Source organism: Zootoca vivipara, chromosome Z (assembly GCF_963506605.1).
Source record: "Zootoca vivipara chromosome Z, rZooViv1.1, whole genome shotgun sequence".
NCBI lineage: Eukaryota > Metazoa > Chordata > Lepidosauria > Squamata > Lacertidae > Zootoca > Zootoca vivipara.
This window is the reverse complement of record NC_083294.1, coordinates 31,602,604-31,890,961: the sequence shown is the minus strand read 5'-3', so window position 1 is coordinate 31,890,961 and position 288,358 is coordinate 31,602,604. Positions and strand designations below refer to the sequence as shown.

General features: G+C 44.8%; 2 protein-coding genes and 1 non-coding gene across 6 annotated transcripts; all 3 read right to left on the bottom strand.

Moving 5' to 3' along the window:
- Window positions 1-85,962: 85,962 nt before the first annotated feature.
- Window positions 85,963-230,389, bottom strand: PCDH19 (protocadherin 19). 3 transcript variants are annotated; one of them, XM_035113429.2, is made up of 6 exons: window positions 230,270-230,389; window positions 227,090-229,303; window positions 216,782-217,109; window positions 154,891-154,949; window positions 146,781-146,953; window positions 85,963-92,456 (listed from the first exon to the last, which is right to left on the bottom strand). In XM_035113429.2, exons 2-6 carry the CDS (start codon window positions 229,234-229,236, stop codon window positions 91,864-91,866), a joined length of 3,300 nt encoding a protein of 1,099 aa, XP_034969320.1. In that variant the 5' UTR covers window positions 229,237-229,303; window positions 230,270-230,389; the 3' UTR covers window positions 85,963-91,863. The 3 variants fall into 3 exon arrangements, with proteins under 3 accessions (XP_034969320.1, XP_034969319.1, XP_034969321.1); XM_035113428.2 differs by lacking the exon at window positions 230,270-230,389 and having other exon boundaries at window positions 227,090-230,249; XM_035113430.2 differs by lacking the exon at window positions 230,270-230,389 and having other exon boundaries at window positions 146,781-146,950; window positions 227,090-230,249.
- A 43,587-nt stretch (window positions 230,390-273,976) lies between these two features.
- Window positions 273,977-277,255, bottom strand: RAB9B (RAB9B, member RAS oncogene family). 2 transcript variants are annotated; one of them, XM_035113048.2, is made up of 3 exons: window positions 277,136-277,232; window positions 276,128-276,191; window positions 273,977-274,607 (listed from the first exon to the last, which is right to left on the bottom strand). In XM_035113048.2, exon 3 carries the CDS (start codon window positions 274,588-274,590, stop codon window positions 273,985-273,987), a length of 606 nt encoding a protein of 201 aa, XP_034968939.2. In that variant the 5' UTR covers window positions 274,591-274,607; window positions 276,128-276,191; window positions 277,136-277,232; the 3' UTR covers window positions 273,977-273,984. The 2 variants fall into 2 exon arrangements, with proteins under 2 accessions (XP_034968939.2, XP_034968940.2); XM_035113049.2 differs by lacking the exon at window positions 276,128-276,191 and having other exon boundaries at window positions 277,167-277,255.
- An 8,225-nt stretch (window positions 277,256-285,480) lies between these two features.
- On the bottom strand, window positions 285,481-285,556 carry TRNAA-UGC (transfer RNA alanine (anticodon UGC)). Its single transcript has one exon. It is a non-coding gene; the product is annotated as a tRNA-Ala (tRNA).
- Window positions 285,557-288,358: the final 2,802 nt, after the last annotated feature.

Below are 288,358 nucleotides of genomic sequence, written 5' to 3'. Positions count from 1 at the left end.
TAGGGCTAGGCGAGAGGTAGAGAAGCAGCGGGTGGGCATTTTTGGAAACGCCGAGTTGAGAAGTGGTGTGGATTCTGAGCAAGCGGTAATCCTACAGGAACAGAGCCAATTCAGTAATGTGATGCTGTTGTCAATGGCATGATAATTGTTTCTCTCCACGCAGTAGGAGTTGGGTCCCCATTTGATTCCTTGTGTTTGGATTGAGCATCTTATCTTAATGAAGATAGACAAGCTGGAGAGAGTTCAAAGAACATGCAAAGCAAGGCAGGCAGACTCACAAGAGGAAACAAAAATGTAAAAACCTTTGCAGTTAAGGTGAAAAGAGGAACTAAACGGTGGATTTTTCTTCTCTCTTGCTGCAGCTTAAGATAGTCTGGAGGCATCACAACTGGCAGAGGCTCACACAGAGAGACTAGGAGCCATCTGGAGGCTTCACCCAGGGCAAAAAAACCCCAGCTATTTCATTATCCACCTCGTTCCCCCTCTTTCTTCCCAATGTCTCAACAAATGAAATTGCTTTGCAAAAATGATACATGTAAAAGCATGAGAAAGAGACACTGCATATACCTTTGTAAATCAAGAAATCTTTAATAAATAAATAAACCAGCTAGTCCCCAGCTATGGCTCTGCAGGGAGTAGAAATGAATTGGAAGGGACTCCAAGGGTCAACTAGTCCAACTCCCTGCAATGTAGGAATCCTTCCCACAGCCATCCTTGGGTGGGCTTGAAGAACCAACCTTCTGACCCCTTGTGCCACATGAGGGTCTTTCCTAGCTTTTCATTAAGATTCCAGAAATTCAACCTGAGGCCTTTTGCATGCAGAACAGATACTGGAATTATTTTTAGGTGTTTTAATTGTTCTATTGTGAGTCCCCACCCCACCCCAATGTGTGTAATTGAAAGAAAAATACTGAATGTTGGATATAAATTTAAGAAAATAAGCCTGAAACACCACTAGGTTCTACTGCAGTAATATGACAAGCATCCCCTCCCTTGCAAATTGCTTAACAATTAGCAAACCTTTTTTTTTTTTAGCAAACCTGAATGTTCCATGATGATATATGCAGGATAGGCCCAGATGACCTACCCCAGGTCCCTTCAGATCTGAACAATTCTGCCAAGGCTCACTAAGTGAAACAAGAGTAGGAAAGCCTAAGGAAAACGCTGGCTGGCTGACAGCCAGGATGTAGCTCCGTGCGCTAGAGCTAAAGATGAGGGTCAGAGGCTCTGCAGAGTTTCACAGCCTCCTGCCCAAAGCCCAAGCGGAACCATCTGCCAAATTAATATTCCCAGCTATTTTTAATATCTTGTTTCGAGAAAGGATCAGAGGTGGAGGGGCGAGGGGAGGGAGAAAGCTGGCAAGGGGAGAGGAATCAGAAGGCCTGCAAATTTGAAGTCCTTTCAAGAAAGAGCCTCATTGGCTGGTTCTTTATTTCAGATTAGTGATCAGTTCTCAATTTCCCCACACTTTTTCAATGAGACCCAAAACACAGCTAGCCTTTCCAATTCACATGTCTCTGAATTTTGCGATGCACTTCTCTGACCAATGCTTACAAATATGCATATATTACGGGGGCGGGGTATGAAAAAGGCTATATTAATGAAAATCACATATAAACATATGAAAATACAGTATATTATAGGTAAGGTAAAGGTAAATGGACCCCTGACCATTAGATCCAGTCGTGACCGACTCTGGGGTTGCGCGCTCATCTCGCATTATTGGCCGAGGGAGCCGGCGTATAGCTTCCAGGTCATGTGGCCAGCATGACAAAGCCGCTTCTGGCAAACCAGAGCAGCACATGGAAACGCCGTTTACCTTCCCGCTGTAGTGGTTCCTATTTATCTACTTGCATTTTGACATGCTTTCGAACTGCTAGGTTGGCAGGAGCTGGGACCAAGCAACGGGAGCTCACCCCGTCAGAGGGATTCGAACCGCCGACCTTCTGATCAGCAAGCCCTAGGCTCAGTGATTTAACCACAGCGCCACCTGGGTCCCTATTATTATAGGTAATTGCTTGCAAAAAATGTTACTCAAAAGCTGCGTACAAAAATGTGTTTATTAGGACATTGCACCTAAATACTGGTGCATTTTCATTATGGTTTTTATTGTTTGGTGCAGAAATATGGAGAACTTAAATTTAAGACTGGAAACTACAGCTGTAAGGATTCTTCTGTGGGAAGCCATGGCTGCTAAAGTAGTATAGCAGTGATTTAAATGTATGGTGTGGATGTGACCCCAGTCCACTAGGCTAAGAGCATCAAAGAACAGCACTGAGCCCATTGCAATACCATGGACCTATCATTTTGCAAAACAAGTCCGAAGATTCCTTGAATATACTCATTCCCTATTACTATTTTGGATGAATGAGAAGATGTATGTGCATTTGAAAGAAAGGTGACCACTGCAGGGAATGTTATCATCGCTGACAGTGATCTTAAATAAACAGGACTTAAAATATCAGAGTAAGTAAGAAAACATTCCTTGGAAGAAATGTCACATTCTAGGACAGTTGTGCCCATTTGCTTAGAGGCACTCTGATAAGACCCAAGGGTGATGACAGGCCGTACAACCCAGGGAGTGTGTGTGACTGACATGTCAGGTTTACTCACCACATCGTCCTTGCAGTCCAAAAGGAACATCGCCAATCAATCTAAAAGACTGTGCAGGGAGTATAAGAACTTTAAAGACACATAGCCAATTGGGGCAAACACTTCTGCAAGATCTCAAGGAGCAATGTGAAGCTCCACCATCACCTTGTTCCTCCCTTTGTGCTACTAAACTGGCCAGCTAGTTAGACAGAATAACTTCCTCCCTCCAGAGCTCATGTGAATGGGTCTCACAACTGAGAGCTCTTGAGCAGAGGAAATTCATAATTCATTTCTAAAAACTTAGTAAGAAACTTCAAAAGCATAGTAATAAGAATCTACGATTGGAGATGGGGAAGAAAGGTAGAAATGGACTGGACATGGCATTGAAGAACTGGTTTAGAATGGGGAGGTGGCAACATTGGGAACTGCCTTTTACAGAGTCAGACCATTGGCGCATCCAGCTCATTACTTTGTAGATTGACTGGCAGCAGTTCTTTGCAGCTGTAGGCAAGGGTCTCACCCAGTGGAGATGGCAGGGGGGTTAGAACTGTGACCTTCAGATTGTAAAACAGATGTTGTTCCAGTGCACCGCAGTTCTTCTCAGCACTAATTCCCTGGACCTTCTCCTCCCAACATTTCACAATGAATGGCTGGTGCTCCCTCCCATGGGGAAAAATAGAGGCTATCGTATATTATGGTAGAGGGATCTTATTTCATCGGTCTGTCTACTCCAGCGTTACTTACTCTGATGAGAGAGAAAGTGGAGAAGCTGTCAACACAGGAAGCCCTCCGTCCAAAAGGTAAAGAATTGTGAGGGGGGAGTTAAAAATAATATGCCCAAACCCATCTGGTGAAGGGTACACAGAGAACATGCACCACATAAATTAAAGCTCCATATAATATTCATAGAGGTTCTGTCCAATATTGGTTCTATTCAGGGCTCATCCACACTCCTACTTGCTCCGCTGCTTCACTTGAGGAAACCAACTGTTTACCGCTGAATCTGAACAAAATCAAACATTTTCCCCCTCAGATTGACGTTTGCTCCAATTCAGCAATATAATCTGGATTTCTCTGGGGAAAGCAGTTGGACAAACAAAAAACCATTTGGGGCCATGTCTAGACAGCATGGGACAAGCAGAAAACCTCTTGGATCCATGCTCTTAGGGAAGTGTGGATGAGCCCTTAGAGTAGGCCCATTGAAATAAATGGACACCACAAACAAAGGTCCATTAATTTCAATGGATCTCCTCTGCATGGAATTAACATTGGGATTAACATTAACAAGCTGTCAGTTAGCCAAGTTTCTTACAGCATTATCACATCATAACCCTTCATATACTCGTGGAAGGACCCATCCCTGATTTTGTGGGCCCAGCCTGCAATATTCCATGAGATTATTTTTAAATAACTCCTCCCTCCATTAGCAGTTGGACTTCATGTCAAGGTTCTCCTTGAGGATAAGATTGACACTATTACAATGGCCTGTAGCAAAATTCCTCTTGGAGGCAGTAAAAATCAGAAATTGTATGTACAGGCTAAAGTTCCTGTGTTGGGTAGCAAAGATGATCTCACACCTTAATAACTGTTGATATATACTATTGTTGTACTGTGTATTTTGGGTCTATGGACCTCAATAAAGTTGTGTGTGTGCGAATTAACATTGGACACAACATTGTTACCTCTGAGGATGTGGACAGGCTGCTTGGACGAGTGAAACCGACCACCTGTCTCCTTGACCCTTGCCCATCCTGGCTAATAAAAGTGAGCCGGGATGGGCTGGGCGATGAGCTCCATGGGGTGGTAAATGCTTCCCTCTATGAGGGAGTATTCCCAGACCCGCTGAAAGAGGCAGTCATTAAACTGCTTCTTAAAAAAAACATCTTTAGACCCGACAAATGTGGCCAATTATCGCCCAGTCTCAAATCTACCATTCTTGGGCAAGGTGATTGAGCGAGTGGTTGCTGAACAATTCCAAGCACGCCTGGAGGATACAGACCATTTGGATCCCTTCCAATTGGGATTCAGGCCTCATCATGGGACTGAAACTGCCTTGGTCGCGCTGGTTAATGATCTCCGGCGGGCTAGGGACAAAGGTGAGAGCTGTTTCCTAGTTCTGCTGGATCTCTCAGTGGCCTTTGATACAATCGACCATAATATCCTTCTGGACCGTCTAGAGGGGTTGGGAGCTGGGGGCACTGTCATACAGTGGTTCCGCTCCTTCCTCCTGGGCCGTGTTCAGAAAGTGGTGGTGGGGGGATGAGTGCTCAGACCCCTGGGATCTCACTTGTGGGGTGCCTCAGGGTTCCATCCTCTCCCCCATGCTTTTTAACATCTATATGAAGCCACTGAGAGAGATCATCAGGGGGTTTGGGCTGGGTGTTCATCAGTATGCGGATGACACCCAACTCTATCTCTCTTTTAAATCAGAACCAGTGAAGGCAGTGAGTGTCCTGTGTGAGTGTCTGGAGGCGGTTGGAGGATGGATGGCGGCTAACAAATTGAGGTTGAATCCTGACAAGACAGAAGCACTGTTTTGGGGGGACAGGGGGCGGGTGGGTGTGGGGGACTCCCTGGTCCTGAATGGGATCACTGTGCCCCGAAGGACTAGGTGCACAGCCTGGGAGTCATTTTGGACTCACAGCTGTCCATGGAGCCACGGGTTAATTCTGTGTCTCTATCAGCTCCATCTGGTATGCAGGCTGAGACCCTACCTGCCCGCAGACTGTCTCACCAGAGTGGTGCATGCTCTAGTTATCTCCCGCTTGGACTACTGCAATGCGCTCTACATGGGGCTACCTTTGAAGGTGACCCGGGAAGTGCAATTAATCCAGAATGTGGCAGCTAAGAGACCTACATTGGCTCCCAGTATGTTTCCGAGCACAATTCAAAGTGTTAGTGCTGACCTTTAAAGCCCTAAACGGCCTCGGTCCTGTATACCTGAAGGAGCGTCTCCACCCCCATCGTTCAGCCCGGACACTGAGGTCCAGCGCTGAGGGCCTTCTGGCGGTTCCCTCACTGCGAGAAGCAAAGCTAAAGGGAACCCGGCAGAGGGCCTTTTCGATAGTGGCGTCCGCCCTGTGGAATGCCCTTCCATCAGAGGTCAAGGAGATAAACAACTACCTGACATTTAGAAAACACCTAAAGGCAGCTCTGTTTGGGGAAGTTTTTAATCTGTGATATTTTAATGTATTTTGGTGTTTGTTGGAGGCCGCCCAGAGTGGCGGGGGGAACCCAGCCAGATGGGCGGGGTATAAATAATAAATAATAATAATGTGAATACGCACACAAACAAAAGTCCAAATATCTGGAGGGCACCAGGTTAAAGAAGGCTGCTCACAGAAAACCTGAACTTCAACTAGTCACAACGCAAGCCAACTTCAATCACATCCAATATACTTGTTTTTCATTACAGAGCTAAAATTTCTCATTACAAAACCACCAATGTTATAATTAGAAATCCCTTCATACACACAAATCCCTAAAAGAAATTATAGTTGATAGCAAATAAAAATCTATTGACCCCCTTGGCACAGGAAAAGAAATGAACAAGAATTAGAAAGATGAGAGAATTAAAGATTGTTTTACTACAAACCTCTTTTAATGAACATAAATCAACGACTCACAGGAACACACACACAAAAGTCTTCTATGCTTACCAAGAATTCTTTTTTTCATAATAAAAACAACATCACTCAACGGTGCCTATTCTTATCTAAGGCTTTACATCAGGGGTTGTCAACACACAGCACCCAACTTCCCTCCACAAAAATTAGGCTTCAAAGAAGCATTTTATTGTAGCTGATTTTAATAAGTCACAGTCTGCACTTCATAGTAAGGGGGTACCCATAAGAGGTTTGCAGTTTTGCAAATATGCCCACCACCTCAAAAAGTTACACTACCCCTGCTTCATATATGTATTCAAATACAACTCATCTCTATACCAAAGGCTCATTGGGCTAAAAGGAATACCTAAATTAAAGTGAAAGCAAACCTATTATATTAACCCTTGAAATACTGAACTTCAACCATGACATTATCAGAATCCAAGGACACAAGCCTGCTAGGCAAAAACACCCAAGGAAAGTGTGAGGGATGTGATCTGGAGACAGTTTCACAGGCCAGACAGGGGAGACAACTGCATTTGGCACTTAGGCCTGGGGTGCCCCACAGCTTGTATACACTTGCAGGCAGCAGCTCTCCAGAACTTCAAGCAGGAGCCTTTCCAGCCCTACCTAGAGACTCCAGGGATTATTCCTTGCGCCTTGCACTTTCTGCGGGCAAAGCATGTGCTGAGACAGGGTTCTTCCCCTTTCCAAAAAGTTCTTCCAGTATTCAACACCTCCATTCTGCTCCTCACATATGGCAGAGAACGAAGTAGCAGAATGGGTTATACAACTTCAGCATGGCCAGGGATGATGGGAGTTGTAGTGACCAGCAACATCTGGAGGTTGCCATGCTGGCTGCTCCTGCTGTAAGCCCAATAGATATTGTGGACCTTAGCTCCTTTTGGCCCATCCAGGTGGCGAAGGGTCAGGTATGGTGAGAGTTGTATTTCACAGTATCTGGAAGGCACCATGTTGGCTACTCCTGCGTTACCCCAGCAGCTCCTTCTGGGCAGCAATTGAGAATAAAGGATGTCTGCTGATCTAATTCACACATAATGATTTCACTGCTAACAAGATACAAATTGCACATTCTGTCTTGAAGCACTTCCTTGCTTAAAGTTGCATTAACACAAAACAGCCTTCTTCTTTTTGGTCTTTATTTTTTTTTGCTGGCTGGCTGGCTGATCCCTGGCTCAGTTCCCTCCAGAGGGCAGTTTGTCACCTCTGTAGCTCTCTTACCATCACATATTCAACCCCAGAAGGGAAATAAATTTCTCTGCCTTCAGCATGCTTCACAGCAAAAGGCCCAGAATCATGACACAGCCAACAACATATCAAGGGACAGCCACCTGAGAAGATGTCAAACAAGCTGAGTTAGGGCTAGTGCAAGCAAACATCAGCCCATCCCAGTGAATTGTGACATAGGAGTGCCAATATGCAAACAGTCAGGACCAGCTATAGACATTTTGATGTCTGCAGTGAAAAATCTAAATAGAGCTCATTCCTACAGCAAGCATCTCTATCCATGCAATATATTAAATGTGTCCCTGCTGCAACCATGGTGTATAGCATCAGCCATCACAGCATTTGGAGGCACTTGGTATGAATGGCTCATTAAGTGCTTTTTTGAAGGGGTACTCAAGGGTATGCTGTTCCGGCACCCCCAAATGTTAAAAGTGTGGCACTTACTGTACCAACTTCATAGTAAGTACCGGCACCCACCCAAAAAACAACAACACTTAGCTCGTGTATCAGTACATGAACTTATGAGAAACAGCCATCAGCTTATGGGAAACCTACAGGAATTTTTCCATACCAATTGAAGGAAGGCAAACAAGACGGGCAATGTACACACTGACAACCACAGTAAACATAAGTCAGCATACAAAAGCCATTTCTAAAAGTCATAGAACCAAGTGCTGCCTCTGCCATTGGCAGCATACCCATGCAGTGTCAATGCCAGGCTGTTCTGCACCCTAGGCAAGGGAAACTACCTACACACACACACACACACACACACCACAGAAATAGTTAACTTCAATTTTCAAAACATATGTATTGTAGAAAAAAATGAAAATCAGAAAACTTGAAACTGCTAAATTTATTTTAAATTGCAAGAATAAGTGATAAAGCAATCTTTGATATTTTAGCACACAAATCTTTTCGAATAATCTGTTAGAATTTAACTTTCAACTTCAGGCATATCAAAATCTCACTTTGCATGCCTTTTTCTTTGCAAATCTTGTCATCATTTCCTTCAGGTCAAGTGCCAATACTCGGGCATGCTCAACTGATATAGTTGCCAAGCCAACTAGTCTCTTTTGCAACTTTGTTGAGCATATGTGTGTTTTCATAAGTTTGAGCTATGAGAAACTGTGCTCACCACTTGCCACTGACACTGAAAGTGTGAGAAGGATCCTTAGAGCAACAGACACATTAGGCACATTATCCAGGAGTTTTTTGTTGTAGTATGAAGAGAAGTACTCCTTGAAGCAGCATAGACTTTGGAAGTCTTCGAGCTATTGCTGTAAGTTCACAGCACAGATCTTCAGTATCAATTATGTTTGTTACCATTGTGCATCAACTGTTTTTCCAAATTCTTGCAAGCCTTAAGTACATCTTCAGTAGATTTTTTTTTGTTGATATTGTATATATCATACAGGAAGCCAAATAGGGAATTATATTGCTGTAGCTGTTAGAATTTCTCTTCAACAGATTATTTGGACGTGTCTAAAACAACATAGTAGAAACCTATTTGAAATTTCTGCTTTGGCTCTTGGAGCACCCCTTCTTGGTCCTCAAACTGTCATTCCTTTCTCCTTTTTCTAACTTGTTGTGTCTCAAAGTTTGGTAGCATTTCTGCTCCTTTGCAATCTCAGTTGTATCCATCAAAACTTGTTGACAAACTTGATCTCACCTGCAACTCGCAAAGTAATTCTTGGTCACTTACAATTGGCTTGTAGCTGAATGTAAATCACCTCCCTTATTTTGTAGTAGCTTGCTTGCAAGACTGACTTCAAAAAGGTTCTTGTACCATCTAAGGAGGGATACCACAAATTTGAACTTACAAATTGCATAAGCAAGGACCTTAGCTTCAATTTGGGAAGTATTTCCAAATAAACCTTGTGTTATCAAATATCTTTTATTAAGGCATAATAAACTACCAAGATGATATCTCAGTGGTTTTGCTCAATGTCTTAACAGTGATGCCCAAGTCTGCTTCATGGCTAGTTAGAATTTGCCAACACTGTCAATGCAGATGAATTATTATAGATATGTTGAACCAAAATGAAGAAACTATGTACAGTAGTTGCTTACAGACAACATTTAGCAACTCACTTGACTACCAAGTTTCAAGTGTGTGCATTGCAGGGTACAAAAAAGGCACACATAGGTTTATGTCTGGGACTCTCTTTTCTACACCATTTTCTTTGCTGTTGATGTTACTCTCATTATCATAACCTTGACCATGAAGATTCCCAGTTGGTAATGAGCGCTCACACCTTACACTGTGGGTGCCCTTTTCAGGACTGCGCATGGCGCCTCAGGCTCCTAGGGACCTACCAGCTGATTGGGCCTGCCTGCCTCTCAGTGCTATTCTTTGGAGATTCCCGCCAAACCTCAGTTAGTTATTTAGCACTGCTGGAGGTGGGGCCAGTCGCATAAATAGGAGGCGGAGCCAGCAGCCAGGCAGTTGGTTCAGGAGCTTCACCCACCCAACCCTCCCTTAGTTTAATGTTATTTTTTCATGTTAACCTGGTCACGCAATTCCATTTGCTCAAGCTGTCCATTAAGAGAGTCTGTCAAAAAAGCACCGGTAGTTTCCTTTACCATTCAAGTTCACTCCAGGCCTGGTAGTTTTCTAAATGGTCCTCTTATGTGAAGACAGAATGGTTTGTGTCTTTTGAACAAATTCCTTGTAGGGTTGTTGCACCATTCTTTTTGCTGTACAACTTACAGCAAAAAATAAAAAAGTTGAATCTTTCAGTGATTGATGACCCACTCCTGTATACTATGTACTTCTATATACTACGAGATTAGCATTTGCTAGTATATAGGAGAAAATATTCTGCGTTTGAGGAAATCATGTGATGTAACCTGCTGTGGTCAATGTTGTATTATAAGCTGCTGCAAATTATCACTGCAATAGTTAGCCACTTAGCTGGGTCACTGTAATTCAAGTCAGGATGAATGCAGTCTTCTTTTGCAGACATTGCAGTACTCTCACTTTTTTTTCCTTTGTGTGTTTTCCAGAAATATCTTCAATTTGTGAAACTTCTGTCTGGAGTTTATATCATCTGTGGTAGGAACACCACATTCAGCTCCCTCAGTGCTAGTTTCAACAAGAGTATAGTCATATTCTTGTTCTTCAGTTGTTTTCTGTGTACAAAGTATTTCAGGAACAGCACCACTTGCTTTGCTTGCTCCTTAGATTTTTATGCCTTTCGTTTGCAATACTGAACTCCACATGGTCATATTTTAATCAGCCATAGCTCCCTGGAAAAAAATGAATACATTTCCTAAATAAGATTAAGGTGTGACTGTAAGATTTAAAGTCAATTGCATTTTCACTTTATTTCATATAATTTATACACTGTTTGATTGTAAAAGGGGGGGGGGAATCCTCAAAGCAGTTTACAAATACATACACACACACACAAAATCTTATCAACTCTACAGTCTACTTCTTTCTCTCATATATATATATATATATATATATATATATATATATATATATATATACTGGTACACACACACACACAGTATATTCTAATCTGTGATTTACTTTAAAAATGATATAAAAATTCAAAATATAACATAAAAGCAAAATATCAGAAATTTGTAAGATAATAAAAGCTTATCTGTATAAAATTCCACCCTTTTGAAATCTAGGTGGCTGCCTAGTTTTCCTAGTGATGGCACCCGCCCTGGACTCATAGCCCCTCAAAGAAGCATGCACCTTCAAGTACACCAGCCTCATAGTGTACCAATCCCATCAGCCTTTAAAAGCTGAAGGAAGAGGCATAACCATTTGTTGAGACATCTTCATAGCTTCATCCAGTCTTCGACACCTCGAGCTGTTCTCAAATGCTTTATTTTTATCTTTTATTCCATAAAGTTTATACACTGCTTGATTGTACAACAGCAACAACTTTAAAGTTGTTTACAAAAGGATAAAAACAAGAAAATCAAGAAAAACTCTTTACCTATGCCTTTGACAGTCTACCCCCACAGCCAGACCTGTGCAGTAATAAGCCATGAATAAAGCTGACTTTCTTTCTTCCAAGAATCTGTCATAGTGCTTGGGACACAAACCTGGACAGAACCTCTAGATTCTCCAGCCCTTCCCATTTTACATGTAAGGCTATTGGCCAAGCCACACTCACCTGTCCTATACCTGATATCATATAAAACATCAGGTGTGGGGTAAGTAAAGATGTGGCTGGGCTTATAAAGAGTTAGCAGGCAGCAACAACCAGATGATTGGCAGCAGCTGTGATGGGCGCTGGACTTTGCAAGTGTTGACAATCAACTGATCATTGGGGTAAGCAAAGCCCTGCTATTTTGCCTACATAGTTTGATTTCAAACCATGTGGGCAAAATGGGTCACATGATATCATTGTGACAACAGGTAGCTGACTGGAGAACAGCCCTGCCCACCTGTCAAACTTGGCCTGCATGGCATGGGGGACGTAAAATATGGCCCACCTACCAGATTCAGTTTCCCACCCTGGACCTCACTCTTTTCCATGCATCAATTGTACATAGATTCCAACAACTGGAAAGATCACGTGCAGAAGGTCTTATGTCATAGCTGCCAAGTTTTCCCTTTTCTCACGAGGAAGCCTATTCAGCATAAGGGAAAATCCCTTTTAAAAAAAGGGATAACTTGGCAGCTATATCTTATGTGTATACAACTTGCACATGCATAGGTTCTCTGCTGATCTTCAGATCAACATGCTGCAATCTTAAGCACTGCCTTGGCTCCCACTCATGGACAGAGTTCTCATTCTTGGCACAATTATTTCCAAAAACTTCATTCCAGAATTCACTTCAATGCCCAAACATAGATCAAGTTGCAAGATACACAGCTCATGAAACAGAGTTCGTTGCATAAGTTAACATGTCATCCCAACACTTGACATTCCCTCACTCTTGCTCTTCCCTTGTGAAGACCAAGGTGAGAACAGACACCCTGAGTCAATGGGCAAGTGAGTGAGCCCTTCTATAAATGGGCTGGGTTTACTCAAGCTGCTGCAACTGAAATTACCTCCTTGGAGATGGAGGTAGGGTTAACAATGTATGTTCCCTATTCAGCCTAGGCTCCAGTACGTCCTAAGGACCAGGGACCAGGAAGTGCTTTCTTGGCAAGAAGCATCACCAGGGCCAAGTTGAGCAGCTCTCCCTTGATGCTTTCTCCCAGACAACCCCCTCAGCCCCTCTATAGTCCTGATCAACACTTTCCAACCAACTGGGCCACTCCCCAGGTTCAGCTTGCACTCTGTTATCCCATTCCTTCTCCCTCTCCTCCCAGCTCTGCCAAGGTGTCTCCACAGGGTTTGCCATTCAGTGTGGCTTACCGGTACTTCTAGCCAGCTAAATGGGATTAGGATTGCAGGCTAAATTACTTGTGCCTAGTCCCATTAAGGTCAGTGTGGGAAATTAGTCATGATGTTAGCTGAGTCCCATTGATTTCACTGGGAACAAAGTCTTGATTCCAACCACTGAGTTTTGTCGTGGGTCCAGAAGGCAGAATCCTGCTTCATGTAGTGATTCTATGTGAGATGGTTGTGTGAAATAAAAGCAAAATAAATATTTTGTGATGCCTTCACTGGAGTGCATTTTCTAAATCTTATATTGGTATTATAAATATGAGAGCTTGTGAGTGTCACCAATTGCTTCATCAGGCAGAAAACATTTTGGGGCTTCATTTGGAACCCCCAAACTTTCCATACTTTGTTGCCTTATCTAGAAGGGTCAAATGGAAAGATATATAGGGTTGTTTTTTTGCTACTCTTGATGTGCACACTTGATAAAGGTAACAGGCAGTGAAGACAGAGAAATCAAGAGGCTTAGACTTAAGAGAATCCAAACCAGCATTAAATGAATCCTGACGAGATCCAGGCACTCATCTCCCCTGGATTAGCTCCACTTGCTGAAGCCATTTACAGCAGTGTGTAAGAAGCAATTGGGTCTGCAGAATTCTTACCGCTGGTTGTAATAACCTGCAAGGATTGCTATTTTGCCACCGCAAGAGCTTTCAACTCTCACAGCTGGAAATAAAACACTTAGGAGTGGTAGGTAGTCTCCAGTGAAACCTTTCTTTTGGATAGGCTGCAGAGAACCCTAGAGCTGCTCTTGCAAAGGGCTCCCACTGCTTTTCATTGTCCATTTTAATGGTCTTCTTGTTCTGGGGATGATCCTTGGCAAACTGATTCTTGGGATACCCATTGTCTTAAAAACAGTTCTCCTATCCAAGTGGATTTTATAGTGGCTTTCAGCTGAGGTCCATCTAGATTATTTTTCCTAGAAGACGCTCAGGGCTCATGGGAGCTGTAGCTCAGCAGCATCTGGTCAGTCTGAACACATAACTTGGATTTTGTTTCCTAGGAATGAAGGTCAGCGGAGGCTTGTGGTGTCTGTGATAAATGGCTTTCTTTACACATATATACCAAAACCTTAGGCAAAACCTAAGATGGAAGGGCTCACAGTATTAACACTCCAAAAGTGTTACATTTCTAGGAGGGCAACAAATCCAAAGGGAGCAAGTTTGGAATTACATTCATATCCACCCATTCCTCCAGAGAACTCAAAGTGACAATCACTTTCCCCCCATTTTATCCCCTGGACAATGACCTTCATTGACGAGTGGGCATTTGAACCCTGGCCTCCCAGACCCTAGTCCAACATTAGAATCACTACACCACACTGGCTCCCTGTCTTAAGCCTCAAGAAAGGAATGGCTGACTATTCAATTTCCACTCTACCACTCAGCCAGGAGAAGCAAAGGAGGTCAATCTCTGATTCCCAAATGGTTCTCTTTTCAGAAACATCTCCTTAACAAAGATAGGATCACTGACAACCCTATCAGAGCCATCACAATAATCTCCTGAAATCTTGTTTCCTTTCATTAACACTCTCCTGATCAAGCCTCAATTTTATAACTAATTACCCCAAGCTCTGAAGGATCCCTTAGATGTCATTTTCAATATCCCAACACACACACACACAAACACACACACACACACAATTTACACTGCCTTGTTATACAGGCTGTGACATTAACATTTCCATTTCCTAAACTACATATTGATCCCCATGATATACCACATTGTCTGACTGCAATGACAAAGCAGAATGTTTAAGAAGCCACAGCATCAATGCAGAGGAACCAAAATGAAAGTAAAGTTTTTAAAAAGGTCGGCGGTTCGAATCCCTGTGACGGGGTGAGCTCCCGTTGCTTGGTCCCAGCTCCTGCCAACCTAGCAGTTCGAAAGCATGTCAAAATGCAAGTAGATAAATAGGAACCACTACAGCGGGAAGGTAAACGGCGTTTCCATGTGCTGCTCTGGTTTGCCAGAAGCGGCTTTGTCATGCTGGCCACATGACCTGGAAGCTATACACCGGCTTCCTCGGCCAATAATGCGAGATGAGCGCGCAACCCCAGAGTTGGTCACAACTGGACCTAATGGTCAGGGGTCCCTTTACATACATACACACACACACACACACACACACACACACACATATATATATATATATATATATATATATATATATATATATATATATACATCAAAGTAGTCATCATGTGAAAAATCAGAACTTTGTTAGACTTCCATAAGTTCCACTACACACTCTTCCCTCCCTTTGTCTGTTCTCTTTTTATTACTTATCCACACATTAGCCAGGAGGCATCCTACTAACATAGATCAAAATAATGTGACAAAATCAGATTCTGTCATGTGTTGCAATAAATCTTTGTTTTGTTTCGTTTACAAGGTTTTATTTTACGGTTTAGTATTGCTTTATTTTGAATTGCATTTGGGAGACACCATATTTTTTTCCCGTGCTTAGGGCCTCTAAAACTCTTAATCCAACCCAGCACTTGCCTTCCCCCCTCCCTAAACATCCCCTTCAGCATCTTTGTTGACCCCACAGTCCTTTTCCATTCTCTTTCCCCCTCCTGTCTGCCATCCCCTCTATTGCTCCTGAGTCCTGACTCTCCTTCACTTGGAAGAGATAGCCCCTCTTGTTTCCTGTGATGTGGTAATGGCAGGGGTGGATTTTAGGGCTATGTGAGTGGTGCACAAGCACTGGGCACTGAGCCAAAGGGGCACCATCTCAAAGCCTAGTAAACGAGGTCCTGGGCTTTGGGAAGGAGGCATGAGGCTCTGATAGGGTCCCACAGTCCTCTTGCCAAGCTCCCAAAGCCTAGTTAACGTAGCACTTTCTCAGCATTGGGAAGTAGGTGGGAGGGCTCGAGGACCTGCCAGAGCCTCGTGTCTCCTTCCCAAAGTCTGGCACCTCGCTTAGCCTGCTACCCAAAGCTGAGTGCATCTTTACCCTTGCTTGGGAATGCAGTGCAGGGATTGGATGGGCACCAATTTTTGGCCTTGCACAGGGCACCACAGTACCCAAGTCCACCATCGACAATGGCCTCTTGCTTTCTCACAACCATTTTTAGAGAGTGCCATTTCTGTCCTCTTGATGTTATGCTCTAAAGCAGAGGTGTAGAAGCTACAGTGCTGGAGTCCACCAAAATCTGGAAAGCCATAGGTTCCCTACCTCTGCTGTAAAATACCATGCACGCTGATAGTGCTGCATAAATATGTAATAACCATTTCTTAGGAGGGGACGGGGCTTTTTCTTGTCTTGAACATTTGCGCAGGAGTCGGAAGTTCAACAATAGAAGCCTTTTCCTTCATTGAACATTTCGGCTGGTTGAATGCCTAAACACACCGGTTGAATGTCTGGACACAATGAAGCAGCTCAGACAAAAGAAGTCCCGCCCTAGATTCCAGAGTTCTGAGTTGCCCTTTGACACCATCATTGAGCAAATAAAGGGGGATGAGTTTAATCCTGCTGGAAAAGGGAGGCCCCAAAAAGAAATGACAGTGGGCACCCATTTCATCCTGCAGGCAATACAATGAAAGACAGAAAGCAAAGAAAGGATTACGTCTCACACGTTTCCAAGCTGCCAGAAATCCAGAAAGATCCGAGAGGGGAAAGATATATGTTTGAAAGAACTCATGACTCGCTCCTCCCTTAAGCAGGCTTTGATTACTAAGGACATTTGCCTGAATGGTGTGCGACTCCCCCCTCCCCCCTCCTTTACACAGTGACCTTTAAAACTACCGGCTAAGCTATTTGCACTGCTTAGCCTAGAAGCTTCACTAGCCGGCAGAGAAAGATGGAGCATTAAAGTTAATGGCTAAATCACCGCATGTCACTCTGGAGAGCAACCTCCCCCCACATAGATGGAAAGCAGCAGTAGTCAAAAAATAAAATAAAAAGTCTCCCAGTGAGAGCCTACATCTGAGACAGAGTTCAGCACCGAAAACCCAGTTTTCTCTGTCGTTTCTTCGACATCTGCTGGAATAAGGAGGTAGTGATTGCTTAACCACATAAGAATAAGCACTTCCCCCCCCCAAGGCTTCTTTGCCTATTATTGCCATCATAATGATCACCATCACCATTTTGTTTAATGGATGTAACTTAACAGCAAAATGACTTTTGTCATCTATTGTTAGTGTGACACCTGCATCACCATTTTGGTAACCAACTGTTCAATATCAGATGGGTACTGTGTCAGGGCCAGCTTCAGGGAATCCTTAAGGTGCTCATCTGTCATGTTTGAACGTTGCACTCTCTCTCTCTCTCTCTCTCTCTCTCTCTCTCTCTCTCTCTCTCCCCACCCCCTCAGCTAGAGAACCCCATCCACCTCTCTCTCTCTCTCTCTCTCTCTCTCTCTCTCTCTCTCTCTCTCTCTCTCTCTCTCTCTCTCTCTCTCTCTCTCTCCCACCCCCTCAGCTAGGGCCACCCATCCACCTCTCTCTCTCTCTCTCTCTCTCTCTCTCTCTCTCTCTCTCTCTCTCTCTCTCTCTCTCTCTCTCTCTCTCTCTCTCTCTCTCTCTCCCACCCCCTCAGCTAGGGCCACCCATCCACCTCTCTCTCTCCCCCACCCCTTCAGCTAGGGGCACCCACCCACCTCTCTCTCCCTCTCGCTAGCTGGCTCCCAGTGGCTCAAAGAGACAGGGACAGGGGGGAAATCCCTCTGTGAGTCGCGGCTCCCGCTTTCCTCCTATGCACGCAAACTCTCACACACCCTCCCCTCTCTGCCGGCATGAGGGAGGAAGAGCCGGTGAGCTCTAGGCAGGCAAGAGGGACAGGGAGCAATCCAGCCATTCTGTGCAACGCACTAACACAGTCACACACATACTGGTAAGCTCAGTATAGGGAAGAGGGAAGGAGCTCTCCCTGCAATTGCTCATGGTTATTGAGCTTTTTTGTGGGGGAGAGACAAGAGTTATTGAGGGTGTTTTTTAGGGGGAGAGTTCTTTCTTTTCTTTTAGGCTGGCGATCACTTCCCACAATCTACCCGCGATCTACCAGAAACGTCCTGGCTTCTTTGCCTATTATTGCCATCATAATGATCACCACCACCATTTTGTTTAATGGATGTAATTTAACAGCAAAATGACTTTTGTCATCTATGGGCTCATCTACACTTGCCTTTTGCCCCATGCTTTTTAGGCAAAGGTCCCACAACTACAGCCCACAGCAGCCATTCCACTAGGGCATAGGAGGAGGACAGAGTTGGGACTAAACTAAGAATCTCTCCATCTGCTCTGTGGGAAGAGTAGCTACCTTTTGGCTCATCCTCTCCTTGAAAAATTTCTATACCAGCTGGTCTTTATGAAAACTAACTAAGAAATAGCTCCTGGGTCTTTGTCTTCTCCTCCCTCCCTCCCAGTCCATTCTCTCTTTGTGTCAGGTCTGAGGACAGGGACTAGGTTTGGAAGGATCTGTCACTTTTAGTTACCCTCCTTTCTCATTTGACCAAACTTAATTCAGTTCTCCAGATTTATGTGATTTAAAACACACACACCCCAAAATTCATCAGCATTATAGTGCAAATTTCTCCAAATAAACACATCATCATCAGTGCTTTTTATTTTTGTATGCTACTTCCACTAATAACACTGATTTTTATGCACACCTCACCCCAATATATGCACTGTTGTAATCATTATTTGATTGGAGAACTGCGTCACAGAATCCAGATGAGTGCAAATTTCAGTATGTTTGCAGTATGTTTGCGTCCTCACATTGTTTTGGAAATGCAAATTTGATAGAGTTGTCTTTAAATGTGAACTGGATCAAATTTCTCACCCCACCCCTAGCTAGGAATGACTATTTTTTTAAAGTGATATGCAAACTGCTGGCAGTAGGTGGGGATGGGTCTTTTATTTCTCTTTTTGACATAGCTGCCAAGTTTTCCCTTTTCTCGCGAGGAAGCCTATTCAGCATAAGGGAATTTCCCTTAAAAAAAGGGAGAACTTGGCAGCTATGCTTTTTGAGCAGGCTCAAAATGCTTTCCATAAATACATGAATATTCTACCTGCTGAACTGCAACCAGACTTGCCAAGAACACGGCCACCTTTGTATGTTCCATCCATGCTACCTGCTGCGATGTAGCCACATGTGTGGACAACTGATAATACAAAGAAGCATGGAATTTCTTTGAATATTTTCCCCCATTCATGCTAAAATGCCTTTTCATTTAAGCACCATTGCATGAATATTTAATTTGCCTTTTAAATGCTTTTCAGCACAGGATTAAAAGCAGATTCTTTAAAACAAATAATAATAGTAATAATAATAAATTGCTAAAGTAGTATTGACCACTGCCTAGCACAAGAAAAGTGCTGAAGCAAAGAGACCTGGTAGTAAAGCAGCTTAACAGACTTAGGGGGAAATAGGTACCTTATTTTTTGTAACACTTTAGGAACATTACAAAACAAGTTAACGGTCATGTCCAACTTTATGCTGCTTCAACCTGCTGTAAAATTCCACGTATTTTTGTATGCTGTTTATCTTTGATTTATTTTGTGTATTAATCAATAAATTTGAGGGGGGTGCACTTGAATTTATATCTCACCTTTCCTCCAAAGAGCTCAAGGTAATGTACATAGTTCTGCTCCTTATTTTATTCTCACAACAACCATGTGAGAAAAGTTAAGCTGAGAGTGAGTGACTGGGCCAAGGTTACCAAATGAGTTTAATGGCTAGGCAGGGATTTGAACTCAGGCCTCCCAGGTCCTAGCCTGATACGCTAGCCACTACACCACCCTGGCACTGGACATTTCAAGACAACAAAAGCAGACTATTTGCCTTGTCTATTTATAATTAGTGATGAAGTATATAATGTATAACCTACATTATGGCATTTTCATGGAACGCATCTTAGTATAGCATTCTTCAACATGGTAGCTTCCATATGTTTTTTTACTCTAGCTCCCATCATCCCTACCCATTGGTCTTGCCAGATGTGTCCGATGGGAATTACAGACCAACGATGTCCAGAAAGCACTAAGTTCATTATCCTGGCCTACATCGCAATTGGCTTCTCTACTCTCCAGTTTGCTTCAAAACATAAACTCTAAGGAGTTTGGTAGTGAACCACTACCTAGACTATGTTCTGAGCCTCATCAAAAGCCTTGCTAGAATTCAAAGTTTCAGGTCTATTTGCCCTTCTTTTCACTTTTCAGTATACACAGAAACGCACGCGCACACACTCCCCCCAGCAAACAGTTTCTTTACTGCAGAAATCAGTGCAGCCTCCAACTATCTATTATTCATGTCAGAAAACAAATTCTCTTCCCTCCCAGATCCCCAAATACAAAGTCTTAGTCTCCATTGTGCAGCTTAAGACAAATGGAGGACTCCTTCACTCTCCCCTAATAAGACTCTAATAAAACAGCTCTATAAAAAAGGGCACACATTTTAGTATCTCCAGAGAATGACCCTTATTCCAGGAGTCGGCAATAATTCTCCCACAACCTGAAACATCAGCGGCCTCCTTACAGAATGCTGTGAACTGAAAGAAAGAAGGGTCTTGAGGTAATTTGTTGGGCCTCTTTGGCCTACAGTTGAAAACCCATTGGATGCCTCCCCGCCAAAACAAAAAACAGGGAAAGGAATGAATGCAAAGGGCAGGGAGGAGAAATGAGGTCATGTTGATTATTTTCCTTACTTCTACAGAATGTTCCGGCACTTTTACAAATTCTCTTTGAGGCTGGATAGGATGACAGACAGCAGTTTGCCTGAGGCCACAAAGCAGCACCTCAGCCTTCGACAGACAACATTCTCACTAGTTCCTGTAGCTATTTATTTATTTAAAATATTATTGCATTGCCTTTCAACCCCAGGGTCCAGAGGGTGGCTTAAAACTCATCGTTTAAAAGAACAATACTGTACAACATCCACAAACAATCCCAAAAGAAAAGGAAATAAAAGCACATACACACCCTCGAAGAAAAACCAGGCTGTGTACGCACCACACATTAAAAGCACATGCATTCCCCCAAAGAATCCAGGGAACTGTAGTTTGCTAAGAGTTCTAGGAATTGTAGCTCTGTAAACTACACTTTGCACAATTCTTTGGGGGCGGGAAGTAATATGCTTTCAACATATGGTGTGTATGCAGCTGCAGCACAGCCAAAATCAGTTGTTGTTGTTCTTTTTTAAAAAACACACACAGAGAGAATCCAGGGGCATGCAGCAGGTTCAGTTGATCAAGGGTCACTAAGGGAATGTTTAGACAAACCCATACATAATGTGAGTGCAGATGACTCCACAAGTGCTGAGCAATGAATGAGAGCAGTCACAAGGCCACACAGTTACTCACACATCTGGTCAATACAGTGGTACCTCGGGTTACAAACGCTTCAGGTTACAGACTCTGCTAACCCAGAAGTAGTACCTCGGGTTAATAACTTTACTTCAGGATAAGAACAGAAATCGTGAGGCGGCAACAAGAGGCCCCATTAGCTAAAGTGGTACCTCAGGTTAAGAACATTTTCATGTTAAGAACGGGCCTCTGGAATGAATTAAGTTCTTAACCAGAGGTACCACTGTAACTGAAAGTGTGTATATGCTCTTTCACATGCCACCCAAACACTCCAAAAAGGTTAAAAACTAGCCAGGCAAGGAAGGTGCAATGCATGTCCAGTGTGGAATGTGGTTTTCAGAGAAGGGTGTGGCTGGGGAGAGTCCTCAGGGCCAAACAGAAAGGGCTGTCGAGTGCCATTAGGCCCTGGGGTCTGAGATTCTCTGTAATGACAAAAAATGCAGGAATTGCTATTGAACGACTTTCCATTTAATTCCATGCACAAATCGTGGCCACTGAAGTGAAGCTGGAGGGTCAGTCTTTTGCCTGTACTGTACCGATTTTGACCTGACTCCTTTGCTCTCACCACCGTTCAGTCTAATTCTTGTGCCAGAATGGGAATTACCCTTCTTGCAGGAAGCAGTAATAAGTTCCCCAAATGCACCTCTAACACACACACAACTCTCTGTCTCTCTCTTTTCCCTGTTGGGTCTCCCTGTTCTGATCACAAGTAATAAGCCATCAGGGTTGTCTTAGACTTGGGGATGCCCACCTGCTGCCTTCAGAAAGGCCAGACGTGTGTTCTCTGTCTGCAGCACACTTGAAGGGGAAGAGAAGGCTCTTTGCAAAATAAGACATGGACCTCAATTAAGTACAAAAAGAATCAAATGCAGGAGGAGGGAGATAGGAAGGGGAAGGGGTGAAAGCATTGCCAGTACTGTATATGATACAGAAACAAAGGATATTTCCTGTCTCAGGGAAGCTTATTTATTTTTATTTATTAAATTTCTATACATCTGAAGATCACAAGGTAGTTTACAATATAAAAACACAAAAATGTAAGCAAACCCTCCCCCCCAGTTTACAAGGCCACCAATTGCTTTGGTGGGAGAAGAGGAATGTCTTTACCTGGCCCCTAAGATATGCAACAAAGGCGTGTCAGACAAGCCTCCTTGGGGAGCAGTTCCCCGCCTCTGCAAAGTGGAGAAATTCCTGAGAGCCTTAATCTCAACAGGAAGTGAACTGACCATGACAAGGGCTGATATCGATATCAATATCAATACCAGCCTGGACCCTGTGATCATCATCTGAGGCCCTTTCCCACGTGTCTCCTCCCAGAGAGGTCTGGAAGATGGCAACACAAGAACAGGCCTTTTTGGTGGTGGCTCCCCATGTGTGGAATGCTCTGCCCAGAGAGGATCGCCTGGCACCATCTTTACATGTCTTTAAGCACCTGGCAAAAAGCATTCCTTTTTACCTAGGCCTTTGGCCATTAAATTATCTATGGCCTGTTACAGCTGGTGTGGGAGCAGCTGTTATTTTGACTATTTTATTATTATGCTGTCTATTGTCATGCTTCATATTACCCGAAGTCATACTGGAATTCAGCAACAGCAGCCCCAGCCCCAAGGTCTGGCTGATAGGACAACCACAATTCCCCAGGTGGGAGGAACGGCTGGCATGCAGCACAGTTACTTACCACCTGTGCCATGTGCCCCTTACCCACCCCACCCCACCCCTCCTCCAATCCGATACCTCCCCCTGAACCACTGTGATTGCCCCCCAGATTGCTCTCCTCAATTCCTCTCCTCCCAGACACATCTCCCCACACAAATCAAAAACAGTTAAGACAAAATAATTTAAAACAGATAAAATACAAAGAGCTAAAAACATATTTTAAAACATCATGAAAAGACCATTAAACTTCAACAGAATTGAAACAATATAGAAAACAAATCTATTAAAACACTGATAACAAGAATAGGAATAGCATTGTTAAAACATTTTCCTTTATAATCAGCCAGTTCTCAAAATAAAAGACTCTTCACCTGCAAGCAGAAGGACAAAAAGGAGGGAACCAGTCTAGTATAACTTGGAAGGGAGTTCCAAAGTCTGGGAGCAGCCACTGAGAAGGCTCTCTCCTATGTCCCCGCCAAGTGTGCCTGTGAGGACAGCAGGACTATGAGAAGGGCATCCCAAGACCTTTGAAGCTACAATGTAATTTTGCAATTCAGTTTTTGGATTTTGAAGATCTCATAATTCAGGAAATGAATTTCAGAATCCGAATTCCAACTTGGAACTCTTTTGACTGACTAAATTAATGAGGCTAGTATAGAATTTACTCAATTCTGCTGCTGTGTCAGCTGTCATGTTCTGATTGCTGACGTATGCCAGCTGCCAGTTGCTGTCAAACAATGATGGCAGCTGTCAGATACTGTCACATTTTCACCACTGTGTGTCAGAGACTCTCAAATACTGACTGGTACTGCATGTCAGTGATCAAACATTGTCAGATCCTCATAACTACTCATACTGACTGCCAGACACTCTCCAAATGCAAGACTCACAGGACAAAAAAGGGCAGGTGTCAAATGTCATTGTTAAATAATAATAATAATAATAATAATAATAATAATAATAATAATAATTTATTATTTATTATTTATACCCTGCCCATCTGGCTGGGTTTCCCCAGCCACTCTGGGCGGCTTACAACAGAAAAATAAAATAAAATAAAATATTAAACATTAAAAGCCTCCCTAAACAGGGCTGCCTTCAGATGTCTTCTAAAAATCTGGTAGCTGTTTTCCTCTTTGACATCTGATGGGAGGGCGTTCCACAGGGCGGGCGCCACTACCGAGAAGGCCCTTTAAAGATAAAATACTCACTAAATGTGTGCAAATATAGACACATTCGACAACTATTTGCCATTAAAAATAATAATTCACAAAGGACACTTGAGAGCTAGTTGCTTTGATTCAGCTCAAGAGGTAGGTGACAAAGATGATAATTTGCATGGATACCAGTTGCCATGAAGAAACAATGCAGCAGTTGGGTACATTTAGCCTGGAGAAGATGAAGAGGTGATCTGATGACTCCTATGTTCAAATATTTTGAGGGCCACCCCATCAAAAAGGGGTGGGTACCTTTTTTTTCTCAGCTCATTAGTCACATTGCCTCATGGGCAGACTTTCAGGAAATGCATCCCAGAGATGCGCAAAGATTTTTTTAAATTTTGGGCAGTTCAATGGATGTAGCTCTTCACTTTGTACAATAGGTTACATTCCAACCATGCAGAAGTAAGAAGCTCCTGCAAACAATTTTCTCCATCCAAACAAGCAAAATGTGGTGTGTCCCAATCCACAGGTGATGGTGTTTAGAATCAATGCCCGCCCTTCACAAGAAGGTCCCAGGGCAGGTTACAGCAATATAAAATGCAGCCACAAGAAGGTCCCAGGGCAGGTTACAGCAATATAAAATGCAGCATTAAAACAGTTTAAATTACAGTCAGAACTAGAGTGGGTCCTGAAATATATGTATCAAGTTTACAGGCACTTCCAGCAAGGCAAAAGGACTCAAGGAGGTCATGGAGCAGGACTAGCCAAGAGTGGAGTTTGTGAAGAAGGGCCATGACCTGGGGATGGGGCATTAGCCTGGAGCATAGCTGTCAAGTTTTCCCTTTTCTCGCGAGGAAGCCTATTCAGCATAAGGAAATTTCCCTTTAAAAAGGGGAGAACCTGACAGCTATGGCCTGGAGGGGTTCCCAAGTGCCAGAGAGAAAAGCCCAGAGGGATTCATTTGGCCCCCAGACTTGAGTTCCCCCACTGCTGAGATAGATAGTAGAGGAACTTGGTTGCTCCAAAGGGCAGGATCCAAACCAACAGGCACAAATTACAAAGGAAGGGAATCTGCAAAGCAAAAGGAAAGGCTTCCTGGTTCAACACCAGTCATTCAACAGTAAATCAGGTTGTTCTGGAAGCAGCTAAAGTCTCTAAGTAGAGGGTGGATTGCCAACCTTTTAGGGATCTTGGATTTCCAGCATCATAAGAGGTTTGAACTTGGTGACAAAATTTAAAAGCCCCAAATCCAGGACATTTGCTTTAAATTGTAAAGTCCTTCTCCTGAATGGGCATGTAAGACCCACCCCCCAAAAGAGGACATGTCCAGAAATTCCCAGGTGTATGGCAACCCTACTATGTATCTATGGTTCTAGATTGCTCAATGCTCCCTAAACAGCCTTACACAGAAGCAAGTTGTTGTTTTTTAAGCCACTTCTGTTTGTTGATGTTTCTGTAAAAACTTTACCCTGTTATTGTTGTTGCTATTGTTGTTGTTGTTCCCCTTCTTCATCTTTTCCTTGATGTAAAGCATCGTCTGAGCAAGTTCGCCATGAGGTGGATGCATTTCTGCCTAGAAAGGAAATACAAATGGGACTTGTTTTCCCAGAGTCAGAGGAAAGATGCAAAGAATGCTTAGGCAGCTGGCATTATTAATAGGCAGAAATGCAACAGAAATATCCCTCTCATTGTCCCAAGTCTCCTAACATGCTCTCTTTGTCCCACTTAATAAATCCTTGCAGTGTTCACTTGCCGGGTGGGTCAAGATCATTTTCCTATCGGAGCAATCAGAGAGAAGGCTGGACAATGGAGACCAGTTTCCATTGTATATTGGCAGTCCAAATGCATTAATCTCATACTGACAGATGAGCCTAAGGGACCATTCTCTCCTCCACCCGCCCTCGCCTACATGTAGTTTAAATGCACGTCCCTCCAGCTCCTGTGTCAAGGCATTTTTTTCCTTGAGATCCAAACTCTGAGGCAATACCGTTAGTCTGCATTTACATTATACATCGGTCTGAAATTCCATTCCAGACTTCTTCTTTTTTTAAGGATCTTTGTAAGAAAGGTTTGCATGGGAAAGGAAACTCAAGTTTCTCCTCTTCTTCAAAGTCAGAGGTCAACTTGGTTGGAAATTCAGAATGCCAAGTTAGTAACTTGCTAAGAGCCTCCAGGCTGCCCTTCATTTGCATCTAAAGTTACATACATTTTTAATCCAAAACTCTCCGATCTGCTGGCATGGCACCTTCTTTAATAAATAGAAGCTACTCATTCGAATTTGCTAGATATGTATGTACACACAGAGACGTTTATCAGGTCTGCCCCAGCCAGGCAATTACTGGCAACAGGTGGCCAGTGGCAGCATTTTATTTCTCTGGGGGAGGCAGCCTGGGTCCCTCTGTTTAATAAAGTACATTAAGATTGAGAAGCCTGGAGGATTCCGGGGGAAAAAACAGTGTGCCAGAGGCAAAACACGCAGGCACTCTCACTCAAAGCAGCGTCGACAAGGGGAAGGGAAGGACCATTTTGAGCCTCTCTCTTGAAATCCATTAGGACCTTTTAATTAACTGCTATTACTTTAATGAGATAAAAACAACGGAGGCAGGAGAAAAACACAGAATTGACTGCATAGAATCCAATTCACCGGCAGACTGGCTGCCTGTGTAGTGATGACCATTTCATCCCTAGACTTTCTCTCCGGGTTTAATGTGCACCAAAGACCTTCTGCCATTTGGCATGTTATTGTCATTAGTCTTTTTATATTATTATTATTATTATTATTATTATTATTATTATTATTATTATTGAAGCACAAGGTGGAAGGGTATCCCAAAAGGACATCTAATTCAACCCATCCTAGAGAATCGTCATTTGCAGTGGTATAATGGTAAATTCTGGAAGTGGGGAGCTCATCATAGCTGCTTCCATTATCACGCTTCCAAGGAGAGTCCCAAAAATGCATGCAGCTGTGTTGGTCAATGAGAAATAGGCAGACCTGGTGGTAAATGGAGGTATTAGTAGTGGCTTTGCCTGTGGTGATCTTCTTTCACAACAGCCATGAAGGTCACTGGCTGACTTGGCCCAACCACTGTCTAAAGCAGGGCTGGGGTACCTTTAGGCCCAGGAGCCAAATGCAGCCCTCCGAGCCTCTCTACCTGGACAGTGGAACTCTTCTTAGGCCCTACTCCCTCAGCCATGCTTCTTCTCCCCAGGCCATAACACTCACTGACCTTGCTTTCTACCCCCAGTGTGTGGTTTTGCCTGGCTAGAATTCAAACCCTCAAACTCTGATACTGCTTCTTGCTTGTCTGGATGGAGACCAGAGAGTTGTTTGTATAAACGAGCCAACTGTACAAAGATAAAATCCATAGTTGTTGTTCTAACCACTTTTGCCTCTGGCTTTGCCCACCTCTCTGAAGGTGACCCAGAAGGGAATACTGTACAACCCCAAGCTGAAAAGCATTCCTACACCCTAGCCTACTTAAGCAAAGGGACCATGTGCGAAGCCACTCCAGCAAAGCTTACAACACCACTCCAACACATGTCATCTCTCCTGCTGTGAGAAAGGGGAGGGGAGCAATTCTTCCTTCCCTCCCTCAATTATGCCACTAACCATTTTTCACATCACCCCCCACACTTTGAAACACCCATGGCACGAACCAGCAACAGTTCCCATGCCCCCTAACATGCTTTGGCATCTGTTGTGAAAGTGCCCTTGGCCTGGAACTTCAACACGGTGCAAGAATTGTTTTTAAGAGGTGACATATAGCTGCAGCTTCCTTCTTTCTTTCTTTTCCCTAAGTGGGAGGGTTGTAATCTGAAATAAGCATTTGCAAGCAGGATTTCCCAGTGTGGCACATGAGTATGCGATAATGGGATTCGGAGCAGTAAGATAGCTCTCTCACTCTAAAGGTAATGATTCTTGGGGGACACCTGCACAGGTGCTAGAGAAATTCTGTACTTTCATGTTCTGAGAAATTTCACATTTTTATTTTTATTTTAAGTCAGGAGCTGGAGCTGAATGCCACATTAAGCGGAGGAAGACATTATTGCCTTTGTAATGCAGTCTCAAGCTGCTGTTCATCAGTCCTGGATGCTTGGCTGGAAGTCTTTTTTATATATTAAAAAATGCTTAAGCCAACACATGATACAATAGGGAAGTGGGAGCAGGGAGAAGGAGATATTTCTCCTATGCCCCACACTGTTGCTGATATTACTTGTGCTCTCATGCAGAAGTGAAACTAATCCTTTTAATGTGATCCCCGCAAGAGGAACTGCCAAGCCTGTTCTTATCCCGCCTCGTGTCTAATCCTTTATTGGATCTTGCTAAGCCATTTGCTTCAATAATATCTTGTGGCAGCAGGTTCCACAGCTTAATTACAGGGTGCAAAGGAACACCTTGCCTCCCTTTCGGGTTAAAAATAGTACTTGCTTGAATAAGGCTGATCTCTTGTTCCAGTGATGGTGAGAAGGGAGGGGTGGTCTCAGACAGGCAACCATCATTATAAACCTAGCTGTTTTACAGTTCCAGTTGGTTCATATGCATGGATGAGGATGCAGGCAACCTGAATTCTAACCTTCTAAAATCATAGGGTTGGAAGGCACCTTGGAGTGTGTGGGGGAGGGGTATCTAGTCAAATCCCCAATGCTGGTTCTGCAGTACAAGATGCAACAACAGGATCCCTTCAAGATGATACCAAATCATCTCCTAAGACAGTATACTGTCATTGCTTAACTGCTTCCCTGCAGTTTCTGACTTTTGGTTCTAGACCTGAAATGACAGAGAAGTCTGCACCATCTCCATGATGTTTGACAGGTGTTTTTTTCCTATTGTAGAAGCTGCAAAGGTTTGCAGCAGTACATTGCATACTCTGCATGCATAAAATTCCATTGCAGGATCTCATGTACCAGGTCAGGAAAATACCTTGACTTGAGACCCTTTGGCATCCTCACTTGCAAGGATCTCTGGTGTAGAAAGCCTGAGACCTTAGGAAGTTGGTGGCATTTAAAATACTAGAAATAAGTAGACTGGTGTCCTGGCTAGTCCAAGGTAGCTCCTTATTCAGTTATTCTTCTCCTTTGCTTGCTGATCTATGAAAACATTGCAGTGGCACAAGAAGTGGCAACCCTAGGAACACGGAACTGGTCAGGGCTATAGGAAGCTGTCTTAGGTGTCCATCCAGCCCAGTATTTTCTCCCATGACTGGCAGAACTCTCAGATGGGTGTTTTTCTCATCACCTGCTACCTGATCTTTTAAACTGGAGGTGTCAAGGATTGAGCCTGCAATCTTCTTCTTGCAAAGGTATGTACTGTACATCTGGAGCTATGGCCAAGGCATAAAAATGCATGTTCTTCTATGGTTCAAGCAATCTCAGCACAGATTTAAACACATGCATGGTGCAAATGGATTTCCCAGCTGCAACCTTAGGAATTCAACAGCCATCTGACTCTGCAATAATATCCAGTTTGCCTGTGCAGCACAACTACCTGAAGTTCCACATTAAACAATGGGGACTTCTAGTTACTGACATGCAACAGAGATGGCACTCTAAAAGGTAAAGGTAAAGGACCCATGGTCCAATCAAAGGTGACTAAGGGGTTGTGGTGCTCATCTTGCTTTCAGGCCTAGGGAGCCAGCGTTTGTGCACAGACAGCTTTCCAAATCATGTGGCCAGCATGACTAAACCACTTCTGATGCATAGGAACACATCAGCCTCAGATAGAATGGCCAGTAGAGGAATGATGGGAGCTGTTGTCCAACAGCATTTGCCAGGGCACCTGTTCCCCATTTCTCCTTTACAATAAAACTGTACATTCAGACAGGTCTTAAGCTAGGTATGATTGAATCTCTCACCTGCCAAATGTTGTTAAGACTACAAACTCTCATTATTCCTAACCAGCAACCATTCTGGCTGGGGCTGATGGAGTTGAAGTCTAAGAACCTCTCATAGGCCACAGGTTTCCCTTCCCTGATGTTACAGGATCAAGCTTTGGTGGGTTTCTAAGAGTTGATGGGAGGGTAGTCAGACTAGGACAAGGACCCTGCACCTTATGCTCTGCTCTGTTGGAGATTGCAGCAGGTATAATTTGCCATACAAGTTGTGCCTGCTGTAATTCCCTCTTCAACACACCAGGTGCAGTCATCCTATCCTCTTTTGCCTCTGGCCCTATAGTTTGGGCAAGGACAATTCCCAAGATGTTGCTGAACCGTAACTCCCATAATCCCTGGCACACAGCCCATGCTTGTTGGGGCTGATGGGAATTGTAGTTCAGTAGCATTTGGGGGGGTGGGGGTGGCAAGGGTTCCCCATGCCTGCTGTAGTTGAAGGAATGTTGGACTTAACAAAAAAGCAGTCTGAAGAACATTTCAACCAGAGTGTGTGCACAGGAATGACTAAGCTGACAACAGACTTAAATGTGGACCCTGAAAAACAGCTTTTGTGAGTTTTATAGCAAAGAAAATATATGCCTTCATAAAAAGCCCTAACAGCAGGAAGGCGCAAGGCCAGGGGAAACAGGCAGACCAGTAATGGTCTTTTGAAAGCATTTCTTTTCAAGCATAAAACCAAGTCTTGATGAAGAAGGTGATGCAACAGAGAGGCCTGGTAGGATATTAGCATAAATGCTTGGTGTAGCAGCAGCGGCTTTAGGAACCAGCTTGCATTTGGGAGAATAACAGTTGGGCAGTGAATGGCATGCAAAGTGCTGGTCACTCAAGGAAGGGTAGTTGCTGTTGTTGTTTTTTTTAAAAAAGTTTGGGAGTCATTGGAAGCTGAGAGCAGCTCCACATGTAGAAACAAACAAAAAAAAACCTTTTGATAAGGCACCTTCATGTTTCATCTGCCTCCCAGGGAGCCAGTGAAGCAAAAATTGGTGGAAGGAAACACCAAGGCAAATCCATCAAGACAGCATCTGCTGTACCTCTTAAAAAACAAGGAAGAATTCTTTTCTTTTACAGTTGTAAATGTAAGCTTCCAAGCAAGGGGGTAGTACTTCAGGATCTGATCTTGTTTAAGTCAACTAGCATCTTGACTGACAGATATGCATGTAAAAGGGTAGCCATAACAGGTTCACAGGAGCAGCTGGCTCTTGACCACCAATAACAGCCACGGGGGACTTCCAGCCCACCAGATTCCTCCATTTGGCATGCAAAGTCATTTGGTCAAGCTGCACCCGCCTGCCCTACACCAGATGTCATATATGATGTCAGGTGTGGAGCAGGTAAAGACACAGTTGGGCCAAAAAGGAGGTTGCAGAGACTGCCAATCAGCTATGCCACACAAAGCCCTATGCAAGCACTGCCAATCAGCTGAAGTCCCCTACTTCTGATCTATAGGCAACAGTACTAGAGCAGAAGACACAGCTGTGAAATGCAACCCTCTCGTAAGTCCCTGCTCTGCCATGAATCCCACTGGGTGATCTTGGACCAGTCATTATCTTTCAGCTTAATCTGTCCCTCAGAGTAACTTTGAAGATAAAATAGGGAGAAACGGTGTATAGCACCCTAAGGTCTTTGGAAGAAGGGTGGACTATGAATGCAGTTGATAATTATAGTGCAGCTGGTAAACTCCCATTCATTCCTGCGACATGTGCTCTCAAATGACTATTTCCCACATTTATTGATCAGAAGTGGGGCTTTAAAGGTGATATCCAGCACTTTGAAATGGGCTTGGAAACAAAAGAGGGAGCCAATGCTGATCAAATAATACTCAGTTCTGCAGAAGCAGAGCCTGTGGGAGCGTCAAGAGAAGGCAGGTCTATCAAGTGATCTGGGACAGTGAGACAGGAGCAGCAGAAAATATACAGGCAGGCACCCCCCCCCCAAAAAAAGCAGTTGAAGGCAAGCCTTCCAGGACCCTGGACAGAGAACAGGAACTTAGCAGGTGCCTTCTTCAGGAAGAAGCCCATTCTCAAATACCCTTTTATACTCCTTAGGTTGCCTACTCTTCTCAGTTTTCTATTCTCTTGCTTGGCTCAGAATCTTAGGGAGGGCACTGCTGGCTTGGAATCTAGCCTTCTATCATCTCTCCATGATTTTCCACTGGATTCACTGCCTGCACTGGTGCATCGGATCAGTTGCCTATGCAGCTGTTGAGAAAGAGGATGCTGCCCTCCAATTGAGCTTAGAGCTGCTATCTCTAAGGTTTTCAGACATTGCTTGTTGGGCTTGTGAACTCTACTTCTCAATCTGCACCACTGACCTCTTGCCCTCAGTCTGCATGTCACTACTGGATTTATGATATAACAAGTCCCACTCAACAGTCTGGCAGTGGCAATCTCCACTAGTGGAACGAGTGGCAGCCCCTTGTGGATGCAACTAACATGGATGCAATTAAAGCATCTATTTTAGTTAGTGCTGAGACATAGATTTGGGCTCACTTAAATAGAATGCGGGTGACACTGTGGTCTAAACCACTGAGCCTCTTACTGATCAGAAGGATGGCAGTTCGAATCCACACAGCAGGGTGAGCTCCTGTTGCTCTGCCCCAGCTCCTGTGAGTTCATGACAGAGGAAATTGTTGATGTTGGGGTATAGGGTTGCTATCCTGACAATTCAGCTCAACCACCATGCTACAATAGCACCAAAATGTCTTAGACCAGCCCACATGAGACTGTTCCGCTTTTCATTTACAATTTATAACTATCCAAAGCACGCACGCACACACGCACACGCACACATACACACACATCTACTCTTAATTAGTCCTCTCTCCTTCAGCAAAATGTTAAAGTAATTCTTACTCCCCCTTCTTCCGCAGCCCCGATATACAGTCCCCAGGGAAACATTTATTGTATCATTAACATACACAGCAATACTTTTATTGTCCCCAATAGGTGACACCACCATGAGCTGGCATAGGAGACACTTGCTCATACAAATGGCTCACGAGTCCAAATCTCCAAGCAACACACCCAGTGTGGGAAGGCACTTTGGCGGGGGGGGGAGAGACTCAACATTAATGGGGCCATTAGTTAGAAATACCAACTTCTGACAGATGAATTTGTAAAAAATTAAATGCCCTCCTAGAAAACTAATATTCCAGTTCACTGCCGTCCCCAACGAGAAAGATGCTATTTGCTTGCACATAGTCTATTATGCTCTGCTACATGAAAGGTCAGGTTTAAATGTGATTTCTTTTTAAACGAAAAACCCCCATTTTTGCTTTAGTGTAAAAGTCACCCACGTGAATGACAAACTCTTAAGACTGAGTGGTATTTGTTTTAAAGAACTCAAGATTACCTAGGAAGCATTTTCTTGTTGTTTTGGGAAGGGATGGTGCAAAAGAAATATTCACTTCTGGTGCTTGACTTTTGCATAAGGGCAACTCGGCACTACAAGCATTTTTCGGTTTTTATAGATGTTTTCTTGTCATTTCCTGTCATTGTTTTCTCTCTCTCTCTCTCTCTCTCTCTCTCTCTCTCTCTCTCTCTCTCTCTCTCTCTCTCTCTCTCCCTCCCTCCCTCCCTCCCTCCCTCTCTCTCTCTCTCTCTCACACACACACACACACACACACACACACACAGAGAGAGTCTCGGGAATTGTTGAGTGGTGGGAAATCTTTCACCTACATCACAAGTTCACAGAAGGAAGAAAAATGACTTGAGATATTTATGTTGGTTTAAATTTGGTGAAAGGGGGGGGAAAGGTACACAAAAAGGAGGATTCCCTGGATGCCTAGATCCAGGTTTGGGGCAAGTACTCTTTGGTGAGAGAGCCCCAGCAGAGATTTAAAACCACAAAATCACAAAGTGAAGTGTGAAAGAGACAACATCCTTGGTAAGTTATAAATGGTTTACTTACAAATTCTTCAAAGGCTAGATTCATGTGCTTTTCCGTATAGCAGTAAGAACACACAGGCAGTAAAACTCATGTTCCAAAGTGGTGAATGTTTATAAATAATTTGTATAGAAACATAAAGATGGCTTGCTTGTGGTCTGAGCTGGAACGACCAGCTCAGACCTCCTTACTTGCAGGAGTTCACATGGTGGAATGGGAAGGCCAAAGGCTTGATAACCCTTCTTGCTGAGGTGAAGGGAAGTGACCCAGTTAAGCCTGGCTGGACAGCTTAAGCCTGCCATGCATTATTGGACTTAAGCATGTTGGTTATAGGAGGCTGGTTATCCCACAGTTTTTGATTCCCTTTATGTCTCACAATTACCCCACTCCAAATGGAGACTACAAGAAGAACAGAGAAGGTGGGGCAGAATTTAGGCAAGGTGACAGGACCATGGATGGCTCAATGTAGAGAAGAAACAGGTTTAATCTGTAGAATCATACAGTTAGAAGGGTACCCTGAGGATCATCTAGTCCAACCCCCTGCAATGCAGGAATATGCAGCTGTCCTTTAGAGGAACCTGCAACCTTGGCATTATGAGCACCATGTTCTAGCCAACTAAGTTTCTAGCTGAGTGTACATGGGCAAAAAGGTAAATCAGAGAATGATGCTGTGCCAGCAAAGATATGTAGTCAACTGAATGCTTAAATAGACTATTGTTAGTTCAGGATATCTAGGTCCCACCCCAGGAAATTAAAAAGGTAAAAGGTAAAAGACCCCTGGATGGTTAAGTATAGTCAAAGGTGACTATGGGGTTGTGACGCTCATCTCGCTTTCAGACTGAGGGAGCTGGCGTTTGTCCTCAGACAGCTTTCTGGGTCATGTAGCCAGCATGACTAAACTACTTCTGGTGCAAAGGAACATCGTGATGCAGTGGCAGAGGAAGCCGCTCAGGCACCCGGAGTGGTAAACATGACATGCACCCGGGGCGGGGTGTCACTATGTAGTGCACATGTGTGGCATCGCTACATACGATGCATGCGCCATAGGTAGCGACATCGCACAAACGTCCTACATAGCGGTTTGCTGGTGGCGTGGTGCCAGGATCTTCTGCTTGCGGCTGCAGCTGCGAACAGAAGATCCTTCACATGCGGCAGCGTCGACATGATGGCTGCTCATGCTACCCTGGAGACATGGCACCGAGAGCACACTGCCCCCCCCCCCCCGTTGCAACACCACTGTCGTGACGGAAGCCAGAGCACACAGAAATGCCGTTTACCTTCCTGCCACAGAGGTACCTATTTATCTACTTGCCAGGGCCGTCTTAACTGTTGGCGCTAGGGCTGCACGGCACCCAGGCACCGGGCTATCAGGGGCACCAGGCTGAGAGTCCGGGACCGAGCGCTGGAGTCTGGGGAAGAGACGCCAACAGCTGAGCAGAACAGAGCCCATCAAGATCACCACAGGCTCTTCTGCTGCGGGCGGCTCTTCCCCATAATCCAATGCTCACGCCCGAACTCGCGCCGAGCCACCCGCAGCAGAAGAGCCCACGGCGCTCTGGCGGGCTCTGCTCCGCTTGGCTGTTGGCTCTTGCCCCAGCTGCATGGTGGCTGTTTCGGCGCCATGCCCAGAGCGCTGTGTAACGTTGTGGGTGCTGTGTGACACATCCTGTTGCATGTGCCGAGCTGCGGGTTCCTTTGCTGGCTTTTCCGCTGTCGGTGCATGCTCCCAGCACTGCCCAACATGGGGTACCAGCACAGAACGACAGGGAATGCAAGCGGCAGCAGAGGAAACATCTCCGGACGGGATCCACTGTGCACCGACAGCGCCGACAGCAGCAACAAAACCCGATGAATAGGAGCACGTGGATCCCATCCAGAGATCTTTCCATCGTTCTGTGCTAGCACCCCACATTGGGTGGCACTGGGAGCATGTGCCAACAGTGGAAAAACCAGTAAAGGAACCTGCTGCTTGGCGCCCACAACAGGATGCGTTGCTCAGCGCCCACAACGTTACAAGGTGCTCCGGGCACTGCGTGCACAGCCAAAACAGTTAGCCACCATGCAGTGGGTGGACAGCACAGCGACTGTGCCGCCCGACATTTTGTCCGCCCCCCAGCATGGAACCCGCATCCACCTTCATACGCCCCTGTGCATGGGGCGCTGGCACCCCCGTTGGTTGGCACTGTGAGTCCTTGCGTCCCGCAACCATTCTAAAGTAAACAACTATTTCCCAAAAAAAAGGTCAACAACTTTGGGGTCCCCCACCTAAAAAAATGGTCAAATGTGGGCAACCTAGGGGAGCTGGGTGGATCTTTGCACCCTGGCACCGCATATGCTTAAGATGGCCCTGCTACTTGCACTGGCATGCTTCCAAACTTCTAGGTTGGCAGGAGCTGGGACAGAACAATGGGAGCTCACCCCGCCGTGGGGATTCGAACCGCCGACCTTCCAATCAGCAAGCCCAAGAGGCTCAGTGGTTTAGACCACAGTGCCTAGGCCTAAAGCAGCCATGTTTGATTCCTCATGATTCTTTGGCATTGGCTCCACTGGTGCTAGCTGTGTCTGTGGTGAGAGGAGGATCTGATCACCTGAGAGCTCATTCTTAAGAGTCAAAGCCAAAGCAACTTTCTCAGACTATGGAAGTGGTAGCAGTGCTTAAGTCATAAGAACATAAGAATATTCCTGATGTATGAGAGTTCCTGGTGTATGAAAGGCCCATCTAGTCCAGCATCCTGGTCTCACAGTGGCCAATAAGATGCCTATGGGAGACATGCAAGTAGGATCTGAGTGCAATAGCACTTTGTGATTCCCAGAAACTGATACTGGAGGTAGAACATATCCTTCATGATTTTGTCTAATTCCCCTCTAAAGCCACCCAAGTGGGTGGTGGTCACTGTATATTAAAAAAAAAGCAGATTCCACAGTTTAACTCTGCACTGTACTGTACCTTCAATGTGCCCTGCATCTCCTGTTCCCTGGTCTTATGGAAGTGTTTGCTGCCAGGTGCCTTCCAGGATGCATTTTTGGCCATTCTTGCACTCAGTCTTCCGGTGATCCTTCTTTTGTGCTGGGCCACTGGGTCATTACAGCTAAAGTTTTACAAGGTGGCTAATAATAGGGGGGGAATTATGCTCAAATCAGCATACAGTTTTCTTTAGGCTGTGATGACAGATGAAGACTCTGATGTAAAAGCAGTTGCCTTTTTGTTTCCTTTTATGTAACCACTTCCACTCCAATTGCCACTCCTGAAAGTTTCCACAGTGCGTCAGAGGGAAACAGCCCCCTCACCAACCAGGGATGAGAGCACCTAAGCAGAAAGAGGCATTTGACGTTGCAAGAAGATCAAAAGAAATTAGAAGATGTTTCTGCAGAGGGATAGCCTTGTGTTTCTTGAAAATATGCAAAACATTTTGCAGCAGCGAACATGCAATTTCTGGGATGCAATTGCATTTTGAAGTTAGAGGCTCGGCATAGCTGCGTGGCAAGGCATGCAGTTCAGGTGCACATTTACTTCTTTTGCATTTTCTGCTGAGATCACTGAGTTCTTTTTGCCTCTTGCAGAGTCAGGGCAGATAAAAGTTCTTGGATGACTTACATTTTCTTTTTGTTCTTGGCAGACTTTGTAAAAAGAAAGGTCTATTAGGAAAATGGAACATGAGCTTTAAGAGGAGTTATTAAGAATTAAATATATGCCTCTTTTTCCATGGGAAAAAGTCTGCTATGGTAGTCTTCCCTACTTTGAGGTTCACAGAAGCATCTGGTTGTTTGCTGTTGGAAAGAAGACAGTAGATTAGTTGGTCTGGTCCAACAGAGTTCTTCATGTGTTCTTACTGTGTGCAATTATTTAAAAAATAAAAGGAAAGGGGGGTACAGTATTTATAAAGGCACTCTGCATTCAAATGGCACCACTGTGGAATAAATTTCATTTTTAACATATGGAGCTATTGGGGGGGGGAATCAAAAATCAACCTAGCATTGGCTTAACCCCCCCACCCCACCCCACCCCAAGGTTGTATGCATTATAGATGGATACATCTTTGCCTGAATAAATCTGCAGTGCTTTGTAGGCACCAGTCAGGTTAGGATCCATTACTCCTTCCAGGCAATGGTAAGATCTTTTGCACAATGCATAATTAACATATGGCATTCACTGCCATCAGATGTGTCAGTGACCCCCTAGCTTGGATAGCTTTTATACGCAGCTAGACAAATTCACAGTGGTTAGATCTGTCACTGGGTATTTCACTATGGTAGCTAAAGGGAACCTCTGTATTCATAGAAAGTATACCCCAGAGTGCCAGATGTTCAGGACATACATTGGAGAGGGCTGTGCTTTCATACCTTGCTTTTAGGGTTCTCATAAATAAGTTCTGGCGGCTATATGCAACCCACAGATTCAGAGACAGTAGAAGTTGCTAGGATGTAACGCTGGGAAGGGGCTAATATTCTCCTACCATGCCTGTGGGTACCTGATTTGCCACAGTGGGAAATGTTGAAGCAGGCAGACCTTTGTTCTGATCAAGCAAGGCTCTTCTTGTTTTCCTATGAAAATGGTAAGGCGAAGATGTCTTTGACATGCACATTTCTTTAACCAGAGATTACAAACAGGGCAAAAGAAGGATTGTAGGCTTTTGAAACATGACAGAAATCCTTCTTTTACCCAAGACAATAGTGGGGTGAGTGCAGACACCAAGGGTAATAATGTTTCTTCAATACTACCCTTAAAACTTGAAGGCAGGCAAGATGGAACCTACCATCTTTCTCCAGCAAGGGAATTGCCATTATCCCTGGGGGGAGGGATCATATGACCTTGAGGGGAGGACATTAGAGTGCCACAAAATAAAGGCATACCTTTCTAAAGCTGCATAGCTGCTGCTGCTGCTGCTTCTTTTTAAAGCACAGACACGTTTAAACAATGAACAGGGCTAAAGGGTTAAAGAGCCTCATTCATCTTCCCTTTTACAACTCTGCTGACTCGGAACCTCGTTAAGCCAGTTTAATTCTTCTTTCTTTCTGTGAGAACACACACACACACACACACACACACACACACACACACACACATATAGAATGGAAAGAAGCTGATCTGAATAGGGAGAAGAGAACACATCTACTTAAAGCAACTTGAAAAGGCAATTATATAAATTATCCCTCCTGACTCCCATATAACAGTAATTCCTAAATTAACAGCAATGCTGTATGAATTGTGCATGCATGCACATACTGAGAGGGGGCAGAAAGGGAGGGAGAAAGAGTTTGGCAGCCATGGCTGCTGTTCCTACAGTTGCCAATTCGTTGTCCTTTTATGGCTTCGGCTTCTACTTTTGCAAATAGCACCAGGCAAGTTGCATGTAGAGGCATCGGGTCTCCTGCATCCCCAAGATGCAAGACTCGTGAGACAGATCATAACAGTGTCATGAGTTGGGGGCTAGAGATGCTTGAGGAATATGAACTGGTCCAATCTCCAGCTTCCAGACTTTGCATCCAGAACAGAATGCCACCCTCCAGATTTGTTGCCCCAAAATGTGCTTGCTTTAAGTGAAAATAAGACAGTATCCTGTTCTCAAAGTGGCCAACCACTCTCTTCTCCTGCAGGTTCCAGCAACTGGTATTCAGAAGCGCTACTGCCTTCAATTCTGAAGACAGATCGTAGTAATCATGGCTAATAGCCATGATTCCTCCATGAAGTTGCCTAATCCTCGTTTGAAGCCATCCAGGTTGGTGGGTATTGCTGCCTCCTGTAGGAATAGGTGCCTTAGTCAGACCACACTCAGAATACTGTGTCCAATTCTGGGCACCACAATTTAATGTAGACAAGCTGGAATGTGTGCAGAGGAGGGCAACCAAGATGGTCAAGGGTCTGGAAACTAAGCCTTATGAGGAGTGCTTGAAGAAGCTGGGTATGTTTAGCCTGGAAAAGAAGAGACTGAGAAGAGATATGAAAACCATCTTCAAATATCTTAAGGAATGTCACATGGAGGAGGGAGTGTACTTGTTTTCTCCTGCTCTGGAGGGTAGGACTCGAACCAATGGCTTCAAGTTGCAAGAAAGGAGATCCTGAGTAAACATTCGGAAAAACTTTCTGACAGTAAGAGCTGTCCGAGCAAATTCCCATGAGAGGTGGTAGACTCTCCTTCCTTGGATGTTTTTAAGTGGAGGTTGGGTGGCCATCTGTCATGGATGCTTGAGGATGCTTGAGGTCCCTTCCAACTCTAAGATTCTATCATTCTATGATGTTTATGAGTTCTAGGGTTATCAGAAGTTGAGAAAAAGTTTTCTCTATCCACTTCCTCCATGCTGTGCAGATTTTTATAAACTTCCGTTATGTTGCCACTCACTCACCTCTTCTCTAAACTTAAAATACCTGATAAGTGACCAGAACTATACACAGCATTCCTAATGCAGTCATTATGATACTGCCAGTTTTATTTTTGATTCCTTTCCTAATGCTGCCAGGCATGGAATCTGCCTTTTTCATTGCTGCAACACACTATGTTTGGAAGTCGTGTCCTCCCTTAAAGAGGGCACGTGTTGTGGTGAGGCCTGGCAACCAAACCCTGTGTTGTGGGTGGGTAAGATTGAAGAGCCACAACACCCAATTGGTAGGTCCCTTGATACAGGGTTTAATTGGGCCAATGGGACGCAGGCGAAACGTATCAAGGGACCTATATATACCCATGTACGTGACCCAGAGCTTCCTCTTTTGGTGCATACATCGGAACACCCACCCACCTCTCCCTACTTTCAGGGCTTGTGCACTTGAACTTGCTATGCCGTCATGTGTCGTCTGTTGTTGGGACAGGGGCACGGCAGGAATTTTCCCCACTTGGCTGATTGGCTGGTGCCATTTGGGTTTCGCCTGCCGCGTAGCAAATCATCACAACTTGTAAGGTTGCGGATAGGCTAAGGTGGCAGGTGATAGGGATGGGAGAACGCTCTCGCCATCCCTATGTGAAGGGTATTCCATTAAAGGAATCCAGGGACTCAATGGTTTGGTCAACCCTGTGAGGGGGTGTGCCCATGCCTGAGTCCAGTGGGAAATCTGGGTGGTGGACATAGCATGTCCCCGGCTTTCCGCCTATCCAGGTGTTCACCCTTGGCTGACCTATGCTGGTGCCCTGGATCAGCGCTACCTGCAACGGTGCAGGGAGCTAGTTGAACCAGAGCCTATGCAACCCCTCACTTGCTGTAATCAATAAAGTTGTGGCCTAAATTCTGCCAAAAACCAAACCAAAATTTGAGTCGTGTCTGAATTTATTTAAGGAGGAGATTTAAATGTCTTAACACGCAAATTCATATTCTGTGAGAAAAGACATATTTAAATACTACATACAGTATATGAATTTCTATACTGTTTTTTGTTTTTGTTTTTTAAGCAGATTGGTGTGGAAATGGGAGAGAGCAGGCTTGTGATGAATGATCATATGTGAAACTGACACTGACTGGAAAAAGATTGATCAATGCATCCCCAAATCGAATCACATAGATTTATAGAATGGGGTATGAGGATGTCATTGAGTGTGGACCTGTGGTGCCAGTCTCTTTTAAGATCCACCCATTTTTTTCCCTGGAGCTTTTAATGGATGGTGTAAATTGGGTTTTGTTTGTAGTTCGCTTGGTTAGCCTGCCTGTTGTTCTCATGTTGCATTTTTGAAGAGTATTATGAGCTGAGAACTACTGTACAGGATTGGCTCGTGGTGTATTTGTTCATAATCGGTATTTTTATGCTGTGAACCTTAACAGGCACCCAGTGATACCAGCCTCTGAAACCTGCCTGGAGATGAATACTGTACCATCATGGGTTAATTGCTACTGATCAAACTGCCAATAGAGCAGAGAGGGGAAACACATGGCCCCCAATGCTCACTTTATTCATCCTTTAATGTCACTTGAAGTTGCCCCATTCTTCCATCACAGAGTTCCTTCCTCCCTGCTAGTTTCTTCCTTATTTTTCATGGCTTTTCGAATTTCTCCCACCTCCTTTCTACGTTGTTTCAAAACAATTGGAAAGGGCAGTATTTTAGCTGAAAACCCTCAATCTATTTTAAACATTTTTCCTGGTTAGAGGGGGGGGACAAATTGGTGTGTTTCTACTCTCACTTTCTCTTACCATGCTAAAGTCGGCCCAGTATACCTGAAGGAGCGCCTCCTCTCCCATCGTTCTGCCTGGACACAGAGGTCCAGCTCCGAGGGCCTTCTGGCGGTTCCGTCTCTGCAAGAAGTGAGGTTACAAGGAACCAGGCAGAGGGCCTTCTATAAGTAATAAATAGATCAGTCACTTATATTGGGCCTATTGTGAAAGCAATTCCATGGAGCCTGGAGAGATGGGGTGGCAGAGAAAGAGTGAGGGAGATCTATACAATCCCAACAGTTCCTCTGTTTTGGCCCCAGCTTCTCATACCATCAACTTCAGCCCAAGTGACCTCTCTGGTGGGTCAACAGCCTTTCACTGGGAAAAAAGTTTCCCCCTCCCTTTCGTAAAGATTACAGAGATCATTTATGTACAAAGGACTTTGAAAACACATGAACATTCTGCAAATGCACTAAGTATCACTGTACTTCCTTCCATCTCTGGTTTTAAAAAGCAAAGACACAAAACCATAGGGAAGCCGGCCTCAAATCGCACGCCGAAGGTTTTACAGCTGTGCGTAACAACACCTTTTCCCTCTCCATCCTGGAGAACATCAATGAACATGCGTGACTGTAACCTTCTAATCTGCTAACAGGCCTATTAGCCGGTGAAAAAGTCCTTTAAGCGAAAGCAGTTGAAGCTTCATCAGTCACTGTGAAGGTACTAAAAGCGAAAAAAATAATAAATCCCACACTGTATGAAATAATCCTCCGTACTGGCAGGCAGATGAGCAAATAGCCCTTTTTTCCACCTCTAATTTCAGAAATCCCCAGTAATGCTGAGATGGATATGTCCTGATTTATAAGGCTGTAGCTAGCAATTATTTCCAGAATCCCTTCATCTCGGTTGTAAAAAATTCACTCCGGGCTGATAATTAAAGAGCAATTCCTTCACCTTGGCATCGGTTTTGTAAAAACAGAAGAAGAAGCAATTCTCCCAGTATTAAACTGCGCAAATATGAAATGAGAGTTTGATTCCCTAAGTGAAGATAATTATTCAGGTCTGGGTTTAAAAAAAGAAGAAGAAAAAATGCACTACAAATTTTCAGTGTAACTTTCTAGACCAAAATAGAAACAAAGATATCTGATGCTGTTTTGGCCACATCCACCTCGCTTTCACAACTAAATGTTAAAATATCTATGCTACTGTTCTAGCTCCATGATGCTCTATTGTTCCATTATGTTTAGATTCACACCTGAAATCCATAAATGGCCACACAAACATGTTGCCGCTCTGGCAACAGCGATCAAAACAAATCCTAGCAACTTGGGTGTTGAAATGAATTTTATATTCAAAAAGCAGGTTCCAAAACCGATAGCAGTAATGGAAAACTCAATATATATATATACTGTATATGTAATCCAAACTTTATTTGGGCATTCAGAACAAACAATTAACATCAAGTGAGCCAAGAAAACTGAACTGAGCTCACTTGTTTTGCACCCCACAACCTGACTCTCCTTGATACCACCCATGCATTTGAGAAAGCTTCCTGAAGCTGAGCAACCTTCCAAGCATGAAGGCTGTCATCATGAGATGCAACCCTCAAGGTTCCAGCTCAAAGACATGTTTTACTCCAGGGGTCCCCCCACTTACCCTGCTTTGGGCCTGTTCCTCCGGCACTGGTTGTGCAGCGGGCCGGAGGGCGGGGAAACGCGCTCCCATGCGCGCACACACTCACTTTTTCTGGTGTGGGGTGGCGCCATAAATGGCTTCTGCGCATGCACAGACATCATTTCCGGTGCACTTCCGGGTCGGCACGGCACCGGAAATAGCTTCTGTGCATGCGCACAAACTATTTCTGGCGCCGTGCTGACTAAGAGATGGGCAACCGCACCACAGCACGCCTGTAAGAGCGAGCGGTGGGGATCGGCGGGGGCCGCACAATTGACTCGTGCAGGCCACATCCGGCCCCCGGGCCTTAGTTTGGGGACCCCTGGTTTACTCTCATCCAGCAGGCTGCTCCACTGCAGACCTCTTCCCAAACATAGGGACAGTGTTGGGGAGCAGAGCTGTACTCCATGTGGCTCTGCTAACCACTGGCATGTGGCCCTCAGAAGGTAGCTCAGAAGTCAATGTGGCCCTTGGTCTAAAGTAAACAAAGGTTATGTATTAAATAAGCATTGATGTGTGAACTGGCTGTTGTGTTCATAGTCTGTATATAATTTCCTTTCTGTAGGTCACTGGCCCAGGGGTGGCATGTGAGCATCAAATTACCAGCACATAATTTACAAAATGGTTTTTTGCACATATGCCTTTGTAACTGTCGATATGCTGTGCCAGTCCAGACAGTCAGGATGGTGAGGTGTGGACTTCCAATCACAAGGTTCTGATGCATTTTATCACCACAGGAAGGCATAAACAGGGACCTGACACTCCCTTTGCTCAACAGGAGCATTCCAGGAAATGGAGACAGAGTTGAGGGTGGAAAATACTTGCAGATGGCTAATCAAAAGCAACAGATATGGAAAAAACCCAGGAATGTCCCAGGTGCCGATACCAGGCAATGTTTGAAAATCCAATGAAGAAAGATAGGCAGCTTTGACTTCACTGTGGCTTGATTCTAAGCACATATTCTTAATACTACAGCAATTAAGGTTGCCACTTAAGCTTTGTAGCTAAGAGGCAGAGCTGTGAATCAGAAAGTCCCTGGTTCAAATCTTTCCTTTGCCATGAATATACTAAGTAAAGGTAAAGGACCCCTGGCCGGTTAAATCCAGTCAAAGGCGGTTATGGGGTTGCGGTGCTCATCTCGCTTTCAGGCCGAGGGAGCTGGCATTTGTCCACAGACAGCTTTCCAGGTCATGTGGCCAGCATATCTAAACTGCTTCTGGTGCAAGGAACACTGTGATGGAAGCCAGAGTGCACGGAAACGCCATTTACCTTCTGGCCACAGTGGTACCTATTTATCTACTTGCACTGGTGTGCTTTCAAATTGCTAGGTTGGCAGGAGCTCTCTTAATCTTCAGCATGAAGAGCAAAAATACTACGTCATGACTTGTCCTATAGTGTTGTTGCAAGGATTACAACTAGATACCACATGCAAAGCACCTTGACCACTTAGAAATGCTACACAAATGTTAAACATCATTGAGCCCGACTCTCTTAAAACCCCACCCTTGTGTCCCAAGTTCCTCACCCTAATGGAAATGGAACTAAGAAAACCAGGAGCGCTATTTACTATTTGTAGTCATTCCAATGGCATCCCTTAGTGTGTTGCAAGCAAAGCCATTGATGATCTCTGATGCAGGGGATCTGTCAGCTGCCAATCAGAGTAGATCAGGGTGGGGTACCTCAGCCCCAGGGGGCAATTGTAGCCATCTCAAAGTTCCTCAACCTGGCTCTTGAAATTCCCAGACTGGTACTTTCTGCAAGTGTATTCTGCAGCAAATCAAAATAGTGGTGGGTTTATACTGGACTCATCATTCTGCATTATTAGTTGTTCTGTGAAGCAAGTTTTCTGGAGGGGCACCCATGCACTATAGTGCAACGGAAAATAAACAAGGACATTTGTGGCATGAACAGTTACAGGATTTTATCTTACAATGTCTTCTTTCTTGTTTCCTCTTTCTTTTTCTTTTCTTCTCTTTTTCTTTTTTTGTTCTTTTCTTCTTCTTTTCTTTTGTCTTTAGCGTTATTTCAAAGATAACTGTAATGTGCTGATATGAATGGAAAACAAAACTTGTATTCTATTAAAAAATTCCTTCAGTAGCACCTTAAAGACCAACTAAGTTTTTATTTGGGTATGAGCTTTCGTGTGCATTTGTACTTTCATCACAAACAGGAACAAGACAAAGTAGAACAAACAACATCCCCACAACACAACACCTCTCAACTTACTGGGGAACAACCATCACCCTCCAAACGCATTAATGAACTTGCTCATACCAAAATAAAAACTTAGTTGGTCTTTAAGGTGCTACTGAAGGAATTTTTTTTTTATTTTGCTTCGACTCAGACCAACACGGCTACCTACCTGTAACTTGTATTCTATGTTATATGCCTAGTTTTAAATTTGCTATATTTAATAAAGTATTTAAACTTTAAAAAGAAAAGAAGAAGAAAAGGTTACAGGATTTCAGCAGGATGTTATGGGACATGCACTGGCTAGAAACACAGCAGTGTGTCCAGTCCACCCCTAAACTTTTGCAGGCACTAACAGTATTGGAAACAGGAAATACATGTAAATGCCCAAATACCATTAGGAACACAAATAATCATAAATGCACAATAAAAAGAGGGCAGAAGGGCGGGGACCATAGTAGTTAGCTAAATGAATGTTATCTGAATGACAGCAGGAGATCTGGGCTGTATTTTATTATTATTATTTTATTTTTCCTTCAACCCAGCCAGAGACCAAAACCATAGCCTAGGAAACCGCAGTGAAGGTGAAAATGCCAAAGGACAACATGAGTCAAAGTCAGGCAGTCGCTTTTGAAAACAGGAGGGAGGGCAAGGTTATCCTGATTTCGCTGATTGTTTCCAGGATAAAAATGACAAAGCTTTTTAACTTGGTGCAGGCGGCTTCTTCATATGCGTATAAACACACTTTGCACACAAAGCATCCATGTACAATGCATGAGACATTATCACAGCTAAAGGACACATTACTTCTATGCAAAAGCACTTGAGGAAGTGGCTTGTGGGGGGGGGGGGCTTGGTCTGGGAAGAGTTCCAAGGGACAGATAGACAGACCTGGATTGGGGCACATTCAGTCTCTGGGCCTGACGTGGCCCACTGTCTGCACAGAGGCTGCAATGTGCTGCACAGAACCCAAAGGCTCCCAGTTCGAGTCCTGGGAGCTCCTCAGGTTATCCTGTGTTTGATCCAGATTGCAGAGCAGCATAGATAAAGATCACATAATATATAATAACAGTTCTTAACATCGTCATATCTGGCCATGTCTCCAATGGGGAGCAATGGACAAGTTTTTAAAGATGGTAGAAGAAAAGCCAGGCCACTTGCTCAGAATAAGCTGTTATAATTTAAGAGTCCAAGGCTGGGGTGACCTGAGCAAGGGAAAACATCCAGGGTGCAGTAAGAAGGCATAGGGGGATGGAATCCAAAGCATCTGCACACCTCCTGGGTGACCAGGAAATGTTTTTATACATCAAGCCACCAAGAGGGTGTACCATGTTACGTGCTGATTAGTTACAAAACATTGGTGTATATGTTGCCTTAGGATCAATGTATTTGCACTACTCAACTTTTTCTACTTGTTCTTCATTTCTGTGGTGTATTACTTCCTTACCCTTGTTATAGGAGGGGGTGTTCTCCTTGCTGTTCCTCAACAGGGAGGGGTAGCGATTGCAAAAAGCAGAGCAAACAATACATAACACACTCGCCTCAGGGTGGTGGCTGCTGTTGGCCTAAAATGGCGTTTGTCTGGTTCTGATCCTCTACAACAGTGTTTCCCAACCTTGGGTCTCCAGCTGTTTTTAGACTACAACTCCCATCATCCCTAGCTATCAAGAGCAGTGGTCAGGGATGATGGGAATTGTAGTCCAAAAACAGCTGGAGACCCAAGGTTGGGAAACACTGCTCTACAAAGCCATGCCACTGTGGCGCAAATATAGCTTTGGACTGGTCCTGCACCTGCAGCCAAACACAACAGAGCATATTAAGCCACTGAGGACTATAGCAGGGGTGCACAAATATCAGAGACAATCAACATTGGGCAGCAGCAATCCATTTACTCTGCACAATGGCATCTACTTATTAAGAGCAGATAGTCATGACAACAAGGAATTACATCAGTTTAATAGTCTCTACACCAGTGGTGGGGAACCCTTTTCAGTCTGAGAGCTGCATTCCCTTCAGGGAGACTCTCCAAGGGCCCCATGACAGTGTAGGGTAGGGCCTGTGGCAAATTTTACCTTTGTACAGTAGGCTGGTTTCTATGCAGACTCTATGCACCACTCCCCTCTATCTCCTTCATCCAGGCAAGCAAGAGGCCTTATCAGAGTCTGAGGACACCTTCCAGCCAAGCAAAACACATTCAGGTTGGGAAACAGGGCCATTAATCCATGTGGCCCAGGGACAGTTCTGAGGGCCAGAGGGGCAGGGCCACATTCGGCCCCTGGTCTGAGATTCCTCACCACTGGTCCTCACCTATTCTGAACTCACCCAGATGCTGGTTCCAGGATGGGGTAATGGAATTCAAACTAGGTTGTCCCAAGCACAGAAACGACCTGTCATTCTGGAAACCATCGTTTTGGACTTCTATCAGTGGTCGCTGTGTGCACCCCTTGCCTGGGGGGGAGGGGGAACCTTCAAAGATGCAGGTATTCTATTATGAAAGAAGAGAGATGGTAGTAGCAAAGGTAGATTTGGGGAGGGGAGGGCGGGCCAGGAAAGCCTTTTGATATCTTGTTTCAGAGAACAAAGAAGCAGAAAGGTGGAACTTCTGCAAGATGAATTCTTTGGAGGAGAAAAAGAACTTGCCACTCACACTCATAAATTCTTGCTTAACAATTTGAGAAAGAAAGAGAGAGATTCTTTCATAAATGAAATGCATCTTACAACTTGCTTGGGGAGCAGCAATACCCAGAGCAAAAAGCAACATGAGAAGCAACACTTAGGAGCCAGCAGTACTTCAAGTGCTAAATAGAGAGAGAGTGTGTGTAAATGGAGAGAGAGAGAGAGAGAGAGAGAGAGAGAGAGAGAGAGAGAGAATCATAGAATTATGGAGCTGGAAGGGACCTTAATCTAGATCAACTGACTTCTGGTGCCACAGCTTCAAGAGAAAGGAAGCAGAAGACTTGTTTTGTATAGGCCCCAATCTGCACTATACATTTAAAACATCATCATACCACTTTAAACAACCATGGCTTCCCCCAAAGAATCCTGGGAAGTGTATGTTAAGACTGCTGGAAGCTGTTAGGAGACCTCTACTCCTCTTGCAGAGCCACAATTCCCAGAGCAGATACTGTGGGAACTGGAACTCTGTAAGGCAGGGATCAGCAAACTTTTTCAGCAGGGGGCCGGTCCACTGTCCCTCAGACCTTGTGGGGGGCCGGACTATATTTTGAAAAAAAAATATGAACGAATTCCTATGCCCCACAAATAACCCAGAGGTGCATTTTAAATAAAAGGACACATTCTACTCATGTAAGAACATGCTGATTCCCGGACCATCCACGGGCCGGATTGAAAAGATGATTGGGCCGCATCCGGTCCCCGGGCCTTAGTTTGGGGACCCTGCTTAAGGGGATTAGGAGTCTTCTATCAATTCTCAGTACCCTTAACAATCTACAGCTCCCAGGATGCATTGGGGGCGATCATGATTTTTAAAGTGGCATGACAAAGAGCGCTAGTTTCAGGACCAGAGAGATCCCTGCTGCCAATCAGTGTAGATAGTTCCAAGCTGGATGGACCAGTGGTCTGATATGGTAGAAGGCAGGTTTCTGTTCAGAGGAATATTATAGAATTACCTCAGTGGGACAATGAAGGATAGAGGAGAAATCCAACTCAGTTCACATTTAAAGGTGAACCTACCTAGTTTGCACTTTTGGAAACACTATGGGAACCAAAGCACAGCTCTCCTTCAAAATTCGCACCTCTCTGAATTTTGCAGTGCAATTCTCCATCCAAGTGCTGCTTATAAGAAGGCATGCACTTGGGTAAAATGTACACTAAAATGCAGGGCCAGGCCATTGATGAGGCAAGGTGAGGCAGTGGCCTCAGGGCAGCAGGCTTATGACAGGTGTGAGGAGCAGCAGATCCTGCCTCCAAGGAGTGCACTGCTTGCATCTGTTGGCTGCTGCCACCTCTGCTACACACCCACCTGCCACAGCATGCGTGCCCACTGCCTCCTCTGCTGTGCACCCATGTACTGCTGCCAGCAGGCATGTGGGTGGGTGCACAACAAAGGAGAAGGCAGCAAAGTGGGACCCCACATTTGCTGTTTTGCCTCTGGTGGCAAAATGTCCTGGGCCAGCCCTGTTAAAATGCACATATGAATGAAAATGGCATTTAAAAATGCATTATATAAGGAAAAAATGCTTTGCCAAAATGTGCTCATTAGGCAAAATCGCATACAAAAATGTGTATATTAATTTGCACTGGAATCCTGGTACATTTTCGCAAGGCCTTTTTTTAAGAAGAAAGAATGCATCTCAAGCTGAAGTTGAAATGTGGAAAGCTGAACAGAAGCTCAGGAAAATGAGCAACGGAGAGAAACAAAACCTGACAGATCCATCCATCCCTAGCTACAATACATGTTTTCATGCAGGAGGTCTCAGGTCCATTTTCTGGGATTTCCACACAGGACTAGGAAATACGTCCTGTCTTAAGCCCTGGACAGTCAATTAAACTAGATGCACCAACATCCTGACTGAGTAAGGCAGCTTCTTTTGTATGGCTACGTGCTCTCCCTAATCAGATGCTGAAAACAAGGGACCTAGATATGAGAGCATGGTTGGTGATGCAGGTATATAATCCTTGCTACGGCCACATGGGCATCAGAAAGCCCTGCAGCATACAAGGGGAAAGTAATGCAGTTGTCATAGAGCTAGAAGCAGCGGGAAGGTGGTGAGACAGCATGTCTCCTTGTCAAGGCTCAGAGCAAAATTTGTAGTCACTGTGAGCGACAAGGTGCAGCTACAGAAATCTCTGACCTAGATTCCATGGGGTTTCTTGTTCACGGTGACTTGGTTAGCAACACGCGCATGGCAGTGGGTGACTCCAGTCGCCCACTGCTCGCTCCTCATGGAGTCCTTGCTACATTACTATGTAAATGCTGGGCTGTTGAGTGCCAGGCACAATTTTGCCATTGCACAGAAAACTCACAAGGCTGTGCTTATTGGGAGGCACAATTCTATTTCCTGAAGGTCTCAGCTTCTTCTTTTTTAAAGCAACTTCATTCCTAGCCCTTATGCCAGTGGTTCCCAACAGGTGGTCCGGGGACCCCCAGGGGTCCGCGAGCTATGCCAGAGGGGTCCTCAAGATGCTATTAGATGCCAAGCCTCTGGCCCGCCGGAACCGGAGGAACTGCCCGGTGGATCAACCAGGGAGCTGCTGAAGGCCCCCCGGTGACCCCACCGGACCGAGGCTGAGTGCGCCCGGCCGGAGACTCGGCGGAACCCCTGGGCCTAGAGGCCCGAAACCGTCTTCCAGGCCGCGGACCCCTCGTGGGCGTCGGAAACGTCCGGCGGAGCAAGCGAGGAGCCGCTGAGGCCCCCCGCAGGCCCGCCGGGCCGAAGCCGAGGGCACCCGGCCGACGGCCGAGCGGAGCTCCGTGGCCCGAGACCTCCCACCACGCAACGATCCTGGGGGGCCTGCCTAGCGACTGCAGTCGCCATCACCCCTAGCTGCCCAAGAGGGGGAAGGAGCCCCCCCCCAAGCGAAGGCCCCCGATCCCGCAGCTCCTGCGCGCCACATGGGGAGCCTCGTGGGGACCCGAAGAACAAAGGCCGCACCGAACCTGCTGACGCTGGTGCTGCTACCGCCGCAAATACAGTCACCCCCAGAGGAGGAGAAAAGAAGAGGGGACGACAGGGAAGAGAGGGCCCCACCACCACCCTCAACCCAGGTGAAAGGGTAGAAACCTCCCCCCCTCCAGAGGGAAACCCCCCGACCCCCAGACGGCCACCACACCGCCGCCACCACAGCCACCACCACACCAACGCCCCCCCCCAAGAAGGATAAAGAAAAGAAGAAATAACTGAAAAATAAATAAAACCACTTTTTAATTTTAGGATTAGGAATTAACGGGGGTCCTTGTCATAATAGCGGCTCGATGAGGGGTCCTCGAGAAAATTTTGTTGGGAACCCCTGCCTTATGCACACCAGAAGCTGTCATATTCTGAGCAAGATCATGGGTGCTTTAGTTGAGATTCCTGCGTTGCAGGGGGTTGGACTAATTAACCATGGGGGTCCCTTTCAACTCTACAATTCTGTGATTCTATGATGCTTTTATCTGTAGGTTTGCCACCATACGTCGGGAAAATTCCTGACATGTCCTGGTTTCCGGGTGTAAAAATAGTGTCAGAGAGCTCCACAATTTTGGTGGCTTCCTTAAAAAACATCTCAATTCCTGCCCCTTTGCAGGGAGTCCATCTAAGGGTAAACCACCAATAGGGGGCCCTATGACTTACATCAAATAGGGTAAGGTTACCAGATTTTTTTCAATGAATCCGGGGACACTTTTCAACTTTAGTCGGAATGGATGGATTTTGTCAGGGGGCTGATTTGTAAATCTGGGGACTGTCCCCAGGAAACGGGGACGTCTGGTAACCTTATGTTAAACCATTCTGCAGTGCATTTTATTAAAGCCTAAATCTTTACAGCATGAAATTTTATATTAAGCTTTGTGCAGTGTATATGCGTATTAGGTTTTACTATGCTAGTTATCCCAAGCTGCAATGTTTTTCAAGTGATTGACAAGGCACACATTTTTGTTCTGGTTTAAAATTGGAGACATGACTCACAGAAATACATGTATTTTGTTCATAAGCAGTACTTGAGGGAGCACTTCTCCCTACATTTGCTTGCCTGGGTCTTGAGATCTTTGGAAAAGGCCCTCTGCATGGTTCCACCAGCCTTTGCGGCAACACAGGATAGCGTGTTCTTCTCCCTACATTTGCTTGCCTGGGTCTTGAGATCTTTGGAAAAGGCCCTCTGCATGGTTCCACCAGCCTTTGCGGCAACACAGGATAGTGTGTTCTCTGAGGTGGCAACCTGCCTGGGGAACTCCTTCCCTACAGAGATACGGCTGTCTCCCACATGAATGATTTTCTAATGCCAGCTTAAGACATCCCTTCTGCCCAATCACTTGGAATGGCCAATCTTTTGTGGGCAAAGAACTTGATGCACCCTTCCCTTGGAATAATGTCATTATTCATATATTAGCACGTGGGGGTGGAAAACACGCCAATGTTTCATGGGGCAGCCCTGCTCTTGGAATCATCAAGTGTCCAATGTTTTAGCTTAGCTTCTAAGCACAATCCAGGCTTCCTAGTGGCACATGGGTTGGATACAACTGCCCCTACTGCCTCATACATTTGTAACCTGCCTCTTGCACAAACTGAGTTGTTCACAAGTCATAGAAGTCAACTCCTAGAGGCAGAGGTCCCTTCAGCCCCTCCAATAAAATATTGGAGGGGGGTTGCCCCCCAGATTGATGGGCATTACCATTCAGATGGTGTGTGCGCACCACCTTGTGATTGATTATTTGCCCCCACCACCACCACCACTTTTTATTCAAGTTGGCACTCCTGCCACAAGCGCAGTCTGGCATGCAAAGAGTAGGTGACAAAAACTTGATCGGACTTGCGTGGTGCCTGTTCCAAAACCTTCAGCTCCAGAGCAGCAAAGAGAGCTCTCTAGCATGAGCACCCCTCGTTCCAGGTACTGCTGAGCTCACGGCTTTGGAGATCAGCTTGAGCCCCAAGGAATCCACATCAAGGAGCCCTGAAAGCAGCCAAGAGAGCCCTTTTTGACAGCTCAGCATCAAGCAACTTTCTCCTGGTGGAATTAATTGGGAACAACGCTGGGCGGGGACTTGCTGCCTCTTGGAGCCAGCCAGCCCACAAAATGAGAATGGGAAGGAGGAGCCCAGACGCTGCCCACAGCCACAACTTTCCACCATGCTTCACCGTCATCCCAAGCTCCGCTCTCCGCCCAATGCCACAATCACCCGCCTTGTGCACAGGCGGCAGCCCTGCCCTTCCACTGGTGAAGGGTGAGAGGGGAGGCCCTGGCCACACTGTGGTTTAAATTTCCCCTACATGCTCCTGATTAGACAGTGGGGCCACCCCTGGGTGAGGCCCTGACCAGCGCTGGTGACGCAGCCAGGACGGCACAATGGGGGCATCAATTTCTGCTGGATCTATGCAGAGGCCCGGATGCCTGGCCACAACGCCACCCACGGGAAAAGGTGAGCGGACTTCTCAGCCAGTCACTACAGTGTGAACTATTTGCCATCGCCATACAGTAATCACAGCAGTTGAGAAAAGCCCAAGAGCGTTTGACAGGAAACTCCCTCTCCCTCTGTGAACAACTGTAGAGCAGAGCTAAGCAATGGCAGCCGTGTGAATCTGCTTCCCAAGTAGTTAAGGCATGTAGAGAGCAGAGCAAAATTGGAGATCACTGAAGTGAAGCCATGGGCTTTTTCAGTCCAGTGAGTTGGAACGTAGTTAGCATGAATATATTTTCTATTTTTAAAAAGTAGCATGAAAGCAATCTTCATTTGCTAGTAGTACTCTAATTGCAATCAATTCTGGGAGGGAAAAATTGCACCAAAGAATGGGGGTGGAAAACATGTACACAGATATTCTGCATCAAGGCTTCCAAAAGCTTCCAAAGTACAAGGAGCAATAGCGGATGATGTGCACCACTCACCTGACATTGGTCAGCTGTGCTGCTGCTTACCTAGAGTAGAGGGCCAGGGGGAAATGAGGTCAGTGTGGTGCCAGTGCAGTGCTCCTGCCAGTTTGTTTACACCAGGCATCCCCAGACTTCGGCCCTCCAGATGTTTTGGACTACAATTCCCATCTTCCCCGACCATTGGTCCTGTTAGCTAGGGATCATGGGAGTTGTAGGCCAAAACATCTGGAGGGCCGCAGTTTGGGGATGCCTGGTTTACACTGTGCTGGCCTCACCGCATCCCTCCCTATCTCCCAATATATGGCAGAGACACAACCAACCAGTGCTGCCCCACCATGCCATCTGCTTTTAAACAAACTACAGTTTCTCATGGTGTCAGAACTCAGAACTGTGGTGTGTTTGAACTCTGGTCAGTGAAAGGCATCAAGGCAGGATCAAACCATGTTTTCAGATCCTCACTTGTTCTGAAACTGGAGTTAAAACAAAGCATATTTACTCCAATCTTCCAGATTTATCTCAGATTTTGTTTATCTCAATATTCAGTAGCACCAAAACAGCCCTGGGAACATGTGCTAATTTTATCTACATATGCAACAGAGCAGGGAAGGAAAGTGCTTGGTCCCATTTCAGATAGCAGGTGGGAGATGCCTTTTCAGAAAACTCCCATCATGTAAAACCAAAATGATCAAGAAGATGGAGTGACCCCCGCATGGGTAAAGTTAACAGCATTTGAAGCATTTTAGTTTGAATAAAGGGTCAGTAAGAGGGGACAAGATGGAGTTGTATAAAACACTGCATGGTGTGGGGGGAAATGTGTAAAGTTTCTCTCTCTCCCTCACTCCACCCCCATAATACTAGAACTCAGGGACATTCAATGAAGCTGAATGGTGGCTCTCTCAGTCATTAGAGCACGATTCTCTTTAATCTCAGCGTCGTGGGTTTGAGCCCCTCATTAGGCAAAAGATTCCAGCATTGCAGGCGGTTGAACTATATGACTCTTGTGGTCCCTTCCAACTCTATGATTCTAAGATTCAAGACAGACAAAGCGAAGTTCCATTTCACACAGTGCACAGTACAATGGAATTTGCTCCCCAAGATGTAGTGATGGCCACCAACTTGGATGGCTTTAAAGGGGGATTAGATAAATTCATGGAGAATGTGGCTATTGTTGGCTGCAAGCCATAATGGCTATGTTCTACTTTCACTGTTGGAGGCAGTATGCCTCTTGAGTACCAGTTGCTGGGAACTGCAAGAGGGGAGAGTACTGTTGCTTCCCATGGGCATGTGTTTGGTCACTGTGAGAAGAGAAGGCTGGGGTACAGGAGTCTTGCTTGCTTGGTTGAGGATGGGAGTGGGTCTGTGTGTATCTCATGCTTTTGCACAGCAATAATGTCTCTTACTTTGGCCTAGCCCACCATTGGCTCACCACTCTCAGAAGGTTCTCCACAAGGGAGTGTGCCTCTCAGGTGGGGGGGGGGGTTCACTGTCCCTGATTTTACTGGGAAGACCTGGCTCAAGACCCCACGCAGCCATGAAGCTCAACTTGATGGCCTTGAGCAAATCACAAACATTGTACCTGAAGCCACCTCACAGAATTGTTGTGAAAGCTCTCATTCATATATATGCTCCCCATATATGCTCCCCTGAGCTCCTTAGAGGAAGGGTGGGGTGGAAATAGGGTGGGGTTTTTTTAACCTTCAGATCCTTTCGCCCCTTTTGGATAGCATCCTCAGGCTTAATCACCACAACACCATCCTGCCTCACGAGGCCTGCTGACAGAGCCATGGTACACCAAACAAATGTTAGCCCTACAGTTCAAAGCCATTCCTGCTGAGGTGTCAGATCGATGCTCGAACGATGCTGTGGAGCACAGAAGCCGGAGGCAGGGAGGAAGAGGTCAAGGAGAACATGCTAACATTCAGCTCACAGAGCAGGAACCACTAAATCAAAGACTAATATTCCTGTATGATAGAGAAGCAAGGAATTTGTCCCTGGTCTGCCACAATATCCATTCCCTATTCATTTCTGACAGGCATAAGGGCCAAACTGTGCAGCAGAAAAATGAAGCCTGCAGTGACCCATTATATTTTGCTAGCAGAAACTCTATCAGAAACTCCTCACTTTCACTCGCATTCTTATCTAAGTGGCAAGAGCACTTAGGCTTGGACTAAAGAGGAACTAGTTGCCTTCAGCGAAGGATTTTGGGGCAGATGTTTGGAGGCCCACTCAGTGGAATGAGCAGGAGGGCTGCCAAGCACAAGAAGACTAGCTGACCCTGTGTTCAAGAAACACTCGTTGCCATTTAAAGATCATGTACAATCAAATAAAGCTGGAAATGCCATTAAGTCCAGAGTCTAGAATTACTTGCTGTATTATTGAATAGGGATGCTTTGGAAATTCCTCCCTAGTTTGGATTAATAAACTCTAGGTTCCAAAGCAGAATCAATGAATTAAGAATCTTCAGTGTTTTTCCTCTTTCATTTAATTTCCAAATTTTGTATAGAGGTTGCCAGAGTTTTCTGTTCTTTCCAATCTCTTGCATTATTCTGCTCGTCTGTATTATCAATACACACATGAGCTTTGGTAAAACTGCAAAAAGAAAAGAAAAGAAAAGATGTGATGTGATTGCATGTATAGTTGTATCACAATCCTTTTTGGTGTGCTGTTTTATTAGTGCTCAGGGGCATACGTTTGTGCATCACTCAAACAACATACAAAAATATTCTTGATACAATGGTATGTAGAATCATGTCAAAAACTCTTTTTTCGTGGTGTTTTACAGTGCACTCTTGCACATCAGTATTGCTGAAGGGGAAAAGATACAAATAAACTGAAGCAATCTATGCACACTCCAATTCCAGAAGCAGTTTTTGAAATTATTCTAGTCATACCAGAATCCAGGAATGCAAAACAGAGGGAATTTATGGAATCTCAGAGTTGGAAGGTTTCTTGGGGGGTCATTTAATCCAACCCCAGGGCAATAAGGAATCCTGAAATTACATCATCTCTTACAAAGGGCCATGCAGCCTCTGCTTAAATATCTCCAGTAAAGGAGAGCCCACCAGTTTCCTAGGAAGCCAGCTCCACTGTGTAATAGCTCTTACAGTTAGAAAGTTTCTCCTAATTATTAGTTGCAACACGCTTCTCTGCAATTTCCACACATTAACTCTAGTACTGCCCAAGTCTGTTCTGTCTTCTGCATGGTAGCACTTAAGATATTTGAAGACTGCTATTACCTGTCCCCTTAATCTTCTTTTTTCTGGATAAACAGCTTTTTCAATCATTCGTGATAGGACCTATGCCCCATCTGCACTATGCAGAGGAGTCTAAAAATCCATCCCTCTAACCAGGGAACTCTGGGAATTGTAGCTCTGTGGGGGGCGGGGGAATAGGGGTATCCTAACAACTCTCAGCACTCTTAACTGTAGCTCCCAGGATTCTTTGGGCGAAGCCACAACTGTTTAAAGTAGTGTGATATTGCTTTAAATATATAGTGCAGATGCAGCATTAGTGTCTGGATCACTCTTTATCCTGGTCACCTTCTTCTGGAATGATAAAGGAACCAAAAGGGGGAAATCCATTCACCTCTAGAGTTAAGTCACTTGCAAAATTCCCAAGAAAATTTCTATCTCACAGTTGCTTTCTTGGCTCAGAACAACAGGTGACAGTTTGTGCACTAATAGCCAAGAGCACATGCTATGACAGACCCTAACCAAAGGATTAATATAAATCTAACTGTGCTATGAATTCACTCAATGCCTTTCTGCAAGCCACTACCTCCCAGCCTCATTCCCTCTTCTGTGAAATGGTGATAACAATATTGAGCAACTTTATATGGGGTCATTGAGCTAATACATGAAAAGTCCTTTGTATGCCTTGGACACTCAAAAGATTGGAAGAACAAGAAACTGAGAGCAGTGGCGTAGCATCATTTGCCAACACCTGGGGTAGGCATGTGTGTGCCAGGCAGGGGGGGCATGTGCCATGCATGTGCACCAGCCCAATCCTCACCACCATAAACACCAGAGCAAACCCACCCACCCCCAAAACAGGGCCACACTGAACTGCCTGCCCACCCGCCATACAGGGGGGAGCCCAGCTGATCAACGCAGCCCTTGGAGAAGAGGAGAGGAACACCAGGCCATCCTGCGCTGGGGTCTCCTGTGGGGGGGGCACCTGGTTCGCACCTCCTCAAAAATTGTGTGCCCGGGGCCATGGCACCCCTGGCACCCCCATGCTACGCCTCTGACTGAGAGAAACCAACACTGGCAGATTTGCCTGTCTCTATCTGCCACCTGAGGTGGTTGCCTCACTCTACCCAATGAAAGGGGAAGCCTTAAAAAAGGCATGTATAGATATTACTTATGTGTGTGTTTAAAGAGTCAGAGGGCTCATCCACACTTACCTTTTGCCCTGTGCTTTCTGGGCACAGGCTTGCACTTAAAAGCTTCATGTCTGAGCACTTCCCCTCTTCCCCACTACCTTTTTCCCCAGGAAAACCCACCCAATCATTAACACTGAATCAGAACAAACCATTTGGGTTTTCAGCAAGTTGCCATCTGCTCCGATTCAGTGGCAAAGAGCAGGTTTTCACAGACCTGTGCCTAGAAACATAGCACACACACACACAAAGTCTGGATAAGCCTGGAATCTTATCTCCCATGAGAACATACCTTCCCTGGCCCCTACTGAATGCAGTTGACCAGAAAGAGCATCTATGATTTGCAAACTAATCACTCTTCCCCTTGGGTAAGGAACAGCACAACTATATGCCAGCCCAGCATGGTGCAGGCAACAGGCTTGATCACCTGTAAAATACATTTCAAAGATATTAAACAAGCCTAACATCAAAACACACACACACACACACACACACACACACACACACACACACACACAGGGCATCTGTCTCCCTCTCCCTCTCTCTGACAAAAAGAAAGGTTCATAGATGTTGGAGATAACAAAATAATAATAATTGTCCTTCCTGGAGAAAACTCAACTTTAAAGAGGAGGGAGGGAGAGGGGGAGGGGAGGGAGGGAGGGAGAGGTGCTCTCCTTTTGGGATTACTGACTCCCCTGAAAATTCACTTCCTCCTTGGACAATACCAGCATTATCCAGCAGGTCATGTTGTTCAGATGTCTGATTATCATCTTCCAAAGGAACTACTCTATTCCAAACTTAAAAATTGAAAGCATAATGCTAGTGGTCAACAAAAGAGGTTTAAAGACTGTCTCAAGGCATATATATATATATATATATATATATATATATATATATATATATGTAGTATAAACACCAACAACTGGGAAACACTGGTCTGCAATTGGAGAACAGCCTTTGAAGACAAACTCAGGACGAAAGGGAGAAATGTGCTAAGACAAAGGCACGCTTGGCAAACCCTCACCTTGATCTCCAGCCTGGAAACCTATGTCCCCACTGTGGAAGGATGTGTGGATCCAGAATTGGCCTCCACAGTCACTTGCAGACTCACTGTTAAAACTGTGTTTATGGAATACAATCTTACTCAGTTACGAGTGATCACCAAAGAAGAAGATGAAGATCCAGCAGGAAATAGAGAGACTGAGAATAGGATAAAAGTTCTCCATTTTCTATTTACAGACCACAAAAAGGACCCAAAGGGAGAGATCAAAATTGAGCATTTGCTTTTGATCTCTCCCTCCCCCCTCCACCATACACTCTCTCAAATTAATTTAATATGTTAATTAATAAAGTTCCTTTGCACTTCTGAAGTGCCTTTAATCCAAAAGTCTCGAAGCACTGCTGAAAACATTTCCTTCTTATAACACATACAAACAGGCAGAGTGTTCCCCCCACCTCCCCAAAAGCATGTCAAATGAGGTCACCACCAGCCATAGCTAGAATATTCATGCAAGACCACAAAAGGAGTGAGGTTGAGGCAACGTGTGTCCCTAACCAAAGGATTAGTTTAAGGTTGAACTCCCCACTTTCCTCCCAGGAATAGCACCATTGTAAGGAAAAGGTTATCCCTATCTAGCTATTGAGCAGAAAATTTATAGGTAGAGATGGCATGGATTGAACCTGGGACCTCTGTCCAAAACAGATGCTTTACCACCAAGCTGAAGTCCTTCCCCCATAATGACAAGTGAGAAGATTGCTGTTGCACACAGATTCTGCTTGTGAGTTTTCACTAGGCATCTGGTTGTGTCATGAATGAGCCAGTCCCCAAGGGAAGTTTGCAGCCAGCTCCCAGTGAATGAAGGAGCCAGGAAGAGAGAGGGTGAACTGCAAGACCCACCCTTAGGAATGCCTACTGATAGCAGAGTTGCAGAGAGTCAGCCAGCAGCTTGCCAGCATGCTAGTGAAGGGCAAAATGCAGAGGCTAGAAACGGAAGCAGCTCAGAGAGCAGGAAAGACCATGGAAGTACAATCTCAGAGAATGAGGAAGGGGTGGGAGCTAACCCCCTTAGCCCAGCCCCAAGGTCTAAGAGCATATGGGGAGTCTTCAAGACAGAATACGTCACAAGAGGAAGTTCAGCTGTTTCTGGTCTCGCTAGAAACACCCACCTGAGAAGGGACACCTATGATTTATGGACGGGCGGCTGTGATCGCCACTCCAGTGAACTCTGTTTTTTTGCAATAAATCTTCCTTTTAATTAACTACGCTCATTTGTTATCAAGACTCCCTGACTGGTTGGCTACTGTGAGAACAAGAAGTTGGATTAGATGGGCACCCTTTGGCCAGATCCAGCAGAGCTCTTCTTATGTTCTTACGCCAGGAGCAACCACAGAGGAGGGTGACTGCCCGCATACCCTGCTTGTGGGCTTTCCTAAGGTCAGGCTAAGCCCCACTGTGCCATCCACTACTGAACAAAGGAACAAGGAACAGAAGCTGAAGCCCCCTGTCAGACCAGTGAACAAGCAGCTTTTATAGTGATGTCAGACAGTACCACATGACTCATGCAAGCCAGTTAGGATAGGGTCAGCCCTAGACATTTTGCTGCCCAAGACAAATGGCATAATAGAACTTCCTTTCCCCCATTCCACATACAGGAGGCAACCAGACTAGCAGTTGAATCTTATTTCAACATTGGTGATGGGACAACATCTACCACACCTGAGGGCTGCAGGCTAGCTTAGAAGGCACAGGGCAGCGGACCAGACCTTCCAAGTGTCCCTATTTTCCACGGACAACCCAAATTTACAGTAGTCATCCCAGTTTTGGATTTGATCCCAGAAGGTCCTGCTTTTCCTTAGGACATCCATATTTTCATCAGATAAATGTTGGAGGGTATGGAGTTATGGGAACCCAGAGCCAAGGAGATAAGTAACTATACAATCTTTAGAAGACATCTGAAGACAGCCCTATATAGCTTTACTGTATTGTGTTTTTTATATTTGGTGGAAGCCACCCAGAATATTATTTTTATTATCATTATAGAGTCGGATGTCCCTATTTTCATTGGAGAAAATGCCACACATAGCTCTGTCCTACAACACCTCTTTATAGCATCCAGCATCTGTTGCCTGAGGCCACCGCATCACTCTGCTTAATGGTAGGGCCATCCCCAATGATAAAAAATAATAATCTTCCTTGCTGCTCTACCTGAATTTCCCTATTTGGTTTATACCTTAATTTTATGTGTTTGTTTGAAACATTTGTAAAACGCTTATAGATGCATGGGTTGCTACCTCCATCTTCAAGGTCTGCTTATAGGCTTGAGATCCAAGACTGGTTTAAACTCAGGTAGCAGATGAAGTTGACCAGGATGCAGAATGATAAAAGAGGGAGAGAATGATTTTATGTTGTGATCTTCTGCTGTAGCACTAAAGCACCTTGTGGACACAGGGCAAACAAACACCAACACAGAGATATGTCACATCCAGCAAGGCCTTCCCAAAAGTTCTGCCAGCATTGCTGGCTTACTATTTAACGTGTTCACATGAATATTTATTAGTAGATGTTTTGCAATTGTGGAGATCTTCGTGTATAAAGTGTTTTGCGTCTCACGCTCTGTCAGCAGGGAAAGTGTAACAAAGCTTGAGACAAGCTTCTGGACTCTAATGCAATGTGATGAGTTCCCTGCTTTGGAAGGAAAGTCTATTTCTTCCACCTCGAGCATCTGCTCTAAGCAAAGAAATAAGGAAGTCGGTAAAGCCTGCTAGCAGATGGAAGGAAGAATGCATTTTACTTGCTTCAGCATCACTCCAGAGCCATGAACACTTCACTGCCCATGGAATAGCCCCGAAGTGTAGCTCAAACCAGAGGGATGTGTGGGTTCTAGCCAAACACAGTTTTAACTGGTCTTCAGTGGTCAGAATTTAAAAAAGAATTCAATTTAAAAAGAAGCACATCAGCTTGATTTCAGGGGTCTATAAAATGGCCAGGGGCCCCTTTACCTTTACCGTACTCACATTTTGACTCGAAAAAAATCACCATTTTATAGTTCAAATTGGGGGGGGGGAAATAACTACAGTAAATGGACAAAAGTACAAGGAACATGCAGTAACTCATATTACACAGCTGACAGCTCACAGTAACTCACTTCCGTCTGAGACTCAGGAAACACCAGGAAAGGAAATAAAGCTGCCATCAGAGGTGGTAACAACGAAGCTGACCAATCACCATGCTAGATTCCAACTCCTACTTCACACATTAAACGCTCGCTTCCATCTGAGACTCAGGAAACACCGTGACAGTAAATGAGGCCGCCATCGGGGGGGGGGGGGTGTAGAAATGGAACTGACGATTCACCGTGCTAGAGAAGAAACTAATAATTTTTTTTAAGTCTTTTTCTTCTCCCATTAGATTCACAAAATGTTTAGGGGTATGCGTTGTTGGGAATTCAGTTCCACCTCAAGGTACAGACGTGTAGCTGTTGTATGTCTGTGCACTTGTGTTGTATGTTGATATTGTTCTTTCACTCTGCTGTGCTGATGAAGAAGGAGAGGACATGTTTATCTCTCTTCTGAGATATGCTGAATAAATGCCTGTAAATATGCCAACACGTCTCTCTCTCTCTCTCTCTCTCTCTCTCTCTCTCTCTCTCTCTCTCTCTCTCTCTCTCTCTCTGGACGCTCAAGCTGTGTGAACTCTGCAACAGCGTACCTAGGCCCTCAAAGTCTAGGTCAATATCTCCTGGCTGCACCAGAGGGTTGAGACATCCGGCAGGCTGGCCGGGGGGGGGGGGAGGCACGTGGTGCCCTGGCGTCTCCCATGGTGTTTTGCCAACATGCGTACCCCTGCTTCTCTCCAGAAAAAAAAAGCACTGCTTACTTCTGAGTAGACATGGATTGTGCTAGTATGGAAGTTCACTGAAGGAATGTTTCTAGTCTCCTCTTCTCCCTTGAAGCCACCTGTACCCTCTCTGGGGATGGGATGGGAAGGGCTATTGTGGTGGGAGGAAGAGAAGTTGGGAAACTTTAACCCTAAACTGATCGGAAGATCCAATCCCAATTTCAAGTGATTCTCCTTCCTCCAGCATTCCCACATTACCCTATGTGCTATCCCACATTATTTAGAGTAGCCCCTACACCCCATCTCACACCAAACTTTGAACTTCTCTGCCGTCTTGACCATTGGACCCACTATTGGACTCATCTGCTCAATCCGCCGGAGCCTGCCTTCATATGCAGAAAAGGTCCCAAACTCACTGAGGGTTTGAGACCCATTGGATACTTTCACCTGGTTTAGCCAGCCAGTCAAAGCCATTGCCAGGTTGTGGTTGCCACCACACGCTGACAGCTTCTAGGAACCACAGGTGAGAGCTGAGTGTAGGGTGGGGACAAAAGGTGAACAAACTACCCCAGAGGGAGCGCAACGTGTTCCCCACCAGAGGTACTATCACTTAAAACAAATGCACAACTTTCCACTCACTATGTAAACACGAAAAGTTGCACCAATTTGTTTTCAAAGGTTGAGCTTTCGTAATAGATGGTGGCAGAGGAAGGAGAGAATAGGCTCTTTTTGTACAAGGTGTATAGACAAATGGGAGCAACATATTTTGGGGTATTTAGAAGTGGGCTGGAGAAAAAGGACTGAAAAATAACGCAATCTTAGATAACAGGACCTAGGTAATTTCTCCCCCTCTGCCTTTTATGAGTGTCTGAATAAAGTTACCAAGAGGACTTTGTCTCTGCCCTGTTTAAAATGAAAAGAAATGCCTGTGCTATTATCCTTCAGATTGCAATGTGCTGCTTTTTTATGAATAATAAAAGCCTTTCTGAGCTAAATTGTTACCTTTTTTAAAAGAAAGGGGGAGAGATCTAAAAGTCGAATCTCATTCTCATATGACATAGAACTGCTGGTACAGAAGCAGGATTGCATTAGTGATTCGTGGCTGCATTGTATTAACATTGTATTTTACGGAGAAAGGCTGCTTCCGAGTTATCTGGGGATTCTTCCGAATGCTCTCAGTATGTGGATTTCTAGCAGTGGAGTAGCCCACTTTGGTAGGAAACATCTTTGTATGAATCTGAATGCTTTGAAACAGTAGGCCTAGGAAAGTACAAGCATACTGGCAGGGGGGGAGAGAATCGGCTTTGCTCACTTTTATCCTAGTGCTTTAGAATCACAGAAACGATGCTATGCGTCATCTAATCTAGCTGCTACCTAGGGAGGAAATCCTGTAACTAAACATGCAGATGAAATTAGAAAGACACCCTAATCTACAGTAGCAATGGGAGAATCTTTCCATTTCCAGTCTATGTCACTTCTACATGTATTTACCAAAATTCCATTTCCGTATTAATCTGCATTTAAGAAGAATAATAAAAGAACATGCACAAAATACATATCTAAATGTGCCTTTTAATACATCTGGATAATTTGTGAAATCTTGTGGGTAGCTAACTTCTGATTCAAGCATTAGCCTGATTCAAACACATTATCAGGTCATTTAGGCTAGGAATTTGCAAAGATCAAACTCCTCAAGCACCCTGAATGTAAGGAAGACTAGTACAGTGGTACCTCGCAAGACAAAAATAATTCATTCCGCAGGTCGTGCCGTCTTACGAAAATTTTCGTCTTGTGGAAACAAATGGCAGATGGCAAAAAAAGTGGCCAAAAAAAAATCTGTCTTGCGAGACACGGCCATAGAAAGCTTCGTCTTGCGAGGCAACAAAGAAACGCTAGGCGCCACCTCCTACCTCTCCAACTGTCCCAGTTAAATCGGAACATCCATTGTTTGGCATGCTCTCGCTGTGGGATATAATCCACTGGGAGCAGTCAAATACAACATTCCTTGTTTTGGTAGAGTGGACATGCAAGGGAATGCTTGGTCCAGCCAGTTGAAACTTCCTGTTCCTCCTGGCCATGTAACTAGTGGGTGGGCGTGACCTTTCCAGACCTGGTAAAAGGCCAAGGCATGCTGCCACTCTCTCTCTCTTTCCCATCCTCCTTTTGCCCTGCAAACTTCCTGGAATTAACTGCTGGCATTACATAATAGTAAGAGGTTCTAACGAGCCTGCAGCAAGTTTTCTGCTGTATAAAGGGGAATGCACTCTGCTAAGTAAAGGAACTTGCTAGCCCAAGTTAGGAAGGATATTAATAAACAATATATCCTCACCTGCCACCCTAAATATTGCCACACACGCATGAGAGCACATGGCCCCCAAATGCTATGTTCTTGCATGGATCACATGACTCACATGGGAGTGCAGCCCCAGAAGGTGTGCCTCCTGGTTTTCCACAGGGACGTGTTGGAGGGTAGTGGGCAGAGAACCATGTATGTACACTGTCCTCAGCTCCTTGGTGGAATAATAGAGTTGCAAACATAATACAATAATTATGATATTTGTTGGTTTGGTTTCAGGGGCACAATTTCAACTGGAGAAAAAGTTGCAGGAGTGAGGATAAAAACACACACACTCTCCAAATGTAAGAGAGTAATTTGCACTCTCCCCACAGCTGCTACAAGCTCTTCTTTTTAAAAGGCAGGAGATCTTATTCAAATACAGCTCTGAGACCTCAGCACGTGTAAGATTTGAACCAGGCACTCATCACTCAACTACTTAGCCCCTATATTCTACCATCAGTGCTGGCGTACAGGCCTTTAATAACAATAATAATAATAAACACCGTATGGTAAAGATTCTCTTCATTCCCCTCTGGTCAAGACGCTGACACTTTAGGTGTGAAAAGCAATATGTATCTCTCACTCCTGGAGGTTTCCACCAAAATTAAATCAAGGAACTAATAACAAGGCTGTTTTTCCCCTAGTTGGCATAATGGTAACAAATCTAGAGGCATGTTAAAGCCAGCCTGAATCCCCACTCTCTAAGATGTGAATTTTTTTGCAATAAAACCTGCTTAGAGGCCTTTGATGAAATCAACACTCAAGGTGCTCTCGGAAGAACCTGGCCAGGGGAGGAGGACAGGCAATGAAAAGCAAAACACAGGATTTAAAAAACACTGCCCAGCCTGCCAAGTGATTTTTTTTCAAATGCAATACCTCAAGGACGTGAAGTTACAGCTTCAGTCTTCACCAAAGCATGAAATCACTTGTTCAAATCACAAGCATGAGAGAAATGTAGCCAGGAGTAACTTAGCTATCCAGGCATCAGTGTTTGAACTTTGAACCCAAAGAGATTCTAATTCAGCCCCCACCATAATAGCCTTAAAAATGAATGGCAATATGTATTAAAGCATGCATTCAATGTTAGACGTCACTCAGAGCAGCCCCACCAACATCAATGTGCAGGGCTAACTTAGATGCATCAATTTCAGTGGGTATATTCTTCTGAGCAGAATTTAGTTATATCCTGCCCCTCCTTATCTCAACTTCAACACACTAGGAGGGCCACTTACACATTGCCCCCCCCCCCCATACATAGATTTCCATACATGTTCCTGTACAAATGTATAGATGAAAATTTAGGGATTCAATTGCATTCTGGAACTTCAGGTTTGTGAAATTAGTAGATGAATGCACTCTGCAGCCCTAACACAAAAAATCCAATCTCTCTCTCCCTCTCCCTCCCCCCCCCTCTCTATATATATTGAACAGCAGTTCTTATCAAGTGCGTATACCACAATAGTGATTCCTTCAAACAATTGGGACTGCTTCCTCTTCTTTTCCAGCCTTGAACTTGTCACATTTACACAGGGAACTGCTTTGTTGCAGGAAGACTCCCCCCAACTCCCCAAAATCTCTCATTCTTTACCTGGGAGGAAATTAAACCAGCCAGCAAATTATACTAGCTGGATGCAGCCTTTATTAAAGAAACAGGAGAAGGGCAGCAAACATAGTAGGATTGGAAAAGTGAAGATTTCAGACAGTGAATGCATCTGCAAGACTGGAGAGGAAGACTGGGCAATTTGAAGTGACTGTGCTCCTCCTGTCTCATAGCACTCCTCCTAGGGTAGCCCACGCTCTGCGTTTCAGAGGAAAGGAGCCCTCTATTTAAAGGGCTGTCCAGTTTAAAGATACAGAACACAATATGATGGGAGAGCAGCATGGGCTTTGAAGTTGCGTGTGGAGACCTTTTAACCACCCCCCGAAATAAATTCAGACAAGACTCAAATTTTGGTTTGGTTTTTGGCAGAATTTAGGCCACAACTTTATTGATTACAATCAAGTGAGTGGTTGCATAGGCTCTGGTTCGACTAGCTCCCTGCACCATTGCAGGTAGCGCTGACTCTGGGCACCAAACATAGGTCAGCCTTGGGTGAACACCTGGGACAGGCAGCAAACAGGAGCCCCGCTAGTCCTCCACCCAGATGACCCCTGGACTCAGGCTCAGGGCACAACCCCTCACAGGGAAGACCAACCATGAGTCCGTGGATTCCTTTAGCAGAATACCCATAGCATAGGGATGGCGAGACCCTTCTGCCACCCCTATCACCTGCCACCAGAGTCTATCCGCAACCTTACAAATTGTGATGATTTGCTACGCGGCAGGCGAAACCCAAGAGGCACCAGCCAATCAGCCAAGTGGAGAAAATTCCTGCCATGCCCCTGTCCCAATGACAGGTGACACATGACGGCATAGCAAGGTCAAGCGCAAGCCCTAGATATAAGGAGAGGTGGGTGGGTGTTCTGATGGCCTGAACCCAAAAGAGGAAGCTCAGGGACACGTGCATGGGCTTAAATAGAGGTCCCTCGATCGATTTAGCTGGCATCCCATTGGTCAAATTGCACCCAGGATCAAGAGACCTCCAATAGGGTGTTGTGGCCATCCAAACGCTCCCACCCACAACACAGGGTCTGGTTGCCAGGTCCCACCACAACACGTGCCCTCTTGTTAGGGAGGACCCGATTTGCCCATAACATGGGTCACTTGGCACAGCCTCCCACATTATGGGGAGATACATTGTATATCTATTTAAATTGTGGCAATTCTAAATTTGCATACAAACTAACCTGTCCAAATTTTAAGCAAAGACATGCCCCTTTTGATGGCATGTTTCTTCTTTTCTAACGTAGTGCAAGTGGCCACTTCTCTTCATCTCTTTTATTTACTATTATGGTCATGTTTAATTAAATTTCTTACCCACCCTTGAACATAACTTGTTTTAAGCTATTTTTAATATTGCATTTTTAAGTTGCTGTGATCTGTCCTGGCACCTGGCACAGCACGGTGAAGGGGCAATAATAAATAATAATATTCCAGAGCAGGCTACAGCAGTGTAAAAAAAGGGTATTAAAATTAGTTGAAACATTTTCTAGTGGCTCAGTTGTCAATATTTGGGATTTTAAGATAATCAAGAACTGTAAGAACTTTCTGAAGAATTAAAAAAAAACTAGAACAGCCAATGGAATTGGGAAGCAGACAGAGACTGTAATTTCTTTGCACCATGCCAATCAGGTCTGTGGCATTACCATTTTCTTCTTGCTTTTTGTCTCCCGCGCCAGGGCTTCAGATCTCTGAGAAGGGAAAGGAGGAGAAGCTCTGTGGCCACGCATTGCCTAGGCATTGCATTCTGCAAAGCAGATTTTCCGTTAGCTGCTTTAGTAAGCCTCTGGTATTCTTCCTAAACTGGACGCACAACACGTCTCTGTTATAAAATCTCAATCCGTTGCTTTCATTGAGTTGCATAGCAGGATGCCCATTATATTTTAAAGGAGGTGGGAGCTAGTGCTGACTCCATGTAAAAACTTGTAAATGCAGATAGGCCCAGAATCTTTTTTTTTAATGCCTTTGGTGGCTCCTTCTGTCAGGCTGATCTATGGTTCAAATGCCATTCTTCAAACAGCACGATGGCTTCATCCCTGGAAACATCTCTAGTTCCTGTTCCTCATCCACACCCTAGATCAGGCATAGGCAAACTCCAGCCCTCCAGATGTTTGGGACTACAATTCCCATCATGTTAGCTAGGGATGGTGGGAATTGTAGTCCCCAAACATCTAGAGGGCCAGAGTCTGCCTATGCCTGCCCTAGATAGTGATATTACAGACGCAGGCCAGCACCTGCCAGGATAGGGCTTAAGAATAAACACTATGCAGCCATTAGAGAATGCCCGCAACTTATGCACATTTAGCTTTGCGTGCTTGGAAAATAATAATAATAATAATAATAATAATAATAATAATAATAATAATAATAGCAAGTTAAATATTAAATGGGAGTGGGAAAGGGGTGGGCATCTGGGGGGTGGAATACTTTGGCAACCCCAACCACTATTGTTCATTGTGTACACAATGCTGTGAAGAGCCAGGAGGCAGAGGCGAACACTCTGAATATTGAGGGGGCTCAGCCCCTTCAAAAAAACACTGCCTTGGCCCCTGGGGGGTTGGCACACCTGCCTCCAGCTGCTGTGAAGTGAGGCATCATCATTGCCCATCACCATAGTAATGGGTGGGTGTCATTTTCCCATAGCACAAAGATAAGATTTGTGCCTTTGGTTCTCTGTACAAGATGCCTTCCTGTGGTTAATGCCAGCAAACAGCAGTCATGATGACTTATTTAAGAGGAGATTGAAATATACTTTGGCACTTTTTGATATTTCAAAAGGGCAAAAAGTCATCTAGGCACCCCTCAATAATGCTACAGTTTATGGCGGATCCCTCCCTCCAAAAGCACTCAATCCCACACACCTGCCAGTGCCTCCAGGTACAAGTTCTCGGGGTTTTCATGTGTTATTACATCTTCCACCACTTTACGGGAGGTCATTCTCTACATGCTATACACTGAGGGCTCCTTCTCACATTCAGGGCAAAGGCAGGTTCCTGCATTTCCAGGTCACATGCAGAGCCTATTTTCTGCAACATTTGTTTTCTTACATTTAGGGATAGGCAGGTCTTTCCATTTCAGATCTCTCAATTTATCACTCTTCTAATCTTAAATCTAAATCTTTACATTTCCTCAGCAATCTGTGATTATTCTTTTTAAATCCCCATGAAACTTTATCAGCCAGTCAGTGCCAATTTCTTCCAACGCACACATTTTTGTGTGCAGTTTTTACTAATGTGCATGTTTTTGCAAGCTATTTCTCCTAGAATTGTAGAGTTAGAAGGGACCCTAAGGGTCATCTAATCCAACCTCCTGCAATGCAGGAAATCACAGCTAAAGAATCCCTGACAGATGGCCACACAACCTCTATTTAAAAAACCTCCATGAAGGAGAGTCCACCACCTTCTGATGTCATCCATTCCCGTGTCAAGCAACTCTTCTCCTGTAATATAGAGCATTTTTGCATTATATTTTCAGTAATATATTCAATTCTAGTCACATTCTCTTCTTATATATGCATTTTGCAATCACTGTTTAGTTGGGGAACTGCATCTTATAATTTAGAAAAATGCAAAAAGTGTATCTTTAGATCCTTAAGAAGAGCTGGCTAGTGTGCTGGCTCACACCGATGAAATCCAAAAAGGGAGTAGAAATTGCTGCAGTTTGCATATTCATCTGTGGTCATGAACAGAACTTAGCCATGCAAATGTTATTCATATTTATCCAGATTATTGTTTTTAATTCCACAAATAGTGAATATTAATGATGTGGGATTTAAAAAAATATTGCTCTCTCCTTTCCTTTGCACTGTGAGTTCCGTTATGTAAGCCACATAATTCTACATTAAATAGTGGACAATGAGACAAATAACATAGTATTTGGCAGAAACAGAAATGCAGGACAAAGGAAACAGTGCTGTTTGTGACAAATACAGGTGTGGACAGAAGTCAGAAACCTCCTATTCTAGAGTGCAGAATGCAACATTATGCCCTCCAGATGATGTTAGACTCCAAACTCCCATCACTCCCAGCCAGCATGGCCAATAATCAAGGATGATGGGAATGGTAGTTTACAACATGTGAAGGGTACAACATTCCCTACCCCTGCCCTAGAGCAAGGCAATAGTTTCATTCCACTCTGAAGCTAGACCCAGGTGATCAATTGTAACACGCAGAAAATCTGACCAAATTAAATTTGGGTTGCCATATTTCAATAAGTGAAAATCCAGACACAAAAGTTGTTGAATAAAGTTTTTGAGCTACTTTTAAGGAAATTCACCCAAATCCACCCTTCCGACATGGGTTGCCATACATCTGGATTTTCCAGAATGTTTCAGCGATTTCCACCCAGACACTCTTTTCGAAGGCCGAATCCTGGTTGTGTTTGCCAAATTCAGGACATATGGCAATCCTAATTAAATACTGACATATGGCATTGTTTCTAAGAAAGGTATGGTACCAGATAACTATGAAGTGCATGGTGCAGTGTGGCTGAGGTCTGTATGTGTATGCTAGTCCTTCAAGAGAGCATTAATGAGCTACTGTTGGGATGTGTTCGCGCATTCAGTCATTTAAAAGTTGCATTTTCATTGACAGTCACAGAAAGCCCCTCTTCTGGTGCATTCTATGAATGCTGATATGAAACCAAATAGAGACACATGGCAAACAATATTAACCCCATCACCAATCAAGCTTAAAAGGTTTCCCTCAAGAAAAACACAAGGAGATTGCTGTTAAATAATTGCCGCGTGGGTTCGGAGCTCCTGAGGGCAACGGTGAGATAGTTTCGGCAACAGCAAAATGCAGTCTGCCAAAAGGGAGGGGAAAAGCTTGGCTCCTACATTCTGCTCAGTGCCTGGTGCTACCAACAAACCTTCTCCAGTCTCCAGGGGAGATCTGAGCCATATGGCAAGGGAAGGTCAAAGCTGTGCGCTCGACCTATTCCTTGCAAGGCCTTATGAGTCAATAGAATAATTTTCAACTCAAAATTGTATGGGAAAATCTGAGCCATTTCCGAAAGGAAAGAAGTCCGATTTTAAAATAAAGGAATGGAAACAGCAGCTCTGGCAGGGCCTGTTGACCTAGCCAAAGGTTTCCAGGGCCCCAATTTTATTCTATTTTTAAAGAGCTGTGATAATGAAACTTAGAAGAAACCAAAGCTGCAGGGTTTCGGGTTTTTTGTGGGGGGAGGTAAAAGGGTTGCCTGGCAACATGACAGGTAAGCTGTGAGAAAAAGCAGCAATCACAAACATAAGGCCTACTTGACAGTGGAAACACTTTTAGCAGTATGGGCCTAACATGCAATTTCTATTTTAAAAAGGGAGTGGGGAGAATGTCAATGCTCCAGAAGCCTGTTTGGAAATGACATCCTTTACTCCAGTGTAAGGCAGCTTCCTGAGTTCCAAAAATGCTGTGTACTGCCTCCTGTTCCTGTAGGACGGGCATGGCCAAACTTGGCCCTCCAGCTGTTTTGAGACTACAATTCCCATCATCCCTAGCTAACAGGCCCAGTGGTCAGGGATGGTGGTAATTGTAGTCCCAAAACAGCTGGAGGGCCAGGTTTGGCCATGCCTGCTGTAGGAGAAAATACAAGGCAGCCTTATACTGAGTGAGACCATTGGTCCATCTAGCTCAGCATTTTCTGCAGCTCTCCACAATTTCAGACTCAGGAGTCTCTTGCAACCTTACCTGGACATACCCTAAATTGTTTGAACCTGGGACTGTCTACATGCAAATCAGATGCTCTCCCCCTGAGCTACAGTCCTGAGAAGCACAAGTGTGAGAAATCCTGAACATAGCAGCTTCCCAACTTCTGTATGCAGCTGATGCCGCACTCAGATTGGTATATCCATTTCTACATGTATCTTATCAGGTCCATCTACTGTAAGAAGAGTGCGGAGTGATGACACAATCACAGAATTGGAGGAGCCCTTGTTGGCCATCAAATCGATGTCCTTTGCTTGGTGTAGGAGAGCCTGACTTAGAGTATCCTCAAGAGACAGCCAGGGAGAGTCCATAACCCCTCTAGGCAGTTGGTTTCATTCTCAAACTACAATGACTGGGGTGGCAGTTTTTGGAGAGATAAGCCTTCACCAAAGTACTCACCAATGACAACAAGGTTGCATATGCAGCACAATCCAAACAAGCCAAGGTCAACCATGGAGAATCAGTCTAGGGCCAAACATGTCCCCAAAACAAAGTCAAGGCAACAGGCTAAGGTCAACATCACTTGAAGTTTCAGCAAGGTGAGAGGAAGAAGGAGCCACAGGTCTGTGTTGTTCCCAGCAATGGGAAGGCTCAAAGGGGAATCCTTATATACTCTTGCCTTCTTAACCACAACTTCTGGCAGTATCATGGATTGCTTACTTAATACCTTTTTGTGTCAGTGCCCTTGAGCATGGGAGGGCTGCTCCACCTCCAGCATCTCCAGGGGTTATTCATCAGGTATCAACTGGAGGATACTGCTAGTGGATCCTCAGCATTGGATTCAGGGGTTCTGCCTGCTCCTCAAGGTCCCTGTAGGGTGTCTGGTTTGTCTTCTGAGGACCCCGTGACTGGTACCAGGTCAAGGCTAGGCATGACATGCTCCTCCTGTTAAGAGGTTTCTCATAATATTCACCCCAAATCTACCCTCCATAAATTTAAGCCCCATAGATCTGTTCCTATCCTCTGAGGCAACAAAGAACTAGACTTTGCCCTCTTTTGTGTGACAATGTTTCAGGTATTTGAAGAAAACTATCAGGCTGAAGTCTTAAATCACTAAGTTGCTTGTTATTTCTGCTCCTTGGGTCAATTGGCAAGTCAATCTTTCTTCCATGACAGCTCTTGACTCTCTCTCCTCTCACAACTCTAGGTTTCCAGCTAGTATCAAATATTGGCTTTGCATCTTCACCATCAAAAGCTCTGCGGATCTTCTCTCCACTCACCTTGACAATATGACCTGCATATGCTTGTTCTATCTGATGTGCAGGGTTGGTGGTCTCCTCCTCTTGAAACAGGGTCTAGCACAGAGGATCTGTGGGCTTGAGGTGGAGTTCCACTGCTGGCTGGTGTAAATTCTCATAACAATGTAGCTCCGCAGGCAGCTCCACTTTGCTCTCTTTGTCAACTTCAAGGCACAAAGGAAGGCCAAAACCCAGGCAAACTTCCATCTCAAACAACTCCAGCTCAAGAGGAAAACGAACCCAGTTCCAGCCCAGGGCTGGCCCAGTGCAATAGGCAGCACAGCCCTTTTTCTGGAACAATGGAATTCCAGAAACATCCAACTGATTGGAAACTTTTTTCAACTATGGCGTTCATCTTGCAAGATCAGCATACTTTAGAGTGGGGGGGGGTGCAACAGTTTGAGCATTCAAAACAAAGCTGCATCTTCTATTTCTCAAGTGTTCATACAGTGCAAACAATTGAATTTGCTCCTACAAGAGGCAGTGATGGCCACCAACTTGGGTGGCTTTAAAGAGGATTAGACAAATTCATGAAGGATAAGGCTGTCAATGGCTACTAGATATAATGGCTGTTTTCTACCTCCACAGTCAGAGACAGTATTGTCTCTGAATACCAGTTGCTGGCATAATGCTGTTGCACTCATATTCTGCTTGTGGGCTTCTCAACACACAGCAGTGCAATTATATTAGGGAAATTGTTTGAAAATGCGCACATTATAAATATGCACTAAAATGCTAAATAAAAAAATTCCTTCAGTAGCACCTTAAAGACCAACTAAGTTTTTATTTTGGTATGAGCTTTCGTGTGCATGCACACTTCTTCAGATACAGTGAAATGGAAGTTTCCAGGCACTTATGTAGAGAAGGGGTGGGGAGGGGTGGGGATGGGGAGGGGGATCACTCAGAAGGGTGGTGGAAATGGGTGATTGACTGACTGATAGCTGTTGATGACCGCAAACGACTGCAAATGGTTTTGCATGAAAAAGCAAGGGTTGAGATGGCTGAAGATCGCTTATCATGTATAATGAGATAAGAACCCGATATCTCTGTTCAAACCAGGTCCCTCCATGGTTTTGAGCTTGGTGATAAGTTGCAATTCAGCAACTTCTCTTTCCAGTCTATTTCTGAAATTCTTTTGTAGTAAGACAGCTACTTTGAGATCTTGTATAGAATGTCCTGGGAGATTGAAGTGTTCTCCTACTGGTTTTTCTGTCTTCTGGTTCCTGATGTCAGATTTATGTCCATTTATCCTTTGGCGTAGGGTTTGGCCTGTTTGTCCAATATAGAGAGCTGAAGGGCACTGTTGGCATTTGATGGCATACACAATGTTAGAGGATGAGCAATTAAATAGTCCTGAGATGGTATGTTGGATGTTGTTGGGGCCAGTAATGGTGTTGTCTGGGTGTATGTGGCAGCAAAGTTGGCATCTGGGTTTATTGCAGGCTCTGGTACCAGTGTCCATGTTAAGTCTGGTGGTTGTATTATTGTGGGTGAGGAGTTGTTTAAGATTGGGTGGCTGTCTGTAGGCAATGAAAGGTCTTCCTCCCAGAGCTTGAGAAAGGGAGCGGTCATTGTCCAGGAGAGGCTGTAGATCTCTGATGATGCGTTGTACTGTTTTAGCTTGGGAGCTGTATGTGATGACTAGTGGTGTTCTGTTATTTTCTTTTTTGGGTCTGTCTTGCAGCAGGTTCTCTCTAGGTATCTGTCTGGCTCTGTTGATCTGTTGTTTAACTTCATCAGGTGGATATTTTAGTTCTAAAAAGGTTTGCTGTAGATCTCTTAGGTGAGATTCTCTGTCTGTAGAGTTGGAACAGATGCGGTTGTAACGTAAGGCCTGGCTGTATACGATGGATTGTTTGGTATGTTTGGGATGGTAGCTAGAAGCATGTAGATATGTTTGTCGGTCAGTTGGTTTTCTGTATAAGGTGGTATCTATACGTCCATCCTGTATTTTTATAGTAGTGTCCAAAAAATGTATTTCTTGCATAGATTGGTTCATTGTTAGGTTGATGGTGGGGTGAAAGTCATTGAATGTCTGGTGGAAGGTTTCCAGGGTCTGTTGTCCATGTGTCCAGATAATAAAAATATCGTCAATGTATCGCAGGTACAGGAGAGGTTTGAGTGGGTAGGAGTTAAAATGCTGGTGAATATTCATGAAGACCATATCAAAATCACAAACTGATTTGGAAGTCAGGTGGAGAAATAAGAATATGTGGTAGTGAATAACCTGATCCAACGTTACATCAAACCAAGAACAGACCCTAGTAGGAACAGTGTCCCTATTTTCCAGGGACACCCCTAATTTAGAGAAACCATTCTGGTTTCTGATTTGACCCCAGAATGTCTGCTTTTCATTAGGATGCCCCTATTTTCATTGGAGAAATGTTGGAGGGTGTGGAGTTATTCTGATCCCCAAACTGTTGGAAGGTAATCCTGTACTGTATAGGGAAGTTTAGGTTTTTTTATTTAAAAAATGTTTAATGTTTTAATATGATTTTATATGTGTTGGAAGCCTCACAGAGTGGGTAGGGCAACTCAATAAGATGGTGTGGTGTATAAATAGTAAAATTATCATTATGGAATGGGACATCCCTATTTTCATTGGAGAAATGTTGGAGGGTACGCAAGAAATCCATGGCAACTGCATCCTTTGTTGATGGCCTTCCAGCTTCTGCTTCGAAACCTTTAACAAAGCAGAACCAGCCATCTTCCTAAGCATTCTGCTCCACTATAAACAAAGTGTGTCATCAGGAAGCTTTTTTGCAATATTCAGTCCAAAAAGATATTAAAACACCTATGAACTTCCTATATGTCTGGATAAGCTCACCTAAACAAAAACATTGTTAAGCAGGCACTTAAAGGAGTACAGCAAAGGTGCCTACCTGGTGCAGGGAGTTCCAGAGTTAGGGAGATTGGTTTTTTTATGCATGCAGAATGAATATCATATGACATCTGCAGCCATGCAAGTTCCGCAAATCAAAGCACTTGAATGGGCGTGCATGGGGTAAGGTGATCCTGGAAGATGATGATGATGATGATGATGATGATGATGATGATGATGATGATGATAAAATCAACAGCCTTCTCCGCTGCCTCTGGCAAGGCTATACAATGCCTGAGGCTGAACAGGCAATGATCACTGCCTTCCAGGGATAATAGAAGCTTGACTTACTGGGAACATACTTTTTTGACTGATGCATTCAGGACTGCTGAGGGGCACATTTCAATGCATTGAAATGTATGGGCCTTTGTTGCTCCATGTCACAAGGTTGCCATTGTTTCCACATTTTTAAGCTACAAAATGCCCCTGACTTAGGGGGCTGCATAAATATGCTTTTGATTGAAACCTGGCCATTATCCCAAACTTTCCACTTTGGAGAGGGCAGGGGGTGCCTGTTCCTCAGCCTGGTTTATTTTCCAATTAAGCCTCATGACCCTTTCCCCTCCCTAGGCTCCAGTCCAGCTGCTTAGGAATGTGGGGCATCAGAGCAGGTTGTCACTCGGTCCCACAGGCCAACGGCTGAGTGGAATCTGATTATAACAAGCCATTTGCCCTCTGCACTGTGAGTCTCACCTGGAAAAGAAGAAAGGGGAAGAGGGAATAAATAAAGGCCGTTTGGGTCCAAAGCATTTTGCTGACACCTTTGGTTTGCTGGAAAGAAGAAAAGCAAGCAGGCAGGCAAACACACTCACACCAAAAGTGCAAGGTGTCAAGAGTTTTTTCTAACTCATGATTGGTAACTCATAAGGATGCTGTGCATTTAAATGAATCCAGTGTGAGCACATTTGCAATTCCCCGTGATCATCAGATAGAGTTGGGGTTGTTGTTTTTTGTATGTGTGTGGTTTTTTGTGCTGCCCTGGAGAAGGGTTTCGATTTAAAAAATAAGCACAAACTTTTTTCAGGTGTTTCTGGAAAAGCAGGAAAACTCTGCTTTTCCTTCAATTACAGGTTTTCCACCTACCGTGTCATCCTCAGAGTGAGGCATAGAATTTCAGGAAAACCTGAATTAGGCTACAAGACCAGTTGTAGATTTTTCAGATGAAGGTTTTTCCAGTATAGAGACAAAATTCCAACATTTCATATTAGAATATAAGAAGAGCCCTAATCATGTCACCCAAAGACCACCTAATCATGTCAAAGTGGCCAACCAGATGCCTCTAGGAACCCTGTAAGCAAGTCAGGAGTGCAATAGAATTTCCCCAACCTTTACTCTCCAGCAGCTGATATTTGGTAACAAACCACCTCTGGTAGTGGAGGTAGCCAGGGACCTCTTTACCCGGAGGTGCAAGAGACGCCGAATAATTCTGGGGTTATCGCTGCAGCTTTATTTTTTTCAAGTTAGCAGTTTTTGCTGATCCCTTCCTTCAAAGCTCAACTGCTCAACAAATTTGACCCTAAAAACAGCTCAACAACTTTGACCTGCCCCCCCCCCCCAAAATTGGGGGCGCTGGGCAGATTTTGCACCACAGCGCCGCATATGCTAAAGACAGCCTTGAAGGTAACACACAGCCATAAGGCCTATTAGCCTTTGATAACCTTCTGTTAATTCGTCTAGCCCCCCCTTTCTAAACTCAACTAAGTTGGGGGCCATTACTAAATCTTATGGTAGTGAATTTCATATAACTATTCTTCTTGCCCCAAATCTCCCAACATTCAACTTCATTGCATTCCCCTGGGCTCTAGTCTTGTAAGAGGGAGGAAAAACTTCTGTACACTGTTAGAATTCACTGCTATACATGTTATCCCAGGCCTCTCCACTTCCATCATATCCCACCTTACTAGCATATTTTATAAATGAAAAAGCCCGAAACGTAACATTTTCTCATTGAGAATTTGCTCCAGTCCCTTGATCATTTTTGTTGCTCTCTTCTGAAACTTTTTCTGCTCTACAATATCCATTTCGTGGTAACTTGACCAAAACTCTACCTAGTATTCCTTGCGTGTTCACACCATAGATTTGGATAATGGCATTTTGATAATTGGCAGTTTTATTTTTCCATTCCTTTCCTAATGGTCCCTTAACATGGAATTCCCTCTTTCACAGCTGCTGCACACTGACTCAACGTTTTCATCAAACAATCCACCATGATCCCAATATTTTTTCATTGCAGGTTTTAATGTTTTTAGTGATGTGCTCCTTGATTTGGGAGGTGTCTGCTTACATTTCTTCTGCCAAAGTTTTGCTTCTCATTTGAACAAAACTTTGATTTTCTGAATGAAGCGTTATTGCCTCTTATAGGCTTCTCGACTCGGCTTGTTGACCCTGGAACCTTCCCTGATTTTCACTACACATTCTACTGGAGCTCCTGTTATCGTGAGTTTGAATAACCCTCAAGAATTCTGGAGAGGTTTGACCCTCTTGACATCTGCTTTCAGCTTCCTTTTGAGAAGTTTCTTCTTGCAAAGTCAAATGTGACTACATTGGATTTCCTTGTCAATTGTCCACTTAAAAATACACTGCATTTGATAGTGTTGTGTTGTGCACTTTTTCAATTAATTCAACAACACATACCTCACCAGGTCCTGGAAGATAAAGTCTAGGGTCACCTTTCCTCTGGTCAGTTCCATGACTAGGGCACAATCATTTAGGATATCTAGAAATGTTACCTCTTTGTCATGGCTGGAGCATACATTTACTCAGTCTATGGGAGGGCAATTCAAATATACTACATTTACTGTTGGCTACCTCCTTGGTTTCATTCTCCATCTCATCATTGCCCTGGACATTTTGGTCAGGAAGGCAGTAATATGTCCCTGGTACTAAATTACTCTTGGAACCCAGTATTGCCACCCATAGTAATTTTGTGGAAGGCTGCCCTCCTTGGGATTTCTCAATGTGCTCTTTGACATAGACAGTGACACCACCCCCAATACATCCTTCTCTGTTCTTCCTAAACAGTTTGTATCCAGATGCAGCTGTGTCTCGCTGGTTATCTTCATTCCACCAGTTCTCCTTTATGCACGCTGTGTTTGTGCTTGCTTTTAAAACCAAGCACTCCAGCTTGCCAATCTTGGCTCAGAGACACTCACATATAGCTACTTACTCAGTGTCTCTCTCCAAGAGTCTCTGGGATATGCAGGTTCTCCTACAGTGCTTTGGGCTCTGGATTTGCTATCATTTACCCTTGCACTTTCATTGCCTAATTTTACCCTTCTTCCATCTGGATGTTTTCACAAACGTTTTCACTTTCACCCTGGTCAGTATTTTCAGGAGGGATTCAAGTGCAGCACCAACCTTCCTAGCTCCCACATTACTGGAACACTCCTTTGCCAAGCCCAGGTATTACCTGAGGGCAACCCATATGGATAGCCCTTCTCCCAGAAATATTGGGGGAGCCTCATTGCTTCAACATGTGGCTGTGATGAGTGAGGTAACTTAGATGGCTTTAAAATAGAACTGAACAAATTCATGGAGGATAAGGTAATAACTGGCTACTAATCCTGATGGCTGTGTTCTGCCTCCACTTGTTGGACACAGTAATGCTTTTGACTGCAAGTTGCTGGAAACCACAGGGATGGAAGAGTGCTGTTGGGCTCAAGTCTTACTTACCAGCTTCCCATAGACATCTAGTTGGACACTGTGAGAACAAGATGGTGGACTAGATAGGCCATAACATTGCTCTGTTGTTCATTGCTTTGGTGGCTTTTATCTCTGAAAATGGTTATGTGCAGAAGATTGTCGATATCAAGGAGACAGTTTCCAGCATTGATTGAGATTATTGTTTATACAGTGGTACCTCGGGTTACAGACGCTTCAGGTTACAGGCGCTTCAAGTTACAGACTCCGCTAACCCAGAAATAGTACCTTGGGTTAAGAACTTTGCTTCAGGATAACAGAAATCGTGCGGCGGTGGTGTGGCGGCAGCGGGAGGCCCCATTAGCTAAAGTGGTAGGCCTACCTCAGGTTAAGAACAGTGTTGGGTTAAGAACGGACCTCCAGAATGAATAAAGTTCTTAACCCGAGGTACCACTGTAATCTTCCACCCAGTGGTCACCAATGATTGTAGAATTTGATGGCTTCAAGAGGGGATTAGATAAATTCCTGGAGGATAAGGCTGCTAGCCATTTCTGCCTCTACTGTTGGAGGAATTATTGTCTCCGAATACCAGCTGCTGGGAATAACCAATGGGGAGATTACTGTTGTGCTCAGGCTCAACAACAAACTATGTATCTATCGACACTGCACATTTAAGGAACTATTTTACCTTCCTAAAAAGTCATAGCTTCCCTCAAGGCATCCCAGGAACTTAGTTTGTTACGGGTGCTGAGAGTTGTCAAACGTCCTCTATTCCTCTCACAGAGCTGCAGTTCCCAGGGTGATTGAATGAGAAAGCCCTCTTCCCAGGAAACTCTGGGAATTGTAGCTCTGTGACTGTGATATAATAGTGCTTTCAGTCTTTAATGCAGATGGGGCCTTGGTGTGTGCTTATCCCTTTAAAATACAAGTGATTGGGAGGAGGCTGCTTCATATACATTTTATTTAATGGGCAAGTTTATTTATTTATTACCGGTACCTTTTACTTCTGAAGATTTGTGTACCTGGCTGTTGTCATAGCACATGAGTACAAAAAAAAAAAAAACAGCAGCCCTTTCAACCAGTGGTACCTCCTTATTAAAAATCCATCCCTGGAAATCAAATCTAAAACACTACATTCATAGCTTCTTTCTGCAGTACACTGTTTGGCTTTTGCGTAAGCGCTGGCACCTTGTAGAATCTTGATGTATTTGAGGATGTAATTGAAAATATGAAATCTAAAGATTTTCCAGTAAACATCGACTGTGTTTCTACACGCTAGTGAGCTGTGGATGTGCTTTGTACACAAGGTATAGATCATGAGCCCATTAGAAGCCATGGGTTACAATCCTTGCCTGGCACAAATCAGCATGGTGCTCTCGGCTATAGTGGAGTCTAGCTGCCTTAACTCCAGCATCAGGCTCACACCCTTCTTGTTTATGTGACTGCTGTCCTTGAAAGGAATAACATTTAGCACATTACTCCTGGCTGGAGCGTGACTCTGGAATCCTTTTGTTTTGTGGAGATCTATAAATCACCTGCCTCACCTAAACTGTGCCCCACAGGCCTGTTATTTATGCAAACTTCAATACCAACATGATTATCATCTAAGCACGCTGCAGTTTTAAGACACATTGAGCTCCCAAAATGCACCCGGAAGAGGCACAGGCTGTTGACAGCTGGCCAGGAAGCTGGGAGGGGAAAAGATATCATAGCTCTGGCATTTCAGACAGTTCAGCCCTGACGGCAAGCAGGAGCTTTGTAGAATGCATAGTGTAATGATTCTGGGCAAACAAGTGTTTGAAGATCACCGGCCTGATCCATCTCTATTACGTCACTCTCATTCAGCATCTGTGAAATACAAAGGGAACAGGATGCTATTGTGCTTGTAGGCTTCTTTCATCCCTCTCCTTTCCCCGAAAACAATCCACAATCCCCCACTGGGCAATACCTATATCAGGACCAACTGAAAGGTCACAAAATAACGAGCAAGATTTTGAGCTCTCCAGAATTTTTATCCACGCAAGTTGTTACATGGAACAGGAGGATGAGGAAAAGTTTCAGAAGCAGACAAATTAGGTTGGATGTTGAAGTCAACATGGAGATTGGAGCAGATGGAACAAATCTCTGCTAGGCACTGAATGAAACAGGTTACACACCTAGGGTTCAGGGGCAATGAACTAGTGGCCAGTCCCCATTTTGAAATCTCAAAGGTCAACTGTTAGAGACCCAAGATGGCTGAAAAAAATGAAATAGAATTGGTCAGGGTTACCTGCCATCCCACACTGACCTAAAAAGTGCAGGGAGCAGCAATGCAGGGGCAAGCTCCTTGCCAAGAATCAATATGTACACACGGTCATAGTAAGCCATATCCTGGTTTACTGTGATGTGCAAACCAGGCTAACTGCATGTGCAGAAAAACATCAGTGCATGCTGAATTGCAGTGATGTGATTAGGGATAGAGGATAAATCTGATTCATTTCCCATTCAAAGTCAAACCAACCTAATTTACACTTTCTGAAGCAATATGTGTTAGTGAAACACAGGCACTCTTTTTGCTTGTAGGCACTCTTTCAAATATGCACTTCTCTGAATTTTGCAATGCAGTTCTCCAGAACATTTTTGTACAAAAATGCTTATAGACAGTTAAATTGTGCACAAAAATGCATTTACCGGTAGAAAGATGCATTATACTACAGGAAAATTGCTTTACAAAAATTTGTATAATGGGCAAAATTACATAACAAAAATTGAGTATATTAGGATAAATTGACACTAAATTGCTGTTGAATTTTCATGAGAACATTTTTTTAAAAGCAAGTTGATGTGGAAATGTGGAGAACTGAATTTAAGATTGGAAATTCAATAAATGGAAACTAAAACTGAGTGATTCATCCACCTCTGGATATGACAAGGTTGACATGAGAAACCTCCTGGTGCACAGAAGAGTCCATCCAAAGTTGGCTTTTGTCTTGGCATTGAAGATCATTGAAAACTGTATTTGACTAATTGAAAGCTGCCCCAGGCTGGAATTTGAACACACTAGCATGATTCAGCTGGAACAACTGGAATGGACCACTTTTCTCTGTGGATACGAAGGGTTGTTATATGAAGATGCCTTTATTGGCTGATTTCCCCCTTATAGTGTGATATTTCTTCCCTATGACTTTTGATAGCAGATATTGTGAATATTCAACATCACTCTATTTTACATTCAGGATTTTGACATCCAAAGATTTTGTGCTGCAGCAGTCAATGTATGACAGCAACTGCCATCCAGCATTTTACTAAATTCTACTGCAAGTCATCTATCAGATACTGTCAATTACCTACTGCAGTATTTGACAGTGTCTGATAGATGGCTTGCAGTAGGATTTAGTAAAGGGTAAGACAACCCCACCACGAGCAGCCAGTTTCTAAGCTCTATGGCAAGTTCTTATTTTCCCATTTAAGGTTGCATTTTGAATTTTCTAACTTTTGCAAAATTTCAACATTTTAATTGTCTTGTTGTAGTTTTATCCTTCCATAACACCCTTTCCAACCCAACTGCTCATTGCTTTCTTTGGCGTTGCTGCTACATATCTTCCATTCGCACCCTATCACAGTGGTGGGGAACCTTTTTGGCTCAGTGGGCCAGATCTTTAGCTTCTTCCATTCCTGTGGAGCCATCTGGGATCGTGATGATTTCAGGTGACTGACAGCTGGTGGGGTCCCACCTAGTGTGTTTTCCATGGGGAATGTGCTGGCGAAACATCAACCAGCAGGATTGAACCCTGCCCCCATCTAGCCACTTAAGTGAGCTAATGACATCCAGTGAGCATGATTGGGGGGAAATGGCCACTCAGTTCAACTTGGACCCCCTGGTGGGCCAAGTTCAGCCTGCAGAACAGTTTCGTCATCCCTGCCTTCAGGTGTTCTACGTCTGCAATCCTAACCATGTTAGGTCAGATGTTAAGTCCTATTTAATTCAGTGGAACTTATTTCCAAGAAGTGGGGTTGGGATTGTAGCCCAAACCCTTGAGGGAATGATTCCATCACTCGAGTACCGCACTGAATATCTCCCTGTTTAGAAGGTAATGTGTGTTGCTTCACTTGGTTGAAAATCCAGAAAGCCAACCCAGCTTCATTTTAGGGGGATCTGTCCACTATTCTGTATGGGGCCTGAAGTTCTGCCCTAATGGCATGAAATTGCAATATGCTGGGCCAAGTCATTGCTCCAGTTACTCCAGTACTGTCACCTTTTGTTGGCAGCAACTATCCAGAATCTCAATGTCCTAGCCTAGCTCTGCTACCAAATATCCTTTTAACTGGAGATGTTGGGGATTTAACCAAAGACCTTGCACACACAATTATGGATGTGCTCTCATCCATCTGAGCAGTTGGTAGATGGTAACCAGGAATGAAGAGAAACAGAAGCAGCAAGAGGTATTGCTTCTGTAATGGGCAGTCAACAAAAGCCTCTTGGAAAGCCTCTTTCTCTCTCCTGCAAGAGTGGCCACATTTCTTTTGGTGAAGTAGATTTGCAAGAATATTCACAGCAGGGAAGGTCTCTCGTGCAGTGGTAGAATGCAGACAGGAAATCCCAGGAATCTCCAAGTAGGGCTGGGCAGAACTCCTGAGTGAAACTCTGGGGAGCCACTACCAATAAGTGTAGACAATACTGAACTAGATGGACCAATGGCCTGACTTGGTATAAGGTCTTAAGTTCCAAAGCAGGCTATGCATGCAGGGGCTCCGTTAGGATTGCCATACGTCCAGAATTTCCTGGACATAGCCAAGATTTGGTCTTCAGAAACAGTGCCCAGGTAAAAATGGCTGAAATGTCCAGGAAAACCCAGATGTATAGCAACCCTTGTCGGAACTCTAGATTTTGACAAATTTCCTTAAAAATACCTCTCTTTTTTGAGATTTTGTAAATCAAGTTCAACAACTTTTGTGTCTGGATTTTCACTTTTTGAAAGATGGCTCAGCACAAAGTATGTGGGACAGGGAAGGAATATGCCAATGTGCCTAGATAAAGGAATAGAGAAGGATGTGCAGCAAGGGTGAGACTGCTTCTCTGGGCACTTCTTGCTGGACTGATTAAAAAAACCCCCAAAAAACCTATACAAACACAAATCTACTTCAGTTGACAAGCAAACCCACACAGGCAGATTTAACCAAACACTTATTTTCCATTTTTATTCAATAATTGCCTTTAATACTAAAATGCATTAGATTCTTGAAGCAGAGAAATAAAAATCACATCAAAGTGGGGAAAACAGTTTGCATCAGGTTTTTTTTTTTAAGAAAGAAAAAAAACAATGTGTCAGGTACACCATTCTTTTCAAACAGAGTTGTAATAATTTAATAAAGCTGCTTTATCATCTTCATAAAATAGACAGCATGGTGATTATTTCCCCCACCCAACCCCATTTCCCCCTGTTTACAATGATTCAATCACTGTGAAAATGTACATAACATACATATCAGCATATACAACAAGTTTTGTTCTTCATATTATCAGCAGCAGAGACACCGTGAGAAAGCAGGAGAAAACTCAAGTCCCACCAAAATCTTTTCACTGCTAAGCGGGCAACACAAGTGTCTTTAGCATCGTGACGCGTCTCTTTTTCTCCTTTGCTGCTGCTGCAGGACTTCAAACACATTTCTGCAACTTTAGACCTTGGCATTTGATTAGCGCCAGGTGGCATCCGTTGCTGAAAAACACAAGCTTGTGCCAGGTCAGCTCTTTGTCATAAAGATTACAAGATCCCAGCTTCAATCAGCTGAACGTCAGCTGATGCCAGTAACAAATCCATTTTCACCGATGCCACGGTGAAAATCTTGCCGGGTTCCTCCACTAAAGTGAATACAACTCCTATGCCGGGTCAACGATTATCTAAAGCTGCAAAGGCAGCTGTACCAACACGATAATCAATTTCCCCCATTGATCGACAAATGAAGTTTCCATTTGTGATTAGTTTCTTTTTCTCTCTCTCCCCCCACCCTCCAAGAGTAATTTCAGCATATTAATTGGATAACGTGTTCTTTACAACTTGTTTCCTTTTTGGAAAGAAAAAAGGAAAACATAGTTCACTTCTGCACAATATGTGTGATCCACAAGCCATCTCCAGCTTCACAATAAAACAAGGGAAATGGCAACAGCCTCATCTTGACAATACAGTTAAATGCTCATGTTCATTCCAGCCATGAATCATATTTTACCAGCCCTTCCCACGCTACTGCCTTTGTAAATTTCATTCAAACAACAACAAAATGGATGTTCCTGAGAGGGAAAAGTATAATTTGACTTGTGAAAGGAACTGCCTGACGGCTAGTCTAGCAAGTAGGCAGAGGGTGTCCCCCCCCCAAAATGAAATGCCCATAAATCCACTCATGTTATGGTACCTTTAGAGCTAGAAACTCGGAGAATAAGCACTGATTAAATTACAGCTGTGAATAAAAAGCATTGCTGCAAATCAAAATCCATATTATACCTGATCAGGGGGCGGGGGGAATGCTACGCTGATTCAACAGGTAAGCAAAGCAAGTTTGACAGTGGGGAACATTTTGCAGGGTGCTAATATGACTTTCCATGAATTGAAAATAACAGTGAAATGGTGGCAGCAAAAAATATTTGCAATCCTATCTTTGATAAAGGCAATGAGGGATGGTTCAAGCGCAACAGTGATCCCCCTATCTGGAGCTTTGCATGCTCTACAATGAGCACGGGCACCTCTTGCATCTGTCTAGTGGCCCATTCATTTCAAAGGATGAATGGCCCACAAATCTTTCATTGAAATGAATGGCCCTTCATTGAAATGAATAAAGAAGTCCTTGCTGCTAGGGAGCTTTCATAGGAAGGGCTGCAGCTTAGTTGTAGAGCACATACTTCATATGCAAAGGGTTCCTGATTCAATCACAGTAATCTCCTGTCTGAAATCCCGGAAAGCTACAGGTCGTCAGTGTAGGCAGTACTGACAAAGTTGGACCCATGGCTTCCTTTCTATGAGATGACACAACAGCGCACATGCACCCGCTGAGCCATTTGCTTTTGCATGTGCCAACACTTGCACACTACAGAATTTTCTTCCAGAGCAATATGGACAGAGGGCATTGATTTCTTGATGTGCTCTTTCTCCCTACACACAGAACAGCTGCTCTACTTGGACAAGGATCCAACACTAGTGAAGCATGAAAGTGGCTAATGTCAGTAAGTGCAATCTTTTTACCTATGGGTCTACAAATTACAAAATGCCACAAATCTCATACAGTGAGTCCTGTGAAATCAGGGCTGGTTGGAGGTGGGAACTGTGAAAGGGGGGGGGTCATGCTGGGATATTAACCAGAATCCTGTGAGTCAGGTGACCCAGGAGCCAAACTCTCACCACTGTTGGCATTATAGTTCCAAATACTTCTTGCATTCCCACGGTCTTGACAGTTTGCTAAAGCAGGGCACTGGCCCATCCCTTCTATTCTTTCCCAGCTGCTGGGTGGAATCCTTCTCCTGCTCTTCCAAATACATAATGCATGCAGACTGGATCTTGCTAGCACTCAGATCTTGGTGCCTATCACAAATGTGAGGGTCTTTTAACACTAGCAGTACCTATGGATCAGGTCCTATCAAGGGATCGTGTTTCCAAGAGTTAGGAGTAAGTGAACAGCAATTAAGGTGGGTGTGATTTCATTACAAATTTCTTTTTTAAAAAAAAGAAGAAGCAACTTTCGACTTATTGGGCAAAAAAAGCATACTGACAGTCTATAAATTAGATAACTGCATGAAATAGCAGAACACCAAGCCCTATCCATTTTCTCTACCTTTTTCTAAAGAAAAGAAATTACTCCAGCTTATTTGATCTGTAGTCCGATAAAGATTGGAGGCTGTTTTTCTGTAGCTATTTTTTAATTTAAATAAATCAAAAGTGACTAATTTTTTTTTATCAAGATAGGTTGGAGCCAGGAAGATTGTTTCTCTAGAAACCATTATTTTCTGTTGATTGGCAGAGCAAGTGTTGAAACAGCAATATATTTCCTTCCCAGTGATCTCCAAGCTCTGAGGAGCATGTTGTAGAGCAGCAAATTCTATCAAAATGTAGGGCTAATAACAAGAACAATAGCCCTAACCTATGTTCCCAACCATCACTGAAAAATTATCCAGTGGGAAATAAATAATAATAATAACATTCCATTCAATTCATCAAAATTCGTCCCTCCTTTTTTTTTAACCAAATGTTTCTTATGGGGATGGGACGGGCATCACTTCATAATTTCACACTTGCAAACTTTGTAGCCACACAAAATAGTTTGCCATGGGTGGGAATGATTATTCACCAGTGTTCTTGCTTCAAATAAAAGGGATATAGCCATAGCGATCAGCAGCACTCTTCTCATATTTAGGCTGTGATTCCAAAACACACTCACTTAGCTGAATACAATAACTTCTGAGTAGCCATGTGTAATGACAGCTCTGCCAGTCTGTCTGTTCTTTGATGCACGCTTTCTATTGCTTAGTTTTACTACTTTCATGGTGCACAAAGAAAACCGAATTAACCCCAGCATTCAAAAGAGCACTCAAATGTACCCACATTTTTGCACTCAGATTGATAAACTTTGGTAAACTTTGGGTATCTGAAGAAGTGTGCATGCACACGAAAGCTCATACCAATTACAAACCTAGTTGGTCTCTAAGATGCTACTGGAAGGATTTTTATTTTGAGTAAGTCACACAGCTTATCTGCTTCTGGGTGGCTGCCTCCCCCGCCCCCCCAAAAAACCTGTGCACCTGGCTCATGATGGATGAAACAATTCTGAAAAGTTTGGAAAATCCAAGCCAATCTGCTAAACACACTGTAATATGCTGTGAAGAATACCCATCCAGACATGGAGGAAGTTCCCTCCTGTGCCTCTACCAGATCAACTACACTAACTTCCTCCAACCTCCTTCTGATCAGTTTCTGCTAAGGGCAGATATTATACCATGTCTTTGCCACAGGCATGATTAGATCAATCAGTTACTGCCAAAGCAGGCACAAAACTTCATTTTCTGAAGTTTCTCCGTGTGTCCCTGGGGGGCTCTTTACTTAGTGCTTCCCTGCTTCCAATCAGGAGGCACACCCAGAGGATGAGTTTTTTACTAATGCTAATTAACATGGGTGGCATCCTCCACCCCCTCCCGTTTTATACACACTAAAAAGTTTCTTGGGGGCCTAAGAGTAAAAGTGCAAGCCCTATTTAGTTCCCAAGGAAGGAGGGAAGAAGAGTACTCTACACTGTACGGTATTTCAGAATATTAGGGGGTGGGGAAATGGAATAGCCATGAAGAAGGACCACTGTTTCTGGAGCCATCACAAATGTCCCAAGTGAAATTACAGTTTAGGATTGCAATAAAACAATTTGGACTTCATCCATCTGAAGTATGGAGCACGCCAAGAAAGTGGGTGGTCTGCCGAGCTGTGCCCATGTGACTGTGATTTTGAAACAGTGGACAATGTAGTTAAGCAAAATACTAACTTAAATATATATAAGTGGGACCGCAAGGCCATTATTCATGTAAGCATTCCACACTGCTACATATAAATGGGTGTAAACATTTGCTGGCCTGCTCTTATGAGGTGTTAGAATGTCAACAGCACAGTTGCCTAGACCAGCCATATGGAAAATGGGGTGATGAATGTGGTAAGTACATTTAAGTAAGTCATGAAATGTTTACACGAGTAATGATTTAACCTATAGCCCACAACATACATAAATTAGGCCTTTAAAACATCCTATTCTCCTGGTTCCTAGATAGGTAAAATAAAAATGGGAGATTTGCAGCAGGAAACCAGCATGTAGTTTTGGAGAAATAATGTCATATTCTTCCTTGAAAAGGAAAAGGGTGGGAGGGGGGAGAAATTGATCTCATAAAAATTTCAAGACAGTGCATCTAACAAGTGCAAATGAGATGCTAGGTAACCCCTAAAAGACCTGGGGAAGAAACATCGCACAGTGGTGGAGATAGTATGTGGTACAATCATCTGGCAAAATGACAAAGAGCTATGACAAGATTGGCTCTAAATTTTGCAGTTTCTCCAGGTCTTAAGATTGTTTGTTTGTTTGTTTGTTTGAAGAAAAGAAACGAAAAAAAGAAAACAAACTTGAAAGCATTTCCCATCACTAGACATACAGGAATTTGCAATATCAAATACGATAATAGTACAGAGAAGCATGTGGCAGCAAAAGGTTTCCAAAGGCAGGGGTGTTCACAGCAAAAGAGCAACATCTTAAAAAGTACAAATTAGGCTCTGGGTGTGGGATGAGACAGAAAATTCACCAGCCACAGTCCATAACTCCATGGGGTGCGAATGTACATTTGGAGATGTTTGAGCATAGAGCCCCTTCCAGCATGGAACACATTGAAGTGGCCCCGTCTTGCACGTCAGAGCTCCCACAAGTGCACCAAAACTGCCGACCAGGGCAACCCAATCTCCAGTTTGCCATGGCAAACGAGCACCCCATTCCTGAAGTTTGGAGGCATGACAAGGGTAGTACTAAGGGGAAGAGCCATCTCAGTGGTTCAGCATCTCCAGGTAGGGTTAGGAAAGACTCCTGGTCTGAAACCCTGGAGAGCCACTGCCAATCAGAGTAGACGACAATACTAAGCTAGATGGACCAATGGTCTGACTCAGTAGGAGGCAGCTGATTATGTTCCTAGAGATTACTTGAAACTGAGGTGTGTAGTGTGGTTTTTCCTTTAGTGATTTTTGTTGGGGGTTTTTTAGATTCAGTTCTTCATATAGAATGCCATTTCATAATAAGAGTTTTTGAGCTACAAAAATATATAAATTCAAAATACTTCATAGATAATACTTCCAACCACTGAAATGCCACTTCTATCATAGTGGGGAGAAGCTGAAGAATGGTGCTACTTTTACTTAGACCAACACCCCTGCTGCCTGTTGAACCAAGTGGGATTGTCACATTAATGATAGCTTCACTTTTTTATAAACAATACATTTAGGGAAAGCTTTTAAATACAGCGAATTTGTGAACCATCAGTAAGCCATTAGAAACAATACACACATCCAGTACTGTTGTTTCCTTTCCTTTACAGTGCAACTTAGAGTACTATGTCCTTTAGCCTCTTCACACCAGGTGAGTCCTTCTCTCTACATTCTTGCAGAAGAGGGTTAATCTCATGCATGATATTTTCACTGTCTGCACCCCTCGGCTCCGCCTCAATGGGCCGAGAAGGGCCATTGTTTACAAACGCCTCCAGGTCGCGACTTCCTGGGCAGTGCATTACGTTGTAGGACACTGATGGTTTGCCAGACAAGGGGCTCTTCAGGTGGATAGGCGACATGATGGGGCTGACAGCTTCACAACCATTCCCTGCCTCCCGGACTGCACCGTTTACCTTTGGGCTACAGGTGGGCGGATCCACTGTTCTTTTACCTTTCGAGTTGACTGGGCCCCGCTCCTCGGAGACAGGTTCACTCCCCTCTTTGCCAAATGTTGCAAAAGTTCTCTTTGTGCTACAGTCTTCGTAAAGCTCTGTATCCACAGTGGTAGCTTCTATGGAGAGGGACACGACATTCCTTCCATGCTCGGGGGATTTTGCTCGGCTGGGCACAGGGTTCCGGGGCATCCAGCATCGGTCAGAATGGCCAAGGATCCGGCACTCTTCCCGGCAATGAAATCCTTCACTCTGATCTGTAGAGGGAAAGACAAAGAAGGGCAGGTGATATATCATGAGCTGCTACACCCAATCCGAAATGTTCACTTGCTGAGGCTTAGCTCCAAGACCTATTGATAAATGACACTACAAGGAAGAATGCAGAGAAGAAACTTGTTCTCAAAATTGCCAGCTTGGAAGATTTATTGCATTTTATCACATTTCAGAAGGCAGGTTCCTTCTTCTGGGGAACAATCTACAAATAATTAAAAATATAAAAGCCAACTATTGGTGCACAGGCACAATCATACACAATGCTATTAAAATATTTGAACCATTTGGAATATATGTAGTATGTAAGAGATAGAAAAAGTATTATTATTATTATTATTATTATTATTATTATTATTATTACTTCTTCCCAACACCCTTACTAGGTTGAGTTCACTACAAAATTATATATAATTATAAAACAAACAAAACAACTATAAAACAAGAGAAGTGTAAGTACAATTACAAACTGTTCCATATATAAAAACACTTAAAACAGGACCAGTACAGATGTAGACTGGGTTATAAAAAAAATCTAGCCATCATTTAAGACCATTATATCATCAGTAGTATGAGTGGTTGGGACAATGTACAGTACATCACATATCATATCATCATATCATATCATATCATCATATCATATGAAAAACACACTTCCATCTAGTCACCAGACCCAGAAACTGCTTAGTTCCAGTAAGGTTGTCTTATGTGCCTTCAGACAATGCCCTGGGAGTAGGCGTATCTACACCACAAATCTCGAATTGCTCGAGAGTCATGCTCTCTGCACAGAGAATCTTGGGAACTTGATTTCTTATTAGTAGTAATTGGTTGAATATGACCACTTGGTGCAGACAACTAAGTATACCTGAATACTTTTGGTCAGATACATATGCCTCTGATGTGGTTTTAAAAAGAAAACCAATTAGTGGGTATAACTACACCACGGATAAAGTAGTTCAGCAATCATTTCTTCTCCCAGGGAAATTATTGGAATTGCGATTATGTAAACCACAGACAGGCAACTTCAGCCCTATGGGCTGAATGTGGCCCCCAAGTGCTCCCTATGAGGCCATTGGGACTCTCTCCAGCACTGCTCCACACACTTTTCAAGGGCTTCTGCCTGGAGGAATGTCTTGTGACAGTGCCTCTTGCTTGCCTGAATGGAAGTGGTGGGTATATAAGAATCTCTGACTTTTGCATGGCTAGAATACAGTCTTCTTGCCATACAAAGGGAAAAGTTGTGTCCATTGCTCTTTTGCCTTTGGTCCCAACTGCCACTGACATGTGGCCCCCGGAAAGTTGCACTTGCAGGAATGCAGCCCTTGAAAAAGGCTCCCACACACACCTACTGTAAGGGGTGGAGAAAATGAATTACCTGGGAATCCATTAACAGCTAAATTGGCATAAAACCTACTACCTACATTTGTAGGGTAGATTTCCAGGAGAACTGAGATTCTGCCTATTTTTAATCCCATATACACACCTCTTGTTTCTATAACAAGTAGTAGACATTGGCAAAGTGACATTTTAAAGGGCTGTTTTTATCGCAGTGGGTTTCTCTCCCCTGCCCCCACTTCTATTGTTATTTTAACAGGTTGAAGTTCAGCCTCCAACAGGCTAGGTGTCGTTCAGAATTTCTGCTGCTGCCTCTATTGCTATCAGAACAAAAAGCTGAAGGGAAACACATTACGATGGGAAATAAATTAAACCACGTTCAGCCTGCGTGGCTGGCTGCGTAGGAGTCAGCATTTTCTTCTTCCTATTGCCAGCGCTAAAAGGCATTGTGCTTTAAACCTTGCTCGACATGAGATATCCAAGTATAAACTCCACACCAGGCGATGAATTTTGCTGGCTCCTCTTTTTATACTTTAGTTGATTTGTACTTGATTTCCAACAGAACTGCAATGGTGTTTGTAGGCACCTAGCAATCTGAGAGGGGCTATAAACAAGTATTCTGCTCAGATTCACCATGTAGCCAGGTATTTACTCATAGCAGGTGATGTGCCACAGTTACTTAGGGGCGACTAAATGATGCTTGTTTTACTACTTGGCCACAGTATGAGGATTAACAGAACAGAAGTTAACTTTGTGAGCTCTCATGATTGCTAAAGTATTTAACAACAACAACAACAACAACAATTTATTATTTATACCACGCCCATCTGGCTGGGTTTCCCCAGCCACTCTGGGCGGTTTCCAACAAAATATTAAAATGCAATGGTCTGTTAAACATTAAAAGCTTCCCTAAACAGAGCTGCCTACAGATGTCTTCTAAAAGTCTGGTAGATGTTTTTCTCTTTGAGATCTGGTTGGAGGGTGTTCCACAGGGCGGGTGCCACTACCGAGAAGGCCCTCTGCCTGGTTCCCTGTAACTTGGCTTCTCGCAGCAAGGGAACCACCAGAAGGCCCTTGGCACTGGACCTCAGCGTCCGGACAGAACGATGGGGGTGGAGACGTTTCTTCAGGAAGGATAAATATCCTAGAAGGATAAATATCCACTGTCCATGCATTGGTCTGAGCACCTCATGACCCTGACGACATTTGGACATATTGAATATAGATATCAATCTCACACGGAAACCTATTTGGCCATCTGGAGACTTTATATTCACTTATCTATTTAATTTGAGTTGCATGTACTGACAGTTATTGTTTCCATAATGTGAACTAATACTGTATATTACTGTATATTACTGATTTTACTTTCTTGGGCTCCTTGATCACTGCAGATGGTGACAGCAGTCACGAAATTAAAAGACGCCTGCTTCTTGGGAGAAAAGCAATGACAAACCTAGACAGCACCTTAAAAAGCAGAGACATCACCTTGCCTACAAAGGTCCATATAGTTAAAGCTATGGTTTTCCCAGTAGTGATGTATGGAAGTGAGAGCTGGACCATAAAGAAGGCTGATCGCCGAAGAATTGATGCTTTTGAATTATGGTGCTGGAGGAGACTCTTGAGAGTCCCATGGACTGCAAGAAGATCAAACCTATCCATTCTGAAGGAAATCAGCCCTGAGCGCTCCCTGGAAGGACAGATCGTGAAGCTGAGGCTCCAATACTTTGGCCACCTCATGAGAAGAGAAGAATCCTTGGAAAAGACCCTGATGTTGGGAAAGATTGAGGGCACTAGGAGAAGGGGACGACAGAGGACGAGATAGTTGGACAGTGTTCTCGAAGCTACGAACATGAGTTTGACCAAACTGCGGGAGGCAGTGCAAGACAGGAGTGCCTGGTGTGCTATGGTCCATGGGGTCACGAAGAGTCGGACACGACTAAACGACTAAACAACAACAACAACATTACTGTATTAGTATTAGTGGTAAAGGTAAAGGACCCCTGACAGTTAAGACCAGTCGCGGAGGACTCTGGGTGTTGCGGCGCTCATCTCACTTTACTGGCCGAGGGAGCTGAGGTTTGTCCACAGTTTTTCCGGATCCTGTGGCCAGCATGACTAAGCCGCTTCTGGCGAAACCAGAGCAGCGCTTATCTACTTGCACTTTGTCATGCTTTCGAACTGCTAGGTGGGCAGGAGCTGGGACCGAACAACGAGAGCTCACCCCGTCGTGGGGATTCGAACCGCTGACCTTCCGATCAGCAAGCTCTAGGCTCAGTGGTTTAGACCACAGTGGCAGCCATAGATGTATCTATATTTTATTTATATTAATTATTTTTCCCCTCCCCCTTTCTTTTACTTTTTAAATTTGCAAATAAAAAAATTATTCGTTTTTTGGTTTTGGTTTTTGCACAAAGGAACAGGGCAAAAGAGGGTATGAATGGCTAATTATCCATCAGCCCAAATGCCCTCTGAAAGCTAGTTGTTATATTTAACGTGCTCTATAGGAAGGACAGCAAAGGGTACATTGGAAGTGATATCACTCCACATGACAATGCAAATATAGCCCCCCCCCCAAAGCCATAGGAAGTAATTTAGTATTGTGGGTGTATTGTCACACACCCCTTCTTCCAGACCAAAATGCCCTGTTCTGAACAACAAAGCAGCAACCATAACCCAAACATGGAGCTTGACTTCACATAGTCTCACAATGTTTTAGTGAACATACAAGAGAACATTAAATAGTTCATGCATGGCACTTATCAAAGAGAGCCAATAAAAACAATTTCAAAAGGACTTACATGTCCCTAGAGGGTGAATGCCTGATAAAACTTCATGAACATAGGTTAAAGGTGGGCATCACAGCTCTGTAAGCCTATTGAGTTTCCTGACCCTCTGAATAATGTATTATGCATTTCATTTTCTGCTAATGAAGTGCTCCTAATATCTCTATCAAACTCTTGGAGATTTCCATCCTAGATGCAACCAAAAGGAGCATCGACAATTGTCTATATGCATTATCCTGTGGTTACTTGACATTAACAATAAAGGGCACATAAATAAAGGAGGCATCCAAGGGAGGAAATGTTGTAGTAAAGGGTGACTTCAATTACCCTCACATTGACTGGGTAAATGTATGCGTCAGTTACAAAAAGGGCCGGAATTATCAAGTGACCCTAATGGTTGTGCCCTAGAACAGCCAGTCATAGAACTGATATAAGGAGGGGGAACCTGAACTTCATTACACATATCAGGGTTAGCCTCTTGCCACCACAAGATGCAGTAACAGGAACTGAGTTGGAGAGCTTGAAAAGGGGGTTTGAAATAAATTCATAGTGGGCAAGGCTAATGACAGCTACTGCCAGGATGGCCTTTTACAACCTCCAGTGCCAGAGGCGGGCATGGCTGTGAATACCAACTGCTGGAGAACATGAGTGGAAGGTCACTGTTGTATTCTTGTCCTGCTTGTGGGCTTCCCATAGACATCTGGGTGGTCCTTTTGAATGCCATGATGCAGCAAGGCTCTCCGTACATTCTTACAACCTGGACCTACCTCAGTAATAAAGCACGTGCCCAATCCCTAGTATCTCCAGTGAAAATGATCTTGGGTAGCACAGAACAGGTGAAACCCTTGTCTGAGCATCTGGAAAGCTACTGTCAGTGGGGGGACAATACTGTATTGACAGTCTGACTTGGTATATAGGCAACTTCCAACTGAAGCGGGGGTTACGTACCAAGGCACCACACATTTAAGTGAAATTGCATATATTTGAAACACCATTGGCAAAACCTGCAAACACCCTCTTTTGTGACATTTTCAGGTCACTTCCAGGTTCAGCACGATGTGCTTGTGCACAGACATGCACCTATTAGATGTGCCTAAAACAGTCACAGCCTGTACGCTCTTTCCTAAGTGCCTAGCATGGCTGAGACAGAACCCATTTCATTTGACCATACCAATTCTTGACTAAAATATTCTTCTTTGGAATTCAGTAGTATCTTTTAGCAAACACTCTCACCTTTAATTAGCTACCTTCTAGCTCCATCTCACTTTCCTTATTTTCCATAACATTAGCCAAAGCCACAATTGAATTACACCTTCAGAGTTTGATGTATTGAACCTCACTCGCACCTTGCAAACACACAGACCTTGGTATCCACTCAGCCATAGTGGTGGATCCCAACTGTCTGAGGAGATAGTTCATTTGGATGCTTTGTTCATCTGTGTATGTAACTCATGCTTTTCAGCTCAATTTGTATTTCCACCACATTCTAGCACAAAAAGGGGGCTAATAAAAATTCTTGGCACATAGCACAATGCAGCAAAAAAGGGAAAAGGGAAAAAAGAGAGAGAGAGCAGCTTTAGCACTTATAGGGAATCAGCTTGTAGAAAAGAAAACCTTAAGGAAGTTGCAGAAGGCAGGGAGACAAAAGAGGAAGAAACCAAGTGGATGGAATCTTGCATCTCTAATGCTCCTCTCTCCTTCACAGCAGCCACCACATCATTCAAGTGGCAGCAGCAAATGACTGTGGTCTGGGCACTGCTGACCCTTCTCATTCTCAGCAAATGAAGCTGCCAGACATGCAAACACACTGCTTAGAAGTGTTTAAATACTGGTGCCCAGTAAAATGATGGCTTTGCTGTTTTCAGTTCTTGAGCAAAAACAAAGGATTGAATGTGTCTATCTTCCTGTTCATCCGCAAATGAACACCTGAAGTCAAGACCATGATAGTCTAGGATTTTGCACAAGCGTGGGATTGGGTATTGCATGCCTCAATCAGCATCCTGGTGATCGTTATGTATCAATGCATGCACCTAGTACTTATGACTGTGAAGACCTGTGTGTATTCTAGCATTCAGCATAAGCATGGGACTTGGCACTGTATGCAGAAATCTGCATACTGATAAACTTTGTTTGCTTTTAATGAAAGCTTCCAGTCCAACTGCAAATGTGGGGGTTAATAATCAAAGCTAAGGGGGAGGTGGTTTCTACTGGTTAGGAATTTGTTCTACAGTACTATGTGATACCCCTCACAATAATTAGGAAATTGATGGTTAGTGCTCCATTCAGGCTTCTTTGTATACTCTATGCAGGAGGCAGAATTCTTCTCCCCTTCCCTGATGTTTTGTTTATTTTTTGTTGGAAGCTGCCAAGAGTGGCTGGGATAACTCAGTCAGATGGGTGGAGTATAATAAAATAATAATAATAATAATAATAATAATAATAATAATAATAATAATAATAAATACTATCATCATCATCATCCCTCAATAATATTCTTCCTCAGTGCAGACTAGGCAGGGCAGCAGATCTAAAGAGTGGCAACAACAGAGCTATTAGTTCTGGGGATAGAGCCTAAAGCCAAAATCACATTTAGTCAAAATGCATTGGGTTCAACGGTGGCTGGGATTGCCAAAAGTCTTTTCTCCCAGACAGCTTCCCCCTTTCCTCCCCATTTCATTATATTATTCGGCAAGTGCATAAAGCTGAATATACACAAGTTAAATGTCTGTAAGTTTCAAGTTATCTGTACTCCATTGATGTTGCCAAGCTGCCATTAGGCATCCTTTAACCACTTTCTGTTTTTGCAGCTCAGATTGGGAATTGCCTCAAAGTGACAGATCCTAGGATTAAACAATGTGTGAGAGCAGCAGACTCACTAGTTTAAGCCCAGAGCTCTGTGCTGAGGACGGCAGAAGGCAGGTGACTGCCTACTGGTGGGCCACTGGTTAGTTTATGCTGGACCACGTAGTTCTGGAATTTGCACCAAAAATTTTTTTAATGCTGTACTAGGTGGTACTTGGTCTGATCATGCAGAGTTCAGAATACACCACAGCAAGTGCACTGTTTGAGATTGGAGGGTATGCACTGCATAACACCTTAGTTTTGATTTGTCAATGAATATGCATGCGCATCAGAGATGAGACAAGTCCACTCTCCACTCCAAGGTTTAGAGACCCTGGAGAAGTGGCTGAACTGCAAAGAATGGCAATGCTCGCAACTCACACTGACATTTTGACAAGACAGCCTGAAAAGTAAAAAATGGACAGGGACAGGGATTAAGAAATGGGGGTTGTCCTTGGAAAGTGATGGCAGTTGCAGCATCTGTAACACTAGTCCTAACCTTTTGCAAAATCAGCATGCCAACACACACCACAATAGTGGGAAGCAGCTTGATTTCTGCTTGTATAACAGACGTACCACTGCTGAATGCAACCATATAGGCATGCTCTCCTAGCAACTGTGAGGCTGTCAATCTCTCCCTAAGCTCCAGTTAGACATATGCAAGCTCTGGTACTCATCCTCTTCTCCCTTGATGGCTCGCCCAGAGCCCTTGCAGAATTGTCAAATGTAACGTTGTAGCAGGGGCCCAAAGGGCCCCAATTAAGTTAATAATGTAATTCCCTATAAATCCTGGAATATGCTTATATTAGTGCATTATGGTAACCTGTTGCTTTAAAGAAACTGATGATTCAGCAAGAAGCCGTCCCTACCGGGATAGAAGGTCAGCTAATACGTAAATCACAAAGAAGCAATTCATAAACTAGAACATAAATTGTTACATCCACACGTAACACAGGTTCCCATACATGCAAACTAACAATATGTAACAGATCACAGTAAGAATCAAAGTTTAGTTAGCAACGCTTATTGCGCATGTGTATTAGATTAGGTAATGACGTACGTATTAAATATGAAATGAGGTGATGAATATTAAATATTAAATGATGTAATGATTTATGTGATTGGTTAAATTGAAATCCTTTGTCTAAAATGTTATAAATACCCCTGCCTGGCCTTTGGGCGGGGTTGCAGTATTCCGAAATGATTCGACTGTAACCTTATTGCTTAGCAATAAACAAAATGGACTCCTAACTCCTCTTGTCTCTGAGTTTTATTGGCTAACTCAGAAGATAAGCCATTTTTGGCTTACAACAACGTGATCACCCCTATGAAGTAAGCCAAGATCTTAAGAAACAGCAAATTTTACTCCATATATTATTGTACATAATCAAAACACAACTTTTAAATGCAAAACCTTTCAACATATTAATAAAATTAAACCAATTTGGATTCCTTATCCACATTACAGGAGGCAAGCTACGTCCTTCTCTGTCTTCTAACAAAAACATCACCTTATTGTGTTGAAAGATTTTGTATTATATATCCTGCATGTTTAAGCAGTCCATGTATAATAATATATTGAGAAATATTTGCTGTTGCACGGGGTGCTGTTGTTCTTATGGTCATGACTTATAGATTGTATGTCTGCATAAATTCACCCACCCACCCCATACGGCCTTCAGATTCCCTCATCACAAAATTTGTGGCTACAGGTCTGGCAGTTGTACATGACAACCCTGGGAATGCATATTTTAAAACATGGTCTGAAATAGTGGCATAGGGGTGTGGTTGCTTATATAGTTTTCAGTGAGAGAATAATATGAAAGAGGAAGCAAAACAAAACAAATTATGATACAATAGAGCATATTGGTACGGTATTTAAGTAATGCAAGTACAGTAATTGTAAAATTGTTAACAAGACATTATATTTTTCATAAATAGCATGGGTGTCATGGGTGTCTGTGTGTATTAGTAGGAAAGGGGGCACCCATCTGCACTATACTCTTAAAGCAGTATTATGCCACTTTAAACAGCCTTGGCTTCCCCAAAAGAATAATGGGAAATGTGGTTTGTTAAGGGTGCTGAGAGGAGACCCCTATTCCCCATACTGAGCTACAGTTCCCAGAACGGTTTAACAACCAATCCTTCTTCCCATGGTCAAAGTTTAAAGCAATTCCCATCCTGCATGAAAAGACCACAGTTCAGCCATCTGTGGCAGAAATACCATTCTCTCTCTGAGAAGTACAGCTAACAACCCCAAGTGAGCCTGGTTTTTCCAACCACCTCTGTTCCAACCTCAAGGGACTGTCACACCAAGTAGCTAATAATGATCCCCAACCACAGACATGTTGTGTCTGTATTGATTCGAGAAGGTGTGAGCCGTGAGGCTTTCTGAGATGTATGCTGGCTGCAGAGCTGCCAAATTGCTTCACAGAAGTCTTAGGTAAAAAGGAGTAGCGAGGAACTCTGGCGCTTTCCCCACCACTCACCTAAAGACAGAATGAAGCCCATATCGTTAAAATAAAGAAGCCGGAAGGGGCGGGAAGGCACAGAGGGAGGCAGAAGGCCCAGCTCAGAGGTGCCCCAGAGATGAAATGGTTATTTTCTGGGAAGATTTTGGAGCAGTGCTGATAGGAAGTAGCAAGCAGGAGCAAAAAAAAAAATCATGTCGGAATTGCCCGCCGTTAGGCCCACAGTGTGTGCTAAGCTCGGCTGCCTGACGACTGCAGCTCCCCCTCGGTTTCACTGCATTTACAGAAGTCTATTACAGAAACACATTACTAGCTCCCTGGGTAAGCTGTGGAATGGGGTGGGGGGTGGAGGGAGTGAACAAGCCTCCTCTGACAACTGAACACTACACCAGGCCAGGCTTCAGGGTTTTGTTTTTTTAAGCCTCTTATTCACCCAAACAGATATGGGTTTAAACTGGAGCCAAGACTGAAAACCCAGAACTAGTTTTCAAGACCAGGCGGCACTTTTCCTGGATCATGTTAACAGAGAAATGTGAGGTGGGTTAAATAAGGAGAAGATGCAAGTGCAGGGTGCTCGTTTCAAAACAAAACAAAACAAAACAAAACAAACTCTAGCTGCCTATTGCATTTTCATCACCAAAGAGCACGTGGCCTGATCCTACCGGTATGTACATTTGCTTAGAAGTAAGCAAGTGGGACATGCTCCCAAATGGGACTTGAATGGGACTTGCTTTCAAGAAAATGTGCACAGGGTTGCTTTCTTAAAGAGTAGCGCAGGTGGCTATCCCATCCCCTTTTATCTGCTCCACAAATTTGTGAGGGAGGCTGCTACTGAGCAGATGAAGCTAGTTTAATCAGATCAGGAAAACATGACTGTGGCTCTAATATCTAAGAGGGTTTTCACTTTCAGAGGGCTACAAGAAATATGCTTCTCAAAAACTGGTTTCAAAAGAGCAACTTGAAATAGGGAGGACCTGAAATTACAGTTTGGGGGCAGGGAAATGGTATGCAAATTATTTCATATCAGCGCAGCAAAATGTAAGCAAACTGCAACCGCTAGAAACAGTGGGCTGTGAGCAGATGTAGACACCTACACTGGAAGTACATGATTCCCAACAAAGAATCCTGGGAACTGTAGTTAAGGGCCTTTGGGGACTGTATCGCTGTGTGGAATAAACAATGATTCCCATGATTATCTGGAGGGAAGTCGTGTTCCTTATTTCACCACTTCCATTTCCAAAATGTCAGCTTTCCCTGCCAGTATCTTCATATGGAAAAGGAGAGTTAAGGCGGCCAAAACATTCTCATTTGATGCAAATGAGCCCATATTAGATTTGATCTGACCTGTTGGATTCAGGTTGAATCAAAACCAATTGCCTCACAAAAAGTTATTTGTTTTGCAAAAGTAAATTGGTGTTATTTCCAGCCCTGTTCTAAAGTTCGCCTTATCACGATCACTACTGTTACCAGGAGCACAATGAGGCCTCCCACCCATGTAAGCTACACTACTACAATCCAGAAGACTCTCCCCAGTTTCTCCAAAACTTACAAGGGGAGGCAGTTTCAGTGGCTCATGGGGGGGATTAGACCCTCTGTAGTTCCCACTGATACTTGCAATCAAGACCATCTCACTGCAGTGTTGTTGGAGAGGCACTGGGACTCTACTGCAGCTGCTGATTTTGGATGGAATAGGGAAGAACAGTAGAGAGGGAAGGACAGCTCTGATAGAACGAATTCTGCCCAAAGTTTAGGAAGCCTTGCCTGATTCACAAGTGGGCTTGGGGTAGAGGGAAAATGCATAAAATTAACATCCCAAGCCTTTCCCCACACCATTCTAAAAGTTGGCACCATCACTTGTTTTTAGAGCATTGAGACCAATATGGCCTTCCTCTCTGAATTCAGCCTAAATGTACCTTACCTTTCTACGGCCACACTTAGAAGAAAACAGTTCTGACTAGGCAGGGTTAGAACTGCACTGTGGCGATGTAAGTAAGTAAGTAAATATGCCTGCCATACAAAATTGAAAATGCAGTAGGAATCACTAGCTCGGCTTATGCATTCTGCTTGAAGGACACACCGCTGTGAATTCTCATTTTATATTACATCCGACTCTGCTCTGGAATAGAAAGGAAGAACAAAAGTACCCAGTGCATGCAATTAAAATATGCATCAGCTGGCATTTGGGTGCTATATGACCACATATACTTCCATATATTTCGAATCCAAATTCACTGTAGCCGAGCACACAACAAGATTGAAAGACTGACCTGCTCAGCTCTCATAAGCAATTGAATTATTGGTGATGGAATCTCCAGCACGAGACACAGAGGCAAAGTTGAAACGCACTGAGGTACAAGTGCTTAGGGATTTAATATCACTGATAAATGCTCTGATGGCATGTATGGTTATGCAGCCTGGGCAATCACAATAGACCCCAGAGCTTCTATTTTGCGGAGAGAAGCACAATTCATTCCAATCTATGTCAGAGGGATTTTGAAGAGGCATATAAGTAGAAGCCATTTGGACTATTTCATACTGAGGGGGAACTGAAGCAGCTGGGTCTCTTGAAAATGGAAGAGAGAGTGAGCATGCAGAGAAGGCACAGGTGTCTGCCTGATTTTGAGCATCATTGAAGAAAACCAATGCAGACAAAACTGTTCCTTACTCAAAGTTTTGCTTAAGACAAAACAAGCTTCAAGGAGAATTCTGGATGTCACGTGCTTACATGCAAGATAGTTGGCACACTAACAATACAAGCATTTATGCAGGAGTTGCCAAGTGTTTGGAGCAAGTGGGCACATTTGAAACGATGAAAAAATGCTGCAGGTGCCACAAAATGGCTGCCATGGGGCGACAGGAGTGTCGTAACACAAAATGGCACCCACATCTGAAAGAGCAGGCTAAGAGTCAGGACCACAAAATGGTGCAAGCATGCCTGCCCCCACCCCTCGTAAAACAGCTGTGACTGCACTCCCAAATTTTCACCAAAATTATTCTGCTTTTCACCACTGCCCCCCCCCCCCGGAAATGGTCAAAGAAAGCAACAATACTGCTGTAACTATTCAGTGACCATAAGCACCAACCCTTCTCAAAGTTCTGAAATTTCATCAGCCATGGTTCACCTGATTCCAAACTCGCTTCAGCAGCCATAAGCAATCTGCCTTATTATGAGGTCAGACTGCTTGTTCATCTGGCCTGCTACTATTTACCCTGGCACAGTTCAATGTACAGTAATGCTAAAATAAACAATGGCTTAATGTAGGTGCACAAGTGTGCAGGCTGCCGGAGAAGAGATTGCCACTGCTTTGCTCTTCCTCTGCTCCTGCTGCTCCTGTTTGAAGATTCAAGATAGATAAAAGAAAGTAGTTCTTCATGCAGCACACAATTAAACGGTGCAAGTGGTTCCCATAGGAGGCAGTGATGGCTGCCTACTTGGATGGCTTAAAAAAAACACTGGGCAAATTCATGGAGGGCTTTTGATGGCTACTGGATGGGTTGGCTGTGCTCTGCCTCCCCAGCTGGAGGCAGGGATGATTCTGAATGCCAATTGCTGGAAACCACAGGAGCTGAGACTTCCCACAGGCATCTGGTTGGCCACTATGAGAACAGGATGCTGGACTAGATAGGCCATTTGGCACAATACAGCAAACTTTTCTTACGTTCTTACATTTACTGCTTTGCAGTGAGCAATGGTTTGCCTTAGCATCTCATCCAAAACCAGGCTCATGGTTTGTTTCCTTCAGACAGACCCACAAGCCTGTGTTTAGACGGCATGCTAAGCCAAATCATGGCTTAACACACAGCAGCAGCAGAGGACCAAAGCAGAAATTATCTCCTTCCCAGGAGCCTGCACATTCGCAGAATGTGGTTTGGCATAGTGTTATGAGTGGCATAGTGTTGTGTGTGAAATTAGTCTCTGAGTGACTGCAGCTTTCCATGTCCAAGAAAGATGTTTATTGTCTGATTCATGTTCCTTGTAACTGAAGATATCAGGGGTTGAATCTTGGGCTCTCTACATAAAAGGCATGTAGAATCTACCATCAAGAATTCTACTTAAAAAGAAAACGATTCTCAAGGCACTGGAATGCTGGGTAAAATTATAGAGCAAGATTCTTGCTGACTCCAGTTATAAAGGCTGCTCCTGATGTTTCAGGTGCCTATTGTCTGGGGACGGGGGGTACGGGACAGGGCTCAGACTTAAGCGGTGTTAATATATAGTTTTGGGTTGACATATGGGTCTATATATATGGATCAATATATAGATTTGAATAAGATGTACTGGTTCTGCTGCTATTTAGATTATTATCGCTGTCTTCATTTGTATTGCCAGGCCTCATTACAGGGATGGGGAATTTATGGCCCCTCCAGAGATTGCTGGAGACTATAGCTCTCACCATCCTTAACCATTTTACATGTTGCTAAAGCTGAAACAAGTTAATCTGCATGGGCATATGTTTCCTGTCCCTTTCTTAATATGAATTATTAGCAGCTTGTTTCATCTTAGAGTATTTTTAGCAACATCAAATGTCTAGCCTATTAATATTTGCACGACTATTTAAATTGGCTGATATTTCATAATTGCTTGCAAATTGTCTTGAAATATTGCATCATCATCATCATCATTTGCATTTCTATAGCACACCCTCCATCCAAAGATCACAGGGCAGTTTACAATATTAAAATGCAAAAAATAATAATGCACACAATAATAACAAAAACGATAATCCCACACGCTGTTTAGAAGGCTGTGCATTGTGTTTACTGAGAGTTAGCAGGCGAACAGCAATCTGGTGGTCTGTGTGCAAGTGCAAAATCACAAAAAGTCAGGGAAATGAAGAAACGCCCCCCCCCTTTCAAAAAAACTGGCGAGGAAGTCCGTAGACCTTTCCAGACGCCGGTAAGCAAAGCGGCACCTTCCTTACCGGCCTCTGGGATGCTACCAGAACCCTCCCACCTCCTTCCCAGAGGATGGGAAGGAAGACATCACCATACAACGGCTCTGGGAAGCTGTTGGAGCCCTCCTGCTTCCTTCCCAAAGCCCTCTGAGCACTGGGTGCAAGTGGGGAAAATAAATAAATAAATGAAGAGAGGAGAATGGTGGGTTTCCCCAGTTCTCCATTTATTTATTTCCCTACCACCATCCGCATAAGGTTGAGATAAAGTGAGCCCAACTTGCGGGCTTACTGTATTTGGTTATGTGCATTTTGGTTATGTGTATTTTTCTGAGTTTGTGATCCACTTTCGGCATGCAAAGAAAACAATGACAATGAAGAAGAGGACCGGAAAATGGCTAGCTAGGTTTTGTCGCCCCTAATTAGGAATGCCTACCTACAAGAGCACAATGCCACAGTGAAAATTTGGTGCATTTTTTTTTTTTGCACCCCCGTGGTGCTACTGCAATCAGTACAACACCATGCCTGGGTACGAGCAAACAGCACGACTGTTAAAAAATTCATTTCAAAATCTTCCTGGAAGCTAATAAATTTTACAGCAGTTTCAAATCCTTTCTCATTGCAACAAAGGAAAGCTTAGTTCCAGACAAATTAAAAGTAAATTGATTGCCTTAGGGGAATGTATTCAAATATCACTTTTCCATGTTAGAAATCTCTTTCCCTAAAATGCCGAGGAAGGGAAAAGGGAGAGAACGAACCACAGCAATGGTTTGGAAACAGTAAATCATTAAATCCCTGTTTGCAAAAATGGATAGCAAGGGCCAGGGCGGGGGGGGGGGGCTATCAAACTTAAAATAAAATGCAAATATGTCACTGGGGTGCAGGCCTAACATTTGTGCCTGAATTTATGAATAATAAATATGAATAAATAGTAAACATGAAGGGATCAAACATTGCATTCAGTGTTCACCCACATTTATCCATCTCTCCCAGACAGCATCTGGAAAGCAACTTTAAATTTTATTGTGTTGGGGGCCTTGGGGATAGGAAAGCAAAGAAACCATTCTGCAACAACTCTGTACAGTGGTACCTCGGGTTACAAACACCTTGGGTTCCAAACACTTCGGGTTACAGGCTCCGCTAACCCGGAAATAGTACCTCGGGTTAAGAACTTTACCTCAGGATGAGAACAGAAATTGAGTGGTGGAGGCGTAGCTAAAGTGGCACCTCAGGTTAAGAATGGTTTCAGGTTAAGAACGGACCTCCGGAACGAATTAAGTTCATAATCAGAGGTAGCACTGTATTTAAACTTAGAGGCAGTTAACACAACCTTTTTCTTTTTCTTTTCTAAGAAGCCTCTGACCCCATCCATCCATAGTCTACCCATCCATCCATAGTCTATCCATCCATAGTCTACGTTGGGAAAATGTAAATGATCACAGATATAGGGAATTGTTCAGACACCAGCACTATTGCATCCCAGCAGTTGTAATAACTTTAGGAATTGGTGCCCATGCTCCCCGCCTTCCCTTCACATCCCTCTTTTTGTGTGTTTCACAACTTTTAGATGATAAGCCTAAATCAGGGCCTGAATCCCTTCTCTGGCAGCCTTTTTAGCAAGGTAATAAGTCCCACTGAATTCCATGAGATTTACTCCCAGGTAAGTGAGCACAGGACCACAAATCAAGCTACTACACTGAAATGAAATGGAAGCATCAGAAGGGGCGTCTTGTTTGCTTTCTTTTCTCCCTCCCTGTACTTTTAAACATTGAATCATACAATACATAAAGCTGGCAAACAATGACAAAAGGAGAGAGAGAGATACATACATCATCCTTGATCGATAAGCAATGTTCATAATTCACAATCTGTAGCTCTGTTCGCATCGCTGCATTCATGTGACAATTTGGTCCGCTCTAACAAATCATACCAAATTTGAACTATATTTTGTAAAAATTGCAGCTTACTTTAATTGTTTGAGAAGTTCCAGGTCCTAGAAAGCCATAAATCAATGCCAGGAGCTTCTAGCTGAAGCTAATACTTGACAACCAACAGCTTAGCAGATTCTAGAATGCTTGGGAAATTCGATCATCATTAATTCCGGGTACAAAACGACTCAATCCACACTGCTCCAACTAAATGTGCAGAGAGCAGTTTAGCTATCCATTAGGTTTTGCATTCATGAATATTCTGACACAGAGCTCAAAAAGGTATCATTATGTCTTTCCAAAATCTGCATTTTTGACAAAGAAAAACCATTTAGCAATGAAATGAGCATCCTCATATTCATATTAAGAAAACACCTTCACTATGTTGTTCTTGGTGCTTAAAAAAGGCAAGCCTACCCACACATATAATTTTATTATGTATATTTGGGGGGGTACTTCTGGATTTATTCATATTTTGACAAATTTTATATTTTTAACGTTTGATTTTATTTGTATTTATGTGTGAATGTTTTTCATTGGTTTATGTACGGTATATATTTTGTTGATTGTGCAGTATATAAAGCTTGTTAAAGCATTAGAAGAATGCATATCTTGAAATAAAATGCATGTGTGTGTGTGTGTGTGTTTATTTAAAAATGCAGATTGATGTGGAAACATGGCAGAACGGACTAGTGAATTAAAAAACACACGTGGCGCAGAAGAGAAATAAAATGATTCTACATCCCTCGTTTGATCTAATAAACAGGATACTGCTTATGTTTCTTGAGAGAAATAGATTGAGACAGAGAGACATATGTAATGCAAATGAGCATTTCGGACCAATCTACATTTTACATCTGCATAACAAATTGATTGAAGCAGGAATGCCTTTAAGCAGTCAGAAGTTTTTGTTTCGTTTTACTTTCTGTGGAAGGTTCTTGGTTATTTATTTATTTATCAATCACAGGATGGAACGAAGTCGGTGTACAGTGGTACCTCTGGTTACGAACTTAATTCGTTCCAGAGGTCCGTTCTTAACCTGAAGCCGTTCTTAACCTAATGGGGCCTCTCGCTGCCGCCGCCGCCGCATGATTTCTGTTATCATCTTGAGGTGAAGTCCTTAACCCGAGGTACTATTTCCAGGTTAACGGAGTCTGTAACCTGAAGTGTTTGTAACCTGAGGTATTTGTAACCCGAGGTACCACTGTACTTGGTTAGTGAACAACCCACTTGCTTAGCCATCCATACTGAAATGCAAGTCACCCTCTGTGGATGGATCATTGCTTGCTCATAAATTAAGAGGCTGCCTCTCTTCCTTATCTCTCCACACGGTTTAATGTCAGGAGACAAGATGGGAAAGAATTACTGCATAATATTTCTCACCTCTTAGACTTCTCCATTTGCTAATCAGAGAACCTCAGGAATATAATCCAGGCATGGCTTCCCTTTGGATAATGCTTAGAAGATGCTAATAGCAGGGGAAAGTGGCAAATACATCTCACAGCAACTCAAGACATCTCTCTCTCTCTCTCTCTCTCTCTCTCTCTCTCTCACACACACACACACACACACACACACACACACACACACATATATATATATATATATATATATATATATATATATATATATATATATAATTAAACACAATTTGAACTGTTCCACCGTTTCAAGAAATGGACAGAGTTTGGGCCAAAGAAGCAGTGGTTCAAAAAGAAATTCTTTTAATAGGGAAGGAGGGAGAGAATTTGAATTGCACTAATTTATCAAACAACCATCAAACAGGCCCAAGGTCTGAAAATCCAGCTTGGCGGGAGCGGAGGCATGGGGGGTGGGTTTCCACTGTGATGATCCCGCTAAACTTAAAGAGGTTAGATCCGCAGCCTGCAGAAATCACTGTAGCCCCGTAAAAAGCAGTGGAGCCGTGCACATTTACACCAGGTATAACTCTCACTGGCCTTTTTTTTTCTCCCAGCCTATATAGCCATTAATATTTTAATTCCTTCTTGTTTATTATACTCATGTAGCACATGAAGAGTGACACCTATGGTTATTTACATCCGAGATAATTTTCTCATGACATAGTGGGCAGATAAATAGAAAACAAGAGGAAACAGCAGCTGCTCGGGCTGCAAAAATAACAAGAAAGGTGGTTTATTTCAACAGACAGGATGGCTAAATTTGAACACGAGTCCTCAGCTACGGACTTCAGCATCTCACTGGGTGGCTATGCACAAGTCATTCTTGTTCAACCTCAGGTACCTGTCTCTAACATGGGAAGCACAAGTGGGTTCCTCAATGAGTAAATACAATCTTATACTGTAAGGGGTTTGCTGCTGGTGACACCTTTGGCTGTCCTGCTGTGATGCCAGAGATATGAGTTTGCCCCTCTGCTCCCAGCAACTGAGGAAGTAAAAAGAAACCTGAGCTCAGTTGTAGAGCACACGGTTTGTACGTTAAGTGTCCTAAATACAATCCATGGCATCTCCAGTTTTAAAAATGATCGATTAGCCCATCATGGGAAAGACCTCTGTCAGGGATTTCAGAGAGCTGCTGACAGTCAACACTAAAAAGCTGAATGGAGAAATAGTCTGACCTGGTTTATGGCAGGAGGAGGAAAGAGGAGGAACTGGTGAGAAATGAGGAAGGGCAAGAGAGGGGTGAGAGCAATAGGAAAGCAGCACCCATCTAAAACAAGGATGGGAAACCTAGGGCCCTCTGGTTGTTGTTTGGCTACAACTCCCATCAGCTCCAGCTGCCACGGCAATGGCTAGGGTTGGTAGAAACTGTAGACCCACAACACTTGGACGGTGTGAAATTCTGGAAAGCCACTGGCAGTCAGCATGTCCAGCGGTCGGCAACCTTTTTCAGTCCACCATCCCTCAGACCATGTGGCGGGCGGGACTATTTGGGGGGGGGGGTTTGAACGAATTCCTATGCCCCACAAATAACCCAGAGATGCATTTTAAATAAAAGGACACATTCTACTCATGTAAAAACACACTGATTCCCAGACCGTCTTTGGGCCGGATTGAGAAAGTGATTGGGCCGCATCCGGCCCACGGGCCTTAGGTTGCCTACCCGATGTAGACAATACAGTGGTGCCTCGCTTAACAAACGCCCCGTAAGACAAAACTTTCGCTTAAAGAAAGGATTTTTCTAGCGGAGGTTGCCTTGCTAGACAAATTCGTTTTACGAAGAATTTGTCTAGCGAATCGCGGTTTCCCATAGGAATGCATTGAAATTCAATTAATGCGTTCCTATGGGCAAATTTTTTTTAAAAAAAAAAATTCAATGCATTCCTATGGGATTCGCTAGACAAATTTTTCGTTATAAGAATAGACCCGTGGAACGAATTAAATTCGTCTAGTGAGGCACCACTGTACATAGTTAGATGAATCAATGGCAAAAGGCAGCTTCCTATGTTCTCCTAAAACTGCCCCTGCATTGTCATGGGAATCCCATGCTCCTTCATATTTGAAACAAAGAGAAAAACTCAGTTCATATAGAAAACGGAGAAAAGTTCATAAAGAGAACAGCAGAAAGGTTCAAGTCTAGCTTTTCCCCTGAAACAATACTCTTGTGTGTATGGATGTTTCTCTTCTTGGGACAACATTTAATCAAACAATGTTTAATGGTGGTATATTATAGAAACAGTCTTGCTACTGGGTTATGGCCTGATGATAGATAGATAGATAGATAGATAGATAGATAGATGATAGATAGATAGATAGATAGATAGATAGATAGATAGATAGATAGATAGATAGATATTATGTACTTATTCCGGCGTATAAGACGACTGGGCGTATAAGACGACCCCCAACTTTTCCAGTTAAAATACAGAGTTTGGGATATACTCACCGTATAAGAAATATGACCCAGCATATAAGACGACCCCCGACTTTTGAGGTTTTCCTGGGTTAAAAAGTAGTCATACGCAGGAATATGTATTTGTATAGAGCTAAGGCTGCTGTGACAGATCAGTGGGGTCACAACAGCATTCAAATATATTGATTTTTTTAAAAAATAGGAAATGGGTCCCCAAGTGCATGTTTGAATTAAAGGGTTTGAAAAAGTTGAAGACTACTATTCTAGTCTAGTCTATTGCACACCCACAAATCTGGTGGATCCCACTGGCACATTCCTAAGCTTGTTGTGAACAGTAGGCCCAACACCAGCTTGCTTCTCATCCTTGCATCATACCCACAGCGAGACTGCTAAATCATCAACGTAGCTAATAGGGTATTCTGTACCAAAGCCATTGTCACCAAGACCGCTTGCATTAATAAGGTGAGCCTTAAGAAGGGGGATGAACTCAATAATCTGATAGGGCTTTTTCATCTCTATCCATTATGATTCTATAGTTTGCATACCCAATTCCCATTAATGCTAATGGGAGTTACTGTACTGCGTGCGTGAGAGAAGAATACAGGCCTTTTGACTTCATTACGGAAATTTAAAATTCATTACCACAGGATACTGAGGGATTGCCCTAAATACTCTCTCTTTGTTATATATTTCCTAGTTAATGCGACCATTTGAGTGTACTGTACCCTGCTGAGTAGGAAACATTTTCTAGGCTGTTTAAAACACATTCTCCACAATTGGAAGCAAGTCTTTTGTCTCCATTTATGCCTTTGACACTGGCTGCCTTCAGCTTAATGGGACCAGAGTAGATAAAAGCAAATTAATCCAAAAGGTGACTTTTTCTATCCTATTGTCAAATCTCATAGATACAAATTCAAGTATTCCTCGTCTTCCTGCGATTCAACACAAGCCATGCATTCAAATCTGAGCTGCAACAATGAATCCAATTATTAGAACATCCTATTCAAAATTATGCGTCGATCAGAAAATGACCGCTTGACTATTCGCATATAAAAAAATACAAAACACTGAAATTGCCAGTGGGGGGGTAGGAAGGGGAAGAGGGGGAATAAGAGGTGAGATTCCAAGGTGCAGCAATGGGGCACACCTTAAACTGGAAAGAACTGGAATTAACCTGCAGAAAATTTGCTCAGAACACTTTTTCTCCAAAGACCTTGGTGCTCTCCAACTAGAAGCTGAAACCTGACTAGCTTTTTAATTGACTTGAAAGGTAGTGTAAGATACATAGTAAAGGTAAAGGGGTCCCTGACCATCAGGTCCAGTCATGTCCGACTCTGGGGTTGCGGTGCTCATCTCGCTCTATAGGCCGAGGGAGCCGGCATTTGTCTGCAGACAGCTTCCGGGTCATGTGGCCAGCATGACAAAGCTGCTTCTGGCGAACCAGAGCAGCACACGGAAACACCGTTTACCTTCCCGCCAGAGCGGTCCCTATTTATCTACTTGCACTTTGATGTGGTTTTGAACTGCTAGGTGGGCAGGAGCTGGGACCGAGCAACAGGAGCTCACCCCGTCGCAGGGATTCAAACCGCCGACCTTCTGATCAACAAGCCCTAGACTCTGTGGTTTAACCCACAGCGCCACCTGGGTCCCATACATACATAGATACATAGTAAGGTATTGTAAATGCTGATGGTGTAAATAAGAATAGTGAGGTAGCAGTAAGGTAAGGAGCTAGTAAGACTTGGGTTCAAATCCCTGCTCAGTCATAAAGCTCCCTGGGTCAGTCAATTATTCTCACAGCCCAACCTAGGGGCGGCCAAGTGTCCTCCTTAACAGAGGGCAGTCCTTCATTTGACAAGCTGGCTTGTCAAGTTTCAGTCAAGTTGTCCATCAACAGTTAGCACCCAGGCAGGATACAGAACAGGGGCGCTGGTCACAGTATCCCCTGCTTTGTGGGGGCTGCACAGTACTTCTACTGAAATTATAGCAAGTATTTATTTATTTATTTATTTATTTTTAATGCTTCTTAATTAGCGCACATAATTTTTTTTTCTTTTTTGCAGGTCAATGTACTTTTTGGCGATCCGTTTGTGGAGATGAGCAAGTGGGCATTATAGCCTAACCAACCTCACTGAGTACCGTAATTGTGAGGGAAATAGCTTCTCGGAATAGGGCAGATTGCAGAATAGATAGGCAAACAGTGAGAACTGCAGGCAGGGGTATTCTGACAGCGTCTCACTCCTGTTAGCAGCTGTGCTGCAGTTTCCTGTACTAACTGCAATTTCTTGACCAAGTGCAATACCTGAGCTGCTGTGGTCACGCTACCCGAGTCCAGAAACAGCCATGGTTTCCATGCCAGCTGAAAACTGATAAAAGGTGCTCCTAACCCACTGCGATAGCCTAATGCGAATTCCTCACCTTAGCAAGAGTCAGTCCAGGGATTTTCTCACTGTTCATGCTCCTAGGACACAGGAAGTGACCTCATTCCAAGTCAAACTACTGGTCTATTTAGCCCAGAATAGTATATTCTGACTAGGAATGGCTCTCTTACCAGCAGCTTTTTTAAATTGGAGCTGCCAGGGTCCGAACCTGGGACCCTCAGCATGCAACACATGTACTTTTCCCCTGAGCTATGGCTGCCGCCTCCTAATTCTTAGTAATCACACTCCACCAGCCCTTTATTTACTCACCCGGCCCAGTAGTAAATATAATGGTGATGTTTTATGCTTGAGGAAGCAAACCTACCATTTCCCACATCTCTCAAAGGCAAGAATATCAACTTCGGGATGGACCGCGCAGTCAAAAGTGTATTCATGGCACCCTTCAATAGCCTGCCTATTGGGACCTGGCAGCCTCCACCTAACAATGGCCCTCTGTTGTCCTTCATTTAAATATTGTTGGGACGACAGCCAAGGCAGAGGGAAGGGAGTGCCTCTTCAAGCAAGATGGGAATCTCTAGTGTCAGATACAGCCAGCCTGACTAATGAGACCTCCTGCTTGCCAAATCCTACAGCCTTGCTCTGTCTATTCCAGCCATTGAATATGCTCAGAAGTTCCATGGCACCAGCCCAACAGTCTACAGATCCCAATCAAGAATCAATGGCTGAAGTGTAAGTGATGGCAAAGGGGGAAAGTGCCAAGTGTTCCTTTTCTTTTCTTTTAGTTTCAGGAACTTCAGTTGCCGTTATGGCACTAGTGGGAACGTAAGCAAGGACTTAATTAATCCTATCACAGAATGGATCCACCACAGGGCAAAAAGGGGGGGGGAATCAAAAGGAGCTATTTTGGATTCTTTACAAAGAGAGAGTGCCAGGGTGAGAGAGTTGGCACAGTTTTCAGCTGTGTGAGGGTAGCTCCCATTAATGAGGGGAAGTCCAGGATCCTCTTTCAAGCAGTGTTCATGGGAAGAAAGGTGAACAGTGTTAGTTTCTTCTGAAGTGGCACACATCACTTAGGGCAGGGGACACAGCCCAGTGCAAAGCCTCTTCTATGTTGCACAGGTTTCAGATTCAATTCTCAGCATCTCTGGTTAAAAAGGACCTTAGGCCTGCAGGGCAAGAACCTGCTGCCACTCAAAGGAGGCAGCACTGATCCGGATGGACAAAAAGTTCTGACACTGTGTAAAGAAACTTCATACACAGTGGTGCCATCAGGGCAGGAATTTTGGAGCAGGAGTCTAGGGCCCAGCCCAGCAGATTGAGCAGAATGGCCTACCCAAACACAGTAGGGGTAACATACCACATTCTGAAGTGATTTAGATCAGGCACGTCCAACAGGTAGATAGTGATCTACTGGTAGATCACTGGATGTCTGTGGTAGATCACTGGTAGATCACTGGCTCCCCCAAGAAGCTCAACAAGTTTGGCTTCCCCTCAAAAAGTTCAACATTTAAATTGCCCTGCACCCCCCAAAAAATGGGGCTTTCGTCCTCCCTAAAAAAGCTCAACAACCGTGACCTCAACCCCCCAAAACAAGGCTTTCCTTCCTAAAAAAAGCTCAACAACTTTGACCTCAACTCAACAACTTTGACCTGATCACTGCCAGTCTTTAACTCTGTGAGTAGATCACAGTCTCTTGGGAGTTGGCCACCCCTGATTTAGATGAAATGTGCTTCTAAAGAGGGAGGCCCCCCAAGACCATTAAATGCAGAGTCTAAAATTACCTAATTGTACCATACTCAGACAGGAACATTTTAATGGGGCTCTGAATACCAGGCAGCTAAGAAGAAGGCTGTAAGGGGCAGGATGACACATAAGACCCCAGGAAACTGCCATATATCAGGGAGGTTTTTTTAGGTTATCTGCCCATCTACTCTCTATGGCAGTAGGTTTTTGAAAGGAGACTAAGCCTGAAGAAGAGATGATTAAGATGTGAAATGATGATAGCCATCTTCAAATATTCAAGGAGCTGTTGTCAGGGCCGGATTTAGGTTTGATGAGGCCCTAAGCTACTGAAGGTAAGGGGGCTCTTTGTATGTCCAGCTGTCCTTTGTCAACAACAAATTTCGCTTTTGTGTGTGTTGAATATATGCCATGCAACCAGTCCATGCAGAATGTAAGCACCCTATACAGTGGTACCTCGACTTACAAAGCCGATCCATTCTGCGGCGCTCTTCGGAAGTTGAATCCTTCGTAAGTCGAAGCGTCCATTTTGCGCATGCGCAAAGCGCGATTTTGCACATGCACAGAACACGCGTGCGGCAAAAATACTTCCGGGTTTGCCGACTTCGGAAGTCGAAGCATTCATAAGTCAAAGCATTTGTAAGTCGAGGTACCACTGTATATAGAAATGAGCAGTGATATTTTAGGCTAGCAGGCGGGGCCCATTACTTACATCATAGGAGCCTACACAACACAAAACACTTGCTGTATGTAGGTTTTATTTTATTTATTTTTTTATCTTATATTTTTGAAATGTACATCCAGGTTCATTTTCCTTTAAATTTTTTGGGGCCCCCAAGAGAGTGGGGCCCTAAGCTATAGCTTGTTTAGCTTATACGTAAATCCAGCACTGGCTGTTGGGTGAATGATGAATTCTATCGCAACCCTCAACCCTTGGCCTAATTGCAAAAGGCCTCTGCACGCAATCAGTTCAAAACTCCGGCAAAAGCAGTTTGTCCCTCCTATGCAGTGGCAAAGTGGGGGGGGGGAGTGGGTTGCAGAAAAAGAAAATGTGGCTGTCACCATTTTTTGCTTTGGCCCCACCCACATTTGGATTTGGCCTTGTCCACCTCTGGTATGTGATGCTACCATGGAATTCAGCCAGTACTCTGCATATATTCTGGAGCTTTTCCTTCAGCTTTGCTCAACTGGTGACCATGCAATGGGTCCAGAAGCATTCCAAGCCTAGAGAGGAACCAACCCTTGGCACAGCCCTAACTGAAAAGAGATTATTTGCATTCAGGGGATTCAGTGGTGCAAGACAGTATTGCCTAATAAGACGCCACATCATTTGTCAGCTGCCAACATATGCACAAGCCTCTATTGGGTCTTCATTAGCCCTGCCAAGAACAAAATGCTTCATTCCAACTGGTCCTGGCTGACCCACCCACTACTTAATTGTCATTTGCATTTCCTAAAAATAATCCCTAGTTTCCACAGGGGACACTTCTGCCACTCAAGTGCAAATATGGTATGGACTTGAAACAATATCCCCAATTCATTTTTTGCACATTCAGCCCACAGAAGACTTGTACTGTTGTGCTTACAGTGACTCAATAAAATTTGCACATTGTTTCAGAGCATCTCCTTCCACCTATACCTGACTGTAGCCAACCTTTTTTTAGGGTATCCCTCTGCCTAGGAAGCTAGACATTTAATTAGTCATCCTTGCAAACCAGTGTTCAGCCTGCCAGGCTCTCCCAACCCATGCTGTCCCACAGTGGAAGTCTTCACAACCTCATGATCCTTCAACAAGAGTGGATTACTCCAGCCCCAACTGGACCCCATCTTGATTCTTCAATTCCATTCTCTTGCCTTCTTCCATGCTTGCTGTTTTCCTTGGATTAGTTAAGGACCTCAAACAGATACCAGCCTCAGGTTCCCCATGCTCATCTATTCCTAAAGCATGTTGGAAGTGTTCTGAGAACCCAGGCTACTATTAGAAATATAATTTTACAGCACAATATATTTGCTAAACTGCTGAAACCCATAATGAAGCACAATAGTGAACCACAGTCTTCAGGCACAGAGAAGTGGGCAGTGACATATGCCGAAAAGATTTGTGCTTAAATTAAATTCCTGGTTGTTTCCTTGCATGTGGGGGGGGGATCACTGTCAGTGCCAATCAGTATACTGGTGCCATCTGCAAAACCCAACAGTGTCATATGAACTAAGTAGTTCAACTTGCTGTCAGTGCCAGTCAACCAACTTTGTCTATTCACATGCATGGTTTGGATTCCAACTGCACCTGCAAACCAACGGGCTTGGTATAGCTGCCAATCAGTTGGACTGTGATGCAGATGGCCTCAGAAGGTGGTGGACTCTCCTTCATTGGAAATTTTCAAGCAGATGGAGTGACCTTTGAGGTGCCTTCCAATTTTATGGTTTTAAAGAAATGTAGTTGTACGAACAGAGGAGGGCATCAATTCGACACACACAAAATGGTTTCTGCCTTTATGTAATAGTTTATAAATGTGTTTCTATGCATATCAGTGCATGAATTCTTTTTTTTTTTTTTTTGGTGGCACATTTCCACTTTTTGGTGATGTGTGAATGAGCTCCCTATGCCTTAAAAATGCTGCAGCATCTTTGGAACTTTTCACTGAACTTTTCAATGGGAGAGACCTGGGCTGCGGCTGTACAGAGGGAATCCTGCCATTATAACATTACCAGTGGCAGCCAGAGGTTGTGCCTTTAGGGTGATAAGCAGGCAAAGAGTGTGATGTCATCCTTGAAAATAAAGCTGGGGGCAAGTTGGAATGCTCTCTGTTGCCTGAAGGGAGACTATATTGACCAGGAGACAAAGGAGGCTGAAGTATTAGGACATGGGGTGGGACAATAAGGCCAGAAGGAAGACCTTTGCAAGGCTTTAGCAGGATTAGTACATTATTTAAAATGTTTTGTCCTGAATTTAGCTTTCGCTTGTCTAAAATGTTGATATATGTTATGATTTGTTGCACTAACTTGCATTCTGATAATTTGTGCTAATTGGGTTGCTGTTTTGTTTTGATGTTAGCTCCTTTGGGCTTCCTTTAGGCAGGAAACACAGTATATAAGCATGATATGAAATGGAAATGGAATTCAAGAGTCACACTACTCTGCCTGTGGAGGTTCCATTTAACCATCAGGAGCAACAGTGATGGGTGATGGGTATGGAGTGAGTGTGGTGCTTAGGGGCCCTGAAATAGATCCCCAACCTTAGCTATGACTAGCAAAAAGTATGAAAAAGACAGACATCCAAAATAAATACCAGCTGCAATGTATGCACACACACAGAGACAGAGAGACCCAGAGTCAGAGAGACAATCCAGCTTCCCTTAGTGCAAAAATCAGATTGCTTTTAAAGAACAACTTATTACAGAGCATATGAAGTTCAGGTTAATGGTCTGTAACTGGTCAGATAATTCATTGAATTGGAAAGGACCACAAGGGTCATCTTGTCCAACCTCCTGCATTGCAGGAATTTTTCACCCAACATGGGGGGTTGAACCCACAACCCGCAGATTAAGAGTCTCATGCTCTACTATAGTGGAGCTGTCCATCAGGGATCTTTCTTATGTGATCTTGACTCCACACCACAAAGTGCTTAAGCTACTCACTCAGCCTCAATCTGGACTCTACGTAGAAAAGAGGGCTTCCATAAAAGAGGCAACTTTGGAACTTTTAAAATACACTCATTTAAATGAAATGCAGGGTGGGGCAGAGGGCTGTTCAATTTGAGTTTGCAATAAGCCTCCCTGATCTCCCCACAAGGAATCAACAGGATTTTTAATACTAGGGAGCGATGAAACTCTCACATTCTGGAAACAGCAGGAATTCACTCCCAGAAAGGAGCCTGGCTGGAGCTGGTGAATATTTAAAGTTTGATTCTAGTTCCTCCATATAAGACACCAACCAGAGTCTCCATTTGAACTTTGAGAGTAACGTTCCTCTTCTGAAGGGGCAAATGCAGCCCTATAGAAATCCTGCCGAACCATCTCCATGGGGAGTCTTCCTGTCGCCTCCTCCATGTCTGGCACACAGATGCAACCCCTGCCTCTTGTCACTATGCAGTCTAGTCATTTAGAAAACACTTAGCCATGCAGCAGGCAATAGAATTAAAAAAACATTAAACTTCAGAAGGGGGCTGGGGAGGGGGGTGCTCAAACTTTGACAAGCTGCATCTAATGCTAAGTATAATTAATTAAATTGGATGAGGCACAGGGGGAAGAAGGCAGAAGAGGATGGCAAGCTGGAATGAGGATGGTAATGCACTTATATTTTGCGCGTCATCTGGTAAAGGAAATAAGCAGGGCTGTAGTGGTGCAAGAGAGTTGGGGAAGACGTAGCTTTCAAAGGGATGCATACCGGGAAAAGGGAGCAAAATGCAGGAGAAAGAAGTAATAACAATGCAAGAGAAGATAATTAAAAGAAAGCCAGGTAACTAAGAATATTATCTTACAAAAACTGCAATGAAGGCTGCAGCGGTTAACAGCTCAGTGGAAGAGCATCTGCTTTGCATGCACAAGATCTCAGGTTCAATGCCAGGCATCTTCAGGTGGGGGCTGGGAATGTCCCCTGACTGAAACCCTGGAGACAGCTGCTGGTCAGTGTGGACAATAATAAACTAAATGGCCTAATGGTCCGACTCAATATAAGATAGTTTCTTATGAATAAAATAAGGAGATCAACAACATTTCAATGTTGTGAGGTCTGAGAATGCAGATGCACACCCAAAATGAACAAACACAAAGCCACATATAGATGGAAGACTGAGCTACATGCCACCCTCTCATTCTATTGCTGTTAAAGCTGTTATAGCAGCACCAGTTTCCCAGGAACTGAACTGTATATCCCCCACAATATTCCAAGGGGCAAATTTTTAACAAGCTTGACGACTCCATCAGCACAGATAATTAAGCAATTAGAACAGTCAGGAGTTGACAAAGCACCAGCTGAATGATGCCCATGAAGCTACAAAAGAGAAGAGGGGTTCTCCCAGTGCGGAAAAAGCTTTTGTCAATGGTTCTCCTGATTGCTTGCCAAGGGCAGGGGGAGCTACAAGGCACACAGGCAAAGCTGGTTTCCATGCTGCCATGAGAGGAAGGGCAAAACGGAAAGGCTGGAAAAATGAGAGGGGTCGATCATTTTATTTTATGTGGTGTTTACAAGCCCTCATCCATTGCAAAGAGGTGATGTAGGAAAAAGCTAATTCCTAGTGAAATTACTAAATGTTTTTGGAATGTGTGCTTCACAAAGAGCCTTCCTTTATGAGCTCAGAGAGGAAAAGCACATCTGAGTCACAATATTTAATCTAGGGACGTTTATGAACAGTTTCAGGCAAGAATACTGAGACATGCTGCCAATCCCAGCACTCATCATTCACAGAGAAACACAGTTTCACACCCTAGTGTATCAATGCTATGCAAAAGCCTTCATATTAGTCATCTCAGATGGCTCTCACATGCATTTATAACTTACTCCTGAGGAAAAGGAATATTGCTGAGGACGTTGTATTAGGAGTTCTTGCAGTTTGGCTGAATTAGATTGAAGCAATCACTTACAGTTTCTGGAGTTCAAAGGCTTTATTAATGCAGAAACTATTTCTAGAATGAGTGGAAAGGAAAGACAGAAAATGACAGACATCTTGGCTCAACATTAAGAAAGAAAAATAAACCAAAATGGCCCAGCTTTTTAGGGGTGAAATTAATTTAGAGAGAGAGACTACAAGCAGGGAGTAGCTGGGTCCCTAGTGCCCTCTTGGAATTTAAAGTAACACGTGCATTAAGTATAAATTCAAGAGAAGAAAATGTATTTGCTTTTCTCCAACACTGTGCATCCAAGAAACTGTCATGGACCCACAAAATACCCAAAAGATATTTTAAAAGATATCTCATAAACTAGAAGTATGTAATGGGCAGAGCTTAAATCTGTGGTGTGTTTTTTAAGTGTTTTTGTTATGTGGCATCGTTTTATTTCTTATATGCAAATACTGAAGCACATGGCTACTCAGTGTAACCAGTATATGCAAACATCTGGCTCATCTAAGACTTTATAGAACTTTTATTCTCAATGGTGATGGAACTCACAGGTGGAAAATAATTTTTTATTTTTACAAATCTTTACTATTTTTAAATTGGATCTTTGTATGAGTTAATACTTTACTATCCCTTTGGAGCCCTTTTGAATTCTTTCATCCTTCCAGGCAGTGACACTTTATGGCTTACATTTTTTATTCTTTTTGTTATGTTCGCACTTTGTTTTAACAAAATCTATAAAATATTAAATGGGGGGCGGGGGAAAGAAATGTGTGTGTTTTGCAACTGCAAGACACACCGCACTGGTCTAAGATCAGGGGGTCCCCAACATTTTTGGACCCAGGGACACATCTAAGAAACTCTAAGAAAATTTAAGAAACTGTCATAAGCACCACAAAATACCCATTTCACAGAAAAGCAACAGGAAATGCTCAGAACCTGTCCAAGATTCTCAGGAGCCACTCCTTCTCCCAAAACAAGAGGCAAACCAACTACACAAACCCCAGAACAAACAAAACACATACATATAAAGCAGGCAACTCCTTATAAACCTGATACCCCGCTCCCCAGCAACTACTACAACAAAACCACCTCATTAAAAAAATATCAGGAGGGGCAGGGGACCTTGATGGGCACCAAATATGGTTTCTGAAGTGCCACACTGAGGCTCCCATATCTAGATAAATTTTTGGTCTGATCCAACATTACTCTTTTGCATTCTTAATCTGAATCAACAGGTGTGCATATCTTGAAAAGAAGATGCACTGCACTCATCCACAGGCCCCAGATATCCCTCACCTGCTGCCACAACAGATATGGAAAGCCAAGACTGTAAATGAGTCTCCAGGTTCACACAAAGAAAAGGAGATCTGCTGAACTGAAAATAGAACTGAAACTTCCATGCAGTTATTTCATACGTTCCAGAAAGCTGTGTAATCTTCAAGGTAACTGGAAAGCAGGACCATGTAAAATCTAAACAGTGCTCACCTAAACACCAAAGGCTTCTGCAGCAATCTCCTTCCCTGGGCTGGAGACAGTAGCAGTGAGCATTTTCAACAGGGCACAGGTAGGTGGATGGAGGTACAACATTTCTCCTGGATCCCAGGGAAGGACTAAGTACAGCTTTCAGCTGCAACACTGTCCAGTCCCATCAGTCCAGCTGATGGGGAACCAGTTTGGACTCTGAAGATGCAATTTCCATGGGGCTGATGAAGAATAATTCATTTACTTCAGGGGAGGGAGGCAAGGGGAATCAACCACCTTTAGCATCAGAAGCATGAGCTCCAAGATTGCTTTCATTTCCCTTGTACATAAAATGGGTTTGATGCGAGCTCCATTTCCAACATGGCTACACATGCTAATGGCAAGATTAGAAAGGTGGCAAGACTGAGCTGCACAGCAAACAAAATTCAATTGACGCAAGTAGCAGAAGCTTCTGGGTTAAGCATGTGGCTTGGCGTGTGTTTGGGGGAAATGTCTGTGCTCATTTCCCAAGAGAAGCAATGGTAAATGAAGAAGCGAGGAGCCCAAGAAACAGTGGAGAAAAGCCTGCTGGGGCAAATGAGGCACTGTCTCACCAACCTAGGCCTGCCCTCTAACTTACAACCAGCCCAAGGGTGACTTTGGCTGTCAAAGTCTTCCTCCTTAGTCTCCATTTTGCCTTTGTAGAACAGGGAGGCGGATGGGGGACAAAATTAGAAATAGTTGACTCTGCCCATGGTCAACAGTTTCCCTGTCACACAGCATCTGTGAAAAAGGAACAATTTCTAGTATCGGAGGGACACCACTGGATAGAACTTGGAGGCTTTAAAAAAAAAATCTCCTAGACCTTTTAATTCAAAACCACTTTGAATGCTGCTTTTTCCCTAGGGATTCTAGTGGAAATGCTAGTGAACCCAGCGCCTTGGTCATGCACCTGATGCATGCACAGAATATTTGCCCACTGAACAATGGCTGAGTGGCTTGTATTGGCTGCACTCGGGTTCTTAGGCCAATGGAGACAAACCTATAGGTTTACCTGGCATAATCAAATGTTTTCTATAGGCTCTAGTACTTATCAAGCACTAAGATGAAGCCCAACCCACGAACCATACATTGTGGCCTGCCAGTTACTTCCTAGTTGTTCCAGTCCCTGGAAGTTACATGCAACCTCTTGTAGTTCAACATATAAGAGAGGTGAGCTTTGTTGGCTTGATGTGAGATACGTTGTGCAGGCTGACCTGCTTTAATAAGTAGCCTAGAAATTTCAGAGGAGGAGGAGGTGAGACAGCAAGACCATTAGCCCGTTCTTTCCACTGCGCTACATCTGAGGGAGATGTGAAACAGCAACAGCTCCTCCATGGGCCTGGCTGGGAATAACTATGCTTGATCTCCTCTCTTCCCCTCCCAGAATAATCTCCTGGTAAGTGAATTTGACACGTTTTCTTCACTCGCTGTCCATTTCTCCTTTTATATCATGTCTATTAGATTGGTAGCTTTATTTTTTAAAAAAAGTTGAGCCAGCTTGAATGCAGCCCTTTGACCCGGCTTGAATGCAGCTCTTTGACCTGGCCTTTGATGCCTGAAATGTATGTTTTCAGGACCCACCGTATTCCTGTGGTGTAAATTGCTTTATTTGTTGTTGTTTTTAATACTGAATTTTTAATTGTTGTAACCTGCCCTGGTACATGCTGAAGAGTGGGTGATAAATGCGATCATCATCAGAAAAGTGGTATACAAATTTAGTAAATCTCTCTCCCGCCCCTCACAAACACTTTCCTTCTAAACCAGAAATGTCCCCTATGTGGCTTCATTTAGTGTTGTGACTTGCTGACCCAATGGCAGCTAATGTGAACTGTGAAAGCCATCACTTTCCCGTTAGGAACTTCGGGAGCCGTGGCTGCTAGTTCTGCATTTAAATGACTAATTGGTGGGAGCAGAGAGGTGAACGAGCAACCCTTCCATTCTATTAGTGCTGGACTGCATCATTCATTTCCTTTATTTTCACAAAGGTCAGAAGCAAGCAAAGCAGAAACAGATAATTAAACAGTTCTCCAGCCATCACCAATGCACATATTTCAATGAACTTAGAGGCAGCTAGCCAGGGGCAACAGGATTCAAACTTGGTCCTTTCCATCAAGGCAGAATTACATCATCCTGATGTATATGGGTTTGCTGAAAGCGTGGACAGAAGGGGTCATTTCAAGGGGAGAAGAGGTGGACAGAAAGGTCTGCTTAAGCCTTTTCAACCTGTTGATGCACATATTTCAATGAGGTTACAGGCAGGATGTCTTCATGGTTGTCATACCACACTACTCACAACCACGCCCTACTAAGCTTGTACAATAAAAATGAGCTTTCTGTCTCTGTTTGGTGTTTGATTGAGCAACGGATGCAGGGTGAGGTTTGTGGGTTTTTTTGAGGTCCTGTAAGAAGACAAATGATAGAGACAGCAGAAGGTTTCGTTGCTGTTGCTGTGAATAAATTATAGCTCATGGAAAGCAAATCACACACTCAGAGCAAAATGGTGGTTTCGTTTTTGTTTTGTGAAGTAAAGCAGCTTTCAAAAGTTTCAATAATTCAGCCCACAAGTGTGTGTGTGTGGGGGGGGTGTTAAGTTGCAGGGTAGAGGCAGAAATGAAATGAAGTTTCAAGATATCATGGCCCTTACCACAATAATAGCTATTTGCATAGCTGCCAAGTTTTCCCTTTTCTCGCGAGGAAGCCTATTCAGCATAATGGAATATCCCTTTAAAAAAGGGATAACTTGGCAGCTATGTATTTGCCTTCAAATGAAGCTTGTTTCAAGCATTTCTCCAGAGAATAGGGGGAGAAGGGAAGGAATAGTCCACAGCATCCTTGACAATGACCTTAGCAACAGACATTCGGGTGCCAAATTGCCAAACTGCCTGAGGAGAAAATATTTGGTGCTGCAGATAATAGCCTTTTAGGCTCAATCTTTAGCCACTTAGAGGGCAATTAACACCAGTAGTATGTGAGGACAAGACACAAGCCAGTGCAAATCGCCACTTTGGGGGGATCTGAGTTTGAAGGACAATTACATAGGGACCCTGCTGGAACCCTGCTCCTCAAAAAGTAAAGGGTATAGGACCCCAACATCACAACTCTCCATGACTTCACCCCTGATCCCCCCCTACATTGGCATTATGAGGCAAACACAGGTTTCGGAGGCTCAATCTCTGGCCCAAAACATATGTGTCTATCCTGAAAGGAGAAATATTTGAGCTCAACAATAGCTTTGAAACCAAGCTGCACATATTCAACTATACATTCATCTATACAGCCTTCACTTACCTGGTGTCTTCCAGATGTTCTGGATTACAATTCCCATCAGTACTAGCAAGCAGGGGCTGATGGGCTTTATGGTCCAAAGCATCTGGGAGGCAACAGGTTGGTGGAGGCTGCATTTCAAGTTGTGCATCTGTTGGACTAAGAGCCCAAAAAGGTACTCTATTATTTACTAAAAACATTTTTCATTCCAGTGCTCCCACTATCTGAGGAGGCTTTCATAAATTTAAATTTAAATCAACGATAAAAACATATTGATCTTTTTTTAAAATAAAAAAAATTAGTACTGTAGCTCTACAATGGTACAAGCCAAACAGCAAAGACTGCAGTGGCAGAAAACCATAGGCAAAAGCTATGTTGACCTTTGCTTTTTCTATAACCAGGTGTTCACAGAACAAGATGCATAAAGCTAAAAATATAGGGGGATTCGACAAGTTACGGAGGATAGGTGTATTAATGGCTGTTAGCCATCACAGGTAGGGCCTGCAACAAGATGTTGCATTGTGTGTTCCTTCCTAACAAAAAAGTTCCTGTTCAGGATTTCAGTCAGCCTAGGCAGGGCATTCAATTCTTTTTCCTCCTCCCCGGTCTGGTTTTCTTTCCCAACCTTCAACATTGCTTGACTATCATGCATGTTCCGTTCTCATTGGGCTTGCAGAAGGAAATGCCCCTTCAGTTTTTAAGAGAGAGAGAGATTTTATCAAACCTCAGGCTTTCACCCAAAATGATATATTCCTGTTGTTTCTCAGTGGGTTTGTTTTGGCTGCATAGCTATTGGCATTCACTAGCTGAGTTAGCTTTAAGAAGGAACAATGGTTCCAAGTTCAGAGGCAATGTGAAACAGCATATCAGTTGATAGAGGGCTTCCTAGCAACATCTGCCTGGACACTGTTGGAAAGAGGATGCTGGGATGCTGGGTGGAGGTGCTCCCTCTGAGAGAGGCATTGCTGAGTAAGAAAATCATATGCTTATAGAATTGTAGAGTTGAAAGTGGGAACTTGTAAAGGAAGCAATGATAGCAAGAGCTAGTGTACTGTGATAACTAGAGCGTTATACTTCAACTGCAGAAACCAAGATTCAGTCTTGCTTGGCTACTGAGTGGCTATGGGCCAATCATTGCAACCATTGCTTCAAAGAAAAAATGGAGTGAAACATGTCTACAGCTGGCCACTGGAGTCCATGCATTGATAACCCTGAGGCTGGATTACTGCAATGCGCTCTATGCACAACTGCCCTTGGGCCTGGTCCAGAAGTGCCAGCTGGTGCAGAATGAGGCAGCCAGACTGCTGATAGAGGGACTGTGCCACCAACATTCAATATCACTGTTAGAACATCCCTACAGCCTGCCCATCTACTACTGAGCCCTGTTCAAGGTCCTTGCATTAATTTGCAAAGCCCTGAACAATTTAGACCCACAATGCCTGATAGGCTACCTGAACTCTTATAGCTTAATCACCTGAACTCCCATCTCAATCACTGAGATCATCTGCAGGAGTGTCCCTGGTTGTCCCGAGTTGGTGAGGCTCATCAGGGAACAGCATAAAACTGAGCCTTTAGTTTAATCGGCACGATGCTGCGGAATGATCTGCCAATAGAGGTTCAGCAGGCACCTTCTGTTTCAACCTTTAAACATCTGCTGAAAACTTTTCTATGTTGCTAAGCTAATGCTAAGCTTATGCAGACAATTATGAAAACATCTTTCTGTAATAGCTGGTTGATGATCTCCAAATTCAAATTTTCATGTGTTGTGTTTTGTTTTGTTTTTAATTGTACTGTATATATGTATGGTGGTTGAAAATGGCTTTGATGTTTTTATGGAGTAGTGGTATGCATGCTCCCAGGGTTGTCTGTCTGCTAGCTGTTGAGCTGGTGGGCTGGTGAGTTTCACTGTTGCACAACAGTCGCACTAGCAGAAACAAATTGGCATCAGATTGTGCAAGCAAGTTACCAGCAACTTGCTTATGCACTTGCACAATAACACTTCACTAGTACAAAATGCAAATAAGGGACTCTTTTGATTTTACTGAGCAGACAGGATGATATAGAAGGAAGCAATTGCCAGGGTATACTGGTCCTAAGCCATTTAGGGCTTTACAAAATATATTTGCCAATCAACCCCCACTCGATCTTATATAGATTCTCATTACTTTATGCAGAGATATAGAAGAACACCCCCCATTGTCTTCAGGATTCTTTTAAGCAACTCTCTGATCAGTATCAACGTCCCCCCCACTGCCTCTTCCTTCACACACATACAGGTATGTCTGGAGATGGCCCAGTGTTTATAATGTTTCTTTAATAAAAGTGTCCTGGATTTCAAGGAAGCAGCAAAACTGATGCAGGTTGCTATGGCAAATACACATTTTCCTATTTAGTAGCATAATCAACAGCCTTGTACAATTTTCTGATTTCAGATTCTCATTCCAAATTATGCAGTTTGGGTTATCCAAGTCACCCTATTATTAAGTTATTCAAACCATTTTAATTGGAATTATTATTATTATTATTATTATTATTATTATTATTATTATTATTATCTCTGAAATACAACACTTTTAAGCCACGCTCTATGCTTTCTCAAAAGCAGAAATGCCAATAAATTACGTTCAGGTTAGGTATCTTTTTTTCTGCCGTTTTAAACACAGTTCCATTGCAGCATTAATCACCTGCAACTCTGTTGAAGAGGAACATGGACGTTCAAGATCAAAACTAAAAGGTAAATGTGCCATGCAGCAAAGGTGGTCTAGGGAGTTGGGTCCATTTTGTAAAAATAAAAATAAAAAATCATTTCTATTTCAAGCTTAGAGATCCATATACTGTAGTTTTATTTTGGCTCTAATTAGTGTCATGAAGGAAACACCGAAAGGTTAACAAGAGACTGTTAGTTTATAATGCACGCTTCCTAGTGCCAACTCTGGCGGTTCAGTCTGTTTTCAGACTCATTAGCTATGTAGACTGATTACAGTTTCAGATCAGGAACTGCTCGCTTGCTGTGTTAGCAGAAGGTTCCTTTTTATTCATACACCTACCCTACTGCTAAATATGAAATGGATGGCTTTAACTATTTGTGGGACTCAAAACTGCAGATGAAAGAGGGAAAGAAGTTAAGTTCCTTCCTCAAGAAGTAACAACTTACTGGGCCCAATCTTGGGAAAAAGAATCAACACAAGAGGCCTCCCCTCTGTAGTGCTATTAGGTGATATTATATTTTGGACTTAAAGGTCTTAAGGGGGGGGTATCTTCTTTAGAGTTTTATTATATATTAATTCAATGACTTCAACATGTGTTTAAGCCTTCCCTGCTCGATTCACCATCTCCATCACTTCATTCTGCTGAGCAGAGCTTCAGACATCTGTCCCAAGATCCTTTTCCTGACAAGCTGCATTACCTGGCTGAGTACACAACATGCATTTAAAGCTCCGGCCCGCCCCCCCCCAAAAGAATACTAGGGACTGTAGTTTTTAAGGTTGCTAGGAATTTTAGCTCCCAGGATTCTCTGGGGGACAAAATGTGCTTTAAGTTTGTTTTTAATGTATGGCTAGTGGAAGCCAAGAGATTTCTTAAAGCTTGGATGCATCAAGACATCTTTCTTTTGGGTAACAGGTTGCATTCACAGAATGGTTTCATAGCATCTCATCTTTCAACTGGACAGCCAGAGATAGAATTTAAAGAGGGCAGGATGAGTTGCTTTTGCTGGCAAAGTTCAGGAGTGTAAATAGAGTGATAAGCTCAGTTTCTGCAGAGTGAAGTCTTTAAAAAAAAAAGTAAAGGTAAAGGGACCCCTGACCGTTAAGTCCAGTTGCGGACGACTCTGGGGTTGCGGTGCTCATCTTGCTTTACTGGCTGAGGGAGCTGGCGTTTGTCTGCAGACAGCTTCCGGGTCGTGTGGCCAGCATGACTAAGCTGCTTCTGGCGAACCAGAGCAGCGCAAGGAAACGCCATTTACCTTCCTGCCGGAGCGGTACCTATTTATCTACTTGCACTTTGATGTGCTTTCGACCTGCTACCCTGTTTCTCATATTTTAAGACATACCCATAAAATAAGCCATAGTAGGATTTTTAAGCATTCAAGGAATATAAGCCATACCCCGAAAATAAGACATAGTGATAGGCGCAGCAGCAATGCCGGCCGCGGCAGGAGGAGGAGAAAAAAAATAAGACATCCCTTGAAAATAATCCATAGTGTGTTTTTTTGAGGAAAAAAATAAATATAAGACGTGTCTTATGAGAAACACGGTAGGTGGGCAGGAGCTGGAACCGAGCAACGGGAGCTCACCCCATCATGGGGATTTGAACCACCAACCTTTTGAGCGACAAGCCCTAGGCTCTGTGCTAGCAGTTTTTATTGCTGAACCATACACCCGTAATAACAACTCTTCTGGTTCCTTTGCAAAATTGAAAAAAAAAATGCTTTGAAAAATAAATAAATATTTGAGAACTGGCTCTCAGTCTCACAGGCACTTAAATGTTCAAATTCTGGAGTATTTCAGTCTCATCTAAAAATGGGAGATGCTGCCTGTGTGGCAGGAAATTGCATTTTTCAAGGATTAAATGTTCTTTGGCAAAGAACCTCACCAAACTCCAGGGCTTAGTCATTTTTCTTGTCCTCTGCTAAGATGTAAACCCCCTTTCTCTTAACAGCAAACAGAATAACTTTTTTTCTTTCTTTCCAGGCCCCAAATCAATTCTACACATGGGACATAAACAGATCTTAAAGAACCTGGAGATATGATGCCAAATTACATGTTATGCATGCCTACATCAATGTGTAGCTTTAATTTTGAGGGAAGAGGATGCTTAACACTTTATGGTATCTGCTTTATCCACTCCCTTTCAAAATCACGAAATACACCCTGTACTTCCTCCCTGCTCCAAAGGGTTTCCTATTTGTGTTTATCCTCGTTTAAAAAGGAAGATGCAGCTTTGATACACAAATCTATGTGAAATGTGTAGTTTGCCCCCCCCCCCTCAATAATTGCTGTTTAGATGATGGTGGTGCTGTGTAGTTGTTGGCGAAAACAAGAACATAAAAGAAAACATGAGATTTTAAACAAAACCCGCTTTGTCTTTCTGTTAATTAGCTGCTTTTCACTCAATACCTGCACTTTCAAAGACTGATTCGTATTTTTCCAGTTGCCAAGAGAGAGCTACCAGAAAAAAAAGCACAAAGGATGAGCATCAAGGCATTTTTTCTTTCTTTTTAATAAAAAAAAAATCAAAAAGCAGGAGGGGGGGGAACATATATTAAAACTGAAAACACCTTCCAGGTCTCAGCTAGAAAGGCCACATGCTCAACCTTCATTTTCCTTTCCAGGTGGCCTTTAAGCAGAGGGGAAATCAGCAGCACACTCCCATCTGGGATGCCATTTCCTGCAGTTGCTCAGAGACACAATTATAGCTGCAATCTCTATCTAACTCCTATGACCTTGGATTCATTAACTCCAGTGAAAGACACATTCCAACATTATATTATTTCATGTGACAAGGTGTGGGGTTGGGGGGGGAGGTAAGCAAATTAGAGAAAGTCTTCCAAATGCCTGTGATATTTAATAAACCTTGATGTGCAAACAAAGGAGATTACAAACCTGTTTACTGGTGCACCCTTAAACCAAATGGATTACAATGTTTCTACAGTCATAATTTTAATCTCTCTCTTTCTTTCCTCACCACCATCACCCTCCAATGTTTTTGCTTAAAAAACAACAACAACAACAACAACACAGGATCTCCACAATGGCACCTGAACTATATGAAGCATTGTTATACCTCTTTGAACAGTTGTGGCTTTCCGCACAGGCTACTGGGAACTGTGGTTTGTAAAGGATGCTGAGTGTAGTTTGGAGACCCCTATTCACCTCAGTGAGCTACCGTTCCCAGACTTCACTGGAAATAAGGATTGACTGTTAAACCACTGTTAAATCCCCAGGCCACTGGACCATATCCCTGGGCTTTGCCTAAGTATCAGATTTTATTTTATTTTCTAACAGTTTGTAGCCCTGTGGTTTCGTAAGTCCCCATGCCACAAACCTCAGGCTTAGTAACTTAGTCGGCAACTCTATCTACTTCTAGGAGAAAATTCAGACACAGCGAAACATGTAGCAGGCTCATTCAAATTCACACACACACCACATTAAAACACGCATTTCCCAGCCAAATTGAGTTTCTAGTCTCCAAGGCAGAACATGAAAAAGGCAGCAGAAGAAATAAAATAATCCCTCTCCCTCTCTGCACTGGGCTGAAATGAAGTAGCTAAACTTTGGGAACCGACAGGTTTGCAAGAGGGCAGAAGCATGTGTTGTCTTCTGCCTTTTTTAAAAAGCACTCAGTGTGAGCAAAACCAAAGGAGAAATAACTCCATGAATTGCAAAAGAGGGTATCCAGCCTCAAAGATGCTAATTCGGGCCCTGAGGGATCTAATCAACCTCTTTGTTAAAGTAAAGATAAAACTTTCTGACAGCAAATGCTATTCTGATAAAATGGAATTTTCAATTATGCTATGAGCATCTGGTCCATGCCATCGTTTATGGAGCAAGGCGCCGTGCAGCTTTGCAATGTCAGAAGCTATTCCACCCAGACAGCTTCTCCCACTGCTGAGAGAGGTTGGGAACGAGACCTATACTGACCAGTATGTTTTGTGCAAAGTAAATTCTGTGCCTTTTCATTTGTGAGGCCTTATATCAGTTTGTGCTTAAACCAGTTTGGAATGTATACAATAAACACTGTCACTGTAGCGGAAAAGAAAACAACTGACCCAGGAGTGAGGAACCTGCAGTCCTGCAGATGTTCCTGAACTATAACTCCCATCATGCTTGATTATTGGTCTGTGCTGGCTGAGGGAGATGGGAGCTGTAGTTGACCTAGGGCCAGACCACACACACATGGGAGGGGAGGGGAGGAGACATAACTATCCATGTGATGCTGGCATTCCAAGTATGGCAAGCTACAGTAAAATTTGATAAATAATTCACTTCAATTTTAAAAACAAAGGAACATATTTCTAGCACTTATGTACAACAGTAAGCTTGAATGATGGGACCCAGGTGGCGCTGTGGTTAAACCACTGAGCCTAGGGCTTGCTGATCAGAAGGTCGGCGGTTCGAATCCCTGTGACGGGGTGAGCTCCCGTTGCTTGGTCCCAGCTCCTGCCAACCTAGCAGTTCAAAAGCACATCAAAGTGCAAGTAGATAAATAGGAACCACTACAGCGGGAAGGTAAACGGCGTTTCCATGTGCTGCTCTGGTTCGCCAGAAGCGGCTTTGTCATGCTGGCCACATGACCTGGAAGCTATACGCCGGCTCCCTCGGCCAATAATGCGAGATGAGCGTGCAACCCCAGAGTCGGTCACGACTGGACCTAATGGTCAGGAGTCACTTTACCTAAGCTTGAATGAATGTCATGGGTGTCCTCTGGAGGGTGGAGACAAGGGGAACACTCCCCCTCCTCAGAATCCTAAATGTACAGTGGTATCTCGGGTTAAGTACTTAATTGGTTCTGGAAGTCCATACTTAACCTGAAACGTACTTAACCTGAAGCGAACTTTCCCACTGAAAGTAATGGAAAGTGGATTAATCCGTTCTAGGCAATGAAAAACACCCCCTAAAACAGCAATTTAACATGAATTTTACTGTCTAAAATGAGACCATTGATCCATAAAATAAAGACAATTATCAATGTACTGTAATATAAAATAAATAAGACAGCATTTTAGATGAAAAAAATAACATTTACAGTGGTACCTCGGGTTAAGTACTTAATTGGTTCCGGGGTGCCATTTGCACCCCAAAAAGTACCTAATCTGAGCGTTGATAGCGTGCGTGCGTGAAGCGCCAATAGAGTGCTTCTGCACATGCGCCAAGCACGCAGATCACTTTTGCGCATTTGCGCACAGCGGAACTCGGAAGTAAACACTTCCGGGTCCACGGAGTACTTAAAGTACTCAAACTGAAGCATACTTAACCCAAGGTGTGACTGTATTTGTTTATTCTGAAGTACACGGACACATGCACATCTAGCTAGCCAACAAGATGCTTAGCATGATCTCTTAGACCAGAGGTTTTCAACCTTTTTGAGTCCACAGCTCCCTTGAACAACTACATTCTTTCTGCAGCATTCCGGTGGGGCACAGGAGCCCAGTGGGGTGCAGGAGCCCATACCTGCAGAGCTGGCAACCTCTCACCCTTTCTTGCGTGTTCCCTCATTCTCTTCTTCTCTCCCCTCTCCTTAGGAGTCCTCCAAACAGCCACTGCTGCAACCCCTGTTCTCTGAGCTGCCCCAAAGAGAGATACCTTCTCACACTGCCCCACAGGGGCCTGGGACTGTCCATTCCCAACAGCAAGAGCTGGTGGACAGGCTGGCTAGGCTCCCTCACCCAGTTGCTTACTCTGACGCCACCTCAGTTCCTGGCAACCAGCACCCCGTGGCCAGCCCCAGAGGCACCATTTGCCTCTGAAGCTTGTAGCCAGGGCTGCTGCAACAAACAGCTGTGCAAGCCTTTGGGAGGCAGGCAAAAGGGCATCAGAGGAGGGAGCGAAGGAAAGAGGGGCAGAGGCCAGTGTTGCCCATGGCACCCCTGACCACCATTCAAGCCACCACAGGGTGGCATGGCACACTGGTTGAAAACCACTTTCTTAGACAATTCCTATTAAAGCTGCTGAAATTACATCTACCTCAGATTTTCAAGCCCATGCAGATTCCATTCAGGATGTTTACAAATTTAAAAGCTTTAGGGGTGAATATGTTATTTGGTGTGAGTTGTGGGCAAAAGGACATGCCCAAAAAAATACACCCATCATTAAACCTCACTGAACTATTGGACCACACCAAATTGTTTCCTGCTATTAAAATGGTATTTTTTACTGCAGTTTCCCTCCCAGTTACAACATGTACAACTGAACAATCCTTTTAACACTTTGCACAGGGTGAAGACATGACTACGTCCAACAATGTGTGATTGTTTGGTTTGTGTTTGCTGAGTGTCAATAAAGCTGAAGAGCTATCTCAAGGAGAAATTTGTAAAAAGTTATTGACCGTTTTGGCCAAGACCCCTGAGGATGCCTGCTTTTGTTTAAGGAATGACCCACTTTGTATTCAATTTTCCTTTGTGTTATGGGCAAAGAAGCTTTAACAAAGAAGTCTGTCTGGTTTCAGGCCTTATGCCTGGCATAATTCTTTGTAAAAAGTGTGAAATTCAGCCTTAGGGGTTTTTAATATGGTTTAGAGACTTCCATTACAGTTGTTCAACGGGCAAATTGATTCTATATGTCTTTCTAATAGTGCCTTACTCTTTAGTTGTTAAATTGGTTGCTTCTTTTTAGCAATGGTGCATGGGGTACAGTCATATAAAGGCTACAAATAGCCAACATCCTGTAGTTGCAAGTCATGGGCCTCCCCTGCCTACCAACCTAAAAACAAGTATTTGAGTGGGCAAGAAAGCCTGCCAAGATCCCAAAGACCATAGAGAGTGGAGCTGAACTTTCAGTATTCAAATGGAAGCTCTACTGCCCACCAAATAGATGTTTACCTATCCCTTATCCTTAATGTGTGTGGGGGATGGCATGCCCCCCCACACACACCAGTGATCCTCCCTTGGTCCCACCCTAGCTAGTTTTATCCATGCTTCTGGAAGGCAGAAAGACACTGGCATCTAGTCTTTTCCTTATCCCTAAACTTGCTTTGTTAGCATCAAATATGTGAACCCCATCTACAAGTTGCACCCATTTCCTGTACCCTTTTCCATCTCCCTAGTTATGCTCCTGTCCAGGGGGCAGGGGATGGGAATCAGTCCCTATGAGGGAGGAGTGTTGAAGGAGGTAGGAAGGAGTATTTTGGCACACCATCAGTGCCATTCTCCTTTGTTCTTCTGGGTTAGCTGCTGGAAAGCACCCAACTGTCTATCACCACCCGAGTTGGACTGGCAAATGCTATTCCTTCAATAGGAACGAAACTTCTACCTCCTGCAAACACACACACACACACACCCCTGATTCCCATTCCCTCTGACCTCAGTACTGTAGGGGTACTCTCCAAGTCTTTTCCCATATGACTAGCAGAGCAGACTAAATTATGCAAAACAAAATATATACAAAGTCAGACTATTGGTCCATCTAGCTCAGTACTGTCTACTCTGACCGACAATAGCTCTCCTGGGTTTCAGACAGGGGTCATTCCCAATTGCTACCCTACCAGGAAATGCCAGGGATTTAACCTTTGCATTAAAAGCAGGTGCTTATGTTAGTGAGCTATGGCCATTTCCCCATATGAATTTTCTTAGCACAGAATCCAGGTAACCTTAGCATAGAAATTTGGGTTGTTTGCTTTTTACAAAAAGCACAGAGTATGCATAGCTGGAAAGAGCTTTAAATCCTACATTACACATTTTAAAGAGCAAATTCCTAGCAGACTGTTGGATTTTAGAAAGGCACTGGGTTTCTCTGCAGCCTTGTTTTCCCCCAAACAAACCAGCTACGTGAAAGTTCAGCTGACAAAAAGAACCAGTAAATAAATATGTTGAGTGCATTCCAAGCGATAGCTCTGCACCCTCAGAAATAAACAGATTATTAACTTGTAGGCAGGTACACCAAAGGAACAGCACATTAGTGCAGGTTCCGGTGGGTTCCATTTGGTATCAATTAGCAGGGGAAGGAAAACAATTCAGTGCGGTAATGAACTCCAAATTGGGTGCATATTAGAGCAATTAAAAGCAATCTTTCCAACTGATGAAATCATTCTAATCAATCATTAAGACCATCAAAAAGTTTAAAAGGACTGGGCACAATTCCGACTGCTAAAATAAGATGAGCAGCAGAAGCCAGGAGGATGTTTCTAAGCCCCTCCCTTCCCCACTCCAACTCTCCCCCCACCCCTTTGTAATGCCACACTGACAGACTGCCTCGGAAAAGACTCCACTGCGGAGGGGAAGCCTCAATAATTCAACAGGAGAAAAGGGAAGAGCCATAGACTTCCTGTAAAGGCAGACACAAGTGCTTGGGGTCAGGGCTGAGAGTTGCTCCATTAAGGCACAGACAATGGCACATTAATTCCGGTCACAAAATTTACCGCAATGGGAAAATGCTTGACTGGACCTGTCATTTTGAGTGGGAGATTCTAAACCCTACCTTGAAAGCTGATCATCGGACTCCCCCTCCCCTTCTCATCCTTTTGATACTATTGGTTAATCCGAAATAAGGGCACTGCCAATGAAGCTGTCCAACAGCATATCTGAGACAGCTGAGGGATCCCCTGCAGATTGTGGTCGCAATGTAAACTGATATCATGCTAAAGGCCATAGATTTGGAATTGGGGGGGAGGGGGAGGTAATTGCACTCAAAACCAGCCAGGGATGTCCTTGCTGACTCAGAATAATCTCCTGAACTCTAGCCCAGAATCCACCATTATAGCAAGGTCTTTCCTACATCACAGCCAATGACTATTCAAGGAAGGAAGGCTCCTTTAACTGAAGAGGCTGCTGTCCAAGTGGATAAGCCCTGTGTATGGAGATTTCCAGGGTGTTGCCTGCTTTGCCTTGACTTTGCCTTATTGGTCAGGTTGACTTGCCTTATCAAAACCAGAACCTTGCCTTAATTGCTATTGCCTTATTGGAGCTTTGGATTTGCTTGACAGTGTGCTGTTTCTCTTTAAAAAAAAATACCTAAGATCATGCTACTTTTGCTACAACCCCAACTAGTTGAGTCCATTCTCTGGAGAAGAACATGTACACGACTACTTTTTCTCTTTTTCATGGACATGACTACTTTCATTCACACTGAACCATGGATGTTGAGGTCTTACATTTGTGATATGACTCTTAAGACCAGCTACTCTAAATGCAGAAAAACTGTAAGTAAAACTGCAGTGGGAGAACAGATTCTATCAAGAGTGCCTCCATGGCAGAAATGACCAACTTCAATATAATCTTGTGGAACACTGACTGTCCAGACAGTATGTCCAGGAGCTTCAAATGATCAGCTCTGTAATAAAATTGGCACCATTTAATAGTATGGATTTAACCTTTATGGAGCATGTGCACTCAGGCATATAATTGTGTTGCATCCAGATACAGACATTAATTATATTACATATAAAGAGAGCTCTAGCATTGACGTGCTGGAAGTGCTCTCTCTCTCTCTCTCTCTCTCTCTCTCTGTCTTACAGCTTGAAAACATGTTTACTATAGCAGTAAGAAGCCTGATAACATTGTTCAGAAGGCGCATATAAACCAAAGGCTGACAATTGGGCACACCTGGGCTAGGGGGGCGGGTGTGGGTTGCTAATTCCCTGCCACCAGCACCAGATGCCAATCCAGTTTCTCTTTAACCCTTTTTTTTGAGGTGCCATCATTTTATGCCACTACACACCCCTCCATCCCTGAGATTAATAACTTTCCAGCTCCAAACAGCCAAGCAGTCATGTTATTCCCCACACTGGCCCACCTGACTCCACAGTCAACTTGCATCATAATCGCATTTAGCTCATGCAAATTCATCTATACGTGCTCAGCTGCAGCACCTGTTTTGTAGACAGAAATCGTTCTCGGTGCTTAAAATTAACAAGACAGCCTCTTTTTTGAATTCACTCTTCCCCCAGTTCCCAGATGACAGGATTTAAACCCAACACTGCATTATGACATTGCCCCATAAACGCTCAACCCCAATAAACCAGCCACCAACATCCTTCACAATGCAACCTTTTACCAGCACAAACAATGAGGAATGTATTGCAGCTTAGCAAAACGAAGCAGGAATAGTGAGGAATAAGGAATGCTGAAGCTTTAAAAGAAGAAGTTAAGAACCCACCATCAACTTTTAGGATCCACTCCAGTCTTTTTCTTCTTTCTGCCTCCCTCTTCCTCACTTCTGCTGGTCACTCACATGTGGAAGAGTGAGGGGAGGCAGCAGAGACACAGAGAAGGCCCTCCCCACAGGGCATCCCACTGCCTTGTCTGCCAGCACTGGGAGGTGGTGCTGCAAATGATGTGATTTTGAAAATCTGGGGTAAGATACTTTTGGCTATATGTAATTTCTGCTGGCTTTGGAACTTAACCTCCACTGAAGATGTGACTCTACTGTATTGTGAACACACCTGTGCTTGGCAATAAAAAAAAGTACTTTATGCAAATCTTCTAGATTCAGAGGCATGAGAGTAGCAGTTAGATGAAAGGAGGTGAGGGCAATGGGGATTGCCACCCAGGTTCCTGTTAGAAAGCTGTAAGAGTCTGTAGAAGCACAGAGTATTTGCATATCTCATTCACACCTAAATGTAATTTACATAATATTTGCACGGAATACATTAAAGTGTTTTGCACCTCCTCTGTGCAATATTAGCTGAGAGGCAGCAGCAGTAGCAGTTCTTATGAGAAAGCTTTTGAGACCCGTCAGCAGCTTCAATATACAGGTGCTTTCGCTTCATGATGAAATATTTGTTCACAAGCACAAAAAGGCACAGCACAGAGGGAATTACTTCTGGAAGCAACTCGTGGCATGTTGGGGGAAAGTCCAAAGCCCTTCTGGATTGGTGGAATTAATCTGCACAGTTCTCTTTGGGTTCTTTGTCCTGCAATGTTCCAGATGGCCATACAATCAAACCTGCTTCCCCAAGCCTGGTGTCCTCCAGATGCAATGGATTACAACTCCCATGAGCCCTAGGCATCACGGACAATGGTCAGGGAAGATGGGAAATGTAATTCAAAACGCCTGGAGGTTGGGAGAGATTGCCACAAATGATGCTTCCATTGATGTAAATGCACTGCATTTCCAATATCCAGGGAGGTAGCAACAGACTCAAGAGAACTGAAAGGCTTTCAGAATTACAAAATAGCTTTAGAGTGGAGGGGAAAATACGAGCAATGGAACCTCAAAAACAGCCCAATGAGACCTGAGCATGCTCAATGGCCATGGAATGCTGATTGGGAGGGAGTGAAAATCAGGTAATGGAGTACTGTGGCAAAGGGAATGGCTGGTGGTGAACTGCAACCTTTTATTGCAGGTCGTCTCACTTGTAAAAGTAGTATGCACAAAAAGGACAACTTGCTCCATGCTCATGAAGAAACTCTTAAAAATACGAAACAGGTTTCCCCAGATATGCAACTCCAGTTTTTAACCCACTAGCTCTACAAGAATCTCACCAGTGCTTCATTAAAAAAAAAAATACTACCAAAGTATCAGTGGCAGAAACCAATCCTGAAACATCAGGTGTGGGGTTGGGAGACAGAGGTGAGGAGGAGGAGGAGATACAAAAAAAAGTGTTTCTGAGCATGGGGAAAAATACTTTCCCACCAGTCAATAGCTACAGTCAGCTCACATATCTTGGTCAGAAGCGGGTCATCAGCAGTCATATTTGTGACCCTTTTTGAAAAGTCATTAAAGGCCCATTCAAATCCCTCATAGTTTTAATGTTAATTTCTATATTGCCTTCTACAAACTCCCCAGGTAGTTTACAAATTCCTTGCTGTTTGACACAATTTGCAACAGCAAAGGAAGTTTGCAAAACAGAAGCAAGAAGCAGCTGTCTCTGCTCCCCTTGAGGTGAGCTTAAACCTACGGCAGAGGAAAAGCCCAAGAGGCAGGAATGACAATACCAAGGAGGTGAGCCCACTCAGGGAGAAGTTTCCCCTCTGAGCGCGCCTTGCTCAAAATCATGAACTAGTGTGGGTCTCGAGGTCTAATGGCACTGACCCAATCTCCCTGCTCCCTCTCCCTCCCACCAACTTATCTTTTTTTAAAAAAAGACTTTTCCTTCCTTTCTTAGAGGAGAATAATAAATGCTAAGTTATTTCAGAAACAGTCTAGGTCTGGAAAGAATTTAAGCTTCCATAGCACAAATCTATAAATGTTTAATTTTCTCATCTCTGCCCATAAGAAGGCTGTCCAGAAAATACATTATTACAGGAGATCTTGCCGCTCGCCCATTAAGCATGGCTGCTAGTGGTAAATTGGAAAGTAACGGCCATGGACCCCCATTTAGAAAGTTTTACAGGGTCAACTGAAGTCATGTCACCAAAATACCCCAGGAATTGAGGTTTCACAGGCACCTTTCCTCTCCTTCAGGCAAGGAGCATTCTGCTGTTTGGACGGTGTGGGAAAGAAGCCCTTTGATTCCCTAGGTCACAGCCAGTTTTTCTTCCTTGGTGGGGCTGTCATATTTCCCAGGGCGGGAGTTGAAGAAATTATCAGGAAAGAAGGGTTTTCCTAAGAGACAATGGAAACTTAAGAAAACGTGGTGGATCTAACCTAATCCAGCTGCCGTTTAGCTACCATGCTACGCCCACAGCCATAAAGGTTGTTCAGAGAAATATCCTCCTGTGTTCAATTATCAGTATTTATCTATTATTATTATTATTATTATTATTACACACACAGTTTTGCCGGAGCCCCCGGCCATTCCCCTCTGTTGGATGATAGAGCCTGCTGCATTCAGGTGTGATTATTATATTGTTCTGCCCGGACACTGAGGTCCAGTGCCGAGGGCCTTCTGGCAGTTCCCTCGTTGCGAGAAGCCAAGTTGCAGGGAACCAGGCAGAGGGCCTTCTCAGTAGTGGCGCCTGCCCTGTGGAACGCCCTCTCATCAGATGTCAAAGAGAAAAACAGCTACTAGATTTTTAGAAGACATCTGAAGGCAGCCCTGTTTAGGGAGGCTTTTAATCTTTAATCAATTATTTTATTCTTCTGCTGGAAGCTGCCCAGAGTGGCTGGGGAAACCCAGCCAGATGGGTGAAGTATAAATAATAAATTATTATTATTTAATTAACTTTATATACCAACTGAAGACGTCAGGGCTAAGCTAAGCATACAAGATAAATGCACATAAAAAAAATAATGATTATCAGCCAAAGGTCTGGTTGAAGAGGAACATTTTTGCTTTGCGCCTAAAGAAGTATAAGGAAGGCACCAGTGGAAACTCCCTGGGGTGAGACCTTCCTGACCTCTTGTGGAGGAGGCACACGAAGAAGGGCCTCAGAGGATGACTGCAGAGTGGATCGGTTTATATGGGGAGAGGCAGTCCTCGAGGTCGGCTCACACTCACAAGCCACACACCAATGTATTCCCTGGCCACATCTTCCCAGAGGTCATGCATTCCACAGCCAAGTGAAAGGGAACCTAAGGCTACAAACCTATTTGCACTTTCCTGGGAGTAAGCATGAGTGAACACCCACTGGAACATTCTTCCAAGTAGACCAGTGTAAGACTCTGTAAGAACAAATGAGGGAACAACCTCACTCTGTGCTCAGACAGCTCCCACTCGCCTGCCTTCTTACTTACAACCAGTCTAATGACAGCACTCCTTAAGCTTAGTGTGGCGTGGTGGAGGATGGGAATAAAGCTATAATCAGTACTATTTTTCTAGAAAAAGAGGCACCAGAACTCACCATGAACACCTCCCTTGTTCTCTTATAATGGCAATGGCACCCAGCTGAGAGGTGCTGGGATTGAGTTCCGGTCAGTTGAAAAAAAAAAGCCCTAGCTATAATTAATTGGCTTGGACTGTGATTGGCTTTGTCTCTACCTACTGCTAGAATCCCTGCCTGCTGCCCCTAGCAGCCCCAATTGGCACCAGCCACAATTGAAGTAGACATGCCTTGTATCGTGCTGAAAGGAAGGGGCAGGGTCCTGGTAATTACAAATATTGGCTTACAAATAATTGTTTGCAGGCCCTGGATAATTCCTCCTCCATTCCGCCCCCCCCCCCCCGCCCCCGCCTCCATCTTCTTGCCTCAGACTGAATTACTCCTCGAGGGCACATATAACTCTGGTTATTATATGGTATAAACAATAACTACAACAAATCTCTTAAAATGCATCACTTCCTTTGTAATTTAATCTTGAGTTGATCTAAGAGTAGGCCTTTGAGCCTTGCAGTTAATCTTATCCCCCAACCCCATGAGAAACTCAAAATGGTTCGGGGAGCTTAATCTTGTTGACTGAAAGCTCTTCATTATAGTTTCAAGTAAAGACAGGAAATCACAAAAGAAGTGGCACTCCCACAGACAGGAAAGGCAAACTCATTGGTGATGGGGAGGAGTTGTCTTTTTAAAGAAATCTTTCTTGGAGGGAATGTAGCTGATCAAAGGTAGATCTTTAACTCGTACATGCACTCACATATCTGCTTCCCTCCATTTGATACAAGAGGTGTTGTTTTTTAATGCTTAGGTTTTGTTTTGTTTATAATTTCTGGGGAAAACTTCATCTTTTTGTAGATTCCTATTGTAGATGCTTTTTTTAATAAAATGGTGAAAGCCTATTTTATAACAATCCCTGTTTTTGTAAAAACCAGTGGTTTCCTCCAGTCTTCTAAATGTTCAATTCCGTGGAGTTAATTCTCACACGGAAATACTGAAGTGAATAAACATTTTGAAACAGAAGGGAATTGAGTGTCCCTCACCCCTACTGTCAAAATGTATGTGCCCCACCGCACAAATTATGTGGGGTTGGAATGTGTATGTCTAGTGCCTGGGTTACAAATTGACTGCAGATCAGAACTGCTAAGGCATGTCTGGATGAAGTGGAAGGCAGGATCTTGGTACATATGAAGTTCAAGCTATGCAGATTGCTAGAAAAAGAAAAAATATGGAGATGGCATATTTTTTTCACTTCTCATTCAAACCTGAGACGTAGAATCCATTTCATAACTGGGATCTGCAACAAAAATTTGCAGTGTGTAATGTTCCAAATTTAGCAAGCCACACGTTCTTTCAGCACACTATTCAATTCTATCCTCTACCCCCACTTCACCAGATAGATATCCAACATTCTGTGCTCACTCCTCAATGGGGTAGTTTTCTGTGGGGCACTCCTTAGATTCCTCACACACACACATTTTTTGTACTTCTGCAAACCTGCTCCCATGCCAATGCTTCCTTCTTGTTTCTCACTACACCTGTTCTGGCTACAAAGCCATCATAATTCAGCAGCTAAGTTTGCTGTTTCTGTATTTTGGGGTGGGAAACTCAGGCTTAGGAGCCAAACACGATTGTCCAGGTCACTCCATCCAGGACCCTCCCAACCCACACTAGCACTTCCAAGGCCACACCCCCTCTCTAGAGGCCACACCCCTTCACTGGCCCTTCTCCACACTTGAGTGCTCTTGGGCTGTGTGTTAATCTCTTTTGCTTGCTTGGATGGATGGAAGATGGAGAGGGGCATGTGCAAAGCACAATGCAGTTTGCATATTCTCCTAAAACACTTGTTTATAAATCACTTCCTCATCTTCTCTGAAGCTCATCCAGCAAGATCTAAAGTTGCAACAGCCAAGGGAGGAAACCAGATTCAGAAAAGGTCCTGAGCTGAGCTGTATAACGCCTCTGCAGCAGACAAAATTGATCACTTGGGACTTCCAGTTACGAGAAGAACATTTTGCAACAGGTCAAACCAACATCATTTGTCAAGCGGCATGAAGAACAGTTTCAAAACATCATGTCAGGATGAGAAACAGATGCTTTGCACTTCTAAAGCATCTCTTTTTATGAATGGATGTGCATTTTCAGTCTCTGACAGCGTTCTTGCTCATATAGACACAGTCTGGAAGAACTGGATCCCAGCCATCAATGCCTGAGGGACATCAAAGGAAAGGACAGAAAGGCCCCAAAGGACAAACAGAATACAGGCAAGCAGAGATTCATGCCGGAAACAGTCTCAGTGTCAGGATTAACACTCGGGGTGCATAAAAATAAAGAGGAAAGTGCCTCTGAGCATGCACTGAGTACATCTCTCTCAGTACTAGGTAAGAGGTGGAACGGTTTCCAGAGCAGATAGAACCTTTTTGAGAAACAAAGGACTGCTGGCAGCTAGGGTGACAATGTATCCTAGTTTGTGGATGACAATTGTCTGTTTAAGGAGTGGTTCAGTCTGAGTTCAGTTTAAAGTTAAGAAGGGAGAGTGGGAGGCGGGGCTTGACTTTTCCCATTAACAGCCTGCAGGTCTGTTACTGTATTCCCCACTGCAATGAAATGTGTTGTATTCCTATTTAAATTACAGCAGCTATGTCTAAATTTGCATCCAGGGATATGAATCAGCATATGCGCAAAACATTTGTTCCTCCCTCTCCCCACACACACACCTTTTTGTGATGTGTTGTTGTTGTTGTTGTTTTGGTCATGCTTCTCCAGCATGACTCCTCATGGATGCCACCACTGCCATGGTTGTAAAAATGTGGTGAGCTTTTTAAAAGACATCACACATACTGCCCGTAAATGTTTGTTAAGTAAACACAAATATCTCCTGCAACAGCAAGTTCATGCGGCATAGATGACTGACTGACAATTTTAATTCATCACATTATTCTTCAGCTACAGGGTCAAATCACAAACAGGCCAGAATCTGAAGGCAGATGTGGGAATGGTTAGCTTAATGGTTAGCTTAATGATCTGTTGTGATATTCAGAAGACATCTTTTTCTAACAGCCCTTTCTCCTTTTGGTTTTGGCTTACGCCTTTCCATGTCTTCTGCTTCACACCTCCTGGATGTCACTCTCTTCCCCTCTAACCTACCTGCCAACCCTTGCTGCCTGCAAGCCTGTCATGAGCCTTTTTCACAGGCCTTTCCCTTCCTTCCTTAGAACAGCACTGTTTTCATTAATGGTCACTTGCAGGCACCTTCTCCTTGAGCAGTCAGAATGTTCGCAAACATTCCATAGCAGCACCATCAATGGGCTCAGGGCAAAGGGGAGGCAAAACAGCTCACAAGCAACAGCAGGCTATCTGTTTGTGTCCTGTGTGCTCTATAAAAATAAATAAATCACAAGTAGCATTTGTAAAATAACTTGACACAACAAACCTTGTTCAGGCACCTGAGACCCCATGGAGGTGACGCTGGTATTCAAAACATCGTTGACAGCTGTGTCACAGTACAGCCCGCGCTGGACATCATGCTCACTGTCTGTCTGGTCACTCTCCTCATGCCCGCTGTCCTTCAGGCTGTTCCCCTCCAGATCTTTGAATGTCGAACTGCTGGGTGGAAGAAAGAAGAGTGATTTACTCTGCAGAGTCGTGTCTGAAAACACAAAGCACCCCCATGGCTTAGAGGGTGTCAAAAGCCTCAGGCAGGATCTGCAGCATTCCCAGCACCCCGTAGGGAGCAAGGTAAGCTTTCTCCACCGGGGTGTCACAAGGGGGCTATTTCCACTACTAGAGAGCAGCCAGTCCAACTCATTGATCTTGGCGCTTGGCATTCAACAAGGCAGTCAGAACTGGAGGCAGCCCCCAAGGTGTGCAGAAAATTAGAGGAGATTCTTGCTCTTATCCTCCTGCGAGCCTAAGCTGTGCCGTAGCTTGCAGAACAAAGTGAGGACAAGGAGGGAAGCTTGAGCAGATCACAGCCAAAGCTCCACTAGAGGCAATATTGGGGTGGGAGGGAAGGCACAGGAGCACCTTCTCTGTGAGAGCAGAGTAATCGGAAGAGACAAAGTACAACAACAATCCAACCTATTCAGCTCAGCACAAGATGTACATCTCTTAACTCCTGCAATGGCACAGAAATAGAGGTCTCCTGTGATTGCTAGTGAAGTGCAGCTGAACATTACGAGGTATGCTTAAGTAGAACTCCCGGGCTAGGTTACTAAATGCACAGGAAACACCTAACAGGACACGGCAGCTGAGCAAGGAACCCACGGAACAGATGCAATATTTAAATGTTCACATCCTTGTAAGACTATCTTTCGCAACAGGCAATTTGCAAGGAACATGGTGTTGCGTGCACCTGCCATGGGCTTTGTGCTTGTGGCCTGAGAAATACGAGTCAGGAATTCAACCAAAGGGCTGAGAAAGAAGAAACCAGCCAAAAATTCCTGTGTCAGGCATGCAGAACTGCTGCATGATGACTGGTTTCAGACCTGCTTTGCCTTATTCTCCTCCCCGCCCGCCCGCTTGCCTTTCCTTTGCCACACTCTCCATTGTGGGAGGGATTCCATGTCTGATGGAATAAGAGGCCCAGTCAACTAATCAGCTGAGATTTTCCTGCTCTTCCCTCCCTCTCCCATCACCATGGCATTCAGCACTGTCACCTTTGAAGGCTGCCAGAGCTTCAGTCCCTGGTGCCATAAGAATATAAGGAAAGCCCCAAGACAGTGATAGAGCATCTGGTTTGCATGCTAGAAGGTCCCAGTCCAAATCCTGGCATCTCCCAAGTATGGATGAGAAAGGCCCCTGCCTTAAACCCCTTGGATTGCTGCTGCCAGTCAACGTAAGCAATGCTGAGCTCAATTGACCAATGCAATAATAATAAAACATCTGAAGGGCACCTGGTTGGGAAAGGCTGTTCTATAAGGACACTGCTTCAGGGGAACCACGGTCTTGCTGAATCAACTCAAGTTCCATAAGTCTGGAGAGAGAGAGTCAGGAAATAATCTACTACAATTCACTGCTTTGAAGCTGGCAAAGCCAAAGTTTAACCCTCATAAGGTTAAAGCACACAGAGAATAAGGAACATCATTCCAAGGGGCTTACACAGCTCCCAGTGACTCAAGCTAGGCAAAAGCCCAAGGATCTCCAGCTGAACCACCATCATGGACAGGAAATGGCTTCTCAACCACAAATACAGCAGACAGGGCACACGTAGGCAGTTAGTAAGGAAGGATATGGAATCCTAGCCTTTCCAAGCCCTGCAGTACATATTGCATAGTGCGTCAATCTCTGCTAGTCCCTCCCAGCTCCCATCATCCCCAGCCACCATGGTCAATTGTCAGGGCCAGCAACATCTGGAAGAGGAGCAGGTTACCCATCCTTAATTTAATGTATAAAATTTAAATTATAAGACTTTGCAAATCTCACCATACTCTCCTTTTAAAGTACTGAGATTGGAAGTTTAAAGAAGAGTGGGGAGACTTGTAAAGCTGTCAAATTTGGCCTGCAAGGCTGATCTGATAAAGATCTGGCCTGTGGATACAAAAAGATTCCTCACCTCTTAGCTTAAAAAAACTGTCTCACCACCTTCTGAGGCAGCCTGCTCCATGCCTGAACAACTCACACTGTAAATAATTTCTTCTTAAGGTTAAATCAAAATCCTCTTTCCTGTTTGCTTTACATGTGGAAGCTACCTGAGAAGGACTTCCCCACTCGAAGTCTTATTACAGCCAACAGCCAATTTAAACTCAGGAACTTTCCTTTTTCAGTTCTCTAATAGAGATATGGAGGAGGGGGACTGTGGCCCTTCGATGTTGTTGGACTCCAACTCCCATCACCTTCAGCCAACATGGCCAATGGCCAGAGGTGATTGGAGCTGCAGTACAACTGGAGGACTGCAGGAAGCTGTTGTGGAAGTAGCCAAAATACAGTTTTGCTTTCTGGATGTTTGGAATAAACCATGAAAACTAGAAGGCGCTGTGTTGAACGCAGCTAGACACTGGAAGCTGGAAGACACTGTTCTTAGTAGGAACAACAAGACCCTTCCTGCAGGATGACTTAGGAGGAAAAGAAGTTTTGAGTCTTGCCATTAAGAGAGATCAGGTATTGGTGAACACAACAGGCTCCTTAGTCAGCAACCATGCAAGTATAATGTTCCTGACTGGTCAGCAGATTGCTAAATGTCTAGCTGTCCTCCCCACATGGTCCCAGCTAACCAGTCACCAATCCTATGCTTGCATGATGGTGGCAGAAATCCCCCCTGCCTCCACTGTCGCCTCCTGTCATATTGAAATAAGTTTGGAAATTCCCTTCCTAACCTGATCAAACAGGTTAGCAAAAAAACCAGCCAGCAATTTTTCCTGGCAAATGTCTTTGCTGGCCACCACGACAACTGGGCCATGGAAATGGCTCACACTTCAAAGCCTTGGGGATATATGCATGCATCTGCTTGCAAAGACCTTTTCAGGTCTCCATGGAAACCAAGTGGACCACCGACCACGGGATGTTGTGCGGAACCAAGAACAGCATGCAGGAAAGAGGAGAGAGAAAAGCCTGGGATGACACACACTAAAACTGGAACACCTTCAAATGCAGCCTTTTAAAATAAAGACATCCCTGCAGAAGCCCTTTAAACCTAGGATTTAGCCAGCATGCACAGGAGGCAGGAGGCGAGGGAGAAATCAATTCAGAAAGACCAAACAGATTAATTAAAAAGTAAGGATTTTGAGATTCACACCACAAAGTTAAGGCAGCAATCACACTTCTCCAAACAGCGACGTTTTGCTGGATTAAAAACACACCGGAGGATTAATAGTTGACATTTCAGCTCTCTGATGAATACATCATGCTCATGACATTCATTAGGGCAAGACTTTCAGTAGCACCCCTTGGATGCAGTTTTTTTCTTTTCCCCCTCAGCTTTATCCCTTGACATATCAAGAATTCTCTTTGCAGATCAAGCATATGGAGCCATCTCTATCTATTACTGCATTTTATATCCCACCTTTCCTCCAAGTTGCTCAAGGTGGTCTATACAGCTCTTCCCCTCTCTATATTATCCTCACACTACCCTATGGGTAGTTGGAGTCCATCTGTAACATCATACCACTTTAAATATTCATGGTTTCCCCCCAAAGCATCCTGAGACCCATGGATTGTTAAGGGTACTGAGAGTTGTTAGGGTTCCCCTCATAGACCTCACATTCCCCTCATAGACCTGCTATTTCCAGAGTTGCCTGTGAAGAATTGACTGCTAAACTGTTAAACCACTCTGGGAATTGCAGGTCTGTGAAGGGAACGGGGGGGTCTGTTTTAGCATACCTTGCTCCAGCAAAGGAACAATCACACCAGCAGCTTCAAGTGTTCCTTTGAAGGCACATTGGTAACTTGCCCGACATCACACATGGCATCAGATATGGGGCAGGTGGGTATAATTTGTCAGGAATAGCCTGGCGGACCAAACTGGGATAGCTTCTGGGACAGACTTGGTCCACAGGCAGCAACATCAGAGAAACCCCTAAGGATCCCTGCTTTCTGGCTTTAGCCATAGAGCTCCCCTGTCCATGGTCCTGATGCCTTTCTCACAGCTCTTGATTTCTGGCTCCCGAATTTCTGTTTAGTCTTACTTCCAGGGGGTATGAAGCAGGGATGGAGAGAGGCAGGGAGAAAGAGCTGCAAACACCAAGTTCCATATAATCAAACATCTGGGCAATCTGTACTTTATATATACATTTGCCTTTTTAGCAGAAGCAAAGTCCATGATGCAAGAGGTCAACCTACAACATCAAACTCTCTCTTTAGTCCCTTTCCTAAAGCATGGAAAGCTTTTTCTGCAGTTAAATAGTTCTTCTACCAAATCAGAGTAAACTACCACCAAACTGTCAGTTTAGCTTAATGGTAGGTGCAAAGCAAAAGACATGAATAGATTTCTTCTACGGAAAGGACAAACTCCATATTGGACTGCAATGAACAATACAATGCAGGCCGCAATTTTCTCTACCACAGCAATTAGAAGATTGTGGTTGAATATCATGAGCAATGCAGACAAAAAAATATTCATTTCCTTTTCTGAATGGAAGCTGTCTACATGACATGCTCATAATTGCCATACTCCTTATATCTCTTTTACAAAATGGGAGCTTTGGGGCAAGGGGATAATCAGATCCCCTGAAAGGATGTAACAAACTGCACAGAACCCATTGTGCAATCCATCAAGTCCTCATGGGTGCACTGATTCAAGCAAGTTAATAGAATCATAGAGTTGGGAAAGGGACCAAAAGGTTCGTGAGTGGGTTTCCCCTCAGCAATTCAATGCTTAAAATGGGAGTTGTAATTAAGGCTGCAGTGTTTAACCAATTGATCAATGAAAACAATCAATTTAAAAACAATTTTGATAGACTAAAAGTGGCTTCCAGTTAATTAGGCAGAATTCTTTTTTTTACTATATTTAATGCAAGCATATCTATTGATCTATCAATCTATTGGTCAATATACCTACGTATATAATGCAAGTGTGCGTGCACAAACACACACATGCATGCTTTCTGCATGGCTGGCATCAACATCAGGCAATTGCCAGGGCCCCAGCAGCACAGCACAGTTTACCGATGCCTGCCATAGTTTACTTCATTAAAATGAGTGTCCAGCCTAGTTTTCCAAGCAGCACCAGCCAGCTTGTTGTAGCTACCCTTTTAACTTCTCATGGAATGGATCCATGAAGTCCTTTGGAGAGGGACCATAGCACAATGTTAGAGCAACTGCTTTGTATGCAAAAGGTCCCCGGTTCGATCTCCAGGTAGGATGGGGGGGGAGAGACTCTGAAATCCTAGCGAGCTGCTGCTGGCAGCCAGTGTACTGAAGTAGATGGACCTATAGTTTGGACTCAAAGCAAGGCAGCTTCCTTTGTTCCAGAGAGCACTTTGCTCAGGAGCTGGCCCTGGTAAACACAGCAGGTAGCAAGCACTATCTTCAAAAATAAGAGCTCCTTTCCATGCGGGAAGCTACAAGAAATGCCCCTTCTAAGATTATGAGCAGGATCTAACTAACAAGCACTGCTAGTGGAAGCTGGCATAAGGGCACCCACTAGTGCAATGGGGCTTTTTTCTTTCACAAGCAAAGTCTGCGCTGTAGGGGCTTATCCACACTTACCTTTGTTCCACATTTTCTAGGTACAGGTCTGGGTTTTCCAAGCCCAAATCCAAGCAGTAAGTATTTATGCCTGTCAGGGGGTTGTTGCGGCTACCCCCGAGTAAAGACGCTCCAGTCCGTTATGTCTTTAAAGGTTTTATTGTGCATACTATTTACAGTGCAGAGATAGCAGAAAATATGACCTCCTAGTTACTCACAGAATCCGGCAATGGTGCCTGTCAGCTTTGGGGCCAGCATAATAGCTTAGGCACCCCGAAACGCCGCCCTCTCACCCTACGTTTGGGCGCTTGCCTCAATTTGGGCGCCGGAAGCGGCTGTGCTCCCTCCTGCAGCTGTGGGCTAGTGCAGTGCAGGTGCTCTGATACATCGCTGAGCCTTCCCTCCATTCTGCTTCCCTCCTCACTCCCCCCGCATGACCTGCTGCTACCGCTCTTGCTGGGCGAAGTGCTGGTCAGGATGACGGGGGGGGGAGGCTCCCTGTAGGGAGTCCCCCTGACAATGCCCCAACACTTTTCCTGGGAAAACCTGTGTTTTACCACTGAATCGGAGCAAACATAAATTGGGTTTTCTGCAGATTGCTGTTTTCTCTGAATCAGCAGTGAAATGGGGTTTTCGCATCTTGCAACTGGCATTCAGAAGCATAACAACTGCAGAGAAATGGGTTCCCAAATCTTATGGTAATGCTAACCAAAGCAACAGCAGGGTTCAGCTGCATATGAATGACCCCAATGCACAGAATTATATTTTAAAACTAAAAGTGACGTTAACATAGTGAAATTAGAGCTTGCATGGTATACCAAGGAAGAGAAGGAAGAAAACACATGAAACACTGTTATCCTCCTAAACTGCCTTGATGTTCTCTGATCACATAGGTTACTAACATACCTTTGTTCACAGCCACAAGGAATAGATTGGAAGCCTTCCTTCCTGGTTTAGATTAACCACAGTTTAGCATGTCATCTGCATCCTAAACTGTGATCAATATTAAATGTGGTTTGTTTAAAAAACCACAAAGCATGTTTTGAAGGTGGCTTGTTTCAAATAACCATAGATCAGGGGTGGGCAATGTGCTGCCCTCCATATATTGCTGCATTACAACTCCCATCATCCCTGACCCCTAATGGGAGCTGGAGTCCACAAATTCTGGATGACACCCTGCTAGCTACCCCAAATTTACATTAACAATAGTTCTGATAACACTGTAGGCATGTTGTGATTAATCTCAACTGGAAGCAAAACCTTCTAAACTCCTTCTTTTGGTCATGCTGGAGAAAGAGTGGGGATCGCACAAACCTGTGGGAGGAATTCAACATAGTGCTATGACAGAAGTGCTTTTCAGCTTGAAGATTCCATATGCTGTTCTGGATTTTTTTCCCCAGGGGCTGCAGTGGGCTCACAGGGGAGAAGAGGTGAGGGAACCCACTACTGTAGAGAAAGTCCTTGCATGGCCTTCCACTAACAGGACTAACTAGTTGCACCCACCACCTCGGCAAAGGGCTTGCTGATGCTTCTTATCAGCACACTAAGCAATCATGTAGCAAAACATCCATGCCAGGCCAATAAGCTCTTGCTGGCAGAAACAGAATCAAAACCAAAACCAACTATTTACCAGTTTGATTCCAGTGCACATGACTTACGCCACAGGCATTGTAGCGAGGGTAAAGGTGGGGAGAATTAGAATGCATTTTTGTCCGCTGTGAAGTGCTTCTGAAATGTTAGTAATTATTGTCAACACGTTCACTGGGGACCAAATTCATTCCTGAGTTTATGCTTGGATGAAGCCAGGGCAAGGATAGATTTATTTTAATAAAGAGGGCGCGGGGAGAGAAGTATGGGGGATGGGAATTAACTGCAATACAAATGTGTGTGTTTTTATTTGCAATTCAAACTTCAAGAGAGGAAAGGGGGGGAAGGATCCCAAGCTCAGCTGCTTTACCCCCCCCCCAACAAGTTCCTTTTCTCTCCTGATATGCCAGGGAGCTCTCTTCATCCACATCTATCATTTTATTCTTGTGCACTGAAAGAGAACAAACTCTATGAATTATAAGTTGTCAGGGTAACAGGGTTCTGCCTAACTGTATGCTCACTTTTCCTGTATGAATGAGGCACAGCTCATTGGAGAAGGGTGTGTGGGTGTGGGTGTGTGTGGGTGTGGGTGTGGGTGTGTGTGGGTGTGTGTGGGTGTGTAACTAAAGGCCAAAGCAGTGAAAATTTAATGGGATGCAAATGCTGGTGTGTGTGTGTGTGTGTGTGTGTGTGAGAGAGAGAGAGAGAGAGAGAGAGAGAGAGAGAGAGAGAGAGAGAGAGTTTCAAATGAACAAATTTTGTATACACTAAGTGAGCAGAAAGCCCCGCCCCCCACTGCCACCCCATAGAAAGCAAACAAACACCCTACATACCTTTTTATTAAATGAGCTCTGCTGTTCACATAGTTGGAATCAAAAGAGTAGTTTTCAGTCTGAAAGGAGAGGGGGGAGGGGAAATAGAGATGGTTACATGCACAATCCATTGAAAGAGCCAGGCAAGCTTGGACAAAAGCCACAAGTTAGGGGTGGGAATAGATTAATCTGCCCCACCTCAGTTCCTCACTTTTCCATCCTCTTGATTCAGTTCTCCACATTCCTGCAGCAATTCATGAATCCTCATTAAAATTCATCAGTGTTTTAGTGCAAACTTCTCCTAGCAAACACATTTTTGTATGCAGTATTGTCAGGTGTACACAATTTTGCAACGCCATTTCCCCAACAGAATCATATAATTTTAGAGTTGGAAGGAATTGTGAGACTCAGAAACCACCACCACCCCGGAGTGCAGGAAACTTTTGCCCAATGTTGGGCTTGAACCCATGCCCCTGAGATTAAGAGTCTCATACTCTACTGAGTGAGCTATTTCAGCATTTTAAGTGTTATTTTCACTATTATAGGCACACTCTCCCCTAAGAAACACATTTTCCTACACATTACTTGGCTTGAGAACTGCACTGTAAAAGTCAGAAAACTGCAAATTTTGAAGCATGGCTGGGTTCCAGTTAACATACTGTTTGGAAAACTTCTTTAAATGTGAACTAAATCAAATTTCTCCCCCATCCCTAAGTTAGTGGATAATGTAGATCTGAGCCACACCATCTCCTCTTGCCAGCATGCAGGTGTGCCAGCACCTTCACATGAAACAGCTTACTGCACATAATTGCAAAGCTTTAAGAAACACCCCACTTGCAGTGGCATGCAAGAAAGCCAACCCGCACAGCAGTCTTGTGAAAGCGAATGCCATATATTTCATCAGAGCACATAATTTAAACGGCTGCCGCACAATGGGATGCTGGCCACGAGCTTTGAATGTTTAGCCTGGAGATTATTAAAAGGCAATATGATAGCCATCTTCAAATATTTGAAGGGCTGTCACAGAGTTGATGGATGAAATTTAAATGTATTTATTTTTTGCTCTTCCAGAGCAGCAATTGCCAACTTTTCCGGGGGCTTGAGGGCACATTTTGAATTTGGTAGGAGTGCTATGGGCCTCTCCCCTTTGGTTGCTTATCTCACACTCAGCCGCTGCAGACAGACAAGAGAAGAGAAAGCCTGTGCACACATGCACACACAAACACTTTGCTTTTCCAGGGGTCTGGGTGAAAGCTAGATCCAGGAGAATTAAAACAGATCCTTTTGAATTTGCATGATTTTACACAAGGTGCAAAAAAGACTCACTATTGAATTAAGGCTTAACAGTGCAAGACTTCATGACAAAAAAAAATCACAGATCCAGTGCCTGCCAACTTCACAATAATATTAGTTTGTATCCAACTGCATCATACTCAGAGTAGAGACACACTGAAATCAATGGACATGTTATACACTTTCAAAATGGTCATAAAGGCTGGAACCTTGATTTTAGTTTTAATTCAACTTTAGAGATTCTCAGGATGTTTATATGCCATATTGTGCAGAGTGCATGCAGACCTGCCAATTGATGACAAAAAAACCTCTGGATGGTAAAAGAAAGATACAAGGACCTGCAAAGGTTGGATTACCGAGGGGGCTTGAATTACCTTCCTTTTACTGCCCCCTTAGCTGCTGTTTCTAGAAGGCTTCTGGGACCATGATCTGGCAAATCTGATACCATGCACAGAGTAGTGAGTGCAATTATGGTACTACATTCTTGAATTTACATTCCGTTCCCCCACCAATGAGCCCCAGGTAATGCTCTTTACTCTGATCCCCAACAACCCTACAAGGTACTCCAAAATAAAAAATTTAAAAATTGCTTTTTTTTCTCCAACATCTAAGCAATGGGCATGCATATTTTAGATCAGAAACTTATGCACTTGAGTGTCTTTTGGAACACTGCCTTTACAGAGCAGTCTGCAATGGCACAGACTAATTCAGAGGGGACCTAGAGTGCATAGAATTGCCATTGGCTTGAAATAGCCTCACAGAACATATTTTTAAGTGTTCAGTTTTATTCTGCCAATTGCTGTTGCTTGTTATTAAAACATTTTTCTAAAATACTTACATTTCTTTTTTGGAAAACTAGTTTTGTTATATATAAAATGTCTGTAAAGCACTTTGGGCACCTTCTAATAGAAAAGTGGGACACAAATAATCGTGAGCCATACTGGTATCTCGTGTGTGTGTGTGTGTGTGTGTGTGTGTGTGTGTGTTTTGACACCTCTTAACCAAAATTTGCAAGATGGTTCCTGAGACCACGAAGCAGGTATTTGCCTGTGTCTGGATATGGATATGATTGGATGTTATTTTAAATCAAGATGGCAGACTGAACCTTTCAAACTGTACTGGTTTTAATCACTGATTTCAAAACTGTACTGATTGCTTGATTTTAGGATTTCCAAGCAACGCTGCTACTACACATATAAGCATTAAAAAAAAAACCACTGACAATCACAACAGGAGGATTCAGGTTTAAGTGCCGGCATGCTAGTATTCTTGAACCCTTTCCTCTCTGGATGTTTTTCTACTCATAAAACTTCCCACCGGGGGGGGGGGAGAGTTATGCGGCAGAGGAGCTGAGAGTGGGAAGTGACATGTATAGGGGTGAATAGTTGCTCCCTTCCCATTATTCCTCAATCAAACTTCCAGCCCCCAAGGCAACTTTTGTAGGGTTTTACACCAATTCTATGCCAGAGAAGTTGTGGCTATGAGCAGCATTTGGGCCATCACAGGCCACTACCGGTAGTTCTCCTTCCGTTTTGCTTGTGAGACTACTATGCCACTACATTTAGCAGGCCCAGAGGCGAAGGGCAGGTGGCCCATCCTCAGGGCCTTTGGTCAGCAACTTTAAATCACAGGGCCATCAGCTTCCCTCAAATTGTGACCACTTAAACTGGGAGTTTCTACAATACCCAGAATTCTCTGGGAGGAGGGATTGATGGTTAAACAGCTCAGATAAGCGTAGCTTCTGAGGGGAACAGGACTCTCCTAACAACTCACAGCAAGATAACAGTTCCCAGGATAATTTGGGAGAAGCCATGCTTGTTGGAGGTGGCATGATACAGCTTTAATCATACAGTACAGATGGGCCCTGAGAATGTGGAGGTTCCACACAATGACCTGTACAATGGTACCTCGGGTTAAGAACTTAATTCGTTCCGGAGGTCTGTTCTTAACCTGAAACTGTTCTTAACCTGAGGTACCACTTTAGCTAATGGGGCCTCCCGCTGCCGCCATGCCGCTGCCGCACAATTTCTGTTCCCATCCTGAAGCAAAGTTCTTAACCCGAGGTACTATTTCTGTGTTAGCGGAGTCTGTAACCTGAAGGGTATGTAACCCGAGGTACCACTGTACATGCAGCTTTCCTCTTGCAGTGTCATTTAACATTGTGTATTTTCCTGCCCCATTCAAAAAATCCCATTGTTTCCGCTTCTCATGCAACAGGTATGAAGAGGGGAACAAAAGGAAAGAGAAAAGCTTTAGTGTCACAGTCTATTAGGTAATGGAAATTGCTCCCAAGGGAAAGCAACAGCCATTCTGCATCGCTTGGCAAAATAGAGCTGGACAAAGTGCTAAGGAATATTCAGCACCGAACGACATGTGTTGGCTAAGGAGATTTGACAGCTGCTCCGACTCAAAATCTGTAGTTTTATTAGTAATAAGATCTCTTCCATATTTCACAATCCCACCACTCCAGTCTGGTGTAAAGAAAGCCATGTCTCTTTTATCTTATATGGCTGCTGCCTGTCTATGGGCTGCTAGGATGTCAAGGAATGTTCACAAACATTTAAATCGCTCAGGGTGAAGGGACCCATAACATGATGTGACCAAACAGTTCAGCATACGGGAAAAGGAAGCAGAGAAAACACAGGGCCCATAGGTGGCAGGAACAGAGAAGCAGAGCGAGTCTGAGAGAAAAGGAGAAAGGCAGGGTAGAAAAAACCTGAGGAAAAACTCACAAAGTCTAGAGAGAGGAAAAGCTGTGTACCCAAGACAGAGAAAATAGGAAATACCTTGGAGGTGGGGGGAACCAGGTTTGGGAGCTGAGCCTAGCGAGAGAGGACTGTTTAGTCATGGGAGAAGCTATATGTAGTATTGATGCCCCAGTTCCTGGTCATTTGTCACTCTGCTCAGATTCCACATACAGAGTAACAAGCACTGATTTCCTGAGATTTCCCCAGGCAAACTTACAGGCCTAGTTTCTACTTCTCATTTCAAAACATGAAAGGTGAGGCTTCCACCGAATTGTGTCTCACGCACCAAGCATCGTGGATTCCAAGCAGTGAAGAGAATCCCCAACCAAGACTCTCATATGAATGTGCACTGCGTGTCTTCTCTTATATGGCCTCATTCCCCTTTATTACAGGGTTATTACAGCACTAGGCTTCACAGAAGTCATCCCTATCACCAGCCACTCAGCCACAGGTGGCATGGTAGGGTGGTACTGGTGACCCCCCCATGGCCCCCCGTCGGTCCCACTGTTGCTGCTTACCAGGAAGTAGGGAGGCCTGGCAGTGTTGAAGTTGGCATGCTGCAAGCGCACTGGCAGAGTCAACCAGAGCTCCTGCTGGTACGTTTGCACCACACTGACCTTGCTGCCCCCTCACCTCCCTGCTCTACCTCCTGGTAAGCAGTGGCAGCACAACCAACCAGAGGTCACCACTGTTTCACCACACTGCCCGCTACTGCAGCCAGGGATGGAAAACCTCCAACTGGCCAATTAGGTCCAGAAGTGGTTGTAATTAGGCCTGGGAGGCCTTTCCCCCAAAATCACACCAATCTGGCCAACATCTGATGCCATATGTGACATGAGGTATTGGGACCGGCTGGGTTGGGTGCAGTAGGAAGTTCCCCATCAGAAATTCCCTAGTACAGCCAGTAGTGCTGCTTTCAGTGCCTATCAACTGGTGTGCATGGAGGGCACACCTTTGAAGGAGCTCCTCTTCAAGTGGTGGTTAGCTGATAGTCGCTGAGATGGACCCCACCTGTCTGCAAATGGGACTCAAAGCAACTCCCATTAGCTGATAGGTGCTGGGAAGGAGCTCCTTTGATGACCTGACGTCATAACGTTACAAAGCTGGCCTGCAACTGAGATGGTGGGGAGGGGGAGGTAGAAGGTAGGAATGCATCCTGCTGGCTGGATGCAGTCCTGCACCCCTGCTTTACACCCTCAGGTGCTCCCCTTTCTCCAAGAGCTCCCCTTTAATCTTTCCCTGTGGCAATTACAAAGAAAGCCTAAAAAAGAAAAAGAAAAAGAGAGAGGGAGAGATAAACATATGCAACTTTAATGGTGCAATAAATAAGGGACGAGGGCTGCGTCTCCTGCTAGAACAATCACAGCGGCAGGACGTGCAAGATTGGAACCGCAGAGGGTGTGCCAGTAGAGACTACGCTTCGGTTCCAAGATAATAAAGCTTAAAGGCATGCTGGCTAACTGTGACCTTTTTCAAAAATACAAACACAGTATCTAATTTAAGAAAAACAGGCGCCTCCCAGGGAGAAACATGTTATCTGGAGAAAGCTGGGGGGGAGTCGGCCTTACAGACAGCACGGCTCAGTTATTGCGTCCGCTTTGTAATTACTGCTGTACAGTCAAGCTGCAGATTTAGTGCACAAAACACTCAGTCCCTGAGATTCTTTCCTCCTTGTTCCTGCAAAGATGACTTTGAATATCAAAGCGCCCGGGGTCTCAGCAGGAAAAACACATGCACACTTTTTTTGTAAAATTACACAGCCTCCAATTTCTGACACGGGGTTGTCGGGAGCGTAGCCAAGCGGGCTGGGATGACGCTTTCGCCACGGCTGTGCCGACATGAGGAAGAGAGCACAGAATGACATGCTTGGCAGCAAACTCAGCATTCTGAATTGCATGCCTGCTGCCAATCTGCAAAACTGAAGGAGGGGGGATTTACCGAGGAAAGCAGCAAGTGAGAGGGGTGCTTAACCCTCCTCCCACCCGCTGCTTTTTTTCCTTTACAACAATCTCTTCTCCACTGTCTTCACCCCAAGTAGGGAAGTTGTGAAACACTGCCTAGGAAGGGAAAGGAGGCAAAGGAAGATGTTCCAGAGGAAAGGTAGGAGGGGAGAGTGTTAACACATAATTAAATCCATGTTCAGAGTCTACATGAGTACCACTTGCTTGGGAACAACAATGTCCTACTCTGCAGTATGACAAGGCTCAACCAGGGTGTAGGTGCAGTTCAGATAGGATACAGGGCTGGGCTTTGGGGAACACAGCATTCTGGAGATTCATCAGGTGGCATCCAATTGTTAGCACCACCTGTGCTACAAGCTGCTCTTCACCTTAAGGGGTCCATCCTGCTCTACTGCAACTGAGTGGGGATAGCCTCAGGTTTTCCAGGGTCTTCATCCTTTAAGTCCAAGGATGGCAGTGCCCTATCCTCTGGTTCTTGTGGTGGCAGCACCCCTGTGGATGGCCCTGTGTGACCTTTCCCTTCAGTTTCAGAGTCCTTGCCCACCCCCTTAACCTAATGAACAAGACTCTCGCTCCTGGTCCCTAGCAAACAACAGGAAAGATATGTTGCCTTCATGTTCTGCTTTTGGGCTACAAAGAGGAATTCAGTTGACCCCTGTGGGAAACAGCATGCCCACTACTTTGGCCCAGCCATTGCAGCTCTCCCCTGTCCACCCCCCCTACTTCCCCTGTTGCACAATGTACTTCATATGTCACCTCTTTCCCACTCTGGGGCAAGAAGTTAAAACTAAAGCACCAAAACCCTAACTCTGACCGTTTTCCAGTAAGGCTGTGGCTCAAACTATGCAACCAGGAGGAGATGAGAGCTGACCATATGAGGTTTGTACACAATGGCTGGATAATGGATCACACATGTGCCTAGGTCTTGGTTTTTCATGTGCACAACCACATTTTGACCTGCTGGCCCAACCACCTGGAGCAGTGGTACAACAAACAACCTGAAAAAAGGAAATGGGATGTTGATTAGCTCCACATATTCATCCGGGAGAAAAAGAATAAAAATGACATGTTCTCAGTCCACATTTCACTGCTTCAAAATGGCAATGTGCAACCAATTCACACCACCCTATGCATATTGCTGGGTGCGGGGGTTTGTTTGCCTACCAAAAAAATAAAAAAATCACTAGCTTATTGGAAAATAAATATCACCAGCTACATCTTGACCTGCTCTCTAAGGCATTGTTCTTACTGAGGTAATAAAGCAGTGTGTGGGCTAGACCGCATAAGACTGTATGTGAATGAATGCTCCTCTATATAATAATAATAATAATAATAATAATAATAATAATAATAATATGCACAGAGAAAACCAGCATGTCAAGATGAGCCTTTTCCCTGACTTGCTATTCATCTATTTGCAAGATGGATCTACTGGGGGTGGGCGGGCGGTTCCCTGCGCAGAAAAGCAATCAATCATTTGAAAGCAATCTGGAATCAAAAGGAATGGCAAGCTTCATGCTCCAAGTTCATGTGAATTCACGCCCATGTTCAGCTCAACTGTTAGGAAGAGTGAGGCAGCTGCCTCAGGTAGCACATACTGTTTGACAAGGAGAAGCAGTGAGGTGTTGGATGACACAGCTGACCCCCTTCTGCTAGCTGCTCTGTTGCCAGTTTTGAAGCAAGATTCAACTGTCAGTCCAGCTGGCCTCTTGTGTACATGGAGAGAGAGGGCATCATCTTCTCCTTTGCCTCAGGCAGTAAAAGGTCTTAGGTTGGCCCCGATCAACCTCAGTTTCCTCCTGCATTTTTCCACGAACGTTTATGAACATGGAAGGCAGTAGAAAAAGGAACCGTTTAAGTGCAAGCTCAACATCTCTGCTTATAAATCCCTGTGTGGGTCTTTCCCTCCAACCCAGCTGGCTATCCATGCTTCCTCAGGACACTGAAGAATCCACTCTGGCGTTTTCATCCACCCAACAGCCCTGTTAAGAGGGTTCCTGAAAAGATGGCTTTGTTTTAAAATAAATAAACGAATAAAGGGCAGAAAAGGGCAGACATATAGTCCGCAAACAGGCTGTGAAAAAGGAGGTGCGCTGTGGAGGCGAGGATGAACTGCAGTGAAGGCTTTTATGCCCCTGCTCCTCTTGTGGGATTCTATTGAATGATCTCGTGCTGTCAGATGGAGAGTTGGCTCCGAAGAAAGCTGGCCTCATCTCCACCTCCCCATGCCAGCTGCTAATGCCCAGACCATTCTGCTCCCACCTGCGCAAAACCGCTCTGACTGCCAGCTCTGCACGCCATGTTGAGCATGTGTGCCTATATCTGTCCCATGGGGTGGGGTGTGTGGAAGGGACAGGGAAGAGGTCTAGAGCTGTTCTCTCTTGCGCTCTCTCTCTCTCTCTGTGTGTGTGTGTGTGTGCGTGCCTGGAGTTAAAGCATGAGCAGATGGGAAGCTTCCTGCTAGACAGGGGGGAAATGTGACATGCCCAGCAAGGGCTATAAATAAAGGCCACAATCTTGGGAGGGAGGCAGGGAGATGCAGAAACATTAAAAGCAACAGCATTCACATGATCGAAGGCTAATGGCCTTATGTACTTTTAAAAATGTACTTTTAATGCACTTCCTTTTTACATACTTCTTTTTTGTTTTTATATGTGCAATTGTAGCTCAGCTGTCGAGCGTCTGCTCTGAATGCAGAAGGTCCCAGGTTCAATCGGACACATCTCCAGGTAGGTCTGGGAATCTCCCCTGCCTGAAGAGCTGCTGACAGTCACTACTGTAGACTTGTGTAGACAAGTCAGTGTAGACAGTACTGAGAGTGATGGACCAAGAGTCTGATTCAGTATATGGCTATGACCCTGTGTATATATGCAGTTGTTCTATATATAGGAAGCAATTTTAACTGAAATTAATAATAACAATATTGATGGATTTCGGAAGGGACTAACTAGGAGGATGAGACTTATTTCTGCACTCCCCATGCCCCCTTTTAAAAAAAATGGGGGGGATACAGATCCCCCCCAAATAATCACAAAATTGCCCTCCAACCCCAGTGAACAGGAATGCACATTTATATCCACATGGTGTGTGTGTGTGTGTGTGTGTGTGTGTGTGTGTGTGTGTGTGTAAGAGAGAGAAACTAAGCTTGGCCCCACCACTCCTCTAGACATATAATTATTACCTATCAACTCTGCAAATTCTTATCAAAAAGAAACCAAAATCTAATATTAATATGAATGCAGTCTTTTATGAAAGTGCAGCATTGTGTGTAATGATTGTGTAGATCCCACTTATTTAATAATAAAATACCATCATTCCTTCAAGAAAATTGTCCTTTTATTTCCTTCCTACTGTATTTAACCCAGACCTGTTGATTGAGTTTATCCCGTCATTATGAGTCTCCCATAATGTTTGGATCCAATCATCTATTATATAGCATGTCATTTAGGCACAGGGCTCTATGTCCACCATTACTTCCCTGCAAGAAAGACTGCATTCAACGAAGTCATGGAAGGATATCAGTTCTGCTTCTTACCAGAATAAAAGATCACATAAATAGCCATTCTTTTGTTGCCGGTATGCAAGAAAGACTAAGGAAGTGTAGCACACTAACAAGCAATAGCACCTAAACTGTCCAGATTGACTTCTCCACTACACATGCATACTTATCCTCAAGACTGCAGCACCAGATTTAGCTTTAATTTTGCTAAAGGATTCTAGTCCCACCTTCTTTCTCTTTCTAGACCTCTTTCACTTTTCTCCAACAACTTGTGCTTGTAAAACACAATAGCCAACCAGATGCCTCTGGTAACCACATCCTACTCAATGGCTATTCCCAGCAACTGTCATTTAGAGGCATACTGCCTCCAATAGGTGGCTAGAACATAGCTTTTGTGGGGGGCTCTGGGCGGGGAGGGAGGGGTGGAAGGAAACCCAACTACAAAAATAGACCTCCCTTGGATGGCCGCACCTCATAGGTTCCTCTTGTGGCAGGAGGGGGCCTGTGGGGAGGCGTCACGAAGAAGGAGGGAAATAATGTTGATTTTTAAGAATAAGAATTGGAATTAAGAATAAGAAACCCGCTATAATTATATTAAGAAATTATGAAAATCAGGAAGAAGGGGAAGTCACAAATACAATGTGTAACAAAGTAAGAAATTGATATTTTTAATTGTTTGTTTGTTTTTGTATTATGCTGGAGGATTATATATAAATAGTTGGGGGGTTCCCTATCCCAATCTCCTTTTGCCTTGGGGCCTCCTGGTGGCAGGGGGGGTCCAGGGGCTAAGGAGCGGGGGGGTGAGGACAAACCCAGCTTTAAAATGGACTACCTTCGACTCTCAACACCCGCAGGATCCACTTGTGGCAGAAGGGGACTTGTGGGGGGAGGGAGGGAAGGTGGATAGAAACGTTTTTTATCTCTTGTCTTTTTTGTGTTATTATAAAAAACCAATAAAAATTTTTTTTTAAAAAAAAAAAGAACATAGCTGTTGTGGCTACCCTTCAATGCTGCATTTTGTAGTGAGCCTGCCGCCCCCTGACCTGTGGCTTCTAGTACTTCCCCACCATAGGGCACAATGAGCTGTGCATATATATACACACCAACAGGGAACCGTGGTTCCTGATGGGGCACAATGGTGGCCCACTGTAAGCTTGCTGGCAGACTTGCTAGGGCCCAAGCACACCTTGCAGGGCCACTAAGACTAATAATACCTTGCCTGACACTCACAGGCACACCAATACCCGTGTCCACTACCACCTAGGCACCCTGTCGGCAGCACTGCTCTACTTCTTCTTGTGCACTTGTTCACTCACAAGCCTATTTAGAGGTGCCCGTGCTGCAAGCAGGTCAAGAGATAAACATCACAGTGCTACCGCTTCTGCCCCATAAGCCTGCAAGTGTGGGAGAGACTGAGTGGCTGCCCCTTAAACCTTTGCAAGTACTGTACAGCAGAGCACGGAGTTGGAGGAGAACTGCTGTAGAGGACCCCAAGAAGCAACAGGCATAGGGGAAAATTCCTAGTGGCAAACTGGCAAGGGCCCCCCAAATTTTGGAGTTGGGTCAGACCAAGCTTGGATATTGCAGGGGCAACAGTCACACAGCGGTCAGTGGAAGTCCAACCAATGCAGCCCTCCTCACCTGTGTGCATTGCTTGAATGTATAGAAGCAGCATGGAGAAAGAGCTTCTCTCTCTTGCACACACACAGTTCTTTTTCATTCTCTTATCTTTCTCAAGTAATATCTAAATGGCAGGCCTTCAAGTTTAACAGTTATGCATTCCCCCTGGGAATTGTAGCTTTTGGAAAGAAAGAAATCTCTAACACAGAATTTTTTTTATCACTCACACTAAACTACAAATCTCAGGCTTTGGGGCCCAATCATGATAGTTAATACTGTTGGTTTCAAGGAGATACACACAAAGGAGACTTCTTAGATGTAAAGATCCATGTTTGGGGCAAATACTCTTTGGTGAGAGAGCCCATCTGAGATTTTAAACTCACAAAACATGCAGGAAAGTAAATATACAGTGTCAGACCTTTAAAATATGCCCGTGTTGAGTTCCAAAACAAACCTCTTCCCTTAGCATAGAGAAAGACCACACATTTGGTAAATTTAAAATGGTTTACTTACAAATTCGCCAAAGGTCATTTGCTTTTCCATACAGCATTCAGAAAAAGTTGCACAGGTAGTAAAACGTGGCTTAGTTACAGTGGTTCCTAAATTATTTGTATAGGAACACAAGTACAGTATGGCTTGTGAAAGCCATGCCGCCAAGCTGGAGCAACTAGCTTAGTCTCTTCACATGCTGAGCTTCTCAGGCAGATTGGAGAAGAAAAAAGGCTTGATTACCTAGTTCCTCCCAAGGTTCACACATGACTTAGGGTAAATGTGTGGTGGGAAGATGAAATCATGGCCATTTCACTCTTCCTCTGGTCCTGCTTCTGCTGTGAACTAAGCTCTAGGTTGGCTTAGCATGTTGTTGTTTATCTTGCTCTAAACTCACTGTGATCTGAAACTAAGGTTTGTTCTCAAGTTTACAACTCATGGTTTGTCTGGAGTGAGACAAACCATGAACATGGATACAGATGACCTGCTATTCGTATTTCCTTTTCTTCAATCTGTTTCCCGTGTAGCAGTAGTGGGCTTTAAGTTTTCCAGCCATGCCTTTACCGTTGCACATGCGTGTTTGTGCAAGGTTCCTTCCGAGCTGCCCTAGCCATCCGCCTGAATCTAAGAGAACAAGGAAGCTGCACCAGAACCAGGGGCACTGGTATCTGTTCAGGGCTGCCCCCGAGTTACCCAGTGACCTACTGTAACAACTTCATTGTGAGTTCTGGCACCATTTTTCTTGGGTGGGAAAAGCACTGCCTGTGCCTTTGGTTTTTGTAAACAAGAGTAAAATTACTCCAGAAAGGAGGGCGGGGGATGAGAGTGTGATATTTTGAACGCCTCTCTCTGCTTAAAAAAAACTGAACCGCAAAGAAGGTACATTCTCCTTGCAAGGGAATGTTAGAAATTGCATGAACACACACACGCGCACACACACACGCACACACACGCACACACACTCACACACACACACACATACACAGGGGGTAGGAAATAAACTTTGGGATTTGATTTCTACAGACAGGCATTTTAACAGCCGTTCCATCAACGAAAATGCCTCGAGCCCCCATGCAGCTTACTAATATATAATTTCTCGAAGTGCTCTTAGCTGTTGTCTTAGCAACACAAAACACAAATATATCAACAGAAACCCACTGAAACAGGCATCCAGCAGGGACGTTTTAGACATATTAATCTCTTTTGTTTATTTATTTTTAACCCGTTACTACTTTCCGGGGAGAACAATGATGTTCATTAGCAACAAAAGCCTCATTAGGCAGTCCAAGAAAGGCTCTTCTGGAATCAGATGCTGTTAGATGCCCTCACCATAACCAAGTGACCCGAAAGCTGCAAGATACCAACTAGAAAATGCTTACAGCTTCTCTTTCATGTTGAATAGTGTGGCGGGGGGAGTTATGCAGGGGGAGATGCAATGATATAAGGGAGGAAATATGTATTAATAAAATCAAGCACTGTGAAAAGGGCGAAGCCAACTGCTAATATTTTCTGCACTAGTACAGTGAATTCTCTTAGTTCATGCCAGGGAAGTTTTTAAGGGATAGCCAAAGGAGCAACAAGTCTTTGTGCTGGGTCTCAGATCTGTTGCTATACCTCCCTTTATTTTATTTATTTATTTAAAAAAAAACAGCAGGGAGGGGAAACATTTTTCAGCCCAATGGTCACATTCCCTTCTGGGAAACCGTACAGGAGCTAAATGTCAGTGGTGGGTGGGGCCAGCAGCAAAAGTGGGTGGAGCCATGGCTGCAACTTTTAGCTTTGTATAATAAGCTAGTTTCTACACCAATTCACATACCCTTCTCCATCCTCCATTGAGGGAAAGATGAAAGAGGGCACATTCTTGCCATGCAAAAACACTCAAGATTGGTGCAGAGTGTCATGGCTAGCAGTGAGTGTCGCAGCTGGGGAGCAAGTGTGGCCAGGGGAGAGTGCTAGGGGCCATATACAGAGGCTTGGAGGGCCACATTTGCCCCACTCCAGGCTCGCAGGGCTGCTGGGCAAAAGGCAAAACACAGTGTCAGTGAGACCCCAGCCACGCACCTTATTAAACTGCTTGGAAACCTAATTCTGCGCCTATACTGTACAACCAAATGATCATGGCTGGAGCTCGGTGGTAGAGTACCTGCTTTGCATGCAGAAGTTCCCATGTTCAACCCCCAGCATCACCAGGTGGGGCTGGGGGTGTCCCTGCCTGAAACCCTGGGGAGCTGCTGCCAGTCAGTGCTTCAAGTACTGAGCAAGGTGGACCAATGATCTGGCTCAGCATAAGGCAGCTTCCTATGCCCTTGTTAGTAAAGGCACATCTGTGCCACAAATCTGTGTGAGTCTTTTAAGCAGTGTACCACTGCAAAATCACAACCTGATGTATTGGGTACAATTGGGTCTGGCTCCAGGTCTGAATAAGGCCTCAGCAAAGTGCTCACCACAGCACCCCTGCTACAATGGTCCAGGCAGTGCCAAGTAGCTGCAAGCCACTATTTTAAATTTTCCACAGTGCCTTGGAGCAGCTGATGCAGTTTTTGCTTCAGAGCACTATGGCTTGGAGTTGCCAAGTGCCAGGGGTACCTTTCACTGAGTTAGACACTTGGTCTACCTGGCTCAGCATGGTCTACCCAGACAGGCAACAGCTCTCCAGAGCAGGGTTCTCTTCCCCACCCTACCTGGAGATGCTGGGGACCTTCTGCATGCAAAGCAGGTGTTCTACTTCTCAGCCGCCACTCCCCCCCCCAATCCCTCTTTAATACAAGGATGAGGAACCAACCTTTACCTTGCAGGGCAAATCCAGCCCTTTGCCCTTCTGAACTTTAGTTCCCAAAATGCCACAGAATGATGCAACTTCAAATGCCCTGGGGCAGGACTCTCCAACGCAGTGCCCATGTGTACCTTCTATGGTGCTCACAAAAGGTTGCAACAAATATCTCCTCAAAGATAAGCAATGACCAGGAGATAGTTTGCTCTTCCTTCTCTGTTTCTATTTGCACTGGTACAATCCCTTCTACACTGAACATGCCTCCTTAAACATGCCCGTGTTTCAATGGATGCCAGAAATCAATTACACACACCCATCCATTTTGAAAAGAAGAGAGGGGAGTAGTAGGTGCCTTTTTCCCATTCCGTGGGACTTTTAAAATGTGACAGCCATTTTGTGTTAAGCCACACACCCCACAGCAGCCATTTTGTGACTGAAGCCAAAGAAACTTTCTCAAAATTCCACACGTGCCTTGGCTCCCAAAATTTGGTAACCCATGCACTGAGACCAGGGACGGCCCAGCCGTAAGGCAAGGTGGGGTGACTGTCTCAGATGGCAAGATCCACAGGGGCAGCAGATCCCAATGTAGATCTTTATCCACCCCACCCCACTTCACTCACCACTTCTTCCCTGGTGGGGAGGAAGGCCCCATTTTATGCTTTGCCTCGGATCCCTTGGGCCAGCTGTGTCTGAGACATTGCTGAAAAAATTATGTGGCAACATGTGGTGGGGAGAGAGTTGGGCCAGGCATCAATGCCAGTGGCTCCAACTGTAGCCCAGGCAGGTACCTGTCGATGCCAGATGTTGCGGCTGACTCTGTATATTTTCTACAAATTACACATTTTCTTCAAGAAACCACAGTGCACATGCAGTGTTCACATTTGCTGTGGAACACGCTGAGCTGCCCTCCTATATAAAGTTGTAAAAAACCAGACTGCATAAAAATTAGATATATTACATTACCCTCCCTCACCACAACCTTTTGTCTGCATGCTTGACAAATAAAGCCTGCGTGTCGCTCTTTATTACCAAACAACAGAGACCTTTACCCAGCGCCAAATCCCAGATCCATCTCGTACATATTAGTGCAAATCCCGCAGAATACCAAGCAACAGGCCCCTGTTTTCATCTTGGCATTCCCTGTATCGAGTTGCATGTATTCATCATGAGAACAGGTGCTCTGAGCTTACGTCAGGCCTGCGGACATACTCGGAGACTGCAATGGGAGGGAGGGGGTTGTCAAATTGTTCAGCGAAAGCACACGCAAGCCTTCCCAGTGGGAAAAGCCAATCTTGTAACATCACTTCAGTCCTTTTCTCCCTTTCTCTCCCTCTGTCTCTTTCTTTCCTCAGTCCATCCGCCGAATTCTCTGAGGGGCAATCATTCATGAAACTGCAAAGCCTCACAGACATTTGCTCCAAACTATTGGGATAATCATGCCAACACTTAATTGCTATGATTACATGTAATGCAGAGTACATGCATTAAATCAAAACAGCTGGCCATATTTGGAAAACATGGTAATTTCTGAATGCAGTTCAGGCCAGCTGTGGTCCTAGTCCCTGACTGTCAACTGTCTTCATGTAAGCTAGAACTGGCAAATGGACCTGCCACTAGAGGACAGGGCTACAAGCTGAACTTCCAACATTGTGTCTTCAAAGTCTGGCTCAGAAACATAAGATGCTGGAAATGGTCCATGGTCCAGGGAGTCCAACTTCCTGTCACCAGGAGTGTCCAGTCGCTTTAGGAAGACCTCCCTTGCTGTTTGACACATTCACACACACCAGTAACAACAAGGTGAGCCCAGCGTATACGTTTAAAGCAGTACCATACCACTTTAAACAGTCACAAAGTATTTTACTGAGAGCTCTTAAGAAAGCCCCATTCCCCCTCACACAGCTACAGTTCCCAGAGTTCCGTGGAAAGAAGGATTGCTCGCTAAACCACCCTGAGAGTTGCAGATCAGCTGCAATGTTCAGTCTAGTTGTTTTGGAAATAATAAATAAGCCAATGAAAAGTATCAAGAGGCCCAAAGGAAACGGCACAAAAGCCAAATCTCTGCACAATCGGGCAGGAGCCAGCACAAATTCATTGATTTAAAGGCGTTCCTTGTTTTAATCCTTGGGAGAATAAAAATGCCTGGACTGTTAATTCTTATCACAAGACACACCCACTGGTTCAGTCTCTCCAGCATGAGTCATCATTTACCAGTGCAAACAGAAAGTTTGGAAGTAGGGCACCTCATACTATTGGAAATATGTATGTATATGTACAGTATAGTGTATGTATAGTGTTTTTGTTACATTTTTATCCCCTCTTCCTCCAAGTAGGAGTTTTAGATTCACAGCAAGTTAGGCTGAGTGACTTGCCCTGAGGCTACCTGGGGAGCTTGTAAGCCAAATGGGAACTTGAACCCAGGTTTCCTTGTATCCAAAACCAACTTCCTTATCTCTCGGTTACACTGGGTTTTACACTCCTCAAGTCAGCTGATGGAGAAAACTATTCCATGGCCACATGTTTTACATCTTTAAAATGAGTTCACATTCTAGGCCAACCTCTGTCAAGCTTGGGGCCCCCGAGATGTTCTTGGACTACAACTCCCATCATCCCTAGCTAGCAGGACCAGTGGTCAGCGATGATGGGACTTGTAGTCCAGCAACACCTGGTGATCCAAGGTTGACAAAGGCAGTTTTAGGCCAAGCTGAATTTTGGTAGGCTTCGATTTTTGCAGTGAAACTACTGGTAACTTTTGGGGGAGCACAACATTTCCCCGCTGCAAAGCACCAATAGCATGCCACCACCCTCCTCCTTTAAAGTGGATGCTACATCCATTTCAAAATTGATGGTCTGCAGTAGGGATGGGAGAGAAAACTGGCTTGCATTTATAGCCAGATCTAACAAATTCACACTTTCTGAAACACTATGAAAGCTGAAGCACAGCTAGCCTTCAAAATTCACACATCTCCAAATTTTGCAATGTAATTCTCTATGTCAACAAAATGTATATATTGTAATAGGGGAATGTGCATAAAAATGAATATATTAGTAAAAATAACATATAGTTCTACATTACAGGAAGGGAAATTGTGTGCGAAAATGTGTCTATTAGGAGAAATTCACCTTAAGATGCTGAAGAATTTTCATGAGGATTGTGCAGATTGCTGCGGAAATGTGGAGAACCCATTTTAAGATTGGAAAAAATAGAAACTGAGAGAACCAGATCCATGCACAGCAACCTGCACGTTCTGATCTTCTGCTATTCACTTGCCAAGAGAAGAGGAGGATACCACTGGAGGTTTTTCAACCATGGGTGAGGGTGTCTTTTAAATCAGTAGAAGCTGGCACTTTCAAAGGATGTAAAGATGTTCACTTCACATCCAGCTTCTTCAAAGGGACACCAAAATGTGAAGTTCCACTATTTCAGCTGCCCTATACATTACAGAGCTGCTGTGGGATCACATAAATAAAAAGCCATTGTCACAGTTCATTTTAGCCCAGAAAAATGGACTCAAGGGAGGGTGGCAAGAGCAGGACTGCTAAGAGGCCTCAGAGTGTGTGACCTAGGGAGAGTCTTGTGAGCCAGATAGATTTGAAGAGCCACATTCAGTCAACTGGTTCTCCATGCCTGCTCTAACGACAACACATTACAGCACTGTTTTCACCATCAGAATACCATTCTGGATTAAATAAATAGTGTGTGAAGCAGAGAAAGAGAGATAAAAGTGAGGCAGCAACAGGCAAATTCCTCTTGCTCCTTATGGACCATATCAACTCCCTCTTTTTGGAGTTATTTTAGCCCAGCAGAACCAAGTCTTTCTAAAACAAGCAATTTTGGCCACTGAAATCAGAACTGGATCAACGTCCTTCAGATTCCTTCCCTGTACATTTTCAGTGCCAAGTTGTTAGTCCTGAACAAAGAGAGGTCTCTAATTATCCTGCAGAGCAGACAGGGAAACTGCAAGCTCTCCCAACGAACCTCAACCTTGACCAGAGTGATAGGATGTTTCCCCCCTGCTGTGACCGCTTTGGACCCTGGGCCTCTTTGTCAAGACTGCCAACAAGGGAGCCAATTAGTGCCAGTCACAGTTTCGACTCACCATCACCAGGTATTCATTGGGGACCTCTACCCCATTACGCAACAGGTGCTGCAGCAGAAGTACCAGCAAGTTACTTTCTGCCAGCATCAAAGGTAGTGGAATCTGCAACCTATGATCTTATCACAAAATCTCCCCACACATAATTTCGAAATCTGAGTAGGGAAAGCAAAGCGTGGCACTGAGGCTTCTGCTCCGGACTCACTTGCAAAGGCACAGGCAGGAGTTGTGCTGCCATGGCCTCACAGACTCTAGAATTCCAGAAGTTGCCTGGTTGTTATCTTCAGTGGCAAGTGTGGGGGGGGGCAGAATCTGCATTACCCAGATGGTCCAATCCCTGCACTGCCTGCCTGTAAACCTATTGGGCCAATTCATATTACAGTGGTACCTCAGTTTACAAACACAATTGGTTCCGGAAGTCTGTACTTAACCTGAAGCGTACTTAACCTGAAGTGAACTTTCCCACTGAAAGTAATGGAAAGTGGATTAATCCATTCCAGACGGTCCATGGAGTACTTAAACTGAGATATCTACACTGGCTCCCAGTATGTTTCCGAGCACAATTCAAAGTGTTGGTACTGACCTTTAAAGCCCTAAACAGCCTCGGTCCTGTATACCTGAAGGAGCGTCCCCACCCCCACCATTCAGCCCGGACACCGAGATCCAGCACCGAGGGCCTTCTGGCGGTTCCCTCATTGCGAGAAGTGAGGTTACAGGGAACCAGACAGAGGGCCTTCTTGGTAGTGGCACCTGCCCTGTGGAACGCCCTCCCAGCAGATGTCAAGGCAATAAGTAATTATTTTACTTTCAGAAGACAACTGAAAGTGGCCCTGTTTAGGGACGTTTTTGATGTTTGATGCTGTACCGTTTTTAATATTCAGTTGGAAGCTGCCCAGAGTGGCTGGGGAAACCCAGCCAGATGGGCGAGGTATAAATAAATTATTATTATTATTATTATTATTATTATTATTATTATTATTATTAAACTGAAGTGTACTTAACCTGAAGCGAACTTTCCCATTGAAATTAATGGAAAGTGGATTAATCTGTTCCAGACGGGTCCGCGGAGTACTCAACCTGAAGCGTACTTAACCCAAAGTATGAGTGTAATTGGTTCCGGAAGTCTGTACTTAACCTGAAGCGTACTTAACCTGAAGCGAACTTCCCCATTGAAAGTAATGGAAAGTGGATTAATCCGTTCCAGACAGGTCCGCGGAGTACTTAAACTGAAAATACTCAAACCGAGGCGTACTTAAACTGAGGTATGACTGTATTTGTATTAATTTATAAAGTCCTACACAACTAGGGACCCAACTACCTGCTCTAGTACAGCCCTAACTGACTATTCGAAGCCCTGCTTGCCACCCCAGATTTAGTGTCTGCAGTGTGGGTGGAAACATGTGACAGGGCATTCTAAATCATGGCCCCCAATTATGGAACTCCCTTCCGAAAAACATTCAGCTCCACCCCTCATCTGTCAGCAGCTGCTGGCAGACTAGAACCAGGGAGGAGACCTCAGCTCAGCAGTACCACATGTAGCTTTGCATGTAGAAGGTCCCAGGTTCAATTCCTAGCAATTCCAGTTTAATGATCATGTAGTACGCAGAGTGAAAGGCCTCTGCAAGAGACCTTGGAAAGAAGCTAAGAATCATAGAATTGTGGAATTGGAAGGGATTTCGAGGGTCACCCAGTCCAACCCCCTGCAATGCAGGAATCTCAACTAGAGCATACATCAAGAATGTGCAACATCATTGACCCAATGCTCTGACTCAGTGTAAAGCAGCTTCATGTGTCCAAGCACAGTCTCAGAAGGCAAAAAAACATAAATTTGTGTCATGGACTGGCTGGATGCGCAGGAGTGGTGGGAGGCACCAGGTGGGGAAACCTCAAGGGAACCCCTAGGGAAAGAAGGCTCAGAGCCAGGGGGTTGGTGGTGGGATGATGCCAAGTAGTTAGAGCGAGAAGAGGAAGCAGACCTTTTCCTGATTTCTGTTCGCATACCCATACATATCCATTCTTTTTCTATCTTTTTTGCCTCCTATTTAGACATAGCTACACCGTCTATTTGACCCAATGAAGCTTCTACAACAGAAGCAAAAATCCTATCTCAGCCACTCTGGAAACACCTCACGTAGAATGCAATGGAAGGCCCAGTCTTGTCCTGCCCATCCTTCACAGGCGGCATTGCATATCTACAGTAGCTCAACATCCCAAAACGAGACAACAAAGCAGACTGGAGGCGGGTCGGCCGACTATCTATTATTAAATAGCATTTAAGTGCCAGTCACCCGAACAAGTTCAATAATGGTTAAAAGGGTTCTGATCTCTCCCATCTCCCTTGGAAACCATTTTCCTACCTCCCCGCTTACTGCTATCCCCAATAATACCCAAGATTGGAAACCGAACAGTAGCAATCAAGAGTCTCTTGCTCTCTCTGAAACAGTAAGTGCATCCAGCTTTTTGATATCGATGTTTTATAATTACAGGGAATACAGGAGATCATCTCCCTGCCTCTGATCAATGCAATGGTCCCCATTTTTGTTTCCAGCAGACACTGCGATGGCTGCTCAACTGAAGCGGAGCGGCAGTACAAAGAGGCGTGTGCAAAATGCGGTGTCCATTTAGATTTACTGTCCAGAAATATAAACAGAATGCTTATTCCTGACCTTTTAAGTCCTAATTCCAAATTTAATGAGCCACAATGAATGTTTCTCAGAGTCAGCCTCCGTGCCTGCTTAACTCCCGCAACCCTCTAATTATTGCTGGAGCTTACATAAAGGGCAGCAGATTCTGATGGAGATTATTAAAGAGAGTGAGAGAACTCAAGTTGAGCTTCCATTTCCACCCAATAAAATAAAAAGCGTGGCAGGAAGCAGGGGAGGAGAAGCACTATCCAAGGCAAAGGAGAGCTGATCCCTCCACATCGCTCAGTGTACCGTAATGAGAAAAAAGTATCACAACAGATTATATATTACAGCACAAGCATATTCGTTAATCCATTCTGAATCCCCCTTCCCAAATACACACACACATCTTTGCTCATTTTTTTAAATCTGAAAACGGACCAAAAAAAAGGCAAAGGAAAAAGCAGCTGTGACTGGATTTTAAAAAAAGAAGCTTGGATTGGAAACCTAGATTCTCAGAGCTCCTGCTCACAATGAAGATGTAATTATGCTACCCAAAAGCGACTAATAATATCAGCTATTTGTCGGGCTGGCATATTGGAAATCTGTAACAGCATTAGGGGAGAGTACAAGTGCAGTCATTGCTATAGCCCTGCGCTGACATTCTGGTTGGAGAATAATGCTCCTGCCAGCTGGCCTCACTCCCTCAGCACACCCAAACTGCAGATGTTGGCTATCACATCTGCATAGGGGCCTATGCAAATAGCCTCCAACTGTGTATTCTGGAGGCAGCAAAAGCCAGAGTTATATGGTGGATAATGTGGGGGCAGGGAACCTACGGCTCTCTAGATGTTGGTGGAGTACAACAACCATACCATCCCTGACTATCAGTCATGCTGGCAGGGGCTGATGTCAGTTGGAGTCCAGTAACACCTGGAGGACCGCTGGTTCCCCAAACCTTGGACAGAGTGCTTAGACTGAGGCAAGAGAGCTCCCAAAATCAAACCATTGGGACAAAAAGCTTACCAGGCTCCAATGGGCTGCCCAACCTAACCTACCTTCATAAGGTCACTGTGAAAATGCAGGGGTGGGTGGGGGTGTTGACTATGCATGCCATCCTAGTGTCATTGGAGGGAGGGTAGGATAAAAATGCAATTAATACATAATTTAAAATTACAGCGCAGATTGTACTATTCTACCATGCATGTATTGGGGTCTATTGTTGTTTCAATACAGTAATAATGCATCTTATACTTACAGTGGTACCTCTACCTATGAATTTAATGCGTTCCGAACACACATTTGTAAGTCGAAAAATTTGTAAGTCGAATCCCATAGGAATGCATTGGGAGAAAAAATTCGTAAGTCGAAGCAACCCTATCTAAAAATTCGTAAGTAGAAAAAATCCTATCTAAACCGCATCCAAGATGGCGGGCGGAGCTCCATTTGTAAGTAGAAAAATTCGTAAGTAGAGTTATTTGTAAGTAGAGGTACCACTGTACTTTATTTATGTGATTGCAGCTTTGCACAGGAAATAAATAAACAGAGAGCAGAGGAAACCCACTCTCTGTTTATTTATTTCCCCCACATAAATGCAGTTGTGGGCTTACCCAAATTTGGGAAGGCATTAGAGGGACTCTAGGACCCTGTCACAGCTCTCGCACCACCTTTCGAAAGTCAGGCAAGCAGCTCTCCACCTTGCAGGGAGTCTGGTTCCGAGGGTTCCTCATTTTACACATTTTTGCCCTTATGCATGGATCCCCGGAACCAAACCCTCACGTGAGATGCAGGCATACCGTATTGTAATTATTCACATACCACCGTTCATCTCCAGAAGAAATACCAAGGCAGTTCACAAACCAATAAAAGCAAAATAAGGAAAATAAAACCAATTATAAAAATCTACTTGTAATTAAAAATACATAGCAAAACAACTACATCAAAACCACCGTAATTAAAATATATAATAAGCAAGTCTACTAAAACAGTGTAGCAGTTAAAACAACAGTCGAAGCAGGAGATTAAATCAGGAAGTCAGGGAAACGTTTGTGTGCACCACCAATGAAGAGCCCACCTCCAAAGTAACACAAGACAATTTTTATCAGGCTGTGGCAAAAACTAACTGAGTACCATTTGCATCCAGATACATGAATACGGTAGGGGCTCCAGCTAGAACCAACATGCTCCCCCCGATCCACTCTAAGCATACAGAAAAATGCTAGCCTCCAGTTCCTTGAATTAGAATAAAATGTTCTAATGCTTTGTTTTGGCTCGTGGCCCCTAGATATGCACAATACCACACCCTCCAAAACTTTAAAGCCAAAATGCAGGGCATCATCTTCCTGGACACAATCTTCCTTTTTTTTTATCACAAGAGCATAGTGGCTATTTTGATTGCTGTGATCTTACACAATTTTGCACAACAGTTCTCCCCCCCCCAAAAAAAAACCCACCACCACCACTTTTTCAGGCACAGCACCCAAAAACACACATTTTTCCAGGACACTTGTGGAGTATGCAAAACTCTTTATCAACCCAGCATTGAGGAAACAGGTGAGAGCAAAGGGGGACCCACATGTGCCTTTTCTAAACCCTGCCTGCTTATACACCATCCCTGACTTCTCCCAGGAATTGCCGTTTTTGAAGGATTCTGTGAATTGTAACTCCAGGAAGGGTAAACTATATTTCCCAGGCTTCTTGAGGGGAAGCCATGTGCTTTAAATGTGTGGCATGGATGCAGCCTAAGTCTGAATTTTCACCTGTGAAAAATAATCATCACCATGTTTCCCTTTGACCTACAGAATCCTGTTTTCTCAATGGCTGCATTCACACATAATATGCCACCATGGTTTCTGGCTTATGGATGTTGTCCCTCAGCTCTGTCAATGTCCTTCCTACAGAAAGCAATGCTGTCACTACCCAGACAGCCCAGATTTAAAATCAACAAGCTTAAGAGAGTAATGGGGATGAGCCAAGGATCTGTTCAAATTCATCTCAGCTTAGGGCTGTTCTCTTCCCTGCCTCTTCATGTTATGAATGAATGCTTGCTTGCTTCATCTATCATCTAATCCAGTGTTTCTCAACCAGTGTGCCTCCAGATGTTTTGGGACTACAACTCCCATCATTCCTGACCACTGGTCTTGCTAGCTAGGGATGGTGGGAGTTGTAGTCCCGAAACATCTGGAGGCACACTGGTTGAGAAACACTGATCTAATCTACCTATCTACCTATCTATCTATTGTCCATAAATTCTCTGCTCTTCTACCTTCTGTTCTACCCTTCACTCCAATTTTCAACATGGAGCACTGTATCCAGTTCTGGGCACTACAATTTAATGAGGATATTGGCCTTACAAATAGCGGAGGAGAGGAGGCAAGCAAAATGCAAGGGAGATAGGGAAAGATACAGGAAACTGAATGCAGATTTCCAAAAAACAGCAAGGAGAGATAAGAGGGTCTTCTTAAATGAGCAATGCAAAGAAATAGAGGAAAACAATAGAATGGGGAAAACCAGAGATCTGTTCAAGAAAATTGGAGATATGAAAGGAACATTTCGTACAAAGATTACCATAATCAAGGACAAAAGTGGTAAGGACCTAACAGAAGCAGAAGACATCAAGAAGAGGTGGCAAGAATACACAGAGGAATTATACCAGAAAGATATGGAGGTCTCGTACACCCCAGGTAGTGTGGTTGCTGACCTTGAGCCAGACATCTTGGAGAGTGAAGTCAAATGGGCCTTAGAAAGCACTGCTAATAACAAAGCCAGTGGAAGTGATGATATTCCAGCTGAACTATTTAAAATTTTAAAAGATGATGCTGTTAAGGTGCTACACCCAATATGCCAGCAAGTTTGGAAAACTCAGCAATGGCCAGAGGATTGGAGAAGATCAGTCTACATCCCAATTCCAAAGAAGGGCAGTGCCAAAGAATGCTCCAACTACCGCACAATTGCGCTCATTTCACACGCTAGCAAGGTTATGCTTAAAATTCTACAAGGCAGGCTTAGGCAGTATGTGGACCGAGAACTCCCAGAAGTGCAAGCTGGATTTCGAAAGGGCAGAGGAACCAGAGACCAAATAGCAAACATGCGCTGGATTATGGAGAAAGCTAGAGAGTTCCAGAAAAACGTCTACTTCTGCTTCATTGACTATGCAAAAGCCTTTGACTGTGTTGACCACAGAAAACTATGGCAAGTTCTTAAAGAAATGGGAGTGCCTGATCACCTCATCTGTCTCCTGAGAAATCTCTATGTGGGACAAGAAGCTACAGTTAGAACTGGATATGGAACAACTGATTGGTTCAAAATTGGGAAAGGAGTACGACAAGGTTGTATATTGTCTCCCTGCTTATTTAACTTATATGCAGAATTCATCATGCGAAAGGCTGGACTAGATGAATCCCAAGCAGGAATTAAGATTGCCGGAAGAAATATCAACAACCTCAGATATGCAGATGACACAACCTTGATGGCAGAAAGTGAGGAGGAATTAAAGAACCTTTTAATGAGGGTGAAAGAGGAGAGCGCAAAATATGGTCTGAAGCTCAACATCAAAAAAACCAAGATCATGGCCACTGGTCCCATCACCTCCTGGCAAATAGAAGGGGAAGAAATGGAGGCAGTGAGAGATTTTACTTTCTTGGGCTCCTTGATCACTGCAGATGGTGACAGCAGTCACGAAATTAAAAGACGCCTGCTTCTTGGGAGAAAAGCAATGACAAACCTAGACAGCATCTTAAAAAGCAGAGACATCACCTTGCCGACAAAGGTCCGTATAGTTAAAGCTATGGTTTTCCCAGTAGTGATGTATGGAAGTGAGAGCTGGACCATAAAGAAGGCTGATCGCCGAAGAATTGATGCTTTTGAATTATGGTGCTGGAGGAGACTCTTGAGAGTCCCATGGACTGCTAGAAGATCAAACCTATCCATTCTTAAGGAAATCAGCCCTGAGTGCTCCCTGGAAGGACAGATCGTGAAGCTGAGGCTCCAATACTTTGGCCACCTCATGAGAAGAGAAGAATCCTTGGAAAAGACCTTGATGCTGGGAAAGATGGAGGGCACAAGGAGAAGGGGACGACAGAGGACGAGATGGTTGGACAGTGTTCTTGAAGCTACGAACATGAGTTTGACCAAACTGCGGGAGGCAGTGCAAGACAGGAGTGCCTGGCGTGCTATGGTCCATGGGGTCACGAAGAGTCGGACACGACTAAACGACTAAACAACAACATTGGCAAACTGGAATGTGTGCAGAGGGCAACCAAGAGGATATTCGAAACTCACGCTAAGGCTGCAGTCTTATGTACACTTACATGAGAGCAAGTTCCACCGTGGGGCTTAACCTCCGAGTAGATATGCAAAGAATTGCACCATATGTACAAGGCTGGCTTCAGGTGTCTTCAAAAAGTCATACAATTGTGTATCTGTCTGACATCTGATGGCAGGGCGTTCGACAGTGCCTCACATCTTTAGATAGAACTGGGTAAGTCTCATGTCCCAAACCCTTCAGAGCCACTGCCAGTCAGGGTAGACCAGGTAAATAACTGTACATGCTAAAACATGTAAAACTGGTGGCTCTCCAAAAAGTTCTTGGACTCCACCTCCCATCACCCCATCAGAATACAGGGTGTTAAGGGATGATGAGCATTGTAATCCAGCAGCATCTGGAGGGATACAAAATCCCCACCTTGCATGTGGAGACAGTTTTGTGTCAGAGGGACTGTTCTGTGTCAGTACAAGGCAGCTTGCAAGGCGATGACTACACCTTGTACATGAGAAGAATTGGAGAACAAGGTTCAAAGCCTATTCTCTATCACTGGGTTCTCTTCCATCTTTGCCTCTCCCTTATATCATCTTTGAAAATCACATTCCCTGCATCCCATTTCTAAAAACAAGAGAGGAACCCTGCAGGGTCAGAACAAAGGCTCACCTAGTCCAGTCTCCTGTTCTCACAGCGGCCAACCAGATGCCCATGAGAAGCCCACAAGCAGAACTTCCCACCTGTGATTCTAGCAACTGTCAGAGGCAAACTGCCTCCAACCATAGAGGGTAGAACAGGCATCCCCAAACTTCGGCCCTCCAGATGTTTTGGACTACAATTCCCATCTTCCCCAACCACTGGTCCTGTTAGCTAGGGATCATGGGAGTTGTAAGCCAAAACATCTGGAGGGCTGCAGTTTGGGGATGCCTGGGGTAGAACCTAGCCATTGTGAGTAGTAGCCATTTGGTAAACAGCCTAGTTTTTTAGCAGTCTTCTTTCTTTTTACCATCTCTGTTTCTCCTAGAGTACTTTCAGTTAACTGGCCAAGGATGTATTGCCAATGATAAGGAATTTATTTATTTGTTTGTTTATTTATTTATTTATTTATTTATTTATTTATTTATTTATTTATTTATTTAAAAATGGCTTGCCTGTTTGGGTTTTTTAAGGAACCAGGATACACTTTCCAATATATCAGCTCTCAGGTTACTGAACAATAATGATTCCCCCCCCCCTTAATAATAATTTTAAAAGCTCTATAGAGTCCTCTGTCTGTCTGTCTGTCTGTCTGTCTGTGTGTGTCTCTCTCCTTTTCTCCCTCCCTTCATTTTTTGAGCATCATCTTTAAAAAGGTGTGTTTTCAAACAAGCTGTAGCCTAAAAGAGGTCTTTGAAAGCCTTAGAGATGATTAAAACTAGACATGGCTTGAAGGTTATGTGGGGATTAACTCAGCTATTGTCTTGAATAATATTTTTGGGTTGTTTGCTCTCCAACACTTACATCATTGCAATTCAGTAACAGCTTTTGTCTTGGCCAAGTTTTTTATAGGCTGTTAAGTCCCCAATCAGATCCTGTGTGTGTGTGTGTGTGTGTGTGTGTGTGTGTGTGTCCTTTTTTGCTTTTCAGAGAAGGGTCAACATCTAACGAGTACAAAATGCCAAGTGAACACTACAAAGGTGATAATTCTGACAAAAATGGAAACGAAGCAGAAATTGCTGCAGTTCAGGCATTCATCTGTGGTCATGAATGGAAATCTCTCTAGGGCATATGACTGGTATCCATTCAGGTTGCTTGTTGTTCTTAACTCAGCAAAATATATGCTGAATCAGAATCACAGAACTGTAGTGTTGGAAGGGACCACACAATTAATAGGTTGTGGGGTGTTTTTACATTGTTTTAATGTTTCCTTACATTGAAATGAATGTAACATTGTGGCAAATAGAGGCCAGCGTGGAAATGACTGCCTTCTGACATCAATCCCCAGTATCTCCAGGGAGCAAATGATGTGAAAGACCTCTACCTGGTGAGGACCTGGATAACTGCTGCTTGTCAGAGCAGGCAATACTTAGCTAGATGGACCTGGTGGTATCCGGTTGCTTCCTATGTTCCTATTAATGTGTTTGTTCCCCAGCAGTGGGGGGAACATCCCAACAGAGTTTAGGCGGATGTGCACCCTAGACTAGCACAGCTCTCAGGAGGAACTTCTGAAAGTGTCCTATAAGCATTTAACAATGACAATTCTTTTTCTTTTGTTGTTGAATGCTGTTCAAATATGTGCTCTTTAAACAATCTGAAAAATGTTTCACAGCCTTCAACACTATTATTTAACCCCGAACAAAGGCAGGAGCAGGTGTCCATTGGAATCAGAAACAGGAAAAGCACTTAGGCAGACATAAATATCTGTACAGGAGTGGACTAGGGTGAAGAGAATAGAGAAGCCTGGATGCTTTGAGACACTAAAAGCAAAAGTGAACCTTGTTTTTCATTGTTTCCTGGTGACCTGTTTGCGCCTTTGGTGTCTGCATGTTCACACTCCTCCTTGCTCTTAAGACTCAGAGGGCTGGATTCTGACTAATAGCTTAACATTGCAACCCTATACATGTAAGTGCAGAGGAAAGCCTCGCCGAGTTCAATAGCACTTACCCTCGGAATTTCAGCCTTATGTGTATTCAGCACGTATTGAAATCAACATGAATAGTTTGTTATGATTAGCTTAAACTGCAGGGATTCCAATGGGACCTAAAGGCAACTGACTTAATCTGGATCAAACCCATTATCTACCCAGGCGGCTTTGAGGGAAAAGGGAGTAAACACCATAAAAGACCCACCGTCCGCCACCGCCCCCCTTACTTCTTTCTTCTCTTAAGATCAAAAGAAGAACGCTACTGGATCAGATTAATCATCCCTTGTCCAATGGCCCATCAGGTGCCTATGGGTAGTCCATAAGCAGGGTGGGAAGGATTTAGCCCACTCCTGCTGTTGCTCAACCAGATGTTGGTGCTCAGCTTCGCCTGCACATAGCCATCGTGGGTGATTTCTCCTCCATGCGTTTGTCTAATCCGCTTTCAAAGCCATTAAAGCTAGTGCCCACCAAGAGTGAATTCCATCAATGAAGTACACATGGTGGGAGGAAATGTTTCCTTTTGCCTATCCTGAATCAATCATCCTGCATCAGTAATATTGGCTGGCCCTCACTTTCCTCCAGAGAAAACTGGTTGTTAGCACTCAATTGGAGCAAACAGCAATTTGGGTTTTCTCCGGATTGAAGTTTGCTCCAATTTAGCACTAAAGAGCAAGTTTGCCCTGGAAAAAGAGGAGGTCAAGCGGAAAACTGCTCAGACCCTGTGCTTTCTAGGCATTCTTGCTCCATCTTCACTTTCTACAATGCCACACATAATTTTATAACCTTCTGTCCTATCCCTTGTAGCTGCCTTTTTCTAAATTAAAAAGGCCTCAAAAGATATGGCTTCTTCCTTCCTTCCTTCCTTCCCTTCTTTCTGTTGTCTGCCTCCTGCTGAGCCTTGTCTTTTCGTTCTTGTTGTTGTTCATACCACTCTCTAAAGCAGGGGGTGGGCACTGTGACCACTAGACATGCTGGAAGCTGGACAACATCTGGAGGTCCATAGGTTTCACACACCCCACTGTAAAGCATCGTGCATAAAGGGTGGAGACGACTTCTGTTGGCAGTGCAGAAAACTGAATTTGACAGATCCAATTTTTCCTTCTTTATCACGCCCTGGAAATATCTTATTTATTTTTTTAAAGAACAACAACAATGAGGGCAAAACAGCAGTTATTAATTACCCTTAATTAACCCGATTCATAGTATTCGTTTATGCAGCTGTCATGACAACTGTGTGGTCTAACCTGCCAAGAATAGCTTTGCTGTCCATTCAAATCAATCCCTGATAATTACCAGCCTAGTTTACGGGGCTCGTGAGATAATAATGAGTGCCACTAAATGAAAGGTCGGTGCTAAATAGTTTCTGAACAGCACGTTTTCATGCGGTCAGTGGGCAAGCCTCAAAATAGCCCATGCTCAACAGAGACAAAGTTTTTTTGCCTTTATAAGAAGTCACAGGCCCATGCTCAGGGACCATCTCACTCTGAGATGCCTCTTTGATCTGAATCTGAGCGGCAGGGCCAGGGCAGAGAGGAAAATTACCCATGTTAAACATTAGAGGGAAATCGCAAGCCAATTAAAACTTGGGTGCATTACTGTTGACCGCTGCTCTCTGTGTCTTTGCAATTACTGCACACAGCATCAAAGGGTTCCTTGCATAGGTGAGCATGAAATGAATGAAAGAAAGAGAAATGATGGGGAGGGGTGCTAAGTAGAAACATATGGAAGGGAGGGGAGAAGGCAGCTGTGGGAAGAGGCATTGATTAAATCCCGTTGGGTCCTGTTGGTCAGCTGCACCCAGTGGTTAAAGGAAGCAGGTATGATCTGAAGTCAACACGTGATACCTAGCCTTGGTAGCTAGCCAAAATTTGTTATTACCAGAGGGAAGAGACAGAAGTCTTTTGACAGGACTAGAACCCCACGCTCTGCCTTAACCTGAAAATTAGGCATTTTCAGATGTGTTGCATTCCAGAATAGAACAAAATTAATCTAACCGCAGTGTTACATGCTTTGCTGTCCCAACCACCTCACATCATGCCCCAGCTATTCTCACAGTGGAAATAATATTTCCCCTGCATTTATTCTAAATCTGCCCCGTTTCTATGACTTAAGCTTGTGGTTTATCCTATGCTTCGTAGGCATTAACAGTAATGTAATAAGGCTTTCCCACCATAAAATCAAGAATCCTCACTGACACAACTAGACTAATGCCCAAAAGAAATTTTAAAAATCCAGTTCAGATCCACTATGCTTATACATTTCTGATGCCTTCCAAATGGGAAGATAATAGATTAAATTCTTTTGCCTAGCCCCTGAAAATCATAGCATTGCATTTCTCCTGGAGGGGGATTCCTCGTTTCCCCGCTCTGCTACTAATCACTAAATAGCCATTTTAATTTTCCAAGTGCTTTGCTAATCTCGGTTAGCATGCAGCAAGCTCCATGCTGTGTGGAAATAATCCTCATCTTAAGGATGGGAAAGATGGCCAAGGCTTCACGGTGAATCTGTGGCTAGGGAGGTACATAAATGCAGGTCTCTCAAATCCAGTTTCTACTCCATGCCCACAGCAAAACAATTTCCATCTCTGTGACGTGAGTGCTCTGGGTACATTTAGCAGGCTCCTATCAGATATACCTTGTAGGGCCACAGTCCCACCACATATTTCAAGCACCACGATGCCATTTTGATGCAGTTGTGGCCTCCCACTCAGTAGTTCATTAAGGGTACTGAGAGTTTTTAGGAAACTCCCTCCCATTCCCACCCCTTCCCGAGCTACAATTCCCATTGTTCTAAGAGGGACTGACTGTTAAGCCACCCTGAGAATTACAGGTGCATAGAGGCTTCCTAACAACCTCAGCACCCTTAATGAACGACAGCTCCCATAATCCCTAGGGGGAAGCCATGACTGCTTAAAGTGATATCATAGAGCTTTAGGATGTGGCCATACACAAGTTCCATGGGGAGGCAGGGAAGAAAGAGAAAGCTTTTCGAGGCGGGAGTTGGAAGCTTTTTTGGGACCCAAGGACCACATTGCTTTCTGGCCAACCTTCCAGGGGGCCACCTACCAGTGGTGGGCAGGGGCCAGAGGCAAAGGTGGGCAGAGGAATGAATGCAATATTTGCCTTTGTACAGTTTCTAGTTTCTATAAACACACACACCATCTCTAGGCAAGCAGGTGGCATTGCCAGGGCTCAAGCGCACATAACAGACAGGTGAAAATTCTCAATGGTGGAATGAAGCTGGGATGGTGAGTAGTGTGGCTGGGGAGAGATTGAGGGGCCAGATAAGGAGGACAGCATTTCCCATGCACAGATGATGGAGTGCGATGGGGGTGGGGACAGAGCTTGCAAGCTTCTCCCCACTCACTCTCATCGCATGAGGGCTTGGAAGGGCTAAAGTTGGTCCTCTGGGGCAGCTGTCAGCTGACAAGCTCTTCAAGTCTAGGAGGCACGGATCCTTGCCTCTATATTAGCTTTGTTACAGTGGCACTGAGGAGTGCAGGGGTCACCTGTAACAGCAAATCGGACTTTTAAAAAAGTGGGCTATGGATATATTATTATTTTCTTCCTCTTCATTTTTATGTGCCAGCAAATCCCCTTTGAGCATGGAATTAGATTAGGCTAGGCCAGGAGGCACTATGGGCTGCTCAGGCAAAGTGTTAACAGTGCTTATAGCAGGAGAATGGATGGAGGACGCAGAGTGAATTTCACAAGTACCAGGCATGTCAATTACTTCCAATTCAGAGCAGTTTCAGCTCAAACTGTTTGTGAGTCCTTTCACTTTGATAGGGAGGGGGGAGGGGGGAAAGATACATATTTCCTTACTGGTTCTTCCTCCTCCTTCTTTAAGCAACAACCCCAAAATCTTCAATTTTATGACATTTTAAAAGAAACAACTTTAATAGCAAAGTCATTTTCAGAAATATACCTCTTGCGAAACAGCATTTTTTTTTTAGTGCATTGTTTAGAGTAGGGTTTAAATGCAGGAACTGGAGCTAGCGTCAAATGAAATGCAAATTCCATTAATGCCAAAGTGCTGCTGTGCCTGAAAAGATTAAACATTATAGGTTGCACCCAATGCTGGCCCTCCTCGGAGTAGACCCCTTGGAATTAGGCTCATTAATTCAAGGAGCTTATCTACTTGCACTTGACATGCTTTTGAACGGCTAGGTGGGCTACTGCTAATCTAGGCAGAGCATGGCACATAACAGGAGCAAGGGACCTGTAGCCTTCCAGATGCTGCTGGATTCCACCTGCCTTCATCCTTGGCCAAAGTCCATGCTTTACCTGCACTTGGGAGTCCAACCACTCCTGGAGAGAGACAGGTTCCCCCCTCCACACACCCTTGGCGTGTTTCTCAAACTTTGGCCTACAGTTATTGTTGGACTACAACTCCCATCATCCCTAGCTAACAGAACCAGTGGTCAGGGATGATGGGAGTTGTAGTCCTGCAACAGCTGGACAACCAAGTTTGAGCAGCAACCTTGGAGGCCTACCCATCTCAGTCTCGTGATGCCACAGCCCAGGAGAAAATGCTGCTAGATGTCCTTTGTGTTGTAGTAGCTATGCTTCAATAAATGCAAGCAGTTCAAACAGTGGGATATTAAAACATGCTATTGTATATATTTATGCTGGGTTGTGTGGTGTTTTTTTTAAAAAGAAACTATTACGGTCCATTTTGTAACACGCCCGCTTCAGAAACCAGCATAGGACAAAGGCTGTTTTGGAGAAAAAATTATTGCAGCAAAGTGGGACTTAACCTCTGAGGAAACATGCACGAAAGATGTCAAAAGCATAAAAATGGAGTGTCTCCAATTTCATCTGTCAAAATGGTGAAAGGTGAGTTATCTGTCGACAGCAGGCGTGGGGTCAAATTTGGCCATTGTCTGGACCATGGAATTCTCCCCAAGCTACATCCCCTCTTTATCCACACCCACTTTCCGCAGACCATATCCCTCACCCACCCTATTTTACACCCTATTTTGTTGTTTCCTGGCTAGAATGTTTCTCTGAACTCAGATAACGATTCTTACGTGGCTAGATGTAAGCTAGAGAGTGTGTATATCTGTAACTATCCCACTGCACAAAGGTAAAACATAAATCCCATTGCTTCACCCACTTTTGCCTCTGCTTCTGTCCACCATTGAAATGCAGCCTCCGAAAAATTGCCAAGAAGGGAATGTGGCCCTGAAGCTGAAAAAAATGTTCTATCTACACCCTGGTGTATAGGATGGGTATGTGCCCTACTTTGCAGAGAACAATCCTCTGCTTGAAGGCATCCTCTATCTGAAGGGATGTCTGCTTCAAGTCTAGATGCAAGGAGGAAGAATAAGATGGCTCTTGCAGTTGCCCATCAACCATTGAAAGTGGGCAGCAGTCTCAGTAGACTCACATGGTCACAGTCTTCCTACTATGATAAGCTGTACTGCATTTCAATTTCTAAATTTATTTCTAAATTTGCATCTATACATATAAATCAGCACATCAAACTGCAGGCAAACACAGTCTTCTTTTACCCTCTTCTCAGTTACAAATTTCCTCTCTCTCTCTCTCTCTCTCTCTCTCTCTCTCTCTCTCTCTCTCTCTCTCTCTCTCTCTCTTGGTAATCTCCGAAGGAGCACCTTATGTGTTACCAAATCTAAGCAAATTCTGCTCTGACCCACCACCCACCACCCATCCCTCATCTGGTAAATCCTCTCTCATGCTCACAGAAAAAAAGTTCATTCATAGAATCTGGAAATCTAAGCATGTTGTAAAAACACTGTAGATATATACAGTAAATCACACTGATATCAGAGCAAACAAAAGCTGCCCCTCAAGTGCACGGAAGAGAGATGGCATGGTCAGCACTAGCAGTTGCCATAGCCAAGCATGTGCCAAGGACAGACGCCACTAAGATACCCACTGACCCTGACAGCAGTACTGTCCTCACTCATGTAGGGGAGTCATGAGAAGGTGAAGTCGGTGAACAGTCTCTCTGGCACAGCTTCCAACCATTTTAGGCATTCATCGTTCCACAACATATTGCACTCCTCCGGAGTCTTCTGGACCATGCACCAGGACACTCTACTCAAAATAGAAACTGCCCCAGAGAAATCAGAGCTGCTGGGATCTCATTTATAAATCAGGTAAAGTGTGCATCTCTCTGTTGCTCTTTTTTATTTTTAATAACCTGAGTCACCTGGTCACCTCAGTTTTACCAAGCAAAGCATAGCAACCAGATTCCCAAAGTCGGTGGCTGCAGAAAAGTCATGTTTTCCCCCTGCCCTCCAACTGACTTTGCCATATCTCCACCTGGGGGTAGTTGAAGCTGTCAATTTTGGCTTCTCTCAGTTTCCCATTTTTTTCCAATTTTAAGTTAAGCTAAGCACATTTCTGCATCGGTTTGCAATTTTTTAAAAAGTCCTCAACATTTTAGTGTACATTTATCCCAATATAAACATTTTTACAGTTCCCTTAGAAAATGCATTTTTGCATGTTACTTTCACAAATATTATTCATGCTTATGCACACTTTCCTCTAATATATGCATTCTTTTCTACACGTTTCTGGGGTTGGAGAACTGTATCTCAAAATTTAAAGGAAGTGCAAATGTCAAAGGATGGCTGTGTTCCAGGGCATGTATTGCTTCAAGAAGTGTGCAAACTAACTTCTCCCCCCACCCCAGGATAGATTGGTGCAATTTGTCAGGAAGGGTTTTAAAAATGTTGCTTTTGATCTATCAAGCCAATCTATATCTTTAAACGACTGCACCTGAAATTCAGGCATTAATGACAGCACTGTTTTGACAATTGGAAGAAACCTGACACATCCCTTCCTATTCAAATGAAAAGTCATCCCATATCTCTGCAAACATGTCTGAATCAAGAAAGCAAGCGGCTGCTGTCACTGGTTGGTTTTCATAGTGTTTACTGTGCTTTTAGGCTCCCTCTGCTGGATCTCTGCAGCAAGCAACACTTCATATAGGTCCACTCCCCAAAATTGCAATGAACCTCTTGCACAATGCATCATCTAGGGAGAGCAAAAGTCACAGCAACCTTTCTCCTCTCTTTTGTCGACCCCACTGCTCCCGTCATCAACAACTGAATACAATATTTTCAGAGGGAAACAAGCTATTAAACGTAGAAGTAATCCATCCATCAAAAATAAGGCTGGTCAGTCTCATCAAAATGCATAATTCAGCCCCACATCATCATCTCTGCTCTTTAATCCTTGCTTCCTTCCTGCCAACACCACACAGCTCCCCCCCCACCCCGATCCCTGACCGGCTTAACTCTCATGGAAAATATCTTTCTGATTTCTTCACAAAAACACCAGTGCTTCTCAAGATACAGCTGCTGGCCCTTTGAGATGTTATATTTGCAAACATTCCATGACATCACAGCAGCTCATTAGTGGCTCACCTCATAGCCAAGAAGGGGAACTTCTGGGTGAGAGGTTTTAAAGAAAAATATAGATAAATATAGATAAATGAGGATTTCAAGGTGGTGATAAACAAGAAGAGAATGATAGGACACCTAGCTAAATATCATCTCATGACAAAATAGTATGACAACCCAATCATAAACAGAGGTAAGTCCCACTGAAGAGTTCCCCCACCCCACCCCAATCACATAGAAATGTTTGCAGTTACCAGTGGAGGTCCCATGTGAAACTAGCTTGTCAGGAGAGTTCTAGAGTCCATCACTACCTCTCCAGTAGAAAAGAAGGATTTTCCACTTGAGAAGTGGCAGCATCTAAATGGCGGGAATATTTCACTCCACGTGTATAAGTCTGTGTTTCACCAACATGGACACTTAAGAAGTGCATTTTTATATGTCTAAAGGGCTTATCTCTTGCCCAACCATCAGACAAATAGCTTGGGTTTTTTTCCTGGAAAAACACCAGTACTCTCTTACCCAATGATCGCACTGCATGGGTCACCAGTGTGGCACCCATGGACCAAGGCTTTCACTGATGCATGCTGGGTTCCATCCCCCAACCCTCACCCTGCTTACAGAAGACTTGAAAGAAGCCTTCCATTGTAGCCAACAAAAGGCTTTTTTCCAGGCCTAATTGAAGTGCTGGAGGAGGTGATCTTCAGGTTCAGAACCCTTCCCTTTACAGCTGCCCCCCACAAAAAAATCCCTCTGCAATTGAGCTTGAAAAAACCCTTCTGTTGGCTCCAACAGGAGCCCCTTTTCAAGCCTGATTGTTATGGAAGGGGAGTGATCTTCTTGGATATTGCAGCTAGAGAGGAAGTTAATTATTGCCACCCACCCAGCTCCACTCTCCAGGAAGATCTGCATGCAGCTCATTCACAATAAACCACAGTAAACCAGAAAGTCTTTTAATACAAACCAGAATACCACATGCCATACTAAATGATCAATTTCTTACAACTGCAGAATGATTTTTGTGTGGCACCTGTATCAGTGCAAGTCCTGCAGATTGAAGTGGTCAAATGAGGACATATGGGGTTTGGACTTAATGGTATCTCAGAAAGCTCCTAGTTGGCCTCTGTGGGAAGCAGACCTTGGCATGATTGACATGATAATGGCGGCTGCACAGAAGCTGAGTTGCATTCCTCCATGTCATGTTTGTTCCTTCCTGTTGATGGCTTGACCCAGAAATTAATTTATTTGGGATAGGGGGCAGGGGATGTTTTGTAGTAAAGAATCTTTGTGTGGCAATGGCTGCCACGTAGAATGAATTGAAGTGGCCTTTCTGTGGCATGCAAACTGCTCTTAGGTGGGCTAGAGCTAGACAAACATTGGAAGGGCCCGCAGCTCATTTGCTTTCCATTCTGCAGACACTTAATTTGTTTCAATGCTGATCCCCAGCAGTAGAAGGAAACAGACGCTAGGGCTGATCCCAAATGTAGCGCTACTCAGAACTGTCTGGAACTGCTAAGCACCTATCTGAATGCTGCATTTGAACATCCAATCATTGGTTGTGTTTTCCTAATGACTGAATCCCACAAGAAAACAGTAAGAGGCTAATTCATTAATTGTTTGCTCTGAGTCAACACATTAGAGTGTATTGCTCCTTTGCAAACCAATAATCAATTGGGTAATCAATGCCAAAGAATTCCAGATTTGTTTTTCTCCTTGCTCAGTCATTGAAATGTGTTAATGTTCAGAGGTCCAGTTCTCAAATACAATAAATATCAATTAAAATATATGCTAGAGTATCCAGTCTGCATATGTTATTTTCCCGTTCACATAGGTTATTTGTTTCCAGTCAAATAGTCTAAAATTCTATACCAGCTTCTGTATTCTTAGGGAGCGACTGTAATCTCCAGATAGCGGTCTGAGGTTCAGAAATATTGTTGCACAAACTCTCACAAATGCACACACACACACACGGGTCAGACACTGCATAACACCATTGGCACCACCTGCAACAACAGAGATCAGGTGCAACATTGTGTGGACTAGCTGCGTACATTTTACAGGCTACACATCAAAACACAGAGGAAGTGTGGAACCTTGCTCTTTCTTAAAACCCAGATCCCTAGCACGTGCAACCAAAATAAATCTGTTGGATTGTAGCCAATATTACTCCTACTCAAGAGTAGACCCAATGGAATTAATAAACATGACCAGGGTCCCATCTGCACTATACCTTTAAAGCATTACCATGTCATTTTCAACTGTCACAGCTTCTCCCAAAGAGTCCTGGGAACAGTAGTTAGCTGTTAGAATTCCCCTCAGACAGGTACAGTTCCCAGAGTTCCCTAGGAATAGGGACTGGCTGCTAAAGTGTAAAATTCCAACTCCCATCAGCCCCAGCCAGCATGTGGGCTGTTGCGAGGGGTGATGTTGTAGTCCAAAGGAGAATTTGGAAAGCCACAAGTTTCCCCTCCTTGGTGCTGCATTTGCTAGGCCGGGGGGGGGGGCAGAATAGTGGTTCGGACTGCCATCTGCCCAATGGCCTCACAGACGGCAAGCAATTCAAATTTCTTCAAAACAGGCAGAAAGGTAGCCCGATGTTTATATTATCCTCATTACTTTAGACAGGTTTTGGAGAGAGCCATTTCTCCGAGAACATTATGTATCTGTAAAAAGGTAAAGAATCATTTGATTTCTCTATCTAGCACTTGTGGTTGTTCTCCCCTCTTGACCTACATTGAAGCACCATTTGCAAAAGCCTTTTGCAAAAGAAGTGGGAGAGGGGGAGGGGAAACTATCCTTGATACCAAACAACTGCAGGTTCATAGGCCAAAGACAAACATTATTATTTTAAAACCATCATTTCCCTAATAGACCCAACCATCCTGCTGACAATTCTCTTAGCCTTCAGCTCCTGGGGGACAAAAGGGAGGGAAGGAAATGCCAGAGGGGTTTAGCTTAATGGAATTTCATATATACCTGATCTAGGGTGGGCTTATGCAATCCACCAACAAAGGGATTCTAAAGTTTGCCCTGTGGCGGACACCTGCCACTGCAAAAGATAGTCTAATCCAACACATCCACAGCTCCCACGAGAACATGAAGGATTAATGTGCACATCTCCCATTGCTGATGTATGAAGCGGGCTAGTGTTCGGCTTCTCTGGTGCTGTTGAAAGGCTATGATCAACTCCAATTTCCATCGAGTCTGCCTTTAATGAGGGTGCTCTCCTCCCAAGTCAGGTTTTTCATTTACAGCAGACTGAGCAACCTCCAATCTGGGCTGTGCTGCATGGGGGAACGAGGAGCCCATTTCGCTTTTAACCGCTGCCTCATTAACAATCATTGCCCTAAACACAGTTGCTTTAGCAGGGACCGAAGAGGTTCCACGTTAGACAGAGAATCACTTTCAGGCCAAGTAATAATCACTTGTCTTGCTGACATAAGCTATTAGTTCGCTCCAAATCTTCAGCTGTTTAAAATGCTGCCAGGCCAACGCTGCAACTCCCCACCCCCAAACTCATTTTTAAAAGCAGTTTTCCCAGTGATTTCAGTGGTGATTTTGCCCAAATATATGCTGACTCTCTCCCTCTCTCTCCACAGATGCAGAAGGAGCAGGGGATAATAGGGCGGTAGAATGCTGAGGTGTTAAAGCAGTCCGTATACCTTTGAACACAGAGCTGAGGCGTGTAGCTGTTGAATGCCTCTGCCGTGTTTTAAAAAAGACCTGCAAGCAGAAAACTAGCAAATCAGCGTGAAATGTTCAAGCTTATCCATTTTCCTGCTATGCTGGTTTTCTATCAGGAGTACTCTTTCCTTTAAATTCCATTTAAAAACTGAAATATAACAATACAATGAAATAATATGCATGCCAAAATGTTTGCCTCATGATAAATTGATTTTTCCCCCTTTTCACAGCCTTTCCAGCCTTTCCAGTTCACCAAACTGCACAGCCCTTTCAAATGTATTTGCACCCTCCCAGAAATCCAGAAAGGGGATGGGGAGAGGGAAAGCTAGCAGTGTTGCCAACTTACTTGCTTTAAAGCAGGGTCCATAGACCTCTTCATTCATTCAGGTAGCATGTCTGTGGATTTGTGGATGAAGGCCGGGGGGTGGCAGATCCATTGTATTAAATATTCATATTGATTTTTAATGGTATTTTATTGTGTTAATTCTATGAGATTCAAATTATAAGACAATAAAATTACACACACACACACACACACACATATACATACATATAAGACACAATAAAATAAAATTTAAAACCATACAATGAAGTGGCCCACCAGGACCCTCAGCAATTTCCAAGTGGTCCAGAGGGCAGGGGGCAGTTTGGGAACCACTGTTTTAAAGTGTTCAAAGCAGTTGCTGATGATCTTGTTTAATGATCTTGTTAATCACTCTTCCCTAGCAGGTTCCAGGGTGGGTTACAACAACTTAAAAGGTATCTGAAGAAGTGTGTGTGCACACGAAAGCTCATACCAAAATAAAAACTTAGTTGGTCTTTATAAGGTGCTACTGAAGGAATTTTTTAATTTTGTAACAACTTAAAAGTTCAGAATTAAAAACAGTAATAAGCAGATTGCAGTCAAAGGAACAGGGTGGGTCCTGAAAACACACATCTCAAAGACCAGCGTAAAGAAGTGTGTATTCAAAATTCACCAAAAGCTACCAGATGCAGATCTGTGAGGAATGATTTCACTACTTGTGGGCTGCCCCGATGATGAATTCTCTAGGGTCACACACACACACACACACACACACACACACACACACCTGTCAAATCTCCACAACCAACAGTCAGGGACAATGGGAATTGTAATTGAACAATATCTGGAGGGCTACAGGTTCTGCAGTTTTCTTATGCATCAGAAAGCAAAGCAAATTCCAGAGTTATGAGGTTCAAAACTCTTTATTGAGGTGTGCCAGCCACAGGGCAGCAGAGAAGCTGATAGAGAAATCATAGTTCATTTGCAATAGACTAACAAATATATTAATATTCTACTGGTGGACATTCAGAGTATATGAAGCAGCAACATCAGGAACTGAAATCCTGAGAAGTGAGCATCTATGCATTTAAGGAATGCAGGTGTCACAAAATGAGCCAAAGACAAATGCAAATGTCAGCCACTGTCCCAGAGCTTTGCCCAAATGACCAATTACTGGTGTCATCATCTGCCAGGAGGCAGACCTCAAGGACGGTGGAGGCCCCCCAAGCCTGAAGGCAGGCAATACAAATGAAATCTTGCTTTCTTAAAAACAAAATTCAGTGTATGGACCTTGGCTTGTTAGCCACCTTGACCTTTATCCAACAATTACTTAGGCCATCCTTTATCAATTGGAGCCCTCCGTTTGTTTTGGACTACAGCTCCCATCAGCCCTAGCGAACACAACGATGCTACGTAGCTGGGGCTGATGGAGGCTGTAGTCCAAAGCATCGAAACATCTCATACACCAAATGAAGACAATTTGGAGTATGCAGGAAAAGACAAAAAATAATGTAAAGAACCACAGAAAGAAGGGGAATGGAGTCGGAAATGTCAAAATTATGGGTGAATAATTGTTGTAATGTATATACATGAAAATTATAATTTCCTTTTTTTAAAAAAAAAAAAAGACATCTCAACACCATCCTCTGTTTCTTCAGAGTAGAAGAATGTGAGGTCACAGAATACCTAGATACCACACCTGTAGCCAAGAAACCAGCGCCTAGATCAAAGATATGTGAGGATTTAGTTGCGGTTAGCTAAATAGAAGATGTGAAGCAAATGTCAATGAAATGAACTACTAAACAAGCACACGGCAGTGTTGTTTTCTCCCTGAAGTGAGATGTGCACTACCAAGAAATTCAGCATGGAGAGTGATTACCTTAAGAGTTTTCCTAATTTGGGCTGACCTTAGAATGGAATCAACAAAATATCCTAATTTCCATAAGCACCATAGCTGCCAAGTTTTCCCTTTTCTCGCGAGGAAGCCTATTCAGCATAAGGGAAAATCCCTTAAAAAAAGGGAGAACTTGGCAGCTATGATAAGCACTGGTCTCCAACACACACACACACACACACACACACACACACACACACACACGGAGTCAATGTTTTTACAATGATGTAAAAAGCCACGGGTGGCGCTGTGGTCTAAACCACTGAGCCCAGGGCTTGCTGATCAGAAGGTTGGTGGTGCCTCTGAACACCAGTTGGTGGGAATCACAAGTGGGTAGATTGCTGTAGGATTCACGTCCTCTTTGGGCGTTTCCTGTAGGCATTTGGTTGGCTACTATAATAATAGGATGTTGGTCACGATGGGCACGATGATCCAGCAGGGAGCTTCTATTCTTACAAGTTACTCTGGTCAGTGATCTGGACTAGGAATGGGCAAATGTCTTAATTGCCATTCCTCTGTTTCTGATTTTTCCAGTCTTAAATCCAGTTCTCCACATTTCTACATCAGTTTGCATTCTTAAAAAAAAACAAAAATAAATAACAAACCATCCTCATGAAAAAATGCAGGATATAATGCTATTTTCTGCTACCATGCATACATCTGCATGCCGTTTTGCTTAATATACCTCCCCCAAAAATTGCAAAGCCACTTTCCATAATAAAACACAGTTTGTGTGTTATTTTCACTAACATAAACATTTTTTTTAAACGCACACTGTACCCTGATATCTTATCTATTGTTGTACACATTTCTTGGCTGGGGAACTGTGCCGTGAATTTTGAAGAATGACTGAGTTTCAGTTCATGCGTTGTTTTGAAAAGTGGAGGTTCAGTAGGTTTGCACAATGTGAACTGAATGTCTTCCCTGCTTCTACCCTGTTTCTCATATTTTAAGACATACCCATAAAATAAGCCATAGCAGGATTTTTAAGCATTCAAGGAATATAAGCCATACCCCGAAAATAAGACATAGTGATAGGTGCAGCAGCAATGCCGGCCGCGGCAGGAGGAGGAGGAAAGAAATAAGACATCCCTTGAAAATAAGCCATAGTGTGTTTTTTGAGGAAAAAATAAATATAAGACGTGTCTTATAATATGAGAAACACGGTAATTGCAGGGGGGGAAGTGAAGGCCAAATTGAGCACTGTCCCACCAAATTGGGTGCTGTCCCACCAACCTCAGTCTTCCCTCAGCCAGCCCCCACCTGCCTGCCTTATTTCTTAAAACCAGCCCAAGGGGTGAGACTGCCCTTGTATAATGAGGCATGGAGGAGCATGGGGAGAAAATTGGAATTATTTGACTCTGCCTGTTGTAAGCTCTGCCTCCATCTAATCTTGGGCTTTCTGCCTTCTAGTCCCAGTGGGCAACACCACTGCCACTCTGCCCCCCCCCTTGCAACTAACTAATCAGTAGGTACATAAGTATTGGGCTGCAAATATATATATATATATATATATATCCCCACCCCATAAGGAAGCAGAAATCACAAGGCAGATCCCTGATTCCTCAACAGCCCATATACCAGTGAGTTTTACACAGTGGCAGGAGCATGTGATGTTATCCCAGTCAAGCGAAAGATTTTCTGTCATTTAAGCATGAAGAGGAAGAAAGAAAGTGGGGGGGGAATCAAACACACCTCCTGGATATTTTTAAAAACATCACTTGTCTTTTTGAGGTTTTCAAAAGCACACATAGACATTTGCGCGCTGCATAGCATCACAGCAGCCGCTTGAAGCAAACAAAGACTCGCTAATTAGAGAAGTGACCTGTGGACACAGGTCTTGCTTGCTGTAAATCTTGAGAAACAGTGATGAGATACAGTGACCTCCCAAGGAGAAAGCAGGCTTTGCCAAGATTTTTGTGCAAAATAAGCCTTCCAACAAGATGAGCTGTGCTCCTTACAATGATTTAATTACTAGATGTCGAGTGCGAAAGCAAAACTAGGAGTACAGTCAGCCCTTCGCCTCCCATTTCTGCTCCTGGCCACCCTAGAAGCTAGGATCTAGATCAGGAGGAAAGCCACATTTAGTTGACTACTCAAAGGGGTAGGAATGGCTGTGAATCAGTGGTAGAGCACCTGTTTTGCATGCAGCAGGTCCCGGGTTCAATCCCCTGCTTCTCTGGGAGAGACCCCAAAGTCCAGCAGTAAGTGGGACACTCTACTGAAGACTAGTTCCTAGCTCTGAGCCTGGTGCTAGTTGTCAAATGTCCACCAAACCAGAGTCTGGCAGGCAGGAGCCCTCTGTATCAGATCCCACAGCACCAGAGTGGACCTAGGATCCTCACAGTCCTCTTCCCATATGCCCAGGGAGTCTCTTACACTACATCATCAGTCCAACTTCATAGAGAGCACACCAGACAGGAGGCATGGAGCACAAGGTAAGTGCCCTTCTTAAGGCCAGAGGGTCGAAGGCACCCTAGTTCTCAAGGGGGGGCAGAGCACAGGGGGAAAGAGGACTGGAGGCAGATGCTCAAATGGCCTTCGTTCTCTTCCATCCCCTGTCAGAGCAAAGTTGCGCACTGCGATCTCTCCCTGGTGCTGAAACAGCCAACCTGGCCTTGCTCTGCAGGCTCCTCTGTGAGACCAGAGCATTAGAATGGGCAAGGCTCTGAGTGCAGAAACAGGAGCCAGGAAATTGTATCTGCAAGTCAAGCTAGAGAAGCCATGTTTTACATGCACTTCATAGATTTAAACTTTTCCTCCCAGCTTGAATGATCCATTCTTAAGATAACATCTGTTTCAACAACACAGTACACTGAAAAATGTCTGTTCAGAAGGGACAAGGACAGGGTGGTAAACACTATAAAACAGCATTACTCATCCCCAATCCCCTTCCAATTATTCTCATGATAATTGCCTGGCATTCTACTCGCTTGGCCCCTCCTAAGCTTTTATAAATGGCACCGTTTGTTGTTGTTTTTCAATGTCTCCATGCCAGACACAAGTTGATTTCCACAAACTGAGCATATTAGAGGAAGCACACTCACTCAAGTTGCAGTACGCAAACAAACAAAAAATGTGATTACAGAAGACACTTTTTACATTATTTTTTTTTAAAAAAGACAGGCACAGAATGGGAGGACAAACTGCGGGAGTGGGAGGGAGAGCTGACAAGCATGGAAAATACAAACAAGGAAATGCACGGAGGTTGATCTTGCTTTCAACCACATAACATTTCCGTAGCTTGCAAATAACTGTTAACTTTGGCAGGCCCAGTGAGATAATGGGAAGAAGGGAGATTGTGGGGCATTCCCTAAATGAAAATGCCGTTCGTTTTGCTGGAAGCGCCATAGCTCAGTAGTACAACAACTGCAAGCGGAAGATCCCGGATTCAATCCCCAGCATTTTTAGACACTGCGTCTAAAGCTCTGCAGAGCTGCTGCCAAACAGTGTGGACAATACTGAACTAGATGAACCAATGGTCTGGCCCAGAATAAGGCAGCTTTCCTATGGCCCTATGATAAGACAGGCAGAAATTTCCTAAGATAAGAAAACTCCTCGTCCACAGAGGTCACGGGTGAATAGCTGGGGAAATAATTGTATTTTAAAATATTTCGCGAGCCATGTCTATGTAGAACAAAGCCCTGAAACACTGGAGAGCAGCTGCCTGTCAGTATAGACAAGAGGGAACTAGGGAGAAACTAGGCAGTTTCTTACACTCTAATGCAGGCAAGCAAACCAATAAAAACTGCTGCAGGTTTATTAGCAAGGTTGTTTCAAGGCCTTTCTTTGATAATGGTGTTTGGGACTCTTTAGAACATCCCTTCAATATTTCACCAAACTGGAATTTCTCCTTGCTGTTGGGGTGTTGAGCATGTCATTCCTGGGGTGAATAGAATCTTGGTGGTTAGGGATAAGCAAATTGGTCAATTTCCCCCTTTGCCAGTCTTAAATTCAATTCTCCACATTTCCACATCAGGCTGAGAAAAATTGCCAGCATTTTGCTGTGAATTTCTCTTCTTGTACACTTCTCTGTATGCAAATTCACTCAATGTACACATTTTTGCAAAGCAACTTTCACTAAAATAATGTGTTTCTGTACGCTGCTTTCACCAATATATGGATTTTTATGTACACTTTATACTCTGGTACATGTGCTGTTGTACACACTGCTTGACCAGAGAACTGCATTGCAAAATTCAGAGAAGTACACATTTCAAAGGATGGCTGGGGTTTGGTTTCTGATTCTGCTCACACACCTACATCAGCTTCTCCACCCAGACTCAGACACACACAACTGCTGTTTAAAACACACATACACATTCAGTGCAGGCACACATTTAATTTATTGCCGGTTTGGCCTTACAGAGCCCATACCAGAAGCCAATCCATTCTCTCCACGCTATGTAAGAACACTTTGCCTTTGTTTATTCTGTTGAACACTTTGACTGGCGGTCTGCGGAGAACAGAGAATTCATCTAAATTCAAATGTGAACAATGCAGTACCCTTTAATTTATTGCTCTTAATTATCACAACTCACCTTTAAATTTTAATTAAAGGTGCAATCAATTTTTGTTGATTCATTTTTATTAGGCTTTTACAATGGTCGTGTTACAAATTGGATCAACGTGGTGGAAAAGGTCCCCCCTCCGCCCCCATTCAAAGGAACTTAATGAAATCTTCCTGAGAATTGAAATCTCGGGTTTTGACAGTCTGAAGGCAGTCCCTTATTCCAATTAACACCACTGAGTACCTCTGTCATACCTTGTGGTTATGAACATAGGAAGCTGTCTTATCCGACTCAGACCACTGAGCTCAGTGTTCCCTACACTGGCTGGCAGCAGCTGCCCAAGGTCTCAGATAGGATGATTCCCAGCCCTATATAGAGATGCTGGAGTTGTTTCTCCCCTCAAGGCTCATAGCAGTTACAAATGGATTACTAGGACTGGGGAAATAGCAAGGGGAGAAACAGCAAATTCTTCCTCCTTCAGTGCAATGTTCCCATGTCCAAATTGGGCACAGTCACAGCTGCATTTATCATTTCAAATAAGAGAAGAAAAGAGGATCAAGAAATTCAGCAACTGATCTTTTGTCATCTCATCTACCGGTAATTTAGCTTTCAGATAACTACGGTAAGTTTTTTTAAAAAAAAAAACAAGAAGAAGAAACGCTGGGATGCAATGATGGGGCCCAACACTTTCCCTTGTAACCGAGAGGCTGGTGTTTTGATCTCCTCTCCCTCAACTGGTGCAGCCATTCTAGGCAGCTGCCTAAATGAAAGAGATGGGAAGCAAGACTTTTTTTTTCATCAGCTGTTCATCAGGCACTTCCTGCCCCTTACTGTTCACATTCCAACTGATGATTATGCAAACTCGTATAATAATCAGCACTTCAAATTGTTTTCCTCTTCCTTCCCAGTTCCTTTTTCTTTTTGAGTTGTGACTTTCAAACTGCAAGCCTGTGGGCACCGACTGTCTTGTTTTAACGAAGTGTGTGTAAGTGGCTCTGGGCACAGTATTCTGCTTCCTTGGGTTTCCAGCTCCCTTTGATTTTTTATTTTGATTTTTTTCCCCAAAATCAAGTCTCTAGCCTGTATGAATGAGAAGGCATACCCTTTGAAAGGCTGTAGGAAATGCCAGGCATAATCTCAGAAGCCGGAGAGGAGCCTTGATAAGATTTATTTTGCATTGGTAGAAGGAGGAACTGCAGTGTGCTGCATAGTTGTGACTACTGGGGAGAAACCGGAGAAAATAGCAAGAAAAAGTAGAGAGAGAAATCCGAATTGGTTTCATTTGCATAATTTATTCTGACCACAGAATCCCAGTTTTCTTCAGCACAGAATTTGGGGTTATAGTCAGGGGAAATTGAGGGTATTTCCCTGTAAGGGCCAATGACAGACACCCCACCAATACATGCACTGACATTCTTAGCACCTGTAATTCTACTCCATTCAAAGGAAGAAGGGGAGGGTGGGAAAGGTCTGTTTTGCAGAGCAGGAAGCAATCTTTACAAACATCTAATCCTCAGGGACTTTTTTATTTCAAGATTCTTAACTGTTAAAATAAAAAGGAGCCTAGAGATTTAAAAAGACCAGCCTGGTCTCAATTCAATCCCAAGCCTTTCTCCTGCTATAAAGACAGATAGCTGTTATTTTTTTTCCCCTCTCTCCCCTTTTCTTTTCTTTATAGACACCCACTCGCTACTCAGACACAAAACATCTAACGCTAAGTGGCATATAAAGCTTACCATGTTTACCCTTGTATCGTATCGCACATCAAACAATGTTTTGCCTTCGCATCATGGCAATAAGGGGAAAGTCACACGTTCAACGGGAACATTAGGAAAATCTTCCTGACACTCAGATCTATAAGTCTGTTGTTCAACAGCCTCCCCAGGGAAGCTGCAATGCTCGGCTGCTACAGTCGTTTAAAACAAGAACGGACAGAGTCCTAGAAAATAAACTGTGGGGAGACTGGCTGGATGAACCCAAGCTGCTCTCCCTTTCTCACTCATTCTTTCTCTGCCTCTCCCTTATCCTTAGCTATTCTAGTTCTATTAGCTGAATTCTAGCTGGGAAGTGGTGGTAATTACAAAAACCATCTCCACCTGGCGGGCCTCGTAATGATCTGCTTTGTAAACAGATAATTGCTAATGAACAATAATCATTATTATTAATGAGATAAAGTGCTGCGATTCAGGTGAAAGGCAGTTCTCCACCATATCAGATGCATGGAAGAGGGGAAGCGAGACCCAGGCAGGAAGGGCTATATTTTGGAAACACTGGTGCGACACACAGGTACTGTATAAGCTTGCCACTCCCAAGGCTGCATTGAGGCAGCACTTCATTCCATTTCACGAATGCTTCCCCGCATTCAGCATTTTGCACGATCTTTCGCACAACATAAAATACACTTCCGGGAATCTAGCAGAATCCAATGGAAATTTAGTGCTCATTTCCATGTTAACTGGATCCAGTGAAAATCTGTGGTCTAAACCACTGAGCCTAGGGCTTGCCGATTGGAAAGTCGGCGGTTCGAATCCCTGTGACGGAGTGAGCTCCCATTGCTTGGTCCCAGCTCCTGCCCACCTAGCAATTCGAAAGCACATCAAAGTGCAAGTAGATAAATAGGTACCGCTGCGGCGGTAAGGTAAATGGCGTTTCCGTGCGCTGCTCTGGTTTCACCAGAAGTGGCTTAGTCATGCTGGCCACATGACCTGGAAAAACTGTCTGTGGACAAACGTCGGCTCCCTTGGCCAGTAAAGCGAGATGAGTGCCGCAACCCCAGAGTCGGACACGACTGGACTTAACTATCAGGGGTCCTTTACCATTAACCTGGAAAATCCCAGGAGTTCTGCACCACCTTTTCCCTGCCATTTTCATGTGGTGCCATATGATGAAATCTCGGGCTGTATTTTGGCATGCAGTTCTTTCCTGACCTTTTCCATGGGTGAAACAGATGTGCACATGCACATGCGGAGTGGTGGCGTGTGCACTGACACCTGCTGTTGGGTCACACCATGAATGAAATTTAGCACGACAGCCCCATAGCAAAGCAAGCAATGCAGTGCCAAAGGAATGCTACAAACAAACCAGGTCAGATGCACTAGCATTATAACTAGGAAAAGCAACACAATAATCTCCACGTCAAAGTGCAACCTAAATTTTCAGAACTGGAGACTAGACCAGGGCCCAGGAATCTTTTCCAACCCAAGCGTCACATTTCCTTGTAGTGGGCGGAGCAAGAGGCAAAAGTGGGTGGAGCAACAGATGAGATTCTTACCTTTGCGCAGTAGGCTGCACTGCACCCACCCAAAAATCTTAAGTTCCTACAAGCAAACACCCCTGGCTGTCCAGGCAAGCAAAAGGTGTTATATTACTCAAGGACACCAGCCAGGCAGGCAAGGGCACTTGAGGAGGGCACAGAGCAGGAAGGCACAGAGCAGCAGAGGGCACACTCAGAGGTGTGGCCTGGGGAGAAGGGAAGACGCCTACACCAAAAGAGAACCAGAGACTTCAATATTTTTAGAGACTACCGTGTTTCTCATATTATAAGACACGTCTTATATTTATTTTTTCCTCAAAAAACACACTATGGCTTATTTTCAAGGGATGTCTTATTTTTTTCCTCCTCCTCCTGCCGCGGCCGGCATTGCTGCTGCACCTATCACTATGTCTTATTTTCGGGGTATGGCTTATATTCCTTGAATGCTTAAAAATCCTGCTATGGCTTATTTTATGGGTATGACTTAAAATATGAGAAACAGGGTAGGATGGAATCTACACACATACAAAAAATGCTGTGAATATGCTTTTAATTTTTTTTAAAAAAAAACACATTGAATTAGGCATAGCTCACCATTACGATCTAGTGTCACATTTGTACATTGCACTTTACAACGCATTTAAAACGTTTTATTTGCAGCTGTGTAGCTGAGTCCTAGAATCCAGGAGATGCCATTTTATGTTACTTTTGACAGCATTCATGCAAACAGTCACATGAACATGCTTAAAACCCCAATGACAGTGACCACTTCCCAGTTTATCAATCAATTACAGATTTTGAATCAATTTGGGAATCAACTTCTGGTTTTTAAACAACTCAGGCTGTGGTCCTAAACATGCTAGCATGTGCAAAGCATGTTATCTACACGTGCAAGAGAATCGCACAATCCCACTCTGCCTGGGCTATGCCACAACAGGCTGCAGGCAGATGAAGTCGCACTTCTAAACGCTCTCCCATGGAAGAAGAAAAAGGTCCCTATGCCAGTGGAAAAGTTGTATGTATAAGAGAAAGCTGGCTTAGAACACTTCTTCACAATGTTATAATTTGCAAAGGCGCAGGGAGCATTTTTCACAGAAAATCAGAAATACATTTAATCGTGTGCTCCCAAGAACATGTTGACTTCTGGCATATAGGCCAAATACAATTGTGCTGTGTAACCCTGCTGCATACACAGATCATCTCTAAATGATCCAAACCCTATTAAAACTGAGGGAACACACTTCCAAGGAAAAATAGTTGGATTGGATGTTGAATCCATTAGATTTACACATTGCAAAACCACTCAGTATTAGTACCGGTAGTAGTGCCTTGAAGTTCTGCAGTTAGAACACACACATAAGCTCTCCTGTTCTATTTACACACAGTTCAGGTTTCCTCTTCTAAATCCCACCTGAAGGATTCTGCGCAACTCAAAAGCTTGCTGTGTTTCCCACCCGATACAGTTGTGAAGTATAATCTGAATCCAGGACTGACACAGCAACTAATATAACAGCAACCGATATTATTCACAGGTCAATGCCATTCATGTGTAGTTGAAAAACCACATTACAGTTTTCATATCAACACCGGCAGCGAAACGGAGCTTTAATTCTCTGGAACGGTGCTATATTACATCTGCTGTACTCTGTTAATTGCATTTTAGACTCTCCCTCACTCCCAGCAGCTACAGGCTGTTGCACTCACTATTGGCTCTGGGCATTTGTGCAATGATGCAGAAGTTGCCTTGGCACCAACTTGGAGTAGGTAACCTTGAAAAGGCCAAGATTGTGTGAGTTTAGAGCTTTCTAGGGTGGAACTTGGCACAACATAATTGAAACAGAGAAAGCTATGGAAAATGTAGTCAGAGCAGGGAAAGGGGCAGAAATCTCAACTCAGCATGGGCACTCAGTCATGGGCATCCCCAGATGCTGCTAAGCCATGTTAAAATGAGTATTATTTTCAAGGTATTGTAGGAGAATCACAAAGGTAAGTGACTTCCCACCACAGCAGTCAGATAAGCCTATAGAAAGGCACATAGACAGTGTGGCAACTCCAGTGGGCCCTGGCAGTTGCCCATGGGTGCCTGGTGAAATACTGGCTGGCATTAAAAAAAAAACCCTAATGATTTCAACCTAGTTCAGGTGAGATTTCAACCAAGGCCCTTCAACTTACTCTGTTGGTAAGCCTAACCATATCTACCCAGAAGTAAGTCCTACTAAATTCAATGGGGCTTGCTGTCACGCAAAAAGGGTCAGGACAACAGCCTTAAACTGGTTTGACCATCATCCCCATTGTCCTGGGAGCACTGGGAACTGGGGCTTTTCTGAAGAGCCCAGGGATCCTTAACAGAATTCTCAGAACTGCTCATCAAACTATGATCCAGTCCAGCCCTGGAAAACCATGACACTTAAGCCAGTAGAAAGGAAGCAGAAAGTACGCACTGCAGATAATTCTCTTACAGTGCAGACCTAACCATGCCCACTCAGGAGAACATTATATTGAAGCTTATGCCCAAGTAAGTGAGTTGGTTCCTATGCCACTCTGCTATGCCAGCTCTATAACCACGCAACAGTGCTTACTTTAACGCTGCTTACTTTAACGCTCCGATGAGCATGCTCACACCTGCTTTTTAATACCAGTCTACTCCCACATTAACTTCAACTGAGAGACCACCTCAGTGGGGATTAAACTACCGCTGTTCCTCTTTGTTTTGCAGACCCACCAAGCAGAAAAACAGCAATTATCACAAATTGCATTAAGTAATGAAGGATAGAGGACATTGCTTTTGGGGGGGGGAGGACATTCTACCCTGCTGTTTCTGCCCAGGAGTATTAAACTTGCCGCCGCCGCCACTACCATCACCACCTCCTGCATTTTTAACAGCTGCATACCCAGCTACCTCCACCACCCGTTGCTTGAAACAACAAGAAGGGAGAGTAATGCTCTTGCATTCAGGTCCTGCTTATGGGCTTCCTACAGGCATCTGGTTGGCCACTGCGAGAGCAGAACATTGGAGTAGATGGGCTCCTGGCGTGATCTATCAGGGCTCTTATTGTGGCCTTATTTATATGCAGCAGTTCCCAAAACAAAGATGCAGAGATGGGGGGGAAATCATAAGCCAGAGGAAATAGTGGGGAAAGTAATGGCAACAGGTACTGGTGAATGATTGCCAGGGAGGAGAAGGTAGTTCTTAGGGGGAGAGGTGAGGAAAGAATCAAGCAGTAAGGAACACATTTTCCCCTCTCCCTCTCAAGTGGCCCAAACAGGTTAGGGCCATAGAAAATGCCTCACACTGACAATGGCTGCTGGTTCAACCAGCTCATTACAGTCCACACCAGGGCAGTCTCGAGCAGGTCGGCCGCCCTGGCGCTGAGGGGCGGAGATCGCTCTGGCGCCCTCGCAGGGCGCAGCATGGTTTCCGCGTGGCGCCCTGCCTACCAGCCCGGCACCCTGGCGCACCACACCACTGGGGGTCTACCTAGAGCCGGCCCTGGTCCACACTGGCTGATTATGACTGTCTAGGATTCCAGACAGAGGACACTTTCAGCCCTACCTGGACATGCCAGGGATAGAATCTGAGACCTTCTGCATGCAGAACAGATGCTCTATCACCAAGCTTCTTAGACCCCATGGTTACAGATCCTCCCTGCTAAGAACACAGAAAGTTACCTTGAACCATGTCTGACCACAAGTCCATCAAGCTCAGTGCGGTCTACACTGACTGGCAACAGCTCTCCAGGATTTCAGACGGGGCATTTCCAGCCCTTACCTGGAGATGCCAGGGATTGAACCCAGGACCTTCTGCATGTTAACCAGATGCCCTACCACCTAGTTACATCCCTTCCCAACAAACTGGGTTCCAAACCTGCCTCATCATTGCAGAACATAACACCTATGAGGGACAGGTGGGAGCTTTCTAAGAGCCTGTCACAGCCTGCAGTTGAGGTCTACTGCCATCTTACCTGAGGGACTGTGCACACCTAGCCACAGAAAGAGCGGGAAAGGAGGGCAGAGAAGGGTATACGGGAAATTCATGGCTGTTGGGTTTTGTTTTTTAAAAAAGGTAAAACCTTTTTGGTTTATCCCAGTGTTTATCTGGATGTTTTAATCTCCATCTCCAATCCATATGCAAACAAACCTGTGGCCACATATGTAGCTAGCGAAAGCACAAAAGCTCTGTCAGAGCGGAGGAATGGAAAACAACATTCCTCTCAAGGTATCGGAGCTGTTTCTCCTAAGCCTCCCAGGGATAAAGAAAACAGCAGTAGAGGATGGTGCCCATTGGGACAGGCAGGGCAGGAGGCCAACAGTAGGTGGAGCCAGAGCCGATGACAGGCAGAGCCAACTCATTCTAGGTTTGTTCCCATTCTCTGCCTGAGTTCTACAAAGGCAACTGTGGGAAGCTGGCGGTCAATGCCACCCCTAGCGTTGTATGTGAGGAAGAAGACAAGCAGCTGGGAGTGGGGTGGCTGAGGGCAGGCTGGGGTTGTGCGGGGCAGTGCCCCATTTGCCCTGATGGATGCTGGAAAACAATGTGCTACTTTGGCTCTTCTAGAAATAGATCCAACTACAAAGCATGGTTTGTGAATGTCCACACTACAGATCGTGAAGCTGAGGCTCCAATACTTTGGAGAAGAGAAGACTCCCTGGAAAAGACCCTGATGTTGGGAAAGATGGAGGGCACTGGGAGAAGGGGACGACAGAGGACGAGATGGTTGGACAGTGTTCTCGAAGCTACCAACATGAGTTTGACCAAACTGCGGGAGGCAGTGGAAGACAGGAGTGCCTGGCGTGCTCTGGTCCATGGGGTCATGAAGAGTCGGACACGACTAAACAACTAAACAACAACAACAACATCACTACAGTGCAGACACAGAGAAAGATATGTGTGTTGTGTTGTAGTGGTGCTCCTTCACCAGCAGGTCCCAGGCAGGAAACAAACAATTCAAAATGCAGTATATTAAAAAACCAAACTAAATCAGTCATAGCCATAGGGTGGGTCTTCAAAACACGCATCTCAGCCGTCAATAGCCAGGGCAAAGAAGTGTGTCCCTTGCATTTGCAAAAAAAAAAAAACTGTGTAGAGAAGGTGTCAGACTCCCATCAGTCCCAACCAGAATGGCCAATGGTTGGGAATGATGGCAGACGCAGTCCAACAACATACGGAGGGCACTGTATTCGCTGCTCCTGTCCTATGCAAAATATTAAAATAAAAGAACACCCTGCAATGCAGGAAAGTAAGGTGATGCCCAAGGGCTAATCTGTTAATCCCAATGGATTGCAAGACCAGCAGCCTAGCAACTTGCAGGTGCTAGGAGAGGCTGGTTTTCTTTCTGTGCTGAGACAGACTGCCTGACACCTGGCCTGACTTCGGCCTGCACCTGTATGCAATCCATCTGCCTCTGATATATCAGATGCCCAAAGCCTGAGTCACTGGTCTGATGTACCTGGTGCCAGGAGGGTGAACAATTGGGGGGGGGGGAATGGCCTATGCAAGTTAGGTTTGCATAGGTTGATTTGCATTGGAAAAATTTTCTAATGCCTTAGGGAGTGCTCTAATTTAACGCATCTATTTTATTTAGTAAACAAAGCTAAAAATGTTTGACACTGCAAAGCCTGCCTAATATGCCCCATGCCTGAATTAAAGGATTTGTGGCCACATTCACACCATAAAGCACTTCGATACTACATTAAACAGGCATGGCATCTCCCAAAGAATCCTGAGATTTGTTAAGGGTGCTGAGAATTATGAGAGCTCTATGCCCCATCATGAAGCTACAGTTCCCAGTGTTCCCTAGGAAGTGAGGTTTACTGTATTATTAAACTACTTTGGGAATTGTAGCTGTGAGGGGAACAGGGGTCTCCTGGCAACTCTCAGCATCCTCATCAAACTCCAGCTCCCAGAATTCCTTGGGGGAAGCCATGACTGTTTAAGGGCTGGCGGGGCAACAGCAGAAAAATCAGACGTGTTGACCTTCAAATGTAGTTGTATTACAGCTTCCATCATCCCTGACTGGTGGGAATTGTGGTCCCAACAATATCTTGAAGTCACCACATGGGCAGCCCTTGGCCAACATCATTTGCTCCATCCTCTGACTCAACCTCATGTGAGCCAAAACACAGACAAGGGGCTCCTTGGACAACAGCAGAAGCTTTGTCCATAGGCATCTTATGTAGAGGAGACGGCAGTTAAATGGCATAAAGGGGAGTGATTTTGCTGCTGTTGGTGCCAGAGTGAAGGGGTGATAGAACTATCTGCCTTTACAGAGGAGATATGCAAGGACCTGTAGCAGAGGAATTATGCAAGAACCAGGAGTTGTGTCGTCAGTGTAGTGTAGTGGGACCAACTCTATGGAACTTCCTCCCACTAGAAATTGGGCAGACGTTGCCTGTGATAAATCCCTGGATTGGGCTCATCACCCCAAAAAAACTAAAGTCACCATCAGTGTACCTGTTTACAAAGACGTAAATCCATAGTCACCTGCATTTACCAAAAAAGACAAAAAACGAAGAGCGGAGCGGAGCAGGTCATAAATATTTCAACAGCTTCTCAGCTTTGTTATTCTGTTTAAAGCAGGAAACATGACAAAACCTTTGATTGTTTTACTTAATACCAAATAATAATTCAAAGAGCAACAAACCAGCGTTAGTCAAGGATGCCCAACAGAAGGGTTGTGTGCACAAATCCATGTGCATTTCCTTCTCCTAGCAGCGAAGAAAATGGCTTATCTCATGATAAAAGCTTCACTGTTTCACAGCATGTGGGTGTTTTCTCCCCTCCCAAGAAGGGGGGAAGCAAGGAAAATAATAAGACATTTCATCGTTCAAATATAAAAAGGACAGATGTAGGAAAATCACCCCCAGGGAAATTGGCTTCATTTCACTGAAATCTGCAACAGCTTTCATACTTTTCTTCCATTTTTATGCAATGTGTTAGAGACACCTGATACACCATTGGTGACTGGTCCATTATTCCACCAACCTCAGTCTACTAACAGCTAGCCCTCACTTGCCTGCCTCCTTACCTACAACCAGTCAAGGGTGTGGCAGCATGACCTGTCAGCTTCTCCCTCCTTAGTCTCAGTGTTGCCCCTTGTAAGACCCAGCAAAGAAGAAGATGGTGGTCACAACTACAATTAGCTGGATCTGCCTGTCATTGACTGTTCAGGCTCCCTGCCTTCCTCCCCACTAGTACCAATGGATACCAGCCACTAGTGACATCATGGTGGAACGTAGGGAGCTACCTATCCAAGAGAGGACTATTTCTCCACCTAGTCCAGAGTTTTCTACTCTGACTGGCAGCAGCTCTCCAGGACCTTCAAGCAGAAGAGCATCTCTCCGATTCTCTCCTATCTGATCATTTTAAGTGGATGTGCCACGGATTGAACTTGGAGCCTGCTGCGTACAAATCTGCGTACAAATCCACCCACTAGAGCAATGGCCCTTCCATCTGGAAGCAAACCATTATATAACAGAAAAGCTCCCTCTGCTGCTCAACAGGGCACGGCAAGAACCAAGAGCTGGAGATTGCGGAGAAACAGACTTCATCATCATAATAATGTTATTATCTATACCCCACCCATCTGGCTGGGTTTCCCCAGCCACTCTGGATGGCTTCAGCTCATTGGGAGAAGAAACTTTCTAATGCAAAGAGCTGCCTCAGGAGGTGATGGGTTCTCCTATGCTGAAAGAGCATTCAAACAGAGGCCGGGCAGCCATTTGCCAGTGATGATTGAGCTGCAGCCTGCATTGCAGGTCCTGGGAACATAAGAAGCTCATCTAGTCCAGCATCCTGTTAACACTTTGGCCAGCCCTTGGGGAAGCCCATTGGCAGGATGTGAACCCAAGAGTTCTATCTTCTCCTGTGGTTTACAACAACTGGCATTTAGAAGCACTACTGCCCTCTGACAGTGGAGGCAGAACACAGCCATCAGGATCAGTAGCCACTGATAGCTTTATCCTCTGCGAATTTATCTAGCCCTCTTTGAAAGCCACCCAGGTTGGTGGTTGTCACTGCCCCTTGTGGGAGCAAATTCCACTGCTTAACTACGCGATGTGAAAAGAAGTTTCTTTTGTCATTTCAGAATCTTCCATTATTCAGCTTCAACTGGAAGCTGTCCGCAAGTTTTACATCAAGCAGGGGACTAGGTCGATGACCTTCATGATGCCCCTTCCGACTTTGTGATTTGAAAAAGCTCTGCCCATTCTGTCAAGTAGTGCTGATGCTCACCTAAGTAACCCTGTAATCAAACCACAAGGCTCTTGAATTTCATTTGGATTTTATAGTACCTTATTTATGGCAGCTTTAAGTATTGAAATTTGCATCTCAACTCCTCCCAAGGTGTTTGAGACACTGTAGATGTAGTCGCATCCTTTCTTTATTGTTATTATTCTCACAACCGCTATGTGGGTAGCACCATAGCTCAGTGGCAGAGCATCTGCTTTGCATGCAGAAGGTCCCCAATTCAGTCTCCAGGTAAGGCTGGGAGAGACATCTGCAAGAAACCCTGGAAAGCTACTGCTGCCAGTCAGTGTGGACAATACTGAGCTAGATGAAGCAATGTCCTCAGCAGAAGGCAGCTTGCTATGATCCTGTGTGAGATAGACCAGCCTGAAAGAGCATGATTGGCCCGGGGTCATCCAAGGCTGAGAAAGGACTCAAACCCAGGACTTCTGAGTAAAACAGTCCAACCACTATACAGGTGATTCACATTTTGCATGAGGGTAAGCAGCCTTATTAATATTATTCCCACCTATTATTATTATTATTATTATTTCGCATCAACCCTGGCGATCAATTGATGCGAAATAAATAAATTAATAATAATAATAATAATAATAATAGGTGGGAATAATATTAATATGTATTGTAATCGCAAGTACTTGGCAATCATTTTTAATGATTTCTGTGCAATCTTACAAACTTGTTCGCATTATCTGACATTTTCAGAAGGTAAAATTAAAATTCTTTGGTTTTCTGAAAGCAGTTTGTGTATGTTGAGTGTTTATGTTTTTAAAGAGAAAAATTAATAAAATTTATATTAAAAAAGAAAAGAAAGCAGTTTGTGTGCTCCTTCACCAAATGTAGACTTATCAAGCCTAATGCTTTCCAATCACAAAAACAATGGCAGATTTGAATTCATCACACCCCAAAAACATATTTTTAAGACCCTTCACTAAATAAATTTGCAAAACTTAAGTATTGCCCCCTAAAATGGCATGCCTCACTCTGGCAGTGCCCATGGGCCCTTCTGCTCCCTTCCCAGAACCCAGTGCCAACTTTACTTTGCATGCTTCTTTTGCCTTGGGAAGGCAGCTTGAGGGCTCTGGTACCTAGCATCCCAGGGTCCTCTCACCACCTTCCCAAAGCCTGGTGCTGCCTTCTCAAAACCCGCTGAGTGCTTGCTCAGCTTTGGGGAGGAGGCGCTCCCACTGCCTTTTGAGAGCTCTGGCAGTTTCCCATCAGTGGTGGACCTTGGGGCCTCAAATCCCAGCAGTTTCCTGCACAACCCCAATCTCTCTCTCTCTCTCTCTCTCTCTCTCTCTCTCTCTCTCTCTCACACACACACACACACACACACACACACACACACACACACACACCACCTCTTGGCTTCCATTCTACATAATGGTTGCTGAACCCATGGCAGCACCAAGGCTCTGTACCCAAGTGTGACCTGCTCCCCTAAATCCGCCTTTGATCCCAGAGCTCTCCCACCACCTTCCCAAACTTTGTTCAGTGCTTCCTCAGCTTCGAGAAGTTGGTGCAAGGGATCTGGCAGTGTCTCAGAGCCCTCTTGATGTCATACTAAAGTCCTGTCAGCGCATGAGCCGTCGCCACCACCACCGCCACCACCGCTACCGCCCGAGTGTTTATTCAAGCTTTGGAAAGGTGCTGCAAGGGCTCTGGCAGCATCCCAGTGCCCTCTTGTCCATTCAGCTTTGGGAAGGAGCCCGAAGGACTCTAGGACCCCACCAGAGCTCTCCTGACCTCTTACAGATGCTGCTAGAACCCTCAATCTTTCGCCCTAAGGCAGGCAAGCCTGTGGTCACAGGTTTGCACAAGTGGGTGGGTGGGTTTCCTCTGCTCTCCCCATTTATTTATTTTTCCACGCACTCACACACTGGCACACAACACCTCACTCACGCAAAGCTGCAATTGCATAAGTTAAACAAGCGTAAGATGCAAGTTACCTGTACCACCCTGGCTGAAATCAATCAAAGGATGTTTAGCTGAGTAACCATGTTTCTTGCACAGCCCAGACAGTGCCTTTTAGCTCAGAGCTAAATCCCATTTAGTTCATCAAGGTTTTTCCCAAGCCAGTATGCTCAGGATTGCAACCTTAATCAGTTAACAGGCTGAATTTCTCATCAAATCTCAATAAACTTACAGTTCAGTAGCCTGATTTAGTGAAAGAAAACGGAGATAGCTTAACATGTATAAAGCAGAAGCCATCACCCACCATTGGGCTGTTTGAAGGGAGGGTATCCCCCACTTAGATATTTTGCCTAAGTGTTTTGTTTTGTTTTTTGTTGTTGTTCTTACTTCTGCAAACTGTGGGGTTCTCCCCACCCCACCCCAAGCGTGTCTTTCCATTTATAAAAATTAAAATCAATAAATACAGTGGAGCAATGGAATTATTTTTAAAACCCATGCCTCTTAAGTTGAGACACTTCTCCTTTACCATGCATTTGTAACTAACACAGTCAGAATTAACATCCAGTTCATAAACAGAATCAGAGGATGAGGACAGGGTGATGATGTCACTGGCAGGGACAGCCATGTTTCATGAAGATAGAAGAAAGGAAGAAAAGCCAGTAGAAAATCCATGCCTGTCTGAGTCTTATGTGGTGACATCTGACCACCAACTATACAATATCAATATACAATATCAACATTCAATTGCTACTTAAATTAAGAAAGCTCAATCTGCATTCACAACCTGTGCTAAATGCCTTTGTTTAAATCGCAGGGTGACACCTGAAAAGATCCAAATCAGCCACAGTAACACAGTGATGATGGGTCACATAAAAAAACCCAAACTATAACGCCGAAATTAATTCTTTAGACATTACTTTTACATGCACACGTGCACATTGTTGGGTCAACATAATGTAGGGGTGGAAACCTGTGGAACCATGGCTGCTGTTGGACGACAACTCCCATCAATCCAGATTATTCCTGGGACTGATGGGAGCTGGTGTCCAACAATATCTGGGTGGTCATTGGTTCTCCAACCCATGGAAGGAACCAATGCCAACAGCTATAGTGGTACCTTGGTTTGCATACATCTTTGTTTGTATACGTTTTGGATTACAAACACGTCAAACCCAGAAGTATGTGTCCCAGTTTGCAACCTTTTTTTGGATTACAACCCTTTTGGGGGGGGATTACGAACAAAAAAAATTTGGAGGCCCCATTGGTGAAAGCGCGCCTTGGGTTACAACCTGTTTTGGTTCACAAATGGACCTCCGGAATGGATTATGGTTGTAAACCAAGGTACCACTGTAGTCCTAAAGTATGTCATAGAGTGAGAACCTAAGGACTGCTTTCTGCATCAGATCAAGGACCTCTGAGTCTTCAAATGCCCTGGGAAGTCCACAAGCATGGCATGAAGCCAAATGCACTCCCTTGTTATCCATCCCCAAGAGCTATTACTCAAGTAATCTATGAGGACCATGAATATGGAAGTCCTGTATTGCCACCAGGACCACTAGCCACCATTGACAGACTTCCTTGTCCTCCATGAATATGTCAAAACATTTCTTAAAGTCATCTAAACCTAGGTCCAGCTAACCCAGCATTCGACTTCCAACCAAAGTCAAGACACATGATGCTGGGCATTCATAAGCAGACCATGAAGGCTGGGGGAAGGCTCAACATTTCTCAAGTCCCCTCCCCCTCCACACTCACCTCCGGAAGTGGCATCCCATTGATGATGAGATCTGGTTGCTGAGGGCTCTGGCCGGTGAAGGTGTGGTGGTAGATATGGTTGGACCCCGTGTTCCTGTTGTTTTGGTTTTCTACGTTGAGGAAAGTGCTTTCAGATCTGCGGCAACCCAGAGGCAAGGTCTGCTGGTGGTAGTCAAAGTAGTTGAGAGATGACGTGAGGGAGGAGCAACTCACAACGTTCATTTTATCGGTCTCCTCTACATCCCGTGGCACCAGGCGGATGTCATTCTTGCTGATTTTTTTCTTCTTGTTCGATTTCTTTTGGTGCCCATAGGAGTACTCTGCAATTCTGCAGGACACAAGAAAGCAAAGTGAGTATCTTACTTCATCCTCAAAAAAAGACTGTATACTAGTCAACAGAGAGTCCCAAAGGACTGGTTGCCCATCCACCTGCAGGGTCATCGACTTGGCTCTTGTGATAACGGAGGGTCTTTATTTTTTCACAGGCATAAAAAGTTTGTTGGTCAGTGTCACAGTGGCCGGAGTGGACTACTTCAGAGTAACGACGCTACGCAGCTCTGCATTTTATTCTTTTATTGGTGCTGCGTATTTACAGTGCTCAAGTCATTGCTATTTACACGGAGCGATGTTGTCAGTCGGTTTCAGAACCTCCTAATGGCTTTTGGCGCGTCTTTCTCCAACACAAAAGCTTTGGCAGACCCATCCTCTTGCCCCTCCTCTTCCTGCGTAATTCTGGAGTTGGAGGGATGGGTCTTCCCCCCTTGCTTGCCCCTTCCTGTCCCACCTGGGACCCTGGCTCCTCTACCTTGCCTGAGCCTCGGACACGACTTCCTGCTTCCCCACTGGAATCGGAACTCTCCCTGCTTTCCCCTTTGCTCGGGGACGGGCTTGAACTCAGGAGGGGAGGGACTTCGCGATATCCCCTGTCCCTCACATCCACCCCCCTCCCAAGCTCTCCTTCACCCCTCCCCAGGCCCCCCCCATGTGTCGGTGACGACTGGAAGCCTAAGAACTCAGTGCTCTCCGAGCCCGTTGGTGTGAATACCTCCCCCCAGTCCTGCGAGCCCCCCCCTTCCGCCTGGGCGGACGGGAATCCCAAAAAGTCCGTGGCGTCAGAGCTGGTGGGGGTAAAAACGTTCTGCCAATCTGCTCCTTCCTCTGACTGGGTGGATCTCGGTGACACCCATACCTCATCCTCTGGTTCCTCAAACTCCGCTTCCCAGCGCCATGGTGAGCTGCTCTCCCGTGCCTCCTCCTCCTCCCCCTCCCTTTCCATGTGCCAGGGCTTGGGTCTGTGGGGAAAGAGGGCGTGAAATTCTTCCACCAAGAATTCCTCCTGTATCTGAGTGGCTGGGACCCATTCATTCTGGGACGGTGGAGCATCCTCCCATGCCATGAGGTACTCCAGTCCCCCCACCCCCCACCTTGAATCCAGGATGGCCGTGGCCTCATTGAGTTGCTCCCTGCCTTCCCTCTCCCCCCCTCCCTCGGGGGTTTGTTCGCTGTCTCGGAGCCTGCTGCTTTCCCTGTACGGCGACAGCAGCGATCTATGAAACACTGGATGCACCCTCATGTCCTCTGGCAGTGCCAGCCTGTATGCCACCGGGTTTACCTGTTGCGTGACCGTGAAGGGGCCCAGCCTTTTGGGTGCCAGCTTTTTGCACCTCCCTCTGGTGGGAAGGCCCTCCGAGGACAACCACACCTTGTCCCCCACCCTGATGACCTCCCCTTGTCGCCTGTGGCGATCTGCCCCCTTTTTGTACGCTTCCTTGGCCCTCTCCAAGTGTTCTCTGAGCTGCTGGTGCACCGTCTCCAGTTCCTCTGCCCAATCCTCAGCCTGTGGGCCCTCCTCCTCCTCCTCCTCCCTCTCCCTCTCTGGGAAAGATCTGAGGTCGCGCCCGTAATTGGCCTTAAAGGGCGACACCCCTGTGGAGACGTGCACTGCATTGTTGTAGGCAAATTCTGCTAGTGGCAAGCGATCCACCCAGTCCGTTTGCCGCTGGCTGACGTAGCATCTCAGGTACTGCTGCAGAATGGCGTTGACCCTCTCCGCTTGTCCGTTGGTCTGCGGGTGTCTAGCCGTCGACAAGCTGACCTCCACCTGCAGGAGGTTCATGAGCCGCCGCCAGAACCTGGAAACAAATTGGCGGCCACGATCCGAAATAACCCTTAAAGGTAATCCATGCAGTCTGAAAATGTGATCAACAAACAGTTTGGCTGTCTCTTCTGCCGAGACTGCCCTGGCACACGGTATAAAGTGACACATTTTGGACATAAGGTCCACCACCACCAACACTGCAGTCTTACCCCTGGACGAAGGCAGATCTGTGATGAAGTCCATGGACACCACTTCCCACGGCCTGTGTGGTGTGGCTAAGGGCTCCAGCAACCCTGGTGGCGCTGCTCTGACCACCTTCGCCCGCTGGCAGGTGGTACAGCCCCTTACATAGTCTCGAACATCTTCCCGCACCCCTGGCCACCAGAAGTGTCTCATGACTAGGTGAGCGGTTTTGTCCCTTCCAAAATGCCCCGCTGTAGGGTTGTCGTGCATCTGCTTGAGGACCGTACGTCGAAGCTGGGTGGTGGGTAGGTACAGCGCACCCTTGTAGAAAAGCAGCCCTCTGCGTTCTGCAAAGTCTTTTGCCTGCTCCCTCCCCCCTCTCAGTTCTCTGAAGATGCGGTTGGCAAATTCATCCGCTGCCGTCAGTGCTGTGAGTTCTGCCTCGCTCACCACAGCTGCTCCGCAGGACCATGCCGACGGGGGGAAAATGTGCCTTGGGGCTGGTGGCGCCTCCTCCTCCATGTACTCTGGCTTGCGGGAGAGGGCATCCGCCCTGACATTCTGCTCCCCCGGGATGTAGTGGATGGAGAAGTTGAAGTTCGAGAAGAACTCTGCCCACCGTATCTGCCGCTGGTTGAGCACCCTGGCAGTTCTCCAGAACTCCAGGTTCTTGTGGTCTGTGCACACCTGGATGGGGTGCTTCGCGCCCACCAGGAAGTGTCGCCAGTGCTGGAACGCAGCGTAGATCGCAAGAAGTTCCCTATCAAACACTGTGTAGTTGCGTTCAGGCTGTGTCAGCTTCCTGGAGAAGAAGGCACAGGGTCTCCACTCCCTGTTGGCGTCCAGTTGCAACAAAATTGCGCCCACAGCTTTTTCAGAAGCATCTGTCTCAATGCGTAGGGGCGCGTCCTGCACCACATGGAACAGGTTTTGGTCTGAGGCGAACACTCTCTTGAGGCTTTCGAACGCTGCTTGCGCCTCTGGTGTCCACTTGAACTTCTGCTTGCCTCTCAGGCAGTCCGTGATGGGAGCCGTAACGCGAGAGAAGTTCTTGATGAACTTCCTGTAGAAGTTAGCGAAGCCTAGTAGGCGTTGGGCATCTTTGCGCGTCCTGGGGCTGTGCCAGTCCAGGATGGCCTGCACCTTGTCCTTGTCCATCGCCAGCCCCTTGTCTGACAGCTTGTAGCCCAGGAAGTCCACCTCTTTGGTGTGAAACTTGCACTTCTCCAGCTTCACATACAGGTGGTTCTCCTTCAGGCGTTGCAACACCTCTCTGACATCTTTCACATGCTGCACTGGGTCATTCGAGTAGATAAGGATGTCATCTAGGAAGACCAAGCATTTCCTGAAGAGGAGGGACCCCAGGACGTGGTGCATGAAGGCCTGGAAGCATGCTGAGCCCCCTTGCAAACCGAAGGGCATCACCAGATATTCAAAAGAGCCCAGAGGCGTGAACATCGTGGTTTTCCATTCATCTCCTTCCCGGATCCTGATCAAGTTGTACGCCCCCCTTAGGTCCAGCTTGGTGAAAATCTTGCCCCTGCGTGCCGCTGTCAGGAGATCATCCACTCTGGGCATGGGGAAAGCCACGGGCTCTGTCACCGAATTCAGCCGTCTAAAGTCCACCACAAGACGGCGCTGTTGCGTGTCTTTCTTGTCCACCCAGAAGACCGGGCTGCCCCCTGCTGCCTTGCTTTCCCTTATGAACCCCCGCTTGAGGTTCTTGTCGATGAAAGCGCGCAGATCCTCCAGCTCCTGGTCTGACATGGCGTACAGCTTGGCTGGGGGTATCGTCGCCCCTGGCACCAGGTTGATCTGGCAGTCAAAAGGCCTGTGCGGGGGTAGGTGGTCGGACTCCGCTTCGCTGAAGACCTCCTGCAGGTCCCAGTACTGCTTGGGTATTGCCTCACCCCCTTTGATATGCATGGTGGCCACCGTGGCTATCGGAGGCCCCTCCCCCGGTTGGTGCTGCATGCAATGTTCCAGACAAAAGTCTGACCCAAACGTGATGCACCTCTGGTGCCAACTGATGGAGGGGTCGTGGCGCGCCAGCCAGCTCATGCCCAAGACGATGGGGGGGTCTGAGATGGTGGTGACGTTGAACGCCAGTGTCTCTGAGTGCCTTCCCACCGTCATTCTCATGGGGGGGGTTTGATGTGTGATGGCCCCTCCCAGCAGCTCCCTGCCGTCAATGGTTGCTACGTGCAGAGGAAAATCCAACTGCAAAAGCTGGATTTGGTGCTCTTCTGCAAAGCTTCTCGAGAAGAAGTTGGCGGACGCCCCACTGTCAATTAAGGCGAGGACCGTCAGGGGATAGCCATTTGGGAGCGTTAGCGTCACTTCTAGAACCACTCCTGCTCTGGGAGGGGTGGGCTGGCTCTGCACCTCTCTGTGCGGGTGGGCGGGCTGGGGCTGTTGTCTGCTGACTGTGCCTGGCTGCTGCCCCTTGTCTCCTGCAGCCAGGCTTTCCCGTTTCCCTGCTGTGGTGCTGCGTCAGTGGGGGAGGGCACCACCGTTCCCGCCTTTCCTTGCCACTCCCTGCGATGTGGGCAGTCTCTGACGAGATGCTGGGGTGAGTTGCAGAGAAAGCAATTCCCGCCCCTTCCCTCCTTGCGTCTTGGCGCCGCTGGGGTTTGAAAAGCCCGCGCGCGCGCGCTATCAATCTGCATGGGCTCCTGGTCCTGGCTGGCTCCAGGCGTGGCCTGAAAGGGTTGTTGAGGGAGTGGCTTCTCCTGCGACCGTGGGAACCAAGCCCGCTTTGCGCGCGTCGCTTGCTTGTCGTTCCACCGGGATTCCTGCCTCACCCCCACCGCCAGAGCTGCTTTGCTCAGCTGATCCATAGTACTGGGCTTTGGACCTCTCGAGAGTTCATCCTTCACCTCCTCGCTCAAACCCAAGTAAAACGCAGCTTGCATGGGAGGCGAATCCAAAACCCACCCCAGTCTGTGCACCAGCATGGTGAATTTCGCCCAATATGCGCGAACTGTCATATTTCCTTGGCGTAAATTATGCAGTTCCTCCTTAGTCTGGTCCAAATGACTATCGGACGAATACATCGTCCTCAAACCTTCTAGAAATTGTTGGACATTTTTCATGCAAGGATTCTTGGTTGCGATTAATGGTCTTAGCCACTCCCTGGCTGCTCCGGTGAGATGTTCCACAATAAACGCTACTCTGTGCTCATCATCGGGGAACTCATTCTGGTGCAGCTCAAGAGCATACACGATCTCAGTCTCAAAGCCCTGAAACTCCTTCGGGTCTCCATTGAACTTGCTTACAAGGGTCCCTGCTCTCCTTCCTGGCAGCACTTGGACTTGGGGAGCCCCTCCCGCCTTGTTTTTCTCTGCATCCAGCTTGTTTTGGAGGTCTACCGCCACCGCCCTTAAATGCTGCTCTTTTTCCTGGAGCTCTCTCACCTGTTCCGCAAGTTGTAGCCGGTCGTCCTGGACCTTCTTAGTCTCCTCTTTAGCTGCCTTCAATTCTCCCTGCGCCTGCAGCGACAGCTGTTGCAGTTCTAGCTGGGCTTGCTCAGCGATCTGCCGCCACTTCTCCGCCTCGGACACGCTCATCCCGGCAACTCCGAAGTAGCCCAAAAATGATTAGGAGGTTGCTGTCACAGTGGCCGGAGTGGACTACTTCAGAGTAACGACGCTACGCAGCTCTGCATTTTATTCTTTTATTGGTGCTGCGTATTTACAGTGCTCAAGTCATTGCTATTTACACGGAGCGATGTTGTCAGTCGGTTTCAGAACCTCCTAATGGCTTTTGGCGCGTCTTTCTCCAACACAAAAGCTTTGGCAGACCCATCCTCTTGCCCCTCCTCTTCCTGCGTAATTCTGGAGTTGGAGGGATGGGTCTTCCCCCCTTGCTTGCCCCTTCCTGTCCCACCTGGGACCCTGGCTCCTCTACCTTGCCTGAGCCTCGGACACGACTTCCTGCTTCCCCACTGGAATCGGAACTCTCCCTGCTTTCCCCTTTGCTCGGGGACGGGCTTGAACTCAGGAGGGGAGGGACTTCGCGATATCCCCTGTCCCTCACAGTCAGACACATAAAGACAACAAGTGAGGAATAAGGACACACACACAAAAAGTTCCCTTGGCTTTGTCTGCTGTTTAGAATTGTTGATATCTAGTTACCAGAGATATAGTTCAGCCTGCAGAAAAGGGAAGAAAATAATTTATGTAAAAATCCATGAAGTGAAAAGTGAATGCATTTCCATTGGTAATAAGGATCTGAAAAGTTATTTAAACGGATTAATATAAAACGTGAAAAGCAGGGAGAGAGAAAAAACCAGCAGAGAAAGGAGCGGTTCTATATGCGGTTTCCAATAGCAGTAAACCTGACACAAACAATTTGCCCGACCTCACCTGTAGGTGTGTTGTAAAACTATCAAATGCAAACTTGTGTCCACGAAGACGGGTGACCTTTTAAAGCCGTTTGGTGGGCCAGTAAGCATTTCTGTGGGCAAGTCGTTTTTGTGAACTTGTGAACCAGGATGCAACATCCGTCTTGAAAATGTTATTGCATTGTAGACTACCTTTTCTTTTCAGTTTCGTTTCTCCTCATCGCATCGGGCCAGTCAGAACCTTTCCCCCAATGCCAGCTCTTTCCTGCTCCCTTCAAACTTAACATTCCTGTTGGCTACTGTTTTTTGTTTGTTTGTTTTTTGGCAGACAAAGGTGTTGCGCTTCAGAAGGAGAAAATTATCTTTTTGACCTTCAATTGGTTTACAGAATGTAGGTCTGCTTTGTCTCTTGTACACAAGGAAAGGAGGTAAAGAGTGGGGGAGACAGAAGAGTGGAGTTATCAGTAAACAAGGACCAGAAAAATAATTAAAAACATGACCGCATTCAGCGTTATCTCAGTAAGTCTAGATTGAAGTAACCGTAGCTTGGTATTACCGTTGGGGACTGTGTATCGTTATCAGTGCCACACAGATGTAGATATGCAGAGAAGATGCCAGGCATTGCAGTCTTCCAAAAGAAATCAGTTCAACTTTAAGCAAGGCCTGAAAATACTTGTTTCCAAAAGTGGGGTCCACTTAACTTTCAGAATTGCCTGGCTTGAAAATCCAGGAACTGCAATGATGAAACCACAAGAGGAAGTAACCTGAGAGGATCTTTCCACCTTACATAGGTGTTGCTTATATTCTTACTTAATTGATAACAGGGGAGTTTGACCAGGGTGGCAAATGACACTAAGCCAGAAAAAGTATATTTACCTCTCATCACATGCATCCAGTGAAAGAGCACTTTTTATTAAACTTCCCTGGCACATTTGTGTTTATATAGCTTCACTGAAATACAGGACACTTTAAAGAGCAATGCAACCCAGGATGGGAGGGAGGGAGGGAGGGAGGGAGGAAAGTTTGCCTGTTCCCAAGGTATTAGCATGTAAATTTACTGATAGTAGTGGAAAGATATCAAAAGAAAGGGATATATAGTTCTGCATACTGCATACTGACCAATGGGCCAGCTAGCCCAGGATGAGCTAATCCGCTTGGCAGCAGCTTTTTAATATATCAGGCAAAGAGAAGTCTTTTCCCCATCACCTGCTACCTGAAATCGCTTGACTGAGGATACCAAGGATTAAACCTCAGGCCTTTTACATGTTGCAAAAGCTTCCATTCTACCACTGAACTAAAGAACCCTCCCCCAGAGGCAAGGTTAATGGATTACTGAGAGAACAGTGGACTGGAAAAGGAAAGGGTAATAGGAGATGAATGTCAGAAGATGTTGATTTTAAAAAAAAAAAAAGGAGTGGAAGAGAGAGATAGCAATCCAAATTGAACACACTGGAGGTCTGAAAATCAGACACAGCAGGCTGATGTGCAGCCATCAGAACCGAGCCAGTGGGTCTAAAGAACACTGCCCAGCTCCTGAGACTCGTCATCTCCTTCCACCCACCCCCCTCCGCTCTTTTCCACGGAAAATATACGTTGCACCAAGAATGCTTCTCTCCATTCACTTTCAAAGCTCTTCTGCTGTGGCTATATAAAGTGGTGGTTTGTTCCTCACTCCGGTCAAGAAATGTTCCTCCCAGTGTACATCTCTATACATTTTTGAAAACCCCAGGTGTGGGGGAAGAGATCCAGACACATAAAATGCCTTAACTGTGTTTGCCTAAACCTTTCAAGTTTGAAAACGCAGAATCTAAAATTTTGCCTACACGCATTTGTTCTGTTGTCTTATTGGAGGGTGGTGATGGTGCATTTTCCTCCTATTGACCAATGATTTAATTAACACACACTTCATTAATCCCTGAGCCATCACACCAAACCAACTGGTTATACAGAAGTGCAAATCTGTTAGTGGCGTTGACACAACTGTAAATTCTTTTTTCCTGCTTATGTTCAGTGCCTGCCTTTGCTTAATGGACCAAGATGGAAAGAAATTCAGCATATTAGCTCTCATTTAAAAGCCAAGTCGCTCCCTAGAAGAGTACATCTAATGGTTTTATTTTTGCAGCTGATTTTCCCTATGTGCACACACTTGCACACATGTACACACACAGGTATGTATGCATCTGTGTGCGTGCACACACAAAACCCTGGTGCCCATTGTAAAAATGAATGAAAGAGAAACTCCAGGCTCTCAGTCATCATTATATAGGTATAAATAAAACTTTAAAAGGCTGCACATTCTCCCAGATTCTCCAAATTGCCTGAGGCATTTGTATGTTTCAATAGAGAGGGCAAAATTAATTTCCATCCCTTCCATCAGAAATGACTTAGGACTGAAGGAACGGAGAAGTCACGGCTATTTCGCTCGTAACAGGATTAAACCATTTATGAGCCGCCGCAGCTGCTCCTTTATGGCGCCCAATTGATATTCATGTGCGGTTAGCGTTTGTCTACTAACTTGTGCAACACAGAGAATAGCAAGAGACAGACAATAATCGCCTGGCTGTTACATATTCAGGGGACTTCAATCCACGTCTTAAGCTTTCAAATACAGGCAGGGGGGGTTCATGCAGAGCCCCGCATATCAGACTTAAAAAGACCACCGAACAAAAGTGTAGCAAAAATAAGACAGCGTTATTTTAAGTGTCAGGAAAGAGCTATGGACAACCTTTTCACTTAGCAATCAATTGGGCTTAAAGTTGTGGGGGGGGGGTTGCTGGGGTGATGAGTAGAAGAGATGGCTTAGCTGTTGTTTTCTCTTTGCAAAACCTGCAGCACAATTTCCTAGTATGAGGGAGCACTCGCCTTCTCTCTCTCTCTCTCTCTTTCTCAAAAAGGCAATTTTAAAAAGGCTTTCGTGGTACATTTCTAGCTGAACCTTTCTTTCTTTCATCTCCTGTTCTGCCAGCTCCCTGTTCCTTACCTCCCGGAGAAAACAAGTGCAGCTCTAAAAAGCACCCACAGTGACCTCATCTGGTGGGGACAGGCTATTGACAGTATTGAGGAGGCCCTTAAAAAGCAATGTCCACCCGTGGCAACTGACATGAGTATGGGTTTATTCATCACTACAGCACCTACTCACAAACTTCCCCCATGGAGAATCACTCTTTCCAGTGATTCTATATATATATAAAAAAAACCCTAACAAAACACCCCAGCAATTTGTCACATCCAAGCCTGAGCAGAGCTCCATAGAAGCATATATCCACACCTACATGCCAAAAGGGAGCTGCAACCCTCCCTTGTTCTTTTTCTTGTACTAACATTTTACGTACTTTTTGGGGGGTGGGGATGTGTGTGGGACTTCTACACACACACACACAGGCAAAGTACAGATTTAACACTGATCCCAGCTGGCCTGTTTTAGATTAAGGATCATTTGTACCAAGCCATCATATTAGATCCACTTCACTAAATGGGATTTGGGTTTGTGTGAACACATTTTTTTTAAAAAAAAAAAGAAGAAGAAGTCTGCCAGGAATTGGCCATGGGTATTTTATGTGGAGCGACTTGATGCCTTCCTTTGGTTTGCAGTAAATTTTATTTTAAATGGCACGCTGAAAAGGCCAGGCAATAAATCCCTTTTTTTTTTTTTTGCTGGTACCAAGAAACAGACAGACTTTACCTGCAATTGTAGGTCCTGATTTCTTTGTTATCCCGTTTGCACTTTACTGCTACAAAGATCATGGTGACAAACAGAATAGCAGCAATGGAACCCAGGGCGATAATAAAAATCAGGGACAGGTTAACAGATCCTATGGATTCCTGGGCATCCAAGGATGGAGAAAGATATATCAAAATCAAGGCAGAAGCTGAAAGAGATGTTTTCCCATGGTCGTGGGCCACCACAATCAGCTCATAGGCAGTCTTTGAATTTTCCCCAAATGCTCTGGTGGTTCTTATTTCACCATTGACCTGGTCTATCTCAAAAAATCCTCTATCTCCTTCTGCCATCTCATAGGAAAGTCTGCCATTCTCCCCTTCATCATAATCATCTGCCTTGACCACCGTCACCAAGTAGCCAACCCCAGCATTCCTGGGGATGTAAACTTCTGCAGTCCCATTGACTAGAGTAGGAGCGGTTATCACAGGGGTGTTGTCATTGACATCCAGGACGATAACTCGGATAGTGGCATTGCTTTGCAAAGAGGGGTTGCCTCCATCTTTGGCCAAGACCTTGAACTCAAAAGACTTGGTTTGCTCGTGGTTGAAGGATCTCAAGGCATAGATGTCTCCTGAGTTTGGGTTGATGGAGACATAGGTGAAGACAGGCATGTCCCTGACTTGGGACGGCACAATCTGATAGGAAACACTGCCGTTAAGGCCTAGATCAGGGTCCCTTGCAGAAACTGAAAGGAGGTAGGCCCCAGGGGTGTTGTTCTCCTGCACAATGACCTGGTAGTAAGGTTTGGAGAAATGAGGGTGGTTGTCATTCTCATCTGTGATCTTGACAGTGAAGGATTTGGTGGCCTGCAAAGTTGGGATCCCATTATCCTTAGCCTGGATGGTGAGGTTGTACTGGTCCCTCTGCTCCCTGTCCAAACGCCCATCCACCAGGATAGTGGAGAAGCTTTCGTACTCTTGCAGGCGGAAGGGCACAGTGCCCAACAGTTTACATTGCACCCGGCCATTGGCACCAGAGTCCCGGTCAGATACTCTCACCAAGGCAATAACATAGCCCGGAGGCGCATTCTCACTGACCTCAACCAACTCGCTGTTGACAGAGAGCAAGTTAATGAGAGGGGGGTTGTCGTTAGCATCCTGCACAGTGACAGTCACCTTGCAATGCGCAGGGATAGAACTGGGGCCAAGATCTTTGGCCTGCACATCCAGTTCATAGGCATGGCCTTCCTCATAGTCAATTGCACCACTGACCGTAATCAGGCCCGTCTGGGGGTTGATTTGAAAGAGGTCCCTGGCCTTTTCAGAAACAAAGCTGTGAATGGAATACAGCACTTGCCCATTGGTGCCCTCATCAGGGTCTGTGGCATTGAGATGGATAACAGGCGTGCCAGGGGGAGCGTTCTCTGGCACACTCACTGTGTAGGCGGGCTCTTCAAAGAGAGGGTTGTTGTCATTTGAGTCAAGGACCCTGATGTTCAACTCCACAGTGCCAAAGTTGGGTGGGTCACCCCCATCCAAAGCTGTGATCATGTAACTGTAATGAGACTGAGTCTCACGATCCAGGCTCTTCTCGACCACCAGCTCAGCAAAGCGGGAACCATCTCCACGCACCTTGGTCTCCAAGCCGAAGAGGTCATTGGGCGTGATCTCATAGCTCTGCACCCCAAAGCTGCCCGAGTCCGGATCGTAGGCACTCTCCAATGGTACCCTGGTCCCCGGGCTGGCAGCCTCAGAGATCTCCAGCGCAATTTGGTCTGTGGGGAAGCTGGGCGCGTTGTCATTTAGGTCTTTGATCTCCAGCTTGATCACACAGATCTCCATGGAGCTGGACATGACCTCCAATGAGATCACGCACTTTAGACTCTGCCTGCAAAGTAGGTCCCGGTCAATCTTCTGTTTGGTGACCAGTAACCCCGAGCCAGGGTTGATGTCCACCAGGTGTGGGGCAGAGTTGGAGACCACGCGGAAAGCGGTGGGCTGCCGGGGATCCAGCACAAAGCCTGCATCTCGGGCATCTTTGGCGATATTGGCGATGACGGTGCCGGCTCTCTGCTCCTCCTCCACCGAGTACTTCAGGTTGATCAGGGCTCCAGCCCGAGTCCACAAGAGAAGGAGCAGCAAACGGAGCAGTGGGCACAGAATATCCATAGCTCACGGCTCAGTGCACCCACTGCCTCCTCCTCCCCTTCCCTCTTGTTGCCTGTTGATTTTGCGGCTGGAGGAGAGAGGGAGGGGTTTGGGCTTACTAGTTTGGGGGTTGTTTCAGTGATAGATAGAAAGAAAGAAGTGAATCAGAAGGAGAGGCAGGGTGGGTGGGTGGAGGTTAATCAGGAGAAGGAAGGGGGGATTTGGATGTGGTTACTTTAAGAGCTAATTGCTTTTTGCTTCCCTGCCACAAATCTTTCAGCCTCAGTCCCTAGAATAAGCACCACCACCTAAAGAGGGGAGAGAAACACTGAATCCTTATCTTCCACTCAGCCAGGTCAAGGAGAGTTCTAAGTTACAGCACAGCTATATTCAATTTTTTTTGGGGGGGGGGGGTCACAGACACACACACATCCTAAGTGCAGTCTGTATATCGGAGAGGGGCCTCAATTTACTTGCACCTGGCATGCGTAAATCTCTTTCTCTTCTTGCCCCCCTTTTCTTCACTTCCACTCCCTTCCCCCCCAAAAATTGTACAGACCTTTATGCAAAACGCGGACTCTCTGGGGAAGCCTCCGCTTGGCGAAGGTGTTCAGATACCCGGAGATTATTATTTTAGAAAAATGACAGTAATAAAGAGTGGGTGAAATCGGGATGTTAGAGAAGGAGGCTAGGGGATCTGGCGGAAAGTAAGGCTAGGGCATGCGGAGGAGGGGCTGTAGGGAAGGGGCCACTAGCCGAGGCAAAAATCCTTGTCCGGTCATGTCACACGAGCGAAACTAGCCCTGGGTGGGAAAGGAAAATCAGGCTGCTGGGGTGGCCTGGGAGGCGCGGGTGGGGAAGGAGTCAGCTCGGCAAAATCAGAAGGCAGAGAGAGCGTCTTCTTAGAGAACTGCCCCCGAAGCACCTCCGTGCACTAGATGAGAAAGCGGAGGCAATGTCATCCCCAAATTACAGGCTAAACTAAAGGAGGGGGGAGAGGAAACACAGGCAAGGGGGGGGAGGGCACCCTGGATCACAGTACCCACCTCCTCACCTCGGTGTGCAAAACGAGGAACTGCTGGTGGATGGTATTCCGTGGTTTAAACGGGGGTGGGGTAGAAAGGAAGAAGGAACCACCGCTGACGGCTCTGCGCTGGGCGGGAGGCACGAAGCAGGGCGGGGGGGAGGGAGAAAGAATCAAAGGCGCCGCTGTTGCAATCCTTCGCCGGGGAGACTCTCCTTTCTCCTCTTCTCTCTCCCCATGATTATTTCGCATTCGGCATCCTCCGGGCCGCTAGTCGCCGACGGGAACAAAGCGCAGGCGAGGAAAGTTTGGTTGCAAACCTCATCGTCCTTTTGCAAACTGTGGAGGGAGGAGGGGGAGGAGGAGCGGGGGGACAACTCTGGAGCTCAGGTGGAGCAGGAAGCGAGGTGGAAGAATAAATATCAGAATCCCTTGCAAAGAAGAGCTAAATTGGTGGATGCTGCCCCCCTCTCTCTCTCTGTCTCTCTTTAATGTTAAGTTCTCTGGAAGCCAATCCGCGGCTCCACCAGGCGGGCTGCGGGCGCCTTTGCAGAGGCCAGCCAGACCGCAGTGGCTTGCATCGCTCTCCAGCGGGTCAGCTCCTCGGTCCGCCGCTTCTCCCCTTTCTTTTTCTTTCCTTTTCCCCCCCTTTTCTGTTTCCAATTTTTTAATTTTACTACCCGCTCCCCCTGCCCGACTTTTGCATGCGCCGGCTTCTGCCTTCCTCCACCTCCTCCTCCCCCCACCACCAACCCGGCGCGCACTGCTGCTTCTTCTTCTGCTGCTGCTGCTATTATTGCTGCTGCCGCTGCTGCAAACTGCTGGCCGCACGCGAGCTAGAGACACAGCGGCTCCGGTCCCGAGCTACGGCAGGGCTTCAGCCAATCGGAGCCCGGGGAAGCGCGTTCCAAGCCGAAGGGGCGGGGCCCGGCGAGGAGGAAAGGGGCGGGGCCCGGCGGGCGAAATGTACAAGAGTGGTACCCAAGGGAGCGAGAGATAAGAGTACCCTTTTCGCGTGTGGGCGCGCGCACGCCGGGGATGCAGCGAAGAGGAGTCACTTTGCAGGGTTCTCCAGGGAGGCAACTGGCTTCCCCTCTCTCCTGTCATTCCACCACCCCTTTAGAAATGTGACGGGGCAAATCTAAGATTTGGATATTTCATTTCGTTTCGTGATTCCCCCCCTTTCCTGTAGGTTTGACTAACGTTTGTAGCGATCAGTGTTTGTTGTTTTGTTTTTCTAAGGCTGTTTTGTGAAAAGCACTTGTTCAAATATCATGAGACGGCTGGGAGTTTGCTCGGGGCAAAAATCCTGCAACGTTTTCCTTCCCTTTAAAACTTGCAAGGGCACGAAAACTGCTTGATGATTAACCTGCTTCCACGCGCACAAAGAGCCTTCTTTTCAGCGCAGAAAGAGAGGAGGAGATCAGCAGAAGCAGACTAAAGACGGGGGGGGGGTGATGAAGAAGTGCTTGGTCGGCTCAAACCCCGCGCGTTTTTACTCAGAAGTAAATTTCACTGTGTTCGGTAGGATTTTTCAGCAGGAGTTAATATTAAGCACACGACGACCTTGTAAGGTAGGCTGTGCTAGGAACGGTGCATTTCCCAACACCTGTGAGCTCCATTGCTTTGCTGAGATTTGAACCTGTTTCCATGAAAACACCTTTAGCCCCTGACACTGTACTGGCTCTCGGAGGCAGATTTAGGGGAGCGCAATCAGTTCGGTTGCACTGGGTGCAGAGCCTCGGGGGCAGCGCAACTATTATTAAGAATGGAGCGCAAGAGGGGGGACGGATTTGGGCGTCGCACAGGGCGCCGCTGAAATTAAGAGACCCCAAGGTGGTTCTTCTCTTTGCTGTTTGAAGCCAGCTACCTGAAAGATAACGACATAACGTGGTCATTTGGAGAATTATAAGTAGATACTTCTAAGGATGCAGATTCATGCCTGCAACAAGTAGTGTAATGCTTATTTATTGCAACGCATGAGTCGGTGAGAATTACGCACTTCAAGAAAAAAATAAACAGGCAAACCTTTTATTTTGCAAAAACCATCATGGATGCAAATATCCAAATAGAGATGTCCTCTGAATAGCCTTCTTTTTCCCCCACCTGATTTGGGGTTCAATGTAACTTAGAAGTTTGCATCTTTTAAACTACTGTTGAGTCCAATAAAATCTCTCCATCCCACCAATTCCGAAACCACCCCAGCCTTTATTGCAATGGGCTGAATGCTAGTGGCTTTATTTTAAACTCAAATATTTCTGTTGTCCAAATCTGTCTTAATCCCAAACATGGGAATGTGCCTTGAATGAGGTCAGCTCTCCTTAATGAATTTAGCACTATAAAAAGAAGAAGAGAGGACACCTCCTACAACCCCCCTCCTCCTCATTGTCTGTGCTTGTTAATTACGGTCACCGATGAATAGAAAGCAAGGGTTGTAAGAGCTCTTCCATGACTTGCTTTCAAACAAGCTGAATCCTTAAATCAATGAAACCGAAAAGTATGCTTATAAATCAATCAGACTGCCTTGGGAATTGATTTCACTGAACAAGGGCCTTGTCTGGGCTTCTTTCTGTTTGATTTTAGTTTAGTTAGGCTCAGTATATTGCTTTCTGTGGTTTGTATATTTCAATTCTGGCCCTTTCTTTAAGAATGAAAGAGAATGCAGGCATTTAAAGGGAACAAATGGGAGGGTAGGGTTAATTGCTAGCCATCTGCCCCACAGTGCAGGTATTTTTTTCCACACTAGAACAAACAATAAGAGTTTTGATGCTCTTGCCCACTCTAAACGTACAAAGATCTTTTTGGTCTTTCTTTGCATCTTAACTTAAAACGATCAAAATTTTCTCTTGGAAGTAGTAGAGAGTGATTAGTCTACCACTGTAAAAAGAAAATAAGAAAATGCATGATTAAAGTGTAAAAGCACATTATACCATGTGTTTCTATAACTGCAACAATAATGCGGTCAAGTAAACTAATAATCAGACACTAGGACAATTCTGGTGAGCTGTTAGATTGATAGTTCTGGCACCATGAGATGAGTGAAAAATAAAATGGATTCATAACTTTTTATGTATATATAACCATCCAAACCAACTTCCACTTATGTAAGGATGCATCATAAGAGAATAAATAAACCTCAAAGGAAACCAATTCACCAGACTTCCAGTGGGCTTCAGGGATCGCTTGTATATAGAACACAACCATAATACAAGAATGAACTTCATCATGCAGAACAAGCAGCAAGAGGTTTAAAGACAAAGATGGAACATTTTTTCGGAGGGAGGGAGGACTCCTTACCTCAGTGGCCGCAATGCAATGTAAATTAAGTGTGCATTGATTTTAATGCACTTTGCTATGCACAGAGTTGCAGCCTTAAAGTTCTGTTAATTTTATCAGCCGCCTTCCCAACATCTCAAAGTAACAACAGCACGAGGTGTCACGAGCACAGTAAAACCACAAGACAAGTACACATCCTGGATCTTCAAAATAGAGCACAAAGTGACAACAATAACTTCCACACTGCAGGTGGCTCCAGAAGAGCATCATTGATGTGCTTAAAATATGTAGCACTTATATGGTGCTCTCAAGTGTTCAAAGCACTTCATATCTTCTTATAACGCTTAAGAAGCCTTGTAGGGCAGGTAAGTTGCATTATCTTCTCTATAGTGCTCCAAGGATAAGCGGTTGAGATGGTTTGCCCAAAATCATCCAGAGACGTTCCCCCAGGGGATACGATTCAAACAAGGGATTTCCTGATTTGTCGTGCATGCTGCAACTCTATGCACATTTACCTCAGAGTAAGTCCCATTGAATGCATAAGTTAGCACTGCTCATAGGTTAGCCACTACACTACGCCAGATAACCTTAATCTTCTTGAATTGCCTTTGGGGGCTTCAACTTATACACCACCTACCCTAGTTACCTTACATCCCACCTCTTCATTTGAGAGCAATGGTTCTCTTACAGCATTTCTCTCAAATATTATTTGCATGACAAGCTCCATGTAAAGCAGGGATAGGGGACATTTGACCCTCCAGGTGTTGCTGAACTACAACTCCCATCAGCCCAACAAGCATGGCCGAGCCCACAGAAAGTTGTTTTTTGAAAGTACTTCTCCCCATTGAAATCTCTCCACCTCTGGACAACCACAACATACTAGAGGGAAAATGTAAGCCAATAGCTTTTCCCTGACCTGCTAACTTTCCATATGCTGGGATATTTTGACACAAGGACTCTTCTTCTTCTTCTTCTTCTTCTTCTTCTTCTTCTTCTTCTTCTTCTTCTTCTTCTTCTTCTTCTTCTCCTCCTCCTCCTCCTCCTCCTCCTCCTCAATGAATCCATACAGAGATTTTTGCAGACCTGCCCATCTATATAAATTCAACAGAGCTGGTGTAACAAAGGGGCTTGGAACACTTAAGATGGGTTCTTTCTCTGTCATTCTTTACAACATCTCTCACAACCATCTTTGGACTAGCTCATCTCTTCAAGGTCTCTCCATCACTTTCTGTTGTTTGCTTCCTGTAGCTACATAAGCCATGCTGTTAGTTTTAGATCATCCACACATCACATAGGTGCCCTTTTTAAATGGTAGGGTCTCCACATTAGGCACCCAGTTCAAATGTTATATCAGCCACAAACTCACCAACAGTGCAATCCTATGCACGTCTGTTCAGCAGTCAATCCTACTGAATGCAGTAACTCACTCCTGGATTGGTGTGTGCATAGGATTTACCATTTAAGTGGCCTTAGCCATATATATTCTGTTGGAAGCTGCCCAAAGGGGCTAGGGCAACCCAGTCAGATGGGCAGGGTACAAACAACATTATATTATTATTATTATTATTATTATTATTATTATTATTATTATTATTACCAAGTCATAGTACTTTCAACACCCAATCTGAAGTATGAGGATAGTAAATGAGAGATAGAACTCAGTTGATAGAGCAGACTTGTGCCGGTTCGAGCCCCACACTGGGCAAAAGATTCTTGCATTGCAGGGGTTGAACTAGATGATCCTCACGGTCCCTTCCAACTCTACAATTCTGTGATTCTGTAATGTCGACCTAACTTGCGAGGTTGTGGCATGGCCTTTGAGGTCATAAATCTGATCACTCTAAAGCAAGGACAGCCAATGATGTGCCCTCCAGATGTTGCTGCACTAGATTCATCATCCCTGACCTTTGGCCATGCTAGCTGGGTCTAATGGGAGCAGCAACCCAGAAACATCTGCAGGTTTGGGGTGCCAGGGGCGGGGCAGGGGGGACAAGACCACATTGGCTATCCCCATTCAAATGCACCAAATTATGGCAGCTGGCCAACAGTTTCTTTTCTTATGCATATCACCAGTTAATGATCCAGAATTGTTGGCTATGGGGAGCTGATGGTTAGGAGAGAGTTGGGGGTTTCTCTGTGCTTCAGTGAGCTCCCCTATAGAGTCTGGGATAGGTGAGCCCCCCACATGGGCAGAGCCGGGGGGGGGACGTTGCCAGGGGGGCAATAAATAAAAATACATAGCTAACTGAGGTTCTGCCCCTCAACAAAAGGCCTACCCTCCCTAACAAGAATCCTGGCTATGCCCATGGCCAGCCATCCTTTGGAAGAAAGAGTTACTGGGAGAGAGCAAGAAGCAAGTTATGTGAAGGGGACTTGGAGCTGCAACATCCCTCCCAGAGAGCCTCTCTGTATCTGGTGTAAAGTAGCAGTATGCGGCTTTATGGGGTTTCTTGCTGGCTGTCTCCGCTTATTCCTCCACTTGCCTATTTGAAAACGAAACAAATAGGCGCAGTAAGCCTTCCCAGGGCGATCTCATCCAAAGGAAACAAAAGCCCAGCCAGCAGAGCAGCTGGAACTCTCACTTCCTGGAGAAGCTGGGATTGTGCAATAATGTTTTGTGTGTGCTGAAAAGAATGCAGATCCCAGAGTCATAATTCAGATTTTGCAGCATGACTAGCTCAGCAGAGAACATCCTATGCAGTGCCTCCCTTGTTTGCTTATAATGGCAGTGGTGCCGATTTGAGAGATGCCAGAACGGAGTTCTGGCTGGAAAAAGTCCTGATCCTATGCATGTTTACTAGGGAAGTAAGTCCTCACAAGGAGGCTCACACTCTAGTAAGTTGTGTTTTTAGGACTGCAGTGTCTGAACATGCAGTCTGCGGAAGGTTTTCCTGCACAATAAGGCTTAAAAGTGCCGGAAGTCACATTCACACCATAATTTAAAAGCACACCCTGAGAACTGCAATTTGTAAGGGTGCTGGGAATTGCAGCTCTGTGAGAGGTGAACTAAAGATCCCTGGATTCTCTGTGGGAGAGTCACAAGCTTTAAATGTATGGTGTGGATGTGACTAGTAGGTAAGGAAGGATCTGTCCATCTCACTTGTCCCACCAGTTTCTCATTTTTCCAATCTTATATTCAGTTCTCCATATTTCTGAAGCAATTTGTTATATATATAATCTCCTCATGAAAATTCTTCAGCGTTTCAGTGCACATTTTTCTTAATAAACACATTTTTGTATGCAGTGTTGACTAATGTACACATTTTAAAGCAGTTTTGAATATGTTTTGTACATTCTTTTTTATGAATATATTCAGTGCTTTTTTCAGTGGGTACTCAGGGGTACACAGTACTGGCACCTCTTTTTCGTTGTTTAAAAATGTGGCACATACTGTAACAACTTCATGGTGAGTACTGGCACCTATTTTTCAGGGGGGGGAGCACTAAATATATTCATTTTTATGCATACCTTCCCCTAATACATGCACTTTTGTAAACAATATTTGGATGGAGAACGGCATTACAGAATTAACAGAAGTGTGAATCTGGAAGGATGACTCTGTTCTCATATTGTTTCAGGAAATGCATATTTGATAGATTTGGCTTTAGATGAGAACAGAATAGAATTTCTCCTCCATCTCTACTGACCATTCTCCTGTTCAGAATGGGGCCTGGGGAAGTAGGGAGAGGGAGAGCCTGCTAGGCCTCATAATAAAGACAGCATTATTTTACATAGCATGTTAAGTGATGCTTTTCAAATGCCTGTCTGAGGAATGCAGACAGAATAGCTGAACACCTTAAGACAGAGCCAAAAACCCAACCCCCTCGCCCCATTAGAACTTCCCCGACTTATTTACCTTTGATCGGAGTGTGCGGCAATTAAGTGCATTTAGATCTAATTAAAAAGGCCTTGGAAGGGCATTAAGAGAGATTTTTACGACTGGAGCACAGGCTGCTTGTTTTGTGTGTCTGGCAGCCATCTAAAATACTGCTTGGATCGCTTTAGCACGACAATTAGCAACCCACTTCAGTGTTTGCAGGGATTCTGTTTGGAAGCTTTTAGAAGCAACACTGGGGTTTTTTATTAAAAAAAATAAGCACCTCTCTCTCTCTCTCTCTCTCTCTTTCAAGTATTTAATATAAAAACACACACATACAAAGGAGATTATCTTGCTGCTATATTCTTGTGGCGAACATTGTCAGGAACCCACTGATCAATAAAAGTAACCTGGCGCCTTCAAGATTTGATTGAGCTGGAGAAAGAGTCTGAATAGACCTTCTCAACCATTAGCAGGTTATGAGAAATGGAAAGGACTGCACAGGTAAAAAAAGAAAAAGAATATATTATTAATGTTGTGGTGGCCTCTACAAAGATGAGCAACATGAGCCAAGAGGCAGCCACCCTAATGTCCAGAAATCCTGAAGTCAGAAACCATGTGTAGACCTAAGGGGGAAGGGGGGGAATCTACCCTTTTCACCAAAGGAATTGTGATGCTTTCCTCTACCCTCTGATCAACCTCAAAATGTTGATCCAGACCCTTTGTTGTTGGCATCCCGTCTGTCTCGGGAGACAATGGAGGAGTGAGCCTTTGTGGGTGAAGTCAAATTGTTGAAAGGTTACAGCACCTGCTGTGGCTGTAGAGACAATTGCAGAAGAGATATGTCTTGTTGTAGCAGTGGCAAATGAAAGCATCCGGTTGTGCTGATGCAAATACATCATGACATTGCTTATCTCGGCTCTCCTCCTGATCCAGCCCCCTAAAGGTCTTAAATCTCTCCCCTCCCCCCCCTCTCTCAGCAATCTCTTGTCACTTTGGAGCTCATTTTATTTTATAATTTTACTTTATTTTATTTCTATATTGCCCTTCATCTGAGCAGCAAAGGGCAGCTTACAATATAAAAACCCTATTTATTTCTATGACAAAAACTCTTTGCAAGCCCAACACAGCAAAGCAAGAATTCAAAAGGATACGGCTGTTCACCAAAAGTTCACCAAGACAGAAAAAGCCAAATAAAAGTTGAAATACATGTAATTAGCATGTTTCATGAGTTGAACTGGGCTTGTATGAAGTTATCAACACCCTACAATAGAAGAAGCAGTGAGAAGTGCAGCAACGGCCATACAGAGACGCAAAAGAGGACGGAATCCCTCTCGCTTTAATATTTGCATCAAATCAAATTTCAGCAAGTTCAGCTTTTCTGTGTGATATACTAGACCTGCTGAGATTCCCCTTTCTACTTAATTCGTTAAAAAAAATGCAGCAGTATTTGCTGCAACTAAGTGCACATTGGGCTGCGGCTTTAGACAGAGGAGCAGAGCAAGGAGCAAAAGTTGGCAATCCAAGCGGTGGTGAGGTGGGGGGGGGGCGTTTCCATGCACAGCACCTTTTCGAATGCTAACTTTTAAAGTTGCAATCTGTGCTCCAGAGGCGCCTTCAGCTTGAAGGCCTAGTTTAATCAGGAGAATATTGTTTACAACAACAAGGAAAGAAATCCTCTTAAAAATAAAATCAACCCAGGATGTTCCATCCTTTGTCGTCAGCTTTCCGAACTCAGCAGAGGGCGCCGGCGCGCGCCCGCGCACGCACGCACACCAGCCACTGAATATGAAGTGGGTAAAAAAAAATAGAATCCCATGAAGGCAGCTACTAACACAAAGTCACTATTATCACCCCACATGGAGCTGCAGAAGGCTAAGGCAGATTCTCTCTTCGTTATCTCTTGGTAATTACAGCCCTACCCTGTCATCTGTTTATATTATAATCATCATTTTAATAATTATATCGACAAAACGGTCACTGAAAGCATATCCTTGGAGCTGGAATTTATTATGAGTGAATAAAACCTATTATGCATTTAAGGCGCTGGAACACAAATGAAGTCCTCTCTCTCCGGCGTCTCTTTCACGAGAAGCTGAGAAGGAGGAGGAGGGGAGAAACAGGCTACCAGCTTCTTCTTAAAAGACGCAAGAGGGCCATCTAGCAGCAGCTGGTGGCATTGCTTGGGTTTTCTAAATTTGTCTCCAGCTTTGCTGAGAAGCAATCAGTGGTGCACTTGCTGCTCAGTGGCAGGAGTTTGGGGCAGAAGTCCGGGGGGGGGGAACCCACACAACATTTCGCCAGCCAGATAATTTCAGAGAAGTGTGAATTTCAAAGGATGGCTCTGTTTTAGTTCGTGTTTTGCTTCAGAAATTGCAAAAAAAAAAAAATAGGTTCACCTTTAAACGCGTAGCAAAATGAATCCCCTCCCTGCACACATTCTTATCTCCAACAATTGTATACAAGTGTGTGTACATTAGGAGAAACTTGCAGTCACATGTTGAATTTTCAGGACTTAAAAGGGGGAAAGAAAGAAAAACACCAGCAAACTGATGTGAAAATGTAGAGTACTAAAAATTGGAAAAAACAAACTGGCTGAGCCCTAGGTGGAGTCTTAAGGAACCTTAATACTGAGTAGTTTTATTGAGGTGGGTGGTGAAATTTATGTTTGGAAATAATGATCCATGTAGATTAGAAGCCAAGTTGGAGAGGGGAGTGGATGCATCCTCTCTAGAGCAGGGAGGGGGAAATCGGTGGACCTCCAGATGTTGTTGGACTCCAACACACATCAGCCCCAGCCAGAATGGCCAATAGCCTGGAATGATGGGAGCTGGAGTCCAACAACAGCTGCAGGGACACACCCACCCCAATCCCTACTTTAAAGTTGACAAACTCACATGAACACCAAGACACCTTGCAAGTTGCAGAATGTTATTTCATAGATTGCAGAAGTGAAAGGATATTGCTAATAAACTATATTAGGATTATTATGCACGGTGGGATGGGTTCCCCCACCCCACCCTACATCTCTTTAATCAAAGACCCAATCCCCTCATGATGTTTAAGCCTGTGGAAGACAGCTGGTTGCAGAGGAAAGGAATGTTGCAGGCATGGTAAAGGCCTTCAGCAACATGAGAGCAGCATGAGAAGTGCAGGAGTCATTCCTATTCTGATAATTGGTGTGTTATAAGGCTGCTCCTGTTTTTGTTGGGGCAATGTCATACTCTCTGACACTGCACAAACAGCCTATAGTGCTTTATTTAGCCCATTCAAAGCACTACACACGCACACACATATACAGTATATACAATCTCAGCAATCTTTACGAAAGAGCTGAGGCTAATATTCTTCCCCTCAAATTGCAACCGAGGCTCATGGAACAGCCAAAATGGATTTAAGGTTAATTGCATGAGTGTGATTAATGGGCATTGCTTTTGTTATGTAGACAGCAGCTGTGGGGAAACCGGGGAAACCTCATGGCCACAATCCTAACAAAAATAACCTCTCCGAAAGCAGCCACTTGCATTTTGACAGAGGTCTCTAGTGGCACCAATAGTAACCTCCCTCAAAATGAAAGCAGAAGCTTCGAAGAGGCAGTTTTTGTCAGAACCACAGCAGGAGGAGAAATAGTTAGGACCCCTCCAGACTAGTGCGACATGTTCTTGACACTATAATAGTGCATTAGATGTGGATTTGTTCTGCTTTACTTTGTTCTGTGATGAGCTTTTTCAGTGCTACCACATTACTGCTTGTCCAGAGGAGCTACAGCACAACAAAGCGGGGGGGGGGGGATTTGTGGTATAAAAAGTTACGGGATGCGTACTGGTTGGAAATGAAACAGTGTGACCACCCCAAAACCTTTGCAGGCACAAACAGTACAGTATTGAAAGTGAGAGTGCATGTAACAGCCTCAATAGCATCATGAGCACAAATTATCATAAATTCACAATAAAATGCACACGAAAGCTTATACCAAGAACAAACTTAGTTGGTTTCTAAGGTGCTACTGGACAATTATCTTATTTTTATAAATATTTCACAATAAAAAGGACACCTAAAGGGGCCCTCAAACCACCACCCCTCTACATACTACACTGCCTGGGTTTCCCCACAGAGTGGGTGGGTGGGTGGGTGTGTCTGCAAAAGTTGTAGAGCGGGCATACTGCTTTGTTTCCAATCACTGTGTGTCCCATACATTCCTGCTGAAATCTTGTAACTTTTGTACCATAAATGTTCCAGGGAAATGGAGCTGCCCTGTTTTTATTGAGCTATAGTACAAGAGTGTCTCTCCATCAGGAGTGCCAACTTGAATAACATATTGGGGAGGGCAGGTATGCCCTGTCCCACATAATCGATCACAAGACATGGTGCACACACACCATTTGAACGGCCCATAAACTTTGGGGAGTCCTGAAGGGACCTTGGCCCCTAGGAGTTGGCCCCTATGGCCTTCCATATTCACTCCCACAAAGTATAGTGATGACCATGAACTTGGCCTACTTTAAAAGGGAATTAGACAGATTCTTGGAAGATAAGGCTATCAACAGCTACTAGCCACGATGGCTATGTTCTTCCTGTACTGTCATTTTTCTAAATACCCATTGCTGGGAATTGCAGGTGGGGAGAGCACTGTTGTGCTCATGTCCTGCTTTGGGGCTTCCTACAGGTTGCCACTTGTGCCAACAACATGTTGGACTAAATGGGCTTTTGGCCTGATACAACTTCTGCCCATTGAGACTGGAAGGGCTTAAAGAAGGCAGAGCAGCAGCAGGTGAAGCCAGAAGCAATGGCAGATGCAGACCGAACCAATGATAAGTTGAGCCAACTGATACCAACTTGGTCCTCTTTCTCCTCCCTGCTGAGTTCTACAAGTGCAACACTGAAGAGAAGGAAGCTGGCACCCCCTGGATTGGCAGTAAGCAAGGAGGTGGACAGGTGATGTGCTGGCTGAAAGCAGACTGAAGTTATTGAGGCAGTGCCCCACTTGCCCTGATAGACCAACCAACACTGGGTAGAACTAAAGGTACAGAAGCCAGGCAGTTCAGGACTCTATTCGCCTCATCATTTCTGGGTTTAGGCTTGTACTTGAAGTGTACATGTTTGTGATGTTGTTGTTTTTCAAACACTGGCGTTGAACCACTGTCTAGTACAAAGCAGCGTCTGCTATATTGTGTCTCCAGGAAGTAAACAGCTGGCAAGTCACAGGAAAGGGGGGTGAGGGGTGGAAGGCAGCTTAAATTAGATGTAGAACAGGAACCAGCAACTTAACTGCTCACAACTGTGTCCTGCAAAACCTCCCTGGAAAAATTAATTCCAATCATTTGAGGAACACCATGCAGACTGAGAACTAACCATCTGAAGGGCTATAAACAAAATGTAATTAAAAACAGGGGGAGTCAAGTGTTTATGGGGTGTTGTGGGGAACTGGGTTAGGCCTGCTCTTCACTAATGCCTTCATTAATGACCTGTTAGAGGGAGTAAACAACACGTTAATGAATCTGGCAGATGATAATAAGCTGGGAGGGGTTTTAGAGCAGTGGAGAGCAGAAGAAAATGAATATGAAGAGGCCAAGAGAGGTCAGAAAGAAGGGCAGCAAAAAGGGAAAGAAAGGAAAAAAAGAAGAGCAGTAACTACGTAAGTTGCATCTCTGGGAAGGTACAACAGCCACCAAGCATCGTTAATTGAAAGAAACCTGGGGTGCTCTGTTCAAAAGCATGTGCCAAATAATGCTCAGAGAAACTGGCAGAGGAAACAGGATGTGCATCTAGCCCCGAGATAGATATTATGAACTATCAGAAAGCTGCCCAGTCCAGAAATCCAGAGGACACAAATAAACAACAAAAATATAAGAGAAATGTACAGTGTGTTGGATCTTGCAAATTAGGGACACAAGAAGCTGCTTTATATGAAAGAGTACTGGTCCATGTAGCTAAGTATTGCCTACTCTGGTTGAAATCTTACCCATGGCTGCATACACAAAATGCATTTAAAGACTTCCAGCAAAGTATCCTGGGAACCAGGGCTGGCTCACCCACAAGGAGGTGGGCTCAGGCAGCTGCCTCAGGCGGCAGAATGCTAAGGGGCAGCTCCCCCACAGGTGCCCTGCTCACTCCCTGCCACTGCTAGTAGAGAAGCAAGGGGAAGCAGTGGCTTCTGGCGAGATCATGCAAAACTCACACAACATTTTGCTGCTTCTCCTTACTTCTCCACCGGAACCTGCAACCATGTGACCCTGGTAAGCGAGGCGGCAGCTGCAGGAGCAGGGCACCTTCCCATTTTGCCGCAGGAGGCAAAACAGGATGGACTGCCCCTTCTGGGAACTGTTTTTTGTTAAGGGTACTGGGAGTTGTACATAGTTCTGTGAAGGGGCGGGACTACAGTTCCAATTATTCTTTGCAAGGAAATAATGTGCTTCAAATGTACCCTGTTTCTCATATGGTAAGGTGTGCATGCAACCCTAGTCTTGCTAGCCATTATTAGCTTTTGGAATCTGTGAGCAGCCACCTCATGCGGTGAACTATTGAACTGCAGGTTGCAAGCTTCTTAGTGAAGAATGTTCTGTTGCTAGACTGACTCTGCCCATTGGACCTCTCTGGCCAGGGAACAGTACTATAAAGGGCTTCCTCAAGTAACAAGGTGTTTCTGAAATTCCAGCATTTTCCTTTCTGCTTTTTTAGTCTTTGGTCCTGACTTTAATTTTAGGAGCATGGAAAGTTGCCTTATACCGAGTCAGATTACTGGGTCCAACTAGCTCAGGGTTGTCTACAGTAACGGACTGTGGTTCTTATATTGAGATGCCAGGGATTTACGGTAACCTGTGGCCTTTTGCATGCAAGGCAGATGATCTACCACTGAGCTATGACCCTTCCATCTTGGACCTGCCTCCTGACCTCACCCTCTGGCTCTGAGTTGCTCATCAGAGCTGGCTTGCTGCTGCCTCCTAGTTATGGTCACCACTCCTCTAAAAGGCTACTGTAGAGCTGAAAAATGGGACAGAAAGGGGCAGACAGGCTGGAGTCACTACTACTCTATGAGGAAAGGCTACAACATTTGGGGCTATTTGGTTTGGGGGAAGGAAATGCAGAGAGACAGGATAGTGGTGCGTGGTTTTCAGAAAACAGATAGAGACATATTTTTCTTCCCCTCCTAAAATACTAGAACAATGAAGCTGAATGTAGAAAGGTTCAGGACCAACAAAAGGAAATGCAGTGATGGCCAAGAGCCAGGATGGCTTCGAAAGGGAATTGGACAAATTCACGGAGAATAATGCTATCAATGGCTGCTAGCTACCTCAAGAATCAGAGGCAGCAAGCACCTCTGTGTAACCAAAGTGGGGATCCTCAGGCCCTCCAGATGTTGCTGGACTCTAACTGCCATCGTCCCAAGGCAGCATAACCAATGATGGGGGCTGTAGTGCAACTAGATGATCAACGATCCCTCAACTCCTGCTTTACAGTGAAAGTAACAAGTGCCAACTTGTGGACAGTGTTTGGAGCACATGAACAGCGTCACAGATAATTGTACACTGGAGTCCTGGTACAAATCCTGTATAATACAAACATCTCATTTGTTCAACCCACATTCTACAGAGACTCCAGTTGTACACTGGTTTGAAGAATATAGAATTATATCGATGACATTTCCTATTTTCGAGATATGTGCTCTGTGTGCAGCTAAAAATTTAAAGTAAGTGTGAATGCAGAAAACGTGTGCAATCATAGGTGCACCAAGTAGGGAACTGTGATTGCAGATGCATCTCACTGCACCCCCATTCACATGTCTGCATGTATGAAAGGCAGAAAGTGGCACCACGCAGGCCCCGAACCTAGAGAGTCTGGGTGGAGAGATTAAATAATTCCTGCCCCATGTATTCAATAGCCCCCCTACCTGATTGTGTGAACAGGACTTACTCTTGAACATACAGCAGCAGCAACCCTGGGTTTGTCTCCGTGCAAGGGTGAAATGGACCTCTTCATAGAGATGACAGTGATGTAATTGCCAGGCTCAAAAGTTTTCAGTTCAAAAGAATCTGCTGCTATGAGGCTCCCATAAAAATTACAATGGCGGTCCTATAAGACCTTGGTTAATCCCGGTATGTTGGCACTATGAGCTGCTAACTGAGGAGCAATACAAGGGAGGATTGTCAGCAAGTTCATTATTTGATATTTCCACCTCTAATAGGGATGGGTTTAGCTGAAGCCATTAATACCACATCCACTTTGCTACTCAAAGTAGATTTAGCAGCTCCCGCGTTAAGCTCACCCCCATTACACATCGTGCCTCATTGGATGTATGCAAACACTCCCAGCAAAATGGATTAATAATCCTATTACCAGTCCAGATAATCTCAAGGCGAGGGGCGGGGGGCGGGGAGAACAAACATGCAAAAGCCCAAGGAAGGCGGCACATAAATAAAGATAACCACACATTGGGGTTTGATCTCTGCATGCCCTGTCCTTTCTCCTTGACATGTAATTACTTTGCTAATGCCAGTCAAGGCGATCCCTCTGCAAAGCCAGACTACCACCATAGGGGCACTGTTCATAGTGCCCTTCGTTTGGCTCCTCCCCGGTTCTTTTTGCATTTGAGTCCCAGGAAAGTAATGCCAGGCGGAAGGAAACTTGCATCTTTTAACCCAGCAGGAGCATTTTGTTCCCTAGCAACCTCACAAAGCTGTTAGGTCAGCAGCCAAGAAACTGAGGCTGGTGTGCAGTCAAGTTGCCTTGTCAGCCGGGATGCTGAAGAGATTTATCTTAACTATGAGGCTAAAATGTGTAGTGTTGGCCCAGGCAATCCTAGCTGGGCAATTCACAAATGCTGTGTGTGCATGTGTGTGTGTGATTAGGTCATAAAAGGAAAATCTGGTTGGGTTCTAGGAGGCTTCAAGACAGTAGCTCAACAACTTTTCTGCCTGGATTTTCACTTTTTGAAACATGGCACCACAGTTTAGGAAGGATCCACTAGCCTGCTCATCCTCTCTCTCTGGGTCAGGGATGCAATCTTGGGGGGGGGGGGAATGCGGATGGCAAGTCCCTCCTGAAAATTTCAAGGAGGGAGCCCAGCCCCCTCAATATTCCACATGGATGTGTCCACACAGTGCACACGCAAAGTGCAACATGCTCACATCACTTGCATGTGCCGTGCAATGTACTTGCACCACACATGTAAGCCATACCTGCCAAGTCTCCCACTGAAAAATGCGGGATCAGCAGCGGTGCGGCACCGGACGTTGCATAGAAGCAACTTCCGGGGCCGCTCTGCCCTATTTCCGGTGCCCACACATGGTCAGAGGAGCACCCAAAATGGAGGCTCCGTGGCAGGTAGGAAATCCAGGGGATTTCCGGGATTTTTCTTCATTAGGGAGAACAGCGGGAAACTGATTAAAATCTGGGAGTTTCCCACGGAAAATGGGATACTTGGCAGCTAAGATGTAAGTTGTGCAAAGTGTTCATGATGCGTCAGCACTTAGCGCAGCGTGCTAAGTGCCCTCAGTCGTGGGGGTAAGCCGGAATGCCTGCTCTGGTCTCATTTCGTAGACTGGGCCTCAAGTCAGACACAGCTAGTCAGTGTCTCCTGGTTTCATACATTAGTAGTCAACCTGCCATCAGAGATAAAACATGTGCATGCACACACAGTTGACCTACTCAAGGGATCTGGGTAGAAGGCAGATCTAGTCAAATCAATGTGAAGCCTGAAAAACACATCAAGCTGAGAGAGTGAGAGTCACTCTTCCAACCTCCTTCTCTATGTACTTTTCTAGGGAGAAAACAGGAACCACCCTCACCACCTCATGACGAAGGGGGCAGTGAGTGGACGAGGGCTCAGAGGATTTTGTAGGCACCAGCGGAAGATCTCAAGGGACCTTTGTGCCCATGGGCAGCACATTGGCAGCCTCTGGTGTATAGAATGCCATGTCTATGGCTAGTCAGCCAGACATTTTATTGAATCCACCACAGGTCATCACAAGACAGAGATGGAGGCAGTAATGTACCTACAGAAATAAAATACATTTAGAAGGGCTATAATTATATATGCATCGATTGCCCTAACAAGAACAGCAATCTCCCTCATCATCTTGGTTCAAAGTTTCTTAGCAGCTTTACAGACACATTTCTGTAGTGTGTGTTATGTGTTTCTGTGCAAAAAGATAATGAATTTTTGAAACCTCTATGCAGTATAATAATTTGGTTGTAATATCATGCATAAACCTCTCTCATCTCTACGTGGCAGATAGTGTACCACCTGATCTTTTCTTTTCTCCACTAAAGGAAGGATGCTCATTCCACAGAACCACCCCCTTAGCTAATTCAGGTGATGATAGCCGACAGAAACCAAGCCAAAACAGGAGCAACAAGGAATTTTCAGAATGTACAGGGGGTTCTCTGGGGTTTGCATAAGTAAAAAAGGGGGGGACCTTTTAAAGCCCAAGCCTGACATTCCCTTATGGGCAGCCTTCCAGGGGCAGAATGCCAGAAGCAAAAGTGAGCAGCAACAAATAAGAACAGTTCACTTTGTATACTAGGCTACATTGAATCTTTGTGAAATTCAAAGGTTTACACACACACACACACACACACACACACACACACACACACACACACCACTCTATCCAGGCAAGTAAGTAAAAGGCCTTTTCACAGTTTAAGGACACTTTCCAGCCTGGCAAAAGTTCTCGAGACAGTGGTGGAACATGGCCAAAAAGTTGTGTCACATGGGAATGGGAATGGCACAGAGAGATTCTAAAGACCAGTTGGAGAGGTCTGAAGGGCTGCATTTTGCCCCTCACCCGCAAGCTCCCCACCCATGTTTTAAAAGTACCCTAGGGGACAAAAGCTCCCTGCTGAACAAGCTCAGTGGCCGTGGAATATAGAGTGTCAGTTGGGAGAGGGGGTGGGGACAGGAGGGGAATGGAGTGGAGGGGGTCCTGACTGACTGAATTCCCTGAACAGGAGTGCTCTTGTAAGACATTTTGCTACACGTCCAACTTGTATTTGTATACTTCCCATCTAGGAACGCCAAGGGCAGAAATTTAGGACTGACAATGCCTTGGAACACCCTCTTTACTACTCTGCGCACCTAAGAGTGGTTTGACCTGCACCACTGAAGGTGTTAAATGTTTGCATGTTTGTGGGCAGAAAAACACTGAAGCCAATTGGTCATTTATTTCTTTGCTGCTTTTTGGCCAAAAGCCCCCAAGCATTTTACAACAGGTTTTAAAAAAAACCCACCATAAAACAACATATATATATATATATATATATATATATATATATATATATAAAATCAAACAATCAATTCACGATAAACGATAGCAATTACTATTATTAATAAACACACTCAAGTATAGCAATGACCAGCACATAACTCTAGTGCATATAAGCTTGCATTGACTGCCCATGTGCTACCAGATCAGGTTCAAGATTCTTGTATCAGTTTACAAGGACTAATCAACACTGACTGGTTATAACGTTAAAAATGTGTTATACAAGTGTGACACCAGAGGGCGTTGTAGAGCAGTGATCCGTTGACAATGGGAATTTGCATTGAGAGCTATATCACAAGGTTTTTAAAAGCATTTTGCAGATCACTGTGGATCCAGCCTTGGATACTTAAGGACTGCCAGGTTCCTTCTATCGCTGCGCAGCCACCAAGGTGTTGGGGGGAGATCATGGTCAGTGGTACCCCATGGCTCAGTGTCCAGCTCATAAACTACCTGAGCTGTGTTTTCAGTGTTGTAGACTCAGCTGGATCGACAGGCACCCTCCCTGTTAAGCTTCTAGAGCTTGGTGAATGCCATTTTTTATTTCAGCAGACATTTAAAGCACATTTTCTGGTGTTATAGTTAAGGGTGTTTGGGGGGGATCTTTTGAACCTTCCTGCACACTGCTTGGAGGCCATAGTGCCAAGTGGCATATGAATGGTTCAAATTTAAATAACATCAATAATCATCAAAGCAGATAGCATGAATGACACAAAGTATGGGGAAAGGGATGGGGGGTGGGGAGACCAGAATAATGGTTTATAAGCCCAGTGGAAAAAAATGGTCTTTACTGTTTGATTGGGGAGCAAAGGAGGGAGCCAGGTGCATCTGACTAGGGAGATTGTTCCAAACCCCAGGGGCCACATTCTCTTTTCTTACCAACAAACCTCACATCAGAAAACGGTAGGGCAAAAAACAACCACAGGGTTTCCTCCACAGACACTTGGCAGACAAATCAAGGCAGAAAGTTTGAAAACCTAAAAACAGATTTGGCCAGCCACAAAGCTTCTTACCAACACTTGGTGGCCAACTCCTCCAAACCTCAAACACTCTTTCTTTCTTTCTTTCTTTCTTTCTTTCTTTCTTTCTTTCTTTCTTTCTTTCTTTCTCCCACACTTTCTCTACCCACATTCAAAGCTGGAAAAACAAATACCTGTTTATTTTAGCCCTCATGCAGGCAAGTAAAGTAGAGTATAAGACTCATTTCAGTGGCCACAGGTCAAGCATCATTTATCTAGTGTCAAACTATACAAAAGGCTAGAGAGGATTTATGTATATTAATATTTATTTGTTTGTCTGTTTTATTTAAAAGTATTTCTGGACCACTTAATAGCTAAAAAATAAATATCTTAAGCAGTGTACATTATCCATTAAAACAATATCCATTAAAACAGAAATGCAACCTGAAACCAGTAAAATAATATTAAACCCATATAAAAATATATACCAACAAGTAAAACAAAGATTCATGGGATTCATAGGCATAAATCAGGGTCCGATCTCTTGAATCAAGGTAGGCCTCAGCAAAGCATTTAGGCACTACAGACATATGAAGCAACTGGTGGTTGCTGCTTCACATATTGCAGGGGAATGGCATTCCATTGTACGGGGGAGCAACAGAAAATGACCACCCTATAATTCTGTAGGGCACAGTGCCACAAGTAGAATTTCCTGAAATGATCCAAGTGATTTTATATGTCTATGCAAGGGCAGATGGTCTTTTAGGTCAATTGGTCCTGGTGACATCCACAGTTTCTATACAAACAGCCTCAGAATTTGTTGATGAAACCACGATTTTAGCCAGGCCCAGCCCTACCATTAAGCAGAATGAATCAACTGCCTCAGGCAACAAATACTGGGAGACAGCACCAGCAGGTCTCTAGCTGCTCCACTCTGAGCTGTATATCCTGCACCTGATGCATTCAGAAGCTGGCACATGAAATTGGCACCATTACGCAGTAAAATACGGTACCCCTCTCTATCCTCCATCCAGACAAGCAAGAAGCATCATCAGAGTTCATGAGCATACTGTATAGCCCAATGGAGAGCCAAGTGGAGGGGCCTGGGTCACATCCACACCATGCATTTCAAGCATATGGATTCCCCCAAGGAATCCTGGGACCTGAAATTTGTTATGGGCCCTGGGAATTTCAGCTCTCTGAGGGGTAAACTACAGTTCCCATGATTCTTTGGGAGAAGCCAAGTGCTTGAAATGTACAGTGTGGGTGGGCCATATTTGGTCTCGGCGGGGGGAAAGGTTTCCCCCATCTTTGCAGTAATGGGTTCTCTCCTATAGTTGAAGAGACATGAAAAACAGAGATCCATTGGAAAATCGCCAAAGGACTGAAAAACAAACGTTTCTACGACAGGGAAAAGCAGAAAGCTCAACCAAGAACTGCCGTCACAGCTAATCAACAGGACAATGAAATATCAGCCAATTCCACAGGGAGGCGGGGCTGGCATAAGCTTTGAATAGCAGACCCCAAGGTGGATTCCGTTCCAAGCCAATGATTCATTGTCTGCCAGGGTTTACCTTGGCTCCATGACAAGTGTACATACTGCATTTCTGGGTGATGCCAGGTGGGCAGGACTCCTCTACAGGAGTAGGCCAGCCTTGGTACTGGCAAGGAGCTACTCCAGGCCTGGCTGCCGACCATGCAACAACAGGTGTTTGCCTGGAGCAGTAAAATGCTTGGATGATTTGTGTTGGGGGTTTGTTTGGGGTGGTTTTTTAATGGGTGACTGCAAGCTGCCAGGGAGCTGCAAGCTTCCCTGGGGGCATTGTAGCTTCCAGAGCTAAGCAAGTAAAACAAGCAAGGGGAGAGGGGAGGAATGACTCTCAGGGGGTTATTCATAAAGTATGCCATGCATCAAGTGGGGAAAGGAGACGTAGCAAAGCTGTGACAAGAGATGGAAGAAATCTGGGTAGGAATTTCTGAGTTTGCTTCCCTAGTAAAATATTGTTCAGCGACGGTGGCATCATTGGGCATCTGCCAAGGTTTGCGAATGAAAACAGCCATTTCCGAGGACAGAAATATTTGCCGCAAGTACTTTTTTGTTGAAACATTCAGTTCCCCACTATCCTCTTCAATGCCACTCTTTCTCACCCTGCCAGCTGCTGAGTCTTCAGCGCCATCCAATTCTACCTGTTCCTACTTCTCTGTGGTTTAGTCACATGGGGGAATCACAGCAGATCCCTAATTGTCTATTACAATTGGGGTCACAGTGCAATGGCTATGTAAAAGCTTCATTGGTGGAAATGCAATGAACCGAGAGTGAGGGGCAATGCTTGATGGCTTATCCCAGCCCAGCAGGGTTTACTTTGTGAATAGGGCTTACTAGTTTCAACTGCAAGAGAAGCTTCAGCCACCTTTGGCTAAAGAAGTGAACACAGGAGGTACTCCTCATGGCTTTACACAATTCCTACTTGTAATTTCATAAGTTTTCACCATGTTCCTCCTCCCTGTGGACTTCATTCTAAAGCTCCCACCCTCTTGCCCAGAGGCACAAATGAACAGCCCAGGTGGTGTTCAAAACTTTGAAATTTCAACACAGCATCCACTTCGCAGACTTTTGACTTAATAAAAGATTGGGAGTTCATCTCCACTGCCCATCCAAAATCCATTCAACTTCCATTGCTGCTGAACAAACAAAGTTCTCCCTCTATCTGATTCTACAACCCACACCTAAGCCAATGTTTCTCCCTCCATCAGCACTTAGCCTCTTGACACAGCCATGTTGGGTTTTATTTTTTTCTCTTTTAATGGGATGATGGAAACTACATTAGCAAAAGCAGAGAGCATCCCTGGCTATGTAGATGGAGTCAAGGTTAATGTTTCCTTTCGGAAACTCTCCAGCAAACTGCTTATTTGAGCGTAGAGGTGAGATCGGCAGATTCATGTTTCTGCACCTCAATAATGGGTATGAAATGTATTCAACTTCTACAGCCTGGCATAGACTGAGCACAGGTGCTGAATTTTGAGACGTTCGGGACAAATTAAAGGAAGTCCTTCTCACAATGCATTGTTGAACCTATAGAAAGTGTCAATGGTCACCCATTTAAATGGCTTCAAAAGAGTATTAGGTAAATCATGGAGAAGCTGGCTGTTAAACGCATTAAATTCACAGTGCCGCCTCCAGGATCAGAGGCAGTTTTGTTATTTATGGATTTATATGCTGCCTAATGCTAAGGTAGGCTTCTAAGCAATTTAACAAAGGAGGGGGAAACTGTTATACAAAAATTAAAATATAAAAATCCATAATTAAAAAACACAGTAAAACAACCCCATTAAAACAGAATGATATCATTAAAATGTTAAATTATAAGCACTCATAATTAAAATGTGCAATAAAACAATCCCATTAGAACATCACAGCAATTAAAACAGGAGCCTCAGTTCAAGAGATCAAGAGGATGCTTGTGTAAACAGCTGCATCTTCAAAAGTCAGCAGACTGGCACTACAAAAGGGACCTCTGGTATTTCAGCAGGGAGGGCATTACATAGAGCCAGTGCAACAAACCAGTGTAAAAGCCCATCTCTGCATTACACAAACCAATAACCATCACACAGTGGAGGAAACTAACCAGGTTCCATTTCTTGAGCTCAGTACCTGTTACAAGGCTTCTGAATCACTGGGGAGCAACAGCAGGAGAGGGCTTTTGCAATGCATAAGTTACCATCCTGATCCGGGCCCAGGGATGGTCCTTGTGCACAAGGAAGAGGGGGAGGAGGTTTACTGAGCACAACCCTGACCCCTTCATTTCAACACAGATGGTGCATGTAAACAGGGCAGTTGCTTATGACCAAGACTCTCTGTACCAAACACAGCATGATTCAAAACAGTATCAAGCTAGTTGGGACATTGGTTAAAAGGAACAAAAGTGTGTGCTGTTGCGGTATTTGCTCCTTAGAGCCTCTTTTCTTTTCTTTTCTTTTCTTTTCTTTTCTTTTCTTCTTACAAAATAATAAAACAGTGGTCATCAAGCAGCTAAATGACAATACACGAACTGCATGCCACATTTTATGCAGACCTAGGCGATAATAATAATAATAAAAATTGCCTTCCTGATCACAGTCCCTTAACAAAGCTGGAAGCCATTGCTTCTGTGTTGGCAAATAGCCTGTTATCAACCAGGCAGCTATTTCCAGGGGTAATCTAGCTTTACAGTGAGAGCGTGGCTCCATTTTCATTAAATCTGATAAAGAATTCAGTGATGTTCCTACATCGTAAGTCACATCAAAAATATTACTTGGTGCCTCCCAAAACAACAGTGCAGCTGGAGGGGGAGAACAGGGAATGGCGATTACAGAATGCCTGCTAGGGTCTAAAGACTGGACCCTTTTAAAGAAAATGCCTGCAAAGCTCATTTCTTTCCACTCGACCCCCCCCCCCCAAAAAAAACTTCCCTCTTCTCCACATTCTCTCCACTCCAGGCTGGGGCAAGGCTGCAAGAGCCACTGTTTGATCTCAGTGAATTTGAGCTTAGACAGCTACCCGGCCTTCAGTAAACAGAAATAAACAAGCTCAAAATTTGCCATAAATATGTATCTTGCAATACACACAAATGCCAGAGGGGCTTTCTTCTTTGACGCCTGCTGGTTTATTCTCCCCCCCCCCCCGCCCCCCACTGGGATCACTACTCATGCAAGCCTCTTTGAACTCTCTTTGCTTATAAGTCCATGAAGGGGGCTGCGTTCCTATGCCTTTCCTTTGCCACCACCCGAACCCAAAATCGCATCTTTGTTGTTTCGCTTGCTTTTCCACCCACCCACCCCTCACTAATTTTCTTACTTTCAAGTGCAAATGCTTCTTTGAGTGTGAAGGAGATTGGGCTCCCAAGAAAGCCTAGCCCAGGGGCTGCAAAAATGGTGCCCATAGTGACATCAGTGTGCCCACCAGGACCTCCAAGATTTCCAAAAAATCCACATCACCTGTGTGATGGCCTTTATGCTATATGCTCCAACCTCAGTCTGCAGAATTGGCAATGAAACAGGTGCCACATAATACCCGTTCTGCAGTTGTAAGAAATCTAACTTTTGATGTGGCAGGACCTACACTTTGGAACTCCCTGCCTATTGACCCACCCTTCTGTTCTGAGCATTTATATGGCTTGCAGGGAGATTCAACGATTAAGTTAGCTACTTGATCATCCCTCATTCTGATTTGTTTGTGGGGAGGACAGATGACAAAGCAAGTGTGATCCCACATAGTCCAGCACATTTTCCTGTCATATTCCTTATTGCAGGAAGTGTGGTATTGTTGGCAGGGGCGTAGCAATGGGGGCGGCGATGGGGGTGGTCCGCCCCGGGTTCCATTCTGGGGGGGAGTGCCACTTGGTACCCCCACCCCCCACGACTCCCAAGCCAAGCCTCCAGCCTCCCGGTGAAAAGTCCGCTCGGTGCACCGTCGAGCTTTTTACCTGGAGCTCCAAACTTTTTACCTGGAGCTCCAAACTCCAGGTAAAAAGCCCTCTCAGTGCGGCAGGCACACTGCACCGAGCAGGCTTTCTACCTGGAGCTGGAGGCGCGCGGCTTTGGAGTCACCGGAGGTCGGCAATACCCCCACTACATAACATGCATGTGCAGCGTGATGCTGCGCATGCGATGTTATGTGGCGGGGTATTGCCGCGCCTCCAAAGCCCCGCGCCTCCAGCTCCAAACTCCAGGTAAAAAGTGTGCTCAGCGCAGCAGACTCACCGCGCCAAGCAGGCTTTTTACCTGGAGTTTGGAGCTGGAGGCACATGGCTTTGGAGGTGCGGGGGGGGCGATACCACGCCACGTAACAATGCATGCATCGTTACGTAACACGCATGCGTTGTTACATAGCGACGCATGCATCATTACGTACCTAGCAACACCGCACCCCCGGGATGCCACCCCAGGTGTCGCAGAGGCTCACTACGCCACTGATTGTTGGGGAGGTGGGTTTGTTGTGCAAGACCTCCCAATCAACTATGATTGTGCAACCTGAATTTCCCTGTATGTGACCAAGTCCTATCCAAAAACGAAGCCCATACACTCCAACTGTCCCTATTTACTAGAGCCAGTGTGGTGTAGTGGCTAAGAGCGGTAGACGCGTAATCTGGTGAACCGGGTTTGCATCTCCACTCCTCCACATGCAGCTGCTGGGTGAGCTTGGGCTAGTCACACTTCTTTGAAGCCTCTCAGCCCCACTCACCTCACAGAGTTTTTGTTGTGGGAGAGGAAGGGAAAGGAGAATGTTAACTGCTTTGAGACTCCTTAGGGTAGTGATAAAGCGGGATATCAAATCCAAACTCCTCCTCCTCCTCCTCCTCTTCTTCCTCTTCTTCTTCTTCTTCTTTTCTGGTGCCTATCACTAGTAAACTACTGTCCCTGTTTTTGCCCTTGGTGCAAAACCAGTACCAGCCCAATATATTTTTGCTGTTTAGGGTGGAGTGGAAAATGCCCTCTGGGCTCCCATCAAGTCAAGGTACACAGTACCCAACACTGATCAAATCATTTTGACAGCCAAGACAGAAAATCTCACAGGCTTCATTCCCGTCTCTGGCAGCAAAAGTACAGTAAGAAGTGAAAATACGAATTAAACAGCTGACACCCAAAATCAGCTGCTGGTGATAGTAGGACCAATAATAACATGTTATGGGTGTGGGTTCCTAGAGATGTCATTCTTCAGGGTTCAACTCCCTCCAAGCCCCTTTTGCACTGTACATTTAAAGATATCTTATGCCACTTTAAATAGCCATTGCTTTCCCCCAAGAATTCCGGGAACTGAAGTTAGTTAAGGTGCTTGGAGCTGTTAAAGGGACCCCTGACCATTAGGTCCAGTCGTGACCGACTCTGGGGTTGCGCGCTCATCTCGCATTATTGGCCGAGGGAGCCGGCGTATAGCTTCCAGGTCATGTGGCCAGCATGACAAAGCCGCTTCTGGCAAACCAGAGCAGCACATGGAAACGCCGTGCTTTCGAACTGCTAGGTTGGCAGGAGCTGGGACCAAGCAACGGGAGCTCACCCCATCACAGGGATTCGAACCGCCGACCTTCTGATCAGCAAGCCCTAGGCTCAGTGGTTTAACCACAGTGCCACCTGGGTTCCTAGAAGACCCCAATTCTCCTACCAGGGCTACAATTCTCTTCCCTGGGAAGAGGGATGTGTTGTTACACCATTCCGGGAATTCATGCTCTGTGAAAGGAAATGGGGAGTCTCCTAACAACTATGAGAACCCTTAACACATTACAGTCCCCAAGATTTTTTGCAGAAAGCCATGGCTGTTGTGGTATGATACTGCTATAAATGTATATTGCAGATGCTGCCAAAGCCTTTAGAGAACAACCTGGTGGGTGGGGCTCTGGTGCATTTCATTTCTAGCAAGCAGCCATATATATACCTGCCCATGCTCACAAAGGCACCATGCCCCATGACATAACACACCCTAGAGTTGCTGAACCAAAATGGAGAGGAGCACTGAATTTCTAAGATGGTCCTTAAGCCTTTCTTCCTTCTTCTAAGACTATGGAGAAGACATTTAAGCTTAAAGAACTCCTTGGCTGACATAATAAAACATGACCTATTATACGATGAGCTGGATATTTCTCATGGATGTTAACGAGCCTGTAAGATGAGAGCAGAGGAGCTAAAGTCATTTTAAAAAAGGAGGACTCTTTGGGTTTACTGCTCTGTTCCCATCCCCAACCTTTTATCGCTGCAGGGTTTTTGTTTTTTTTTTTTTGCCTCTGCTGCTTCTGGGACATTTACAATTTTGACATTTGAATCCCACCTCCAGCAACATTGTTGAACTGTCTTGCACTGAACAGTCCTTTTAAAAAAACATGTTATTTATGAGATGTGCATTGTGAAACTGGAGGTCTGCAGCCTGCATTCTGGCAGCTTTGCTGAAATCAGTGTGTGGATTTCGAGTGAGCGCACTCACACCACCTCTAGAAGTTCCCTGCATACATGGACCCCAACTAGCCAGTGTGATGTAATGTTAAGACTGTTGGACTAGAACAGGCATCCCCAACCTGCAGCCCCCCCCCCAGATGTTTTGGCCTACAACTCCCATGATCCCTAGCTAACAGGACCAGTGGTCAGGAATGGCAAACATTCCGAGACTGTATTCCATTGGCCACAGTTTTGTATCATCTCCTGCAACAATGCTTTGTTGGCAGCATGGTGGGACGTTAAAAATGGCTACTAGACAAGCTGTCTGATGCTGTTAGGCCAACAATAACAAAATTAAAGGGGGAGCCTAGGAACCAGTGGTGGGCCCTGCCAGGGTTCTGGAATCTCAGAAGTGGCCCAATAATTCCAAGTACTGGTGCCAGACTTGCCCAAGTGTACAAACAGATGCAGTGGATCTACACACAGGGGGGACACTATAAATAACCCCAAAATTAGATCATTATAAAAAAATTCCATTGTGCCAGAAGTGGTTTAGTCATGCTGGCCACATGACCTAGAAAGCTGTCTGTGGACAAACGTCGGCTCCCTCAGCCTAAAAACAGAGATGAGCGCCGCACCCCAGAGTCAGATTCAACTGGACTTAACCATCCAGGGGTCCTTTACCTTTACTTTACTTAATATTATATGAATAGGTACAGGTTATGACCTCTCAAGAAACCCTAAAATAACTCTCCTTTTGATACTTAATCCTGAAGTTATTAATACTGATTTACAACTGATTACTACACTTCTAACAACAGCAAAACAGTGTATTGTACAAAAATGGAAAAATAAAGATCATAACTGGTTGGTTTAGGAAAACTTGGCAAACTATCTTAAAGATAAAACTTACATACTGTACAAGGTTAAGATAAAATAAAAAAAGGGATACCGGTACCACTTTTAAGTTGTGGTTTTCTCCAATAACTGCTGGGAGTTGTCATTTGTTTAAGGGATGAGTTGTTAGCAGGTCCCTATTCCCCTCACAAAACTACAATTCCAATAATTCCCTAGAAAGAAGCATTGGTTGCTGAACCACTCTGAGATTTGTGAGCTGCCCCTAACCATGCTTTAAAAGGTCTTATTGTACCACTTCACCCACCCGCCTAAATTCTGTTGCCTGAAGCAGCCAGCTTCACCTCGCTTAATTGTGGTGTGTACAGCCAACCTTTCCCTTTCCATTGACTAATCATCCACATCCATTCTTCTAGGATGAGGGTGAATTAATTTCTGAGGCCAAGGGGCCAATCTGCAGGGTGGCAGGCACTCTTATGCCATTCTTGTAATTTCAGAACTCAATCCTTCTGCTGGGTTCACTGTGAAAGCACTTCAATGGCATGCCAATTTGTTTCATCTTTCCTCCAAAGGCTAAGGCATGCACTTGCAAACCAGAAAAGTGCTCAAAACCTTTTCAAAAAATTTTTTTAAAAAAATCTTAAAACAAGTTGCCCCAGAAAGAAACTCTGAACATCTGAAAAAGCGTTCACACTGTGGTGAGTGCCATTTGCCCCACAGTCAGATCATTCAACATCAGAGGAATTAAACTGTGGCAAAGATGGCTAACAAATTGCCTGGACGCAATAAAAATTGCCTCACCCTGTACATCCATTTTTGTTTGGTTTTACTGCTGTTAAAACAAAGAAACAAACAAGCCCATTCCTGCAAATGAACAGCCCTTTCTCAGGATTGCATCCTATTCCTGATCATTTATATTATGTACAAAGTACCTTCACATGTTTTACTCCTTTGTCTTGTTAGAGTTGTAGTCATTGTGCAGAAAGGTGGCTACATTATGAGAAGCAGGTTTGCTCACACTAGGTTGGGTGAAATTTGAACTCAAGCCTTTTCTAGACATGGTTCTTGTCATGTAACCGTTAGATTATGCTGTTGCATAATCCCCTACTGCAGAACCACTACAGGCATATGCATCTATAACTTCCTGACTCTCACTAGCATACAAGTGAGCAAGAGAATGCATGTTTTCAAAGTAGTGTTATATCTGCCCCAAACATTTGGGGTACCAGGCATGGCATATCAATAAATGCAACTAGTTGGCTGGAGACCCTAGGAATCCTTACCAGTGGGACCAGAGAAGTGGAGCTTGTCACTGTCTTTTGAGTTCTCTCCCTCAGTGGACCTGTCATTTGCATGAGATATTTATTGCTCTTTCCGCATAACAGGGTACTTAAAATTCAGCAGCATCTTCAACCAGCATTAGAAAGCAAAGATTTACCTCTGGCCATACATTAAGCATCAAAAGAAAAAGTATCGTAAGGATGTAAAAGCGACTTCACATAACTCCTGTTATTATGACCCTTCTCATTTGCTGTGCTCGAAATGAGCCTCTGCACATCACAGACAAAGGGGGGGTGAGACAAAGACAACGCGCACACACAAACTTCTTATTTTGCCAGCAAAACCAGCAAGCACTTATGCACAATTGTGCCAGAAGGTGCAACTCGCATAGCCTGCAATGTTTGAGCTATTCCACCAGTGGCAGACCTGTGTGATGCCAAATTTGGCACTCTCCCCTCCACACTTCTCACCTTCCGGTCTACTTCATAATTGTGACACCCTCTGCAGTGCTCCATAGCACTCCTCTAAATCCGCCCCTGATTCTGTTCCGATGCAAATGTCAGAAGGCACTGAGGAGGGGGCAGGAAATCACTCCAAGTTTTCTGAAGAGGAGCATGTTCCCAAAACAATTCCGCAACCTCAAAGAGAATTGAAAAACAAATGAATCTGTGTCACTTGCTTGTCGATTCCAGTAGCCTTTGGCCAACACGATGCGGCATTTTGGCATCTGGTGTTAGGATGTGCACGCACACACACACCATAGCTGTCAAGTTATCCCTTTTCTCATGAATAAGCCTATTCAGCATGAGGGAATTTCCCTTTAAAAAAGGGAGAATTTGACAACTATGCTGACATCTCACTAAACTTTCCAGGAATTTGTGAAAGGTTCTGATAATAACAACAACTGGTTTTTGAAGTGAGGCAAAGGCAAGCCACCAGAACTGCTTCCCATGCATTCCTGATTGAAGCACTGAGATGAAATCAAACCATTTAAGTCAGCTGTTTTGGCAGCTTTGGGGAACTCAGGCCAAATGCAATCAGGTAGAATATGGAAGCACTCAATCACAGCCTTGGACGCTTGGCTTCATCCACTGATGCCAATGGCAGGTGCAAAAACTTATTTCTTTAATACTACTGCAGCTCTAGTAAAGGAGCAGGTGATTAACACAAGCTAACAGGGCCGTGCTGACTCACACACACACACTTGGCAACAGGGCAGTGGGACATCTCACGAACATTAGGAGGCTGCCTTAGATTAGTAGTATTGTCTACTCTGGTTGGCAGCAGCTCTCCAGAATCTTTCCCAGAGTTTTTTAAACCAGTACCTTGTTTTTAAAAAAACTGGAAATACTGGGGATTGAACCCAGGGCCTTCTGTGCACAAGGTATTTGTTCTGCCACTGAGCTACAGTCCCTTCCAAAAAGAGGAGAGGAGGTTTTGGGGTGTGTGACGATGGGTCCCACTCTCTGTTACTATCAATGCGACACAGGAATTCAGAGGGGAAAACACCCACCCTCTTCTCCTGCCGCCTCAAAAATAAACCCCTTTTACTTGTGGGTTTCTTAGTAAGGAGAGCCTTCCAGCTTACGTGGCCTGGTACCTTAAGGAACTCTAGGCTGTCCAATGGAATAACCTCTTGCCTACAGTAAAGGGTCTCCCTCAGTTTGATTCCCCACTGTAAAAGTTTGCCCTTTTCACTCTGGCAACTTCTTGGCGCCTCAGGTTACCCTACTAAGCCTCCTCCGTGTAACTCCAGGACACAAACTGCCACCTCCCTGCCTGCGGTGAGTTTTGCCCTCTCTTGAGCCACCACGGCTGTGAGTCCTGATACCTCGCTGGAATAATAAAGACGAAACTTTTTGGCAAAACAGAGATGAAGTTTTATTGTCTTAAAAGCATAAGTGTTTCTTTAACGTGTCATGTATTTATCTGCCTTGTTTCAGTTGTACAAAAAAAAACTCAGTCAAACATTTAACTTCAAGTTTTCCTAAATGTTATCTAAATTCACAGTCTCCTGACCTCTCCACTTTCTTCATATATCACACCACACCCTCCTCCCTCTCCCTAACTGACCAAACCGCTACCCCCTTCTTTTAAACTGGGAACAGTCCCGCCCCCATCAGAATTCTATGTCAGTCAGGCTGGAGGTGGATTAACTCTTTGCCAGCCAGGTAGGAATAAACATTTCAAAACTGCGTCAATTTGTCACAGGGGGCAATCCCAGAAACCAGTCTGCTGTATTTTCTGCATGATATTGCACACAACAATGTGTGCACAACCTTCATCTCTCACCCTGAGGCTCTCATTTTAACCGCTGAAATGTTTTAATGGGATTGGTTCATTGTGTATTTATGGGTTTTTACATTCTAATGTTCATTTAACTGGGTTTTTTAAAAAATACTTTTAAACTGCTTAGAAGCCTGTTTTGTTATTTATGCATTTATTTTGTATTGACATTATGTTTTATGTAAATCTGTAATTAAATGTTCTGCACATACAGGTACATGCACAGAGAAAAGTGCAGGTGGATTCACATGGCTGGGTGTCATAGCTCTAGGGAGCTGACTCCCCATACTGCAGGGGAAAGGGATGAAGCCAAGAATTCAGAATGGGGGAAGGGTTTTCCCTCTGATGTCCCTCCTACACAAGAATGCTGGTGCAATACAAGCCTGGTGTGCAAAGAACTATCCAACCCAAGACAGTCTCACCACTCCCCCTCAATTCCAAGTAATCCAGCCTAGATGCTCCTGTAGCACCATACCTTCCCCCATTCCATCAGAAACACTGACTATGAAAGCAGGCCTATGAAAGCTCCCTTGGACAGAGGGGTTTCCGCCAGGGACACGGGTGGTGCTGTGGTCTAAACCACTGAGCCTCTTGGGCTTGCTGATCAGAAGGTGAGTTGTTCGAATCCCCACAGTGGGGTGAGCGCCCATTGCTCTGTCCCAGCTTCTGCCAACCTAGCAGTTCAAAAGCACACCAGTGCAAGTAGATAAATAGGTACTGCTGCGGCAAGAAGGTAAACGGCATTTCCGTGCACTCTGCTTTCTGTCATGGTGTTCCGTTGCACTAGAAGTGGTTTAGTCCTGCTGGCCGCATGACCCAGAAAGCTGTCTGTGGACAAACACCGGCTCCCTCAGCCTGCAAGCCCATAGTTGCCTTTGACTGGAGTTAACCACCCAGGGATCCTTAACCTTTTACCTCCCTCTCACTGAAGACAGAGCTAACCACTTAGATGGTGCTGCAGCTCTGTTTAAGATTGGGGGGGCTTCTTTTTAGCCCAGGGGCTGCAAACCCTCACAGGTAGCACATGAAAGGCAGCTAGGCAGCACATGTTACTTTGTGCATCCCAGCCATGGAAAAGTCAAATGTTTTTTGCAATCCCGCCCCCCAACACATCTCTCTCCATCCAGGTGAGCAAAAGGTATAAATAACCACATTCGAGTCGGACAAACACACAAAGCATGGTCAGGGGTGGGTGCAACCTGGGGAGAGTTCTGATGCCCCAAATGGAGAGGACCAGCCCTGATTTAAGTCTTAGGGCAGGCATCCCCAAACTTTGGCCCTCCAGATGTTTTGGACTACAATTCCCATCATCCCTGACCACTGGTCCTGTTAGCTAGGGATCATGGGAGTTGTAGGCCAAAACATCTGGAGGGCCACACTTTGGGGACGCCTGTCTTAGGGCTTATCCACACTTACCTTTCCTCCGCACTTTCCAGGCATGGCCCATGCTTTAAAGCAGGGGTCAGCAACCTTTTTCAGCCATGGGCCAGCCCACCGTCCCTCAGACCATGTGGTGGACCGGACTATATTTTTGGGGGGGGAAATGAACGAATTCCTATGCCACACAAATAACCCAGAGATGCATTTTAAATAAAAGCACATATTCTACTCATATAAAAACACTAGGCAGGCCATACAACTAACCCAGAGGTGCATTATAAAGAAAAGGACAAATTCTACTCATATAAAAACATGCTGATCCCCGGACCGTCTGTGGGCTGGATTGAAAAGGCGATTGGGCCACATCCGGCCCACGGGCCTGAGGTTGCCTACCCCTGCTTTAAAGCTCTGAGTCCAAGGAAAGTGTGCCATGCATGGAGAGAGCAGAAGAATGGTAAACATGGATAAGCGGCTTAGTCTCATATTGCCTGGTGCTGGAGGGGCATTTGAGACCTGCTCATTTGAAGCCTGAAGCCTCAGTGTCACAAGCAGCTATCCAGAGTTCTGTCCAAATGCTGAACCTTTGCCTCATCTCAGCCTACTTTACCTTGCCTTGCTTTACTTGCAGGAACCAGCACTTTTGCTTTGGAAACTCCCAACACCACCCTCAGCTTGGGCCACAATCCCCCATACATTGCCTGCTCTTGATAGGGTTACACTCCCTCTGAAGGAGTGGGTATGCTTTCCATCAGCTTCAGCTGGAGGCACAAGAGCACCCTTATCAAGACAGTGATAGCCTAACTACTGTTGTCAATTTGAGATTCAGGTAGGTAGCTGCGTTGGTCTAACACAGTCGAAATAAATTTAAAAAATTGTCCAGTAGCACCTTAGTGACCAACTTAGTTTGTTCTGGGTATAAGCTTTCTGCAAAAGTGTGCTTGCACACGAAAGCTTATACCCAGAACGAACTTAGTTGATCTCTAAGGTGCTACTGGACAATTTTTTGATTTTTTTTTTTTTACCATTGTCAATGCTCTGGTAACCCCTAGGTTACATTACGGCACTGCATTGTAGGCGGCGCTGCCTCTGAAACTTCAGCTGGTGAAGAATTCGGTGGCCAGGTTGCTCACTGGGGCAAGATGGTTCGAGCATATCCTCTAACATCTTGCTGATCAAATAGGGGGTGCTTGTTTTGGGACCCTGAGCTCTCACAGGAGCCAGCTGATTTGTGCAAGACCCCCCCAAGGAGCATTTTTTTGGGGGTTCATAATAATAATAATAATAATAATAATAATAATAATAATAATAATAATAATTTATTATTTATACCCTGCCCATCTGGCTGGGTTTCCCCAGCCACTCTGGGCGGCTTCCAACAAAAGATTAAAAATACATTAAAACAGCAGTCATTAAAAACTTCCCTAGTTCTCGCAGGACTCAAGTGATTTGCCCAAGAGCGCAAGACCAAAAAAAATATCGTCTTTTTGTCCGGTACTCTGGCACAAGCCAGCTGAATTGCTCCGGAGTGCCAAACCAAAAAATCCAGGACATTCTGGGTTCCAATCAGAAGCTGGTGTGGCTTCTGTAATGCTGAGATATCTTAAAGATGCTGGGATATCTTAAAAATGGGACAGTCAAGGGGTATTGGTTTCAACATATTAGACCGATCCTGACCTGACTGCATTAGCTAATAATAATAAAACCCCGAGTCGTTGCTTGGAGCAGAACACCAGCCCTATGATGCTCTTCACCTCAACATGGTCTAATTAAAGTCAGTGTGTTGCGGTGCTTAGAGTGTTGGACTAGGACCTTGGAAGGCCAGAGTTAAAATCTCTAGTCAGACATGAAACTTTCCAGGTGAGCTTGGAGCAGTAACTCTCTCTGAGCCTAGCCTAGAAGCTTGTACACCACCTTGAGCTCCTTGGAGAAAAAGTGGGGTATAATTAATAGTAGTAGGAGTACCAGTAATAGTACAGGTGGGGACCATTTCACAAGGGGGTCTATTTCTGGGGGTCCCACACATCAGTGGAGCCATAAGCACCCCTACCCCATTACACCCCCATTCTGCCCCCTTCCGGGTCCAAAAGGACTCATGTGTTGGTGATTGGGTGCGCCTAATATGGTCGTCACCTGCACCGGTATTACCTTCCTTTCATTGTAAGGTCCCAAGGCAGGGACATTGCAGCTATTTAGATATATAATATTAAAATCAGTTTGAAACAAATTACAGTAAAGGAAATAGGATGGGATATATATATATATATATATATATATATATATATATATATATATATATATATATGGGTCATATATATTTGTAATAATCGCTGCAACCACCATGTTCTCTGTGACAGGAGTTGGGTCCTAGGCTACCCAAGACAAGGTCATTCGGGAAGAAGGCTGGGATATAAATGTAATAGGTAAAGGTAAAGGGACCCCTGACCATTAGGTCCAGTCGTGACCGACTCTGGGGTTGCGCGCTCATCTCGCATTATTGGCCGAGGGAGCCGGCGTATAGCTTCCAGGTCATGTGGCCAGCATGACAAAGCCGCTTCTGGCAAACCAGAGCAGCACATGGAAACGCCATTTACCTTCCCGCTGTAGCGGTTCCTATTTATCTACTTGCATTTTGACGTGCTTTCGAACTGCTAGGTTGGCAGGAGCTGGGACCAAGCGACGGAAGCTCACCCCGTCACAGGGATTCGAACCGCCAACCTTCTGATCAGCAAGCCCTAGGCTCAGTGGTTTAACCACAGCGCCACCTGGGTCCCTCAATGTAATAAATGTAATAAATAACAATAAATAAGTGCTCTGGACTCACAGGAGGCAATGGATAAATGCTATGCATTAAATCTGCATATTTATGACTAGGAGTTTCATTCTGAACATCCTCTAGTAAGTATCTAGTGCATTACAAAAGAGATGAAGGAGAGAGAGAGAGAGAGAGAGAGAGAGAGAGAGAGAGAGAGAGAGAGAGAGAGAGAGAGAGAGAGAGAGAGAGAGAGAGAGAGAGAGATTGGTCACACTGCTATAGCAACTAAGGTTTCCCTCCCACCCCTTTGTTTACTGGGGGTGGGGGGCAGGGTGAACATAAGTGTGTGTATACGGGTGTACATGCACATGGGTGGGTGGGTTAGGGCATGTGATGTTCTGGTTGTGCTGGCTATGTTTTAACGCTGCAGAGATCGCGATGAAACCAGATTCAGTGAAGCATCTCCTTAAAATAGGGAAGCAGCGAACGAGGAGAGTGTTTCATCAAAGTCTTGCATCTGGCTCAAAGTACTGGACTGGGGGAGATTGAAGGATAGAAAGAGAGAGGCCATGTACTCGCATCAACTCAAGAAATATTGGAGGGTATTCCTTTTCTGCAGTTATATTGGTTAAGGCCAATAGCTCAGTGGTGAAAACATAAGGAGAGCCTTGCAGCATCAGAGCAAAGGCACCACCAAAGGCCAGGACTTCAGGGCAGACTTCCAGGGCCTGTCGCCCACTAGCAACCAGCATTAAGTGACACCCTGCTTCCCAATGTGGAGTGTCATTAAAATACCTTTACCATTGCTGCTCTGGTGACACAGTATTACATTTTTATATATAGTATTGAACTGATAGCATTACATTTTTAATAGTTTTAAATATTGCAAGCTCCCATGGGAAGATTTTGTTCTGAATGGCGATGAATGCATTCCTCAAACAAAACAAAAGACTAAAAACAAGTGGCACAGGGGTTTGAGACTAGACAGCTGCACCAGTAGAACCTATTGCCAATGCATTTCCATGTGTGGCCCCATGTTCTAGTATTATGGGAGATGGGAGGAAATATCTCTCTTTCCACAATTTTAGCACAGCATGCATAATTTTATAAACCTCTTTTTATATTCCCTGCTCAGCCAGTTTCCTTTTTTACTAAGCTTAAAAGCAAGGAGGGGAGCACAACCCACACTCAAAACTCTCACAAGTAAAAAGATCCCTGAATGAGATTTTAGATGGGCAAACAATGCAGCTTAGGACATAGCAGACTCCTGTGTTCAGTTTCCAAAGCTTTGGGCACAACAGGTGGGTGCTAATCAGAGGTGCATCGAGCTCTTTTTTTATGCTGAAGACAGCCCCCTTCATCCTGGTTCTTGACAGCTACAATATTTTGTTGTTGTTTTTAAGACCCACCACTTTTGCAGAATTCATATCATTCTGTTCCATTCTGGAACGGTTTCACATGCTTTATAATTGTGATGTTTTCATCTGTTTTCATTGTTGTACATTCTGCTGCTGCAAGCAGCCCTGGGATCTTATCCTGAAGTGCAGGTAGGAAAAATTACAAACAAACAAACAATCATATTGCTCTTTGCGCCACTTCAGAAGATCTTGCGTGAGGCATGATCCCTCTGGACAACTTTCCTAAAATGAGCATCCCAACAGCTCTCTCAGAAGCCCCATAGGGAACACTGATGGTTTGCCATGTGGTAAACATGATGCTTGGAAACAGCTTCAGAAATTATTTCTAGATCCACTGGGCCTAATTACTCTGTTTATTGTATTCCATCCACCTTTAAAAGTAATAATCCCTGTAAATCCAGGATACTTCTCATTTGGATGAGCCAACATAATCACACAATGACCCCGATTTGGGGACACACACACATTTGCCGTTTTCTCAAAACTAACACCATTGCCCTGGCCATATATACTTGGAAGTATAAGGTACCTTTCTAAACTGGGGGTGTTTGTGTGTGCACATAGACATCGGATTGCATCCAACAGTAGTCCTGCTCAGAATAGATGCAAATGACAAGCATAAGTCTATGAATTTCAGTGAGGCTACCATGTGTGTGTGTCTAACTTAGTGGGAAACAACCCTAGTCAATCCATGAAAACTTACTTCCTGATAAGTGCACACAGGCTTGCATCCTCATGTTGCAATCCTATATGCACTTATATCTAGGAGCAAAAAGCCATTGAACTGGGTTTTGCTCCTGTAATATGTTTACCTCCATGGAATGTATTTGCCTTCTTCAAAGAATAAGGAAGAGAGTCGCCTATTTGCTCTTCTGCAGGCATGGGACTCTTTCTTCCCTGCAAAAGCTGGTTTTCCTTTACAGTGGTGCCTCGCTTAACAAATGCCCTGCTTAACGAAATTTCCGCTTGATGAAAGGATTTTTTGAGCGGAGGTTGCCTCGCTAGACGAATGCGTTTTATGAAAAATTCGTCTGGTGAATCGCGGTTTCCCATAGGAATGCATTGAAATTCAATTAATGCGTTCCTATGGGCAAAAAAAATATTCAATGCATTCCTATGGGATTCGCTAGACGAATTTTTCGTTATAAGAAAAGACCCGTGGTACAAATTGAATTCATCTAGCGAGGCACCACTTTATTGTCCTGAGCCTACAGTAATTTGAGTTTCTTTCTTTAAAAGCATCCTCCGCACTGCATTAATACAGGAGCCTCTATTAGCAGCACTAAAGAGTGCTAGGCTGTCCCACTGATGGCCCATCAACACCTGGAATCTCTTCCAATAATTACAGGTCCATGGCCTTGCAAAGTAAATATGGCACAAGTAGAGCCAAATAAATCATCCCATCCTTTCCACCGCCACAAATAAAAGAGTCTCAACTACGTGATCCTTTCCAGAACAGCTTACATTTACCAGCAAGCAATCCCTCACCTTGAAGAGTTCACTTCATATAAACAGACAAACAAACCAAAAACCAGCAGCTACTACAATTAGTTAATCATCCAATAACTGATAAGAGAGCCCGTGCCTTGCAGCGACTTCAGTGTCCCTCGCTCCTTAACACTTCCAGTGCCTGCTCACACTTTCTCACAGATTATGCTGGAAGATGAAAGGAATGGGAGTTATAGTCCAAAAACAGTTGGGAAACCCAAGGTGGTAATTTGGCTGTTCTGCTGAAGGGCACTTAAATTCTTTCTGCATATTGTCTCCAGAAAATCAAGGAAGCTCTCAGGTGATGAAACTGGATGTGAATATGTTGATAGAAATAACTGAAAATAATAATTATATAATCATAAATGGTAGAAATGGAAGGGACCCTGTGGGTCATCTAATCCAACCCACTGCAATGCAGGAATATTTTGCCCAACATGGGGCTCAGAAACTATAAGTCTTGGGGCATTTTTATTCACCCCAGTGACTTGGACAGGTGAGATAATCCAGGACAGTCATTTAAATCAAAATCTGACAAGTAGGGGTTAATTTAAAAAACACACACACACAAATGTGGTGATCTGCCATGGAAGGTCACAGGGGTTACCAAGGACCCCCCCCCCATAACCATCTGAGCTTCAGGGCCCCCCAAATGTAGCTCACTGAGTTAGTGAGCTATGCCATCCTGCAAACCCTACCCACTATGGGCTCTGCTCCCACCCATTACAACCATTCAGCCCCCAACAGATCCCCACCCCATGGAACATGTCCAGAGATTCCACCCACCCTACTATGCCATAGCTTAGTTGGACCCTGGAATGGAACCGTTCCCAGGAATAAAGGCACAGTGGTGCAAACTGAGTGACAGACTGACTGCATTGCCTTTTTTGCCTTTGGTGCTGTGCAGAATGAAGAGGGTTTAGCCAGGAAAAGAGGGTGAGAAGGAGCAGCTGGATATCACCTTCCAGAGGTGCATTTGCCCTTGAACTGTATTACAGAATCATAGGGGACTCGTATTGACCAAGAGTGCTCCCCTCAGGGCTTCAGGCTGCTAGCCCTCCTCCTTCTGGTTCCTATCCCTGGGGGTGAAATCCGAAGTGATTTCTCCTTGATCTTATTAAGGCACAAATGCACCTGGAGACTCTATAGCCCCAAGAGGCAAGATGGATGACTAGTCCATAAGGAAAGGTAGCAGAATCTTGGGTGTTGCCAGTAGGACCTGTGTGACTTCTGGTGGTTCCATAGCCTGCATGGCTCCTCAAGGTGGGTCTCAGTGAGCCAAGCCCCCTTCCCTGTTAGAGGTCTCCATGCAGGGTTTCTAAACACCCGCTGGCAAATTCAAAGGCAGCTTGCCACAGACCCACATTGCTTGTTTGTGTTAAGAGACAAAATGGAAAGGATTGTTCCTTTTATTAATACATCCATGTTTTATTGGCTTAAATACATGACAGTTTGGCCTCCTTACATTTCCTGCTCCTTTGGAGTGCTAGAGGATCTGCACCAACAGAAGGCTAAAGGAGAATCGGTCAGGCAGATGAAGCAAGCAGGTGGGAAGACTGCAAAGGCAAAACTCACCCTTCGAGGAGGTAAGCAGCTGCACTTTGAAATGAGTCATTGCCAGAAGTCTCCTTTTCATTTTTTAAAAAAAATGCAGGTCCAACAAACAAAACATTGGCCTGTAACATAAATGTAAGCATCTAGTTCACTATTGGTGCTGCAAAATACTTTACATTTCAGGCGTTAATTGGTGTCATTCTTATGCACCATCCAGTTCACTTGGCATGAAGCTTATTTGCCTACATGCATTGACCTCCACCTCACAGGTCTTCCCTGTGAGACTCGGAACAGCCCCACAGCTATTCATAGAATCGTAGAGTTGGAAGGGACCCTGAGGATCATCTCGTCCAACCCCCTGCAATGCAGGAATATGCAGCTGTCCAATACTGGAACCGAACCTGCAACCTTGGCGTTATTAGCACCATGCTCTAACCAACTGAGCTATCCAGGCTTGCTTCCTCCTTTTGCAGATGTAGCCTGGGGGCAGTGCATGTCAAGGGATAGCCCACAAGGTCTATGCAAGAACATGCCAGGGGCCCTTGCCACTTCAGGTGGAAGTTTTGCTGGGCTGGCAGCTGTAAAACACCGGCAGGAAAAGGCAGGCTACCAAGTAGAAGAGAAAGGCAGGTGGTCTTTTAGTGGCCTGCATTTCCCACTCACTACCGGAAGGCATCTGGGGGCTCAACTCTGCCAGCCAAAACCACCCCAAAGTGGCAGCTTTGCCCTTGCAGGCATATTTTTCTGTGGAATGATGGGTTCCACTTCCCAGGAGTCCCTGCAAAGGTCGCCCACCTATTGCTCCACATTTCATGGCAGAGTGGCATCAAGCATGGAAAACATCAGATTAACAGCTAGCACAGCCTATTAGCGCCTAGTGGAAAGTGACCATAACAAGGCCCCTCATGGCCTTAACCCTCAGCACTGAGCTGGGAACTCTGGTGGGAAAATGCTCCCCCAGGACAGGAGCAGCGGGAAGACACTCTGCTCTGTGGCAGCAGAATGGAGCAAATGGGTACTGACAGGAACTCAGCAACGTGCCAGGGGCAAAGACTCAAGCTGCCCGATTTATGGGTCACATTTTGGGTTTTGTGTGTGCACACATGTGTGTGCATTTTCCACCCTCTGCTACAAACTAACCAAGAGCACTCCCCAAAAGTTCAAGTGCCGCCGCAGCAGCAGGCATTGCTTATCTGTGCTCAGGGCAGGGGTACCCCTGTCTCTGGGTGACACAGATCTTGAGCCTTGCTCCAGCCAGAGACACGAACAGCATTTCCGATGCCACACAGTGCAGAGAAACTTGTGGCACCCTCTAAGTGCTCTGAGGCAGCTACTCAATGTCTTTTCCATTCATGCATTCATGATGATTTCGAAGAATTGCAGAACTGTAGAGCTGGAAAGGGCCCTGAGGGTCATCAGGTCCAACCCCCTGCCATGCAACTTGTGCTCATGATAGTTGTACCAAGGCAGTCATACACACGCCCATTTTCAATACCCTTTGCACCTACAAAGGTTTTGAAGTGGACACACTGGTTTGTTCCCAGTTTGTGCGTGGTCTTGTAACTTTCTGTTGTAATTGTATCACTTTTTAATATCCTAATTTGTCCCACTTTGGCTGCACTATAGCCCCTCCAGCAACAATAGTGCAATGGCACAGGGGAAGCATCGCAGAGGAGTTAATAAAGCAGGATTAGGTGTGGACACTCCAAAATATAGGCACCCCTAATGCACTATTATTGTGTCAAAAACATGTTGCAGAAGACAGTCCAGAGGGTCTGCAATTCCTTGTTTGCCATCAACACTTGACAGTCCACCCTGTGTGGGAAGCGACAACAGCAGCTCCATCCAGTGTAGGGCTGCATACATCTGGATTTCCCCAGACATTACTGGGATTTCAAAGGCAGAATTGACTTGGGGAGGCGATTCTGAAAGGTGGCGTTTTGGGGTCTTCCTATAACAAAGCCCAACAACTTTCAGGGTGTCCTGGTTTTTACTTTTTTTTGAAATATGGCAAACCTAATGCAGTGTCAAAAACTAGGCTAGACACATGGCGCAGCCGCAGCAAGAGATTAGAAGAGGCGCCTCTACATCCGGGAGCAACAGAGCGATCAAGCGAGGCTGCAGCATTTGCATCTGCACCTGGTCCCCCCTTGCGCCTTCTTCCTCTTCACATGACTGCAGCATGGCCACTTGGGCGTGGCTTGGTGCAAGTGAGCTTCTGTCACAGAATGTCTCGGGGAGGGTGAGACACGGTGCTACTTCCCACAACAGGATGGAGAGCAATAGCAATGGGTTGTCATGGGGAGACAAGAATCCCTGTTTATGCAGGCTGCACTGTTCTGTTCTGTCTGCAAGCAACTCCCTACTAACACTCACTTTGCTGCACTGCCAAGCAACAAGTACTCACAACTGAGTGTCGCCCCTCCCAGGCACTGATTGCAGCCCATCAGATTCCCCTAACATCCCTCCAGCATGTCTATCCCCCTCCATCCCCCAAACCTTTGCAGCCTCCTCCCAATCAAGGTCAGGGAGGAGTGGGTTCCTGCTCAGTAAACTTCCCACTCTCTTCTAAGCCCCACCACTACCACTTTGGCAGCCATATCCAGAAAGGGTAGCAAGAAGCCAACAGCTGCATTTCCCAGCTTACTGTGGACACCTTGCAACTTTTGCTGCAAAGCTTCACTCTCCCTGGAAGCCCCAGCAACAAAGTGCTGAAATGAGGCTGCAGCTGAGAACCAGGGAGAGCCAATATCAGGACAGACAGAGAAGTATGGATGCCTACTTTCCTCTAAACAAGGCTTTGAGGTTTGGTCATAGAATCGTAGAGCTGGAAGGGACCCCGAGGTTCATCTAGCCCAACCCCCTGCAATGCAAGAATCTCAACTAAAGCACCCGTGGAAGACGGCCAGCCAATCTCTGCTTAAACACCTCCAAGGAAAGAGAATCCACAACCTCCTGAGGGAGACCGTTCCACTAATGAACAGCTCTTACTGTCAGAAAGAACTTCCTGATGTTTAGTGAGAATCTCCTTTATTGTAACTTGAAACCAATGGTTTGAGCCCTACTTGCCGGAGCAGGAAAAAGCAAGCTTGCTCCATCTTCCATGTGACAGCCCTTGGGATGTTTGAAGATGGCTATTATATCTCCTCTCAGTATCCTCTTATCCAGGCTAAACATACCCAGTTCCCTCAACCGTTCCTCGTAAGGCTTGGTTTCCAGACCCTTGATCATCTTGGTTGCCCTCCCCTACACACATTCCAGCTTGTCAATGTCCTTCTTAAATTGTGGTGCCCAGAACTGGATACAGGACTCCAGGTGTGGTCTGACTAAGGCAGAATAGAGTGGAACTATTACTGCTCAGTGGGTTAGGTACGCAATGATGCAGGAATGAGACCGTCCAGCTGTCCTCTTCTCAAAGCCCTCTGCCCCCCACTCTGACTGCAGCCTGAGGGCCCCCACACCTGGCATCTACTGTTCTAGGATGTGCCCTCCCCCTCCCCTCCCCCTTGGCTTCTCTCAGCAGCAGGAAGAGCCTGCCTTGCTGCTGGTATGCAGGTCAATCGCATGGCCCAGCACACAGTGCTCCAGCTGCTCCTCGATGGCCAACACCTGCCGCACAGCTTCCTCAAAGGCCACAGCCACATTGGTGTCGTCCTTGGCACTCGTCTCCAGGTAGGGGTAGTTGCCGTGCTCCATGCACCAGGCCTGGGCCTCTTCGGAGGTCACCTGCCTCTCCAGCTTGTCCACCTTGTTGCCCAGAACCACAAAGGGGAAGTGGTCGGGGTCCTTCACATTGGCGTAACAGATGAACTCCTTCTGCCAGTGACCCAGGTTGTCGAAGCTCTGCCGGTCATCCACGCTGAATGTCAGCAGGCAGCAGTCAGCCCCCCGGTAGAAGGGAGTCCGCAAGCTCTTGAAGCGCTCCTGCCCGGCTGTGTCCCAGATCTGGAGCGTCACAAAGCGCCCATCCACCTCCAGGTCCCGGTTGAGGAACTCAACCCCAATGGTGTGGAAGGCTTGCGAGTCAAACTTGTTGGTGACGTAGCGGTTCATAAGAGAGCTCTTCCCAACGCCGCCATCGCCCAGGAGGATCACCTTCAGCAGTAGCGACTTCCCACTCATGGCAGCAGAGGAAAGGTCTAGAGGGAAAAGGCAGCCTCCGTTAGTGAGAAGGCGGCTGGTAAGGAGCCCCTGGCCGTGTCTCTCTTCCGCCACAGTAGAGAGAGGAATTCTGCCTGGCACTGCTGCATTTCCAGTGCCTGCCAGGGGCAAAGGACCTTTTTCAGACTGAGGGCCACAATCCCTGCCAGGCAATGTTCCAAGGGCCGCATGCAAATGGGTGGAGCCAAGGGGGAGAAGCTGGCAGAGCTCCACACTCCACACACTAGTGAAAGTTCCAAAGGCCAGACAGAGAGGTACGGAGGGCCGCATTCACCCTCTGGGCCTGAGGTTCCCCACCTCTTTGATATGCCTATTAATTTGTGGTACTTCTTGCCACAAGGGGTGGCGGCAACCGCTGGCTTTGAAGAGGAATTCAATAAATCCACAGAGGAGGATGTGCAAAAGTCCTTTCTATAGCTACTAGCCCATGTGACTGCATGCTGCCTTGAAGGTATCCTCCAGGATTCAGGGATGCCATGTTTCTACATACCACGGGCAGAAGGGGCGATGGTGCTTGCATTCTGCTTGTGGATTTGTAGGAATGACTTAGACTGAGTCTGACCCACTGGTCCATTGAGTTCTGCCATGACTGGCAGCAATGGCTCTTCAGGCTTTCAGGCAGGGGACAATGCCCAGCCCTTCCTGGAGATGCCACCAGGGACATCTCTAGGGCCTTCTGCATGCCAAGCAGGTGCTCTGCTGCTGAGCTAACATAAAAAAGCAAATCCAGCTGGCCACTATTCCAACAGAAGGCTAGACCAGAAGTCAGAAGGCCTCTGATCCAACAAGGCTCCTCTGATGTCCCCAGGGCAAGGGCTGGTCTACTATGGAACTAACTTAGCTTAATCCCAGAGGGCCCCCAGAAGCAACCTTTGTCCACATTTGGCTTAAAAAATTGGGGTATAGTTGAGCAGATTTGAGTGACATGACTCAAATTGATAAATTTTTTGTTGCAAATATTTCAACGATCCCAAAGCTTGAGAGCCATTAGCACCGATGTTTGTAAAGGTGTAGTGAACAACCCCTTTGAAGAAGATAACAGTGGTTACGTGGACCTCGCTGCTCACTGTGAAGTTCAAGCTTCAGGGCCCCCAGAATGTAGGTCTGCCACTGCTTCAGGGATGCCAACTTGAATAAAACGTTGGAGGCAGGCAGGTAACTCCCAAGACACGCACCATTTGAATTGCAACACCTAATCACTTTGGGGGGGAGGGGCCAGCCCCCTCAAATATTTTATTGTGGGGGAGGGCCGAAGGGACCTCACCCCTTAGGAGTTAGCCCCTAAGTGCAGGGCAGAGAGCCAAAGGGTGACAAGGAGTGTGGGTTCTCCTAACCACACTCCTTCAGTGTAGGCTTTTGGTTTGCAATTACAGCTTTGGAAACTGGACGACTCTGCTGGGCGGACAAAGGCAGCCTGAAAGTAAGCCGGTTGCCCCATGCCGACAGGGAACACAGCAGTGAGGGCAGAGGGCTGGCTGAGTGCCCACCTGCAGCGTACCTGTACTGTGGAGAGAACAGTCCCACCTCCGGGGCAGCCTGGCCAATGCCACACCTACACATCACTGAAAGGCAAGGCACGTCACTCAGCTTGTTATGCATGAACTGTCCCCCCACCCCACATGGTAAGTGTCCCTTTCGCTCCCCACATTGTCTCTTGATGGGCAGACCTGCCACTTTGCAAAAGCCCCCACAAACAGCACGACATTCTGCTGAGAGCATGAGCAAGCATTTGGCTCTCGGAAAGCCGCAGGCCCTGACATCGTTCTTTCTGTGGGCATGGCTGGCACTGCCATTGTGCAGACTACCCCCCCCCCCCACGGGGTGCTGCACACAGAGTAAGGGAGAGGGGGCCAGAACTTCCTTCCCCTGCTCCACCCACTGGGGGTGATAGCCCTTCTTTTCCCTAAGGTGAGCCAGAAAGATTGACTTTATTGTCCTTTTATTTACCAAGGAACCTAGTGCTACCTGCTCTCCACTGGAAAGTGGCAGAGTGGGCCATACTAATAGCATGGAAATTAAGAGTCTGGATCAGGCCAAGGTCCCCACCCCTCGCATGAGAAACTTGCAAACAGGAGCGCTCAGCGGTGGTTTCCAGCAACCGGCATTCAGAAGCATCACTGCCTCCGGGAGTTTAGATTTTAAAAGGGCGGATCCCTTTGCAAACAGGACAGGTTGGAGGGGGCAATGGATCGAGGCAGCTCCGGTGTGCTCGGAAGCGTCTCGGTCATGCCCAATGGGCTAGACCTGAGGGCAGGAATCCCGCCGCCCCCCCTCAGCAGAAGCAGCAAGAGGGCCCCGAACCCCCATATTTGGGAGGGGGGGAGGGAGGCGCATCCATCCTCCTCCCCAAAAACCGAACCATCAAACCACCCTCCCTCGGATAAGACCACCTAGGCCGGGATCTACCTGACCCGCCGGGATCCGCCCATTGCCCACCCGTCCGGCCTCCCGCGGCAGTGCAAAGGGGGAACTGGATCCTTCCCCGAGGGAGGGCCCAATGACACACCATCTCCCCACGAGGCCTCCACGCAGCGCACCTGCCCGCCGCCGGCCTCGGACGGGTCTCGAACGCGCGGCCCGCGCTGACCGGGCCGGGAGATCAAAGGCGCATCTGGAGCCGGGCGGGCCGGGCGAGGGGGAGGGACCCCACCGCGCATGCGCTCACTGCCTGCGGAGACCCGAGCGTCTTCCGCCAGCATCACTTCGCGGCTGCGGCCACCAATAGGAAGAGAGCCCGCCTCGCCCCCGCCCGCCCCGCCCCCATGCCGCGACAGGTGTGAAGCAGGTGCGCCGCCGGGGACGACACTTACCCGGCCAAAGGCAAGCAAAGAACGCGGGCAAAGAGGCGGGGGGGCGCGCGCGCGCCCTCTTCTCTGCCAGGTGGGGAATGCAGGAACAACAGGAAGGGAACACAGTGACACTACGTTAAGCTAAGGCAGACCAAAAGCCCACCTTAGTTCTGTATCGTCTGTACTGACAGAGTTTCAGACCCAGATCTCCCTCGGAGCCACATCTGGAGGAGGAGGTGACATGTGGGATTATTGAATCTGGGACGTTCGACATGCAGGGCAGATGTTCTGCCGCTGAGCTACAAGGGCCCTCCCCCAACAGCCAGCCCGGTGGTGGCCCTTGAAGAGGCGTTGTGGTTCTGCAGGGGCCACGGGGTGAGGTAGGGAGGGTATTGTGCCAGTGGCAGCAGGCCTACATTATTGGGGCCCCGAAACTCAAACTCTGAGAGGGGGCCCCTTTTGCAACCAGCAATGACGTCTGGGTCACGCCTGTAGCTTTCTTCAGTGGTGTTGTTCCTCAGCAAATCACTGCATATTTGTTTGTTTTTTAAGTAGCTACTACTTCTCAGATTTTGAATAAAATGGCTCTCCTGGATTATCTCACCTGTCCAAGTCACTAGAGTGAATAAAAATGCCCCGTGCCTTAGTTTTCAAGCCTCATATTGAGTAAAAGATTCCTGTATTGCAGGGGTTGGGCTAGATGACCCTAGAGCCCCTTCCAACTCTACAATTCGATTATTATTCTTTCTGTTTTTTTAAAAAAAAACAATGTACAGTGGTACCTTAGTTCTCAAACTTAATCCGTTCCGGAAGTCCATTCCAAAACCAAAGCATTCTCAAACCAAGGCATGCTTTCCCGTAGAAAGTAATGCAAAACAGATTAATCCGTTCCAGACTTTTGAAAAAGCAACCCCTAAAACAGCAATTTAACATGAAATTTACTATATAACAAGATCATTGATCCATAAAATGAAAGCAAAAATCATTGTAATGTACTATGAATTTAAAAAGATAGTACTGTAGATGATAAAAATAAAAATTTAAAAAAAATTTTGCTTGCACTGATGATAGTCATTGTTTGGATGGGGTGCTTTTATCCATTTCCGCAGGCACACAATCAATCAGCTGAACTGGGTTCCGCACAGTCACAAAAACAAATTAACCCAAAAATGCCTCAAAAGCAAAAACAAAAAATAAAGAGCAAAACAAAAGCTCCAAATGCAGTGGTACCTTGGTTCTCGAACTTAATCTGTTCTGGAAGTCAGTTTGACTTCCGAAATGTTAAAAAACCAAGGTGTGGCTTTTGTTTGGTGCAGGCGCCTGAGAAACAATAGCCAACACCTGCATCAGACTTTTGGCTTTTGAAAAACGTTCAAAAACTGGAATACTTCTGGGTTTTCGGTGTTTAGGAAACAAGGCATTTGAATACGAATGTAATGTAACAAAAAGTAAGGTTAAAAATGGATTTTTGAATTTAAAAAATGGAGAAACTATATGATGCAGTTGAAAAAGATTGACAATGGCGCCCATGAAGGGGTGGAGGGAAGTCTAAAGATTCAGGGAATACTATATGTTTATGGTTATAATCAATATTTGAATATAAATGTAAATTGTAAAACTGAATATATCTTTTTTTAAAAAAAAAAGACTCAACTTGACAAACATTGCACTGATTATCAAAGAATTTTGTTCAACACAAGTCCATCCACTACATTAAAATATCCATATTGACTTTCAATTATATTTTTATTGCTTCTTTTATTTCTAAGTGGATTTTAATCGCATTAAAAATTAGAACTGCATGTATTTTTTTTTAAAAAAAGGTTGGCATCAAGCACTGCACATGACAGCTGCTAAACAACAAGCATTAAGGCCCTCAACAATTTTCAAGTGGTCCGGGGCAGTGAGGAAGTTGGCAACCACCACCCTGGGTATTAACTTGGTTGTCCAGCATTTTCTCCCACCCCACCCCACACATTCCCTGCCTGTCCTAACAAATTATTTCATACTATAATATTTCTGTCACAACTTTTACTCCAATTCTTTCTGACAACTTATCAAAAGATACCCTCCTTTCCTCACATATTCTTTTCCGCAGCGGCACCTTTTAAGCCAATTTATCCTCCTCCTTCCCTTTAGTATATCTCTCTCTAAACTTCCCTATTAAATAAATGTTTTAAAAGGAGGACATTTTCTTTGGCACTTGCAACATCTATCTGCTTCATTTCAAACACCAGAGAGGGAGAAACTTATATTTATTGCCGGATTTGAGAACGTTCCTCTTCTTGTGTTTCAAGAAGGTGGGCTTTTTTCAATTTGCTCTGCTTCCTGCTCAGTTTGACCTGGTTCTCAGGTTTTAATGATAGGGCTCAAACAATTTTCTGACCACAGCAACGTTCACAGGATTTCTCTGGATCACTTCTTGTTTGATCATTGCTGCCCATATTAACAAGCCTATCTGTTATCTCTGAATTCAGTTACACTGGCTTAGATCAGTTGTATGTCCTTCGGACCACCATTTTTATTTTTATTACACTCAACGACTGAAGATGAGTTTGGAAATTGGCAGTACTAACTCCAGAGATGCCAGCCTAGATTCTGCCAGTCTTTCACTTTGGTGATAGGGGCCTTTTGGTTTACGATGCTCTATAAAACATTGTATACAACGATGGTGGCGCTTTTTAACAGCTCTGGCTGACCTTACCATTAGGCAGGGTGATTTCGCTCCTTTACACAGCAGTTTCTTGGAGACCTGTACATTAAAGGAAAGACAAAAAAATAGCCAGTGATATAGAACTCAATCCTAAGCAAGTCTACTCAGAAGCAAGCCCCAAATGGGACTTCCTCTCCAGAATGGGCTCATGCAGACTTCTGTTTTCCCCACTGCTTTCTCCCAGGAAAACCTGCGGTTTAGCATTGAATTGGAACAAACAGCAATAGGTTTTTTTTTTGCGGATTGCTCTTTGTTCCAATATAGCACTAAATAGCAGGTTTTCTGGGCGGAAGCTGTGCAAAGATAAAACTGCTTGGACCCATGCCTGACAAGCACGGGACAAACAGAAAACTGCTTTCTAGGCACAAAACAAATAGAAGTGTGGGTGATCCCTAAGTTTATTTAGGATTTGCAGCCTTCATTTGCTTGTATTCATGCCACCCCAAAGAGGAGGGCCATTTGGGATTTTCTGCACCCCAGAGGCTTGGTAAGCAACTACAAGAGTCAGAAGCCATTTGAATGCCACAAAAACTGTTTGGGGTTTGCAAATTGGTCTGTCTCCAGTTGTCTGACATGCTCCTTAGCTTGGGGAGAACAACATTTGAAGTCAGCAGATCCATGTCTTCAAACAAGGGTCACCATACATCTGTTGTTGTTGGTTTTTTTAAGCAAGTGCAATAATAAGCAAAGTGGGAGGGGACCCCACCAAGTGTGGATTGGAGAAGATTGCTGCGATGTTCCTGTCCTCCCTATCCTGTGACTTTTTTTTTTAAAAAAAGTTTTTATTAAAGAATTTTCATAGTTAACAAGGTTACATACAACTTTATACAGGCCAGCTGCATTTGGTGTGACACCCTGCTGTCATAGACATTGTGAGATTGTGCAGAGGTTTTGTGCCGGCTTTGTGAGGTTAGGCTCTTCATTTGTCTGTCTGTCCTTTTTTGGTGGTGGTGCGAGAAGTTGGAGAACCCATAGCATGGTTGGTTGCATTTACAGTGGTACCTTGGTTTGCAACCACTTTGGATTACAACCGTTTTGGATTACAGCCACGTCAAACCCGGAAGTGCGTGTCCCTTTTTTTGGATTACAACCCGTTTTTAGGGGGGAGGCCCCATTGGCGAAAGCGTGCCTTGGGTTACAACCTGTTTTGGTTTACAACCGAACCTCCAGAACGGATTATGGTTGTAAACCAAGGTACCACTGTAGTTGATTGCAGTGTTTTGATTGTATGCATGGGAGAACCTTTTGCCCTGCCCTGATTGTGTCATTAAAGGTAAAGGGACCCCTGACCATTAGGTCCAGTCGTGACCGACTCTGGGGTTGCGCGCTCATCTCGCATTATTGGCCGAGGGAGCCGGCGTATAGCTTCCAGGTCATGTGGCCAGCATGACAAAGCCGCTTCTGGCGAACCAGAGCAGCACGTGGAAACGCCGTTTACCTTCCCGCTGTAGCAGTTCCTATTTATCTACTTGCATTTTGACGTGCTTTCGACCTGCTAGGTTGGCAGGAGCTGGGACCAAGCAACGGGAGCTCACCCCGTCACAGGGATTCGAACCGCCGACCTTCTGATCAGCAAGCCCTAGGCTCAGTGGTTTAACCACAGCGCCACCTGGGTCCCACCTTTTGCCCTGCCCTGATTGTGTCATAAGGCATGATAAATGCCTGTGAGTGGCAGCTGGTGAGGGCTCCAGCACCTTGGATAGTACCAAGCAGACAACTCAAGCAAAGCCTTTTATCCAGTCTTGGTATCCCAGCCCCCTCCTTCTTCTTTGCCTGTGCTGGCAAGCAGGACCAAGAAGCATGAAACACGAAGCCACTCTTCTCTTCAGCAGAGTCTGGTGCAGGCATTGTTGTTCTGGGAGTCTCTGGATCAAGGAGGTCCCTGCTGACGGGCACTGGGGATGGATCTGAGCTCAGTGCCTCCATAGCTAGTTCTGCTGCCTCTGTGTCAGAGTCAAGGCTGCTGCTGGTAGAAGTGGTTAATGACAGCCCCTACCCACCACTTTTCTCTCAGGGAGAGGGCAAGAGGAGCAGTAGGCAAGGGATGGGCTAAGCAAAACACTCTCTCCTGCTGCTTTTCTGTATTAATTAGGTAAAGGTAAAGGGACCCCTGACCATTAGGTCCAGTCACGGATGACTCTGGGGTTGTGGTGCTCATCTCACTCTATAGGCCGAGGGAGCCGGCGTACAGCTTCCGGGTCATGTGGCCAGCATGACTAAGCCGCTTCTGGTGAACCAGAGCAGTGCATGGAAACGCCATTTACCTTGCCGCTGGAGCAGTACCTATTTATCTACTTGCACTGCGTGCTTTTGAACTGCTAGGTGGGCAGGAGCTGGGACCGAGCAACAGGAGCTCACCCTGTCGCAGGGATTCAAACTGCCGACCTTCTGATCGGCAAGCCCTAGACTCTGTGGTTTAATCCACAGCACCACCCATGTCCCTCTGTATAATTGCCCCCTCTCAAATGCTGCAATGGCTAGCATTCAGCAGTAAGATGGCCAGAGATGGAGAACAGTCGTGTCCCTATAAATCTTCTGATGCAGCTGAAGACAAGGCAGACCATTTAGCTGCAAATGCTGATGTGGCAGAAAACAGCTTTTTTTTTACAACATTATGAGCTGCGCTAATGATCTCAGTGCTGAAAAGTTTCTCACAGTTACTTAAGTGGAGGAGTTAACACCTGCCTTTGATCCTGGACTTTAACCCACAAAATGTCCTCCTGAAAACTCTGGGTCCAAATCTGGACACACACACACGGCACAACAAACAATATGCTTGTGAACAACGTAGGTGGAGAACAGGCTCATCAAAGTGTTGCTGACCTACACAGGAAGGAAAATGAACATGTATTTGTGTTTTGCTCAAGTACAGGCTTGCTATATGCCAGGAAAATTCCTGACATGTGCTGGTTTTGGGGTGTAGAAATGGCATCAGGGAGGAATTTTGTCAAGGAAAACCTTGGTGTATGGCAACACGATAGAAAAAGCAGCGGAAACAGCTCAAAAAGCTTTAAATCACTATTTTGGGGTTAGGTTTGTGGTTTCCTTAAAAAACTTTGCAGAATTTTACATTTTGAGTCAAATTCCCTACTCAAAAACCCTACTCAATTGTAAACCCATCAGGACAGAGACCTGCCTTCTTGTTTCTCTCTAAAATAGTGTTGATAATGGAGAGGATAAATGGATTAGTTGACAGTGAAATTCTATGCATGTTTATTCAGAAGGCTCAATGTGTTCAAGGGGACTTACTCTGCTTGGATTGGAGCTTTGGTTTCATATTATATTTGTGGACATGTTTTATGTTTTTAGTATTTGATTTTCTGTTAAAACAATCAAAGTGGCTTGCACACTGGTGGAGGAAGAGGGGTGCAGGGGAGCGCAAGGCCCCTGGCACCACGATCCTGGTGGGGTGCCATCATGGCTGCCCCCCCCCCGTGCTGGGTGCCATGCCCATGCAGGTGGTGTGCCACCCCCCTGCGTGCAGCGCGCCACACCCCCGGGACGTGCACCATGCCCCTGCAGGTGGCGCAACACGCTCCAGGGATGCGCACCACGCTCCTGCGGGTGGTGTGCCACACCCCGGGGGACATGCCACACCCCCTGGGACGTGCACCACCCAGTCCCAACTGCTCTCTGCCCCGATGCTGGAGCATGAAGCTCCACCACTGGGGTTGCAATAAAATAAGAAAATCCATCAGAATAAAACTGAGTCATTAACAGCAATATATTAGCAGCACATAAAATATTAATGGATAGCATTACAGAACTAAATGCTCATACAGATAGCATTAAAAGGGAAAAAAATCCCCTAATAATGTATTGTTATTATTATTGTTGTTGTTGTTATTGTTATTATTAAAAACATATAACGACAATAGTATTAATTTCATTAACTTGAATTTCGCATAACACGGTTGTTAAAAGTTTTTTAAATGGCGGATTATATATTAAAAACTAACCTGGTTTTTAAAAAACAACAACTTTGCTAACCCACTAAAGAGGGAGCTTAGCAGATCTTACCTGGGATATGCTTACCTGGGAGGAAACTCCAGTCTTGGTGTCACAAGGGGGGGAGAGAGAGAGAGAGAGAAGGATGTAAACAAATCTATAATTATCATACAGAAAAATAACATCCTTCCAGCTGCCTTCTTCAGCTCAGCAGGCTTACTGCAAAATTCATTATCGGACGTTGCATTCATAGTCACCTTTATTGTCTGCTGCATTTACAATAATTAGACCCATAAACACTGATTTATAAAAATGACAAACAAGAGTCCCCAGTAAAGAAGAAACATGAGTTCTCTTTATGGCTCAGCACTTCACAGAAGCTACACACAGCAGGCCGAGAGCAGTCATGTTATTTTATGGTTAAATTAAAGGATCTCTCCCCCTGTGGTCTTTCATTCAGCTGCTGTCAGCCACTCAAAAGAGAGACCAGGCATCCCAGATAACAGGAAGTACTAATTCTGTTTTTCGCATCTTAATTTCTCTCTCATGAATGCCTAAGCAAGAGGGATGGTAAAACAACGAGAGACCTAACATTACATGACCAACCAACCTCATGTGAGGGGTGTTTCTGTGACCAAAGCAAAACTGTCATACTTCCTTTTTATTTTTGCAATTGCCAGGAGGTGTAATACTTGTAATGCAATCTCATTATATTTATCATACTGATTTTTTAAAATATGTATGCTGTTATATTTGCTATTAAGTTGTTGCTTTATTATGTTATTATGACATTATTCTCATGACAGTTGCTTTTGATATGTATTCCTGCTTTCTTTGGCCTCCCCACTTGAGCTTTCCCCCACCCCACAGACTTAGAGACATACCGTACTTAGTGATAAACCTGCTCTGCTGGTGAAATGTTTTGCACCAGTGGAACATTGCTGAGCAACAGAAGGCATGAGAAGGCTGTTGGTACCTTTGCTGTGAAATAGATTGTGTCATCTGTTACGCAAAAGGTTTCTGCTTGTGCAGCTGTTGGATGGAATGCCTCTGTTGTTCAACATTAAAATTCACTTTCTGGTAGTGCAAGAAAGAGCCTGTGTTCCAATGGAGAGAGAAGGCTGGATAAAGCCCATTGCCTCCTGCAGCTCTTCCTACAAATAACTTAGTCCAGTCACATGTTTCATTAGTACTGATAACACTTGTTAGGAGTAAAGTGATTTGTTGCTGTTTCTTTGCCCTGGACTTATTTCCCCACTGAGCTTATGCTTCTGGGGAAGCAGGGGTCCTGGTTCAATGGCAGGGAACCTGCCCAAGTCCCAGGAAGATACATTGCCAGTAATCCTGGGATAGATGAGCAAATAGTCTTGGGGCAAAACTGCAGTCTTTTCCAGGCTTACCTGGAGATGCCAGGGATTGAACCTGGGACCTTCTGCATGCAAAGCAGATGCTCTGCCACTGAGCCACAGACTGTTCCCAAGAGCTCTTGCAAATGCTGCACCATATAATTCCACCTTGGAGCCAAAAGAGCGTTCTCCCCTCCCCTGCCCCCTCTGTTATTGCAATGTGTATGGATTCAACAGATGGCAACATTGAACACCAACCAAGGAAGTACTGGAAATGGTCAGGTATCGTTTCATATCTATGATAACCCAAGGCAGCCTTTCCATTCTCTTGAAGAGAATGTTCATAGCTTCAAGAACACTGTCCAACCATCTCGTCCTCTGTCGTCCCCTTCTCCTTGTGCCCTCCATCAAGGGCGTACCCACCATGCGGCAAGTTAGGGCAGCTGCCCTACTCTAGAAGCAGGGCTGGTGGGCAGAGGCGGAGCACAGCCCGGCGGAGCGCGAGTTCGCCATTCCCGCCGCACCGCGCCGCACCCTCCCTCCAGCTCCCCGGCGCGCCCTCAGGCAAGGCCAAGCGCGGCGGGGAACCAGGGAGCGCGGCGCGGTGGGCGGGAACGCCGAACTCGCGCTCCGCTGGGCTGGGCTCCACCTCCGCCCACCAGCCCTGCTGCTAGGGAGGGGCACAGCCCGGCGGAGCGCGGGTTCGCCGTTCCCGCCCGCCGCGCTGCGCCCTCCCTCCAGCTCCCCGTCGCGCCCTCTGGCAAGGCCAAGCGCGGCGGGGAACCAGAGAGCGCGGCGCGGCGGGCGGGAACGCTGAACTCGCGCTCCGCTGGGCTGGGCTCCGCCTCCGCCCACCAGCCCTGCTTCTAGGGAGGGGCACAGCCCGGCGGAGCGCGAGTTCGCTGTTCCCGCCCACTTTGTGGCCCCTCCCCTTCCGTGCCTTGGCCCCTCCCCTTGCCCCCCCTAGTTTTGATCCTGGGTACGCCCATGCCCTCCATCCTTCCCAACATCAGGGTCTTTTCCAGGGAGTCTTCTCTTCTCATGAGGTGGCCAAAGTATTGGAGCCTCAGCTTCACAATCTGTCCTTCCAGTGAGCACTCAGGGCTGATTTCCTTCAGAATGGATAGGTTTGACCTTCTTGAGGTCCATGGGACTTTCAAGACAAGAGTCTCCTCCAGCACCATAATTCAAAAGCATCAATTCTTCGGCGATCAGCCTTCTTTATGGTCCAGCTCTCACTTCCATACATCACTGCTGGGAAAACCATAGCTTTAACTATATGGACCTTTGTCAGCAAGGTGATGTCTCTGCTTTTTAAGATGCTGTCTAGGTTTGTCATTGCTTTTCTCCCAAGAAGCAGGCGTCTTTTAATTTCATGACTGCTGTCACCATCTGCAGTGATCATGGAACCCAAGAAAGAAAAATCTATTCCACTAGAGAACACTAGATGGCAGCATCATTGTTCCTGTCAAGAGTTCTACTGTCTTGTTCCCCTATAATTCCAAGATGAAGAAAAACAATAATCAATTTTAAAATGTCCCATCCTTTAGGTAACCCCCAAGCCTCTGTTTATAAGGGATATCATTAACATGCTATTGCTTTCTTGAGATAATGGATATTGATATCTCTTAATAAACACGAATTCAAAACCCAGAGTGGATCACAGTGGAGCGATACTGTACATTTATTAAGGTCAATCAAAAAGTCACAAAATAGGAAGCACGGTTTTGAGTAATGGCCTAAAGGTGGCATAATAGCGGAAAATAGACTGCGTATTGTAGCCATTTAAGCTGCATTTAGACTCAGTTCTAAGATAGAGACTTGCTAAGGCGTATTGGATTAGTCTCTGCTAAATTCTGTGGGTATCAAGTTACACCTCAGTATTCTGGGACAAAGCAAAGGATCACGCACTGGTCCCTGTTTCCAAAAACACAAAGCTGAATGGGATGGGCAAATCTGTCAATTTTAGCTCCTCTCAGTTTCTAATATTTCCAGCCTTTATTCCAGTTTTCCACAGTTCTGCATCAGTTTGCATTAAATAAAAATGCATATTATATTTTGCATGCTTTTGCTACTATAAGTCACATCAGAACTGCTTCTGGAAGTGTAAAGTGATGCATAAATTGAATAAACAATTGAACTTATTGTTTTATTTTTAAAAAATCATTGGGGGAAAAACCACCCTTTTAATTTAGTATATATGCTAACATTTCTGTCTCGCTTTTCTTTCCAAACCAAGGGACTCAAAGCTGCTAACAGGGGGAAAAAGTAAAGCAACAATCCCCATAAAAAAAGCAGTTCATACCAAATTAAAAATAGAATCATGGAATTATAGAATCTGTAGAGTTGGAAGGGACCCCCTGTGATGCAGGAACCTCAACTAGATCATACAGGATAGAAGAACTCAGAATGGCAAAGCAACAACTCCCTAACTCAAACATCAACATAGTTAAAGGCTTGCTGAAAAAGAAAAATATTCAAACAATTGCAGAACACAAATAATGAAGAGGAAAATAACCAGGGGACCTGTGTGGCCCTCCATATGTTGTTGGACTGCAATTCCCATCATCCTCGACCATTGGCCATGCTGGCTGAGGCGGATGGGTGTTGGAGTCCAACAGCATCAGGGGAAGGCCCTGTCTCACTCACTCTCGGCTTAGGTTATCTTCTTCTTTCTTACTTGTGTTCTGACATTGTTTGAATACTCTTCTTCCTCCAAAGAATCCTGGGAGTTGCACTTTGTTAAGGGCGCTATGAGTTGTAGCTCTGTGAGTGACAAACTACAGCTCCCAGGATTCTTTTGGGGGAAACCATGTGCTTTAAATGAGCATGGTGTATGTAGATGTGACTTCAGTCAGCACAGGAAAGAAACTAGCGGTCACCAAGGGAGGAGCAAAATGTTACCCATTTTCAGCAGGTGCAAAAAGGGTATG

Excerpts from the sequence above, each read along its gene's own strand:
- RAB9B (XM_035113049.2), bottom strand. The coding sequence starts at position 274,590 with ATGAGTGGGAAGTCGCTACTGCTGAAGGTGATCCTCCTGGGCGATGGC.
- PCDH19 (XM_035113429.2), bottom strand. The coding sequence starts at position 229,236 with ATGGATATTCTGTGCCCACTGCTCCGTTTGCTGCTCCTTCTCTTGTGG. Across the intron at positions 217,110-227,089 it reads ATCAGGACCTACAATTGCAG|AATTGCAGAGTACTCCTATG; the intron begins GTAAAGTCTGTC and ends TGTGTCCTGCAG. Across the intron at positions 146,954-154,890 it reads AGAGCTCATTTAATAAAAAG|CAGTTCGACATTCAAAGATC; the intron begins GTATGTAGGGTG and ends TCTTCCACCCAG.